Below are 288358 nucleotides of genomic sequence, written 5' to 3'. Positions count from 1 at the left end.
TCCATTTAGGAGAGGCAGAAAAATATGCAGGTGGGACCTGCATGGATGGTTGAGCTCCTAACCAGTTTAACCATTACACATTGACTAGAAGACGTAAAGTATCAGATTATATCCAGGTTTAGTCATGATTGGAGTAGACTAAACTGAAATCATGTATAGCATAAATCTTGAAAGTTTTTTTACAGGATTTTTATTTTAATCACTTCTATGCTTGACTAGAATTGGGGAACGAGTTCAAATCTCTGCTTAGCTAATAAGCTTATTGATTGACACTGGATCTTTTGCTAAATAAGAAAGGTTACATAGATTGCTATTCGGAATTGCTTGCGAGAAGAATGGAATAAAGATTAAGTTATAATAATAAATCACCTGGTTGTGCAAGGTGATTCTTTTTGTCTATTTAGATATTGATAATGTCATTTCTGAGAACATAGCAACTACCACTCCCTTTCATTGTCTCCCTGGCTTTCTTTGTTATTTTCTCTCGCTTTAATTCCCTTTAACCCTATTCTTGAAAATTAAGTAGTTTAGCCTCCAGATGGGAATTACTATTCAGAAAGACAACTCAAAGAGTGACAAGGTTCTGCACTATTTGGAACATTTTGATTATCATATATGAAGAACTGATAATAGACATGGCTAAATAGGATGTAATTAAAATGCTACATTTTGTGTCTTGAATTAATGTGGCAGTTCTCCCTTTGGAAATAGGGAACTAATTAGTCTCTTCGAAGCTGCATGTTAATTATGTGCTACAAGCACGTTTTATCCTATATAATGAAGAAGCAGCATCAATTTGGCTACCTTATTAGAGTTGAGTGATACAAGAGAAACTTTCATGTTTTTGACCCTTTTGCTTCTGATTGTTTTCTTTAGGCAAGCATACGTGAAATGATTAGACTACTTGCTTGCATAGTCAAGAGCTCTCTTTCTCTCTTTTTTACACTTGAGTTACTGTATACTGAATTTACCATTCATAACAGGTATTCATCTGATGGCAAGGATATTTGAAAGCCATAAACTCAAAAATAGGATTTGAGCTACTTCTTTATTCAGACTTGTTTTCATTCTTTCCAGATATACTAGGTTCTAATTAAAATTCAACATTTTTCAACATCAGTTAAAATCTAACAAAGGGAAATGGTTTTTTTGAAATTGTTAGATATTGTTCAATGTCCTATTGAAATCTCATCATTTTATTTTGGGAACTACGCTTGATTTTGATAATATATAACTTTACAATTGTTATTTTTTTTAATTTATGGAAGGCAGGAAATAATTTCCCCCAAGTCAATTTTGCAGCACTCTAGAAGGTATGCAAAAATGGATGTTAGTTACCTGATCAAATCATCTACTATCATAAATTGCCATAGAAAGTGGATGACCCAGTTAATTGTATTGTCCAGATGGAATCAATATCTAAACTGAGGCTTCCTCTATGGTATAAGATCCTGTTGATCAGTCCAACATTTAATTTACTTATACCTTGTATCAAAAGAATCCAAATTCATTCATCCAATGTAATGAATAAGCTACTAGGACTGATGATACGGTATACTGCCTTATCTCCAGTATATTTTGTATTCCTATCTAAAAAAAGGGAATTGAGTCCTGTCCTGATCTGAACTGAATAATTGTGAGAATAATTGCAAGACAAAAACTCTGAATGCAGTCCTATACAGAACTGAAGAAATTTAGACCACTTCTTGAACTAGAATGTTTACTTGAATAGAACAAAGGCACAACTCTTGATAAGAGAGTTTTTGGTTTTGCAAAACAAATCCCATGAAAATGAATCACTGTTTTAAGAAGTGGCAGACCTGTTACATTTGCACTCCCGTGTTTGTGCCTTTAAAGCTGGAGACCTACTACGCAAACATACTTAACTTAGTCTCAAAAATACCTTGAGACCAATTATTGAATCTTTGTGAGAGTTTAAATGTGCAACAGGGCTCCAAACATGCTGCATTATATTCAATGGTCATAAAACTAGTTGTTATATTTATAATACCAATTAAACAGTGGCTAATTTAAAATAATTATATCCCTGCAGAAAATCAGGGTGAAATTGGTCTATCAGTTGGGAAATTGGGAGACCAACACTGAAGAATAGGCAAATTTGCAAAATTGACAGTATACACCCATAACAGAAGGCTAGCTAACTTCAAACAATAATGACTTCTCTATATATCACCCATTTTGATAGTGAGATGAGTGGCATTTAAATTTAATAAATAAATAAATGTATAAATACATAAATAAAATATACAATACCTTGAATTCATAAATGCAGAATATGCTTTTTAGGAAAATAGTGATCAATAGAAAGCAATAGATGAAATGAGTTAAACAGATAACTAACAATTACCTCCAGTGTTTAACTTTCAAAGTAAAGCACAAATATTTAGATAGTGTTTAATGATGAGGAAAATAAATGGAAGAGGAGAATGTATTACCAAAAGAGTTTTTTTCCCTTCTCCACAATGCTTTTACTTGTGTTCTACTGGTAGTTGATTATCTTCTACTTTGCTCTTTGTGTCTTTAGTCTTGTGTGATTTTGTTTAAATAATCTGTCAAAGCTTTTGCAATACAAAATTTTTAAAAATGTCAAGTGGATGTTATGTTTGGAACATATATAAAAACTTCCTGTGACTTTTGCTTTATTTTTTAGCCTGCAATTTCTCTGTTCAATTACATGACCAAAGCAGCCAGTAAGACTAGCCACAGCAATTATATACTGTCTCCTTGCAGGAAACACCCTGAAGTGCCTAATTTAGTTGCAATTTCAATATATCCTGCCTCAGTCTAATATGTAGGTTACTGGATGAGTTTAGATCACAATTTAAGACAATCCAGTATGATAAGCTTGCCTCTTAAACAAATTAAATAATCATGAGTATTGCTTGCAGAGAAGTTAGGCTTAGTTGTAGTCCTTGTTAACCTGGGCCTCGCTAGCAGCTGGAGCTAATAGGAATAGCAATACAAGACATCTGGAAAGCAGTAGATTGAGGATGGCTACTCACTTAACTCAAGAATGGTTAAAATGACACAAAAATAAAAAAATAAACAAGAAGGTACCTATTACATTCTATTGTCTGTTGTTCATTTGTAAAGACATCAAATACAAACATAACCCAGAAATTTTTAAAAAGCAGCATATTAATTTTAACTTATCAACTATAGTACAAATTCCATAACAAACATTTGAGGAACCATGAAGCTAATATTAGATCGGGTTCCTAAATCAGAAAGCCTTACAGAAAAAAAATGTGAGGGAGGGAAATGACTAAAAAGAATGAAGTGTTACTTGTAATTAATCAAAAGATTATTCTAGGGGAAAAATACAGAGGGTAATTTTAACTGAACTGTAAATTAGGTTCTAAAAGTAAAATCTGTTCAGTTCCTGAGACTTCTGTAACTTCATCCTATTATTTTCAATAAATCTTGTTAAAAGAAACTCAGGGATATAGATATATCCTTCCAACTTTATTCACAATCCAATGGCCCTAGAGAATTATAGTTATATAGTAGCATACTAACAATCTGATTAGATCTGAACTTGAGACCTGAGTTCATAAGCCACCTAACTGAATTTACCATAGTCAGAGCATGGCTCAGGCCTAAGTAGGTTGTGTGAGTTGGGCTATCCCTGGCACAGATGGATTGTCATAAGGGGTAGAAAAATGAATTTCAGGCAAATGAAGCAACATCTACTTCCAGTTCTGCGGAAATGTATATATTTAGTTATTTAAAGAACTTATATGGCCACTTATCTCACATAGTGCTCCTAGGCAGTTCCTAATAACAACAAAAAATAAAAACACAACTACTTTTCCCAAGCTGTGCCAGAACAGCTAAACTAGTCAACTCTATTCTACCCAAATGCTTGGAGGGGGGAGGGGGAAACCAAGTCTTTATGGTCTTTCAGTAGACTAAAAATAGGGACCCCTCTAATCTCAGATGGGAAACTATTCCAAAGAACTAGGGTGGTACAAAGAAGGTGCACCTCCAAGGTCTCATCAGATGGCAACATTCAGGGAAAAGGAACTTGAGTATGCTTGCCCTAACTGACCTAATGGGATGAGTAGATGACCTTGTAGAGAGGCAGTCCTGAAAATAGCCAGGTCCTATGCCATGTAAGACTTTAAAAATGAAGACCTTAACCTTGAATTATACTTGAAAAACAAGTGCAGCATAATAACTGGGACGATTTGCAGGGCCCAGCACTGTGAGCCCCACTACTGATTCCAGATATAGTCATTTCTGGCTTTCTTACAAGACAATGTGAGGAATCAGAAGCAAATGAGCAGTTAAATATCTCATCCAAGCAGGCCAAACTGTGGTTTCTTATTTCTAGAATTAATTGAGCCTCTACCTGAAAACATGCAACAGAGTTGTAATCATGAGACAGACACCCAGCCCAGTTATTACTGAAATGCCCATTCAGCATTAGCATAACCTAATCTCCCTACTTCCTCTGCAACCTCCACCGTCCTCATTTATGTGGTTTCCTACTCTTAATTACTGCTTGCCTGCCTATTGCTGAGATTTTTTGCCCTCAGCTCTCAGTTTAGCACAAGATAAACTGCAGACCCATGAAATATATTTTCTGCAAACATTGGAGGAATAGAGCATATCTGAGTCAGAGAAAATGATTCTTTGTCAGAGAGGATTTTTATAAATCTTGGGAAAAAAACCATTCTGCTTTCCCCAACACTTTTCTCTCCACTTCCCACCAATTTCCAATGTGTATAACTCAATACTTTTCCAACTAGTTGTGCCAGGCATTGCAAGCCAAGCAGGAGCCTTCTAAATGTGCCTTATCTCCATTTTTTTAAATGCAAAGAGCTTTTATTGTCTGGAACAGGAGTGCAAATGTTAGCTACAGAAGAATCCTGTGCTGTGGTAGCAATGCCTGGGAAGACGTCAGCAACCTGGCACCTAGTGCAAATCTTCAGATCTAGCCTGCTTGACGTATCCTTGCATCTGTCACTGCTTAGGCAATGAGGCGGAAACTCTTTCCTGAGTCTTGGCTCAGATGTTTGTTTCCTGCTTCAGTCATGTGTTTCATTTAAAAAGTCAAACCTCTACACCCCCTGCACATTCAGAACCATACAGAGAGGTTTTTATATTATACTTACTAAATAGAAATTATATTGTATTGCTCACATCCTATAACAAAAGTCTAACTGAAGGCAAAAACTATACCATGGTATATCTAACGGGGCTCATAATCCCAGAATTATTGCCATTGAATCACTTGGTGGCAGATGCAAGTAATTTATGTTCATCCTATGTGCAAAATATATATATATTACCCAATTACCAAATGTTGAGCTGCAATAATATGAAGTTACTTAGGTATATAATTCATTTATTTTGGTGCTGGACTTCCATTATATTTCAGGTAACATTTCTGTGAATAACAAAATGAAGTTTTCTTTCCTTTTCTCCTTTCTCCTCTAATGTTACAATTAGTACACGTCTTCTGTACAATCATGATTGTAATCTTGACATCATTTTATTCAATAAACCAATTACAGATTGTTCCTTTTTCCAGTTGATGATACATAGCTATTTGCATTCACTAAGTTTCCATAAATCATGGTTCACAAACTAAAATATAATTCATGATCATTTACTGCCTATTAAAACAAAGTCAAGTACAAAACATTCTAAAAGTTAAACAGATTTCTTTCTTTCTATACCCGAGATCTGGGTTACAATCTGGAAACTGCATTTTTGTGCTTTGTGAATAAGGATAAGGCTGAAAGACTATAAATGTTAGTTTCTACTTTTAACCCCCTGTGCAAAAGCCTTGCCATCAGATGCTGGTTTAGCAATATGGTGCCATTTGAGGCAATACAATGCAGGAGTTATTATATGTACAATGTACAATTACTGAGCAACAGATGGCTGGGCAAGAGAAAAAGCAAAAAAGGAATAAAGACAAAATGGTCCTGAAATGAACAGTAGTTATGATCCACCCACTTGCGAAATTTCTTCCTGAGAGTGATGGAGGTTCTAGTCATGCGTTGCACAGTGATCTGATATTGATTTGTGAAATGAATGAGTATTATTAGTAGAAGGTGAAGCACCATCTGCTGTAACTCAAGCAAATAAAGGAAGAAAAGGCATTGCTAATGCAATACACTCCACCTTTTCCTTCCTAGCCCAGCCATCTTACAGAAGTTATAATTTAAACTGACAATCAATTCAGGTTGCAGTGGGGCTCATGGAGTGAAATTCCCTTTCAGAGCAAGACGTAAGGCCTAAAAAAAATGGTATGGCAAAGGAATGGACTAATTCAGAACCCTTCACTTTCTGTGTTCACTTTTTCCCTAGTATATAAAAGAATGTTCATTTAGCATGCAAGCTATTATCAGATGGAATGACTTACAGTTTTATCATCTTACTTAAAGATAAATTATTCAGTTCATTGGTCTCTATGAAATTTTAGAATTTTGGTGTGTATGTGTATAAAAAGAAAGATTTAAAACAGAAGATTGGCATTAGAAAGGGATCTCTTAACTATTTCCTTTCAAGCCATTTTGCTGCAAGAATGACAGATGTATCTCCAGCATATTTTTACTCCTAGGCAATACAGTACACATACACACAGTCACATCTTTTCTTGGCAGTGAGTGTAGTCAAACCAGCCTGCATGGCAGGTGGAAAGATAAATTTTTCTGGAGAAATAATGCAAGAGATTAAAATTTTTCTCATTTTGATTCCAGTGCTGGTCTTCTATACCTTTAAGGTCTCCACTTTTTATAGCTCCTAAAAAAATGAAACTACTGTAAAATGTCATTTTACCCCCCAGAACTAGGCCAAACTTTTCAACAGAGAATATATTGATAGAGGATGGTATTTGCACTTAAGGCTTTGAGGAGACTGCTGTGCTAATGATTGTGACGCACATAAAACCATATTACTTCCTGTGCCATTTTACTGTGCAATTGCCTTTAACAAACTGCAAAAAATACAGTATTAGTGCCTTTTCCAGTACCCCCTGCACCTTGATCCCCCAACATTTTAAGTTCAGATAAAATACAGCAAACTAGCTTGGTTAGAATCTAGTAACCAATAGATGATTAATCTAGCTGCTCCTACTTAATACTGTATTTGCCTTGTTGTTGTTAGTTGCGAAGTCGTGTCCGACCCATCGCGACCCCATGGACAACATTCCTCCAGGCCTTCCTGTCCTCTACCATCCTCTGGAGTCCATTTAAGCTCATGCCTACTGCTTCAGTGACTCCATCCAGCCACCTCGTTTTCTGTCGTCCCATTCTTCTTTTGCCCTCAATCTTTCCCAGCATTAGGCTCTTCTCCAGTGAGTGCTTCTTTCTCATTAGGTGGCTAAAGTATTTCAGTTTCATCTTCAGGATCTGGCCTTCTAAAGAGCAGTCAGGGTTGATCTTCTCTAGAACTGACTTGTTTGTTCACCTTGCAGTCCAAGGGACTCGCAGGAGTCTTCTCCAACACCAGAGTTCAAAGGCCTCAATTTTTTGGCGCTCAGCCTTTCTATGGTCCAACCTTCACAGCCATACATTGCAACTGGGAAAACCATAGCTTTGACTATACGCACTTTGGTTGGCAGGGTGATGTCTCTGCTTTTTAGTACGCTGTCTAGATTTGCCATAGCTTTCCTCTCCAGGAGCAAGTGTCTTTTTATTTCTTGGCTACAGTTCCCATCTGCAGTAATCTTGGAGCCCAGGAAAATAAAATCTGTCACTACCTCCATTTCTTCACCATCTATCTGCCAGGAATTGAAAGGGATGGATGCCATGATTTTAGTTTTCTTAATGTTGAGTTTCAAGCCAACTTTTGTACTCTCCTCCTTCACCCGCATCAAGAGACTCTTTAGTTCCTCTTCGCTTTCTGCCATTAGAGTGGTATCATCTGCATATCTGAGGTTGTTGATATTTCTTCCGGCAATCTTAATTCCAATTTTTGATTCATCTAGCCCCGCCTTTCTCATGATGTGTTCTGCATACAAATTAAATAGGCAGGGTGATAGTATACAGCCTTGCCGGACTCCTTTCCCAATTTTGAACCAAAATTTGCCTAGTGAGCTGATTATGACATGCCACATTTTAGGAAGCAGCTGAAATTAAATTAGGCAAGTGAAGAAGGCAAAGTATGAATTTAAAACAATACTAACAAAGCATTTAGAAGCAGTTGTAGGTTGGCTTAGTTGAAAAAATCTTAGTGGGTTTTAAGAAGACCCACTCATGGAAGGAACAGGACCTGAGGAAAAATCACTCTCTGATGTTACTTGTGTTGGATGAAAGCAAACAATAGGGGCATTGCATTTGGGCTGCAAAAATTGCAATAACCATTACACGGCAGCAAAATGTTAGGGCTTTCTGTAGCTTTTTGGTGTCGTGTAGTGCTTATCCAATTTTTTGCATTCCAGATACAATATGTCAGTAATGGGATTGCAGCAGTTCGCACCAGTTTGGGAGAACTGGTTGGTAACTTTCTGAGCAGTTTGGCAAACTGTTTGTTGGAATAAAACATTAGGGCAGAGAACTGGTTGTTAAATTATTTGAATCCCACCACTGCAATATGTACTCCGTAACAATAGGACAATGGCATTTTTCTGTTATGCCAAACAGCAATAGCGGGGGGGGGGGAAACTATCACCTTCTTGCTTTTTCTGAGTAGAATTATTTGATTGGCCTCTGTGTATCTTGGAATGCTGGAGTAGATGAACCCTTGAATTCAGTCCAAAAGGGTTTTTGCATATAGTCATCGCATCTACTTATTTACTTCATAAAACTTCATTTTTGAACTGATTTTCTGGTCTATACTTTTAATCAGTTTCAAATCCAGAAGCCAAATTAACATGTAACTGATTTGTTTTATCAGTAAAATGTTTGTAAATTTGTCAGAATAGCATGGTAAGAATCTCTTCTTTCATCATTCAATTAGAATTTACAGTGATAACATAAAAGATTAAATATCACTCTCTTAAAAAATAGGCATTAAATGCTTTAGAATCCTTTCTCCACACCATCTTGCTGCCATTTACCTAGAGGCTTCAGTCCTTTTTAGTCCTCAACACATTTATAGATATAATAGGGTCAAAGGAGCCATAAGTCAATAATTTTCAGAAGTCGAATTAATGTATATAATTTACACAAAGTCCAAGATCAAACCTGTGAGGAAGGCATTAGTTCAGTGGTTCCCAACCAGTGTGCCGTGGCACTAAGGGGTGCCGTGAGATCTTTTGAGGGTGCCGGGAACTTTTGAGCTACGGAGATTTTAAATATCTATTTCCTTATAAGGGTGCCGGGAACTTTTGAAAGGCTTTCCAAGGGTGCCTCAAACAAGAAAAGGTTGTGCCTCAAACAAGAAAAGGTTGGGAACCACTGCATTAGTTGATTCCCATAGACTAAAAGTACAGATAAAATTTGCTACGATCTTTGAAGCTTCCTAAAAATTTTTTCACTTAGAAGGAAAACAGTGATGTGTTCATTGTGAGAGGAATTAAAATTTCTAATTACTGGAGTTATAACTTCTGGCCACGATTGCACATATAGTGGATACTAACAGAATATATGGGATATAGATTCGACCTCTGATTCTGAACATATATAAATATGATTTTCATATTTTAAAAATAACTTCCACTGTTGCCCTGATGATGACAATTCTATAACAGAGATGGGAGATTTGGGGCCTATGTAGTTGAAGAGCTAAGTCCCAGATACTTTCCTTGAATTTTGAAATCTGGCTCAATGATCTAATCTCCCAATTTCCTGGTTCAGCTTAAGTTATCAAGATTCATATCCTGCACACACTGTCAGCAATCAGCGTGGACTGTGGTTTTTTATTGGGCTAATGGAGGGAATAATGGGATAGATAATAATGAAATACTGTATTAAAAAGCTTATATAAGAGGAAATGGCCTACTGAAGAAGAATCTCTGTTCTGCTGTATTAATTTATATTTTGCACTACTTTCACTTGACCAGAAACCTTCTTTCTTTGCTATATTAATTCACATTTGGTTTTTCTCACCAAAGTAGTCAGCATCATAAATTGGCTAAACTTGGCCCTGGCTAAGGAATCTTCAAAAATATGTTTCTTACATGTATATGCTTCAATTACAAAATGTTTCATTTTTCTTGATGATACTAATATATACAGCTCAAAATGTTTCTCCCAATTGTCTTTTTTTTTTTTTTGGTCAAGTAATCTGGTTTTTCTGCTATAAATGGCTTTATTCTGGTATTTTTCAAATCTTAGTTGTTTCTCCTTTCAATTTTTTAAAAAAATATTTCCTGAGTCCATGAGAGTGACATTTTCTAGGGAAGAATATTCTTCTATCTCTCCAGATTTTTTCTTGTCTCCATACCTTATTATATCATTTCTTTCATGTACAGATGCCTTGAGAGACAAACTGAGTATCAGTCCTAAGGATGGCCAGTGTTATTGGGCTGGCCCAATAATCAGCTGGCCCACTGATTTATTGGGCTGTCATCTGCTATGCAAATAACTGATTTTCCCCCCTAGTTTTGACAAGCAAACATTTTTTCTTATTGAAAGAGACATTACTAACCCTAAACCTACATGTTATGATGAAGAGAAGGTACTGATGGAATAGTATCTTTTTCTAGGCCTGGATAATGCCAGGATCTATTTTCTGGAACACACCGAGTCCTTTGGTAAAGGTTCTTTGGTTGCTAACATGTTTTTAATAAATCTGTTTTTACTGATTCCATTATTAATTCTGTAAGTTGCTAGAGCTCTGCACATAATAAAAAAGGAGAGGAACAAGAAAAAATACAAATATCTGCTTTTCCTTTATAAAAACATTTAGTAATATCTTAATGTCTACTTTTAATATGATCAAGGAGCTGTTGAATAAAAGGAACTTTTCTATACCTTATGAAATTACTCTTTACAAACAGCCTCAACCCAATCTAGCAAAGAAATTCCATATGTATATATCTGTACAATCAATCTGCTTTTCTAATTAGCTTTCCTTACAATATTTTTATGCCAATATATTTATTGGTTTGACAGAGTTGGCCATAATCAAATATTCTTTGGTAACATGCTGGCTAATTGGGCATAACAGTGAACTGCTCTTGAATAATGTTTAGCTTTATTAGGTTGCAAATATAGTTTTAAATATAATTTGTAATATGGAGACTGTCTTCAGGACAGTTTTAAATATAATTTGTAATATGGAGAATGTCTTCAGGACTTCCTTTTCATTTCTCAAGTCTTGTTGCTTTTCTCTGAGCAACTTATTATCATTTTGCAGGTTTTTATTAGTAATGGGATCCTAACTTCACAACTCATTTCATTTTTCACCTTTTATTCACATTGCTGTTTTACAAGTGTTTTGAAAACCCAATAAATTAGTGTGCAGCATTGTTTGCTTAAAAACAGATTTCTTTGTTAGGTTTTCTGAGGTTAAGTATTTTACTTTAGGTTTGTTATATAATAGATTCAGAATTTTGTTTCTCTTTGTGCTGTCATCAGCTACTTTGAATAGGGAAGTGTGACAGGCAAGTTATAAATGAATGAATGATTCACAACAAATTAAAACAAACACTGAAAAGTGAAGCAAAATAAAAACATTTGACCAAAATAAATCAGACAGCTTTTTAAAGATTTTACAGTATTGAAATAATTTGCATGAATATAATTAGTTAGCTTTATAAAGCAGCAAGCTTTTAGTTAAATTCGATGAAATAGCAAAGCCGTGAAGAACAGAATACTAAACAAAGACAAGATACAAGAGCAGCAGTTCAGTGATAAAGTTTCCTGTTGACCAAAGGCAAATCCAATCAACTGATTTCCTTCCTGCAGGTCTTTGATGCAGAATGGCAAACATTTGAAACATCTGTTTGTTCCCTAGCAGTTTGGAGTATCTCTGAGCCAAGTCAGTAAACATTCTGCAAAGCTTCCTCCTACACCTCTGATGTCATAGAGATTATACTAAGCATATAAATCTATCACCCCCGTTAGCTTACTGTAACTTCTGAAGAGGACAGGTTGGTGGGCAAAAAGCTAATCTGGACAGAAGAAATAGCACATGTAGCCTCTCATGCTGGTGCATGAATTTCTACGTCAAGGACCTGCACTCTCAGTACAGGTAGTCCTTGACTTACAACCAAAATTGAGCACAACATTTCGGTTGCTATGTGAAATATTTATTATTATTATTATTATTATTATTATTATTATTATTATTATTATTATTATTATTATTATTATTATTATTATTATTATTATTATTAATAATAATAATAATTAATAATAATAATAATAATATTATTATTTAATTTCTATACCGCCCTTCTCCCGAAGGACTCAGGGCAGTTCACAGCCAAGTAAAAAACAATAAATAGATACAATACAAATAAAACCAATATTAAAAAACTTATTCAATTTGGCCTCTCATTAAAATACATTAAAACCATAAAATCCCAGTAAAATTAAGACTAATAAAATAATTCTATGCCAGTCCCACGCGGAAGAATAAATACGTTTTCAGCTCTCAGCGGAAGGCCCGGAGGTCAGGAAGTTGTCGAAGTCCTGGGGGAAGTTCGTTCCAGAGGGTAGGAGCCTCCACAGAGAAGGCCCTCCCCCTGGGGGCTGCCAGCTGACATTGTTTGGCTGACGGCACCCTGAGGAGGCCCTCCCTGTGAGAGCACACAGGTCAGTGGGAGGCAAACGGTGGCAGTAGGTGGTCCCGTAAATAACCCAGTCCTAAGCCATGGAGCGCTTTAAAGGTGGTAACCAACACCTTGAAGATACTTTTGTCCCATTTTGTCCCATTTAATGACTTTTCTTCCCACAGTTGTTAAGTGAATCACTGTAGTTGTTAAATTAGTCAAACTGTTGTTAAGGGAATTTGACTTCCCCATTGACTTTGCTTGTCAGAAAGTTGCAAAAGGAAATGCCAGGACCCCAGGACACTGCAGCTGTCATAAATATGAATCAACTGCCAAGCATCTGAATTTTGATCACATGACCATGAGGATGCTACAATGGTTGTAAGTCTAAAAACTAGTCATAAGTTCCTTCTTTCAGTGTTGTAAGTTGAAAACTATCTGTAATGGAAGCTAAAATGGCAAGATATGGCAATACAGAAAAATGTATATGCATGCATATTGCTTACTTTGTTTTAATTTTACTCTTGTAAAGCAAAAACATAGCAATTCAGATTACTGTCGTGAAAACTTCAACTAATGCATACATGGCTACTCTGCACAGATTCTACAGACAATCTCCCAAGAATAAAAGTATCCAAACTCTTTCAACCTAGTTGCCACGGCTGCAATTTTCAGCTCTTTGCTAGATTTGAACCTCAGACAGATAGCACTGGAATCCATTTAAATCTATGAAAAGATTTTTATAGACACATTATTCGAATGTAGAGCCTATTCTGGCAGGCTACAGATATGTGTAAAAGAAAATAAGTCTGCTCTGTTAATATTTAATGTTTATACTTGTATCTGTCATAAAATACATGCTTAACAAAAATAAAATAAAAAAAATAAAAATAAAAAACATTTGTGTAGAAGACATTTAGCAGGTAACAGTTGATACACAACCATAATCTGACATGTTGCATTTTAAACTCTCCCTTCTGTAAAACTATTATCACCATGGGAGCTAACCTTTTTAAGAATCCTGGTTATGTTATAATTCCAGTGTTTATTATAATAACACTGAATGTGTGTCAGCTTGTTATTACTAACACTAGAACATTAATGCAAATATATTATTACATCTCCAAACTCTACTAAAGTTATATCCAACTGTTTTTGAATTGGGGATTGAGTTTGGCCACAAGTGGTATGCTGGCCTGAGAACGATATTAAAAATTTGAAGAGAAGAATAGAATATGACAACTAAATTTGCTTTTATTTAATGAAAAGTTATAAAAACAAAGTTAAATACAATAAATATAATTTTCCTTATGTTTTTAATCATTTTAGGTCATTAATTCCTGCTTTATTTTATCCCAATAAGTACACCAAGATGCAGTTTCTACAGGTAACCTTTTAAAATAAATAATTAAAAATACAAAGAGAGAAAAATCCTTAGACACTGTAAATGAGAACTGCAACATAAGCTAATGCATGGACTGAATTTAAACAACAAAGTAGCAAAGTGTTCTGGGAAAACACAGCCAATATATTGTGCAAATACAGACAATTAGTTTGAACCAGGAAACCATAGTTAAATAAAATATGGATTAGTGTATCGGTCAAACAATGAGTTTATATTGCACATTTTTCAGCTATTCAAATGTTTTATTAATTTAAATATGTATGTATGTATGTACGTATGTATATGTATATAAAGTTTATCAAAATATAAAATACAAAGAAAAATGAAAATAATGGGAAAATGGGGAGGAAAAAAAGAAGAGAGAAAAATGTAGGGTAAGGGGAAAAGAAAAAGGAAAACATTGACGTCCAACTCCTTTTGGTGCAGTAGAATAAGGCAGTAATAAACCTCAACTTTTTACTTTTATATAATAACACATACTAGCCATTTCTAGAAAATGCACATTTTTTCAAGGAAATTGAATGAACTTTATTTATTCTGTAACTCCACAAAAATCCATGATGGAGATGTTCGCAGAACCTTGTACATAAGGTTGGTTGTGTGTGTTCATGATTCTCTCTGTATGCATAAATGATTATTCCATTACCTTGATATCCGGGTGCATCATTAATTTTAGAAGTGTGTGCTGTCAGTCCCTGGCCTTAAGCCCAGCTATCTTTGCTTCTGCTGACTAATTTCCTTTTCCTACACCTCCAGCTGCTTGCCTAAACCATCGTAAAGGCAAATTTAATACAGCACGCATCACCACTTGTTTTGAAAGACTGTACTCTTCAATGAGGAAAGGAAAGCCAAACTATGAAGATTTTCAGAAAATCCCACGGCTGTTTGTGATGTAGCCTGGCTGGGCTTCCTGTAGGCACCTAAGAGATCTCAATAATCTAAACAATCTCATGACAGAATTTGTAAAAAAAGAAAAAAAGCTTCAAATTGTGCATGCCCATAGAAAGCAATCACTGATTTACAAAAGGGGCTTTGACAGAATTTCCTGTTCTCTAAATTGGGCTTATGTAATTGGGTTTGTGTCTCCATTTACAGTTGGTCCTCGATTTATGACCACAATGGAGGCCAAAATTTTTGTTGCTAAACAAGACATTTGTTGTGAATTTGCTTCATTTTACTTTTCTTGCCACAGTTGTTAAGTGAATCACTGCAGTTGTAAAGTTAATAACACGGTTATTAAGTGAATCTGGCTTTCCCATTGACTTTGCTTGTCAGAAGGTCACAAAAAGGGATCACACGACCCCGACACACGGCAACTCTCGTAAATATGAGTCAGTTGCCAAGTGTCCAAACTTTTATCACAGGACCATGGAGATGCTGCAATGTCGTGTGACTATATATATATTCTGTTTCAGATGCCTGTTAGACTATATTTGTACTAGACTAACTCATTGACTACCCTATGTATCTACACAATATGCTTATTCCACTGTCTGCTTTTTGTGGCTCTCATGTCCTGAAGGAATATAGAAAATAGCCTAATGATCTTACTTCATTAGCTGGTCCAGTTAAAGCTGAAACTTTAATTGATTTACTCAATTAAACTCATTTTCTGGATTCACACACCACTAACGCACTTGATCATAAATGCAGGCTGGGCTTGCTCAGTATGCCAGGTTAAAAGGTCTTTGACTCATTTGTGGTTCAGTGTGTTGTGCAAACTCAGACAGAGGATGCTGAACTCACCAGTGTGCTGATTACTTTGTTAAAAGCAATTATTTTATTATATTAAGAGAAGTTGTTATTGTACAAAATATTAACCAAATATCAAAATTTCTTGATGTTTCTTATAAGGGCCAAAAACAGGGGAATTTTCCAATGTTCACTAGCTTTCCTATTTCCTATTTTAGAATTAATTTAAAGATATAATTAATAGCAATGATAAAGTTGGTCCTTAACTTTTCTTTGTATACATTAAAAATTGCATAGTTGTACCTTTTTAAAATGAAAATATACTATATTTGAAGCCATTAATTATTCCAATGATCTCTGAGAAGAGATTTTCTCCATTCTTTCATTGCTGTTCTTTGCTATTTTTATATACTTTTTACCTGTTCTTTTCTCTGCTACTTTCACTGGTTTATTGTCCGTAGCTTTGCTTCCAACTGAAATATTTAATGGGATTGATTTATAGCTATAGACTATATCAGGGATTTGACAATTTGAAAAACCGTAGTCTATGTCACAAAGGATTTTTAGAGGTTTCTAGTAAACCCAACATTGGGAAAGAAGGGGATGGAGATTATAACTCAAGATTATATCTGGGATAATCAAATGATATCCAGGATATCTCAAAACTATGGAATTTGATGATAGTTACCTCCTGTACAAATTTGGACTCTCCAAATATATAATGAACAGGGAGGGAGGGAGGGGAGGGAGGGAGGAAGGAAGGAAGGAAGTTTTCTGATGCTCCCTGCCAGCTTCCCACAAAGAAACTCAAACTGGAGAAACCAGCAAGAAGTTGGAAGTTGCTCTCGCTACCATTGTTTTTTGGGCCACTCATTGTCATTCTTTGCTCTGTTCAGATAAGGAAATATCTCTGGAATGATGATCCAACATGAAACAGGTAGTCTAGTATAAAGCTATATTTCAAAGCAATCAGTGATACATATAAACTCAACACAGTTCCATGCTAGCATTTGTGTTGTGTCTGTGGAGCTGCCGAAGGAGTATTGAGCATGCTCACGCAATGCAATCTGATTGGTTTATTTCCGCATCCTTCAGGTGGGAAAATTAGGGCTTCGCTATTGGTTGTTTATTTATTTATTTATTTATTTATTTTGTCACAACAATATATATAGGTATCATACAAAAGATTATATAGTATATAAACATATATATAAGTAAATATTAGGAGGTATAAGCATATATATATATAAGAAGAAGAAAAAGAAAAACAATAGGACAGGAACGGTAGGCACGTTTGTGCTCTTATGCACACCCCTTATGGTCCTCTTAGGAATGGGGTGAGGTCAATATTAGAAAGTTGTTTTGTTGTTTTGGACAGCTCAGTATTTTAAGAGCTGTCAACTCTTTTTCTAGTGTTGATTCTGTTCTGGAGTTGCCTTGTTGTCAATACATGGTTCATGTTACAAGCCATCTCCTCATTCATGCTGACACTCGCAGAGATTTAATAATTTGTGCTGATTTTAGATCAGCTGAACCAATTTTTTTCTGGAATACCTGTAATACAAATTTATACTCAGAAATGCTAAAGCCTCCCTGGTTCTGTACCTCCACCTCCCCGCACCATACAGGTACCTTTACATTTTGTTTTTACTGAAAATGTCTTAATTTGCATAGTGAAAACAGTAGAGCAGACTACTGTAGACGAACTGGTTAGAATTGTCCTTTTTAAGAAAAATACCCAAATAGACATAAATACATGCAGAATGAGGTACATGTTTTACACTTATCTACTGGTGACTGGGATCACCTTATGTAATGATTCTAACATAGTGAGATCAACAACAGAAAGGACAAATTCAGGTCAATTTCAAGGTATATCTGAACATTTAGGGAGTGACTGTGGTGATGACAGTATGGAAATGCAAATCATTTTTCAAATCTTCTAGTGGAGTACATCTTTTTTTCCCCACTTGTTTTCACCTATAATCATAATCATATCTCTGAAAGCTGCAGACTGATGAGAGGGGTGTTATAACTGATATATTTTAGGGTAAAATTAATAGTCTGCACCAGTGCTATGTTATGAACATCAGAAACCCTAACCTGTGTGCCCTGCCTAGAGCTATTCATGATTGCCATGGCAACCATTGCATATTCTAGGTAATGTCTGGCTCATGTGTTCAGCTATATACAACCTGGGCCTGTTTCCCTACACACACTGAAGCTTAATATAGTTTCCTGGTCAAGTACAGATTACTAGTGGATCAGGCTTATGCTAATAGGAAAACCTATTAGGATTTTAAACCACCTTCAGTACACAATTTGTAATTGTATGTGGGAATGACCTTGGTGAGACACTGCCAAGGGAATAGTCAGATAAGAGACAGCACAGCCCACAGCTGCACAATGGGTGCGGCAAGAGGTTCAGAAGAGATCTGAAGAGATCCTCCATAGTTTCTCAGACAGATAAAGAACAATGGGTTGGGGTTGAAGAAATGTACAGATAGTCCTTGACTTGCAACAGATTGTTTAGTGACCGTTCAAAGTTACAGTGGCACTGAAAAAAATGACTTATGACCAGTTTTCACACACCTGTTGTAGCATTCCCCATGATCATGTGATCAAAATTCAAGTGACTTGGCAAGTGACTCATATTTATGATAATTGCAGTGTCCTAGGGTCACGTGATCACCTTTTGCGACCTTCTGACAAGCAAAATCAATGGAGAAGCCAAATTCACTTAACAACAGTTTGACTGATTTACTAATTTAGTTAAGTGAATCACTAATTTAGAAGTAAATTCAACTGTGGCTAGAAAAGTCATAAAATGGGACAAATTCACTTAACAAACGTTCCACTTAGCAACATGAATTTTGGGCCTATTTGTGATCATAAATTGAGGATTACTTTCAGATTTGCAAGATTGATATTTGCATTGGGGGGCAAATCAGATTTTAAATTTTTTAAGCATTTAAAAATTCAGGGCATTTTCATAGACTCCTTAACATAAAATACAGTTGAGTAATTCAGTCAGGAGATCCAATCTAAATAATTTGTGCATATTTTCCCTCATATCTATTACCAGTTATCTACTGCCCAGTTACACTGGTTTGGTTTTCTTCAGATAGTCTACAGTTGACAGGGTCCTTGAATTTTGAATTTAAACCTTAAACTTTGTCCATCCTGTCAAATAAAAGCTATCAGAGATGGAGTGACTATGGTGATCCTACTTATGGGGAGGCTACACTAAGTAATGTATTATTTTAGGTCATCATAGGAATGCAAGCTTTGAAAATCTTTATCTTAATTGCTTAAATGTTTAAAGTGGTTTCCTATTTGTCTTCTGTTGTAATTGAAAAATTTATGATGAAGTTTAAAGCCCTGCAAGTTTTAAAGCACAAATATCTGAAGGACTTTCTTGCCTTACCCCAGAGTTAGTTAACCCACTTAAACAATATTCAGAAGCCTTATTACATGTTAATGATACTTAAACTGCATTTAGTAAAAGGGTTGCGAACACTGGAACTCTTTTCACAAATCTTCATTATTAACTTCCTAGAAATTGGTAAGCTCCTACTATTTTAGAAATACAGATGATGTGTGAATATAACACACTATTTTAAATTTGTCTTTAATTTTTAAAATTAATCCACAATTGAATGATGCAATTTTTCCTTAAATTTATTGGATAGTAATATTTATTGAAGTAATATTTTAATTTTGTTATCTATCCTGAACTCTTCTGTGAACAAAAAATAGGATGGAGGAGGAGAAGGAATCCCATTTCTTATTTCTTGAAATTACTCTCTATAACAGGTTTACTAACTAATCACAGATTAACAAACATTGAGATTTCCTTACACTCAATAATCAAGATGCTTATTTTATGTCTCCTAACTTCTGAAATTAGAGACAAGAAGATTTAGCTTCTTAACATCATATCTTGCTTTTTTCCCCCTGCTAGGTTCATGGTCAATGCTGATTTTCCATGTATTGATACATACCTGCATTGGTTTGAATTTGGGACTGATGTACACATGTCTGAGCCAGACCATTAAAATACTTTTCATGCCAAATAACTCTTGCCCCAAAGAACATTTAATGTAACTGCTCACATGATCCTTTTCAAAATATGACAGAAATTGCAATTTTAACTGCCTTATAGTTTTTATTAAGTGTCATCGTGCCTTTTAGAGACAAGTGGTTGGAATGCTGTAGCATTTCTTCTAGTCACTTCTGTGCCATGATTATGAGAACAGGAAAAGGAACTTCCTGCATCATAATTAATTTTGTTGCAGCAATTTTGTATGTTAATGAGGCTGAAAGCTTAGAGGAGCCATGGCAGAGCAGCTCTCACTTAACAGCAAACAAATATCCAAAGATAATCTAAATTTTCTAATGGACTTCCTGGCTCTCTGATCTTCTGATTTTAACTCCACCTGATAATGAACTTGGGACTTTGTGTCTAGTGAAGCTAAATGGGGCTCCAAAGAATAGTTTTAGTCTAATCTAAAACTAGCTGGCATAGCTTTCTAAAAATACAGCTGCTCAGAACTAAATGTAGGAACAGGCTACCAGAATAGACAAATAACACCATCGTTCAATTAGTGCAACTTTAAATGGGATACATTTCTTACATTCTTCTTGCAGATTTCGGCAAACATGTATATTGTGATGAACAATAACTGCATATGGAGATATATAGCACTTCAGATTATATGCCTTTTCACAGGACTTTGCAGCAGCTATAGTAGTGATGGCTAACCTTTTTCAGACCAAGTGCCCAAAGCACGTATGTGCCCAAACCTCCAAAATGCAATGTGCACATGGCTCCCGCACATGCGCCTCGCCCCAGGTGCATGCATGCACATCCCCCCTGCACACTCCCTGCACCCCGCGCATGCACAGCAGAGACCTGATGACCAGCTGGCTGGCAGGAGGCACGGAGATGAACTGGGGCAACAACTCGCATGCTCACAGAGAGGGTGCTTTGTGCCACCTGTGGTACGTGTGCCGTAGGTTCACCATCACGGAGCTATAGAGAGCAGTCATATGACTCTAGGAAATGGCCCAACAGCTATAGTTACAGGAGTTCCAGATAAGTGCTCTGTTTGGGCCTCTTCACATTGCAATGCAGCTTTTTGACTTGAATCCAAAGCATTGCACAATCGTGTTTCTGTGTATTATTTCACCACAAATATACATATTAGAACCACAGATGTTTAACTTACTGTGCAAAAAATTATGATTTAAATAAGTTTTATAATGATGTGAATCAGTGTTGGGTTCTAATTTTTTTTACTACTGGTTCTGTGGGTGTGGTTAGGTGGAGGGGAATGTGACTGAGTTGGTGTGGCCAACTTGACATCACTCACCTACTCAGTCACATGACCCACCACCACCAAGCCACGCTCACTGAAACGGTGACAAAAAAATTTTGGGACTTTTTGACACTTATTTTTTTGGCACTCCGGCCCCATATCCAGGTCAGGACGTGGTGGGTTGGCAGTGGTCATCTTGGCTATCCCTCCATTGCCTTTCCTGGCCAAAAAGTGCCCCTTCTCACCTCTGATGGGCCTTCTGCCTGGTTGCAGCCAGAGCACCCCACTCCTACTGGCACACTGAGCCAAGCTGGCCGGGTCCCATCCATGAGATGAGCATCCAGGAGAAATGCTTCCCTCTGGACCTTGGGGGCAGCTTCACCAAGGATGTGCCAGGCCCCAAGTCAAGAGGTTGACCCTGTTTCCACGGACCACCAGCCATGGCTTTTCAGCCAGAAAGGGCAACAGAGGGAAAGTACAACACACCTTCCTTCTCACGGGCCGACTGGATAACTTTTTGTCGTTGTTGTTGCCAAGCTCCTGGAGAGCCACACTCATGCTAGCCCACATGACCATGGAGCCAGCTGGGGACGAGCCGGGCAGGCCAGAAGCAATGGCAACGGCAGAGTCCGGCACTCGGGGAAGGCAAGATTAGCATGCTCCCAGTGCAGCCTCCGCTGGCTCAGGGCAGCAAACTCAGCTGCAGCCCAGATGAGCCGAGGAACTGCGGGGAGCCTCCCATATGTTGCACCCCCCTTCCCAGCCTTTGCCCACACCTCCGCACCGTTTTCAGGTGCCAGCTTACCGGGCTGCCCCGTCCCTGTTGCAGCTCCAACGGCAGCGGCTTCAGGAGAAACTGGTGGCTTGGAGGCGCGATGGCTGGGAGGGGGGTGCAACACACAGGAGGCTTCCCACAGTTCCTCGGCTTGTCTGGGCTGCAGCTGAGCCCACTGCCTGAGCTGGCGGACGGAGGCACCCCTCCCCAGCCAGATCTTTCCATATTTGACTTAGAGGAAAGTGCAGCTCATGGCTGCTATATTTCACTGTGCTGCACGAGTGAAGGAGAAGAAACAGCCAGTGGAGAGCACATAGAGTTGCTCCAGGCACAGCCACGTTTTCTCCAGGACAGTGGCTGTTTCTCTCCTTCATTGCTCTTTATGGGAAAGTGTTTGGCACAGCACAACAAAGTTTAGCAGCCATGAGCCATGCTTTCCTCTAAGCACTGTGGGTGGCAGAGGAAGACAGATGCTTCTCTCTGCACAGAGTTTTCCGGATGAGACTTGGAGGAAAGAGCAGCTCATGGCTGCTACATTTCACTGTGCTGTGCCAACGCTTTCCCATAAAGAGCAAAGAAGGAGAGAAACAGCCACTGACCTGGAGAACATGTGGACTGGAGCATCTCTGTGTGCTCTCCACTGGCTGTTTCTTCCCCTTCGCTCATGCAGCACAGCGAAATGTAGCAGCCATGAGCTGCACTTTCCTCTAAGTCAAATCCATAAAGATCTGGCTGGGTAGGGGTTCCTCTGTCAGCCAGCTCAGGGCAGTGGGCTCAGCTGAAGCACAGACAAGCTGAGGAATTATGGGGAGCCTTTGCGCTGTTTTTGGGTGCAAAGCTTACAGGGCTGCCCCAGTCCCAGTTGCAGCTCCAAAGGTGGCAGCTTCGGGAAACACTGGCCGCACGGAGGTGCAGGCAAAGGCTGGGAGGGGGGTGCAACATGCAGGGGGGCCATGTCTGCTCCCCTTTGCCTCCCCACACTTGTTTACCCATCCCAGAGAGCTCGGGCTACGCCTCCCCCCAATCCAGCCGCCTTCCTCACCAGCAAAACTCCTGAGCGCACTCTTCCGTCCTCGGCTGTTGCAAAAAAGCGGCAGCTCTGGTTGTGCCATGCCCGCTTTGTTTTCTTTGAGAGCCATTTTGCACCTTGTTTGCAAAGCTGTCCTCAAAGAGAATGAAGCGGGCATGGCGCACCCAGAGCTGCCACTTCTTCGCAACAGCCAAGGACCTCTTCCGCTTGGAGCTCCAAGCTGCGGGGAGAAGGGGGGCGGCTGCAACACTAGCAGCTTCAGGGCGCTCCTTCCCTCAGTGGTTCGTTTTTTTACCTCCTCTAGGCGGCTATGCCGACTTTGTCCTTAAAGGCTGCTCCACGCCTTTTGATCTTTCTCGGGTGCAGAGAAAAGCAACCCTGTGAAGGGACCAAGCCTGCTGCTGAACTTGGAAGCTGAAAGGCTTCTTTTCCACCTAGCCACAGGCACAGGGCGCTGAAAAGACCTCCGGTCGCTGCCGCCATCTTTGTACATGCAAGCTTTCTTCTCACCGGTTGAAGGACTTTTCGGTGCCCTGCAAAGTTCTTTGCCAGCCAGCTGCTTCCCAGCTCCAGTCAGATTACCGTCTGACAGACACATCTGGTGGGCGAGTGAGCAGCAACCAGGGGACCGGTTCAGGGGCGTGCCGAGGCTCCATTACTACCGGTTCAGAAAACCAGTCCCTAAAGTTACTACCTATTTGGTAGAACTGGGCCAAACCGGTAGGAACCACCTCTGATGTGAATGAGAATTTACACCCATGAGTCCTGCTGCCGGATATGATTTCAATCATTACAAACATTGATTATGACAAATTTTTATCTTGGTTTTTCATGGCTGTAGATTAGAGGTGTTTTCTAACCAGATGATTCAATAAGCTGAGGCAAGAGTAGGGTATTGTGGAAAGCCCCCTCCTTCAAGAAGAATGAAATATTTTGGGGAAATATTAAGGGGCAGAATATTATATTTCCCTAAAAGAGAAATGGAGACATGCTCTTAAAGACAGAAAGTAGACTCAGTCTTTCTTAATAGCAGATACTATTATCTGCTACCAGATTAGCATCTGCAGATACTAATATCTGCTACCAGCAGATATTTTAGGCCCATTAAGAAAGTTTGGCCAGCCTATTCACAAAACAAAAGAACTTCACTTCAAGGATGGGATTAAAATTTACATTCTCCTCCATCCAAATTCTAAGAACAGGACATGAGCCTTTAGGACATAGTATGTTTAACCCACCACCATTTAGGAAAAGACACAAGCCCCTTCACTGCACAACCCTCCAGAACAGTTCAAACTTCAAAATCACAGAAACCTATAAAGATCCATCCACTCATTCAACCATTTGTTCGGCTGACCCAGAACTGCTATTGGGTCTGTTCATCATTAAACTTTCTTTCCAATCAGCCTCCATTTTATTATATTCCCGGCTTGGACTTGAACCAGATGGATTTTCCTTCCAACAGTATATATTATTGTGTAATATATGGGCTGCAGTTGATTAATCCTTTTTTGTTCATCGATACATTGTGTGGACATTCAGTGTTTATTTACCTATGTTTTCTAATTCTGAAAACCTTATCTTCTCCCATTCCTTACAATCTATATTCATTTTTTATTTTTTATTTATTTTTATTTTGTCACAACATCATACAAAAAGATTATATAGTATATACACATATAAACATATATAGGAAGAAGAAAAGAAAAACAATAGGACAGGAACGGTAGGCACGTTTGTGCGCTTATGCACGCCCCTTCACATATATTCACAACCTATAAAAACAATTCTGCCTAAAAAATTTGTGTGCCTAAATCTTGATTCATGCATTTTTACTGTAGGAAAGTGCAAGAGAATACAGGCTACATTAAAGACTAATGGAACATAATGAATTTGATAGTCAAAATATTGCTTCTGATGGCATGTGGGGCTTCTAAAATGTGTAAGAATTAAATAACAATTCAGCAAGTTAGAATTAATTAGTGTAAAGTTGTAAAAGAAATCATTGCAATTGAAAAGCACCCCAATATTTTTTTAATGGTAATTGACATTCCTATCATCTCTGCCATCCCCTCAATCACTCCTTGACAGAGAACTGCCCAAGCTAATATATATCAGATAAACTGTTTTTAGCCTCAGGTTTCTTGGCTATAAGAGTGCAGCTCATTCCTTATTTGCCTGCTGGCTTCTTGTATATTTCCTGTAATAATTTGATTTTAGTTACTGCTGGAGACAGGAAGCTGACCTAGATGTACTACTGGGCTGACCCAGTTATTATGGCCTGCTGTATTACCCATTTCCTTTCCTGCAGATCTCATCATATTGTACAATATCCTGTAGAACCCATTGTGGTGCACACTTTGACAGACAAACAATATGTCACAGATATAATGTATCAATCATAATTGCTTTGAATGGTTTAATAAATTAAGAAGAAAATATATTAAAAACAACCTCTATCTCCAATAGCTAGTCAGGAATATGAGGTGCTGGTGTGGTATGTACTCTTTCATTTTTGAATGTGAATGTTTGGGATATTGCTTTAATTTGTTGCTCACGTTAGACATTTTGAAAGTTTTGCCGTGATATGTAAGTGATGTTTTAAAATAAAACAGAAATAGTTTGTAGCTTTGTGGAATTTATTATATAATATGCAGTATATTCTACATTTCTAAAAACTTAGTAGTGTCAGGTTAAACTTCATTTTCAGACTACATGCTGTAGTTCGACAGCATGTAGCCCAAGGGTGAAATCTAATTTCTTTTGCTAGCAGTCCTGTGGGCGTTGCCTGGTGGGCATGGCTTGGTGATCATGTGACAGGGTGGGTGTGGCCAACTTGTAAAATGTGGTGAAACTTGCTTAGCAACCAAAATTTGGGGCACGATTGTGGTCATAAGCTTCCTTCCTTCCTTCCTTCCTTCCTCTTTCTTTCTTTCTTTCTTCCTTCCTTCCTTCTTCCTCTTTCTTTCTTTCTTTCTTTCTTTCTTTCTTTCTTTCTTTCCTTTCTTTCTTTCTTTCCTTTCTTTTTTTCTTTCTTTCTCTCTCTCTCGTCTCTCTCTCTCCCTTCCTCTTTCCTTCTCTTTATGTCTGTCTCTCACTCTCTCACACACACGCAAACAATAAAATATTTCCCTCTGTCCTGGGAAATATTGGATGATAATATTGAATTCTATGATAAAAGGATCATACATCCATTTGGGAGTCATTTGGGAAGAACATAAAAAATATTTTATCCAAATAGTAGTTTCACTATGTGCCATACAAGAAGCATTAATGTAAGATAACTTTCCTGCTAAAAAATTTCCTACTAAATTTCCTCACAACGTTGCTGCAAATACACACTTTACATTGAGAACCTGTTCTATATTTTCAGAAAAAAGCTGACAGTGTTTCCATGTAAAAGGTAAAGGTAAAGATTCCCCTCGCACTTACGTGCTAGTCGTTGCCGACTCTAGGGGGTGGTGCTCATCTCCGTTTCAAAGCCGAAGAGCCAGCGCTGTCCGAAGACGTCTCCGTGGTCATGTGGCCGGCATGACTCAACGCCAAAGGCGCACAGAATGCTGTTACCTTCCCACCAAAGGTGGTCCCTATTTTTTCTACTTGCATTTTTATGTGCTTTCAAAACTGCTAGGTTGGTTTCCATGTACCTACAGTAATAAATAGAATATAGTGGGTCAAAAACATATACAGAAAGAGCATGCCTCCCTTAGTTGGTTAGTTTCTATGAAAACACTCTGAGCTATTGGAAAGGAAATCAGCACACCTGTGACAAATTAGAAGGGACGGAAGTGAGAACAGAGAAATTATAATTTGTCACAGTAAATCTTTTCACATCTCCAGGCTATATTACATTTCTCAGCATCTGTCATGCACCCCAAACTTAAAACTGTTTTATTCTGTGTTATATAATCTCTTTCAAAATGAAAAAAATACATTTCAGTGCAAAGATGCTTGGCCAGCCATTTGTAAATTTTATTCACTACAGTTATAGTGAAAATTCAGTTAATAAAGAGAAGCTAGATGGTTGGTCCGTAGATACCTGTCTATCACTAAAACTCTGCTGTTTATCTGTTTGCCCTTTAATTGGGCAAAATGATGTGTCATAGGACAACAATTTTTGAATCAGTGTATCTGAAATGGACTAACTTAAAGAATGTATCCAAAATCCAGGACCCATTTCTCCCATGGGATTAAACTTTGGCAAATTTCAGCACAGCCACACTGCCGTGCCACTAAGCTACCAGACAGCTACAGTCACATGATCATCATTTCTAATATTTCCTGCCAACTTTCTACAAAACAGCTTCCTGCTGGGAAGCCAGCAGGAAGTTGCTCCTAGCCCCACTGCTTTTTTGTCCACTCATGGTTATTCTATTTAGGAAATATCTCTGAAACAATAACCAACAAATCATGGGTTATCTAGTTTCATTTTAAATGGGATATTAGTCCTTTGAAATAATGTTCTTAAATGTTCTTGTAATAAACTGTAGTCTGGTAATAAAGGAATCCAATGGTACTCTTCACTTTATAATCTCAAATATTATTTATAATAAATAAAGATATAGACTTAATATAAACTTTTGGTCTTCTTAAGGGCATCACTGATGTTTTTCTTTATCAAAGGCTGAGTATTCTTTGAAAGCTAAATGCAAAGTTTCAATTTTAAGGGCTATCATTCTCAGTTGTCCTTGAAATCAGGGAATATGTCATCCATAATATATAGAAAGTGATACTAAACTGATATTAAACTGCAGTGATGGTGTTAACTAGTATGGTAATAAAATGTCTGCAAGAAAACAACCCAACCCAGAGAGTACCAAGGACCCCACAGTTCAACCCTAAGCTACAAATTTTATTTTCTATCAGTGATATTAAACTTGTGAGGGGATAGAAGTATAGCAAGGAATCCCTTCTAGTAGATTCTGATTATATCATGGTGCTGGAATTAATAACACATTCACATTCTCAAATCTGTATTTGTTCTTTTTAAAGCTAGGTAGTATGATTGAATTAAATGACCTATTTTCCTGAAAAGCCAAGTATGCCTTTGACAATCAATCAAATGAGGCATACTATATTCTCAGATTTTTGGCAATGCATTATATAGCTAAATTTGTGAATTCGTTGAGCTGTATCACAAGAATTATGATTACTATGGCATATACTTGCAGAATCCTATCTTTGTAATACTGAACCTCTCTGCTGCCTTAGCAATTTCCCCCAAATTAAATTAATTTCAAACTGTGTCTACAGCTTCCTTATCTTTTGTAGGCCCAACCATCCTATGACCAATGTTTTCCTGAAAAAAATATCACCTTGGGGATGTTGCTTATTTATGTATCACTCTTTGATATTGTTCTGCCCCATCCCAGTTCCATGGGCCAATAGTTTATGGCTAGTGTATGATACACGTTCTTTCCACACAATCATCTGCTCCAATTCTATGGAATTTCAAACCTTTCTTGACATGTTGATACAATGCTTATGAGGAAAGAAATATGTAAGGAATAAATATATAGCAAGTCATTCCACCTGAAGCAAAAAGGTATAGCAAATCATTTATATGTTCTACTTCTCGAGTATTGTTTAGTTGTTGTTTTTTGCTTTACTTCAGCCATAGTTACTGCAAATTCTGTTACTTAGATATATATTACCTTATTGACAATGACATTGAAATTAATGTTTGTTGAGTGTAGAGAATAATGTGTAGCTTTTCATTCTTTTGAAAGGTTCCAGTACTGTACAGGGCTAAGAATTCCATTCAATTTTGTATACATAGTAATATGGCAAGATCTACAAGACAATTGATATGAACCACAGTATATCTGGTATTCTGGAACAACTCAGATAATGCATTTCTAGGTGGCTTTGTGTAATTACAGGATTTTGACTTATTGAGTTCTGTGATAAAGCTGAATGCTTTCAATAATGACGTTGCAAAATCTTCACCACACATGGATTCTGACAAATCTTTTCTGAAAGTTATAAAATTTTACCTGTAAATCCTTAGGGATGAACTATAGTTTAGCATGCTTTTTCATTAGAAGGTCCAAGTTCAATTCACAATGTTTCCAGATAGAATAAGAAAAGAATCTGTCGGAAAGCTGCACAAGATAGACTGGTTATAGAATAGAATAGAATAGAATAGAATAGAATAGAATAGAATTTATTGGCCAAGTGTGATTGGACACACAAGGAATTTGTCTTGGTGCATATGCTCTCAGTGTACATAAAAGAAAAGATACGTTCATCAAGGTACAACATTTACAACACAATTGATGATCAATATATCAATATAAATCATAAGGATTGCCAGCAACAAGTTATAGTATGGAACTGTTTCACTAAAAAGCAATTTCTTGTGGTTATCTGATACGCTTGTCTTCTGACATTATATATCCATCAACTTTAGCTAATTTTGAAGAAAGTCCATTTGATTAATTCAGTTGTATTGCACAGCTGGATTGTAAGAACGTTTTTAAAAAAACTTAATCTTTTCAATGCTTGAAGTCATGATTTAGGTATGTTACAATTATTTTAAGCCCCTGAACCTTGTCTTCATTCTGGTACAGAGATATTTTTGTTTAAAGTATTCCCAGAAGACCAAGTCAATTAGAATTTCATATAAATAAGTAGTATGCACATACCAGTAAAGCAGTCAGTGTAAAGATTATTCCTAAACAACTGTCTAAGCCTCAAACTTTCAGATTCAAAAAGTGCTTTAAAATGAACAACTTCTTGCACTATCTATTAAAAATAACAGTGCAGCAATTCTACCTTTCTCTTCTTACGCATTTTCTAAGATAAGGAAAAATGAGAAGAATTGGGAAACAAGTGTTGCAACTGATTGTGGCATCTAAAATACTGTAAAAAAATTTTTTTTATATAATTGCTTACTAAAAGTGACATCTAAAAAGCACCAAAAAGGTGAAGAGATTCAACTGCATGCTACACTATAATAACTTAATAGCTATTATTAGAACTTGAGAGTGTCAGTCTCTTCTTTGTCTACGACTATCAAAAGCAAAAGAAAAAATACAGCAGCAAAATAAGGAAGACATTACTATGGGAAGAAGAGAGGGAAATTCTACCTAAGCTACAGTAATGGGTAATGTAGAATTAATTCCCCCTTCCCGTCTTTTTTTAACAAGTCCTTTCTATTTTCACTTCTCAATTCAGACAATTGTTGGAAATGAACCATATTACAAACTAAAGTGAAACTCCTAGCATAAATGAGTCGCACTGTAAAGGAACATGTGATTGCTTCAGTTCTTTATTTTTGCAATATGTTACCAAAAACCACATATTGCCACAGATGTAGTGTTCTATGTGTTGTTCATTACAGCATTAAGGGACAGGTTCCTAGGATGGCACATCCATTGGCCTGCTATGCCCCCCTTTTCTCCCTCTTCCCTCAGCCTGTACTGCTACTGCCAATATTCACACAAACTATTGCCAAGGTAGTCCCCTGCTTTCTCCCAAACCACTAGAACAAGCAGATTTCAATCAAGTCATCAAAATACAGCTTTGTTTCACTCTTGGGGCACAGACCACCAAAATTAACAGTTCTGTGCCGGAACTGTTTCTGTACAGAATATTATGCATAATGCCACCCAGCATCCTCAAAGGGAACCATCAAAACCCTGGAAAGCCATAGGTTTCTCACCAGATGAACTATTTACAAGATATTTAAATATTTTTGTGGATGTATATTCTTGCATCTACAAAAGGAGGGTAGGATGAGAGTAAAACTAGAGAGGCTAAAGTTGAAAGTAAAACTGTGAAACTTAGTCATAATATCTGGCCTTTGATAGCAATTGTTGGGTGTTTCTTGCCAGCTGGCATTATGCTGAAAGGGCACAGCAGCAAAGCTAGAGACTAAAACCAACCATGTCTGGTACACCTGCAGAATGAGCAAATCGGATTCTGCCAATTACATGAGAGGTATTGTGGGATTGGCAATGCAAAGACTCTCCTCTATGATAGAATTACTTTAGGCCAACACAAGAAGAGTTGTAGTATGTTGATCATAAGCACATTACTCATCAAAGCAATAAAACCACCTTTGAGTCTATGTTGGATTTCTTGCTTGTTCTTGTGAACAGAAAGCTTTGGATAACCATAGTTATTTGCCAGACAGCATATTATTCTGCATAGATATTTCTGAAGACACTATAGCTATGCTGTCTCTAACTTCCTGCTAAAGCAAAACTTTAAAAATGTAAGTCAAGAGAGGCATCCTTCCCCCCTCCCCTATGTATTTTATAGGTGTTCTACAGAAAAAAATTCAACAGAGTGATATTCTTATTGCTGTGGCAATTTAAAATTAATAGCTTGCATGGAGGAACTGAAGAGCCGGATTCTTGTAGCTTTAGGAAGCCAGACAGTTCTCTATTTTGTGGCAAAACAAAACCAAAAACCACATATTGCCACAGATGTAGTGTTCTATGTGTTGTTCATTACAGCATTAAGGGACAGGTTCCTAGGATGGCACATCCTATTGGCCTGCTATGCCCCCCTTTTCTCCCTCTTCCCTCAGCCTGTACTGCTACTGCCAATATTCACACAAACTATTGCCAAGGTAGTCCCCTGCTTTCTCCCAAACCACTAGAACAAGCAGATTTCAATCAAGTCATCAAAATACAGCTTTGTTTCACTCTTGGGGCACAGACCACCAAAATTAACAGTTCTGTGCCGGAACTGTTTCTGTACAGAATATTATGCATAATGCCACCCAGCATCCTCAAAGGGAATCATCAAAACCCTGGAAAGCCATAGGTTTCTCACCAGATGAACTATTTACAAGATATTTAAATATTTTTGTGGATGTATATTCTTGCATCTACAAAAGGAGGGTAGGATGAGAGTAAAACTAGAGAGGCTAAAGTTGAAAGTAAAACTGTGAAACTTAATCATAATATCTGGCCTTTGATAGCAATTGTTGGGTGTTTCTTGCCAGCTGGCATTATGCTGAAAGGGCACAGCAGCAAAGCTAGAGACTAAAACCAACCATGTCTGGTACACCTGCAGAATGAGCAAATCGGATTCTGCCAATTACATGAGAGGTATTGTGGGATTGGCAATGCAAAGACTCTCCTCTATGATAGAATTACTTTAGGCCAACACAAGAAGAGTTGTAGTATGTTGATCATAAGCACATTACTCATCAAAGCAATAAAACTACCTTTGAGTCTATGTTGGATTTCTTGCTTGTTCTTGTGAACAGAAAGCTTTGGATAACCATAGTTATTTGCCAGACAGCATATTATTCTGCATAGATATTTCTGAAGACACTATAGCTATGCTGTCTCTAACTTCCTGCTAAAGCAAAACTTTAAAAATGTAAGTCAAGAGAGGCATCCTTCCCCCCTCCCCTATGTATTTTATAGGTGTTCTACAGAAAAAAATTCAACAGAGAGTGATATTCTTATTGCTGTGGCAATTTAAAATTAATAGCTTGCATGGAGGAACTGAAGAGCCGGATTCTTGTAGCTTTAGGAAGCCAGACAGTTCTCTATTTTGTGGCAAAACAAAAACCAAAAAACCAAAAAACCCTGGTGTCACCTCCACCTCCACCTTATGCTACTTCTCTTTCTTCCGTCACCATCACACGTCCTTTCCTTCATTAGTAAGTCGACGGAAGTAAGTGAGTGAGTGTGAGGAGGGTTTTCTGATGACTGGAGAATTTTTAAAACATTCTTCAACTTCCTTTGCTCGAAGAAGCCTGAGTAACGCTTTCCTGAGCATCGGCTCGGCTCGGCCTTCCCTCTTCCTGGGGGGGGAGGGGGAGGGAATCTCCTCTACCCTTGGCTGGGCGGCGCTGAGCCGAAGAGGCGTCCCTACTACAGAACATTCCTATGACGTCGCTCGCCTTATATGGACAGAGCCGCGCGGCTCCGGCGTTCATTCAGATAAATTGCCTCTTCTCCGAAGCGGAATCCCCTGCTTGAATTCCGGGAGGGAGATGCGAAGGCAAGGAAGGCGAGCCAGAGCAGGGTCGCGGCCAGGAACGGCTTTAAGGAAGCAGGCTTGGCCGTCTCTCGGGTGTTGTTTCAAATAATCGCCCGCCTAGGAAGCTAAGCGCCTAAGGGGCTTCTCTTTGCGAGGCTGCTTCTGAGAAGGGGAAGGAAGGGAGCGAGAGACGGGCAGAGCAAGCCAAGATGAAGGTAACGGCTCTGGATTCTCATCGACTCAAGCAACTGCTACGGAAGGATCCCGCCCTGTGCCTCGTCCTGGACTGCAGACCCTACTTCTCCTATTCGGCCTCTTGCCTCCGAGGGTCCCTCAACGTCAACCTCAACTCCGTGGTCATCCGCCGCTCCCATGGGCGGCCCGTGCCTTTACACTTCGTGGTGCCCGACGAAACGGCCCGCGGGCGGCTTCTGCTCCCGCCGGCCGCGTGCTCGGAAGAAGGAGACGCCGCGCCGCCTCGGACTTTGATGGCCGTGGTTGTCCTGGATCAAAACACCAGACACTGGCGGAAGCTCAAGAAAGAGAGCACGGCGCAGATCGTGCTGAACACGCTGTCTGCAAGCCTGCCCGAGGCTGGAGCCCGCGTCTGCTTCCTAAAAGGTGAGGCCCTCGAGGAGAATGAAGCGCTGCGGGCGGGCGGGGTGGGGTGAGAGGGTAATGGGGGAACGGGACCGGCCCAGTAGCTCCTGAGAAGCTTTGCTGCAGGGAACTGGAAACGCGATTCTTGCTAAACCGGATCCCAAAGAAAGCTCCGTCCGGATGTCGCCCGTATCCTGCCAGATTAAGTGAGCGGGCGCTGCTAACAATAAGCAGCCGCGGCCGCCTTGTTCTTAACCATACCTGTCCAGATGCTAGACTGGGTAGGTTTCGCAGAACAAGTGAGAACCGGCCCTGTGGCGTAAACGGCACGTGTTTAATCCATTGTGTGCTAAACGAGAAAGGAAGGGGAGGTTTTACGATTCTCTCTGTACTAAAAAGGTTGATCAGTAGGTTCTCCTTTCAACAGCTCCTCTTCTCACGACTTTGCTGTAACTTTTTCCCCCCCTAACAAGTGAGGACAAAAAGTCCATTGGAAATCCTATTGGTCATAAATGCATGCAAAAAAAGGAAAAGAGGGACAGAAACAAAATCAATACATCTTCTGCACTCTTGTGTACATTTTTAGGTGACTAAGGAATCGAAGCTCACCTAGATCTGACCTTTATGCTCTTGTACTCTTGACTAAATGAATCAAAGTCCAGCTCTAACCTAAAAATATACATAAGATGTATTGGTTTTGCTACAAAAATTGAAACAGATTAATGATTTCATCGTCCTCATCTAAAGCACCATCCTGTCTTTTATTCTTGAGTTTATTTAAATATACACTTGGCTAATAGTAAGTAATATGATCATTTCATGGAAGTAATAATAGAGGAGATGGAAAGCAATCAGAAATTTCAGAAAGTGTCTGCTTTTAAGTTAAAGGAATGCAGAATGTAGAAGTCAGCACTGCCTCCTATAGGGCAGAGCCATATCCTTTGTGTATTCCAACATAATCAAACATTTTTGTACTTAACAAAAATGGTCGCTTTCAGATAGCAGTAGCATAGTACTTTTATTAAGAACAATTTAAATGTCTTAGTTGATCCTGTTAGAGGTATAACGATTACTGCTTTATATTATTTGAGTCAGAAATTATTTTGGCATCTTTTTTTCTCAATGATATCGAACTATTGCAGGAAAATCCCTACACAATATGCTAATTCAAATGGATGCTAAATTCTTCATGCTGGCAAAAAAAAAAATTAAGAAGACTCATGTCATGTAAAAGATTTTGAAATTTAATTCCTGTGATGAGTGGAAATAAGAAAATAAAAATAGTGTATTTCAGGAATATTTCAGCACATACTTAACAAAGCAAAATTTTAATATGCTACGTACTAAAATATGTTGCACTTCGGTTCTGACCTAGCTTTGTAGTTTAGTCTTTTAAATGGCAATCTCTTAGTCTTCCCGTTTCCAAATCAAAAAGTAATTCTCGGAAGCTTTATCTCCTATATTCTTAGCATTCTATTTGATACAGCAAGGCGATCTTAGGAAATAAATGTAAATATTACTCCAGTGCTAATATTTTTTCCTGTTTTAAGCACATTTAAGCGTGTGATACCATGGTAGGAAATTCTCAGGTGATTTTAGGCTGAATGCCATCCATGTTGAATATCCTGAAATAGAATGCCTATTATTGCTATAGACTGCATGTTATCTTCTGGAAACTGATTACACTGGTAAATTGTACTTGAGTCACAAGCCGATGCTGTTCTTCTTATGTTTTTAGCTCAGTCTGAATGTTCACAACGAACTAATGGAAGAACCTTGAGGCTTATCCCAAGGGTTTTGTCTGTTTGTGATGTGAGAGAGGATTCATTGTTGTGTGGAATCAATTTTCTAAGTGGGCCTAGACACAAGGCAGTCTGTCAGGCATGAGTCAGAAAGCTTGTCAGCTAACGGCAACCACAAATGCAATTCTGCTCTTCAGAGAATACTTTTACTGCTGAGTGACATAATCCTTGTCAACCACCCCCCCACCCAATATTTTTGAAAGCTTTCAGCATGTGTTACACCACTTTTTCTAATCCACCACTCATAATAGGATCTTTTTTAAAAAAAAGTTTGTCCATTGACTTTAAAGTTTCAATTGAATCTAGCACTGAGATTAAGTGAACAGACACAAAAATCTTTAAAATTTAATCCTTGATTACCTCATTGGCAAGACTATTTCCTTATATAGATAAATCATACATATTTCATTGATAAAAAAAATTATTGAAAGAAGATAAAATTAAACAATGATTTCTTCCCCTGTTGGAAGCAATTATTTGCCACAAGAGATACTATAGGTTTTTGCCACTTTCCTGTGCCTAGAATTTTGATCCCTCACAGTGAAAAGAATCTCTCTTTTGATGAGCAATGCAGTGGAAATCATAGCATCAGAGCCCAGCCATCAGGGGAGTTCAGGCAGAGAAAGAGCTAGAGAACTGGATGGAAAAGTGATTCATATTAAGAACAGTTAGCTAATCTCCCGATCGCCTGGTGCTTCTGGGTTACAGCTAATCTATTGAGTTCTCTGATCTATCCAAGGAAAATGAGATAGCTTGGTTTTCTTTTCTATCCCTGAAACTAGGGATATAAACATTATTGTAACACTTAAACAAACCCTATATAGGTAGTCCTTGACTTACAACACTTTGTTTAGTGACCATTTGAAGTTACAATGGCACTGAAAAAAGTGATTTATGACATTTTTCACACTTATGACCATTGCAACATCCCCATGGTCACGCAATTTACATTTGGATGCTTGACAAGCAACTCATGTTTATGATAGTGGCAGTGCCCCAGGGTCACGTGATCACCTTTGCAACCTTCTGACCAGCAAAATAATGGGGAAGCCAGATTCACTTAACAACTGTTATTAATTTGACAACCGCAGTGGTTCACTTAACAACTGTGGCAAGAAAAGTTGTACAATGGGGAAAAAGTCATTTAACAAATTTCTCACTTAGAAACAGAAATTTTGGTTTTAGTTCAGGTCATAAATTGAGGACTACCTGTATAAGACATTTCAGAAGATTAAAAATTAGGGAAATGAATTGAGGGGAAACCATTTGGAGCAAAAATGAGAGAAAGAGTTGGCTGTTTACACTGATTATTTCATAGAATCATAGCATCCATTTTGATGGCAGAAAGACATAGAGCTGAAAATATGCAATAGTTTTGTTTCCTTTTTCAGCATTCTGAGCTATAACAATCAACTTATTTATTTGACCTTACTAGGCTCTTAGATCATTTTTTTTTAATTAGAGAAGAATTAAAAGATGAAAACACAACGTTTTTATATTGCTTGAACTGAATATTATTTATAAAATCCCCTAAGTCCCCACATCACTTTTTCTTGACTTTTATTTAACTTCCTGTTTCCTCTGTATTTTATTAAATTCATATTGAAAGTGTTTCAGTATGTACCAAGTCAAGGGATCTTGGGAGTGACGTTGTAAGATAATAACTCTGAGTTTGTTTCCTTAAGAATTCCTAATTTAAAGTGGGATTGTCAGACATCAAAATGGTGTGACTTCTCCTTCTGCCCCCACCCTCTTTGCTTTTTCTTAAAATTTAGTCCTGAGGGTTTAAAGTATAGAGGACTATAGAGACATGTCCTCTTTTTCTCATTGTATCGGTGGAAATCATTCTTATAAATGAAAACATAACAAAACCCCACTCTAATCATCATAGTTGCGGTTCTACGCATGCTATCCAGTGAAAAACAATGAAAAAGAGTGCTTTGAGGCATACTTGATACACACATGTATCCTCTTTTCATCAGTACTCATATTCTGTGGCATCTTAGATAGACATCAGTGCCCATGCTCTAAATTGCATCTTTGATAGATATATTTAGTTTACATTAATTGTCTAGTAAATTTAGAAAATCTATTTTTGTACAGAAAAACTACTCACTTGGGGCTATTTAGATACCTAAGCCTATCACAGGGTTTCATTAACTTTTATGACTCTTAATTATCCATTTAATTTGTGAAGAGGCAAAGGAATGGAAGTGTTTAATCAATGCACAGCTGCCTTTCAATTTGCATTTTCTCAAATTAATAAAAGCATTAAATGTCTGAAAGGAAATGTTTTGAAATGTCACATTTTATTTGCAGTTTTTCCTCTTCAATTCCATAGCTCTAAATGTAGATTCCTGTTCTTTTGCTTTCTTTTCTGTTTTTCTTTGTAATGGAAAGTCAATGCAGTAGGAAACAGATTTGGGGGGGGGTGGAATGATGATCAGCACAGTTATATGCCACTCCCTAGCTTTTTTTAATTTATATCTTTGTACTTGTAATTTTTCTAGGAGGTTATGAAACGTTTTACTCACAATATCCAGAGTTCTGCATAGATATAAAGCCTCTGTCCCAAGAGAAGATTGAAACTGAGAAAAGCATCAATGGCTTGCACGAGAAGCAATGCATCCACCAGAAGCCAGCATATGATCAGGTGTGGTTAGAGGAAAATAAGAACAATCTCTTCATGCCCAGGTTCTTTTCTGTGCCCTTCCCCATGTTTGTGTTCTTCAGGTTCAGACTGTTGTATATGCTTTTCCCCCATTCAAATGAAAAACATGGATGGATGAATCTTTGTTATCTATGAAACTTAGTTGTTGACTCAGTAATTCTAATAAGCTATGTGTCTATATCAGGGCACACTATTAGCAACAGCCTCCAAATCCCCTTTAGAAAGGGCTAAATATAAGTAGCTTTTAATATGATTGGAGGAAAAGTTATTAAATATAGAGTGAGTAATAGTATAAACTTAGTCTGAGTTTCAATTTATTATGATCAAAGATCAGCCAGTTGTAGTTACTCTGATTTGATCCTATTTGATTGAATGCAAGTTTTAGGTTTTGCCTTGCTTCCACCTACTACTTTGATCTAATCACCCACTTTGGGACAATAACCATTATATACTATTTAAAGTTTAGTGCAGTCCCTGGATTAAAAGGTACTAAATTTCTGATCTATAACTTCTGGAACAACAGCTATTCCTATCTGCAACAACCATATTGAACTGAATCTTGTAGTAGAATTAGGGTAAAGACGTTTAGAAGGTGAGAAACCAAAGCAGCAACAGGAAGTTTAACCCTGTGGTGAAATCCAATTTTTTTTATTACCGGTTCTATGGGTGTGGCTTGGGGGGGCATGGTGTGGCTTGGTGGGCGTGGCAGGGAAGGATACTGCAAAATCTCCATTCCCACCCCATTCCAGGGGAAGGATATTGCAAAATCTCCATTCCCACCCCACTCTGGGGCCAGCCAGAGGTGGCATTTGCCGGTTCTCTGAACTACTCAAAATTTCCACTACCGGTTCTCCGAACTGCTCAAAATTTCCACTACCGGTTCTCCAGAACCTGTCAGAACCTGCTGGATTTCACCCCTGGTTTAAACGCCAATGCCACAGTTGTTCATCACAGGAGCATCTGGAAGAGGTCCAAAATGCTTCCCAGAAATTTGCCACAGTTGCCTATTATCTCGAGTTTATTGAATAAAAACCATCCAGGAAATCTATAATGATTTATTCCTCTTTTGCTTTCCAGGGTGGTCCAGTGGAAATCCTGCCTTTCCTATATCTTGGCAGTGCCTATCATGCTTCCAAGTGTGAGTTCCTTGCCAACTTAAACATCACTGCACTCTTGAATGTCTCCAGAAAGAGTTCTGAACCCTTTACTAACCAATTTTGCTATAAGTGGATTCCAGTGGAGGACAGTCACACAGCAGACATCAGCTCACACTTCCAGGAAGCCATAGAATTTATCGGTAGGTGGATTTTCTCTCTCTTTCTCTTGCAAATGAAAAATAGGAACTTTTGAATCATGAAAGGAAGCCTTCCTCCACTAGTGTTAGACTACAGAATCTATTTTCCCTTTCCAGGAGCATTTCAGAGGATTATGATTTTTTGTTTTTACAGGTTCGGTGGTAACAAACAGCTTCTCTATTAATTGCTACGGTAGTTTTATGGTTACAACCATAAAGCTGTTAATAATAATAACTATTTCCATGGAAATCTAGATGGTCATTTGTACTTTGCTTACCTCGCCTGCCACTTTTAGTTTTGGCTGGGGTCTTTTGTGATGGTTTCTTTGGCTAGTGTATTTTTAATTATTTGTTGTTTTTATTCATGTTGATATGTACCATGCGACAGATGAAAAAAGACAACATGTAAATATTTTAAATAAATATTCCCACAGAAATATTTAACTCAATTCATACTAGCAAAAACAGTCTAATGGTATAGTAGATTTACTAAAGGGACTTTGGGAAATAAAATATATAAACATCTAGTCTATAAGCCATCCCTACTTTTCCTCTGGGTGCGAACCTTTCACTCTTCCCATCCCCAGCCTCAAGTTTTCACAAAGCAGGACTAAGCATTCTAATTGTACTGCTGGATGGGAAGTGTGAAAGAAGTTCTCTTTAAGTGTTGAGTAGGATGGTATGAGATTGAAAAGAAATGAGTTGGCACACAACAGAGGATACAATTAATACTTGTCTACTCAGATACTTTGAGCTTTTGTGTATTCTCTGGAACCCTTTGAGTAAGTTCTTGTCAAACTCATTTCTATGAGAGACGTAATATTTTCCAGGTGCTTTTAGCTGGCTTAGACATATTATAAAAATATACAGTACAGAGATAAAAATCATAAATGGCAGGGTCAAATAGCTAGACATCTGATAGATTTGTGCAAAGCTTAGGTAACCAACCATATATGTAAATATCTTGTGGAAGCTGTGGAGAAGAGGCAGATGTAGTTCATTAGAGGTAAGAAACTGACATGTTAACATACAGTTAATATTTTGATGACAGTTTTCTATTAATTAAAGAATTGCAACAGAAATTCTAATATAAAATTATGGTTAAGTCCTATGCCATTTGGAAAAATTTACCAGTCCCTAAATAGGAATAGCTACAGATTCATTAAGTAGGCAGGTTTGCCTAATTTGTTTATCTGTGGACCAGAGTTCTGTTATTTACATAAATTGTTTTAAAAGGATATATTATTTGGATATGATTCTTGAAATATACTGTTTATAGCTTTTTGAAGAAAAAAATCTAATTCATATCCAACTAAAAAGCCACATTCAAATATTTCTCTTACTATTAACTTACTAGGTAGCATTAAGCAACGTCTCTTGGTTTCTGCCTCCACCCTTATCCTTCAATGTGAGAAAGTATCCCGTCTAATAAGCTTTATTTACTTGCTATCTTTATGTTCCACTTTGAGTTTGAGATGTTCTCCCCATTTTCCCACAACAGCAGCTTTGTGAAATGGGGTGGCTCAAAGTCAACAATGAGTTTCAAAGATAAATATTGATTTGAACCTAAATTTTCGCAAGAATTGATTTCTGAGACTTCTAAGCGCTTTACATATCAATGCCTATTCAATGCTACGTAGTAAATAAAGCGTAGGTTCCTTGCTTTAAAATGAAATGACTTCCGTAGATGCTTCAGGATGCTTTATAGGGAGCATGTGACTCAGTACAGTATGGCCTATAAATCTAATAGGTTTCACAATAGGATAAAACTTGGAAATTCATTTCCTAGTCCAGCTAAAGCAGTTCAGTTCTATTTTTAATCCTTGCATTTTAAACAAGGAGCTTATTTTCAGCATTTTCTTTTTAATCTTATAACAATTATTGAATTGTGTGAGTAACCTTGGGGCCTCCCATTGCGTAAAATGGTAGCTCTGCTAAGCCATTTATAGTCTGATTTAAGTCCAAGTGCCACTTATCAAAGGTTGTAATTAGAGATTTTAGAGTAGTTTATTGTGCAGTTTGTGGTGGAAACCCCAGGAGCCCAGGGTTTGGCATCTTGGGTTCAAAATGCATGCTGAACATCTACCAAAAAGATCTCACAGGATGGGAGCAAAGATGGGGGCCTTCTATGATCCTAGTACGCAGGGAAATACACTCATTTCCATCTGCTTTGATAGAGTATATAAAACTTTTTACAGCCAGCATGTGCTTCTTATGAAAAGAATCAAACTGTTTCAGGTTTTTTAAATAGAACTGTAGAGTCCATTTTATTAAACATCTGCTGCCATAATGTGGCTAGATTTGGCAAGGGTGAAGAGAAAGAGCAAAGCCTTTTTATCTACCATACAGTCATTAAGAGTTAAAATTTTTCTGTAAATGTGGCCAACAACAACAAGGAGAAATTACTTTCTTGGTGTTCATTGCATCTGTGAAATACCCTCTGAATGTCCTTCTCTTAGCAATCTGATATGAGTGACAAAGTGATTCGCATCATGGCATTTATTTATGTTTTATTTATTAAACAATTCTATATGGCTGCCCACCTTAACTAAGATAACTCTAGGCAGGGAACCAAAAAATTAAAATAAATAAAGAAGCAGGAACCAATTTTTAAAAACTAGTCAAGGTCACATATATGTTGGCTTCGCTAAAAACTGGACCACAACACCTGGAGAAAAAACCAGGTCCTTCAAGGCCTTCCGGAAAGCCAATAGGGTCAGGGCCATCCAAAGCTCAGGAATATTGTTCCACAAGGCAAGCATAGCATGGCATGCTACCAATAGAGGCATTCACTTGTAGTGATTGTAATAGCTTCTATATTTAGTCCATTTTTATTTCTTCTTTTTAGATTGTACCAGACGGGCAGGGGGCAAGATTCTAGTGCACTGCGAAGCAGGGATTTCTCGCTCTCCCACCATCTGCATGGCTTATCTGATGAAAACGAGAAAATTCCGCCTGGAGGAAGCATTTGATTATATCAAGCAACGGAGGAGTCTGATCTCGCCAAACTTCAGTTTCATGGGGCAGCTGTTGCAGTATGAGTCAGAAATTTTGTCTTCAGCTCCTAGCCCTCCTGTTACATCTTGCAAAAGGGATGCGGTGTCTTTCTTCACAGAAGAGCTGGCTTTGAGCAAAAGTTTTTCCTTTCCTACCTCGGTTTTGAATTCAGTGCCCCTGCACTCGCCTGTCCATCCACTAACGTTGAACTCTATTGCTGCAAATTCATCATGCTGGGCCCTCTTGGGAACAAGAGACAGTACAGTTCCCTGAGGTGAGGTGATGATAACAAGACATTTCATCTATACGCAATACAGAAGCCCTTATTTATTTCATTCTATTCTAGACACTGGAATGACTGTCTACATCAGAAGGGAAAATATGCTTTTATGTTGAGATGGAGGGGAGATGAGTTTGGTGCATTGAAACTCGGGCCAGCTATGCAATTTGGAGTTATCATGTGCTAAATTTAGCGAACTCCAGGTTTTAGCTCAGATAATCTGAGGACTCTACTTAGAACTTGGAGATATTGTTCCAAGAAGTAAATGCCCCTCATTCTGGATAAGAACTTCTGTTCTGTAGTTCCTGGGTAGGTTACAGTTTTGAAAGAATAAATCTCTTCAGAGGATAATGTGTGCATATTTATGAGTGTTTTAAATAATTTCTGAAATATTTGTGCATTCACTACTGTACATCCAGACCTTGCTGGAGTAGAAAGAACCACATTTTTAAAAAGTTACTCAGACCTGTCTGATTGCTTCTTAGTTCCTGCCTCCTTCCCTCTCTTTTAATTATAGACGTGTTGAAGTGTAAGCAATAAACAGCTGGGTCAGGGGAAAAAAAGCTGTAACAAAAAGCACAATTTACAAAAGAGCAAACCTTGATATTACTTGGTAGTGGCAAAAACTTGAATGCTTGCCTTTTTTTTCCTTTCTTTTGTGGGTTCCTAAGAATGTCATCATCTGCCATATGCAAGTGAATTAGAAAACTGGAGAGACAAATGCCTCTTCTTCCCCTTTGCGCCAATCTGCCTCCATTATTTTGTTGGTGTACTACAGAATTCAAGGTTAAAATTGTACCGTTACTTGAAAGCCTCTGCTTCATGCTGTTATCAGCAGAATGAAGTAAATTCGGGAGATAATTTCTAGTTACTAAAGCTGCAAAATCATGAGGATTTCATACCTCATTCTCCAACTCAATCCAATTAGAGCGGACTTTTCATCTGATGTGTTTCAGCTGTTTTAACTACAACTCCCGTTATCATGAGCCAGGATGTCAAGGGGATACCTTGGTGTATTTTATTCCTTACCTACAAAATTGCTCTTTTCAAAAGACAGTGCACTGATTTTGTCATAATGCTATATGACTATGTAACATACTTATAACACAGCTTGTTTGTTTTTCACAACTTGAGCATACCCACTGTGTCTTAGCATTACAACATGGACTCTATGAGCCATTTGGTAGTAAACCATGATTTGAAAAATCTTATCTTAAAAGTTGCTGTGTGAACAGCGCCATTTTCTTTCCTATATTTCATTGTTCCACCCATAACATCCTCCTTCAGGCATTATTCTTCATATACTACTAGAAAGCCTTAGCAGTTCTAGAAGTGACAGTATAACCTACTTTTCTTTTTGTCTACCTTAGCCACCAGATAACAGATTAGCAGGGTGATAGCTACAACTAGCTATTCAAAATACTGTATTGCCAAATTCCAACCTGCCTGAATTAACAAGGGGGACAGTGGGTGGACTTCCTTGTCCTCAAGGCTTAGTTGAAGACTGGACTGCCTATATAGTGTTTACAGATTCATTCTAAGGTATTTGTTCTGGATATCTGGTGACAGAAAGCCCAATGTTTCACAATGAGATTAGGCATGATTCAGAAGGCTTAAACTGTGGCAAAATAATTGCATGTTAGTCACTGGATCATATGTAAGACATACCTTTTAACTAGAAATTGCTGTATGTAATATCTGACAGCTATACTCTTAACTTTTGATTTTTCATTTGACCAATGATGTCAAAGCAAGTATTGTAATTGAACAGACAATCCCATAGCAAATTGTTACATAAAGGACAGTTTTGGAATTTCTAACTTTGTTCTGTGAAAATGTATTTATCTCTGTACATTGAAATTTGAATGTATGTGTTTTTAGATTTTTTTTAATTGGTGGAAGGAGAGAAGAAATAGTCTGAAAAACAATAAATCTACCCCAAAAGTGTTTTTCAACTGAATGACAATCCTTACGGAATGACATGTGGACTGGTATTCCTTGTGTTGATTTTTTTCACTTCACATTCCTGCCTACGGAATTATTTATTTCTTAGCAAACGGGACTAAAACAAAAACAGGCAATCTGTATATTTTGTATGTTCTCTGCAGATGGCTCCATGAACTGCTGTGGTTTTATCCTGTCACTATTACTTTTTTACTAAATATGGGAAAAGGCAAGAATTGCTTAGAAAATTTATGATTGTGAATGAAAGCATTTTAAAATAAAATATTTTTAAAAATATCTTCTTCCACAGATTGCATGCAGTAGCAGGTATTTTGTGAAGATACTTGAATTAGGTTTCAGAGTGCATTTTTTTCTAAAGGACTGACATGCTGGCAGAGAGATGAAACTAACAGAACAGTGGTGGGATATAAATGTATTTACTCTCAGGGAGAGGAAGTGTATATGTGTCAGCCCTCCCAAGTAAAACAAACAGGAAACATGAGCAGATGGACTAATTCTACTTAATCATCAGACTACATTAACAGAATATTTCAGGTCTGAAAATAAAAATCTCCCACTCACTTTTAACAGTGATGGGCTTCTTCCCTCTTTTAACTGACTATTACTAGGAAGCATCTCTTCCCCTCATCCCTCCAGCACTAATACATTATGTGAACTAAACATATGTTGCCTTTATCCAACAGGGCGCAAAACATTTTTTGTGCTCAAGGCTACATTGATCTTTACTATGTCAGAGGTTGCTTTCCAATAAGTGGGAAAGGCAACATAAATTTCCATTCAAATTCAGATTATATTAATTCAATATATATAATTATTGTGATTAATAAAACACCATGGATTGGTTTTGTCACAATGTGATCAACAAATAAATAATATCAGTCTCTTTGCCATTAATCATATCTCCCATTTGGGATTGTAATCAAAGATTGGAAAGATATAATGATCAAGTCAAATTCAGCCCTCTTCTTCCAATTAAATCAATGTTAATTGACAGTTCCAAATGTATTAATATCATTTATTAATGATAAATATTAAAGTATTAATGTGAATTTTCCAGCATGCTGGAACTAACAACAATTACGAAAGGAACAATAATCTGGAAAAAAAAATCCCACCTCAAAATTGGCATTTTAAAGATTTTTTTCTCTTGCAGAAATGTACCTACGTTCATGTGTGCGTGTGTGTACGCACGACTTTAAGTCAGTCTTGTCTCCCAATGATTGCCTGGTGTAATCTCTACAGTTTTCTTAGCAAGACTTCGGAAGTAGTTTGCCGTTATCCATCTCAGGTTTCAAGTTTCTGACTTCTATAATCTCCCAGGACTTGAAATGCACACTTAACATTAAAATTATCATTAAAAAGGTACAACAAAGAATGTTCTTACTGTGTCAACTCAGAAAGCCTAGGTTGCCCAAGGAGCCGCTGATACAGTTCTACAGAGGAATTATCGAGTCGTCATTTGTACTTCTATAACTGTCTGGTTTGGCACAGCAACTAAACACAACGGGTACAGACTTTAATGGATAGTTAGGACTGCAGAAAAAATAACTGCAAACAGCCTGCCTTCTATTGAGGACCTGTATACTTCATGACCTAAAAGATAGCTGAGAAAATATCTACAGGCCTCTCACATCCTGGACATACTGTATAAAGCATATGGATTCTAACATTTGGCATCTGCAGCAGAAGTGAAAAAAATAAAAGAGAACATGTGTGATGACATCATAATGGGAATGCCACAACTCCTATATCATCAGACATAAGGGCACAAGTACCTAATGAAGGCCTTTGCTTGTCAACATGCCATCATTCTGGCACCAATCTGGTTTCTTGCAATTCATGCTGGCCTCACAAATATTCTTAGAAAATAAAACTTAGAAAACAAAACAAGAAGCTGAGTATTTTGTTTGAGTCTGCAAGAAAAGCCATACTCTTAGTAATGGGGGCACTTTACGTATATCTTAAAGATCAGATAAGGGACAGATTGTCATGGAGAAAATCTACAACAACAACTTGATAACATGTAACCAATTAACTAATGCAAACGTTTTGCCATCCCTGTTATAACATTCTCTAGTTTTTTATGCTATTGCAAATCTATGAAAAAAATAGTCCCTGAAGTAAAAAAATCCTGAAATGATTATGTACCCAAGAAGCAATGGATGGAAACTAATCAAGGAGAGAACCAACTTGATTCTCTCCTATAATAAGAGAAATAAGGAGAAATTTCCTGACTGGGAGAACAATTAATCAGGGCTTGCCTCCAGAAGTTGTGGATGCTACAATACAGGAGGTTTTTAAAAAGAGATTGGACAACCATGTGTGTGAAATGGAATAGGGTTGACTGCTTGAGCAGAGGATTGGACTAGAAAACCTCAAACTTCTCTGCCAACTTAGTTATTCTGTTATCTGTTCAATTCTCTTCAACAAATATAATACCTGCTAATGCTGTTTTTCTTTCCTGTATTTTCTGTTCTGGATTATTGCTGACAGGATGGGGCAGATGCCAGCACATTCCTTGTATTGCCAAAAAATATTTAACCACTGAAATGGGGAAGTTAACATTTCAGCAGGGGAGGTGTTGCCACCAAACTTGCATAGTTCACTTCTCTGACATTTGCGCTCTATCGCCCTGCCAGCTTGTTATGAAACATGACTAGTTTCTCTAAATAAGGCATAGGAATCTAATTTGGGAAGGGGTTGAATCACTCATGTCAATCAAATAAGACACTACCAGTAACCGAAGATCTCGATTTCAGTATCCTTTTTTTTAAAAAAGTCTGTATTATGAAATGATGAAACTGGTTCTTTCAGTTTATATTACTCATCTATTCGCAGACTGTTTTAAGGTTATGAGATAAACTCCATTTGCCCATTGCCAGTAATAAGGAGTGTCTTGTCTGCAGTTTCTAAATAAAGAAACTGTAGACCCTGAAAATTTTTTTAAGTGAATTTACTCCAGAGACACAGTTCCAATCATATTTCTTCTCCCACTCCATTTCACCATCAGGAGGATTACAGAAATTGCTTTAAATCTATCTTCTTAATCTCAGGTGTCAACATACTACAAAAAGGGGGAACTGGTGCATAGTAGTGTGTTCATTAAAAAGATTGCAGAAGTGCCAATTCCAGATATTTTAAATAAGTCCTACAAAATATTCCATAGGCACAATTCAATTAAAAGAGAGTGTGGAACATTCAGAATTTCTCAGAAATAAGACACTATAATTACAATTAAACCCTATTCTAAACAGAGGAAAAATGGAGAGCAACTCAGGAAATGATTGTACACCCATAAGAAGAGTGAAAATTGACATGCTTAAGAAATGGAAGATAGGTATAATTACCAGGAAGATACGCTATTAAGTACAGGTAGTCGACTTACATCCACGATTGAGCACAGAATTTTAGTTGCTAAGTGAAATGTTTGTTAAGTGAGTTTGCCCCCATTTTATGACCTTTCTTGCCATAGTTGTTAAGTGTAGCTGTTAAATTCATCAAACTGTTGTTAAGTAAATCTGGCTTCCCTGTTGACTTTGCTTGTCAGAAGGTCGCAAAAGCGAATCACGTGATCCTAGGACACTGCAACCGTCATAAATATGAACCAGTTACCAAACATCCAAATTTTGATAACGTGACCATGGGGATGTTACAATGGTCGTAAGTGTGAAAACTGGTCATAAGTTCCTTTTTTCCATTGTCACAAATGTCATGAAGTGCCATTGTGACTTTGTGTTGTGACTCCAGCCCCCGAACCTGGCCACATGCCTGAAAGTGACTCCGAGAGTGAGGGGGAAGGGCCAGTAAGGCTTACCTCGGGAGCACCGATACCTTTGGCCCGGCTCCAGGAGCCAGAACCAGGCCAGTCGGAGGACGTAATGAGACCCTCATTCCCTGATTCTTCCCTTCCTCAGGCTGAGCCTTCAGACCCAGCTGATAATAATAATAATAATCAAGCTTGGATTAACCCGCGCTTCAGAAGATTAGAGAGACGGCGTCATCAAAGGGAAGGGTGGGGCAGGAGCCCCACCCCACAGGATATATAAGGAGCTTTGGGACTGCTCGCACTCCATGGGGAGCAAAAGATTAGCTGAACCGTTTCAAAGAGAGCTGAAGTCTTACTCTGCGAATCATTTGTTTGAATTTTGGCAAGCAGCTGCGATTTCTCTGCCAGGACTGATAAGAGCCATGAATCCACTGGCTGAAGGCCAGCTCGTTACTCCGAAGTGGGGAAGGAGACAGAACACTTTGAATATCACTATTCAAAGTGAATATCACTTTGAATATCACTAACAAACTAAGTCAGGACTACTTGTAGTTGGGTTCTAAAACTCTAGAGGAAATCAATGGAAATCAGTGGAAAGTACAGAAATAAAAATGGCTTTGGGAGATATTTCAGCAATTTGACTAGAAAAAGAAAAGCTTGGACCTCCTGTTTGCAGAAGATGATAGGAAGGATTGTAACATGGAATAGGGAAAAGTCTTAGTCTTATTAATTTTCCAAAGAAAACTAAGTCCAAATGTTGTATGCAGAACAATTGATACAAGAAACAACTGAGAACCCAAAGGAAATAAAGAGACAGCAGCCCTTGAGTCAGTGGTGAAATCCAATTTTTTTTACTACCGGTTCTGTAGGAGTGGCTTGGTGGGTGTGGTGTACCTTGGTGTGCGTGGCTTGGTGGGCATGGCAGGGAAAGGATACTACAAAATCTCCATTCCCTCCCCACTCCAGGGGAAAGATACTGCAAAATCTCCATTCCCACCCCACTCTGGGGCCAGCCAGAGGTGGTATTGCCGGTTCTCCAAACTACTCAAAATTTCCGCTACCAGTTCTCCAGAACCTGTCACAACCTACTGGATTTCACCCCTGCCTTGAGTACTATTAACAGAACTAAGGCTCCATGATTAGATCAATTACACCCAAGAGCTTGAAGGAACTTTCAGATGTCACCTTGAAGCTCATTTATGTGATTTTGGAGAAACTGTAGAGAAATTGTGGAGGACGAACATGGTGCCAGAAGACTAGAGGAAGGCAAATTTTGAAGATAGTAAGATCTTAAAAAGGAGTAAAACTAATAAATATAACTTGATCAAACAGCTTCGATACCAGGCAAAACCCAAGGACAGATTATGGTACATTTAGTTCATGAGCTGTTAGAAAACAATATTATTTGGCAGGAATTAGCAATTGCTTCATGAGTATCTCTGTTGAATGTATATCACTGGATTTATGTTGAGCTGGAAATAGGCATTGGCATATTATGAGGCTCCACTTTAGCCTTCTGCTGTTTGACATATTTCTAAATTATTTACAGAGCGGATTAGAAAATACAATTAAATTTATAAATGACGCCAAGATGGACAGATAGCAATAATCCCAGATCACAGAATTAAGATTTACTAACAGCTGGTAAATTGGAACCATTAGAAGCAACAACAAAATGAATTTCAACAAATCTTTTTAAAGGAATATGTATAGATTGTAGGCAGTGGTGGGATTCAGCCAGTTCACACCACTTCAGGAGAACCGGTTGTTAACTTTCTGAGCAGTTTGGCAAACTGGTTGTTGGAAGAAATCATTAGGGCAGAGAACCGGTTGTTAAATGACTTGAATCCTACTGCTGGTTGTAGGAGATATTGAATTGAATATCAATATTGAATAGCAATGCATTTAAAAAGGATTTGGGTGTCTGGCTGGTTCACAGGTTCAGTACAAATTAACAAAATGAAACAATTACAAAAGAAAAAGAAAAAAAGTGAATGTCCAGTTTAACAGTGGAATGAACATATATATTGGTATAGATATCTTTGCAAATATACATTTTGTATGTTTTTGTTTCCTTTTTCCAGCTTTTGCAATTTTGTGTATTCTTTTTTAATTCACTGTTTAGTTAATAGTTTTTAAGGGGGGAAAAATGGAGAGTACTCCATTGAGGAGAGGGCAAAAACTTTTTGTAAGTGTTTAAAGAGATGAATGCCTATCTGCTAGGGATCCAGAAATAATGGATTCCTTGCAGGGTAGAAGAATGGACTAGATCATCTCCGAGCTCATTACCTCCCTTTTATTCTATGATCCTGTGAATTATTTCTTCTTTTAAAATTTTAAAGGGACTATTTTTTAATTTTTAAAAATGAGAATAGATTTCCATAGCAAACACAAAGGGTAACTACAGATCTGCTACTGAATTCTAGCATATTCATATTGCAAAATCCCAGCTTCATTTGTAAGCTTAATTGAACTGTGTAGGAGTTAGTTTTGAAGAGAGATGTATAGAATTATTCTGTAAAATATTTCTGGTTATTTGAGATGTAATTCAATCTTCAATAAATATATATGTTTATACACTATATAATCTTTTCTGTATGATACTTATATATATTGTTGTGACAAAATAAATTAAATAAATAAATAAATAAATAAATAAATCATCTTTAGCCACTCACACAACTATAGACTTCTTTGGTAGTGGAAATTTTCAAATGCATAAAAACATTTTAAAAAATGACAGGATGACAAATAGGCATTAGGATGGTGAGAGACTTAGTTCATGTTATGTCATTAATGAAATATCAGTAAATTCATAGCAAATCAGTCACTCAACATATTATATAGACACCAAATTTCTGCAGTGATTTTCCTTTCATATATATGCCTGGGACAACGAAGCAATTATTAGTAGGAGTATTTGCTTATAATAATAAATGATGTGATGAATTTAAATGAAATAATGTATATAAAACATTATCATCATTATATTGTTGTAGAGAGCAGTACCAAAAGGAGATTCTACATAATGTTCCTTGTGTTTAACAGAACACTAGTGCATAGGCAACTACTTCTATATTGTATATTGTATATACAATGACGTATACAGCTACGTCATTCCAAAGAGGAAGCCTACAGGAAAGGTGATAAAATGCTGTACAATCAGACCAGAAATGTACTAACAAGGGAGATCAGAGCAGCAAAAGAAGCTACTCTGAAAAGCTAAAGAATCAGTTTTCAGCAAATGAACCAGAAAACATGTGGAAAACTCTTAAAAATATCACCGGCTATGGCAAACTTCCTTCTGAGGCTGAAGGTAATCAACATCTGGCAGATGACTTGAACGTGTTTTACTGCAGGTTTGAAAGGAAACTACAGCTACCTATCTCCATAACCTCCATCTCAGACACACCAACAACAGCCAAGCCTCCTACAACTGACCCCATCCCATTGGGTTCACAACCCCTAGTGATCACAGAAAAGGGAGTGCAAGACCTATTTCACAGACAAAAGCCAGGAAAAGCTCCAGGCCCAGACAAGATAACTCCTTCTTGCTTAAAAGTCTGTGCTGACCAATTGGCCCCCATCTTCACCCATATCTTCAATAAATCACTAGAGATGTGCTGTGTTCCTTCTTGCTTCAAACACTCTACCATCATTCCAGTGCCGAAAAAGCCCACCATCAAAGAACTGAATGACTACAGACCAGTTGCTTTAACATCTGTAGTCATAAAAGCCTTTGAAAGCTAGTGCTTTCCTACTTGAAAACCATCACGGATCCACTGTTAGACCCCTTGCAATTTGCATACCGAGCAAATAGATCAACAGATGATGCTATTAATATGGCTCTGCACTACATCTTACAACATCTTGAATCTCCAAAGACCTATGTAAGGGTCCTCTTTGTAGACTTTAGTTCAGCATTCAATACCATCATTCCAGACACTCTTCTCACTAAACTAAACCAGCTGCAGGTACTTGAACAGACTTGTAAGTGGATCACAAGCTTTCTAACAAACAGGAAGCAGCAGGTGAAGCTAAGCACAATCACATCAGATACCTGTACAATTAGCACAGCCCCCCCCCCAAGGCTGTGTGCTCTTTCCACTTCTCTTCTCTCTGTATACCAATGACTGCATCTCCAACGATCCATCTGTTAAACTACTGAAGTTTGCAGATGACACAACAGTGATCAGTCTCATTCGAGACAATGATGAATCCGCATATAGACGAGAGGTCGAACGACTAGCCTTGTGGTGCAACCAAAACAATCTGGAACTGAACATACTCAAAACTGTAGAAATGGTGGTAGACTTTAGGAGAAACCCTTCCATATTTCCTCCTCTCACAATACTGTATAAACTGTGTTAAGGAGCATGCATAAGCGCACAAACGTGCCTACCGTTCCTGTCCTATTGTTTTTCTTTTCTTCTTCCTATACATATGCTTATACCTCCTTATATTTACTCATATATGTGTTTATATACTATATAATCTTTTGTATGATACCTACATATATTGTTGTGACAAAATAAATAAATAAATAAATAAATAACCGTAGAAACCTTCAAATTTCTAGGTTCTATCATATCGCAAGATCTAAAATGGACAGCTAACATCAAAAACATCATCAAAAAAGGACAACAAACATTGTTCTTTCTGCGCCAACTCAGAAAGCTCAAACTGCCCAAGGAGCTACTGATCCAGTTCTACAGAGGAATTATTGAGTCTGTCATTTGCACCTCTATACCTGTCTGGTTCAGTTCTGCAACCCAACAAGAAAGACACAGACTGCAGAGGATAATTAGAACTGCAGAAAAAACAATTGCTACCAACCTGCCTTCCATTGAGGACCTGTATACTGCACGAATCAAGAAGAGGGCCATGAAAATATTTACAGATCCCTCACATCCAGGACATAAACTGTTTCAACTCCTACCCTCAAAACGATGCTATAGAGCACTGCACACCAGAACAACTAGACACAAGAACAGTTTTTTCCAGAAGGCCATCACTCTGCTAAACAAATAATTCCCTCAACACTGTCAAACTATTTACTAAATCCGCACTACTTCTCATCATTTCCATCAACAATCTCTTTCCACTTATGACTGTATGACTGTAACTTTTTGTTGCTATCATTAGGGTTAAATTGTACCCTATGACCATCATTTGCGTTGTAAATGTTGTACCTTGATGAAGGTATCTTTTCTTTTATGTACGCTGAGAGCATATGCACCGACAAATTCCTTGTGTGTCCAATCACACCTGGCCAATAAATTCTATTCTATTCTATTCTATTCTATTCTATTCTATTCTATTCTATTCTATTCTATTCTATTCTATTCTAAGATATTGTATACCACAAAATATTTCATCCAATCCACTTATTCTTCAAAAAAAACCAAAAAAAAACCCAGAATGACAATGCACATGAACTTTAACATATCTGTGGTAGAAATTAGTGGTGCACAAAACAGTTTGAATCAAAAACAGTTATTTCACATTTGAAACAGGTTGTGAAGTTTCTAAAAGAAACCAAGTTGCCACAGGTTTCTTGAGTTGACCAGAAGTGTCCCAAATATTCTAACATTGTCCCAATCTTTCCAAGTTTATATTCCAAGAACTGAAACTGTTGATTTAAATTTTATATCATCTAAAAACTGCCTATTTAATATTTGTTAATTTTCATAATGGTTACAACAGTACTTCTTTCTGTTAAGAGCATAATAGTTATTTTGAGCTCAAAACATTTTAATACAAATGTTTTGGGATCACCAATATAAATCTGTATTCTAACTTATGGCTATATCTTTCTTGTCTTCAGCTATTGTGTACCTCAAATCAAAAAGCAACGAGACGTGGCCAGCGTCGTGGGTGAGATGGTTGCAAACCCTGATGTCTCTGGGGTTTGTGCCGATATCCCCCCGCCCAGGGGGTCTGTTCGAACTTTGGATCAGACCATAGCTGCCTCGAAGGGGCAGCAAAGAGTGGGGGAGCTGCCAGAGCGAACGGGGAGTTGGCAAACTCCCGATAGCTCCGGATCTTTTCCCCCGACCAAGCGGGTAGGAATGCAGCACCATAGTCCACCATGGCAGCTGCACCAAAACTGTGGCAGCTACAAGAGCGGGCAGGAGGAAGAACCATCAAGAAACAAATTGTTGAAGTCGGGTGAGTGATAATCTCATGAAGAAAAAATAAGAATTTAAAATAGGCACAAGCCTTGAGGAGAACTTGTAGATTGGCAGCTAATTGAATAACAAGTGAAAGTGAAAGTCAATTTGGAGAATACACATTTGGGAAGTGAAAGAGAGAAGATAGGGCTTGGAATGGAAGCAGAGCCCCATTTAAATAAAGAAAAGGAAAATAAACTTTTTCCAACTAAACAATGGTTTGGAGATTCTTGGAAGTCTTAATGGAAGTCTTAATATTGGAAACTAAAGAAATAGGAGAAAAATAATATTTCTTCTTTTCACGTACCTGTCTGGGAATCTGCCTCAGAATGGCTATCTCCCTGCCCCTGTAAATCAGTGCCCCACCTGGCCAATAAATTCTATTCTATTCTATTCTATTCTATTCTATTCTATTCTATTCTATTCTATTCTATTCTATTCTATTCTATTCTATTCTATTCTATTCTATTCTATTCTATTCTATTCTATTCTATTCTATTCTATTCTATTCTATTCTATTCTATTCTATTCTATTCTATTCTATTCTATTCTATTCTATTCTATTCTATTCTATTCTAAGATATTGTATACCACAAAATATTTCATCCAATCCACTTATTCTTCAAAACAAAAAAAAACCCAGAATGACAATGCACATGAACTTTAACATATCTGTGGTAGAAATTAGTGGTGCACAAAACAGTTTGAATCAAAAACAGTTATTTCACATTTGAAACAGGTTGTGAAGTTTCTAAAAGAAACCAAGTTGCCACAGGTTTCTTGAGTTGACCAGAAGTGTCCCAAATATTCTAACATTGTCCCAATCTTTCCAAGTTTATATTCCAAGAACTGAAACTGTTGATTTAAATTTTATATCATCTAAAAACTGCCTATTTAATATTTGTTAATTTTCATAATGGTTACAACAGTACTTCTTTCTGTTAAGAGCATAATAGTTATTTTGAGCTCAAAACATTTTAATACAAATGTTTTGGGATCACCAATATAAATCTGTATTCTAACTTATGGCTATATCTTTTCTTTTATGTACACCGAGAGCATATGCACCAAGACAAATTCCTTATGTGTCTAATCACACCTGGCCAATAAATTCTATTCTATTCTATTCTATTCTATTCTATTCTATTCTATTCTATTCTATTCTATTCTATTCTATTCTATTCTATTCTATCCTATCCTATCCTTCTCTATTCTATTCTATTCTATTCTATTCTATTCTATTCTATTCTATTCTATTCTATTCTATTCTATCCTATCCTTCTCTATTCTATTCTATTCTATTCTATTCTATTCTATTCTATTCTATTCTATTCTATTCTATTCTATTCTATTCTATTCTAAGATATTGTATACCACAAAATATTTCATCCAATCCACTTATTCTTCAAAAAAAACCAAAAAAAAACCCAGAATGACAATGCACATGAACTTTAACATATCTGTGGTAGAAATTAGTGGTGCACAAAACAGTTTGAATCAAAAACAGTTATTTCACATTTGAAACAGGTTGTGAAGTTTCTAAAAGAAACCAAGTTGCCACAGGTTTCTTGAGTTGACCAGAAGTGTCCCAAATATTCTAACATTGTCCCAATCTTTCCAAGTTTATATTCCAAGAACTGAAACTGTTGATTTAAATTTTATATCATCTAAAAACTGCCTATTTAATATTTGTTAATTTTCATAATGGTTACAACAGTACTTCTTTCTGTTAAGAGCATAATAGTTATTTTGAGCTCAAAACATTTTAATACAAATGTTTTGGGATCACCAATATAAATCTGTATTCTAACTTATGGCTATATCTTTTCTTTTATGTACACTGAGAGCATATGCACCAAAACAAATTCCTTGTGTGTCCAATCACACCTGGCCAATAAATTCTATTCTATTCTATTCTATTCTATTCTATTCTATTCTATTCTATCCTATTCTATTCTATTCTATTCTATTCTATTCTATTCTATTCTATTCTATTCTATTCTATTCTATTCTATTCTATTCTATTCTATTCTATTCTATTCTATTCTATTCTATTCTATTCCATTCTATTCTATTCTATTCTATTCTATTCTATTCTATTCTATTCTATTCTATTCTATTCTATTCTATTCTATTCTATTCTATTCTATTCTATTCTATTCTATTCTATTCTATTCTATTCTATTCTATTCTATTCTATTCTATTCTATTCTATTCTATTCTATTCTATTCTATTCTATTCTATTCTATTCTATTCTATTCTATTCTATTCTATTCTATTCTATTCTATTCTATTCTATTCTATTCTATTCTATTCTATTCTATTCTATTCTATTCTATTCTATTCTATTCTATTCTATTCTATTCTATTCTATTCTATTCTATTCTATTCTATTCTATTCTATTCTATTCTATTCTATTCTATTCTATTCTATTCTATTCTATTCTATTCTATTCTATTCTATTCTATTCTATTCTATTCTATTCTATTCTATTCTATTCTATTCTATTCTATTCTATTCTATTCTATTCTATTCTATTCTATTCTATTCTATTCTATTCTATTCTATTCTATTCTATTCTAAGATATTGTATACCACAAAATATTTCATCCAATCCACTTATTCTTCAAACAAAAAAAAACCAGAATGACAATGCACATGAACTTTAACATATCTGTGGTAGAAATTAGTGGTGCACAAAACAGTTTGAATCAAAAACAGTTATTTCACATTTGAAACAGGTTGTGAAGTTTCTAAAAGAAACCAAGTTGCCACAGGTTTCTTGAGTTGACCAGAAGTGTCCCAAATATTCTAACATTGTCCCAATCTTTCCAAGTTTATATTCCAAGAACTGAAACTGTTGATTTAAATTTTATATCATCTAAAAACTGCCTATTTAATATTTGTTAATTTTCATAATGGTTACAACAGTACTTCTTTCTGTTAAGAGCATAATAGTTATTTTGAGCTCAAAACATTTTAATACAAATGTTTTGGGATCACCAATATAAATCTGTATTCTAACTTATGGCTATATCTTTCTTGTCTTCAGCTATTGTGTACCTCAAATCAAAAAGCAACGAGACGTGGCCAGCGTCGTGGGCGAGATGGTTGCAAACCCTGATGTCTCTGGGGTTTGTGCCGATATCCCCCCGCCCAGGGGGTCTGTCCGAACTTTGGATCAGACCATAGCTGCCTCGAAGGGGCAGCAAAGAGTGGGGGAGCCTCCAGAGCGAACGGGGAGTTGGCAAACTCCCGATAGCTCCGGATCTTTTCCCCCGACCAAGCGGGTAGGAATGCAGCACCATAGTCCACCATGGCAGCTGCACCAAAACTGTGGCAGCTACAAGAGCGGGCAGGAAGAAGAACCATCAAGAAACAAATTGTTGAAGTCGGGTGAGTGATGATCTCATGAAGAAAAAATAAGAATTTAAAATAGGCACAAGCCTTGAGGAGAACTTGTAGATTGGCTGCTAATTGAATAACAAGTGAAAGTGAAAGTCAATTTGGAGAATACACATTCGGGAAGTGAAAGAGAGAAGATAGGGCTTGGAATGGAAGCAGAGCCCCATTTAAATAAAGAAAAGGAAAATAAACTTTTTCCAACTAAACAATGGTTTGGAGATTCTTGGAAGTCTTAATGGAAGTCTTAATATTGGAAACTAAAGAAATAGGAGAAAAAAGTAAAAAAAGCTGTTGAACTGTTTTTTATGCGAATATCTCAAATCCCTCTGTTTTAAATTTATTAATGATGTTGAAGGGAATTAAGCACGGGGATTAGACTTCATTTAAGTATTTTCTTGAATGGGTTGAATTTGATTTACTTCTATAATCAGATTGTATGCAAATAAATAATTGAATTTAAAGAAGAAGGAGGAAAATACATTGTATTAGACTATAACTTAGGTGAAACTTGATATGTTTAAAGATGTACCTGACCAATAATTTGTTCATAATGATTCTTTTTTATTATGCTTGTAAAAAAAATAAAAAAAAATAGGCAAAAAAAAAGCAGCAATGAACAGTTCCAATACTGGCTCAATTGCCTATGTTGAGCAAATATATATTTAGCATCTCTGCAGTTAAATAAGCAGAAGTATCTATATTACTAAGATCTAAGGAACTACAAGGTTCAGCTCACTAAACCATGCTATTTGCTAGCTTTTTGTGGTACATATGCTGTGGAATATGCTTTGGCGAATTGACCAAGAGGCCTATCATAGAATAGTGGAAAGAAAGTAATTTTGTTCTATTTCAGGGGTGTCTAAACTACGGCCCGCGGGCCAACTGCGGCCCGCGGGTCAGTTTTTATTGGCCCGCAGCAAATTCTGAAAATATAATTGAATATGGCCCGCACATGGCACTTGAGCTCAACTCTGTTGCACTTCTCAGTTTCAACACTAGATGGAGCCAGTCACAGAAAAGGTGCTTCTCCACTAAACAAAATTAAGCAAAGAAAAATATTTACCACGAGTCACCAGAAATGGCAGCACCGAAGAAACGCAAGATAGCAAGTGAGTGTAGAAGATTTCAAACACGGTGGGAAAATGAATATTTCTTTAAAGAAATCAACAGAAAGTGTGTCTATTTGATTTGCAATGAAGATGTTGCCGTGATGAAAGAGTATAATGTCCGTCGGCACTATGAGACCAAGCATCAGAGCTACGCATCATACACAGGTGCCGAACAAGCACAGAAATTCAAGCAAATGGCAGCTAGCCTGCAAGCTCAACAACAGTTTTTATTTTGTGCTAACAAAATACAGAAAAACGCCACAGCAGCAAGCTATGAAGTCGCACAACTTATTGCCCAGCATGGCTAACCGTTCTCAGACGGTGATTTCATAAAGCAGTGTGTTCTGTTTCCCTCCCCCCAATACTCCCAGCAAAGAGTCAGTCAGAGGCCTTCTTTTCTCCTTTTATTTACATAAATAGATGTCCTGGCCACGTCTACCCACGGGCCTGCCAAGTTTCTGGAGATAACGAGGAAATTATAGATAAGGCCAGAATTACTCACGAATATATTCTTCCCTCCATTGATACAATTTGCCCGCGCAAATTCATTGCTTTGTCCAAGACAAAAAACCAGGAAGTCCCGCCTCCTATTTATAGTCTCTGCAGATGTCACTGCATGACAATTATGACTTGGCTTTATCCCAACTCTGCTTCTGCTGCGCGCGCCGGTCACGCCTGCACAGTCTTGCATCACTCCAAAACTGTTCTTGGGGCGTTGCCAAATCAGAAGAAGGCTCCAGAGAATCAGGTCTTGCCGGCCCCTCCTCCTCCCTTTGAGTGGGTGCCAGGGAGGGAAAGGGCTCAAGAGAAGCAGGGCTTGCCAGGTCTTCTCCCTCACTTTCTGAATCATCCGAGTCCAGGAGTCCGGGTCCAGGAACCTGGGTCACAACACAGTGCCTCATCAAAGTCACAGAAGTAATGTGCCTGGAAAAAGTGCAGGATTTCAACAACGTGAGCTTATCCAGAAATACAGTGGTGCGGAGAATCGAGGACTTGTCAGCTAACCTGAAACTTCAGCTGAGAGAGAAAGCTTGTGCTTTTGATTTTTACTCGATAGCATGCGATGAGAGCACAGACACCACAGACACCGCACAGCTTTTAATTTTTTTGCGGGGAGTCGATGATAATTTTTGCTGTACAGAGGAGCTGCTTGATATGATGAGCCTAAAAGGCACAACGACGGGTGGAAATATTTTTGACGCTGTGTCAGAGGCAATTGAAAAGATGGGGCTTAAATGGGACAAGCTCTGTGGAGTAACAACGGATGGAGCTCCGGCCATGACGGGTGAGCGCAAAGGAATGGCATCCATGGTGTGCGTCAAGGTAAAAGAGAGCGGAGGTGAGGCTGTTAGGATGCACTGTATAATCCACCAAGAAGCACTGTGTGCCAAGACTGTCCAGCTGGGCGATGTGATGAACACTGTTGTAAAAACTGTCAACATAATTCGAGCTAGAGGACTGTACCACAGGGAATTTCAAGCTTTCTTATCTGACGTGGATGCTGAATATGGGGATGTACTCTACCACTCTGATGTGCGCTGGCTCAGCCGCGGCTCTTTGCTGCAGCGGTTTTATTCGCTGAGATCAGAAATCGACAAGTTTTTGAAAGAGAAGGGCCGACCTCTTCATGAACTGAGTGACCCTCTGTGGCTGGCAGACCTGGCATTTTTAGTTGATCTCACTCATCATCTGAATACACTGAACAAGAACCTACAAGGCAAAGAACAGCTGGTGTCACACCTGTATGCGCACATGAAAGCCTTCTGTGTAAAGCTCCGCCTGTTTGAGACACAACTACGAAGCTTTAATGCTGCACACTTCCCTGCGCTGTCTGAAATCAAGTCTGCTTTTCCAAAGGCAGACCTTTCTGCTAAAAAGGAGAAATATGCTTCTGTAATTACATCTCTCGTGACAGAATTCAACCAGCGTTTTCAAGATTTTTCTGTCATTGAAAAACAAATCAAGCTGTTCTCGACCCCCTTCCTGGTGGATGCAGAAGAAGTGGAGGAGAGTCTGCAGTTAGAACTGATTGAAATGCAATGTGATGATTCTCTGAAGAGTCAACATCAGCTTCTCTCCCTCCTGACTTCTATCAGAGTTTGGATCATGCCAAGTTTCCTCTGATGAGACGCCACGCAAAAAGAATGATGAGCCTGTTCGGCTCAACATACATATGTGAACAAACATTTTCTCTGTTAAATCAGAACAAAAGCAGACTGAGATCCAGAATGACTGATAGCCATCTCTGTGAAGTCCTTCGTGTCTCAACCACCAAACTATCTCCTGACATCCCAGCCATCCTTCAATCCAAAGGACAGCATCACTGCTCCCACTGAGAGCAATGTTCTTCACATTATAGGTGAGTTAGAAATACACACAGTAATCATGTGTCAATATGTCACCTCTTGTGTGTGGCCTGGGCCTTTGCTTATTTTTCTGTATTTGGCCCTCACCAAAAAAACTTTGGACACCCCTGTTCTATTTGCTATGAAAGCCTTCTGTGTAAAGCTCCGCCTGTTTGAGACACAACTACGAAGCTTTAATGCTGCACACTTCCCTGCGCTGTCTGAAATCAAGTCTGCTTTTCCAAAGGCAGACCTTTCTGCTAAAAAGGAGAAATATGCTTCTGTAATTACATCTCTCGTGACAGAATTCAACCAGCGTTTTCAAGATTTTTCTGTCATTGAAAAACAAATCAAGCTGTTCTCGACCCCCTTCCTGGTGGATGCAGAAGAAGTGGAGGAGAGTCTGCAGTTAGAACTGATTGAAATGCAATGTGATGATTCTCTGAAGAGTCAACATCAGCTTCTCTCCCTCCCTGACTTCTATCAGAGTTTGGATCATGCCAAGTTTCCTCTGATGAGACGCCACGCAAAAAGAATGATGAGCCTGTTCGGCTCAACATACATATGTGAACAAACATTTTCTCTGTTAAATCAGAACAAAAGCAGACTGAGATCCAGAATGACTGATAGCCATCTCTGTGAAGTCCTTCGTGTCTCAACCACCAAACTTTCTCCTGACATCCCAGCCATCCTTCAATCCAAAGGACAGCATCACTGCTCCCACTGAGAGCAATGTTCTTCACATTATAGGTGAGTTAGAAATACACACAGTAATCATGTGTCAATATGTCACCTCTTGTGTGTGGCCCGGGCCTTTGCTTATTTTTCTGTATTTGGCCCTCACCAAAAAAACTTTGGACACCCCTGTTCTATTTGCTATGAAAGCCATAGGGGCCTTTGACAGTTCTGATTATCCCAGACATCTAGCAAATACACATTTGATTTTTACTCGATAGCATGCGATGAGAGCACAGACGCCACAGACACCGCACAGCTTTCAATTTTTTTGCGGGGAGTCGATGATAATTTTTGCTGTACAGAGGAGCTGCTTGATATGATGAGCCTAAAAGGCACAACGACGGGTGGAAATATTTTTGACGCTGTGTCAGAGGCAGTTGAAAAGATGGGGCTTAAATGGGACAAGCTCTGTGGAGTAACAACGGATGGAGCTCCGGCCATGACGGGTGAGCGCAAAGGAATGGCATCCATGGTGTGCGTCAAGGTAAAAGAGAGCGGAGGTGAGGCTGTTAGGATGCACTGTATAATCCACCAAGAAGCACTGTGTGCCAAGACTGTCCAGCTGGGCGATGTGATGAACACTGTTGTAAAAACTGTCAACATAATTCGAGCTAGAGGACTGTACCACAGGGAATTTCAAGCTTTCTTATCTGACGTGGATGCTGAATACAGGGATGTACTCTACCACTCTGATGTGCACTGGCTCAGCCGCGGCTCTTTGCTGCAGCGGTTTTATTCGCTGAGATCAGAAATCGACAAGTTTTTGAAAGAGAAGGGCCGACCTCTTCATGAACTGAGTGACCCTCTGTGGCTGGCAGACCTGGCATTTTTAGTTGATCTCACTCATCATCTGAATACACTGAACAAGAACCTACAAGGCAAAGAACAGCTGGTGTCACACCTGTATGCGCACATGAAAGCCTTCTGCGCATGCGCAGAGGGTCAAAAACAGGTTACTTCCTGATTAAAACCAGGAAGTAACAACATCCGGATGGGTGGGCAGAGCCTCAACTCTCACCTGTTTCTGGAAATGGTTTAAGAGGGAGCACACGCACGCATGCACACACACGCACATACATACAAGAGAGGGAAAGAGGGAGAGAGATGAGAGAGAGCAAGAGAGGGAGGGGGGGAGAAAGAGATGAAAGGGAGAGAAGGAGAAAGAGAAATGAGAGACAGAGAGGTACCTGTTTAAAAGAAAATACTGGGAGCCACAAAACCTGGGTAGGCATGGCGGGGGATGGTGGTCATGTGACTGGGTGGGAGTGAGTGATGTTGAGTTGGCCATGCCCACTCAGGTTTTGTGGCTCCCAGTGTTTTCTTTTCTGTGGGAAATGGTCCAAATGGCTCTTTGAGTGTTTAAGGTTGCAGACCCCTAGACCAGAAGACCTCCAAGGTCCCTTCCAACTCCGTTATTCTGTTCTGTTTTAATATATAAATAACATAGTATATTATTAAAATGACATAGTACAATACAAATTATGAAAATCATTAATGTTCTAAAAATGCTACAATTTAAAGAGTAATTTTTCCAAGACTCACCTGGAGATACTTTTCTGATTTTCTAAGAATTTTTTAACGATACTGATATGTTTATAAAAAGGACTTTTCTAAACAAATGGGACTTTCTATTGAAACTTCTTTTGACTCATGGAGAAAAAGTTATAGTCAAAGCAGATACCAGTAGTAGCATCTAGCTGATTCAATCTATTATCCCTTGTGTGTGTTTTAAAGATAAGTGTGATGTTTTACTTGCTGTATAAACTCTGAGAATATCTGAATTATCCAACAAGATAACCTATCATTGTTTCCCTTTTTAAAATCCTCTATTTTATGATTCAGTTATCATGGACTCAGAAAAGTTTAATATAAGGCTTATCAAAATTAATCCAGAATTAATTGGTGGCTCAGGCTGTAAGATAGCCTCTTATTAAAACACAGCAGCCTGCAATTACTGCAGGCTCGAGTCCCACCAGGCCCAAGGTTGACTCAGCCTTCCATCCTTTATAAAGGTAGGTAAAATGAGGACCCAGATTGTTGCGGGGGCAATAAGTTGACTTCGTAAATATATACAAATAGAATGAGACTATTGCCTTACACACTGTAAGCCGCCCTGAGTCTTCGGAGAAGGGCGGGATATAAATGTAAATTAAAAAAAATAATTCAGAAGTCTCTTTGATCAGGTCAATAAATCAGTAAATCATTGAAGTAATTAAAATATTAAGAATGAATGTTCTTAAGAAGGAAATCAATGGGGAGAGGGGTTTAGTAATTTTTTTTTAAAAAAAAGTCATTGTAATTTAGAATAGCTATATAAAATACACTTTTTCTCTATTTACAACTGCTTTTGTCTAACATTGTTCTCCGGATTTATGAATGCTGATGAATTGACATGCCAGAAAAATAAATGCTATGTTGAAAGTATTGGAGGAGGGGAGCCTGATTACATATAACATATAACATAACATAACGTAACATAACATAATAACATATAATTGGTCTCCTTCCTCTTCCTTCTCTTCCTCCAGAACTTCAAATGATAAAACTTGCCAAACACTTGTAAATGGCCCACTGATAATGTTTCATCCTGAGATATAGGAGGTGTGACTGCAATCTGTAAACTACTGTATATCTCTGAGCAGACAATAAGACAGGAAGTAAGGATTGGCAACTAACAATCCAATATTTTTTTGTCTACTGCTCATTGGCTGGTATATTTACAGAGAAAACCTCCTACAGTTCCCTGAAATTTGCCTCAGCTTCCCTAGAAGCCTTAGTGGCTTCTCCCAAATCCCACTCCCACTCTTGCCCAATATAATATCTGAAAATAATTCTTTTCTCAGCTGGTTTAGACTTAACAACTCACATCAGAGTTATGCAAAAGGACGCTGTGCTGTTTTAGAATCTTCCCAGAATTTCAAAACAATCCAGTTTTCTTTATTTTCATGCCCTTCCTCTCTGTACAGTGTCCACTCTAAATTACATGTAATTATCGCTCACTCATATATACTTGTAAGTAAATTCTGTTCTTGGACCCTTTGATGAAAAGCAAAAGTCCACAGAAGAAAATACCAAGTTGAGCCAGTTAATTCACCATGCTATTGTTTAAGTTACTGTTATGTTTCTTGTATGAAACTGTTGGATTTTATTCTAAATTATTGCTTTAACATATCCAGGAACAGGGTTTACTCGTATTCTTTGCAGTAATGTCATTATTTCCTAGAAGATAGGGGTCTTTCATCTCATCTTGAGAGATCCAAGAATGCTGAATATGCTGGAAGATAATTACCAAGTGCAAGCTTCAGAGGGATTCCTGTTGTTAACCCATCTTATGCAAATATGTTGAATCAACTAGAAAAAAGCAGCAAATATAATGTAGTTCATTCTCATGTGTGAAAGTCCCACTGAGTGTGGAATTTAAAGCCCCCCTTTCCAGTTTTTTTAATAACTTGAAGTGTTTATTTAAATTGCAGTTGTGATTATAAAAACCTATTATCTTAATAGCGCGTCAGACCATTCAGCTGTTCAGCTCAATACTATCTATTCTGATTTCACCAGAAGTTTACCATTCTGAATTTGGTAATCAAATTAGCTTCCTCCAACCTGGTCTCTCCGATATACAGAATCAAATCCTAGGTAAATCTAGTTTTTGATAATAGGGTCCAACACATTTGAAGATCAACAAATTAAAGACTATTATATTATATGTATCCATCCTTCTGATATGATGTATTAATGGGTAGCTAGAACAGTCCTAAGAAAGACCAACTTTTTATTTTTTAACCATAACAGTTCAGTTTGTACAATCAGCTACAAGGCACATAGATTATAGTTGGAGAACAATCATTAATTAAATAAATGAACTTGAAGCTAAGTGTCTGTGGAGATTCTCAGTCATTCAGGTCATAGTTGTCTCAAAAGTGCTTTTTCAAAAGGCAAATTTGACTGTTTTTCCTTGAGGAAGAAGAACAAAATGTTTGGTTTCTCACCCAAGAAACTTCGTTGCTTGTGAGGGGCCATCACAACTCATGAAGTTTCTTGGATGAGAAACCAAACATTTTGTTCTTCTTCCTCAAGGAAAAAAATGGTCCTGTTGCTTTTTGAAAAAGTATACTTGAGACTTGAAGCTAAGTATTTGTGTGTTCTAATTTCTGATGTTAAATCTAGCACATAATTATTGGAACCACTTTTTACCTTAAATTAGCAAAATCTCTACTCTACGTCTTGGTCAGATACGTTTAATGCTATATTGAAGGCTTTCATTGGCCCATAACAGGCAGGCCTTTTAACTTAATAAACATATTGTATACCTAATCTACTTAGGGATGTGGTGGCTCAGTGGCTAAGACACCAAGCTTGTTGATCAGGTTGGCAGTTCAGCGGTTCAAATTCCTAATGCCGTGTAACAGAGTGAGCTTCTGTTACTTGTCCCAGCTTCTGCCAACCTAGCAGTTCAAAAGCACCTAGAAAAATAGGGACCACTTTGGTGGGAAGATAAAACGCTCCGTGAGCCTTCGCGGTTTAGTCATGCCAGCCACATGACCACAGAGACGTCTTCGGACAGCGCTGGCTCTTCGGCTTAGAAACAGAGATGAGCACCGCCTCTAGAGCCGGAAATGACTAGCATGCATGTGTGGCAGACCTTTACCTTTATCTATACCTAATCTGCATGGAGAAAATCTTAGGTTTAATCCTATGCATCTGCAGTTAAAGGAATCAGACAACAGTGCTCTATGCCTAACTCTATGCTTTTTGCTCAAGTGGAGTTGGATTGTATTAAATAGTTTGTCTTGCCCAGAAGAGAGAATACTGTTTTAATTTTGTTTAAAACAAAGTGAAAAATTCTGTGTATTGAAAAATATCAACCATCCATCTATGCTTTATTTTACTATTTTGATAACTAAAGAGAGGAGTACTGATAATAATTTGCACATGCAAGATTGCTAGAAAGATAATGGAAAACAATAATTATACACTAAAAAAATGATATGAAGCATAAACAATTAGAAAAGCTTCCTAACAATAAATAAAATTGCCAGTTTCCTCCCCTTCAATTGGGATTCTATGAGCTTAGAAGCAAGAAAATATAAGCTTATATTTCTCACTGATTCACAAAAATAACAAGATGACTTCCTGTTTGCCATATAGTTGTTGTTGTTTTTTGTTTACATTTATATCCCGCCCTTCTCCAAAGACTCAGGGCGGCTTACAGTGTTAATAGCCAAAAAGCTTACATTTATTACATTATTTGCCAACAGCAAATATTTTAACAAAAGTTCATGCATATGCAGATTAACAGTGTTTAAATTGATTAAATTGGTTTTACCAATTTTAACAAGGTATTACCTAGATATGCTTTAAGAATTATTACCCACAGAGATTTTTTTAATGAGATAAAACTAATTAATATTTTTATTGGCAGTAATCTCATTATAAACTGAGTATATACTGTATGTATAAACTGTACGTTAAGGATACTTTGTGATGTAAAAGGCTTACAAGAAAAAGAAATAATTGGCCCATGTCTACTGTTCACTGCAGAAAAGACAGGAAGCCGGCAATTATAGTCTGAGCAAATCTAATAAGAAAAGAATTAGTTGCAAATATTGTAATATACAAATTACTCTGAGATGCTGTCAAGGTGAAAATTCTATTTCCTCTTGTAAATTTTCTTCCCACTGTTTTTACATGTTGTGTCTAATATTACAGTAATTTATAGACCTTAAAGTTAACAAATTATTCCCTTTTCCTTCAGATTATTTTGTGACTTCATTAGCACTCAGTCAACATGGTATTTTTGCTATAGTACCTACAGTTGGTCTTAGTTTTCCATCTGCCAAACAGGAGAAGACAGATGGAGTTCTGTGAAGATTCACAGACACTGTTCTTGTACTACTTCCTCTCTGCACCTATTCCCATTCACATGTCACTCATCTCCATTCAGATGCATCACTATTTCACACACTTATTTGTACATAAAGTTGTTAAAGGTATTTAGCTGAATATCCTGAAAAACTGAACTTGTGACTACTGCTATAAAATACATGTGAGATAAATTGAGTTGTTTCAATCATTTGCAAGAATATTTTACAAACCAGCTTGTAGCTATTTATGCATGATTGGAGTGCACATATATAACTTCCTTTCAGTTCAACATCATGTCACTGTTTGCGTTTGATACGGAAATTGGAACAATTTCTTGGAAGATATGATTCCACTGAGCAAGAGTTTTAAATATGTATATACCCAAAGGAGTCTTAAAACAAAATATGACATCTTGGGAGTATATTGAAATAATATAGCCAGCTAGTTAGCTTTTATAATTCACTAGTCTTATGAATATTTAAATAATATCAACAAGAGAGACATTATGTAGTCATGACAATGTAGTCATGACAGGAAGATAAAATTCACTAAATAAAGGTAGCTTTGTTTCTGTAATATTCTGGACATTTCAATTAAAAATATATAGCGATACACTGCAAAATTCTACTGCTCAATTCTTCAAACGCCAATGCTTCTGAGAGACTACAGAACCCTGAACAAATGTATGGAGGTAGTTTATGAATGGTATCAACCACGAATCTGTAGTTTAATCAGAAAAAATAAAAAATTCTGAGCAAGGGGAAACCTGATGACTTATGCTTACTTCAGTGTGAAGATACTTCTCTAACTGTTAAGGATGTATCCTTTCAATGGAGTGTTGGAAGAAATATCCATCTGGGTTCAGTTCCAAGTGGGGACAAAGACACTGGAAACATGGAGACTGCTTGGAAAAATGGTTTAATGGTGGTCAGGATCACATGGCTTGAGTTCCTGAACAGAAAAGGACCGAGATCCTGTGTGCTCCCTGGCTTTATGCTTTTTCTGAGCTTTGAACTTTCTGGGGCACAGGAAGAGTATCCTGATTGGTTGTCAAACTCCCAGGTGGTCTAGGGGTCTCAGTTAACATTGTAGGTTGTCCCTCAAGCTTGCCTGAGCCTTGCCATGTGGTGAGTTTCTGTTGCTAGATGGATCCTATTATGTTGCAGATGATGATGGCCCACTGACAAAGGTGGGGGGTGGCAGGAAGTTGCAGGGAGCTGCTTTGTCTTTAAAACATGTTTCTCCATTTCTCATCCAGGGAAATATATTCTGCCTTTTTAAATATTTTCTAAAATATTTCATTCTTCTAGGAGGGGGGTTGGTGCTAAATTCCTACAATCCCTACTTTTTCCCCCCCAAAACGTGAGTTTTGAAACATGCTCTTGGCAAAAAATTAAAATTGATCAAATCAGGGAGGCTTGATGGGTGCTTTTAATTTTTCTGATGCAAAGGAAGCCATTGATAGAGACAACAGAAAAAAGATTCCTTCAGTGGCTCCCAAAAGCTTTCAACCATGAAGGTCTAGCAGCCAGGGGAAAAGTTCTGGTAAGAATTTTACAGTATCCAATTTTCTATGCCAATTAATTTCAGATGTCAGATATCACTTTCTGTGAGCTTCCAGTCAGGTTTCAAGCAAGCACACAACCCAAAATTTTCACAGCCATGGTTTTCCTTTAAATTACAGGCTGCCCATTTCCAAGGGTTGGTTACTGAACCTGCCCTAGCTCTTACTTTAGTACATCCAGATTTTTTTTTTAGTCCAAATTGAGGTTAATCAGTGTGCAATCCAGGCTTTTTCCTTTCTTTTTTTTTTAAATTACACACAATGAGCCCTGGGAATTCTACTCATGAGACCACCAGTGCAACATATCTTGCTTTACTGGGCAACTGGGCAGCATCATTTGTGAGTCATAGTCAGGGCTTGGGTTTTGGATATCACTTTTTCTGCTATCTCTTCAAGTAAGGAATTGCCTGATGGGGATGCCCCTCCCCCATGGAATTAGCAGGGAGATCTGACTCCTTGGGCTTTTAGTGCCACAGAGCAAAAATCAACCTAGGAGAAGTCTTGTGTGGAGGTAAGTGAAGAGAATAGTTTCAGTCTAATTCTGAATAGTGTCTTTCTCTGTGTGTGCCTGTGTATGCAGCTACTTTTACAATTCAGGCAATACAAACAATACAAACATGCTGGACAAATTTCCCTACCATTAGACAGAAATCTCAGGTGTTCGAACTAACTGTGGTAGCCACTTTCAAATACAATCCTTACATGAATACTTTAGACTGATTACAATATAAAGGAGACAAGACAGAAAACCTTACAATGAATTTCCACCCTCCCCCATAGTCTTTCCAGCTGTCTTCTGGGAATTGAAAAGAGTCTTTTAGTCTTTACTTGTACATCTCAGGGTCCTTTTTTTCATGTCTGCTGGGTAGCATGCTTGGTGATAAGGCTGGTCAGTCAGATTTGGAAGGTCTGCTCCACTCTGGTTGCTGTGATGACTTTCAGTAGGGGCTGGATTCAAACTCAATTCCTGGCTCCAACAAATGGAAGGTCTCCTCTGGGGGGCAGCATCTGGAACCATGTGCTCTGCTTCCACAGTTGCAGAGTCATCTTTTCAGGGCTGAAAGACATTAGAACAGGATCTCCTCCCCACTTTTGTGGGTAATCTTCTCAGGAAAGGCATTGTAAGAGGATTAAAAGTGGGGGGGGGTAGATATCTTGCAGGCAGAGTTTGAAAAGAAACAACACATCAGTATTGCAGTTACTAAAAGATAATGCAGTTTCAACAAAATGCAGTTTCAACAACTGATGAGAAAGAAAAAACTGGATTCGCATGCTTCAGGAAGAGGATGAACAGGTAAAATCATTTAAACACACAGTAAATGCAAGACTGAATTTTTTTTCTCTTGTAAGTGAACTTAAAACGTTTCCTCATAAACTTGAGTTGTTACTTTAAGATAAAGAGAAGGAAGGAGACAAAAGCAGAAATGAAAAGTTCTCTGTACCCAGTTTCTGTCGGCCACACAAAAACAGGGTAAAGGCTCTTTCTTTCTTTTCTCTCTCTCTCTTTTCCCCATTTTCATTGCTTCAACTTTTTGTTTTTCTTTTTCCCTAACAATTTAAAATTCTTGTCTCTAGAGATCAGATACATTTTACAGTTACAATTACCTCAAGGGCCCACAAAGACAGACATACACACATTAAAAAAAAACCAAGGAGGACAAAAAGGAAAACAAAACTCTGAGATTTACACACACACTGATCATTTCCGCCATAAATCTCAGTTAAATTAGGGAAGGCACAAATCTTAACAGACAGAACACGTGGTTCCATAGAAGACAGAGAAAGAGACAAACAAGCAAACAAAACAAAAACCCAAACATTCCTATTTATATATTTCCCTTTTCTTTTAAGTACCTTTATTTAGCCAAATTTGTCTTTCTTGGTGTTATCTCTTAGCAAAGCCCATTTTTTACACAATTTCTTCAATTTCTTTTCTCGCATGCCAGTCAACACTGGCACCTGCCTGGCGTCCCAGGCCCCAAGCATGTCTCTCAGGGGATTTCCCTCTACCTTCGAGCTTACGCTTCCCATGATCCTCGGAATGTGAGGCTCACTTTGTCATAGCCAGGTACTCCCGCAGTTTCGGAAAAAAAGGTATCCACGAAGGACTCCGACTCCCTTCTGTCGAAGTATGGGCCCCTTCCTTAAGGGAACTCTTATTTGAAGATCACCAATAAAAAAAATAGTGATCCCAGAGGACCTTACTGCCCCTACAGCAGGTACGAGCACCTCCTCTCACTCTACATGCACCACTTTAGGCTTTGCTTTCTTTTTTAGATACACCAATAGTTCCTATATATTTCTTTTTTTTCCCCTTCACACTTCTTTTCCTTTCACTCAGCTTCCGTTCCTTGAAAACACAAAGTTCCACATTTGGCTTCCCCCCTTTGCTTTCTCTAGCCTACTGGTCACGGCTTGGTGGAGCTAGCAATAGGCAGAGGTGCGGCTAGAGGTTGCTCAAAGAGGTGGAATCAGACTGTTTCCTTAGGTGGAATCCCACACACACACTTCCTCCTTCCCTAACAAAGGTCCTGTGCTCTGGCAAAACCCCCATGCTCTCCAGACTTTTGGTCTTTCTGCGGTTAGGAAATGCACAGAGGAAGCAAGATCCAGCTGTGATTGGGAGAAGGGCTCTCTCATTCACGCACATGCAGGCATACACATATTTCCCATGCTTTAAAATTAAAATTTAGAGGTACTCATCTTCTTTCCAAGCAGCCTTTGAGCTCAACACTCAAAACCCCTTTAAAAACTAATTCCAAATGGCCAAGGTCCAGGAAAACTTACCCACAGACTCAATGGGTCTGCTGCTAGCAAGGGAGGCTTACCTGGGCCAGGTCCATTGGTTAGGTTAGCTTGGAGTCCCATCTGTGGGGGCCAATTGTTGGAAGAAATATCCATCTGGGTTCAGTTCCAAGTGGGGACAAAGACACTGGAAACATGGAGACTGCTTGGAAAGATGGTTTAATGGTGGTCAGGATCACATGGCTTGAGTTCCTGAACAGAAAAGGACCGAGATCCTGTGTGCTCCCTGGCTTTATGCTTTTTCTGAGCTTTGAACTTTTTGGGGCACAGGAAGAGTATCCTGATTGGTTGTCAAACTCCCAGGTGATCTAGGGGTCTTAGTTAACATTGTAGGTTGTCCCTCAAGCCTTGCCATGTGGTGAGTTTCTGTTGCTAGATGGGTCCTATTATGTTGCAGATGATGATGGCCCATTGACAAAGGTGGGGGGGTGGCAGGAAGTTGCAGGGAACTGCTTTGTCTTTAAAACATGTTTCTCCATTTCTCATCCAGGGAAATATATTCTGCCTTTTTAAATATTTTCTAAAATATTTCATTCTTCTAGGAGGGGGGTGGGTGCTAAATTCCTACAGGAGCTTCTATTTCATAAGCAGTCCACAGTGTTTTGGTGTGAAAGTAATGTCTTCCCTGGGAAAATAAAAGACTTCCATCTGGATAATATACAATACACAGAGGAGGATGGTTGAAGTTAACTAGTCAGGGATAGACAGTGATCTGTTGAGCTATAATTGGCCCAACACGTTTATTGTTCACTTGTCCACTTTATTTGATTCCTGAAATTGGTGCTTATTCTGCACTCCTGTTTTGGCTGCAGGATGCTCCTCCTCCTTCCTTTTTAAATAGCTTTGGTCTATGGGTAGATCGCTTGAGTTAGTCTACAAAGCCTGAAGCTGACCTCCCCAAAATTCAGCTTAATCCATATAATTAAAATAATTCCAGTCTTGTGTTGTGAAAGCTGTCAACTAAAGCATTCCCCTTCCAGTGGAAAATTGTTTCCTCAGTTACTGTCCTCATTCTTTTAAAAAAATTCAGTCCATAGTAAAATGTATTGTGGCAGAGAGAATAAGAAAACAAATTTCTCAAACTCCATCTGATCTACTAATCCAGCAGCTCCATATCACCTGTATAAATCACCCAAAATGGTAGTCAAGAGACAAAGTTTAAATTTTGCTGCCACCTAATGGCTGAAACACCAATGATCATTTAAAAAAATACACCTCAGAATTGAACACATATCATATACGTATCAAGATTAAAAGAACAACTTGTGCAGTGGTTTTGTCTGTCTTGCACATATCCAGGCTACTGCTACACAGCAATTAAGGAAGACTAATTCTTTGCTGTGGCCTATTGAGTGTTAGGCTGTCAATCCTTTAGGAAAAAGGAAATAGAAAACAATCTATTGGCTCACCTGGAAATTAAAAACACAGCTTCAGCAAACATTGATGGTAGCTTTTCCTGATGTCGGTTATGTTCCAGTTTCTACCAAGGAACATCCCGCCAAATGTTATGACTTTTTGTCATGATCGTTAAGAAAATCTCTGCAGTTGTTAAGTGAATAACACTGCCTTTAAGCTAATTCAGCTTCTTTATTTATTTTATTTATTTTTGTCACAACAGTATATATAAGCATAAGCATGAAATAACTATATTAATTGGATATAATGAAAGGGAACATTAGGACAGGAACGGTAGGCACGCTTGTGCTCTTATGCACACCCCTTACAGACCTCTTAGGAATGGGGTGAGGTCAATAGTAGATAGTTTTTGGTTAAAGCTTTGGGGATTTTGGGAAGAGACCACAGAGTCTGGTAGTGTATTCCAAGTATTAACAACTCTGTTACTAAAGTCATATTTTCTGCAATCAAGATTGGAGCGGTTCACATTACACTTGAATTTATTGTGTGCTTGTGTATTGTTGCAATTGAAGCTGAAGTAGTCTTCAACAGGAAGGACATTGTAATAGATGATTCTATGAGTTACACTCAGGTCATGTCGAAGGTGGGGGAGCTCTAAGTTTTCTAAACCCAGGATTTCAAGTCTGGTGGCATAAGGTATTTTGTTGTATTCAGAGGAGTGAAGAACTCTTCTTGTAAAATATTTCTGGACACGCTCAATTGTATTAATGTCTGAAATGAGGTATGGGTTCCAGACAGGCCAATTAGGAAGGATACAAATGGTTATCACATGATCTTGGGACACTGCAGCCATTGTAAATACATACTAGTTGCCAAGCACCAGAATTTTAATCATATGACTTGTGGGGATGCTGGGACAATCATAAATGTATGGACTGGTCATAATTCATTTTTTTCAGTGCCATTGTAAATTTAAATTGTACCTAAATAAATGTTGTAAGTTGTAAGACTCTTGTGGTCTCTTCTCATAATCCTAAAAGCTTTAACCAAAAACTTTCTACTATTGACCTCACCCCATTCCTAAGAGGACCATAAGGGGCGTGCATAAGTGCACAAACGTGCCTACCGTTCCTGTCCTATTGTTTTTCTTTTCTTCTTCCTATATATATATATGCTTATACCTCCTTATATTTACTCATATATGTGTTTATATACTATATAATCTTTTCTGTATGATACCTACATATATTGTTGTGACAAAATAAATAAATAAAAATAAATAAAATGTAAAGTGTTTTGTAACGTATTTAGCAAAAGACAGCAGCCTACAGCCTGGGATGAATGAGATGAAAAATAAATTGTGCAATAAATGTGTATTAATGTCATACTATTTGAGCAGTAATATCTATGTTGACATAATCTCCTCTTAGCATCAGAATAGGAAGAAAGCATGTATTAGATATGAAAGTGGAATCTGAGTGTTCTGTTCTACCAGTATATCAGGTTTGATTGATAGGCCAATTTTGTCACTTTCAACAAAAAGTAAAATTATTGATCAATGTCCTGGTGGGCTACATTTATTTATTTGATTTTTATTCTGACTTCATTTTTGGCCAGATCAAAGCTACCTAATTCTCCCTCCTTTTTTTCCCATCAACTACCACTTAGGGTGGTTAACCCGAGAAAGAGTGACTGGTTCAAAATTATTCAGTTAACTTTCATGCCTAAAAAAGGACCAGAAATCAAACCCTCCTGATTTATAGCTTTGCATCTGTGCCACATCAAAGTACCTTATGTATTCCATATGGAAATGGCTTCAAAGAAGGTTCAGATGTTACAGAATGCAGCTATTAGTTTATGCTATGCTTCAAAAACATGTTATTGGATTTTGGGGGAAAATATAATATCAAATGCCAATTTCAGTTATTAGAATAGCCTACTGCAGATTAATTTTTAGGGTCTGTATCAATTCTTGATCATAGGCCTCATTACTTCAGAATTACCATATAGAATTATCTTTTCCTTTCTTTTCTCCTGTATATTCCCATCTAAATATAAGCTTCATACATTATGATCAGTTCTATTAGGATATTGATTGCAAGACAATCATAGTGAATTTCATATTCAATACTAAACTGATTGGCAATATGCTTTCAGAGGTAGTTGGATATTTTATAGATTACTATTAAAAACAAACTTTTAGTTTAATGGATTTTTAATAACTCTATGAACATTACTTTGATTATAATATTATATTGATGGGACAAGCGATGAGGTTTTTCTTTCTGCTGTAATGCTTGTGAAAGATTTGCACATTGCTCCTTCCCTACTTTCAAAGGAGACTTAAAATGCTTTTTTGATATTGCATTATTTTTAAAATTGGGGGTGGCTGAGCCTAATAACAGACCCTACCTCCCGCCCTCATCCTTCTCCCTCTCTCCCCATCTTTTAATTAGGGTCATGTATTTATCTTTATTATTTAGTTCCTACTGTGTATAGGTTTTGTAAAATTTTATCTTTTCATATTGTAAACAGCCTAGAATTATAAATTGTTATAAATTGCTTTGAAGAGGTTATATTACATAACATCAAAAGACACTACAAAAACATTTTAAAACAATGAACAATCCCATAAATGCAATTGAAATGTCTGCACTGATATATTTTCAAAACTACAGGGAAATAACTGTTTTTCCTTTTCCAGTGAAAGATCCGAACACATAAGACTACCAATATGTTATTCATAACATCAGCTCTTTGATGAGAGCAAACATGATACGCCACATCCCGTTTTTTCCTGAACTGGACTCCATAATAGATTGTTCTTAGTTCTCGCATATGTTTTATTTCGAATTCTTCCAAGGCCGGTTGCACCTGCCTTTGCTGCACAGATGGTGCACTTTAACTATCCCAGACTCCCGGTCGAAGCTGATTGAAAACTCTCTTCCCACAAAACAGCGCGAAGACTTTATTTACGACCAGGACTCTCCAACCTCACTCTCCCATTGGCCAGACTTGTCTTGGCGCCCAAATCGCTGCTACGGGCTGAACCAAATTCCAATAGGGCGAGTAAGAGATGCTTATTTTAACACACAGTCTACCGGGGGTTCTGACTGTTAGGCCAGAAATGTTGGCATGAGTAATATCTCTATACAATTGAAAAAGTGACATTTTCCGCTGCCCTTTCCTAAGGCGCTTTCTATGTTTTTATTGGACCCCCCTTTTCTTTGATGAAATGGTTCGTTCCAAAGGGGACGGGCGAGGGTGGGGGGAAGCGTGCGGCCATTTTGTGCACGGCTTGAGCGGTGGGCGCTTCTCGGTGAAAAGGGGAGGCCGCTGCCGCCGCCGCGATGTATATTAAGCAGGTACTCCGCACCGGGGGTTAGAATTTGTGGCGTAGCGGTTTATTTTCTATGGGAAATGGAAAGGAAGAGCCATACAGAGCTGAAAGAGAAGGGTACTTGGGGAGAGGGATGCCGGAGTTGGGTTGGGGTGTGAGGGAAAGGAGGACGGTGTTTGTTGGCCCTGGGCTCCGGCAGGAGCAGAGAGGATATGCAGGCCGTGATCGTTGCGGAGGAGGCTCCTCGGTGCCTAGTTTTTGCCCCGGAGAGTCTTTTCAGTGGCAGATCAGAAGAGAGATCACCTATCTTCAGGCTCTTCTGGGGAGGGGGCGGCATAGGGCTGAACCTGACGGGCTGCTTTTCTTCCTTGGCGCGATGATGGGAGGACAAGAAGGGGGAGGCGGCCGTTCTTAGCTGACGTAAAATTAATGGGTCGGGGAGAAATAAGCGAAAATAAAGATTGTGGGCCGGTTCTGTAGAAATGGTAATGGAGAGTTGCAAAGATTGCAGAAGAAATTTGACCGCTCGTGAGGGAGATCAAGGTGATGAATTCGGAGGGGCGGTTTGTGGTATGTCTACACACACACACACACACCCAAAAAAGCAAGCTTCAGTGCATGGTACTTGGCTGGTTTTGAGTGTGTTGCTGCATCTTGAGGACCTGTCAGTAAATCGCTTGCACCTCCAAATGGTTGGGTGCAGACAACCGTGTAGTCGCTAGATCAGTGTTTCTCAATCTTGACAACTCCCAGAATTACTAGTCATGGCTGGTTGGGGAATTCTGGGAATTGAAGTCCTCACATCTTAAAAGTTGTTAAGGTTGAAAAACACTGCTCTAGAACAGCCTGTCAGTTAAGGATTGCAGTTGGCATAATGTAAATAAGATTAGAGTAAGACTGAACTGGAATGACATTTGTGGCATACTGGCTAGAAAGTGCCAAAAATGGCAAGTGTACTGTTCTTACATTAGCAGACAAGTGTTGGCTGTGACACAATTACAACAAGGCTGGTAAATTACACCTTTTCATATTAGTAAAACTGCTATGTGCAAGTCTTGATGAACCAAAGCCACGACAGGCAGTGGAGGTCAGTACCTGCAGGCCCATCTGCCACATTGAAGATTGCAACTTGGAATGTAATACTTGGTACAGAGAATAAAATAAATGAAATTGAATTAAAGGAAATGTGTGTGAGAGAGAAGTTGGAAGGATGTAATATGTTTGAAGAAAATCGGCTGATCTTGTAGAATACAAATTATAATTTGTATAACTTCTCCAAGTTCATGCTTGGAGATGAAGCTATAGTTTTAATTATGAAGGGATTAAAACAGTGGTAGTCAACCTGGTCCCTACCGCCCACTAGTGGGCGTTCCAGCTTTCATGGTGTGCGGTAGGGGTTTTGTCTGATACTGAAGTACTTTCCTTTTTTTTAATTGACTTTTAAAAAAAATTTCATAGCATCATTTAAAAACATTTTCATTATGTTTTCATAAAATTCCCCGTGACAATTTAAATTTCTGAAAATATACTATTTGTATCGCCCACGCATAAATTTAGTTCACGTTACGTAAGTGAAACTAAATGGCGCTATAGTGCAACCGCAAACAAAAGAGCCTCGTCTCAGAATAGCTCGTGCATGTCCTCCCACACCATCCAGCTGTAACAGACAAGCAGAGCTGATAGCCAGCGCCCCCACCCCACCCCAATCCACGATGCGTGAGAGGCATGCGCAGACAATGATACACGGTGCATTACTGTGGAACTGGTGGGCGGTTAGAAAATTTTACTACTAACAGAGATACAAAAGTGGGTGGTAGGTATAAAAAGGTTGACTACCCCTGGATTAAAATATCGGTCAGAAAGTCAGACTAAAATGCAGGTCAGAAAATATGCTCTTATATCATCTAAGAGGTGTCAAACTCACACTGTCACAGCAGTGTTACATGACATATCGGGACTTTTTTTCCCCTTTCCTAAACCGGGCCAGGGCATGACACATCTGGCCTGCTGGCTTGGAATTTGACAGCCCTGATCTAAGTTGTATCAGCTAGGTGAGGTGCTCACAAAAAGGACTAATAATATTGCATGTTCTGCCCCAGTTTGTGGTGATAATAGAAGAATTAGTGATGCGTTTTAGGACAATTGTGCAATATTCTGGAATGAATGTGTTTTGGAGTAAAATGTTTGTTAGAAGAGATGAATAAGGGGTAGAACAAGATAAGAGAATGTAGAAAAATGATAGGGCCGTCTAAAATCCCAGGAATAAAAATTTTGACAACTGAATTTTTTTAAAGGGTGTTTCATATATGTGGTGCAATGCAGACATGGTAAAGGACATAGCACAGATAATGATGCATGATGACCCCTATATTGTTTAATGTAATTGTGGAAAGAATAATTTTGCGATGCTATTTAAGGAGTGCTTTTTTGGGTTATGTGAATGCATAACTTTTCTATACTAACATTGCTGCATTATTAGCTAAAAACTTAGGTGATCTTCAACAAACATTATATGTATGTTGCAATATGGGATATTGATCTGTGTGTAGTAAAACAAAAGGTACAACAAGAATGAATATGTACTGAATGAACGTAGATTCATTTTTATTTAAAAATCTGCAAGTTGATATATGATTTGATCTGTTCATTTACTTTAAAAAATAATTCTGCTTATTTCAGGTAATTATCCAGGGATTTAGAAGTTACAGAGATCAAACTATAGTAGATCCCTTCAGTTCAAAGCATAATGTCATTGGTAAGCTATCTGCTACAAAGAATAAATATTAAATACAGATAATTTAAATAATGCAAATACTACTGAACATTTCTGAATATTTTTGTATAGTAAAACTTCAAAATGTGCAACGTTTTGTTCACTGTGAACCACCCACTATACTTTTGGAGTTGGACATTGTCTAAATAGAATAAATAAAAAATATTATGCAACTAATATAGGTAATCCTAAACTTTAGTTTGAGGATTTACCTCATTTAGTGACCATTCGAAGTTACAACGGCACTAAAATAAGTGACTTATAACTGTTTTTTTACACTTATGACAATTGAAGTTTCCCATAGCCATATCAAAATTCAGACACTTGGCAACTGACATATTTATGATAGTTGTAGTGTCCTGGGATTATGTGATTGCTGTTTGCTACCTTCTAATAAGCACAGTCAATGGAGAAGCCAGATTCACTTAACAACCATGTTACTAACTTAACAACTGCAAGTTGTTGTAAAAGTTGTAAAATGGGGCAAAACTCACTTAACAAATGTATACTTAACAGCAGAAATTTTGGGCTCAGTTGCAGTTATAATTATGGAGTGTATTAAAAGGAAAATTGAATTTTTCCACTGTAGCCTTGTGAGAGGTAAAATTCTTGTTTCTTTAATCTTTAATAATAGTTGTATTTTATTCAAAATGTATAGTTAAGACATCTAGAAGTACCTGAAGCTCCTGTGGCAAAGCATTAGTTTGGAAAAATCACAAGTCAAATGCTATATTGCTAATAAATCTTATGGGAATCACTTTTCCCCTTTTTAGAAGCTTGTTTCCCAGGGTTGTTACATAATGATGTGGTCTGAATGGAGGGCTATAAGTGGGTCAGACTGATTCAGATAGGATAAAATTAAAATTTGAGAATATCCATATAGTAGAAGATGGTTTAGAATAGAATTTTTTTTTTTTTATTGGCCAAGTGTGATTGGACACACAAGGAATTTGTCTTGGTGCATATGCTCTCAGTGTACATAAAAGAAAAGATACGTTCATCAAGGTACAACATTTACAACACAATTGATGATCAATATATCAATATAAATCATAAGGATTGCCAGCAACAAGTTATAGTCATACAGTCATAAGTGGAAAGAGATTGGCGATGGGAACTATGAAACGATTAATGGTAGTGCAGATTCAGTAAATAGTGTTATAAGTGTTATAAAATAAAAACGAATCAAAATATCTTTTGAAAGTTACTTTTCTTTTTTCTGTACTTTAGTACAAAGTGTCTGGTTGATTTTAAGTGTAGGTGGTCAGTTGGTGATTATTCTGTTTTACAATTTTATTTTCATATATGTAATTTTATATACAACTATAGATCTTTATCTTCTGACTCCAGTTTAAAATATTCCTATAATGAATTGACATCAACACTTATATAATTTTTATTGTTTCTTTTTAGTGGGCAGAAATGGTTCCGGAAAAAGCAACTTTTTCTATGGTAAGGAAAAGCTTCCAAATTTGCATTAAATGATAATCCAATTTACATTAAAGGTATGCAGATAATGTTGTGCATGACAGCTATGTACATTTGTATTTTCTTTCAAGCAACACGATACCTTAGACAAAGTTTTGTAGTATGAATACAACTATAAAAACTAAGTACTTTTACATAATCTGTAATATCTTATATAATACTTTATAAAATAAATGTTTAGGAAGTTCATTATTAAAATACATCCTACAAATTAAATCTAATGTATTTCTTTATTACAGCAATTCAGTTCGTCCTCAGTGATGAATTTAGTCATCTTCGTCCTGAGCAAAGGCTGGCTTTGTTGCATGTAAGCAAACTTGACTGATAATTACTAAAATAATTTGTTTAAATTGTATGTATTGAAACTACATATATAATGCAGTTTAAACTCCAGTGAATTGCCATGATTTAAAAATCCTTAATAAATTGAATAATTCCATAGCTCTCTTTCAATCAGAATTGAAGAAATACTTGTGGAATTTATTTTGCTTCGTCCTGACTATTGAGATGAATTATGGAATTAGATAAGGAAGAAAAAGGAACCAAGGGCTATATTCTTTCTGGAAAATTTGTTTGAGGTTTGGAGCCAAATGATGCTAGAGTCATGCCATGCCTATCTCCTCTTGAGGCTCCATGAAATCTTTCCATGTAATTTCTTACTTACTTTTCTAATCACATCCCTTCTTTTTTACTTTTCTCCTTCTCTCACTATTTTTATCAGTCAGTGGATTTTTTTAAAACCCATGTGACCACTCCCTAGTATTTTGGCTTTTCAAAACATATTCCCATTAGCAGAAATAGACTCTTTCCCGCTTAAATGCTGCTGAACTGGGATTGACATAAAATATTATTTTAAGATTAGCTTGTGGAATTATTTTTAATTAGCCTAATAGTTGTACTAATTTAGTGAAGGAAAAATACAAAATTTAAGTCATTTGATTGTATTATTAAGCTTTTTATTACACAAACAGTATTTCTGTTTTCAAGGAAGAATAAGAGTTTATACCTACATAAACTTTAAAGAATAGGATACCAAAACATTGTATAAAATAAAATATTTTAAAACTTGGATAACTTAAATTTTATATATATATATATATATTTAGGAAGGCACAGGACCTCGGGTTATCTCTGCTTTTGTGGAAATTATTTTTGACAACTCGGACAACAGATTACCAGTAAGTTAAATATTTTTATTTTTATTTTATAAGTCCTCTTGGTTTTGTTTTATTTAAATTAAAAGGAAAATATCATAAATTACTTGTTCAAAAATTATATCCAGGAAATTAATGTTTGCATTCTATCTTATTTTAAGATTGATAAGGAAGAGGTATCTCTTCGTAGAGTCATTGGAGCTAAAAAAGACCAATATTTCTTAGACAAGAAAATGGTGACGTAAGTGGCAGTTTTACTTTATGAAAGCAATTTGATTTCTGCATGAAATGGTTTTATATGAAATTTTAAATTAGTAGACAAGGTAACTATTTTGAATATTTTAATTTGTCATATTTATAGCAATAGCAGTTATACCGCTTCACAGTGCTTTACAACACTCTCTAAGTGGTTTATAGAGACAGCATATTGCCCCCAACAATCTGGGTCCTCATTTTACTGACCTCGGAAGGGTGGAAAGCTAAGTTCTCCGAGGAGCTGAGAGGGATGAAGCGCCGGAGAAGACGCCTAGAGAGTTCCTGGAGGTCTAGCCGTTCGGAAGCTGATCGGACACTAGTGAAGTCCTATACTAGGACTTACCTAGTGGCATTGAGGGAAGCGAGGCGTAGCTACGCCTCCTCCCTCATTGCATCGGCAGATAACCGCCCAGCCGCCCTGTTTCGGGTGACTCGCTCCCTCCTACACCAGGGGGAGCGGGATGACCCGTTACAGGGACGTGCTGAGGAGTTTAACGGTTATCTATACGATAAAATCGTTCAGCTTCGGGATGGTCTGGACCAAGATTGCGGTGACGCGGGTGAGATGCTCGAGGGTGGTCTTGGCGATATTGTTTGGGATGAGTTTGACCCTGTGGCTCCCGAGGACATGGACAGGTTGTTGGGTAGGCTGAATGCCACCACGTGTTTACTGGACCCGTGCCCTCCTGGCTGGTGCTGGCCACCAGGAGGTGACACGAGGCTGGCTCCAGGCGATTACGACCGCTTCTTTGGTGGAGGGTGTCTTCCGGCCGCCTTGAAAGAGGCGGTGGTGAGGCCCTCCTTAAGAAGCCTTCCTGACCCGCTGTTTTAGGTAATTATCGTCCGGTCTCCAACCCGCTCGCGAAGGTTGTAGAGAGTATGGTGGCATATCAGTTTCCTTGCACCTGGATGAAACTGTCTATCTAGACCTGCTCCAGTCCGGTTTCCGCCCGGTTACAGCACGGAGACGGCTTTGGTCGCAGGATGATCTCTGAGGGCCAGGATAGGGGTTGTTCCTCTGCCCTGGTCCTATTAGACCTCTCAGCGGCTTTCGATACCATCGACCATGGTATCCTGCTGCGCGGTTGGAGGGATTGGGAGTGGAGGCACCGCTTATCGGTGGTTCTCCTCCCATCTCTCCGACCGTCGCAGTCGGTGTTGACAGGGGGCAGAGGTCGCCCCGAGGCGCCTCACTTGTGGGTGCCGCAGGGTCGATCCTCTCGCCTTCTGTTTAACATCTACATGAAGCCGCTGGGTGAGATCATCAGTGGTTTCGTGTGAAGTACCAGCTGTATGCGGATGACACCCAGCTGTATTTCTACACCGGACCACCCCAACGGTTATCAAGTGCTGTCCCGTGTCTGGAGGCCGACGGGTCTGGATGGGGAGAAACAGGCTCAAGCTCAATCCCGCCAAGACAGAGTGGCTGTGGATGCGGCATCCCGGTACAGTCAGCTAACCGCGCTGACCATCGGTGGCGAGTCATTGGCCCCGGCGGAGAGGGTCCGCAACTTAGGCGCCCTCCTGGATGAACGGCTGTCTCTAGAAGATCATTTGACGGCCGCTCCAGGAGAGCGTTCTACCAGGTTCGCCTGGTACGCCAGTTGCGCCTTTCTGGACCGGGATGCCCTATGCACGGTCACCACGCACTCGTGACGCCTCGCCTGGATTACTGCAATGCTCTCACATGGGGCTCCCTTGAAGGGCATCCGAGGCTGCAGTTAGTCCAGAATGCGGCTGCGCGGGTGATAGATGGAGCCCTCGTGGCTCCCGTGATAACACCCATCCTGCGCAGACTGCACTGGCTACCTGTGGCCTTCCGGTGCGCTCAAGGTTTTGGTGACCACCTTTAAAGCGCCCATGGCATTGGGCCGGGTTATTTACGGGACCGCCTACTGCTATCGAATACCTCTCACCGACCCGCGCCTCACAGAGAGGGTCTCCTCAGGGTGCCGTCAGCGAGGCAATGTCGTCTGGCGGCGCCCAGGGGAAGGGCCTTCTCTGTGGGGGCTCCCACCCTCTGGAACGAACTACCCCCCGGACTTCGTCAGCTTCCGGACCTTCGGACCTTCCGCCGCGGGCTTAAAACATACTTATTTAATTGTGCAGGACTGAGCTAGATTTTAAACTTATGGGTTTTAATTGGGTTTTATTTTTATATTTTAATTAACGGGCTATTAGAATAAGTTTTTTTATTGCTTTTATATTGTATTTATATGTTTTTAAAGTGCCTGTGAACCGCCCTGAGTCCTTCGGGAGATAGGGCGGTATATAAATATGATTAAATAAATAAATAAATAAGTCAATCTTGAGCTGGTGAGAATCAAACTACTGGGAGTGGACAGAATTATCCTGCAAAACTGCATTCTAACCACTGTGCCACCATGGCTCATATTAATATTCCTTGCAAATCCCTTAATTTATCAAAATCCATCTTTTTAACTTCTACCTGTATGAAATATTTTAAAACATTTGGACTTAAATTGGTAATAAAACTATCAAGGCTTTAAAATAAATTCTATATTTATGATATAGAAATATCTCTGCAGATAAAAAGGGATCCCTGTTCCTGCTAGCTCATTATATAGCTATTTAGAAAAACTGACTGCTATTGGCAGACTCCTGTTTCTTCTTTAATAAAAAATAAATTGAAATTAACAAGAACAAAAGAATACAGAGAAAAAAGGACTCTCACCCCAGTTATTTTTTTCCATTTGATTATTAATGTGTTCTGGCTACTCATTCCCCTACTATAGTTCTGAAGTGGGAATTGAATTTAAGGTTTGATATTCTACATGGTAATACTGGAAAAAAAACTGAATAATGCCATTTCAAAAATAACAAATATTAAGCAAAATATTTTCATGAATTAATAGGACATTGGTTATTTAAATGCTTTTATGCTACTTTTATGCTACAATATTTATAAAATTGACTTAAAATTTACTTGTAGGAAAAATGATGTCATGAACCTCCTTGAAAGTGCTGGATTTTCTCGCAGCAATCCCTATTATATTGTTAAGCAAGGAAAGGTATGACAATAGCTACTAACTATTTTCCAGAAAGAAAAGTTTGTAACTTTCAAAACAAATTATCCACTAAAACAGAAGCAGGAATTTTAATTATATTTTGATTCAGGGGTCCCCTCCTTCCGGGCCACAGACTGGCACCGGGCCACACAAGTGGTGGGCAAGGGTGAGAAGCTTCATTTGCACATGCAAAGAATTAGGTTGTGTATGAAAACATTCTCTATCCTCTCCATCGCCGTTGCCAGTCTGCGGATCCAGAAAGTTTGGGGACTAATGCTTTAATTGACTAATTTTCATTAATATTTATATTTTTCCTTAATCTGAACCATTCAAAATATGTTCTCCATTTTTTTCTTTATTGATGTGCTCCAAATACAATGTATTTTCAATAGTTGTAGCAACATGACTAGTGTGAACAGAATTATAAGCAATAAAATCGCATATTAATATTTCATATTAGTCATAAGTGGATTACCTGTTTGCTTTCTATATATAAACAAAAACAGTGAAAGAAAATGTTGTTCTAGATCAATCAGATGGCCACAGCTCCTGATTCTCAGAGATTAAAATTGCTAAGAGAAGTAGCTGGAACTAGAGTATATGATGAACGTAAAGAAGAGAGTATTTCCTTGATGAAGGAGACAGGTAACATAATTTTTATCTGAATAATGGAGAGTCTCAGTCATCCAGGTCATAGTTCTTCCAAAGGTGCTTTTTCAAGATGCAACTGGACTTCCTATTTTTTCTTTGAAGACGTTTCGCTTTTCATTCAAGCAGCTTCTGAAAAAGCACCTTCAGTGCACTTAAACATAGGATTTAAAACAAACTGTTATTTTTAACATCTGAAAATTATTACTCTTGTATTATATTCATATTCATTGCTCCTATATAGAAAAATTACATTAAAAGCTGGATTTACTTATATTTTATAAAGCACTGATGTTAATTCTTCAACCTGGACTAGACTTGACCATTCATTTAATGATCATTAAATCTTATGATGACACTGGAAAAATGTGATTTATGACTCGTTCTCAATGGTTATCTGATCAAAATATAAGTGCTTGGCAATCGGGATATATTTATATTCGTTGCAGCATCTGGAGGTCACATTTCCATTTGCGACCTTCACCAGAGGGCTTATAACAAGAGAAGTCAATGGGGGACAACAAGATTTGCTTAGTTTGTGTGAATCTCTTAAACATGATAATTTGCTTAAATGACCACAAAAGTATGGTTGGGTGTGACTCACTTAACGACTACATTGCTTAGCCATGGAAGTCCCAACTTTGGTTGTGAGTCAAGAACTATGTAAACTCCAACTACTATCCCAAACAATACATTGACAGTGTGATGAATTCTCTAATAGAAACCAAAATTAAATAAATGTTTATCTTGGGGAAAATGTTTTTTGTTCATGTTTTTGTTCATAAATATATTTAAGATATGTTTAGTTTATTTTTCCATATATAGATAAATAATTTATTAAGACATGACACCACCATTCAGTAAAACATTTGAGAACAAAATATGAATACATGTAGTTCACTATTGGAAAAAAGCATTCCAGTCATATTGCCCTTAAACGGAATCAATTTGATTGCATTCTATATCAACTGATGCTCCCAGAAAGTATTAAAAGGCATATATAGCTGTATCTACTAATAACCCTTTTATTTAATTTGTTTCTGAATGACTCTTAAAGAAGGGAAAAGGGAGAAAATAAATGAGCTATTGAAGTATATTGAAGAGCGATTACATACACTGGAAGAAGAAAAGGAAGAATTAGCTCAATATCAAAAATGGGATAAAATGAGAAGAGCACTGGAATATACCATTTATAATCAGGAACTAAATGAAACCAGAGCTAAGCTTGATGAAGTAAGTCACTCTTTTGACAATGTGTTAAAATAAATACCAATTTTCCTTTTTTTTCATAACTAGTTTTGCTTTATGCAATATTATTGCATGTAGTATTATTATATTACCAATAGTATACCAAAGGTTAATTTACTGTATGTTTTCAGCTTTCAGCCAAACGAGAAACAAGTGGAGAAAAATCTAGGCAATTAAGAGATGCACAACAGGATGCTCGAGATAAAATGGAGGTAAAAATTCACATAACTTAAGGTATTCCTAACTAAGAAAGATAAAATATTTTATGTAGTATGGTGCAACACAGATAAATCTAAAACTGGACTGAGATTGCGCTGGAATACAAAAAGGAATAAACGAATAAATATCTATAAGACAAATGGGAAGTCATATTTCTATTTAGGTGCTAAAGTGCATGTAATGATAACATCAGCAAAAATTAACCCCCATATGAATCTCCCTGGTTAAATCTTGTTACGTAGATATTGAGAATTGCTGTATTTCTTTTGCCTAGTATTAATTAATATCATGTTTGTACTGGTACATAGGAAATTGAAAGACAAGTCCGTGAACTGAAAACAAAGATTTCAGCTATGAAAGAAGAGAAGGAGCAACTCAGTGCTGAGCGACAAGAACAGATAAAACAAAGGACCAAGTTAGAGCTTAAAGCAAAAGATTTGCAAGATGAACTTGCTGGAAATAGTGAGCAACGGGTAAGAGTCCCATAGTAAAAGAACTTACTTTTAAAAAAAATTTCTGCTATTTATCAAAAGAATATGAACTGGAGTAAACGCTGTACAGCATTTATCTTCTTTTCATGCTCTTCTGGAAAAGCTTGCCCAAGGATTACACTGTTCACTAAGTTATAAATCATTTCCTGAAAATGACAGCTGACAATCCTGACAGCTCTATTATCATGATTGTATTAATTTTACTTTGAACATTTATGCATCAAAATTAGGAAGTTGCTAAACATCTTTCTTATTACATTTTTAAACAATTAAAACTTATTTTTATCATAATACAAACATGGCTTTACATACTTCTGACTTGGGTTACATTTATTTTCAGAAAAGACTGTTGAAGGAGAGACAGAAACTTCTTGAAAAAATTGAAGAAAAGCAGAAAGAATTGGCAGAAACAGAACCCAAGTTCAATAGTGTAAAAGAAAGAGAAGAACGAGGAATTGCCAGGTGTGAAATAGCTAATCTGAAAAAAAAAAGACATTTAGAAACAGCTCTCCATACCCAATGTTTGTGCCTGAAACAGAGTCTGAAAAAGCATTAGATTACCTGTTACTTCAAAATCAAGGCCTTTTTTTCTTGGTACTTTATTTTTCTTTTTTGAATATATAGGTGATAATTTTTCCATAGCCATCCATGCTCATTTTGCAATCTAGCCCTATTTTTTCTGTATCATAACTCTTAACAATTTACCTTTTACCTGAAGGCAGGAAAACCAAATCAACACCAAACTGTAAATTTAAGTCAGTACACGTTCCCTTTCCTATTTATGTCCTTATTATATTGTGTGTCCTATAATTTGTACATGCAGGAAATTATACAAATAAGTGTAAATTTTAGAATTAAGCAAAAACTAATAATGGCACATTCATCTTGCATTTATTTTTTTGAAGCAGTCATACAATTTAAGAAAATGAATTCATATAATGATAACATTGTTAAACTTGAATATATTTTGGTTATGAACTAATAGTTCTATTGAAACTCTTAAATTTTAATTATTTTTGAACAGACTAGCACAGGCTACCCAGGAGAGAACTGATCTTTATGCAAAGCAAGGTCGAGGAAGTCAATTTACCTCTAAAGAAGAGAGAGATAAATGGATTAAGAAAGAACTCAGGTCCTTAGATCAAGCTATCAATGACAAGAAAAGACAGATTGCTGCTATACATAAGGATTTGGAAGATACAGAGGCTAACAAAGAGAAGAACCTAGAACAGTACAGTGTAAGTATTTGAGCTCATTGATACACATAATTTAGTTTGATTCATGTATTTCATATATATATAATGATGGGTGTGCTGTTCTTAGAAACTACACTTCTAGGTATAATATCTAAACTGTACCTACCTAAATCTTATTCACATAATGCTAAGCAAGGATGTTGTTAATTATTGTATGTTGAAATTTCTAAGTCCTAGTTTTCACTTTATTCACAGATTCTTTTTATAAAAGAAAAGTTCATTACACTCATACTACATCTCAGATGGTTAAGTAATCCATTAATAAGGGTGAAGAGGAATGCAAAACTATAGTGACTCAAGTAAACCGTGCATTTACATAGAAACACAAAGGTATACATACATACACACATAGGTTGTTCTTAAATCACTGTAGTTGCCGAAATTCTTTACTGGGTTGCCTTATTTTCTTCAGTAAATCTTATGAGACCTGTTGGATTTCTTCTGAAAAATTTATGGTTTCAAACCACATAACCTGATACTTCTATTTACAGAGTAAATCTCATATGTGATAATTTATAGATATTCCTTGTATTCCATTATGGCCTTCATGATCTTTCACTGACCATCACCTTTGAATTATTCTTTTTTGTTTTCTATGGTAAAGATGATGGTAATTGTACTTTTACTCATAGGATCATTTTTAAACATATACTTCAAGGTGATATGCTACAACATTGACAGCATGATCCATTCTCTCTCCACTCCAGCTGCAGTATCACTTAATAAATATGAGTGTATTATCTTGTACTAATTATTTGCATTCATCTACACTAAAAACAAATCTAAATTGCTTATTTGTTTATATTGTTTGTCTAAATGCTGAAAGGAAATTCATTGAATTCCAAACTTTTTTGTAAAGTTGATGCTGCTTAATAAAATGTGTTAAAGTTAGTAAAATTGTGAAATGTCTTTAAAACACTTTTCTTATGTACATTAGAAATTGGATCAAGATCTCAATGAAGTGAAAGCTCGTGTTGAAGAACTGGACAGAAAATATTATGAAGTAAAAAACAAAAAAGATGAGCTACAGAGTGAAAGAAAGTTAGTAATTTATTAAGGCTTTATATTCTTATGCTTGTAAGAATATGCATGAGTAAATTTCCCTATTTTAAAAATATATTCTTATGAAGATTTTGTCTTAGATCAAGGGTGTTTATCTTGAGCATTTAGAGCAAGGCTGCCAGCCTGTGGGCCAGATGCGTCATGTGCTAACCACACCCACGCCCGGTTTAGCAAAGGGAGAAAAAATCCCGATACGTCACAAGCCATGATGTCGCAAGTTTGACACCCCTTATCTGGAGGTTCCTCCCAAAATCCTTTGATATGGCTGTTCTAAAAAGTGCTTCAAATTGTAATTAAATGGGTTGAAAGCAAATTGCATTAAGCATTTAATAAGTGGTGATTAAGCTTACATTTAAATTATATTTAGCTTTTGTCCTTTTCAGTGTCCATTTTTGTACATATCCCTCAGCAAGCAACTAAAAGACCAAACACATCCCTTAGTTTGTGTTTTATTATCTACTGGTAGAAGGAAATAAAATTTCCCATTAAATCTGCAGTAGTACTATTGTACTGCAGACTAATTTAAGGGATCTCAAATGTTGCAGTGTCTTGATACACTAAAATACTAGAAGAATTTGTGTAATTCCCATCCTCATGATTATTCATGCAAAATAATATATTCAAATAATGGTTTCACTGGATACTTTTAATAGCTATGTTGTAATCTATGTATAAAATAACACTGCTCTGGCTTGTCCAGCGGAAGTGGGAAAAAGTTTAATAGTAATCCAACTTTTCTGCATTGGGCTTGCCAAATGCAAAGCTGAAATATGTCAGAACTGATCTTAACATAAATAAACTTGGAAATCTGTAAGTTTGTCCAGGGAAAGCAAGAGTCTTGCTTTGTAGCCCCTACCCCTTTTGCAACAAATTTGTTCTAACTTAGGGTTTTGATCCACAGTTTGAGTGTCACTAATCTAATGTGTTTTACCAATTTAATCACTACCGTAATGCAGTAAAATTAGACTTCCTGAAGTTATACTTTTTTTTACTTTCCAAAAACTAAAAATTGTTATAAATAAATAGAATTAGGTGGTTCACAGAAAATAATTGGGCTATTTGGGGGAAGGGAAGAATGTTTTGTTATGAGAGAGTTCAAATATAGGTATTCTATTTTGAAATTCTGCATAGTACATTAATAATTATATTTATAATGCCTTTTTAAAAGAGATTTTTATTAATTTGGCTGTCTCTGAAAATATTTTTTAGTTATTTGTGGAGAGAAGAGAATGCAGAACAGCAAGCTCTTGCTGCAAAGAGAGAGGATTTGGAAAAGAAACAACAACTTCTTAGAGCAGCAACAGGAAAGGTAGATAATGATCATAATTACTGGTGTTTTGCTCAAAGACTTAGATTATAAATCATACAGTTCTTATACTTTAGGTTTCTTAATTTTTTATGGGGCATAGTAGAATGGCAGGAGACTTGAAAGTAAAAAAATAATTTTATTTTTTAAAAATAAACAGCATTTAAAACAACATTTTGAATAAAATTATATTCATGGTTTTCAGAATTTGATTTCTTTATAAAATAGCATCATACACCAAACATTTGTTTAAGTCTATATGAGTTCCCATAGCAATAGCTTTACAATACACATTATAATTGTACACAGGTACTTATAAAGTAATAGCAAATCTGAAGACTTGTTTAATTTTCTGCTATAGACAAGATAATCAAGTTTGTGGGGAAGGGTTCTGTGAAACATAAAAGTGTTAATGATATCGGACATAGACAATTTTCACAGAATATAAGTTTTACAATGAATTCTATTTTATGATAAACAGGCTATTCTAAATGGCATTGATAGCATAAACAAGGTTCTGGAGCACTTTCGTCGTAAAGGTATTAATCAACATGTTTTGAATGGCTATCATGGAATAGTGATGAATAACTTTGAATGTGAGCCTGCCTTCTACACCTGTGTTGAAGTTACTGCAGGAAATAGGTATAGTTATCACTAATTATTTTTTTAACTGTTTTTTTGTGTTGCTCTTAAACTGATAAATTAAGATTATTTTTTGAAGCAATTATAGGCTTCAAATATTTTGAAGACAATTCCAATAATACTTGCGATCAACATTTTAGATAGTTTGGTACAGTGATTAAGGTAGTGGATCAAAAGAGATTCTGATTCTAGTCCTCCCTTGGGCATGGAAACTTTGGGTTGGTTCCTTCCTCTCATCCCAGTCAGTTTTGGGTTTGCAAGCAGGCAGCTAATAAACCATCTGGTTGTATCATATATTGATAGCTCTACTGTAAGAACCACGCAAACATAGCACAAAAGCACATAAGAGAAATAACAAAAGTTGTCTGACTCAATTATATAAGATTACGTACATTTGACTGTATAGTTTCTTCACCTTTTTATGGTTATCTTTGATACTAGGAATGTGACATAGTATGCTGTCATGGTTACAATAAACCTTGATTCATTTTCTTTATCTTTTATGACAGGTTGTTTTATCACATTGTAGATTCTGATGAAGTTAGTACTAAAATACTGATGGAGTTCAATAAAATGAATCTACCAGGGGAGGTGACTTTTCTTCCTCTGAACAAACTGGATGTTAGAGACACTGCATATCCTGAAACAAATGTAAGTTTGTTTTGCTGTAAATAATTTACTACCATAGTAGTTGAGTTATATGAGTACAATATCTTCATATTAAAGTAGCTACAAATAAATAGAATGAATAAAAATATAAGCAGTGTAGGCTCTGGGTTGCCTCTCTCCGTATGTTGTGATTCTAAATAGCCTAAATTCATGATATTTTCCTTTGATTTAACTGTCTCATACATTTGTATGTTGCATTTCAATGCTTTTTATTCCTTATAATGGTTCTGTGTTAGATCACCCAGTATTTAATCTGCATCTGTTAAATCTAAGATAAATTCTACTGGTTTGCAAATTTTTCAGCTATTTGGCTTGGTTATTATTTTCAGGATGCCATTCCAATGATCAGTAAACTGAGGTACAATCCAAGATTTGATAAAGCCTTTAAACATGTTTTTGGAAAGACTCTTATTTGTCGAAGTATGGAAGTATCTACACAGCTGGCTAGAGCTTTTACTATGGATTGTATTACTTTGGAAGGTATGGTTGGTTACAGTTTGATTTATGATGTAAATACATATTTCAGTTTGCTTTGATCTGCCCAACACAATATTAAATCCAGTGTATCAGCATTTCCGATTAAATCATAAGTGAGTTTTATGTTTGCTAATGTCATAATTTCTTTTGTGTACTGAGAAAAGTTACAATAATATTTCAATACTCCTTGTATTGTAATAACTGATTTAATTGATTTTGAGGCTGGCTTGTTTAAGCATTGTCTGCATAAACTACAGTTCTCAGTTCCCATGAGATAGCAATTCAAATCTGCTGAAAGTAAATTCTGGTAACCTATTCTGATCACATAGAAGCAGCAGCACATTGACCTGGTTTCATCTTGTGCATGTAACTCACGTTCTGACAGGCAAATTGTTTCATGTACAGACCAGTTTGAAAACTATTTTTTATTCAACAGAACATCATTTTTGTTGCAGGTGATCAAGTCAGTCACAGAGGGGCTTTAACTGGAGGTTATTATGATACAAGAAAGTCTAGACTTGAACTCCAAAAAGATGTTAGGAAAGCAGAAGAGGAACTTGGAGAGCTTGAAGCAAAACTCAATGAAAATCTACGCAGAAACATTGAAAATATCCTTCATAGATTATTTGCTTGTTTGTCTGAGATGTGCTGTATGTGAATGAGTAGTTGACTTGAATATGATGAAAACATCCTTAGTGTTACTTGTCATTGTCCGCCTCTTCTGTCTCTTTTCTGCAGTGCAGGAGTCAATAGCAGAACTGGCACATGAGAAGACACCTGTCTAGTCCTCTCAGGCTCTGCCTGATTTTTTTCTTCTTCTTGTTTTTCCCTTCTGAACCTAGGTGCATTTTATGGTCAGGTGCGTCTTATAGTGCAAAAAATACAGTGTATGTTCTTTCCACTGGAGCATATAATATGGCTGTTTAAAATGGTCAGGACCAGGTTGTTATATTTATGTGATAATCACCCCTGTCCTAAAGTACATTTTTAGCTCTGAAAGTGTAAGCAACTTTAGGCTTTCTTGCTTTCTGAAAAAAAAGCTAGCTATTATTCTAGCAGTCTTTCAGACCTTAGTTGTGTTTGGTTGGTCATCTTAGCCAGATAATAATGTGGTAGTGACGATAATAATTATTTTCTATGTTAATTTATTATATATTGGAATTGTTCTCTGCTACACAGAATCCTAACAATTAGCTTAATAAATAGTCTGCAATTGGTTGGTTAAGTTAAATAGATGGTATGTATTACTCATCTATCATTTTAAGCAAATTAGATATTTTTTTATTCTATTGTAACATTTAACTTATTTCTCCTACAATGATGTAAATGAGAAGCTTTATTGATATGAAGAAACTTACAACCATTTTAGCATTGGGTTATGCGTAATCCCATCACTTTAACAATGAACAGAATTTATCCTTAGCGCATTGCATGAATTAATAATGAAATTGATCAACTGATGAATCAAATGCAACAGATAGAAACGCAGCAAAGGAAATTCAAGGCTTCCAGAGACAGCATTTTGTCAGAGATGAAGATGCTGAAAGAAAAGAGACAGCAGTCAGAAAAAACGTTTATGCCTAAGGTACAGAATATCTGCGAATGTTTGCCATTTGGGAGGCATTTGCTCTAGTTTCAGTTGTAGAATTCAAAGACAAAGAATGGGGTTAATGTTAAGTGGTTTCAAAAGAAGCAAGTGATGGAGAAAAAACCCAATAGATACAAAATTAATTGAACCAGGAGGCTCTTTTCATGAATGAATAATTATACTTGGCTTAATTTCATTTTAGCAACGGAGTTTACAAAGTTTAGAGGCAAGTTTACATGCTATGGAATCAACCCGAGAATCATTAAAAGCAGAACTGGGAACAGACCTGTTGTCTCAACTTAGCTTAGAGGACCAAAAACGAGTTGATGCACTTAATGATGAAATCCGACAGCTACAGCAAGTAAGCATGTTCATGTTTCAGAATCAAATTGCAGTCTTAATCATGTTCAAGAGTTATTAAATTAAAAAATAATTTGTTTAACTTTCCATAAGTAACCTAAGTATTTATTTATAGCAGATATATAGGCATATTTTACCTATGCAGCTATTAAGACTGGGTTTACAAATATTTTGTAAGACATAATATAAGTTTTGGCTTAGCATGTTGTCTGACTCCAAAGTTGGGTTTCTTTATAATTCACTGTCTGAATATCAATTATGCTTAGTTGGAAAACCATTGTTAAGCAAATCATGACCTAGTGTGATGTATGAACCCCAGTACATGTGTATTAATATTCTTCTCATTTTAAGACTTAAGCATTGCTGATTGTAGCATTCTGATAGTTTTAAGTTCACATGTCTTAAAATTAATGAGGTTGACAAACACTGAGTAGGTGGTTAACTTGTTTGTTGTTGAGAAGGTCCTCATTTTAATATAAACCAAATGCATTTCATATGAAGTAGTGGAGAGGTTTAGAAAGTTTCGGTGGAAAGATTTCATTGTAATTTAAAAATCCATATTACTTACTTATGGAAATATTGTACAAATTGAATTTTCTTGTACAAATTGAAATATTTTACAAATTGCTATTTCTTGCTTTACAGGAAAACAGACAGCTTTTGAATGAGAGAATCAAGCTTGAAGGCATCATCACTAGAGTTGAAACCTACCTCAATGAAAATTTAAGGAAGCGTTTAGACCAAGTTGAGCAGGTAGGATACTTTATTTTTTTTATCCATTTTTTTAAAAAACCATTTATTTATTTTTTGACATAATGGTTCTGTTGCATTTCATTATTGTGAGAAAGGGAAACAGAAAGTAAATCGGTTTCTAAGAAAATTCTGTTTTCTCTTTAAAAAATGACTCGCTTGCCTAACCCAGATGGTTTAGATTTAGCCACACATAGATTCAATCTTACTTAAAACTCCCCTGAAATATGCCAACTATCTTCTGGGTGAACTAACTTGAGGGGAAAAAATTTTAAAGGCAAAAAGAGAAAAGTCGGTTTGTGGCATCTGGGCAGATTTTTTTAAATATGTGGTTTTTACTGCTACCCAAGAATTATTATTGTTAAACTCAAGGTGGCAGCTCATTAGAAAAATAATTTATAATAAAACCACATTTTGAAAGAGATTTTTTTTACTAAATATTACTAAGCCTTACATTCCCAAAATCTACTGAATTTAGCTGTATACATGGTAAGTGCTGCAAGAACACCCCACCCCCTAAACTTTCTATTGAAAAATGTGTTCAGGCCTTTCTGCAGAACAATGGCTAATTAAGGTCTGGGACTCCCTTGATATACAAAATAGTTTTATATTTAAAAATAAATCTGACATAATTTAATTCAACTTAGAAACTTTTTTCTATCTATAAACACAAGTTTGTACTATATCTGAAATCTGGTTCAAGGTTCTTTTGGATCACAGTTCCTGCTGGAAAAATAGTGGTCAGGAGGGCTTTTATTTTAGAAGCATTCCTCAGTTCCCAATGTCCTTGCATCTCCTGTATGGATTTCTTCAATTCACTTTACATGAGACTGTTCTCAAAGACCTCTCAGAAAAACCTTAGCCGATGCAAAATATAGCAGTTGATAAAATTATTTTAAAAATACTATTACTGTTATCTAACATCTTTATTGCAGAAGTTGTACTGCCTACTGATTTGCTTCTGGGAAATCTATATGCTGGTTATTGTTTTAAAACCCTACGGCTCCAGACCTGGGTATTTATGAAGCTTTCTGCCTGCATAATATGAACAAATAGAAAATGCCTGTTGAAACTTTCCATTTGCTGCAAATTATGATGGGAGGGTGCTAAGGAACCCTTGATTCTCAAGGTTAGGATGGCTTGTGGCCATTCCAGAAACTAGGTAAAACATTGTCATAGATGTTCCAGGAGCTTTTGGTTCCTGATTGGTGGGAATCATAAGTACCAGATGTGCAGGTCTTTTATAATATTAAAGTAGCTGGAACTATTCTATTTTATGCCTTTTACGTGCTGGGTCATTGCCATTACTTTTTGTGTATTAGCTTGTCTTTTTAAGATTGAGAAAGTTAGAAATTATATATCCATTAGTCTTCAATTTCCAAATGGTCTGAAAAAGTTGATTAAATCATGTTACAAATCATATTATGAATTAAAAAATTAAATGCAGAGATTAGTTTAGGCAGTCACAAGAAATCAATACTGAGTTGAAAGCACAAAAATGATTCCAAGTTGAATGATTTGTGATTTTGTACATATTGTTAGACTGTAATTTCTAGTCATCCTGAACATTGGAATGCAAATGTTTACTCTGTCTTTCAGGAGCTCAACGAATTGAGAGAGACAGAAGGTGGCACTGTTCTTACAGCCACAACGTCTGAACTTGAGGCAATCAACAAACGAGTAAAGGATACATTGGCACGATCAGATGGTTGGTAATCTTATTTAAGCAAAGAAAGTTAATAGTTTGCTTTCCTAAAACATCCTAAAACATACATGTATGTTGTTAGGACAAACATAAAGCACAAATAATAAAAAATAGAGTGAGGACAGCCTAAGTGTTATAAATTTTTCTTCAAAGAGTTTTACATCATCTGAATATATTACAAATATTTTAGAATGATTCAACAGTTAGTATACTCTTTACCCGTATTTTATAGTTGACTCCTTAGCTTTTGGCTTAAATGTTGCCATTATTCATTCCATTTTTCAGACCTAATGTTTCTTCTGGGCCCCGCATCAACTTCCTTCCCTTGTTCCCAATCAGTATAACCTTTCTTTGTTCTACTTCTTTTTACTCTGTAAGCTATTCCTCAGTATTATTTTATATATTTATCTAGTTTACTATTTTTATATTTTGTTTTACTTTAATAGACCTGGACAATTCAATTGATAAAACAGAAGCTGGAATAAAAGAACTTCAGAAGAGCATGGAACGTTGGAAGAATATGGAGAAAGAACACATGGATGCTATTAATCATGACACAAAAGAACTTGAAAAGATGACTAACAGGCAAGGTATGCTTCTGAAGAAAAAAGAAGAATGTATGAAGAAAATCAGAGAACTGGGCTCTCTTCCCCAAGAAGCATTTGAAAAATACCAGACTTTGAGCCTAAAGCAGGTAACAAATGTCTCTACTTTTAATGATCAGAGATAGATGTTAGGTAATATCATACATTTATAATTTTTTTAACTCTTTTATGCAGCTCTTTCGTAAACTGGAACAATGCAACACAGAATTGAAAAAGTATAGCCACGTTAATAAAAAAGCTCTCGATCAATTTGTGAACTTTTCAGAACAGAAAGAAAAATTGATAAAACGTCAAGAAGAGTTAGATAGGGGCTACAAATCCATCATGGAATTGATGAATGTCCTTGAACTCAGAAAATATGAAGCTATCCAGCTGACTTTCAAACAGGTATCACTTGACAATAGTCTAACATAGAAAATGCATATTCTTTGGAATTAAACATCTTAATATTATTAGCTTATTTTCTTGATCTCTGAAATATAAGTGGTTTTGTAGTCATTTTAACCTCCTTCCAAAGAAATGGGTTTAGTTCTAAAATGCTTAAAAATATATTGTTATGGTAAATGTTAGGGAACAAACAAGTTTTATATAAACATTATAACTTGATAACTTTCATATCAAAACTATATTAGTTGAAAGAGGTCATTTAGTCAATCTACTTCATTCTTTTATTGTTTGTCATCCTTGAATTGTGCTTCTTCAAGGTATCAAAGAATTTCAGCGAAGTGTTTCAGAAGCTGGTACCTGGGGGCAAAGCAACACTTGTGATGAAGAAAGGTGATGTGGAAGGTAGTCAGTCTCAAGATGAAGGTGAAGGCAGTGCTGAGAGTGAAAAGGGATCAGGATCTCAAAGCAGTGTTCCATCTGTAGACCAGTTCACTGGCGTTGGAATTAGGGTAAAGCAAGACTATTTTCAATTGGCCTTTAATTATTGCTAAATCTTTTAAGAATTAAGAATAATGTCTCCAATTGTTTCTCTCCACCCATTCGCTCCAGGCCCCTTCTATTAAATGTCATTTTGCAGGATCAAGAAAGCATGCTTTCACTGTGGCAGTCTCCACCTTCTGCTATACCATTTTGCCTGGAGATAAGGAGAGCACTCGCGCGCGCTCAGGGTTCTGGAAAGTTCTATATGGTTTTCATCCCCCGGGCCTGGGGTTAATGTATTGGGGTGGGGGGAAGTGTTTTTTTTATTACTTGTGTCATGTTTAACTCATTTTAATCTGTGTGGCTTTAGGTTTTATGTTTTTATTGATTGGGGAGATTGTATTATAGCTCCCCTTTGCACTTAGGGAGCCTCAGTAAATATAAACCATAAATTAGTTTTTCTGCTGTTTCTTTAGGTGTCCTTTACTGGTAAACAAGGTGAAATGAGAGAAATGCAGCAGCTTTCTGGTGGACAGAAATCATTAGTGGCTCTTGCCTTGATTTTTGCAATCCAGAAATGTGATCCTGCTCCATTTTACCTCTTTGATGAAATTGATCAAGCCCTGGATGCCCAGCACAGGAAGGCTGTTTCAGGTACAGATACAGAGTTTCAGATCAGACTCTTGTGCAAATGAGTCTTTTGTATGTACTTGCCGCTTTCTATAAATTTTTCTCTTATTTGTGTTACTAAAACAAAATTAGTATGTGATACCAAGTACACCTTTGCGGAGGAGGGCATTAAGATGTATGTTCAGCTTATTTGTCCTATTAGCCTATTTCACTTAAAAAATTAGTTTGAAACATGCTTATATAAAAGCATTTGGCACAAAATCTTGATGGCAGAATGTCAGCTTTCATGTATCTCTGCTAAAACGAACCGTGTAAGGATAGCTCAAGCCATTTTACTAGGAAATTTTTAATAAAATTGCTTGTGGCTACTTCTGAATATAGCTTATATAATTTATTACTGTACTGTATATAGGTATTTTATAGCTGTCCTCTAGTTGCACAGTTATGAAATGCTGCAATACTTTTTTGGTAAGAGTTGTATACTTCACAGCAACACTTAAGGATAATGCTTGTCCTTTGGGAGAATCTTCACAAGTGCTCTTCATATATGCATGAGTATAGTTGATAGATGGTACAGTCAGATAAGAGAAGCAGGAATCCTCAATGGCTTAACAATCAGAGAAAGAAACTTAAGCAGAACCCACCCTAATGAATAAAGCAGTTAAAAGTGGCTACAGGAAATTTATACCTTCGGACTTGCAAGATTGATGTCAGCCCAGGTAAACCAGACTGCAAACACCACAAGATGAACTAATTCTACTTTATTGTAAGGCTACATTAACAGAATCTTGCATGTCTGAAGGTATAAACTTCCTGCTATTGGGTTTAACCACTTCATTAGGGTGAGACTTTTTCTCAGTTCCTTTCTGTGATTACTAAGCAGTTGTGGGCTCTTGTCTGATTGTGCCCTTGGCAGCATTTCTTCTCTTTCTTCAAGTCCATTTAGGCATTCCATTCCATTCCTAATTTTCTTCCTCTGACCATGAAGATACTTGGGGCTCCTACCTCTCTTATCAGATTGTTTCCAAAGCATCACCTGTTCTCCTACTTTCCCAAGGTTATTCAAACATTTCATTATACATGAAGATTAAAATTTTACTGTACAACACTAGTGTAAAGTGCATTCAGTGTACAAAAATGAAAAGCTAAAAAATATTCTCTTTTTATTCTTTGTTTCTTTGATAACAGATCCTGGATTAAATTATCAATATCTTTATAGAAATCATTTATAATGAAAGAGTACTAAAATGCTGTGCTCAAAATTATGAGATTCTGTATTGATTAGTGGTTTTAAAGAGTCAGCAACATTTTTTATGCCTCATATACAGTATATTAGAAAAGTATAAATTACTATCTTTAGATCTTAATTTAATAGAAAAGATGCAGGTTTTCTTTTTTTCTTGCTCTTTTTCACTTTTTCAGTACAAAATATTTGAAATCATGACTACAACATGGTGTTGTAAAGTCAAATCTTTGAACTGAATGATCCCCATTCTCTTTGGCACATTATAAAACGCTTAAGTATCTTATGTTACTTTTGACATTTAAATTGGTAATTTGACTGTGAAGAATTTCTTACCATAGCCAGACTGCTGAAACTCTATCAGCCAAGTCATATAAAGTACCAAACCACAAATTGGTACAGTCTTAAAAGACTGATGTGACATGGAACTTTATATCCCACTGGTAGCATTGCATCTTGAGTCATATGGGAACCAGCTGTTGGATCAAAAAGTAACAGCTTTAGTTGATGACTAAGACTATTGCAGATGTTTCGTTTGTTAAAGTTTTAGATTATGTACTAATAGACATTGTATTTTAACTATTTATTTATTTGTTAAATTTTTTGCTGCCTATCTTTCTGTGAGGCTACTCTAGGCGGCTTACAAAATAAAAAGTAAGAAAAAGAAAAAGGCATGTAAACAGAAAAGAAGTAAAAAATAGAACAATCAAGTAAAAAATGACAAAGGAACACAATGAAAGTAAATACATTATATGATAAGCAGAAGGATGAATGGGTGGAGAGTGGAGAGCAGGGGGAGGAGTAAAGTGGAGTCTGCCATCAATCTAGCTTCCATCTCCAGTTTTCTTCATTTATTTATTTCAATCTATTTCAGATATGATCATGGAATTAGCAGAACACGCTCAATTCATTACCACAACATTCAGACCTGAACTGCTTGAATCTGCTGATAAGTTCTATGGTGTAAAATTCAGAAATAAGGTGTGCAGCTTAAAATGTACAGCATGAATATTATTGTATGGTGGTTAACATTAGTTATTAAGATCACAATATGTGTTTATTTAGTATCAAATTTAGTATTTGTAGTCACTATTAATTTTTTCTTGATTTAAAGACTAAAATTTGCTTAGATTTAAGCTTGATTTAATTAACTTAAGAACATGATGCAAACTGATAAGATATCCTAAACACTCTTCAGACATTTTAGTGTGATGTTACATTTAGATCAAATATGTATACCCATTTTTCTAGACTTTATACAAGCATATTAAAAGATCAATTAACAAATCATAATAATGTCAAAATTACACTACATCAAAGAAGATGTCAAAGAAGATGTCAAAGAATATGGTCCCATGATTAGTGCAAAATTCTTCATAGATTTGGACTATGGATGAGATCATAGACATGACTTCTTGATGGTCATAGCCATTTACATTTGTATTTTTGAAAACGGGCTGTATCATATATTAAGCCATTTATTATTTGTGCCGAAATAATATTGTACATGCAAGGAATCTGACAACCAACTGAATTATTCACTAATGCTATTGTTAGTTGCATTTTTCCAATTATAATTGCCAAATATTTTTTTCTTAGGTAAGCCATATTGATGTGATCACTGCAGAGATGGCCAAAGACTTTGTGGAAGATGATACTACTCATGGCTAAGTGGACAACAACTGCCAATCTTATAAGAAAATGTAAAATATTTTAACAAACATTGGGCAATTGTATAATTCTAAATATGCAGTCACTGTTTAGCAGCTACTTTAATATACTTATTTCATAATTTCCTTGGTGTCCTCTGTATGTACATGTGTTGTTGTATTCTTTTAGAAAATATCTGTTTTATATGTGAAGCTTGAAAATATGCTCTCTGGAAGTTTTTTGTAAAATGATTTTCTTGTTTAAATATGTCTATTATCAAATATGTCTATTCAGTTCTTGCTTTCTAGTGGTGATCTTACTGTTATATTGTCTCACATGATTTTTTTTAAAAAACAGCTTCAATAAAATAATTGTTTTTAGTGCTATAACATATTTCCTTCTTGAAAACTCTGAATCAGGTGCCATCACTTCACACATTAGTTTGATTACATAAGATATTTGTGATGAAATTTGCATGTTAGTGCTTAGCAATAGGGATATGGGAAAATAAGTTTATGACTTGATTTAATTTAGTTTTCTAGATACCTATATGTTACCTATACTATTTATAAAACTGATGTGATTCATGTACTACAATGGCTCACAGTTAAATTGATTTTCTATATAATCAAGAGAATAAAGATGACTAAGAATCATAACACTAAGAATTCATTCACATTTGAACCCTGTTCATCCTCTTCTTGTTGCCAAACTGTTTATGTCCACCTATCATTGGATTTCTAGAAAGCAAACAATGAAAATGGGAAACATTTATTAAAATGTAAGCTTTTTGTTCTATATGCTTGATCAAGTATATGGAATCCATAGAAGCGTAAGCTGTAAGAAATTTGATCATTATTAGTGTGCTATAAATCTGTAATAGACTAAATTTGCTACCCATTTAGAATTGAAATACAGCATTTTTTTTCTTATATAAATTGTGTTAAATAAAAAGCAACAGGAAAGAGGCGTGGCCAGCATCGCAGCGGAACAGTCGCTCACCCCGATAGCTCTGGGGTGAGTGCCAAGATTCCCCCTGGAATGGGGGTCCATCGCGGACCATAGCTGTCTCAAAGTGGCAGCAAAGAATGGGGGAGCCGCCGGGGTGAGTGGGGAGGCAGCAAACTCCCATCAGCCCCGGTCTTTCCCCCCCGAGCCACCGGGGAGGAGTGGCAGCCGACATCAGCTGCCCCAAAGCCAGAGACGGCCACAAGAATCGGGCAGAGAGAAAGCACAACTATTTGGAGAGGATATCGAAGCCGGGTGAGTTATCATCAGCTCACCGAAAGGCATGGAAGGCAAGTTTGCCAATAAACAGGTTAAGAAAAAATAAGAATAGCAGCTAATTGAAACAGGAAAAGAAAGCAGAAGGAAATAATTAAAGACAATTAAAGACACCTAAAACCTGGAAAGAGAGTCTGGAACCTATCTCAAGGAGTCTAATTAACTTTGGACAGAACTTTAAAAGTTTCTTTTAATTAAATACTTCAACTGCAACTAACTTTGGACAATTTTAGAAGTTTTTACTGGTTTTTTTAACAACTATAACTGTTGGGGGGGAGAAAAAGAAAGGGGAATACAGATTTGATTAGGATTCTAAAATAGATTTTTAAATGACTTTACTTTAATCCCTTCACTTCTGATAAACTTTGGCTACAAAGAATTACAGTAACTATTTGTGAGATGGAAAGGTGACAAGAAATTGAAACAAAGGATTTTGGCTTTAAAATAGAAAGAAAAAGAAAGGGAAAAAAGGAAGGATTTTAAAAATGGATTTTTACTGACTGTCTTCACCCTCCCATCTGCTATAAATTTTGACCATAAAGGACGATAGTAACTATTTGTGAAATGGAAAGGAGACAAGAAATTGAAAAATTGAAACAAAGGATTTTGGCTTCAAAATGGAGATTTTGCTAATTGTGGACTGCAACTACAGGATAAAGACTGATATTTAAAGGAAGAAGAAAGAAGGCAAAGAGTTAACTTTGCCTCTGTTATTAGTGGGCAGGACTTAAAGACTACATATATGTGGAGGAAAACTTCCCTTCGCTCCTATATCCTGCTTTTGGCTTTCCTGTCCTGTCTATTCTGGTAATGAAGAAAAGGAGAAAGACAACTGCAGGAAAACGTGCCCTGGTATTCTGAACCAGGAAATTGTCATGCTGATGGGAGGCCAAAAATGAAAAAGGGCTAAGTGGGTAAGCTAAGAGAGTAGCCAAGGCAGCAGGGGAAGAGCCTCAGCAGACTGGAAAGATTGCAGCAGCAATACTGCACACATGAACACACCCCAATCTGGCTTAATTGGAGCAGAAAGATTTTAAAATTTTGGAGCAACTGCCACTTGCATGAGTAAGAAGGAAAACCATGAGAAAGTGGCTGTGGGGAGCAAGATGCTGCTAGTACTTGCAATTCTTCAGCAGGACAGGGAAAAGTAGTGTGATATCACCCAAACTTCTTAGTCTCAACCAGATAGATTACCTTTTTCTCCACCAGCAGAACAGTGATGTGAAAAGGACAAGAGAGAAATAAGATTGCAGAGTGATAATTAGTACAATAAATAAACCATATACTCAAGTTTACTGGAAACCAGTTGATTACAGTAGCCCCCAACGTTTCCAGCTCTGCAGATTGGTGGCAGGGAGAGGGGATTGCACAAATGCAGTTTCACATGCTCGCCTGCCACTTGTGTAGCCTAATTCTCAACAGGTCACTGTCTAGTACCAGGGCGTGGACCAGGAGTTAGGGACCCCTAGATTGGAAGATTTTTTTTTATTTTATTTTTTTAATTTGCATTTATATCCCGCCCTTCTCCGAAGACTCAGGGCGGTTTACACTATGTTAGCAATAGTCTTCATCCTATTTGTATATTTATATAAAAAGTCAAATTATTACCCCCAACAATCTGGGTCCTCATTTTACCTACCTTATAAGATGGAAGGCTGAGTCAACCTTGGGCCTGGTGGGACTAGAGCCTGCAGTAATTGCAAGCAGCTGCTGTTAATAACAGACTGCATTAGCAGCCTGAGCCACAGAGGCCCAGATCTTGGTATAAAGCTGGTTTTATATGAGGTTTCTACAGTACCATCTCAGCTACACCTAAAGGAACATTTACATTAACAATACTGAGTACAAGGAGATGAAAAAATACAACTTTATGTGGAATGGCCTTTTTGCTGAGATAATTGCAACTGAATCATGTCTCCCTTTTTGTGCTTATCAGAATAAAGCTATCTTACTCCTTGTTCATTTATTTTTTTTATATTAGGCTTATCTGCTACTGTTAAATCTGACTCCAAGTGACCTACAGGCCTCTAGCACTAATAAGATTAAAATCAACATAAATGATATGCATAAAGTAATAAATACTGAGAATGGGTTATGGCAATCTCGCAAAATGGCTTTTTAATAAGTGCAGCACTGAAGATTTATGCATCAGAGAGCAGGTAAAAATTTGGGTTGTATTTAACCACTAATTTAATTGTATAAGGTTTCTGAAGCCTAAGTGGGGCTGAGGCATTATTAAGACATACAAATTGCAATATGCTGAAGGTTCATACTTTTACAGCATGCTAGGATTGTATTTATTTATTAGAAGACTCTAAATAAAAAATATGGCCAGGGTTGGCACATACCAAGAAATGCATTGATAGGCAGAGAATGGCTACTGAGCATTGTGTGTGTGTTAAGATAAACCAGAAAAACAAGAAAGTGGCTTGATTTTTCTTGATGCAGAAGCAGCTTTTGATAATTTAGCATGATCTATGCCTGCAGTTTTGAAAAAGAAAAAATTGTGGCCCTACTTTTTTTTACATGAATATATTTATAAATATCAAAACCACTATAATAATAAATGGATCCAGAGTGAATTGCTCTATAAGGCCATCGAGACGATTTTCTAGAAAAGAATATTAATAGGAATTGGTCAGATGGGATTAAAGGGGACAGCCATTAGTTTCCCAAGTGCCAAGTGCAGTGCCTTTTAGCTTTCAAGCAGCATGAATTCTAACAGCCATCCAGGCAGACAAGAAGAAAGATATATTCAAGAAATATTCCATTCAATATCTAGATACAGGCTTTGAGACATGATATCCAAGCATCTGGGGAGGTTCCACAGATCTCTTATCTACACTATGGTAGAGACCCACAGTTTGCTGATCCAGGATGTGATGATAAAGACGTATGTATGACTTGACTACACCAACTTTGGAAAGTGTTGAGAAAGGTACTTGTGTCTTTTAGTTACAGTATATATAATTCCATGCTGTCAAACCTCCATATGAAAATGTCCATCTGTTGTCTGTTGTTGTGTGTTCTTGCTTAAAAGTCTGTGCTGACCAATTGGCCCCCATCTTCACCCATATTTTCAATAAATCACTAGAGATGTACTATGTTCCTTCTTGCTTCAAATGCTCTACCATTATCCCAGTGCCGAAGAAGCCCACCATCAAGGAACTGAATGACTACAGACCAGTTGCTTTAACATCTGTAGTCATGAAAACCTTTGAAAGGCTAGTGCTTTCCTACTTGAAAACCATCACGGATCTGCTGTTAGACCCCTTGCAATTTGCATACCGAGCAAATAGATCAACAGATGATGCTGTTAATATGGCTCTGCACTACATCCTACAACATCTTGAGTCTCCAAAGACCTATGCAAGGGTCCTTTTTGTAGACTTTAGTTCAGCATTCAATACCATCATTCCAGACATTCTTCTAACTAAGCTAAACCAGCTACTGAAAATATTTACAGATCCCTCACATCCTGGACATAAACTGTTTCAACTCCTACCCTCAAAACGACGTTATAGAGCACTGCACACCAGAACAACTAGACACAAGAACAGTTTTTTCCCAAAGGCCATCACTCTGCTAAACAAATAATTCCCTCAACACTGTCAAACTATTTACTAAATCTGCACTACTATTAATCTTCTCATCGTTCCCATCACCAATCTCTTTCCATTTATGACTGTATGACTATAACTTGTTGCTGGCAATCCTTATGATTTATATTGATATATTGACTATCAATTGTGTTGTAAATGTTGTACCTTGATGAACATAACATTTCTTTTATGTACACTGAGAGCATATGCACCAAGACAAATTCCTTGTGTGTCCAATCACACTTGGCCAATTTAAATTCTATTCTATTCTATTCTATTCTAAACAAGTCAGCAAAGAGGCATCCCCATCTTGCTGAGCCTTTATAAAAAATTTTTTGGATGTGAGGCCCATTCTCCCTGTGACAAATGCTGATGGTTCACTCAGTTTTCCATGAAAGTGTATTCTGAAATGGAGAAGATATGTTTCTCCAGTCATTTTCTCTGATTTTGATATGGATATTCTCAATATGAAACTCCTAACTTTTAAGATACAAACTTATTCTATAATAGAAGCATGCTTCTTCAGCTCCTCAGTTAGAACTGCAAGGGTTCTGACTGGCAACGTCACATAAATGATTATGGACAACATTGGGGGTGTATTTGGGGGATTTATTTGTAGAAGTTTTAGGAATCATTTTGCTGCTTAATTATGTCTCCCCAGCATTTTCTAGGGTTTGGGATTTGCTTTGATAACTTAAGCTTTTTCAAGGTTTGAGGATGCCATTTTTTGCCCTTAATATCTGCAAAGTTCAAGTGGGAGCTGCAAGAGATGCTGAAAGCACATGAAGATTGGGTTGCTTACTCCTGTAGCTTATTAAGTCTATTTTTTAACAAGGAACTATTCCTCCATTTTATTTTTATTTTTATTTATTTGTTGAATTTAGATAGAACTCAACTCTTTCACAGAAGTGAATAGACTATGTAAGCCAGGTCAAATAAATGAATAGGTCTACATTTTGTTAAAGACATTACTTATTAGTTGCATTCCTGTTCAAAATCCACATAACATTAACATATATCATTATGTTAACTTCACAGAGTTAAGATAATGTAATATGCTTCAGAGATTAGAAAATTTCAGGGTTATGTCATAGTGTACATTTCTAAAAATGAGAAAGCTAAAATGAAACAATAGCTATTCATGAAAATGTTTACTTCCATGAAAATATTTCATAGAAGCAGAACTATTTCCATTCATTAAACAAACTGATGTGTCTAATTCTTTAATTTTACACTTGGATTAATCTAGGAAAAGTACAGGAGAGTGCTAACAATTTCCATGTGTTATAAATACAACTTTCAAAATATCTGTGGCTTTTAAAGTCTTACACATTTAAGATCTTATATATTTTAAAATCTTACACATTTAAACTATAATTTCATATAACTCGCAAGATGCAACAGAATTAACTGATTATGTATGAGAAAGCATCCACAAATAACATTATGGAAATACGCAGTGGAGATATGTTAATTACAATTCCACCAACAATCACCATTGCCAATTTATAATTATAAAGTTTAGTAAGTGTAAGTAACATCTGTAAAGCCACAAATTATTTTCTTGTAATGCATGTCACAGGAGATTTTACACGTTTACAGCAAATACATGGTTATTAAGAAAGTGAATAGGATTACAGGATTAGATATAAAATTTGAATATGAGTGCAAATGAACTTTTCTGTAAGCATATTTATGATACAGCTCTATAATATAAATTTAACAGCACATTGTTCAGAGAATTACAATCCTCAGTACATTTTCTTTGACTGACAGAGCTGACCCTACCAAATGTAACTTGATTTTCCATTGTTAATCAAGTTGTATACAAGGAACACATTGTTCAATTCTTACAGCATTTTATAAGGCTCTCATTTTCTTTCCCGCAAGTTCTCCCACAAATCATTCCTAAGATGAAACTCATAAATCATTTCTATTCATGGGTGAACACAAAAGTATGCCATCTTACTCCCAAGTTTTTAATGCAACCATGTCTAATGCAACACAGGCTTATATCCGGATATTATTACAGATTTTGCTACAACAGAACCTCTGGAAAGCAAACATAATTTAGTGGGAAGGTGCATAGTTTTCAACTGAAAATTATATTCAAATATCAATGTATTTGGGTTGCATAAATTGGAAAAATAGTTCTCCAATCAAACATTTTCTACTCTCTTAGCTTAATTATTAACCCAAAGTTACTGTGTAAAATTAATTCTATTTTTCTCTCTATTTAAAATGCACTAGCCAAAATATATTTTAATTATTGGCAGGATTGTAATGTAAAACAAAATTGCCTGAATGAATTTGTCCCTCAAATTTCTTCAGAACAGCAACCAAGTTGTTCCACTACAGAGGGTGGATTTAAACTTGAGTTTTCATTGTCCTGCTCAAACACCTTAATTGCTGCACATTGGCTCTTCTTTGTGATAAGAAATGCAGATGAGCTATTCCAAGAAGATGTAAGGTAAATCCTGGCAGAACATCTCTCCCTTACCTCAAACTAAGTGTTTTGAAGTAAGGCTTCTTCTCTGGAAGATACTGATTCCAGCCAGCTTTGTATTCTAGAAGCTATTTTCCAAAGACTAAAAGCAGTCATAGTTCTTAGCATTAAAGTATAATTTCATGATTAAATAATCATTTTAATATTAGTAGATCAGATAGATCACATAGAATGTGTGTTAACATTTGCTTCTAATTCAAAATATAAATTAAAAGTCACCTTTAACATTTCTGATGCAAAAATTTAAGTGGTGAAAAGAGAAATTCAGCATATTTGTTATATGTATATTCATACATACACTTTAGTTTTACTTACTAATGTTTTTACAACCATAAGGTGGAGCCTCTACTTCAACATATTCTGACCATCTGTTCAAAATCACATTGCTGATTTTTCTTTAACTTACCAGCTGTTTCATATTTGTAAAAAACAATACTTGTAATTTCAAAGTGTGACCCTGTTTCCATTCTTCTTAAAGTTCAGGGACAAATTGTGAAGTAGTGTGACTCTTGAAGCAACAGTTGCTTTTTGCTCTTCTACTTTATAAGCACAGTGGGTAAGTATTAATTTTAAATGCTCACAAAGGCTTGACTCAGCTGCTTCAAATTACACTTCGTGCAATGGTAATTTTCTGGTTGTTACAAAAATGATTGCAATTCCTTTAATTCCTTTTAATCAGGTTTATTTTGTAATTTCTGTCACAGAATATGACAATCCCAGCAATTATTAATATCTTTCCAAAAACAAAACAAGCAAAAGCTGTATCATTTAATATGGAGGAAAGAAAATAATCCAATTTTCTTCTCTTCCTCATAGGTTAACCTATTAACAAGAAATGATGGACAGCAATCTGCTTGTTTACAAAGAAAATGCAACCATAATTTCTAAACAATTGGCATTTGTGTCCCTTGCAAGTATGTGACAATTTTTTAAAAAAAATATTTTTCTACAACCTGAAGCTAATTGGATAAAAATCCCAAAATGTAGTACTTTTTGTCAAACAGGTCTCTGGAAGGGTGAACTTGATGGTTGGAGGGAAGTGGTTGGGTTGTGGAATTTTTAGGAAAGGCAAATGATTCAGCACAAAACCAAAAGCATGTAATCCAGAAAGGGGGGAAACTTTAGAATATACCTTAAAGTGGCAGATATATGCTTTAATTATAGAATATAAAAAGAGCAAGGAATGAGATGCCAGAGAGGACATCCCCAACATAGATTGAATTGGAAAAATGGCCCAACTGGCCAGGTTTGACAACTTGCCACAGCCAACTTGCCATGGCAAACTCACCATGGGACAATTCATCATGACCAACTTGCCATGGGACAACTCGCAGCAGGACAAGAGTTACACCAATATCGAAGAAATAGTGGAAAAGAGTAATTGAAGAAAGGATACTAAATGAGGGACAAAACGATATGACAAAAATTAAAATATTTTAAAATTGCTTTAAATAATTAAATTGAATTATTGAATCGACCTGCAGCAACTTGTCCTGTGGCAAGTTGGCCATGGCAAGTTGTAGTGCAGTGAATTGGCCGTTGTGAGTTGGTTGTGGCAAATTGGCTGTAGCGGTTGACTGTTGTGAGTTGGCTGTGACAAGTTGGCTATGGCAAATTGTCCCATTCTGACCCTGGGATGTAGAGGCAGACTCAGAGAGACCACCTAGAGTAGCTTGTGGGATTATGGAAAGACAAAGAGAAAGGATTGTGTTGTATGTACAGAGATTCAGATGTGGACAATGGAACTTCAGAAGTTAAAGGCTTTGACAGGAAGATAGCCAGGAGAAACTCACAGTCCAGTATCAGTAACTGAGATAAGGAGGCACAGAAGACCCAAGTGCTGGGATGGGATGGGGTGAGCTCTTGTCTTTTGCTCCAGCCATTACACACAAGTGTGAGGAATAAATACAAGCAAGATTCAGCAAATGGCCTGATACACAGAGCACTCCCTGTAAATCTGAATATTCATCCAACTTTTGTGACAATTATTCAGCATCATTTAAGGTTGCGAAATCTTAGCCTGTGTTAAGTTTGTGTCTCTGTGTGTGTATTAATGGAGAATAATTAACCAAATATCCAAATACAGGTAGCCCTCAACTTACAACAGTTCATTTAGTGACTGTTCGAAGTTACAATGGCACTGAAAAAGTGACTTATGACCATTTTTCACACTTATGACCATTGCAGCATCCCCACAGTCATGTGATTTACATTCAGATGCTTGACAACTGGTTCATATTTATGACGGTTGCAGTGTCCCACGGTCACAGCATATGATCTTTTGCAACTTTCTGAAAAAAAACAGGGGAGCTGCCAGAGGACTGGAAAAGAGCTGATGTAGTTCCCATCTTCAAAAAAGGGAAAAAAACAGATCCAGGAAACTACAGACCTATCAGTCTGACCTCAATACCGGGGAAGATTCTGGAAAAGATAATCAAGCAACGAATCACCGAACACCTAGAAGCAAACAAAGTAATAACCAAAAGCCAACATGGGTTTGTCAAAAACAGATCATGCCAGACTAATCTTATCGCATTCTTTGACAAAATGACAAAATTAGTAGACCAGAGGAATGCTGTCGATATAATTTACTTGGACTTCAGTAAAGCATTTGATAAAGTAGACCATAACCTACTACTAGATAAAGTAGAAAAATGTGGGTTAGACAGCACCACCACCAGATGGATTCGTAATTGGCTGACCAACCGCACTCAACGTGTAGTCCTCAACGGAACTACATCCACATGGAGGAAGTATGCAGTGGAGTACCCCAAGGCTCTGTTTTAGGCCCAGTACTCTTCAACATCTTCATCAATGACTTGGACGAGGGATAGATGGGGAACTCATCAAATTTGCAGATGACACCAAGCTGGCAGGAATAGCCAACACTCCAGAAGATAGGCTCAAGTTACAGAAAGATCTTGACAGACTTGAACATTGGGCGCTATCTAACAAAATGAAATTCAACAGTGAAAAAGTAAGGTTCTACATTTAGGCCAAAAACAAAATGCACCAGTACCGTATATGTGGTACCTTGCTCAATAGTAGTACCTGTGAGAGGGATCTTGGAGTCCTAGTGGATAACCATTTAGATATGAGCCAGCAGTGTGCAGCAGCTGTTAAAAAGCCAACACAGTTCTGGGCTGCATAAACAGAGGATAGAATCAAGATCACGTGAAGTGCTAGTACCGCTTTATAATGCCTTGGTAAGGCCACACTTGGAATATTGCATCCAGTTTTGGTCGCCACGATGTAAAAAAGATGTTGAGACTCTAGAAAGAGTGCAGAGAAGAGCAACAAAGATGATTAGGGGACTGGAGGATAAAACATATGAAGAACGGTTGCAGGAACTGGGTATGTCTAGTTTAACAAAAAGAAGAACTGGGGAGACATGATAGCTGTGTTCCAATATCTTAGAGGCTGCCACAAAGAAGAGGGAGTCAGGCTGTTCACCAAAGCACCTGAGGGTAGAACAAGAAGCAATGGGTGGAAACTGGTCAAAGAAAGAAGCAACTTAGAACTAAGGAGAAATTTCCTGACAGTTAGAACAATTAATAAGTGGAACGACTTGCCTTCAGAAGTTGTGAATGCTCCAACACTGGAAATTTTTAAGAAAATGTTGGATAACCATCTGACTGAGATGGTATAGGGTTTCCTGCCTGGGCAGGGGGTTGGACTAGAAGGCCTCCAAGGTCCCTTCCAACTCTGATGTTATGTTATGTTATGTTAAGAAGAAGTTGGAATAAAGTTCAAGTAGAAAATAAGGGAAAGAGGCATAAGAAGGGGGAGGCTAACATTTTATTTCTTTTATTATTCTGTACATACATTAGGACACATACTGGTTTTGTAAATAATACTTTCATTTGTAATATATTTGTATATTAAAGTATCACTACTTTAATTAATTAGGATATAGTATTCAGAATGAAATCAAATAAAATGTTATTTTTTTAAGAACTGCCTCTGTGTGGATGCATCTATATCAGTTACTATCCTATCCTGATCCACAAGGTTACTCTTATTTATTGCCCGACATATAATGCAGTAAAATTTCTTTAAAAAGAACATAAACCAATCTAAAGGTATAGAAATGTTTCTTTTCTTAGTCTAAGATAAAATGGAGGGTAGAGGTGATTAATTTAAAATACTGATTCATACAAAATTAACTTCAAGCATAATAAAAATTATTAGAAAAGTCACTTTCATTCTAAAGTTTTTAGCTCTGCTAAGCTCCACCCTTTGAGTCTTTCTCAAAGGCCCATCATTAGGATCAGGAAAACTGGCATATGGGACAGGCCCTCCACAGTGATGAACATGTTATGCCAACAGAATGTATAAAAAAGGATGCTTGGTAAAATGAAGAGTCTATGGACAAAGGGTGAAAAATATGTAAGAGATAGACTGGTACAAAAAATAACAAAAGAAACAAAATAACACAATAGTAAAATATGTATAGACAGACATGAAATCAAGGATCAAAGGAAGAACTAAAATTAAGAAATAAAGAAAATGTAGTGATTTTGATCAAAATTTAAAATTGTTTAGGAAGTTAATGGAAAGAGATATTGGATAGAATTTTCAGCAGACTGAATGGAATTAAAATTAAAAGTGATGATGAAAAAGAATGAATTCCAGAAAGTAATGAAGTAATGAATTCCAGAAAGATCTGTACAGGAATGAGAGTGAAACATTAAAGAGTGGAATTGAAACAAATGTTATAACATTCATGTTCAAATCAACATCGATGAAAAGAAAGTCATAAAAACTGTGAGAATGCTGACAAATAGTAAGGCTGCTGATACAGATGGTGTCATTGCATAAAAATTAAAATATACATGCTGTTTGCTCATAGGATGCCTACACAACTTGTGTGATGTAGGTGAAGACTGTGTCTGTATAAAGGGAATAATATCATATAAAGGGAAAGGTAGGAAGAAAGTAAGATTACAGGATGATTTGTTTACTTAATTGGCCAGTTTGGTAGAATTCTGATCAAAAGGATGGAAGAAATGAACAAAATCTGGAGTATGCAGTATAGTTTTATGCCAAGTGGTGCTCTTGCTCTCGCTCTCTCTCTCTCTCTCTCTCTGTGCATTAGTATCAGCATGCATATATATATCTTGTTTTTTCCTCTTTAGCAGGTCTCTGAGAAGTATCTAAAATGGGAAAGTTGATTGTACATTTGTTGATTAGAATGCATACTGTATGATAGAATATATAGACTTGAATTATACAAGAACGTTAGCACATGAGTGAGCTATTCAGCTCTTAACTGTATCTGGGTGATGTCATGTATCAGCAAAGTTTCTGAACTTTCAATGCAGTTCACCTGCAGCACATTATAGTTAATGCAGTGTAAAAGTTACCAAACCATGAACATTTGGCAAGTCAAACAGAAAGAAACAATTTTGGATTGTTAATTGGTTTTGATGAATAGTATATTAATTTTCACACATATTCCAATAACGTCCATCTTACATTCATTTTTTTTACAGTAAGGACCTTCTTTAGTTATCCAATAATTCTTTTCTTAATATTATTAATAGTATTACTCTTTCTAAAGTAGCAAGTCAAAATAATTCTACATAATTTTTCTCTGTGCTCTCCAACCCGTAGGCAAGCACTGCTAGACTGTCAACATCTGAATGGTTATATCTGCCTATCCCTAACTCTTACAGTCTTTGGAGATTATATTTATTTATTTATTTATTTATTATTTAGATTTTTATACCGCCCTTCTCAGGGTGGTATAAGGACTCAGGGCGGTGTACAGCCAGAATAAAACAGTACAATATACAGATTAAGACAAAAAATTCTTCAGAGCTCTAAAAAAAAATCTTTTTCGTTTAATGAAGTATAGTGAGCTCACAATTTCAGCGAAAAGTGTCTTGCTCCCCCCTCGCATTTATATAAGCTTTATATAATCTGAATTCTTCTTCATTCCACATATTAAGCTCTGGACTCAAGGTAGCCATTATTTACTTTCTTATACATTCACACACAGAAGCTTAATATTGCAACTGCTTTTGTAGCAAGAGTGACTATTAATTATATTGTACTGCCAACATCACAAAACTCAACTTGAAGAAAAATAGTTTTGACAGCAAGCTATATTTATATTTTCCTTGATGTAAATCATTCATGCATTTTTTTTGTAAACCAATCAAATGTATACAAAGTATACTGAAAACCCAAGAAAAGACATGTGTCAATTAATTTATTTTTTCTATGTAGTGGGGGTTAAAAAAAAACCCTTAGAAGTTACAATAGCTCAGAGACCTCAATAATAATTTTTTTTCAGTCTTCTGAAAAAATTCTGAAAAAATGAAAAGTTGGTTGGCTTACAGGGAGCATTGATTGCTACATGGTGCTCCCTGCCTGTTATCAGGAAAATTGAAGACAATCACTTGGCAAACTTCACAATACTTATGGAAACAGGGGAGAGGAAATGGTGCCTAGTGAAAAAAAATACATTTTGACAAAGAGAAACCTAATCTATAATTTTCAGGAAAAAATCACATTGCCAGATGCTAAGTTGAAGAGGGGAAGAATTGAAGGGGGAAAATGATGTTTTAAACACTGCAGTAGTTCAAGTCATCCTCTTACTGTTTGAAACCCTTCAGTCCTTGAAAGGATCCACAAAAATTCATCCCTCAAAACTATTGAAGTGTCACAGTGTAAATGGCTACACCACCCTGTAGTCCTCAGCTAAAGATGGGTAGTTATGACACAGTACTCAGACCAAAGAAAGTTGCTCACCCTTGCATTAAAACAAGGTTAACAAATGTTAATATTGTTATAAGTATCCTAGTGTCATTATCATGGATAATCTCTGGAAGGCTAGGGACAGGGGTTATTCCTCTGCCCTGGTCCTATTAGACCTCTCAGCGGCTTTTGATACCATCGACCATGGTATCTTGCTGCGCCGGTTGGGGGGATTGGGAGTGGGAGGCACCGTATATCGGTGGTTCTCCTCCTATCTCTCTGACCGGTCACACACGGTGTTGACAGGGGGGCAGAGGTCGACCGCGAGGGGCCTCACTTGTGGGGTGCCGCAGGGGTCGATCCTCTCGCCCCTCCTGTTCAACATCTATATGAAGCCGTTGGGTGAGATCATCAGTGGCTTTGGGGTGAGATACCAGCTGTACGCTGATGACACTCAGCTGTACTTTTCTACCCCGGGCCACCCCAATGAAGCTGTTGAAGTGCTGTCCCGGTGTTTGGAAGCCGTACGGGTCTGGATGGGGAGAAACAGGCTCAAGCTTAATCCCTCCAAGATGGAGTGGCTGTGGATGCCGGCACCCCAATTCAGTCAGCTGCAGCCGCAGCTGACTGTTGGAGGCGAGTTATTGGCCCCAAAGGATAGGGTGCGCAACTTAGGTGTCTTCCTGGATGAACGGCTGTCGTTTGAAGATCATTTGACGGCCGTCTCCAGGAGGGCCTTCCACCAGGTTCGCCTGGTTCGGCAGTTGCGCCCCTTCCTTGATCGGGATGCCCTGTGCACAGTCACTCATGCGCTCGTTACCTCTCGCTTGGATTATTGTAATGCTCTCTACATGGGGCTCCCCTTGAGGTGCACTCGGAGGCTTCAGTTAGTCCAGAATGCAGCTGCGCGGGTGATAGAGGGAGCTTCGCGTAGCTCCCGTGTAACACCGCTCCTGCGCAGACTGCACTGGCTACCTGTGGCCTTTCGGGTGCACTTTAAGGTTTTGGTTACTACCTTTAAAGCGCTCCATGGCTTAGGGCCTGGGTACTTACGGGACCGCCTGCTGTTACCGCATGCCTCCCACTGACCTGTACGCTCTCACAGAGAGGGACTTCTCAGAGTGCCGTCCGCCAAGCAATGCCGGCTGGTGGCCCCCAGGGGAAGGTCCTTCTCTGTGGGGGCTCCCACACTCTGGAACGAACTTCCCCCGGGTTTACGCCAAATACGTGACCTTCGGACCTTCCGCTGCGAACTGAAGACACATCTTTTTATGCGCGCGGGGCTGGCTTAAATTTTATTGATTTTTAAATTTCTATTATTAATTTTAAGAGTTTTTAGTTTTATATATTTTAAAGTTTTTTAGGCCAATTATAAAATAAGTTTTTTAATTTGTATTTTAAATTGTATATTGTATTGTCTGTTTTTATTTTGGCTGTACACCGCCCTGAGTCCTTCGGGAGAAGGGCGGTATAAAAATCGAATAAATAATAATAAATCATCATCATCATCATCATCATCATCATCATCATCATCATCATCATCATCATAGTGTTGCCAAATCCTGTGCTAAGCCAATAAACTTTAAAACTAAGCCAGTGCTAGATCTGCTTTGTTCTTTTCATGCCATGCCATCTACATCTTTCATGTACATGAAACTTTGAACCAAGCTCATCTTGCTGCACCGTGGACAAGAGAGGGCATTTTCAAAGGTGTGGTTTTAAAAAACAAATATACATTGTTTTTACATCCACAAGCTCTCTCCAAAAAGTCATGCCCATATCTCTCAACTACAACCGAGTAAATACTTTTCCCAAGTAATTTTTAATGGTTCAGAAAGTTAGCAAAATACTTTTAATTATTCCTCACAGATAACAAATAGAATAGAATATAATTTTTTTTTATTGACCAAGTGTGATTGGACACACAAGGAATTTGTCTTGGTGCATATGCTCTCAGTGTACATAAAAGAAAAGATACCTTCATCAAGGTACAACACTTACAACACTTAATGATAGTCATAGGGTACAAATTTAACACTTAATGATACAACACTTAATGATAGCCATACAAATAAGCAATCAGGAAACAATATCAGTATAAATCGTAAGGATATAAGCAACAAAGTTAGTCATAAGTGGAAGGAGATGGGTGCTGGGAATGATGAGAAGATTAATAGTCGTACAGATTTAGTAAATAGTTTGATAGTGTTGAGGGAATTATTTGTTTAGCAGAGTGATGGTGTTCGGGGAAAAAACTGTTCTTTTGTCTAATTGTTCTGGTGTGCAGTGCTCTATAGCATCGTTTTGAGGGTAGGAGTTGAAACAGTTTACGTCCAGGATGTGAGGGGTCTGTAGATATTTTCAAAGCTCTCTTTTTGATTCATGCAGTATACAGGTCCTCAATGGAAGGCAGGTTGGTAGCAATTGTTTTTTCTGCAGTTCTAGAAATTAGTATAAAACTATCATATTAAAACTTCATTGTAACTGCCCAACAAAAGTTTAAACTCTGAGCTCGATATCTCCCTGGTCTTACTCTGCTGAAACTTTGTGCCTCTTCAAATATTTATGATTATGAAGCTGGTTACCCTATTTGTCTTCATCATGATTGATGCCAGCTGAAGTCAACCTTTCATATCTTTGCCATTTCTGTGAAAGTTTCAAGAGGTAATATCAGGTCTCTGCTATTTTCTCTACAGAGAGGAAAAGACTGAGACCTTGGGGTGAGACCTTGATCTTGACTGACAGCCTGGTGGTGCCAACAACATGTTAGAAGAGGAATGGGGGTGGGGGTGGACATAAAAGACAGATGGCCTAATATACCAGGAATAAATAAAAGCAGTTGCAAGCATTACATGTGCTGTGATGAGTGAACAGCCCACAAATATGGAAGTCTGCCAAACAATTATCAGCATAAAGAGGACTGGCTGGTGCAAAGGGGGTCTAAGAAAGAATAGTGGAGGAATGTGAAATATGTACTATGTGCAGGGAGGTCTAATTTCTCATCCTGAAAACTTTATAAATGAATGATCAGAATGTTTACTGATTATTTATACTGTTTTTATAGGGAGGTGCAGCAACCCACATTTGAATGGCATCAGAACATCTTTCAGGAACAGCTTGAAGCAACTAGCTCCATACCTGCATAGTGGCAAGGTCTATTTAGTATAAACTAAATAGGGCCTCTGGTGGCTCAGACTGCTAAGACAGTCTGTTATTAAACACAGCTGCTTGCAATTACTGCAGGTTCAAGTCCCACCAGGCCCAAGGTTGACTCAGCCTTCCATCCTTTATAAGGTAGGTAAAATGAGGACCCAGATTGTTGGGGGCAATAAGTTGACTTTGTATATATACAAATGGATGAAGACTATTGCTTAACATAGTGTAAGCTGCCCTGAGTTTTCGGAGAAGGGCAGGATATAAATGCAAATTTAAAAAACAAAAACTATTCCTGAAAACTGATGCACACTCTATGAATCTCATTTTGTACTACGAATCTGGATGCTGCATAGTCTTACTTTCCTTCTGTGAATTTCTGGACAGTGTCTCAGCAGTGATTTTATTTATTTGTGGAAAATAGTTTAATACATTTTTTTTGTAGGATAATTGTTTGAAACAATGACAATTGTTTGAAACAATGGGATATAAATTATAAACTATATTAGCACCACAGCAATTGATAATGAAGATAAAACTGAGAACATATAAGTATTTCCACAGTTTCCAACTGCCTTCATAGTTGAATCAATTTATCTTTGTCTTCTTGCTCCAAATACATCACTCTCGCCTCAACAGCAAAAGAAAATAGACTTTCTGCTTTCAGGCAGCTATTTTATTAGAACGTCCAGATCTGATGGCATAAGCTGAAGCAAAACTATTTGTTTAATTACTGTAAGGAAAACGTTCAGTCCTGAACTAAATTATCAGAATGGAGAATATTTACTCAGAATAATCTATTTTTTTGCAAACTATTGTTTTAAATTTCTGAACTTACAGTAAATTCAAAGTGCTTTGCAACGAAGCATTTTGTTTGTGCTTGAGAACAACTCTGCTCCAAATTTATGGCATGAAGTAGCCATCGCCATTCAAAAGGTTTGTAGGGCTGCTGTATGATCTCAAAACCTGAGATTTTATGGGTAACATGCACATGTCTACAAGACAATTCTGTTGGAATAGCATTCATTCATTCCCCACTCATTCCTTTGTTCATAAGATTTGGACATCATACAGCATAAAAAACAATAAACAAAACATATACCAATAAACAATACAATATATAAGTACAAAATATAACAAATAATACAAAATATAAAATGGTGACTGAGTACACGACAAAACAATCACAAGGCTTCTCCCATTCAACTGCTTTGGAATGCTTTGGGATGGAACCAGGTCTTGTGATAGGCATCATCAACGCATAAGTAGCCAGTTTTTCCCTCTCGTTTTCTTTAATTATACTTAACTTATAAGTGATTGTTACTTTCTAATTGATACATCTTATCTCTGTTAGTTTCTTATTTCTTTTTTTATCTATCTACATGGGCCTCATGTGTATGTATTATGAACTTTCCTTGTAAAATTTCTAATTATTTTCCAACACCATCTAACTTCTTGAGCTCATTTCAAAACTACTAATGCTTAGCAATTTTATATACCTGAGGTAAAGGATATGTCTCAATTGATATTGGGCTCAATCCATGGAGACATGCTGCATCTACTTTTTACCCTGTAGTAGATGGTGTGTAAACTGAAAGTGGAGGACTTCATTATTATTCTTTTATTATGGTCTGAGGCAGAGGGCCACAAGTTGTATCTATGCAGGATGAATTGATAAATACAGTCTAATCTATAAGACTTGTGAATCTGTCCCATTCTTTAGGAGTTTTCCCAGTTACATGGCAAGCAATTTTTCCACGACTTGACCTAATCTCTACAATAGGGAAAGTATTAGAGTCATACATAGGATTGAACTCTTGCTGAATACAGAATCTGGGGAAGGGCTAGTTTACTGAGGATCTCCAAGAAATGTAACTTTTTTTTTTTATACAAAGGAGGGTTGCATGTGCTGATATTTGGGTCTACACTGCGGCAATAAGAACAGTAAAAAATTAGCAATTATTCAGCATTATTCTATCAGTGGAATATCAGCCAGCAGCTGTTATAGGCCTGTCTGATCAGTCAGTTTCTTAATTGGAGGGATAGCTTGGCAGATTTTGAACTTGCCGCTCAGGAACTAGTAGACTGTCAGACATTTGCAGATGTCTGAAAGAGGAAGGTCATTTGGAAGATGAAGCTGCAGATCTAGAGAAGCCAGCCACTTAGCCACTGGTTGTAGCAGGTTGAGCCACTGATCTAGACCTTTTTCTCTGAGCAGAAAAAGATCTTCATCCCTTGCACTTACCGAAAGAACAAGTAAGTGGAAAAGAGTTAGTCACTGGGGATTCACAAAGAGGTCTTGCTCAGAAAAACAAGCATGCCTATCTGTAGGATAAAAGAAGAGCTTAGGAGTCAAGACAATAGTTGGCAAACAATTTTCCAATTGGTCCTGATTTCCTGAACTTCTGCTGCTTATGATTCTGAGATACTTTTGGATGTATACAATACTAGGCTGAGTTTTGATTCCTGGACATGTCTGCATGGAACGTTGGCGTCTGCACAATTTTTATATTTTTTTTTTGCTTTTCCTGAGGTATCAAGCACCCAGAAAATAACAGCAGATGGTCTGTCCAGAAACCAGAATATCCAAAAAAACAAAAAAAAAGCACAACAAAAAATGTTCTTTCTGTGCCAACTCAGGAAGCTCAAACTGCCCAAGGAGCTGCTGATCCAGTTCTACAAAGGAATTATTCAGTCTGTCATCTGCACCTCTATAACTGTCTGGTTTGGTTCTGCAACCCAACAAGACAGACACAGACTTGAGCGGATAATTAGAACTGCAGAAAAAACAATTACTACCAACCTGCCTTCCATTGAGGACCTGTACACTGCACGAGTCAAAAAGTGGGCTGTGAAAATATTTACAGACCCCTCACATCCTGGACATAAATTGTTTAAACTCCTACCCTCAAAACGAGGCTATATAGGGCATTGCACACCAGAACAACAAGACATAAGAACAGTTTTTCCTGAACGCCATCACTCTGCTAAACAAATAATTCCCTCAACAATGTCAAACTATTCACTGAGTCTGCATTACTATTGCTGTTAATCTTCTCATTGATCCTATCACCCATCTCTTCCCACTTATGACTGTATGACTGTAACTTGTTGCTGTATCCTTACGATTTATATTGATTGTTTCCTAGTATGATTCAATTGCTTATTTGTACCCTATGACTATCATTAAGTGTTGTATCTTATGAATCTGGACAAATGTATCTTTTCTTTTTATGTACATTGAGAGCATATGCACCAAAGACATATTCTTTGTGTGTCCAATCACACTTGGCCAATAAAGAATTCTATTCCATTCTAAAGAATTCTATTCGATTCTATTCTGTCCAGAAACCAGAATATAAGAAAAATATTCTGAAGGTGCTTTTCTGAACTCTCCCATTCCTACACAGTAGTGAAATTTATAGTTACAATTTCATAAAGACCTAAATCTGACTTCCTGCAGTCAGGAAGTCATTGTCATTGCTGGCACAGGACAGCAGCCTTGTTTAAGGTTGACTGAGATAACATTGGGGAATCGTAGATTGATACATCTTTCTTTGGATGCTTATGACAAGTTTACAAGATATTTTGCTGAGAAAATTGCATCAGAGTTTCATAAACATCAGCATAATCAAAAAAGATAACGAGGAATATATGCCAATCCTAGGATTCTTTCATTCTCTCCGGATGTGGACAGGGTTCTTGGCTGTTTCAGTTGTGCCCGTTATTTGTGGGAATCCTATCTTTCTGTGGTGGTCAAGGTAGGCTGGACAAGGGAGTTTGGAAGTGCCTGTTGTTTTGAACAGCTCATCTGTCAATCACAGTGTTGGACAATTCCTACCCAGCCTGTTTCCCCAAAATCTTGGGGAAAGGTTTTGAAGATGGTGATGCTATGAATCCTGGATGAAGTTTATCTGGATTTCCCTCACTCAGGATTCAGATCTCTACATAATGGAAATGGTATTGCTTAGTCTTGTGGATGACCTGTCCCTATGAATTGCATGGCTGGTAACAATGCAGTCCTTCTTGTCCACTATATTTGGCAGCTACATGATGCATAGTATACTTCTGAACTATACACCAATGTTTTCCCTTGTGAAGGAATATGATAGAATGGCATCTGAAATTCATGGAACAAGAAGAGAGAAGCACTACTTATATTTCCACATAATGCACCTTTCCCAATTCTTTGATGCTGTAGAGATCCTTTGACCTCTTAATTTTGGGGCAGTTACATATTAGGAGATGCACTTACTCAAGAATTTAGGTCTTATACTCCTACAAGTTTAAAAGTCATTACTATGCAAGTAGAGGCCAGACTACAGAGGAACTGCTACAGCAAAATAAAATTACATTAAAAAAAAAATTACCTATTTTGTATAATAATCAGTATTATTTGTAGAAACATTAGCAATATCTTTTAAAATCCCAATATTTGACATTATTCTTTTGGTACATTACTGTTTAATCTGGATTCCTTTGCATATACTGTATGATTTGAATTCGACATGGCATTTTATCAGGATGAGATTCTTAATGTATAAATAAGCAAACAATATTTTTAGGAATAATTAGTATTTCCTCTCTAATCTCATTAAAAGTATATTACTAAATTCTTGTTGATCTATCATAAATATACTTAAATATTAAATCAATGAAGAAATAGGTTTATTTTTTCATTTGGTTATCATTTCACTTCTGAGAAAAGCTTTTTCTTCTTTTATTTCTCGGCCTAAAGACAAATATTAGAGCTTATCAATAATCATTAGGTTTTTATATAGCTAACTCATTTCTTAAATCAGCTTTAAAAAAATTCTGTAAAATCTTTGGCAAAACACTATGAAGTAAAATTTATTTATAGCCTAGCAGTCTACAAATAATTTTTACTGAAATTTCTAATATAGAGTTGTTTGTTGGTATGCATTTCCACCTTCTCAGGAAGGGATTTAATTAATTTCTTTACAGTTATTTTGGGAGCCCTGCCCTATGTAAAAATATTCACCAGGCTATGTTGTGTGTATTAGTTAAGATCTTTGAGAATTTTAGGATGTAATATGATAGCTGATCTCATCACATGCTAGCTTCCTTAGATGTGTTAGGTTTGTAGGGTATTTTTTACATTTCAAAAAGCACATTCCAAAATACATATGGTAATTCTAATTTTTTAATTGATTCATCTGCCCTGATCATAAGTGTCTATTACTGGAATTCATTTCTTACAATTCAGAAAGAATCAAAATTATTTTGAGAGAAGAGAAAGCTTTAGTTCCTACTAAAAAAAGAATGATAATCATTAGGAATGCTGTTTATTTGAATGTAAACCTAAGTATGATATCAGTTTCACTAGGAATATATATCAAAATCCAGATAACCACTAGATGGCAACAAAAAATACAGTCAAATCTTTTTGCCATTTAGTAGTAATCTAGATTTCTGCAGTCCAGCTGTGGTAGCCCCAAAATTCACTGTACAGTTTTGGCCCATTTAAAGATGGTTTAAAATATAGTAACATTCTCATATAATTGAGTTATTTGTAAAAATAATAGAGGTGGTATAAAACAGACAAACAAATTAATTGATTGATTAATTGATTAACTAATTAACTGAATATTTGAAATGGTGAATCATGTGCCAGTAGAAAAGCTCTTGATTTTTAATGTAAAAGGCTAGGCAAATCTATCTGCCATATAGGCATTTCTTATGTACATAAAATATCCCCAGAACAAATGTTGAAGCTTTGATATTGTATCCTTTTCAATCCATCTCTGTTACTGTATTTGATTTATTTGTTACTTATTGATTTATGGAACTGTTGGCAACCTAAAGCATGGGAAAGTTCCTCCTAGCTGTGTTAGTTTGTGCTATTTGTAAGCACTGGGGAGTATGATCCACATTCATTCTTGTAAAAATTGGGTGTGAGGATTATCACTTAAGTTTTATTAACTTTTACAGTTCCAGGCTCTGTGGCATGCTAATATTTTGCATTTTTTAAGCATTAGCGCTTAGCACTGGCAATGAAATAAGGAACATTCAACAGACAGTCTGTGCTGAATGCCTGTGATGTTTAGAGCAATGCTTCCCATTTTTCCTCTTTATATAGACTACTATGTTATACTGAGGCTCACCACATAAGACAGGTATCAGTCATGAAGACTTTTGGGCACCTTGATAAATATGATCAATCCTTTTCATCATTCAAATCAAAATTATTTTTAATGGCCCAAACACTATGAGATTACAATAAGAAGTCTTGCAATATTTTAGCATGATTGCCAAAATTGCAAGATAACATCAACATCTTATGAGATTTGACAGTTTGAACATTTGTGTGCAACTTTTTATATATAAAATTATCTATTCCAGGGGCCATCTTCAATATCCTCATACTGTACCTATGGTTGCTTTCTAGACTGCAGTTTAGGAACTACTTACTACAGAAACATTTCATGTATGTTTCACACTTGAATCTGATCCTTGGTACATAATGCCAAGGGATCTTCAGCTATAAATGGAGCCAAGACCCAGGAGCAGATAGGTCTGAACTTCAAAGAAACTTACATTCATTGCATAATTTTGCACTTAGAATTCAAAAACAGTATGTAGGAAATTAGAATATATTCTTGTCTTTTAGCAACTGATGGTTAAGTAGGAGTAATCAGTATACATTTGTTATCTTGAAATGAATGCTAGAAAATGAACAGGTTATGCTGATGCAAATTCTCTAAGGCCCCCCTTTCTAGAATACATTTCAAGAAGTATCAAGAATGAAAGAGCAGAAACATATCTCATCGCTGACCACAGAGTTGCAGTCAGTGAAAAAATGGTATGAAAACATTTGTTAAAGAAAAATACCTCCATGATTATGCTAACTGGGTTTATATAGGGCCTCTTGTGGCTCAACAGACTAATGCAGTCTGTTATTAACACAGCTGCCTACAATTACAATTACTGCAGGTTCGAGTCCCACCAGGCCCAAGGTTGACTCAGCCTTCCATCCTTTATAAGGTAGGTAAAATGAGGACCCAGATTGTTGTGGGGGCAATACTAGTTGGCTTTGTATATAATATACAAATGGATGAGACTATTGCCTTACACAATGTAAACCACCCCGAGTCTTCGGAGAAGGGCGGGATATAAATTCAAATATATATATATATATATATATATATATATATATATATATATATATATATATATATATATATATATATATATATATATATATATATATATATATATATGAATACATTTTTTTCAAGTATTTGGTTTCCCTAAAGAAAGAGGGAAACTGGATTGTCAAACTGGCAGCCCACAGACCTGATGCATCACATGCGGTCCATGCCCACACCAGTGCTGCAAAGATGGGAAAAAAATCATGATACGTCACATGACATCAACGTGACGCGGCGAGATTGACACCCATGGAATAGAACATTATTCCTTCCATTTTAGGCTAACATTTCAATAATCTAATGAAACAATAAAATCCATTGAGACTGATAACAGTAAGAATGAGACTGTTAGTTTACACATTTTTACACTATTAAGGCACAATATAGCTTGCCCTGTAAGCCTGACACCTTGAATTCTTAGTGAAAATATTGTTTCATCATGGTCAAAGTAATAGGCAAAAAATTAGAATTCCTTGGATTTTCATTAACTCAACTTCTGCACACTTGCGTGTGAGCATACGATAGCAGTTTTCAGGTGCCTTAAGGACATTGATATCCTATTACATCTGGCATCTTTTTTCAATGTATATATTCATGACTATCCCAAGGGTGCTATTTCGGGAGGCAACTGGACTTTCTGTTTTTTCTTTGAAGACTCATCTAAGGAGCTTCTTCAGTTCTGACAGGATAGTGGGGAATGGAAGGATTTATATTCCTTGCAGACAGCTGGTCATTTGCATCTTTTTAGTGGGTCATTGAAGCACTTGGTGCACTTGAAGCACATATTCACGAGTAGCTTTTTCACTCTACTATATATACCTGCTATAGGTAGCTGAATCAAATAAATCTGCCTGCACCTTAATGAAAATTCTGTTTGAATTATCAAAAGAAAGTTATGGCAAAGATAATGCATGTAATGTATATTATATTTTCCTTTTGCTCAGCAAAACAAAAATAAAAAAAGGATTGTCATTTGGTTTCCATTTTTTGTTTAAATATAAAGAAAGACTGCAAAAGCCATAGCAGGAATTTTGTATATGTATCAAAATAAAAATAATATTTGATATCACTTCTGTAAGAAATGTTGCAGTGGCTTATGCTGGTTTTCAGTTGTCGTTCTCTTTTGGTTTTTTCTCTGTAATACTTTCTGAAGTTGAAACATAAAATTAAATGTAATTATTATGTAAAATTGATTTACATAATGATGCTGTTATATATATGGTATACTATATTGATTTGTGAAGAAATTTTAAAAATTATCAACCAAACTATATGAATTAACTTATAAAAAAGATGCTGACAAAAATAGGGAGAATTGAAATTCTGTCTTCCCAATCTTTTTCCAATACAAAATTATTTTTGATTATGAGTAAGTTCATTTGTTTCTTGCACTCAGTTGGTTAAACTATATTACGAATAAAAGTTTATTTTGGATATCACCAAGCAGATACAAATTAGCTTTATTTATGCTAAATGTGGTTTGCTCTAAACATGATTTGTTACATTATTTGCAATTTCCTAGATTCACACATCTTAAACCATAAATGGCTAACTTTACAGATAGTTTAGTGAAATGTTAATCTAACCATGTTCTTTTAGCTGATTTAAAATGTAAAGAGCAAAACCAGTGCAACTGATTTTGGTATAAAAATTATGCATATTTTAAGCAATGTGGAAAATTGTTTAACAATTTTGACTTTAACATTGTGAATAGTAGTCTCTTATATTTTATTCACTTTCTTTTTTCTTGGTTTTATTTTTAGCCATTGAACATTTGGTGTTTCTGAATTAAGAAAGGAATAGGAAACGAACCATTCATGACATAAGACTGTATTTTGGGATCCAGGAGTATGTGTAAACACTTAGAGAATGACCACTTGCACTCTGCACTAAACTATCAGAATGTAGACCCTGGATTATCCTATCATCAGCTTTAGGTAGGAGGAAAGAGAGTAAATTCCCGTTGTGATAAATATAAAAGAGAGTATGACTTTGGTGAATGTTGTCTGGAATGGAGACTATTACAGAACGTTCCTTTCATCAGTTGACTAAGTTCTTGGGAAGTTTCAGCTCTCACTTGATAATCTATGCAAATATAAAATCTATGCACAAATGCTTGATAACTCTTGTGTTCATGAAATAACCCTATCCCGTGCATGCTCGCAGATCCTGAGCGGACTGAATTCTTACTGCCTTTTCTTTGATTAGGTTTCTGTAATTTTTACCAGATGCTATATCTGATTTATTGTGTCTGGAATTTTTTTTTACATGCTGTGCTGACTATATGACAGTAGAGAAGGGTTAAATAAATATATATATTGATTCCTATCACTTTCTTAGTACTTTTGTGGCTTCAGAAATAAATACTGTCAATCTTATTGCATATATAAGAACTGATTTTTTTGTTAAACAAATTGTGTTTATTCAGGTTACCATGAAGAAATGATTAGAGTTGGCAAAATACAAATAATTTTAATAGGGTTTTTTTCACCTATAGCCATGTATATTTTGGATATCATGTTTTTAATTTAAAATATTTGATTTTCAAGTTTTACAAGGAATCTTATATATCAAGTCAACCTATGTAAAATATTTTGCTTTGTCTTCACATATAACATTCCCAGTTTTGATTTCTGGGTTAATTGATTGAATAAAATCAATCCAATTCTGTTTATTCAGAGGTAAGCCTAATTATATTTGTAGTATTTATTATCCAGGTTTAGAACTGATTGTGTATACAATATTTACAATAGTAAGTCTGTATGTAGTAAAATAACAGGGATGTCAATGAATTAGTTTTAAATTAAATCATAGTTTTCATAAGTAAACTGCTGAATATCAAGAAAAACATAGCACCAGGCTTGATATCCTTCTAATACAGAAAACGATGTGCAAATTTACGCAAATTATTTGATACCAATCCTCATACTAGATATGATAGGAAGAGAACCATGTTATCTATGGTATTACTTTTCTATCTAATGATTTTTATTAAAGACATAAGCTTTCATGAACTAGAGCTAACATTATCAGATGCACAGTGGCTAAACTGCTGTAGGATTTAAACTGTACTGCAACCGGGAGAGGGAATACAGGGGAAGATAGATTGGTTATCCAAATGTAGGCTACCAGTGAAGTCTAGTGCCACTAATATATTAATAATTGCAATTTATTAAACAATTAAAACCCTATACTATATTAGTCAAAACGCTCTGTGCATCTATGCAGTCCACAAAAACTTTTAATCATTTTGTTAGTTGGAAAAAGTAGTCCTTCTGATGTAGGGCTTACCATATTCAGACTAAACTGATGTGTATAAGACTTCACTGCAAACTACCACAATCATATTGGTAGGATAACAATAAATGCACAGCACAAGAAAAGTATTTTGATTCAGATCATTTCTGGTGACTGCAGTCTTCCAGTTAATAAAACGGTCTTTTTAATGTGATCCTGGAGAAAATAAAGTGCAAGGGACAACGATATTTAAGTGACCAGGGGTGAAATGCTACCGGATCAGACCAGATCAGGTAAATAGGTAGCGGAGATTGGGGCTGTTCACCAAACCGGGAGCAATGGCTGGCTGGCTGGCCACACCCCCAAACCGGTCCATGCCCCACAGTTCTGCCATGCTTGCCTGCCTTACACACTGCCTTCCCAGCATCCTGGTGGCCAGCTTGCACAGGCAGGCAAGCGGAAGCCCATGTGGAAGGCAGGTAAGCATGGCAGGGCTGCGGGGAAGGAGCTAGCAGCTTACTCCCTTCCCGAAGCCCTGCCATGCTTACCTGCCTTCCACACTGCCTTCCCAATGTCCCAGTGACCAGCTTGCAAAGGCAGGCAAGCGGAAGTTCATGTGGAAGACAAGCAAGCATGGCAGGGCTTCAGGAAGGGAGTAAGCTGCTAGCTCCTTCCCCACAGCCATTGATATCTTCCTCAGTCTCTTTCACTGTCTTTTTGCTCTGCGGGACTGAGCCGGGGGACAAGAGTGCCAAGAAACAGCTGTGACTGCTCGACCCAGCCAAAGAAGAGAGGGAGAGAGAGAAAATCTCTCTCTCTCTCTTTTCTCGTCTCCCCAAGAACTGAACCTTTTTTCAGCTGACTCAAAGTTCCCAGGCAGCCCAGAGGTCTCGCAATGAGGGGGATCCGGGCTAATGCCATAACGATCCTGACAAAAGCCTGGATACTAGGCACTTTCTATTACTTGTGGCAGGACAGCAAGCCTCATTCGGCCACATCCAGCCAGTCTCCCAGCAGTAGCATTTTTGGCGTCTTTAAGAGTGGACAGAGAAGCTCCAGAAAAGTCGAGCTCCATAAAGAAGAGAGGACCGTCCCCCTTCTCGTAAGTGTGGCTTTCCCCCCCGGGCTCTCAAAGCCCGATGCCCGCAGATGGGTTGGCGATTCCCGCGGCTGCCTTACTGCAGAACCAGATGCTGTGTGGGTGTGGGGAAGTTGTGGCGGGGGGGGAAGGAAAAAAAGTGCACACGGAGGTTTGGACGTGTCAGCCGAGTTTGCGGGGAGATTGGCCAAGTGGATGCTGCTGGTGAGGAGGAAGAGATGGAGTGGCAAAGCGGTGGGTGGGGGCAGCGTGGCTTGTACCACAGGTCTTGATATATTTATTCCAGCAGCATTTACAACTAGGGATGAGCTACAAAGTGATGGGGATGGTGAGGGAGAAGAGTGGGGAAAGGAGTCCCATGCCATGCCAAAGTCTAGTAAGCTAGCAGCTTACTCCCTTTCCCAAAGCCCTGCCATGCTTGCCTGCCTTCCACGTGGGCTTCCACTTGCCTGCTTTTGCAAGCTGGACACTGGGACACTGGGAAGGCAGTGTGGAAGGAAGGTAAGCATGGCAGGCTTCAGGGAAGGGAGTAAGCTGCTAGCTCCTTCCCCACAGCTCTGCCATGCTAAACTGCCTTCCACACTGCCTTCCCGGTGTCCCGGTGTCCAGCTTGCGAAGGCAGGCAAGCGGAAGCCCATGTGGAAAGCAGGCAAGCATGGACGGCTGTGGGAAGGAGCTAGCAACTTACTCCCTTCCCCGAAGCCCTGCCATGCTTGCCTGCTTTCCATGCTGCCTTCCCAGTGGTCCCCCATTCCCGCTTGCCTTCCCCTCCGCCTCGGGTCCCGCTGCCTGCATCCACTCATGATGGGGGACATGCTGCTTCCGGGCTGGGCCACCTGCCCGCACTCCAGGAGCACTTTCTTCCTTCTCTCACAGCAACTGCTGCTCAGACCAGATGTGTGTGTTCGTGTGCGTGTGTGTGAGAGAGAGGAAAGAAAGAAAGAAAGAAAGAAAGAAAGAAAGAAAGAGAAAGAAAGAAAGAAAGAAAGAAAGAAAGACAGACAGACAGACAGACAGACAGACATGAGTGATGTCATGTTGGCCACACCCATCAAGCCACGCGCAAAAAACTGGTGGCAAAATTTTTTAGATTTCACCACTAAGACTATATTCTTAAATAAAATGTTTTTAAAAAGAAAAGCATGACAGTATATGAATTGGAATAGTGACAAATATGAACTCTATTATAAAAGAATATGCAAAATAGTATGAATAAAACAGCCAAATGTGGATGTATCATGGATGAATGATTTCTTATTTTGGTAATTTGGTTTCTTAGTCCTGATTCTGGGAATGTTTTTGGGTGGAAAGGAGGAGGGAGAAATAAATGTAATTTGTAAGAATTCATTCTCTGGACCACTTTGGTTTTTTTACCTTTTCAGTTACACCCACATTTTAAACATAGATGGACTGGGCTGTCTCCTGTGAAATGTGGAACTGAATATTAAGATATACTTATACTTAAGATATCCCTTGGACTGCAAGGCGATCAAGCCGGTCAGTCCTGGAGATCAACCCTGACTGCTCCTTTGAAGGCCAGATCCTGAAGATGAAATTGAAATACTTTGGCCACCTAATGAGAAGGAAGGACTCACTGGAGAACAGCCTAATGCTGGGAATGATCCAAGGCAAAAGAAGGGGACAACAGAGAATGAGGTGGCTGGATGGAGTCACTGAAGGCATGAGTTTAAATGGACTCCAGAGGATGGTAGAGAACAGGAAGGCCTGGAGGAATGTAGTCCATGGGGTCACAATGGATCAGACACGACGTCGCAGCTAACAACAACAATACTTAAGACAGGGGTGAAATCTAAAAATTTTCCCTACCGGTTCTGTGGGTGTGGCTTAATTGGTGGGCGTGGCTTGGTGGTCAGATGATTGAGGGGGCATGGCCAATAACAATAAATAATAAAAATAATAAAGTATAAAAAACAATAAGAGGTATCAAAAACTAACTTTCACACTTTACACACACACAACACAACACAACTGACTCACACACAATGTAAAAGCAGCTGCACTACACACTTCACACAGCCACAAAAAGCTCAAAAACCAACTTTCACACTTTACACACACACAACTCACACACACACACACACTCACTCACTCACAAAATGCCATATACAGCTTTCAGAGATTTTGTGTGTTTGTGTAGTTAGAGTGAAACACTACAGAAACACCCCAAATCCCAGAAAGCTGCACCAATATTTTATTTTATTATTTTATTTTATTTTATTGTGGACTTCAAATCCAAGAGTTCCTCAGCCAGCAAAGCAGGAAGTCAAAGCAAGCTTTTTTTTTCTTCAGTAGCTGAAGAAAGCATGGTGTTGCCAGCCCGAAAGAGCAGTAATTATAGGTAAGTGAGGAGGGGGAATTGGCTGGGCTTGGGTGGGGGCTCTTGTAAGTGGGGGCTGTTAAAAAGTTAGTTTAAAAACCTGTGAGGATCAGGAAACTCCTCTGGGATCGCCAGAGGAGGCTTTTAAAACCTCCGGGTTTTTTCTTGTTTTTTTCCCCCTTCGGCTGAATGGTTTTTAAAAAAAAAAAACTTTTAAAGTGTTCTGATGATCTCTGCTCAGCCCGCGATCATCAGAGGGTTTTTGTTTTTTTTTACTTTTCAAGGCATGTTTCAGCTGAAGAAAAACTTTTAAAAGTAAAAAAAACAAACCTCTGCTGATGGTGCGGCTCAGCAGAGGCGGGGGCGGGGGCAGAGATTTTTGCTACCAGTCCTCCGAACCAGCAGCTGCCATCGCTACCTAATCGGGGGAGCCGGTGCGAACCGGGAGCATTTCACCCCTGACTTAAGATATACTAGAGATAAGAATATTTGGGGGGAAAAGCACTATGATAATATATTTGTCATTCTAGCATTAGTTATTTCAATCTACCATGATTTAAATAAAGTACATATATATTGAACTGAATACAAAAGTTTTTAGATTTAACTTTAAAATTGAGACAATTACTTTCTGTTCCAATCAGTAAAGTTTTGTATTTAAACAAAAGTAGGTGCTAATTTAAAAGTTGATTGTTTTGCAAAAATCAACTAAGGATGCATTTTTTATAAATTATTTTGAAATTGCAAGATAGATAATTGTCTATGGAGGTTCTCAGTCATCCAGGTCATGGTTGTCCCAAAGGTGCTGTCAACTCGTGAAACATTCCTGACCTGCTCTCGAATTGACATACGTAGTGGGATGGGGAACTGAGCCTCGCAGCTGCATCACAAAACTTGTACATCAGTCAAAACAAAGCACATTCCTGCTGGTGATTGTCAAGGCCGTCTCCAAGAAGACCCACAGTGGCCGAAAGGAGTGACTTGTACAGCCTGTGAAATTGCTTCCTTGGGGAATGTGGCTGATGACACACCTTGGAGGGAGGGGGGAAACAGGGTCAGAGCCAAGGCGTGAACTAAGTGAGGTCAGAGTTGGCTTCACTTGGGTCATGCTAACATGGCACTCCTAATAACTGGATTTCTTTTGAAGCTTGGCTTGAGGCTTATGATTTAATTAGGGCATTGGTTGGAACCCTGACAGGTGCTTTTTTCAAAGAGGCAACTGGACTTTCTTGTTTTTATAATAATAATAATAATAACAATAACAGAGTTGGAAGGGACCTTGGAGGTCTTCTAGTCCAACCCCCTGCCCAGGCAGGAAACCCTACACCATTTCAGACAAATGGCTATCCAACATTTTCTTAAAAATTTCCAGTGTTGGAGCATTTGCAAACTCTGCAAGCAAGCTGTTCCAATGATTAATTGTTCTAACTGTCAGAAAATTTCTCCTTAGTTCTAGGTTGCTTCTCTCCTTGATTAGTTTCCACCCATTGCTTCTTGTTCTACCCTCAGGTGCATTGGAGAATAGTTTGACTCCCTCTTCTTTGTGGCAACCCTGAGATATTGGTACACTGCTATCATGTCTCCCCTAGTCCTTCTTTTCATTAAACTAGGCATACCCAGTTCCAGCAACCGTTCTTCATATGTTTTAGCCTCCAGTCCCCTAATCATCTTTGTTGCTCTTCTCTGCACTCTTTCTAGAGTCTCAACATCCTTTTTACATCGTGGCAACCCAAACTGAATGCAATATTCCAAGTGTGGCCTTACCAAGGCATTATAAAATGGTATTAACACTTCATGTGATCTTGATTCTATCCCTCTGTTTATGCAGCCAAGAACTTTGTTGGCTTTTTTGGCAGCTGCTGCACACTGAGCGCAGAGTAGAGCAACAAAGATGATTAGGGGACTGGAGGCTAAAACATATGAAGAACGGTTGCAGGAACTGGGTATGTCTAGTTTAACAAAAAGGACTAGGGGAGACATGATAGCTGTGTTCCAATATCTCAGGGGCTGCCACAAAGAAGAGGGAGTCGGGCTGTTCTCCAAAGCACCTGAGGGTAGAACAAGAAGCAATGGGTGGAAACTGATCAAAGAAAGAAGCAACTTAGAACTAAGGAGAAATTTCCTGACAGTTAGAACAATTAACAAGTGGAACGACTTGCCTTCAGAAGTTGTGAATGCTCCAACACTGGAAATTTTTAAGAAAATGTTGGATAACCATCTGACTGAGATGGTGTAGGGTTTAGGCCTCCAAGGTCCCTTCCAACTCTGATGTTATGTTATGTTATATCTAAATGGTTGTCCACTAGGACTCCAAGATCCCTCTCACAGTTACTACTATTGAGCAAGGTACCACATATACGGTACCTGTGCATTTTGTTTTTTTGGCCTAAATGTAGAACCTTACTTTACTTATTTACTTACTTACTTACTTACTTACTTACTTACTTACTTACTTACCTTTGAAGATGTTTCATTTTTAATCCAAGAATCTTCTTAGATGAGAAGCAAAAAGTCTTCAAATAAAAACAAAGTCCAGTTGTCTCTTGGAAAAAGCACCTTTGGGAAAATTGCAAGATAGTTTTTAATTTTGTATTTTTCAGAATAAATTACTATTTGTTTAGAAGAGTTGCTTCTAAGCATTTATTACTTAGAATAAGTAAGTTATTCTTATTTATAACTTGGTTATGAGCATGTAGCAAAATAATTTTCTCCTCCATTATAATTTTCATTATTCTGAGTGATTATCGTATGTTTATATAGTTTATGCCTGTTTCTTGTACAAATGCAAATGTATGACAGATGCATGGAAACTGGAATATCACATTTCAGAAAAGAACAGGTATTTTAAATCTGAGAATAAATAAAAATAAATTAAATCCTAAAATATATAATTACAACACTAAAATTAAAGGTCTCTAAAGATTTGATTAGAGGTTTGAGTCTTTGCTATTCCTTTCCCTATTTCTTTGTGTAAGACCCTTGCATCTATTATTCTTTCCCCTCTTTACAATATCAAGTTGAGATTTACAGGCTTCAGAATCTGAGTATTTGAGTAACACAGCTTTTCTTCTGCTCACATCAATGATGCAGTTCAAAAGTAGAACAGAGACTAATGTGATACATTGATTGCTTCTACCTTTAAATCACTGTAGTAATATCCAAACTTCATATTTAACAATAATTTAATTCTAACTACATTGTTAGAGATGATTTTTTTCTGTTTAAAAATAGAGAATCAATTTATATCATAATATATGGGCTGCATTATATTTATTATTTTTATTGATATAAACCTTGGCACTAGATTTTTTTTTTCAGTTGGCTGTTTTGTTACATACATACATTTTATAAGAATATTATAGAGTTTTAATATGTATGTATGTAACAAAACAGCCAACTGAAAAAAGGTACCTGTCTATGGAGGTACCTTAGATACATTAACTATAAGCAGCATTTGAGTTTGTTCATAGCAATGGAAGAAAATAAAACATAAGATACTGATTTGTAAAATAAATAATAGAACTCACTGCCTTTTAATTTATTCTTTAGTTCCAATCTTTATAGATTTTTACTTCCTCTGAATATTATTTTCTATTGAGTTTGGTTTTATCTATCGAGGATTACTGAATTCACTTAGCTTTCCTGTATTGCTTTTAAAGATACGTTGCCCAAAATTGTATTTCATATGTGTTGCAAGTAGCAGAATATTGTTGATATTGCTGTTAACATCTTATGAATTCTTTTTGATATTTTTAAAGGTCATATAATGATTTTTTAAAATGTTTTATTGTATTCTCATGATTGAGAGGGTAAAAGGAATAGCAACAATATAATGCATACATCTTTGATAGAAGGATAGAAAAATTTCCTCCTGAAGAAATGTTAATGTTTGAAGGTCCGTGCTATCCAAATAGAGAAAAGATGAGGTGGTCTTTGCAGTTTTCTTTACTCCTTGGTATTGTATCCATTTTCCATTCTTTCTGTTTCCTTTTTGGTTATCAAACATACTTATTGTAGAAACCCAAAACAATATACAATAACTTCAAATTAAAAAGAGTAAGAAAATAAAAACATAGCACATTTAAAATAAAATAAAAATGGCAATTGACCTGGAATCAAATGCAATCATCAAATTAATAATTCCAGAAAATTAGATTCTATTCCCCAGTTTTTACAGATAAAAATTCACTGAGACTTCTGGTAATTTCTTTGGACAAATCTGCAAAAAATGGAAAACAACATTTTTTTCAGCAAACTGACTAAGATATTAGGTCCGAGAGCCAGGTTTGGTACATAGGACAGCACAATAAAATATAAGAATCTTGTTTGATTTTTCTGAAGTGTTCGTAAAAAACGCTATTATAATAACTCGCTTTCAGTACCACAGAGGGCAACATATTAAATTAGTCAATGAAAATGTCTCCAATGAGGAATAGACAAGTTATTATTAAAATAGTTGGCTAGCATCAAAGATCCAAATTATATTGATCACTATCATAGATACATTTTCTGTAAAAAAAATTTTTTTAAATTACACTTTTCTAAATTTCTTAAAATTATGTTTTCTACCTAAAAAAGTTGTATTCCAAAAACACTGGTTTAAACTCTGAAGTTGCCTCATCATATCCTTTAAGCAAGAACTGGGCTTAAGGACCACCCACAGTAACTTCAATTCCCTTCTTACAAGAAGAACCAAATCTATCAACAATTAAAAAGGGCAACTATCTTTTGAATAATTTTCAGCCACTACTTTAAGTGGCATATTCTCATGCAGACCAGATTCCAGACATAAATGTGTGTTAGGCACCAAAGAGGAACTATAAAGCACTGTTCTTATATTTCTAGTTTGCCTTGCTTCTAAAGCTTTTAAATCCTTCTATATACAGTGCTGTGTGTGATCGAGTAAAAGGTTCAATATTTTGGCCTTAAGTAATTTAACTCCACCAGGACAAAATTACTGCCTCTTCAGCTAACAAATTAGATTACAGAAGTCTTTGTGCACTCCATGCAATGGATGACTGGAAGACTCTGATTTATTTGAAGTCTAGATGAACAACTATATAATCTTTTTGTATGATGTTGTGACAAAATAAATAAATAAATAAATAAATAAATAAATAAATAAATAAATAAATAAATAAGTTGTATTTCAATTATGTGCAGGCTAATGATAAAGAGAAAAAAAACAGAGCTGGGGGCTCCTCAGTTGACCAGTTGAGCCAGGACATACATACATATACTCCAACTGAAGTCTAAAGACACTTTGCTATTTTCTCTTTAAGGATATGTCCTTAAAACTCAGCTTTGCCTTATCTCAGGTTGCCTGACCTCAAATATATTGATCTAATGTTAAAGTGATCTGTGTTGTTCAAATCATTACTGAGCTGTAGGGCTTTTGTTTGTGATACAGACGGAGGCTTTATTTTTCTGGGTGAAACTTCAACTATAGCTAGAAAAAAGGGGAGGGGTAACGATTACTTGCAGATGCTTATACTGTTCAGCTGTCCAAAAGGATAGTTTCATGTGGGATGTTTGCATCATTTCAGAATTAACTCTGGATCTGGCTGTTTCAGTGTTTGGACTGAATATTCTGTGTAATCAGTCTGAGTTAGTACTGGTTAGATCAGGGTGTTTTCAGTCACTGAGATTTGTAGCAGTGACAATAATGTCAGGTGAGCCTTAAAATGGATATATGTAAATATTTTTTAAAAAAATTTATATAAAAATATTTTGAAAACAGTGTATTGCCCAGGCATTTCACCAAAAAAACCACCCAGATATAATAAGAATAATGATAATATACATAGTAATTATATCAATATTAATATATTAACTTATTTATACCTATATTCATTATATTCATTATACTAGCATACTTATAGTCTTAGACAAAGTTCATCTTTTACGTGCACATAATAATAAACTTTCTTCATCTAATCTCTAACCATTGATAAAATCTATCCCATGCTATGATAAAGGGACATCTAAAGGGACATCTAACAAGTCCTTTTATCATAGCTTTCTTGTATTATACCTAACAAAAATAATTCTGGCTTTAAATCTATATGCTGCTTAATCATCTTTTTCAGCCATGTGTGTATTTTTGTCCAGGATTTTTTTGCCCTCATACATGTCCACCACATATGATAATAAGTATCAAGCATCTGGTTACATTTCCAGCATTTGGTGGACATATTTTTAAACAGTTTTGCTAATCTTGCTGGTGGCACATGCCACCTATAGAACATTTTGTAAAGGTTTTTCTTATAAACAGTAGCTATTGTCAATTTGTACTTTCTATCCCAAAGTTTCTATCCCATTTGTCTAATTCTATAGCATAGCCAAAGTTTTTTGCCCATACTATCATTGTTTCTTTTACTTGTTCATCTTCCATTTTGAAGTTTAATTTTCTTTTTTTAATTTTAACTATATAATTTTCTTATCAGTTTTTCATCTGTCCCTATTGTATCCGATCAAGTGTTGTTGGTTCTTTGTAGAAACCCCATGTTTTTGCATCTTTCTAATACCTCGATTATATTTGAAGGTGTGGCCACCATGCTAAATCCATTCAATTTTGTAATTCCTGTCTGGTTTTAATTTATTTTATATGTTTAATGTTTTATTTTCTCAATAACAGCTATAATAACTTAGTAATAGAGGAGAAAATGTGTGTGATTTATTTTTATAGTTGTTAGTAATTATTGTTATTTGCTCCATTCTGGTTTTGTTCTTTTAAATTTTGCTAGAATTGATTGAATAAAAATTACTAATTCATTGACATTCCTCAGATTTACAATTGTTGCAGAAACCCTGCCGTCATATGATTGACACTTGGGAGATTCATGAGCAGCTGTCATTTATGACCATAACAGGGTCCTATAATCATGTGATTGACATTTGCGTGCTTCATAGCTGACTTCTGACAAGCAGTTAGACGTAGAGAAATTGGCAGTAAAATCATAAGTTGCAGTTATGTGATGTCTCATTTAATGACTTGTGTAATTTGTTTAATGACCACAGCAGAAGTAGTGTACATCTAGCAGGATCACATGATATTTTGCTTATTAACCACACCGCTTAGCAATGGGAGATCCAATTGCAGATCCAATTGTAGTCATTAAAATGTAACTACTTGTACTGTGTGACTTTTGAATATTGTGTACTATGCAACCATATGCATCTGCAATTGTTTGAAGCAATCAATGTATAAGTTTCAAGATCACTTTATAGTTTTACTTACTTAGATTTTCCATTTCAGAAACAATAAAGCTATCCAAAGCATCTCTTGAAATCATTAAAGCAGCCGTCTTATTTAGGTTTGTGATGCTGCTTCCGTAGGTGTTTCAGGTGTCTCTACAAGTAGGTGCACGTACTTACCATTTCACCACACAACACTATACAATAAAAAGGGATTAGTTTCCCAAAATAGTTGCCTGTATGACTATTTTCATTTGTTTTTTTGGGGGGGAGGTAGTACTTCTACAGTTTTGCATGACGCATGGTATCGTTTTTTAGTGTTTCACCGCCTTAATCTGCAAGTCTCTTCAATCACTTGGAAACTGTGTGAATGCACAGAAATAATGTGCTGCCTTGCATAGGCTGGAATGGAAAGTCCAAGTTGCCAGTTGGGCAATGATTTTCATTTATAGGGAAGGCATTCACGGGGTTCAGTCTGAGGACAGATAAAGCCAAGCTTGGTCTTGGGCCCGACAGAGGGAAAGCATGAAGAAAAAGCAGGACACCATAAAGGGAAGAGGAAGCGGCTGGGGAAAATTCCAGATGACCCTAGTTCCTCGTTTTCCCATTCCTTGAGCAGAAACTTGGGGGAAGACACTTATCCCCAGCCTCAGTGACATAATATCTAAGCAACACATAGTACGGGTTCCCATCGACTCCTTCCAACCTGGGCTTGCCCAATCAAAAACGGGCCGAAATGACCGAGTCTCCAAAAATTTCTTGGTACGGGAAGGTGGCACCTCCTCCTTCCATTGGCGTCGCCATAAATGCCTTTCCCCAGAGTCCCCCGGCGTCCTCAGCAGAGATACCTTTCAGGCAGGCGGGCGGGCGAGCGCCAGTGGCATTTGCTTCGGGTTCCTGAGAGACGCGCTCTTCAGCCAGGCTCGTGTGTGGCGCTGCTGTCTCTCCCGCCCCCGCCCCCCCGTTTGGCTGCATCCGAGGGTATTCGGGTATCGCCGACCGAATCTACATCTGCTGAATGGTCCCAGGGTAGTCATGAACCAGGCCCCGGACCCCAGTGGCCCCGAGCAATCTGAGAGAGATGCCCGAAGCTCGGCTCATTTCCCGCCGACTGCCGGTGGGGGTCCCGTTAGTGGGATGCCTCAGACGCCCGGCCTGTCCCAACTCGTGCAAAAGTAAGAGGTGTCCGCGCGTGGAGCTGGGGCGGGGGTGGGGGGGGGCGGAGAAAGGGGGAGGGGAGGGGGAGGAAAAGAGCGAGCGAGGCTAACGGTCGTCTGACCTTTCTTGCCGCCGCGCCGCCCCGCTTCCCGGACAGAGGCAATAAGAGCGACGGGGAACCCTTTGGCCTTGGTCTCGAATAGCTCCGGGAGCTTGGGCGGGCTGCCCCTTGCCCCTCTATGGTGTGCCTTCCCGCGGCCACGTGTTAAACGAGGTTCCCAAAGCCAGAAATGTGGTCCCTTGTCACTGTCCAAAAAGTCGTTCGGGGTGGGTGGGTATGGAACTTTACCTTTCTTCCGTAAGATCGCGTTGCGTATCGTTTCTCTTTCCATTTGCTGACTTGTCAAGTAAGCAAAAGCAAAAATAAATAAATAAATAAAAATCAAGAAAATCATACAAATGCAAACTTTACGGCCCTCTGGTACTTAGGTAGTAAGCCCCTTAGTTTGCTCATTTAAGCGTTTATTTTTAGTGGTCCCGTTTTCTGGGCCCGAGGTGCTCAAGTGTAGTGGTTCATATTGTGCATTGTAACGGAAGTGTAAACTTGTCAAAACATCACATAAGAAAATGCACTTGATTAAAGGCTTTGTAGCGGTTATAGCGCTAATAAGGATATCTATCTAGGGAAGGCGGAGAGTTTAGATTTTCCTGTCTGAAGTATAGGAAAAGATAGACATGTCTTGTTTATATGTATTTAGAGTATTTGTAAAAGATATCGTTGAATTTCTGATGACAATATTTTGTCATCTGGTTATAACGTTAGAGTGAAATAAATCAGATTACAGTTTGGTCAGTAATTTTAATATTAAATTATTTTACCAGTTATCTGCAATCTCTTCACACTCCTCAGTTTGCTTTTATCTAGAAAAAATCACATCCTTTTAGTCTCTGTTTAGGAAAAAGCTTAATTTTCATAATGAGAAATAGTACTAAGGAAACGTATGTGTATATGAATTTATTGAAAAAAGAAAATCATTATGCCTTAACAAAATGAAAGATTCCTATTTTGCTATGTTGTTATTAAACGGTGGTGGAAATTGAATCTGAAGTGAACCTGAAATGTTTAAGTTGTTTGCAATTGGAAAATATTGTTTTTTTAAAAAGCGGGGGCCACTTTTCATTCAATGGTGAGAATGAGAAAGAATAAGTATAATTTCATATTCCTTAATATTCAAAGGAGTTTATAGCAGTAGATGTTAATTTCTACTTTGTAATGTAGGCAAGAATTTGGTTTTGTTTTTTTTTTGCTAAAATATAAACGAGTGAAAATTTATAAGAATGACGAAGTGAATATTTTCTTTATTGCTATGTGGCCAACATTGAAATCTGTATCCGTGGTAATAAATCCCATTGGAAGGTACTGTTAGATTCGTGGAGATGGCTGAATTTGGTCCTCAAGATAAAGAATAGATTTTTAATCAGTTGTTTATCAGTTTTTGTTTTGGTCGTACAATGAAAAACACTGATGAAGTTATATATATTATTTTGAGTTAGTTCTATATGTGTTGAGAAGTAGCTTGTTTTTTCAAAACCACTCTTTAGAATCACTTTCTCCCTAGTATATTTAGCCTGTATCATCTAAATCAAGGATAAATTATAAAGTTTAAAATAGTGTATTTATGAGAAATTTCGGCTGGTGAAATACACAAATTAAAAATGAGTGCCAGCCTTCAAAAATTGAAGAAAAGGCCGTAATGTCCACAGCCATTCTCTTATCATAGTGGCATGGTGTAAAATAGCAAATGTCTGAACTTCTGTCTGGGTAGTGGAATAGGATCACTGTATTTGTAACTGTATTGCATAATTTAATCTCTACATGGTGACATACTGTAATTAGTGCACCTAATACTTCACTAAACAGAAAACCACTAGTCGTATGTTGTAATTTTGATCATGATTTGAATGTTTTAGTAAAACAAAACAAAAAGGTGGTTAACATAGATTTTTAAATTTTATGTGAAAATTTAATTATGAAGAATGTATTTTTAAATTATTATAAGGTTCATGGTATTTTCCTACTTTTGTACTACATTGACAGAAATTATATAATTATATATATAGGTGGTTGTTATTAATCTGCAACATTCCTGTCTGAAAAAAGACAACAATAGGATAATTTTCTAAAAGAAATAAAAGATTTAAGACAGTTTAGATTTCTATAATTATATGTTTTTCAGGTTTTCTTTTATCTATTGATTTTTTAAAAGAAAATACTCAATTTGAGTTTATCACATGGGTGACAGGAACCAATTAAATTCTGTTCACTAAGATGACTTTTCCAATTTTATTACAGAATATAAAATTCTATAATATCTGAATATATATTTGCTATAGATTATGTATCGTAAAATATAATTTGGAAGACTTGACAGAAATTATAACAATGGCCACACAAATATAATACTCAGCCACTCAGACCCCTTGAACATGAGACGATGGCATATAAAAAATAGATGATAGCTGTCTAAAACTAGAACTACCTTCCTTTTAAAACTTGTAGAATCTTCAGGCTATGAAGATATGGCAACTAATCTATATTTTATTATTCATTCCAACTGGTATTCAGTTTGAATTAGCTTTTCAGAATGTAAAGTTTTGTTGGTGGTAAAATTAAGGAACTACAACCAAATGCTTTAGTCTTTTCTATAATATCAACGGTAAATATGAGTTTTAAAAACTGGAAATTTAATACTTCTGTTCCCATAAGCAGACACACTTGAAAATCATTGTGAATGTGTTTATTAATATTCTGAGAATATTACAATATAAGATTAATACATTGATATGAGTAAATTTACTAATACTATCAGTGAAGCTTTACTTTAAAGAGGAACAAGTGAAGCATCTTGAATTTTAACTGATAACATTAAGAAATGGTAATGGATTTAAGAGTGAAATATACAATTTCTTTGACTAATTTTTAAGGAGTTTGTAAATAAACAGTTATGAATATTTTTCTTTTGATGGCATTTGCAACAAGTTGCTATAAAGATGTAATCATCTGTTTTATATAAATTATGTATCACTTGCAATCTGTTGGTTAGTATGTATCATGGATATATTAATTGTATTTATTTCACTGAATCTATAATTTACTTACAATGTGTCACACTAAATTTAATGGGATTACTTTCAAATAAGTGCATAATAGTAGGATTGTCAAGCTGCAATAATGAAAAAAGATTATTAAACATGCATCAAGACTTGATACAACCATGACCTTTTATACTTGTGTCCTGGTGTCAGACACAACTACATAACTTATGTGGTTTCTGTCATAACTTTGTAACATGTATTATTTGCTCTTTGCTGTCGTTTGGATGCCATTTTTGTCCTCCTGGGCTAAAACATGTAAAATAGTTAGGTTTGTGGGCTATATTTAAATTATCTGAGGGCTGCATAAGAGAAGCCTAGGACCCTTGTTTAAATGCTCACTAAGAATACATGGTTATTTTGATCTGAATACATTTAGAGTAAAACTATGGTATCTCTGTATGATTCCAAAAGAGATTTTTGTCTGTGAAACTGTATAGTGACTATCTGAGTGCAAAGTATTTAAAATTCAAGGTAAATTGTTAGAGAGAAAAAATAAAGTTCATTTGAAGACTATAACTGACAATGTGAAGAAATATATTTTCCCTGTCACCGTCTGATCTGTTCAGTGGTTGTAGTAAGGAATTCATTAAATCCTGATCTGATATATAAGGGGCAGTCTGTCAGTATTTTGCTATGGTTGTTCTGCTTAATGTTTCTTGAGAGAGAGAAGGTAAATTGCTCACATCTAGTCTGACTGGAATATATCGTTTTAATATCCTGTTTCTCACAAAATAAGACATCCCCTGATAATAAGCCCAATCGGGCTTTTGAGCGCATGGCAATAAGACCAAGCGCTTCAGGGTTCAAAAAAATATAAGACAGGATCTTATTTTTGGGGAAACATGGTAGAAATAATGGTCTAATTACACTGATCAGTTTAAGTTTTTTGTTTCTGAGGATGCCCTCAAGTTTTGCAAGAATATTTTTGCAAAAAATATTTTTATGTGACTATAATTATTCTTGACTTGGCAAGAAAAGTCATAAGAAAATTGATTTTATTTTAGTGAGTGCTAGTATCAGTACAGTTTTGACTGAAATGATGCCCTTAATGTTGAAAGTGTCAATCAGCCTTCCTTGCTAAAATAAACAATTGTTATCTAAAAGTTTCTGATAAATGTTTCAAACAAGTTAATTTAGTATTATAGTTTCTTTAGAATATACATTTGGCTGTCTTGGTCTCCAGTAACTGTCTACTGGTGAATGAAATAACTTTTTAGTAATAAGTATTTAGCATAAAGAAGCTTCTCTGGTATCTATTAATGACATTTCAAAAGACAATCCCTCTCTTCAAGCTTTCAAGTTTGTTCAAAATTTTAATTTAAATATCTAGCTTTGTAACATGATGTGATTTTATTTTGATACATATATAATGTGAATATTTTTTGGAGGATAGGATATAAAATAGCCGATTTCCTCTTCCTCCTCCTCCTCCTCCTCTTCCTCTTCTATGCTTTCTTTCATCATTATGTAGTCTTAAATTATCAAAAATAGTATCTAAACTAAAGGTGTCTTGTCAGAAAAACATGACTTACCTGTGACTCTAGAACTATATGAAATTATATTGGTTGATGGTCTTTTTGTGGGGATGGGGGACAGACTGAAGCCATGTGTCCATATTAGTTTTATTAGACCTCCTAGCAGTCTTTAACACAATAATTTATTAGGATTTTTTAAGACAACTGAAACCTGTCTGGTACAATCTAGCCACTTACAGATGTATTAAAATTCAAAATTTGCATTACCACCCAGTATTGTGGGGAAGCTAGTAATCAGAAGACTATCAGGTTGGGGAAGGTTGGTTCAAAGATTTGGCAATTAAGGTTAAGATATATCCTGTTGTCTGATTGCTTATCTGTCTGAAATATTTTTTTATCAATGCATCAAGTGAATTGGTGATTTTAATGCTATTTATACTTATGTAATATAATTGTAACTTGTGTTTGAATTATTTTGTTCATTAAATTCTGTCCTATATATATATAATAGATATTTTTCTAGAATTCTAAATATTCTGCATAGAACATATTTGTTTTTGGGGAAAAGCAATAAATTTTAGGAGCAGTGTTTGTAAATGTTGGTAGAATCCATTTAATTCAGGAGAAAAGATCTCTGCCCTGGTTTACTTAGGAAGAGGAAATCATCAATTGTCTTGTCAACAGTTCACCTGGTGATTGGGATTTGTGTCAAAAGCGTGCATTTGCCATCCATCTCACTTGTTAGAATGAGCACGTTATTTCAATAAGAAATGCAAGTATTCATTATGTACATCAACTTAAAGAAATTAAAAAAGAGTTGAAAGTCTTAATCTCAATTTAGTCCTGCCATCAGATATAACACATAAACACACTGAAAAAATACAAACATAACAAAATCAAACAAAAGTTCAGATCATTTTCCATAACCATAAATGACTAACTTGCACCTAGCTTCTAATTTTATTTTCCCAGTCTTTAATGTTTCTGTGTGCTATCTAGATTGACAGGTCAGATTTGACTGACAGATCAAATTAGATATTTATTTATTTATTTATTTATTTATTTATTTGTTTGTTTATTTATTTATAATTTGTCAAATTTATATGGCTGCCGAGCTTACATAAAGTGACTCTGGATAGCATACAATAAAACCACCAATTGAAACATTCTATATTGTTCAGAAAAATTCTTGTCTTGGAATCTCTTACAATGAGATATTGCCAAGATTGTACAAACCATTATTGAATTAGATATATTTCATTTAGTTCATTTTTTTCACTTTAGCAAACTTTCAGAGTGTTTATAAAACTACATTGCTAAAGATATTTTTAATAATGGGCAACTGGGCACAGAAGTGTACAACTGGGCATCATTGATATATTATTGATACTTTAATGTGGCTTCATGCAGACATTGAAACAGAAAGGGGAGAGAAAAGCCGTGAGGCATCATGCAAAGCAAGGGCTTAGACCTTGATTGCTATCTTCTTTCAATACTAATTGAACCTGGACCTGGAGGAAGGAGAATCACCACAAAATGATGCCCCTCCCGAGTCCCCTAAACTGGTCCAAAAGCTAACAATATCAAAGACCACCAAAAGATCAAGGTGAGCCAGGCCGAATGTACTACTCTCATACCGAATTTGTCATGGGTAATCAAGAAGATTGACCAGAAATCATCTCAGTACTATATAGTGGTCTACTTCTATCCTGATGCATGTCCCTTGCCTCCTGCTATATCTCCTATTGTCCATTATCACTGTGATATTCTCTCTTGTTCCTAAACACTTCCAGATACCCTTTAACCCAGGGATAAAATACACTGGGTTCTGGAGAACCGGTAGTGGAAATTTTGAACAGTTTGGAGAACCGGCAAATACCACTTCTGGCTGACTCCAGTGTGGGGTGGGAATGGAGATTTTGCAGTATCCTTCTCTTGCCATGCCCGCCAAGCCACACCATGGCCACCAAGCCATGCCCACAGAACCGGTAATAAAAAAAATTGGATTTCACCACTGCTTTAACTCATACATAACCGCCCGGCCGCCCTGTTTCGGGTGACCCGTTCCCTTCTTCATCAGGGGGGACGGGATGACCCCTTACAGGGACGTGCCGAGGAGTTTAGCGGTTATCTATACGATAAAATCGCTCAGCTTTGGGATAGCTTGGACCAAGATTGCGATGATCCAGATGAGATGACTGAGGCTCGTCTTGTTGATGTGGTTTGGGATGAGTTTGATTCTGTGGCTCCCAAGGACATGGACAGGTTGCTGGGGAGGCTGCATGCCACTACATGTTTACTGGACCCGTGCCCCTCCTGGCTGGTGCTGGCCACTCAGGATGTGACACGAGGCTGGCTCCGGGGTATTATAAATGCTTCTTTGATGGAGGGGGTCTTTCCCGCCGCCTTGAAAGAGGCGGTGGTGAGACCCCTCCTCAAGAAGCCTTCCCTGGACCCAGCTGTTTTGGGTAATTATCGTCCAGTCTCCAACCTTCGCTTTGTGGCGAAGGTTGTAGAGAGTGTGGTGGCATGGCAGTTCCCTCAGTACCTGGAGGAAGCTGTCTATCTAGACCCGTTCCAGTCCGGCTTCCGGCCCGGGTATAGCATGGAGACAGCTTTGGTCGCGTTGGTGGATGACCTCTGGAGGGCCAGGGATAGGGGTTGTTCCTCTGCCCTGGTCCTGTTGGATCTCTCATCGGCTTTTGATACCATCGACCATGGTATCCTGCTGCGCCGGTTGGAGGGGTTGGGAGTGGAGGCACCGCTTATCGGTGGTTCTCCTCCTACCTCTCCGACCGTCGCAGATGGTGTTGACAGGGGGGCAGAGATCGGCCGCAAAGCGCCTCACTTGTGGGGTGCCGCAGGGGTCGATTCTCTCGCCTCTCCTGTTCAACATCTACATGAAGCCGTTGGGCGAGGTCATCAGTGGCTTTGGGGTGAGTTATCATCTGTACGCTGATGATACCCAGCTGTACTTTTCCACCCCAGGCCACCCCAGCGAAGCTGTCGAAGTGCTGTCCCGTTGTTTGGAGGCCGTACGGGTCTGGATGGGGAGAAACAGACTCAGACTCAATCCATCCAAGACGGAGTGGCTGTGGATGCCGGCATCCCGGTACAGTCAGCTGCAACCGCGGCTGACTGTTGGGGGCGAGTCACTGGCCCCAACGGAAAGGGTGCGCAACTTGGGCGTTCTCCTGGATGAACGGCTGTCGTTTGAAGATCACTTGACGGCCGTCTCCAGGAGAGCTTTTTACCAGGTCCGCCTGGTCCGCCAGTTGCGCCCCTTTCTTGACCGGGATGCCTTATGCACGGTCACTCACGCCTCGCCACTTCTCGACTGGATTATTGCAATGCTCTACATGGGGCTACCCCTGAAGTGTACCCGGAGACTGCAGTTAGTCCAGAATGCAGCTGCGCGGGTGATTGAGGGAGCACCGCGTTGCTCCCGGGTAACACCACTCCTGCACAGTCTGCACTGGCTACCTGTGGTCTTCCGGGTGCGCTTCAAGGTTTTGGTTACCACCTTCAAAGCGCTCCATGGCTTAGGGCCCGGTACTTACGGGACCGCCTGCTGTTTCCACATGCCTCCCACCGATCCGCACGCCTCACAGAGAGGGTCTTCTCAGGTGCCGTCCGCCAAGCAGTGTCGGCTGGCGGCCCCAGGGAAGGTCCTTCTGTGGGAGCACCTACTCTGGAACGAACTTCCCCGGTTTACGCCAATTGCCTGACCTTCGGACCTTCCGCCGGGAACTGAAAACTTATTTATTTATACAAGCGGGACTGGCCTGATTTTTAAATTTTAAATTTAAATTTTAAACTTTTAATGGTAATTTTATTGGGTATTTTTATGGTCAATCGACGGTTTTAATTTGGCCTTTTATTGAATAAGTTTTTTAATTATTATTTTAATATGTATATTAATTGTTTTAAATGAAGGCTGTACACCGCCCTGAGTCCTTCGGGAGAAGGGCGGTATAGAAGTTTGATAAATAAATAAATAAATAAATAAATAAATAAATACATCTCACCATTTCCTTTAGCTATCAAGAGTCCCAGTCAGGAGTGAAATGCTACCGGTTTGGTCCAGTTCGCCCAAACCGGTAGTAATAAATGCTACAGGTTCGGGTGAACCGGTAGTAAAAAAAATGCTACCGGTTCGCCTGAACCAGTATTTCTGGCAATCAGCTGTGCCGCATGATTTATATTCGCTAGAAAGCAGCGAATCTAAATCGCGAGGCACAGCTGTTCCCACCCCCCCGCTCTTCTACTTACATTTGAAGATTCAGAAAAGGCTTCTTAATCTTCCTGTTGTGGCTCCATTCCCCCCCCCCGGCCTGGCCTCCTGCCAGAGAGTGACTCAGAGAGTGAGGGGGAAGGGCCATCAGGGCTCCCCTCCGCAGGGCCGGCCTCTCTGGCTCAGCTCCAGGAGCCAGAGGCAGGCCAGGTGGAGGAGGTGATGAGGCCTCTGTCGCCTGTATCTCCCCCCGCCCAGGAACGCTTCCAGACCCAGCTGTGGACAATCAGTCCTGGTTAGATCCCAGGTTTCGTAGACAAGAGAGGCGGGAACAACAAAAAAGGAGATGGGGCAGGTCTAGAGAGTGCTGAGTCACGGAGCCACACCCCACAGGGTATAAAAGCAGGAGGGGCTGCTCTACTACTTCGTGACGGACAAAACAAACTGACTGGAGAAAATTTGAGCTGAACTATTTGACTGAGCATTTGGCCTGAATTGCTGTTTGTTCCTGACTTCCTGGTTGCTCCAGTAACGAGCTTCTGTGAAGCCGGCATCTGGGAACATAAAGAAAACCTTGACAGACAATCGCTGATTTGCTGCCAGAGCTGATAGCTGCTGTGGACTACATTGCTGGCTAATTGAGTCAGTTCACGTGTTTCCTGGACTGAGGTGGGGGGGACAGAACACTTCCTTTTTCAATACTGCTTGGTAGCACCTGCGGTGCACCTGTGCATGAAGCGCACATTTGGCGCACACCGCACATGCACGTGTGCAGCAAACCGGTAGCAAACTTCAGAGCATTTCTCCCCTGGTCCCAGTCATAACCCAACCACAGTTCATTTCTATTCAGCCAGGATGCTTCTGACCTTGCACTCAGGACCTCTGAGCTGACTCAGTGTCCCCTTAGTCTCAAAACCCAGCTTTCAGCAGGAAAAAAGACAACAGACACAATTTCACCAAACTAGGGCAAACTACTATTCTTCATTCGCTCTTTTACTGAGGAGGGTGGAATAGAGGGCTCAAGCCTGAACCCTTGAGAACAGTATTTTACCCTCCAAGCTGCCTTTATCCTCATAGTAACTCTTCAGTTCCAGTTCCAAGTGTTCTTCTAAAGGCAAAGTGGCACCCATCCAGTGTTCTACTTACATTTCCCTTAGAAAGAGAAATTTAATTTCTACATTAATGAATTATTCTTTAATGGTTTTAAGCAACAGAATAGAAGCAAACATCCCAGTCCTTGCTTCTGTAAGACTAGCAGAGATTCTACAAGAAAAACACTAGCTGTAGGAAGAATGCTAAGACTTTCTGTTCCATTTAAAATTAAAATAGAAATTTATTTTTAATTTTTTTTTATTAGTATACTTACTGGTATTTTCATGCTTTCTTCCTTTCTATATTATTATGGTGTTTTTAAGACGTAAACAGTTTGTTGTTGAGAAATGATAGGCTGTTTATTGATGCTGATCCTTTGTTCATTTAATTCTGATTCAGTTTTTATCATAATAAATTGAATATTGTTGAATTGTATAAAGGTATAATAAACTATATGTATGAATTTGGAAAATGTATTTCTAATTTGTAGATTTTTAAAATCTTACAGTAAGCTGATTTATGTTAAGTTCCTTCCATTGGGTACTTCCCCAGTATAATACTTTTGATTAATATCTAAACAGGGAATTTTATATCCACCCAGGACCATGAAATCTTGTCATTCTAGGCAAAGAGAATTAACTTTTATTGGCTGTATCTGACTCAAAATCCTTGCACAAAGTAAAAATAAAGTTCTTTCATAAATCCTTAAACCAATTTCTGTATTCCATGAGAGACGAAGTCATGAAAGATGATACCTTAAACCATATATTATGTGAAAGAAAGAAGGAAGGAAAATTGGTTGTCATTGAGATTTAAAATTCAATCTTTACAATATTATCTAACTCACCAGAAGAGGATGCCAGAAACAGAAGATCATTATATACATGAGTACGTATGTTCTCCTCCTACTCCATGGAAAGGTTTAATTTGTTTAGAATTTATTTGCACATTTTTATATTTTTCAGTCTCATTTTATATTCATTCATTCATTCATTCATTCATTCATTCATTCATTCATTCATTCATTCATTCTCCTTTTGGCCACATTTATTTATTTTATCATGCCAGTCTACTACCATAATATACTTTAAGTAATATATGCTTGTTTACAAGACTATATTTTAAAATAACATTTCTATAATTTATTTCATACTAAACCGATGCAGATACTAAAAGAGAATGAAATATAAAATGCGAAGGAGGAACATAAATTTTCTCTTAGTGAGACTTTAAAGATAACTTTAATTATAGAAAAATGTAGTGTAAAATCAAAAGAATCTATTACTGTTATAAGTTTCATATATAAGTGGTTTTGTTTGTACTGATGGCTTTATTGCTTTGAAGAATAATTTAATAAAAGCAGCTATACTCTAGGCTACGGGAAGTCTTAACCAAATTTCATGCTGCTGGACTCCGTGCAAAATGCAGCAAATGTCAGATTGGAGTCCGGGAGGTCAAATTCCTGAGGTACAGGATCACCGGGGAGGGCATACACCTGATAAAAAGCAAGATCCGAGCAATCCAGGAAGCCCCAACTCCAAAGTACTAAACTGAACTAAAAGCGTTCCTGGGGTTGCTGAACTTTTTCAGTGTATTCCTTAAAAACAAAGCCACAATTGTGGATCACATACATAGACTACTGGCTAAGAGGTGCCCCTGGGTCTGGGGGCGAAAAGAAGCTGCCGCCTTTCAGGCAGTCAAGCGGCTGCTCTTGGCTGACGTTTCCTGATACAATATAATGACTCACTTCCCTTTGTCTTGGTTTGTGACGCTTCCCCCTTTGGCATGGGGGCAATCCTTATCACCTCCCAAATGGGAACAAGGCCCCAGTTGCTTATTTTTCCAGGACTTTGTCAAGTGCAGAGAGGAACTATAACCAGCTGGACAGAGAAGCGCTAACTGCGGTAGCCGGGATCAAACAGTTTCATGAGTACTTGTTTGGGAGGGATTTTGAATTGGTGACTGACCACTTGCTGCTGTTGGGGCTTTTGGCAGGGAACCGCCCCACACCTGTGGCTCTGTGCCTGCTGCCTGACCTGTTGGATGATCCTACCCTGGGTGAACCCGTTGTCTTTATTGACTGCCTTGACTCCAGACTTGTGACTTCTGCCAAAGTGGCAAAGCATTGAGCTAGAAATGCCACGTTCAAGATTCTTTTAAACTTGGTGTGGAGGGGATGGCCAAAAGGCCTGGTTGGTGCTTAATTTATGCCTTACATGGCAAAACAAATTGAAATGTCTGCTCAAGGGGGGGTGTTTATTGTGGGGGGATCGGGTTATAATATCCCCGAGTCTAAGAAAACCTATTCTGAGGTCATTACAGGAGGTCCATCCGGGGATTGTCCAGTTGAAAGCCCTAGCACAAAGCTATGTCTGGTGGCCCAAAATGGACCAAGAAATACAGGATGGGTAGCAATGTGTAGGCCATGCCAAGAGCCGTGACTGGCACCCCCAAAGGCACCCGTACAGGAATGGGAATGTCCCCAAGAACCGTGGGCAAGGGTCCACATAAACTCATGGATGCATACTCCAAATGGTTGGAGATCCTGATAGGCATGACCACTGTAGAGGCAGTGATTAAGGTGTTGAGGAAATTTATTTATTTATTTATTTATTTATTCACATTTTTATACCGCCCTTCTCCGAAGACTCAGGGCGGTGTACAGCAAATAAAATGACAATAATACAAGAAACCATTTAAAATACCATAACAAAATTAAAAATCTAATTAAACTGCTTTGTACTTAAAACTATTAGGTAAAAATACAAAGATAAAACCCCTGTTAAAAACCCGCTAAAATCCCCAATTATTAAAATCAATCAGGCCAGCCCCGCTTGGTGAAAAAAGAAAGTCTTGAGCTCGCGTTTAAAGGTCCAAAGATCAGGGAGAAGACGGAGTCCCACCAGCAGCTCATTCCACAGAGCCGGGGCCCCACAGAGAACGCTCTTCCCCTGGGGGCCGCCAGCTGACATTGGTTGGCTGACGGCACCCTAAGGAGGCCCTCCCTGTGAGAGCGCACTGGACGCACCGGACAATGGGAGGGAACTGGCGGCAGCAGGCGGTCCCGTAAATATCCCGGTCCGATGCCATGGAGCGTTTTAAAGGTGATAACCAACACCTTGAAGCGCACCCGGAAGACCACCGGCAACCAATGCAGCCCGAGCAGGAGAGGTGTTACATGGGAGCTATGAGGAGCTCCCTCAATCCCCCGCGCGGCCGCCTTCTGTACCAGTTGGAGCCTCTGGATGCTCTTCAAGGGGAGCCCCATGTAGAGAGCATTGCAGTATTCCAGGCGGGAAGTGACGAGGGCATGAGTGACTGTGCATAACGAGTCCCGGTCCAGGAAAGGGCGCAATTGGCAAATCAGGCGAACCTGATAAAAAGCTCCCCTGGCGACGGCCGTCAAAGGGTCTTCTAAAGACAGCCGTACGTCCAGGAGAATGCCTAAATTGCACACCGATTCCCTGGGGGCCAACGATTCGCCCCCCCCAATCAGTAATGGGGTAAGCTGACTGTGCCGGGCTGGCGGCACCCACAGCCACTCCGTCTTGGATGGGTTGAGTTGGAGCCTGTTCGTCCCCATCCAGACCCGAACGGCTTCAAGACACCGAGTCATCACATCGATGGCTTCGTTGTGGTGGTTCGGGGTGGAGATGTACAGCTGAGTGTCGTCGGCATACAGCTGACAACTCACCCCAAAACCACGAATGACCTCTCCCAGCGGCTTCATATAAATGTTGAACAGGAGGGGTGAGAGAATCGACCCCTGCGGCACCCTACACGTGAGTTGCCTAGCGGTCAATCTCTGCCCTCCTGTCAACACCGTCTGCGAACAGTCGGAGAGATAGGAGGAGAACCACCGTAAAACGGTGCCTCCCACTCCGAAGCTCCCCAACCGTTGCAGCAAGATACCATGGTCGATGGTATCGAACGCCGCTGACAAATCTAACAGGACAAGAACAGAGCAGCAACCTCTGTCCCGTGCCCTCCAGAGATCATCAACCAACGCGACCAAAGCCGTCTCTGTGCTGTACCCAGGCCTGAAGCCGGACTGGCATGGGTCTAGATAAACAGTTTCCTCTAGGTACCGGAGGAGCTGCCAAGCCACCACACTCTCAACAACCTTCGCCAGAAAGCGGAGATTGGAGACCGGACGATAATTAGGGAGGGCTTCTTGAGGAGGGGCCTCACCACCACCACTTTCAAGGCAGCAGGGAAGACTCCCTCCATCAGAGAAGCGCTGGTAATTCCCTGGAGCCAGCCTCGTGTAACCTCCTGGGTGGCCAGTACCAGCCAGGAGGGACACGGGTCCAATAAACATGTGGTGGCATTCAGCCTCCCCAGTATCCTGTCCATGTCATCGGGAGTCACAGAGTCAAACTCAGCCCAAACAATGTTCTCAATGTACGGGTCTGGATGGGGAAAAACAGGCTCAAGCTCAATCCCTCCAAGAGGGAGTGGCTGTGGATGCCGGCATCCCGGTACAGTCAGCTGCAGCCTCGGCTGACTGTTGGGGGCGAGTCATTGGCCCCAATGGAGAGGGTACGCAACTTGGGCGTTCTCCTGGATGGACGGCTGTCTTTTGAAGATCACTTGATGGCCGTCTCCAGGAGAGCCTTTCACCAGGTCTGCCTGGTCCGCCAGTTGCATCCCTTTCTGGACTGGGATGCCTTATGCACGGTCACTCATGCTCTCGTGACATCTCGCCTGGACTACTGCAATGCTCTCTACATGGGGCTCCCCTTGAGGAGCACCCGGAGACTCCAGGTAGTTCAGAATGCGGCTGCGCGGGTGATAGAGGGAGCCCCTCGTGGCTCCCATGTAACACCCCTCCTGCGCAGACTGCACTGGCTACCTGTGGTTTTCCGGGTGCGCTTCAAGGTTTTGGTAATGATCTTCAAAGCGCTCCATGGCATAGGTCCGGGTTACTTACGGGACCGTCTACTGCCACCGAATGCCTCCCACCGGCCCGTGCGCTCTCACAGGGAGGGACTCCTCAGGGTGCCGTCGGCCAGGCAGTGCCGACTGGCGACGCCCAGGGGAAGGGCCTTTTCTGTGGGGGCTCCCACCCTCTGGAACGAGCTTCCCCCAGGACTTCATCAACTTCCTGACCTTCGGACCTTCCGCCGCGAGCTCAAGACACATCTATTTATTTGCGCAGGACTGGACTAGATTTTTTAAAATTTTTAAAATTTTAAATGTCTAAATTTTAGATTTGGTTTTAAATTGGGTTTTATTGTTTATATGTCTATTTTAAATTTTGGCCTATATAATAAGTTTTTTAGATGAATGTTTTACTTTGTATATTTATGTGTTTTTATATGGCTGTACACCGCCCTGAGTCCCTAGGGAGATAGGGCGGTATAAAAGTACGAATAAATAAATAAATAAATAAATAAATAAGACGTGCCTGCGTCATCCTGCCTAGATCCACCCAATCAGTGTCCAACCCGTCCCAAATCTGAGCGATTTTATCGTGCAGATAACTTCCAAATTCCTCAGCTCGGCCCTGTAAGGGGTCCTCCCAAGCCCCCTGATTGTTTGCCACACATGGCCACACGCGGCCTACCCCATGTGCTGGTGTCTGATAATGGCCCACAATTTACGGCCACACCATTCAAAGGGTTCTTAGTAGATCAGAGCATAAGTCATGCCCTCACAACTTTTGGCTTTTCAGCTGGCCAGCAATGGTATGGCTGAAAGGATGTAAGGTCTGCCAAGGAAACCCTGGGTAGATTGGGACCAGGAGACTGGCAAGCCCGGATAGATAAATTCCTCCTGTACCAACACATAATGCCCAGCACAACCACAGGGAGAAGCCCAGCCGAACTACTTATGGGCTGCCGGCTCCGGTCAGTCCTAGACCGACTTCACCCAAATTATGCCCTGAAACAATAAAGGAACCAATAAACCCAAAAACTTTGCTGAAGGATCCCTATGGCTATCAGAGACAATAGAAAAGGCAACAGGGCCCAGGTCGTACATAGTTAAACTAGACAACAGGCGACTATGGAGGCGGTACATAGACCAAATACGTAGCCACCTCTGCTCTAACAACCCCCAGAATTAGTTAGTAATGAACTGAAGTCCCACCTTAGTGGAGTCAAGCCTGAAGGAAGTGGAGTATGCACCTGAAGAACCAGGAATCCTGCTGGTTCCAGTTCCTGCTGTGAACTGGTTCCAGTAGAAACTGAGGCCACACCCAGAGAGTTCCAGGACCTTCCATGGGTAGACCAGGAGGCAGCAGCAGGCACTACCTCTCAGACCACTGCCACCATACCTACTGAGCTGTGCAAGTTTGGAAGGACCTGTAAACGCCCTGTCTACTTGTGCAACTACATATTGTTCTAACTAAGAGGGGAAGGATGTTAGATACTGACAGCCTGATAGTTTTCCCTCTGATCCATCGTTTGAGCGGGAAGAATACTCAAACGTGATTGGTAAACTCCCTGACAGCTCCCTATATAAGGGCAAGCTGTCAGAGAGGCAAACTGCTGGATTGTAGATAGTTGTCAAATAAAGAGCTATTGTCTGAAGCCTGTTTCCAGTTTCTTCACTCACCCAACTTAACAGGGGACTTTTTAAAATGAAATGGCATATATAAATTTGAATGGTGATAGACTTTTAAGCTAGCAGGAACAGCTTTTAAGCATTCTTTTCATTTACTTTTGTTCCTTGCTTCCTTTCTATTTTGTTGTTGCAGCTGTTGTTGTGAGAAATTATAGAAGAACCACTCTGCCAGACCTTTATTATTATTACTGAAAAAATACTCAGGATTACCACCTACAGATTAATGCCTCGTTTAATTCTTCATACAATTTCTATACTGTCTTAATCTCTGTTCATTATGTCTCAATTTTTAGGTGTGTTTTTGGTGATGACCATGTAGCTATTTTTTACAACTTACCAAATTTAAATATCTCTGACAATATTATTTTGCAATATCTATTTTCCATAAAGAATACCTAAATAACTAAACAAATGGAAACATAATCCTAAAAACATTTCAGGGGCTCCCAATAATAAGAAAGACTTGTATGTCCCCAATTTAAGATCAGTGTAGCCTCTGTTTGCTGTATTTGGCATTTCTGTTTGATTGTTAAGCTGGGAATATACAGATCTCTTTGTATATTAGCAAAACAACCCAATGATTCAGTGATTATTGGAAGAGTTTATTAAGAATCTTTAGTTCAAGAATTAAGTATTCTCGAATGGGTTTGCTCATAATCTTTAGTGGAGATTGAACGAGCTATTCTCTCTACTGTCTGAAGTCTTGAGAGTTTCTACCAGGATTGTCTATTACTGTGTGTTCACTCACATAATGTTTTGGTATTTCTCTAAATATTCCATTTTTCTCATGAAATAGTCTGATCTTGTTCTGGTGACAGTTCAACCTCTGTTCAGAAATAATCCAATCCCCAAAGGAGGTTTCTTTCTTTCAACGGATTAGAATTGCTACCTCCCTTCATATCATGACATGGATTTTCAATTACATTATTCTTTTTCCCATAATTATTGGCCACAGAGCCTTTCCCAGTCTAGGAAATTTGTGGCTGTTGTAAAAAATTATCTGCTCGCATAATCTTTTTTTATCCCAACTCTTTCATCAATATCATTTCTTAGTCACATCCACAACATCCATTCAGGGTAAACTGTGACAGACATTTTGGAAGCAACAGTACTTTTAATAGAATCGGTGTCAATGTCAAATGCTTTTTCTATTGATATGGTGAAGTAACATCTAGTGGGTCTGTTCACCTACTAACAGTGTTACTCTCTTCAATGGATAACTTCAACAGTTGGTTATCCATTTCCAGGTTCTAGGTTCCTGATTGTATTTCTGCAATAGCTATTCTTCTCCTGTCAGTATTACTTAAGTTATATCAGATGCATGGTAGAAACATTTTTATGCTTCTCACTATACTCTGTTTAAGTATGATGAACAGAAAAAGAAATGTTGGTTTATGTTTTTTCCATCCATTTTCTGGCTCCCTGATAATTGAAACATCTTAAACCAAATTCAGATTTGAATGCAATCAACTCATGTGGAAAGTGAAATTAAAAATGTGGATGTATAAACAGATGTACCTATTTCATCATATGCTGTCTTTTAAGATTGATAACCCTCAATCTTATAACACCCAGTGTCATCACTCTGCTGTTAGATATTAAAATTAAGTAATACAAATATTTTTAAAATATAGGACATATACTTTTAGATAGTTTTGTACTTTAATTTTCTGATATATATTTAAAAACTGAAAAAAGCATTTTTAGGATAATAATAAATGTTTAAATAGTTTTGTGATTTTGGAAAATTCTGCAACATTTGCTCTACAGTACAGAATAAAACCATGCTTCAGTTATACAGGGAATAACATTTAACTATGGGTACAGGACTTATTAATAGAATATGCTGCATTTCTTTAATAAACATAAGATAAGCACTTTGCTGAGAGGGAAAAAAAAACATGCTGTGCCTTTCAATATTTAAAGCCAGTTCATCATCCAGCTAAAATTAAAAGGTGAAGTCAGACAGTTCTTCTATTCTATTTTTAATTCATTTAGCATGTGAACATGACATCTTTCTTTAGGATTCTATAATTTAATTATCTGGTTATTCAGGACATTCTCATCTCATATTGCTGAATTTAAAGTGTAAATTTAAGAGATGGACATACTAACATGTTTTCATTTGACTAGGCCATCTAATATCTTTGCAGTAATGTAACAATTTGTAGCTGGTGAGTTTGAAGAATGTGGAAGAGGCAACTGATCAGAGATGGGGCTTAGTTAATTTGATATTTGCACCAATAATTAACTGCACATGCATTAATGTTAAGTCAAGGCATGCTTTCTGCACAAACTCTTCCTTTAAATAAAATGAGCTTTTTAAAAGAGCTTAGCTTGGCTTGGATCTAGAATGAACCAATAGATGGGGATGGATAGAAGATTATTTTCTTTCCATTATCTCTTTTGCGAAAGCATCACAATTGGCTTATGTATTTTACGACAGAGAGTTAAAAGCACAGGGACTATTATAGGAAAGCATGCATTTACACCTTCTGAAGATTTCAGAAGAATTTTTATTCAGTTTTCACTTTCTAGGATTTTCTAATATATGACAGAATTTTTGATCTCTATCTATCAATATTTTAGTAATTTTGAAAAGAGAATAATCCGTTCTCAATTAAAAGAACAAAATGCTTTGAGAATAGAACACTCCTAGGGAAAAGGTTGAGAGGGATTTATAGTGAGTTATGAAAACATTCATATGAGACATAATTAACCATTTTGCTATGTGTTAAAAAAATCTTGCTGGATTCAGTGTTTCTAGGATAAAAGATATAATCATTTTATTAATTTTTTGGAAATATTTTTCTTTGAGCCTTGAACTATTGTATGCTGCACTTTTATATGAACTAGTAAGATCAAACATATATAACTTCATATATATGAGGAATTAAATGTGTGTGTATGTACTGTATATACACTTATATACACACTCATACAGAGAATACATTTTTTATTATTAGAAGGTTGGTGCTGACTTATTAGCCTTATTAAGAACAGAAAATAGTTAAATGGTGTTTCATGGTGCTGATTAAGAACTAAGATGCCATTTGCTTCCAACTCTTGAAATAATTCAGACATGTAATAGAAAAATATTAGAAAAATATGACTTAGCTCGACAATAATAAGCAGGGTAGTTAAATCAGTAATAAAGCTACCAACATGCTAGTTCTTTTGGTATGTAATCTATTACAATTAAATGGTTATTATAAAACATGTTGAGCATTATTTTGAATCACTGGTTTTAGATAATTTTACTGGTATCATATAAAATTACAATTCCCAAAAGACCAGTCACAATACAAAAACCAACAATGGCAAACTTTCAATCAATATTGTTTTGAAAATTGAAGAGAAAAATGAAATAGAATGAAAATTCATAGCAAATATAAAAACCTAGAATTTTGATATTTTAAAAAATAAACCATAGAGTCTTACTGAGACCCCAGAATTCTAATAATGATTGATAGAGATAGATTGTTAGGCACAAATTTTTAACTTCGTTTGCTACCGTGTTTCCCTGAAAATAAGACCCTGTCTTATATTTTTTTGAACCCTGAAATAAGTGCTTGGCCTTATTTTTGGGGAGGTCTTACTATTTTGGTCTACGTGGAGCAAGATGGGGCTCCTGTCTTACCTGATTTCCAGCTCTGCATTTAAATATTTTTGGGGAGGGCTTATTTTTTGGAGGAGGCTTATTTTAGCGCATGCACTCAAAAGCCTGATCGGGGAAACAGGGCATCAAGAAATTGGCACTGACTTTAATTAAAAGCAAAGCTCTCCCAGAGCTTTTTCTCACAAGATTTATAAAAGGGAATAGCATAAAGTTACAGAATTCTCAGTAACTGGATTACTTACACTGTAAATACCAATTAATCTTTTCTAGATAACAAAAGAATGTTTAGTGTTAGTGTTTTTCTATCTCAATCTGAATCTCTCTCAGGAGCTGAATATTCTTTTGCGATTCCTATAATTTAAATTACAATTCTATTTCTTGACAGTTGATAAGAATATTGTTAGACACTTAAAAAAAAGCACAGATCATAGCCACAAATTAATATATATTTTATTAATTAATATATATATATATTTCACATACTAATTTATATGTATCTAGGCAGGGGGTAGAAGAACAAAGCCTGATTTTGCTTTAAAAATACCTTTAAGGCAATGTATTTTGATGGCTAGGAAAGAGAAAATATATACATAAAAGGTCTTAGTTGGGTAACAACAAGAAGTTGCAGTCACTGGGAATCCTTTGCAGTTCTGCATATACCTATTCTTCAAAAAATAATATGAGAAGCTGAAATATTATGTATCTACAAATCTCCTAGTCATCTTACTCAAATATGTTAGGGTAAGCATTCAGTTGGCAGTCTTTGTCCCTGAACTCAGAACTCAAAGTGCTTCCAGAATATCAGGCTTCTTTTTAAGTTCTTGTTCTGTCTCTATCATATTCTAGTATTCCTGAATTATCTCACTCTTTCACAATAGACCCTTGGGATTTTTAAAAGGGTTTGAAAGGTTTTTAGTGGAGACTGATGCAGGCCTAGTAGGCTTATTTAGTGTTATTATCTCCCTCGCACTTTTTAGCAATCTGTTCATCAGTCCTGCAGCTGTTTAGTACCTTAGGTTCTCTTCCTAGAACTAGCTTTTGTACTGCCTATGATAGTGAGTAGGTTAAGGGAAAGGATTCCATGTGTCTTTTCCTGCTACAAAAATTTGTATTTTTATATTTTTCTGCACACTATATTTTCACCCATCTCCCAGATTTACTGAATATCCTTTTATAGTAACTTGAAAATCTACCATAAGATATTGGGACATTGTTGGGTGAGCAGCACCCATTGTTGGGTGAGCACTATGACATTACTGGTGTTATCATTTCCATATCAATCAGAAAATTATTTCCTGAGTACTAAATGACTATTGTTTAAGTGATGTTTTATAGCAGATTATTTTAATTATGAAAATATTCATGTCAGTATGTATATCTACTTTTAATTAATAGAGGCATAGAATGGAATAAAAGGGTGATTTGAAAAGACTTTAAGTGCAATAAAATTATAACAACAGTTTACTGTTAAGAATATTTGCAACATTTGTTATATTTTGGAATCCAACACATTCTTTTTATCATTAGTTCCACAGTAACATACCATGCATTGGTTATACATACTTTTCTTGTATGTGGGAGTGCAGTGGACCATTTGCTGACACTGTGCTTATTTCTTTTCTGCACGAATAATGAATTAGTGAAACAAGTTTGCAAACATTTCCAGGCAGAACCGGAACACTCAAGATTGTGAAATAATGAAGCATAAAATACATGTATTATATTGTGTTCCAGCAATAATAATTCATGTTTTGTTGCAAAAGTTACTACATTCACTATTTAAATACGATCTTTTGTTCAGTATGATTACTGCATTGCTTTCACATCAGTTTTACTATATTTTGAAAGTATGGTAGCTTCTATCAGCCACCTGTCGTATTCTTTGCCTCACAGTGATTATTCAATTATTTTGATATTAAAATAATAGCATATGGTAACATGACTAAAACTACTACATTGTGTTTTTCTTTGCTGTGTAAAGAAGAACAGGCTATTTGGAATCAACTGAAGGTCAGACAGTGTGAAATTAACATACTGTACTTTCTTTGTATGTACCATATGTTTTTCTTTAAGTGAGGGTTTTTTAAAAAAAAAAATATCTTGGCAACTGAACTAGTCCTTGCAGTTTTCTTGGCAAGCTTTTTCGGAAGTTGTTTGTTATTGCCTTCTTCCTATGGCTGAGAAAGTGACTGGCCCAAGGTCACCCGACTGGCTCTGGAACTAGATTTCATGGTCTGTTGATTTCTAACCTGTTGTTTAACCATTATACCAAATTGGCTCTCAACTTTACTATATTTCTAGAAATATAAAATTCTTAATCTGATTCTGAGCCAGCAAATCGCACACAAAGTGTGTGTGTGAAGCAAACCGGTGGTAACACCGATTGAAACCCACCACTGTGCTGTATATAAGTCTGAGTGCTATTGCTATTGTCAGCAAACAATGACTTCATTAATTCTTTTTTGCAAATATTTCTCTGTCACTTGAGAATGAATTTGTGCTAAAAATTCATTGCTTGCACCTGGCTGACTTGAACAATTATAGACAGGTATTCCCAAATCCACATTTCACCAAAGTAGTGCAGAAAGTGATGGCGCTACTGTTTAAGGACCTCTTAGATGAAATGAATTATCTTAATCCTTTCCAGGCTATATTTAGACCCAAATATGGTATAGATTTAGTCTCTCTGATGGATGATTTGTACTAGGTGAGCCAGAACCTCTTGGGGACATTTAAAATTGCTGACCTTTATCTTTTGACACCTTTTGATCCCATTGATATCTTAGATAAGTCAAGTATGAAAGTGTTGCTTGGTGGTATTTTCTATCTTTCTAAAACTACAAGAAAGTTATATTGTTCAACATCTACATGAAGCCAATATGGACTTTGTTGTTGTCTGTATGTGGGGGATGGAGATAGACTAGGATTGGACACCTTCAGTTAGTGGTTCATACTATTTAATACTCAGGACATGAAAAACAGAAGGAACAGTTTTGCTTTTATAGTTAGGAAAGTTATAGAAAGTACAGTTCTTGGCTACAATGCAATCACTGAACCATATTAATCAGACTTTGTTGGCAACCCTTTAATATGACAATTATTCAAGTTTATGCTCCAGCCACACATCCAGAAGAAGAGGCTTATGATCAAATTCAATGTGAAATTGACAAAACACGCAAATAAGACAGTGGTGAAATCTGAACCAGTTTACTACTGGTTCACTGACTGCGCATGCACGCTGTAAAAAAGTTTTTTAAAAAAAGCCTCTGACAATCAGGCAGCTCAGCTGGGATCGTCGGAGCCTTTTTTTAATCTTTTAAAAGCATTTTTTACAACCTCCTTGGCTGAAGAGGTTGTAGAAAAAATGCTTTTAAAAGTAAAAGAAAGCCTCTGATGATCAGGCAGCTCAGCTGGGATCGTCAGAGCCTTTTTTTTACCTTTTAAAAGCATTTTTTTAACAACCTCTTCAGCTGAAAAGGTTGTAAAAATGCTTTTAAAAGGTTAAAAAAGGCTCTGGCAATAGCATGGCTCAGCTGGGCATGGGCGGGGAGGCCAGGGATTTTTGCTACCGGTTCTCCGAACTACCCGCTGCCATTGCTACCAGATCGACTGATCCGGTCTGAACCAGGAACATTTCACCTCTGAAATAAGATATGCTGTTTGTGACTGGAGACTGAATGCTTAAGAAATTGAAATAAAACAGGAGATACACTTAGCAATTTCTGCCACTATAGCTAACCATGTCTTTAAGCAACCAAAACAATTGGGTGATGTGGATGTAGAATGCATAAAAATCAAATTAATGATATATTATTGGTAAATTGGAGTGAAAGAGCTCAATTATAGACATAACAAAATACTGACTATGGAACACTGAATACTAATGAGAAGAAGAGGAGTAGGACTAACTTAATGATATGATCTTGAGTGTCTACCTACCATTTTCAAGAAGAACATCAAGAATTGCTTTGAAATCCTAAACCTCATTGATAAAGAACCAAAGGAACTGTGGAAAGAACTTAAAGAAGTCATGAAATGTAAGTGTGAAAAGAGACTGGTGAAGATGAAGAAACAGAAGAGAGCAGTCAGGATGTCAGAGAAAAATAACATGGAAATTACCAAGTCGAGAAGAGAGGCTAATGTTAACAAAAACAAAAATTGAGGAAGAAACTTAACAAAGAATTTTGGAGAACTATTAGAGACAAGCAGTATTACATATTATAATATATGTAAAGACATTGAAGATGGAATAGACATGAAACAATGAACAAAGTATTTCAAAAGATATCTGAACTCAAAAGGAAGTTCCAACCTTGATTTGGTGTGCTAAAGGACTCCAGAGGATAGATAATTGAAAGGAGATCAAAAAAAGTTCGAACGGATATACTGAAATACTCTACAGAAGAGATGCCAACATCCTAGATACCTTAGAATATATTCCCTACTTAAAAGAACCTCTACTACTAGAATATGAAGTTAGATCAGTACAGAAGGTGGTGCTAGCACTTCATGTGATCTTGATTCTGTCTCTCTGTTGATGCAACCTAGCCAATCTACATTGGCTTTTTTGGCAGCTGCTGCACATTGCTGGCTCATATTTAAGTGATTATCCGTTAGGATTCCAAAATCCGTCTCACAGTTACTGCTATTGAGCCAGGTTTCACCTAATTGTACTGTGCATTTGATTTTTCTTGCATGAGTGTATTTAGCTTTCTCACCACTGAATTTCATTTTGTTAGATAGGGCCCAGTGTTCAAGTCTGTCAAGATCCTTTGGCTCTTGACCCTATCTTCTGGGGTATTGGCTATTCCCACCAGCTTGGTATCATTTGCAAATCTGATGAGGTTTCCTTTTAACCACTCATCTAAATCATTTACATAGATGATGAAGAATACTGGGCCTAAGACAGAACCTTGGGGTACCCCACTTCATTCTTTCTTCCATATAGATATAGTTCCATTAAGGATTACACGTTGAGTGCAATTTGTCAGCCAGTTAAAAATCCATCTGGTTTTTTCACCCCTGAAAAACTTTGTTTTGAAATATTGCATATTTTAAAAATAAAACCGTTGCAATAAAGTTTTACATTCTGATTATAGATGTTGCAACTTGTTTCAGTTTAGGATAAGACTTTGAAAATGTTAAAAGCTCTAAGTCCAGTCATGCTTATAAAAGTATTTATTATAATTGTTACTTATTTATTTATGTGCTATCCTCTACAAACAATTCTTTGTAATGATATTTAAGTTTACATATATACCAAAAGTATTAGCATATCCACAATCAAGATTCCTTCCATTAATTTAAAATGGTAAAATATAAAGTATAATTTTTGATAAAATTGCACTTTTAAGTATTTAAAATCTGCTTCAGCTTATAACAACTTTAATGATTTTATTTGTGTGGTCTAATTTTAATGTTGAGCAAGCTAATGATACTTTTTCAAAGTATAGCTAGGCATTTTCATATTGTGTATCAGAAAGAAAAATTGATTTTGAAATATAAACAGATTTTTCCTAATATAGGTAGTCCTAGATTTATAACAGTTAATTTAGTGACCGTTGAAAATTACATGAGCCCTGAAAAAAGTGACTTAAGACCATTTTTTACATTTATGACTGTTGCAGCATCCCCATGGTCATGTGATCAAAATTCAGACGCTTGGCAACTGACATATATTTATGACCATTGTAGTGTCTCAGAGTCATGGGATCACTTTTTTTGCAACCTCCTGACAAGCAAAGTCAATGGAAAACCAGATTCACTTAACAACTATGTTACTAATTTAATAACTGCAGTGATTCACTTAACAACTGGGGCAAGAAAGGTAGTAAAATGGAGCAAAATTCATACTTAGCAACAAAAATGTTGTGCTCAATTGTCATAAGTTGAGGACTACATGTAACTTTATCATTACGAATTGCTTCCTGTTTAGCTGAAAATGAAAATGAAATTCTGCTAACTACAAATCTGTTCATTTAGCATTTTATACAGAACAACATAAATGAAATGAAATACATCAACTTTGCAGTGCAATCCATGTTAAATATTGCCACTTTGGCAAATATATAAGTTGGTAATTTATTTTTTCCTTATTTGTAGAGATTTTTATTCTACAAATATAAAAGTTCCTTTTATGATAAGTTATCATAAGAAGAACTTTTGTATTTGTAATAAAAATAGCAGATTATTAGTATCTATTTATTTATCCAGCTTGTATGACCACCCATCTCAACCAGCGCCTGGGTGGCTGTACAAATGAAGATTATCCTCAGAGACAGAGCACACTTCTGTATCAGAGCGTATATCATTTAAAGCAGCCATGCTAAGGTTGAAGCTTCAAGATAGAGGGTCCTTACTGATATGGAATCCTTAATTTTTGAATCTACAGATTCATGTTGCAGAACAATATTAATTTGGCTTGCTCAGTGTTTTTGTTATCCTAGCAATTCATCTTGAAAAACTATTTGAGTATCTATATTACTGGTTTTCATCCAGGATTTTCCAGAGAAATGGTAATCATTTAGGGAGGTAACAGCATTACCAGATTCCTTTATGTCGAGTCCTTAAAGGATTCCAGAGCACTGACTATGGCTAAGATAAATAACTATGGAAATGTATGCAGCTGCTTTGCCAGTGAGGTATCTATTTTTGACACTGAAACCATTAACAAGCTCTGGCTTTTCTCAGGTCAAGTAGAGGCAACGGAGAACATTAGCACTTTTTCTTTGTTGACAGCCTATCGTTATCATGGCAGGTCACAGGGGGTGAGTAGATAGTTGTGGTATTTGGACACCTAGATAGTGTTGTAAGTTTTGGATTTCTATTTTAAATTTTGCTTAGCTGTAGCTGCTATCAGATCCAAAGTAAACCTTATTAGAGAATTGGCTGGGAGAGTGTATGAAAATATCATTAAAGGTTACATCAAGGTATATTTTAGTTTGTTCTTAAACAGCTTTTTCAAAGAAAAACCTGCTAAATATATATCTCTGGTATAAGAAAGTGTTGTTTGTAGAAACTGACAGCTTATTATCTTAAAATATCCTCCCCTTTTTATCTTGGTAGTTCCTTTGGAAGAGAAATGTTTGCTACAGAAATGCACTAGAATCAGTATAATCTTTCTGATCTGCGATCTTAAATGTTTTACTGGGATAAACTTCATTAAACTCAATAGATGAATTTTGAATAGACACTTGTAAAATTAGCAATTGTTGAGAGACAAAATTTCTTTATGCATTTTGTATTCATCAAAAACTGCCGGCAAGAAATCAGTAAGCTTATAATTTAAACAAGAAAGAAAAAGCCTTTGTAGAGTACTGTATCTAATGTAATATAAGTTGGTTGTTTGCTTACTGTTGCTGTATATAGAAGTCAGATAGAGTGAATCACATTTCTTAGAAGGAATATAATTTATTAAATAATGTGCATATATAAAAATAAATTCCAGAAACGAGATATTCGTGATGCACATTATTTGTAAAATATTTCTGCTATATTTGAAATGGATAATTAGCTTTTGTAGGGTTAAGTATGAATAAATTATTACACTGGAGACCTGTATAGATCTGCTTTGTATGTGTGTATATGTTTGTGTGTTTACATTTCACAGATATTTTTAAAAATACTACCTGTAATGCTTAAGCGTTAATGAGAAATAATTCAAAATTTAGAAGGATTGCACTTCTAAAATGAATTGAAATAGTAATTACCCTAAAGGAAGGAAATATACTACTAGTCTAATTAGAAAGCTATAGCAGAATAATTAAATTTCTTGAACTGTAAATAGGGAAGTTTTAAATTGTGGATTTTTAATGTTGCACATTGCTCAGACTTACTGTATATGAACTGGGCAGCAGTATAAATCTGTTTAATACATAAATAAATGAAAGATAAACAGTGCAACATACATACATTATTTATCCTCTTTTTTATAGATATGATTAACTTGAAAAAACAGTATTTGAATCATACTGGGGAAAAAAAGAAAAAATGTCTTATTTTTCTTTTGCTACCAGGAAATAGCTGCTTATCTGAGAAGATACAAATCACAAATTTCATACACATATTAAATGTAAAATAAAATTCAATCTACTTAAATTTAATTGTAAAAGGCTTCAGGAATAACAGGAATCTTGTTTGTAGTTTGATTTGATTCTTTGTACTGCAGACTTGTTAAACTCAATGGCTTTTGTATCTATAGTTATGTCCTTATAGTTATAAAGACTTCCTCTTCTGGAACATTTTATATTTTAGTGTTATAGCCCAATTCAGGATACCATTACTTTCTATAAAGTTTTGATTTTAAGAAGGCTTAAATTCCAGTAAGACTGTTAATGTGTGATGTAATTATTGGGTGTAATTTAAGATGACAGGCTTTAATCTAAAAATGAGTAGCACGCATTTATAAATGTAAGTGCTCAAATGTATATATGCGATTAAAATGTGGAAAATAAATAAATATGGATTTAGACGTTGTTATATTAATATGTCCAGGCAATAATTATAATGATTTTGTTTTCTGCACTAAGTTTAATGAGCAGTTGATTTTGCAATATTGTAAACTATGACATTAAAAGAATCACTAGCAATTTTAAAATGATCAATGGCAATAATTTTTAAGAATATGTTGTTTTTTATTCTCCACCCCTTACCTATCAACATCATTGTTAAGGTTTTACTTGTCTTAAATAAAAACATTTTCTTTGAAAATTAGCATATGAACCCAGTTCAGTTAACTTCATCACTATGTGGGTAATAGAAGAGAAACTGAAAAAAGTTTTGCTTTAGTCTAAATATAGTCTCTGTTTATGTAAGTGAGCTTTTTTATGATTTTCACTTACTAGATCAAAAAGTATCTGATTGCATTAGTTACTATTTTTTTTTGTTTTTTTGTTTTTTTTTTGTTTACATTTATACCCCGCCCTTCTCCAAAGACTCAGGGCGGCTTACAATGTATAAGGCAATAGTCTCATTCTATTTGTATATAGAATAGAATAGAATTTTTATTGGCCAAGTGTGATTGGACACACAAGGAATTTGTCTTGGTGCATATGCTCTCAGTGTACATAAAAGAAAAGATACATTCATCAAGGTACAACATTTACAACACAATTGATGATCAATATATCAATATAAATCATAAGGATTGCCAGCAACAAGTTATAGTCATACAGTCATAAGTGGTCACAGAGAACAATTAGAAATAAAGAAACAATTAGAGAGCATTTCACCGAGGCAGCCTTCGTCGGCGCCATCTTAGGTATCTTAGGTATATGTTCCATATGCCGCTGGCCAGTGGTGGAATTCAATTTTTTTTTACTACCGGTTCTGTGGCCGTGGTGTGGCTTGGTGGGCATGACAGGGGAAAGATACTACAAAATCTCCACTCCCACCCCACTCCAGGGGAAGGATACTGCAAAATCTCCACTCCCACCCCACTCCAGGGGAAGGATACTGCAAAATCTCCATTCCCACCCCACTCCAGGGGAAGGATACTGCAAAATCTCCATTTCCACCGCACTCCAGGGGAAGGTATTACAAAATCTCTATTCCCACCCCACTCTGAGGCCAGCCAGAGGTGGCATTTGTTGATTCTCTGAACTACTCAAAATTTCTGCTACTGGTTCTCCAGAACCTGTCAGAACCTGCTGACTTTTACCCCTGCCGCTGGCTATAATGCACAGACTTTTAAATTGCACAGTATGTTTATTCAAAGACTGAGATGCTATTTTAATAAATATATATCAGAACATTTACCTAATATAAGTTCTTTGGAACTGTAGATATCAGTGAATTGGGCAATACTCTCCATGGCTGTAGCCATTGAATTATAAATCTTTTGACTTCTTGCTATTAATAGAAGACATCAGTTTAGTGTTGTTTGAAGGTTTATTCAGCTTTAGTGCAATAGTACTTGTATTACACTTCACTTGCATGTTAGACATATTTATATGACTGAACATATAAATCTTATGTACAATAGTTTTAAACTGGATGATTCTAAACAAATAACAAATTGAATTATTTATTAATATTGTATAACAATTATAACTTCCCATTAATTTATTGGAATGTATTAATGCCTGTGAGTTGACTTTAACACTTCTGTGTTAATGGAAATATAGTTAAATACAATACAATATAAATAAGATTGCACATATGCTACTGATTTGATATAATGAATTGATTTATTATACAGCTTCTCAGCTTATAATCATAGATATCCAAATTTGCCCATGTTTATATATGATATTGAGTGCACATTTTAATGGAATGTCTTAATTATTTTATCATTTTACTTATCTGATTCTCTTTCTCCAAAACATTTTACTTCAGGGCATGCCAAAGCTGCACTCTAGTTGGTGATTCAATGATAGCTTATATTTTCATTTAAAAATAATTTTCCTCCTTTTTTTTGTTAGGACCTAGATACAATGAGGTATTGGATAAATAAACAAATATTTATGCTGTTTTTCTTTAAAATACTTCCTTATCCTTCAGTAGTCATCCTTCTTAAAAGTTACCGTAATTATAGCTTCCACATTTGGAGAATGGTTATAGTTGAATCCATCCATTTATCCATCCATCCATCCATCCATCCATCCATCCATTCATCCATCCTAAAATATGAGTGGTGCCATAATTGGTGTATAAATTATAAAAAATTATGGTGATCAAAGAATTACCTTGCACAAGCTGGAATAATTCTTGGAAAGTGCCTAAGGGATTTAAACACATTAGGTGCTTTTGAAAAGATACAGACACGATGTGTATTAATGTATTAATTTAATGTGCAAGACAGCTGACTTCCCAATAATTCTGGGAAAGTTATGTTTTGTAGATGGGGGAGGGCTGAGGAAGCACTCAATGAGTGAGATGATAATGATGCAGTATAGAAATGCAATAAAGTGGGGCCTTCCAGTGGTCTTGGCAGGAGGGTCCAGAAGGTGAGAGTACAATTTTCCTTCCTTCTCTCCCTACTTCCTTGCCACCCTGGTGATTGGATTGCTTCATATATAATAAGCATGAGGACTAGTTGTAAATCCATTTTTTTAGGTCTGATGAACGATCACTGAAATGGTTACAAATTGATGACTAAAGGTAAAGGTTTCCCCTGTCCAGTCGTGTCTGACTAGCGGGAGGTGCTTATCTCTGTTTCCGTGGTCATGTGCGCCAAGGCATCCAGAATGCTGTTACCTTATTCAAGACTATACTTTTCATAATTTCTGGCTGAGGTTGATGGGAGCTAAAGTCCATAATACTGTTTGGGACCATTGGCTTACCTCCAGTTGAAGCTGAACCATGTCCATGCCATCAATGATTATGACCAAGAATCCAGGAAGCAATAGTTCTGAAAGTTAATCTTTTTATTTTAAAATATAATCCAGTTAGTTTAGAAAGTTTGTGATAAATAATGGTTATTTAATGGTCTGTTAAAACAGACTAGTGTTAAGTAAAATTAAGTCACTATAGTGAAATTATAGTGTTTCAAAATATAATACAAAGAGATTTGGAATTATGCTGTATTACAATTTTTAAATTTAATTTATTTGTAATCACCATTTTAATTTTTGGTTAAGCAGGTTTTGGAGTATAATTTGTTTTCTTTTTAATTCTTCAATATTCAAATTGACTAGAGTAGGGGTGTCAAATTTGATTTAATTGAGGACTGCATCAGGGTTGTGTTTGACCTTGGGGGGCTGGGGTGAGCATGGCTAGCCCGATATCACTTGGGTCGGGGGGGGGCACCTGTGGTGACCCAGGTGCTCTGCCAGCGAAAATGGGCTCCCAAGCTCCATTTTCGGCTGTGACAGCATCCTGCAACCCTCTGCCAGCAAAAATGGAGCTCAGGAGGGCTGTGGGTTGCCCTACCAGGCTCTGGTTTCAGCCATGATGGCATTCTGCAGCCCTCTGCCAGTGAAAATGGCGCTCAGGGGGCCCCCGCATGCAGCCTTCCTGAGCTCCATTTTCGCTGCAGAGGCACTGCAGGCTTGTCCTTCGCTGTTTCCAGGATGGTTCCGCAGGCCTGATCTAAGCACCCCGCAAGCTGAATCTGGACTGCAGGCCTTGAGTTTGACACACTTGGACTAGATAAAGCATTGGGTTATTCCCCACTTGTCAACCCTGCATGTCCCCAATGGCCCCCTTCCCCATTGTTGACTAAAATCACTGCACAGACAGCCCTACAGACAGCAGGCATACGAATCTCCGTAGTCCTCCCTTTGTTGCCTAACATTGTTAAGAGATTTCAGTTTTCGGACTTGGTTGCAAAGCAGCTAATTGCTGCTCAGCTGTCGAGACTTACTGCCCAGCTGATTGGGTGTGGCGGCTAAAGGGAAAGGGGAAAGAAAGCAAGGATACACTTCTCCCATCTTCTCCTGAACCACACAACCTTCAGATTTCTGGAAAATATGGTCAGAAAGCACAAACAGTGTGGCACCGCCCAGCAGCCACAACTTTGTGAATAGTAGTGTTAAGCTCCTTGAAATCTCAATTACACAGAAGTAGTGTGTCTCAGATTTCGTATGCATTCTTTAAGTTAGCACATTTGAGGTACTTCTATTGAAAAAAAGTTTGTGCTATGATGTGCTTAGACTTTAGGCTAATTGAAGATTACAAACAGAGGAGAGTTTTACCATAGTAGTATATAGATAATCCTATCAATAGGTTGTTAAGGAAAGATGCAACTAATATTCACTCATCATTTGCAGCACAACTCTTAATCTGGAGAAAATCTATAATAAACAAGCAAATAAATAAATATATAACAGTTATCATAAAAACTATATATTAATTGCAGTTAAAATAGGAACTTTATAGCCATCTTTGGTTTATCTGATAGCTTTGAAAACCAAGTAGTATTCCAGAAAAGGACCTGTGACTGAAAGAATACTGAGTCTGCTAAAGTCCAGACATGTCAGTAATTTCATATGCTCTGAGGAGTTGCTCCACCTTTATTTGGAAGTATGATACATTGTCAGGACATAAGTTGGCCTTCTACATGTATTCTCAAGCCAAGTCACGCACAGAGAACTTTATAAACAAGATAATGTTGCATTTCTTCTCCATGTGCCTTTTCCATTCCTGTCCTTAGATTGCATCTTACTTTGGTCTATGTCTGTTACTAATCAATATTAAAACACATTTATAATATAATTGTTAATATTTTAGAGATTATAGGGGACATTTCTATTATTTCTGAAACTGGATTTCACATCATTTAAATTGTAAGACTCCACCTTGATTAAGGTTTCAGAATCTTCTCTTTCCCCTCAAATAAATTTTCTTGAATCTATTCCATTTTTATAGTTTTCCACTTATTACTATAATTGAGCCCAGAATTTACATTGCTAAACAAGACAGTTATTAAGTGAGATATGGTCCATTTTACAACTTTTTTGCCACAGTTGTTAAATGAATCACAGCAGTTGTTAATCATGCAGTCGTTAAGCAAATCTGGTTTCCCCATTGACCATGTGATCACATGACCCGTTATTTGACATAACTGTCAAATATATGCCAATGCTGAGTGCCTGAATTTTGATCATGTGACCATGGGGGTACTGCACAGTTCTAAATATGAAAGCCGGTCTTAAGTCACTCTTCAATGTAGTAACTTTGAATGGTCACTAAATGAATGGTTGTACGTTGGCTGTATTCAATAAGAAAGTATAGAAATATATGAACTGTTTTTAATTGGAAAACAATCATAAAATTTTGGAAACTGCAAAATTTCTAAGTGCAATTTAAAACAGGCCATATTATTATCAAATATCCATATAGTAAAATGTATCCATTTTGGTGCCTGTCTATCTGCTTACTAATTCTTTCATTTCCTTACCTTCCAACTTTTTACCTGAGGTTTGCTGGTATGAACTTTTTGCTTAGATCCTTTCAATTTCTTCCTCAGAAACTGGTTCCTATCCACACAGACGTAGTGAATTGCCTCCAGGCACTTTCATTCTGCAGGTAATGAATGTGTTCAGAAACGATATTATGGATATAAGAGCATGTGTAGAAGGATTTAATCCATCTGACTTCTCTCTAATATACTGGTATGTGCCTAAAAAAGGTTTTATTCTTAGTGCTTTATTAGCCTGATGATTTTCTTGATGATTGATTTATACCAGATTCATTCCAATGTTCCCAGCTATAATATATCTGAAGTGAAAAATCACGTGATGCAGATGAGGTCAGTAGCTGTTGTTGACAGATACGTGGGTGAATGTTCTGACTGAATATCACAGTCAGTGTCCAGAGAGGAGCTTCTGCTGCTCTCTGATCATTTGATAGAACAGAATGAGATTTGACAAATGTTTCTTTGTGTAAAGAATGTTTAGGTTACTGCTCATTTGCAGCAGTTAAATTCTCTAGAAGATTTGTGGTTTTATACGAAGTAAACATAAGACATTAGTTTAGTTTAGTTTAGTTTTATTAAATTTTTATACCGCCCTTCTCCCGAAGGACTCAGGGCGGTGTACAGCCAAAATAAAATACAGAGTATATACAATTAAAAGAAATTAAAAGAAACTATTAATAAATGGCCGATAATTTAAAAATTTAAAAAATTTACAAATGTTTAAAATCTCTAAAACCCCAATTTAAAATCACTATTTATGCCAGTCCTGCTTGAATAAATAAGTATGTTTTTAGCTCACGACGGAAGGTCCGAAGATCAGGAACTTGACGTAAGCCAGGGGGGAGTTCGTTCCAGAGCGTCGGTGCTCCCACAGAGAAGGCCCTACCCCTGGGAGCCGCCAGCCGACATTGTTTGGCGGACGGCACCCTGAGAAGGCCCTCTCTGTGAGAGCGTACGGGTCGATGGGAGGCATACGGTAACAGCAGGCGGTCTCGTAAGTACCCGGGTCCTAAGCCATGGAGCGCTTTAAAGGTGGTAACCAGGATCTTGAAGCGCACCGAAGACCACAGGAAGCCAGTGCAAACTACGGAGCAGAGGTGTTACGTGGGAGCCTCGAGCGGCTCCCATTACCACTCGCGCAGCTGCATTCTGGACTAACTGCAGCCTCCGGGTGCACCTCAAGGGCAGCCCCATGTAGAGAGCATTGCAATAATCCAGCCGAGACGTAACCAGAGCGTGAGTGACCGTGCATAAGGCATCCCGGTCAAGGAAGGGACGCAACTGGCGAACCAAGCGAACTTGGTAAAAAGCCCTCCTGGTGACGGCTGCCAGATGTTCCTCAAAGGACAGCCGGCCATCCAGGAGGACGCCCAAGTTGCGAACCACCTCCTTTGGGGCCACTAACTCGCCCCCAACAGTCAGCTGCGGATGCAGCTGACTGTACCGGGGTGCCGGAATCCACAGCCACTCCGTCTTGGAGGGATTGAGCTTGAGTCTGTTTCTCCCCATCCAGACCCGTACGGCTTCCAGGCACCGGGACAGCACTTCGACCGCTTCGTTGGGGTGGTCCGGGGTGGAAAAGTACAGCTGAGTGTCATCAGCGTACAGATGATAACTCACCCCGAACCCACTGATGACCTCACCCAGCGGCTTCATGTAGATGTTGAACAGGGTAGGCGAGAGAATCGACCCCTGGGGTACCCCACAAGTGAGGCCCCTCGAGGACGACCTCTGCCCCCCTGTCAACACCGACTGCGACCGGTCAGAGAGATAGGAGGAGAACCACCGATAAACGGTGCCTCCCACTCCCAATCCCTCCAACCGGCGCAGCAGGATACCATGGTCGATGGTATCAAAAGCCGCTGAAAGATCTAATAGGACCAAGGCAGAGGAACAGCCCCTGTCCCTGGCCCTCCAGAGGTCATCCACCAACGCGACCAAAGCCGTCTCCGTGCTATAACCGGGCCGGAAGCCGGACTGGAACGGGTCTAGATAGACAGCTTCCTCCAGGTGCCGGGGAAGCCGCCATGCCACCACCCTCTCTACACCCTTCGCAAAGAAGCGAAGGTTGGAGACTGGACGATAATTTCCCAAAATAGCTGGGTCCAGGGAAGGCTTCTTCAGGAGAGGTCTCACCACCGCCTCCTTCAAGGCGGCGGGGAAAACCCCTTCAGCTAAAGAAGCATTTATAATCCCCTGGAACCAGCCTCGTGTCACTTCCTGAGCAGCCAGTACTAACCAGGAAGGACACGGGTCCAGTAAACACGTGGTCGCATGCAACCTCCCCAGCAACCTGTCCACGTCCTCGGGAGCCACAGAATCAAACTCATCCCAAATAACCTCAACAAGACGAGTCTCTGTCACCTCAGCTGAATCATCGCAATCATGGTCCAAACCATCACGAAGCTGAACGATTTTATCGTATAGATAACCGTTAAACTCCTCGGCTCGACCCTGCAAGGGGTCATCCCGCCCCTCTTGTTGAAGGAGGGAACGGGTCACCCGAAACAGGGCGGCCGGGCGGTTATCTGCCGGCGCAATGAGGGTGGAAACGTAGGAGCGTTTCGCCTCCCTCATTGCCACTAGGTAAGTCCTGGTAAAGGACCTCACTAGTGTCCGATCAGCCTCGGACCTGCTGGACCTCCAAACACTCTCTAGGCGTCTTCTCCGGCGTTTCATCTCTCTCAGCTCCCCGGAGAACCAGGGAGCCAATTGAGATCTGCGCCGGGTCAGAGGCCGCAAAGGCACGACACGGTCCAAAGCCCCAGCCGCGCCCGATCCCAAGCCGCACCTAGTTCTACAGTCGTGCCGTGGGTAAGATCCTCAGGAAACGGCCCAAGCTCCGTCAGAAACCTCTCCGGGTCCATCAGGCGCCTGGGACGGAACCAACGCATCGGCTCCGTCTCCCTGCGGTGGTGAGCAGCGGTTCGAAAGTCTAGGCGAAGGAGAAATGATCCGACCATGACAATGGTTCTTTCACTATATCTCCTAATTCCAGATCATTAACCCACTGACCAGAGATAAAAATCAAGTCTAGCGTGCCTCCCCCGATGTGTGTAGGGCCATCAGTTACTTGAATCAGGTCCAAGGCCGTCATGGAGGCCTGGAACTCCTGAACCACTGTTGATGACAAGCCGGCCGATGGCAAGTTGAAATCTCCCAAGACCAAAAGTCTGGGGATCTCAACCGCCACGCCAGCAAGCACCTCCAGTAGCTCAGGTAGGGCTGTAGTCACGCAGCAAGGAGCCAGGTACGTGATCAACAACCCCATCTGATTACGATGGCCCCACTTCACAAGGAGGGATTCACAGCCAGCTATCTGAGGAACAGTGGACTCCCTTGGCTCCAGACTCTCTCTAATCACAACCGCCACCCCGCCACCCCTACCCTGGGCCCTCGGCTGATGGAATGCACAGAAACCCGGCGGGCACAGTTCTACCAGGGGTACACCCCCTTCTGTGCCCAACCAGGTCTCTGTAATGCCCATAAGGTCCGCGGACTCCCCCTGAATCAGATCGCAAATCAGGGGAGCCTTATTAACCACGGACCGGGCATTGCAGAGCATCAGCCGTAGGCCCGAGCTCTGAGGATCTTGACCATCCGGGGAACGAGTAGGGACTGGGGGGCCGGAGCACGTGATCGCCTTTAAACATCGACCACGTGCTCCCAAAGAACGATACGGCCCCCTGCCTCCGCCATATCTGCCCCTCCCACTTACCGTACAGATGGAATGATATTCTCTGCTCTGTTCAAACCCCTCCCCTCCTGTCTTCGGACCAGCTAAAATAATGTCGTGAGCGCGCGCTAGGACTGGACATACCCTCCCCGACGGGTTTCCCCCATCACCCGCCCTTGCCCTCCCCCCCTTTAAAAATTCCCTATTTAAAAATCCCCAAAGGCTCTTCCTCGACGCATGCCACCTCTGTGGGTCCCAAAACCCGTCATTGAGGCCGGCCCTTGGTAGTGCAGAGGGCCATTCCTGCGAGGCGGGGGCACCTCGCAGGCAGAGGAGTTCATGTGCGGAGTATCGCATGTTGAAAAGTAGAGACAGCGAGAAAGTCATTTCCTCATGATGGACAAGGCAAGAATAGCTGGTCCAACCAATGGGAGGCCCCTTTGTCCGATGGAAAGTCAAAGTCAAAAATAGGCCAACACCCATATGGCAAGAAGGTGAGAGGCGCCATCGTCCCCAACCATCGCTGGCACTGTCAATTCCCGGAAAGGGAAACCCCCGACAGCTCTTACAAAACCGGGTGGAATCCCCTCCCCCACCTCTTCAGACAAGGCGGGGGGAGTTCAAAACCCGTCGAAGCAACAATGACCCAGCAAGGAGCATAGTATATGGGATCGAGAGGGGCGCCGTTCTCAAAGCTCACCCCCCCCGCGGCCTTATGTCCATGCCGCGGTCTCGTCCAAACTTCCGACACCGATGATGAGGGTGGGCGTAGATGTAAACTCAGCAGACCAGGCGCCGATAGACAAACGCGGGCGGGGGCCGTGTCCTTCCACCCGTCGCCCTCAACCGCCCGCGCCATGGCCGCCACCATCTGCAGACTCCCAACAGGCCCGGTCTTCGTGTCCACCACCTCCGCGGACACAAACCTCAGCAGCCCAAACATCCGGGCTGCTGGGAAGATGGAACCGTCCGGTGCCAAGGGCGCCAGTATGTCCAAGACGTCCGAATCAGGAAGCAGCAGGTCGCCAGCAGGCCACAGGCGGAAGACAGCCGCCCGCTATTTTCACGGGCCGCTGTTTTCCGGGCGAAAAACAGGCGAAAAACAGCCGTCCGACCACAGACCGCCTGCAGCAGGCCGTTCGCAGCAGGCCGCGCGCCAAACGGAAGGGCCGCTCGCCGCTCGCCGCATCGCCCCCCCCCTGCCCGTTCTCAGCAGCCGCTAACCCGAGAGGGTCCAGAAACCCCTCCTACGGCTGCTGGGGTGACAATCCAGCGGGTCAGGGGGTATAGGCGGCTCGGCGAGTCTCAGGAAGCCTCCATTCTCAGGTAAAATGTCCCTCGCTGTCTCCCGACTCAGCCGCGAGCCTCCATTCCCCACGCATGCGCAGAGCCTCAGATAGCTCTGATGATCTTTAAATTTTTAAAGATCCTTATATCGGTGAATCTGGTTCTGTAAGCTTTACAATGTGTATCCTAACCATACAAGGAAAAGCATAGGAGTAATAACTTAGTTAAGATAGAGACATGAAGAAAAGTTTTGAAGATGCAATAAAAATACTTTCATTTCCAGAGGGCAATGTGGATTTTGACACAAACAAAGAATTTGCTACAATTGGATTTTTAGAGTAATATAATTGATTATAAATTGAAGGTAAATAATAATATAAATTATTATATATTATTAGTAAATAATAATATAAATATAAATAATATAAATTGAAGGTCTGGGACTTCATTCTGGGGCTTGTGTGGTATCCCCCACGCTTTTAGTACTTTGGGTTTTCAGTCTCCATGCCTTGGAGATTGGGTCTTGGGGGACGGGTTTTGAATTTTATGGTCTCTTTAGTGACCATGGATTTATTTCAGGTAATTTCAGCTCTAATGCACATAGATGAGCATGCACTGATCATGCTTTTTCAGAGCAGATGGCATGTACCGGTAATTTGAGGAAGTCACCATCAGTTTTGCCATGTTTGGGAAGTGATAATAGCATAAGTTCCACCATCTTTGAATTATATCCATATCCAACCTGACTTCTTTGGATGGTACAATTAGATTTGGGAAGTAAGTGCCTCTCTGAGAAAAACTGAGATGATTTCAGCCTTGAAAGAGACCATTTCTCAATCCACTAAACAATTTCTTCCCTTTTGCAGAAAAAAATCAGGGAAACAGCTGTAAATCTTAGAAGAAGATTATCTGAATCCCTTCCAATCAGGTTTTAGATCTGACACATAACAGAAAAAAATTGATTACTCTAGAGCAGGGGTATCAAGCTCGCAGCCTGCGGGCCAGATGCGTCAGGCACTGGCCACGCCAACCTCCGGTTTAGCGAAGGGGAAAAAAGTTGTGATATGTCATGTGACGGCAATATGTCATCGCGAGTTTGACACCCCTGCTCTGGAAGATAACCTCTGCAGTACCTGCATGGGAGCACTGTATCTCTTTTCATTCTATTAGTTCTTTTGGCAGTGTTTCACCCCACTGAGCATAGTACTGTTTCTTTTTGAACTGCCTCTATTCTTGCATGAGTACGTGCTTCAACGTAGTCTTACGGGAAAAGTGGTTGAGTTAATTTGTCATGGATAGGATTGAGACTCTGACTCTGAAGAAGCTGCTCCAGACAAACCAGTAAAATATCAGCCTCTGAAGACACCAAGCCAGGAATCATCTGAAGATGATCAATCACAGGCACCATCGGAAGGAAGGAACAGCCAGATGATATTGTACAACCTCTAAACCAGGGGTGAAATGCTCCCAGTTCGGACCAGCTCGCACGATCCGGTAGCGATGGCAGCTGCTGATTCGGAGGACCGGTAGCAAAAATCCCTGGCCCCGCCCCCTGCCTCTGCTGAGCCACACCATCAGCAGAGGGTTTTTTTTTACTTTAAAAAAAATCAATCAGAATCAATTGCTCAGCTAATCTATTTCCTCAGGGATCAACTAATGCTGGCTGGCTTTGCTGGCTGAGGAACTCTGGGATTTGAAGTCCACAATAAAATAAAATAATAAAATAAAATAAAATAAAATAAAATAAAATAATAATAAAATATTTGTGCAGCTTTCTGAGATTTGGTGTGTTTCTGTAGTGTTTCACTCTAACTACAGAAACACACAAAATCTCAGAAAGCTGTATGTGGCATTTTGTGTGTGTGTGTGTGTGTGTGTCAGTTGTATGTGTAAAGTGTGAAAATTGGTTTTTGAGCTTTTTGTGGCTGTGTGAAGTGTGAAGTGCAGTTGCTTTTATGTTGTGTGTGAGTCAGTTGTGTTGTGTTGTGTTGTGTGTGTGTGTAAAGTGTAAAAGTTGGTTTTTGGTACCTCTTATTGTTTTTTATATTTTGTTTATTATTTTTGTTATTTATTCTTATTGGCCACGCCCACCCAGTCATCTGACACCAAGCCATGTCCACCAATTAAGCCACATCCACAGAACCGGTAGGGAAAATTTTTAGATTTCACCCCTGCTCTAAACCCTTGGACTTGGCAAGTAGAATGGAGCACAGAGCAAAGTCGCTCAATTACGCTCCTTGCAAAATAAGGTAGTAACTCTCTTAATTAAAGACAGCTGGCTACAGCCTGATCCATGTTTGGAAATCACAGTCTGGTTTTTTTCTCTGGTGTGTCATTCCTGTGAATCCTGCTTGTGCAACTCTTGATTTTGAACTGGCTGACAAACCTCAGTTCGCTGTCCAAACTTTGTACTGGATTTTGACTATTCTCCTGCATGCTCCTGTTGAAAACAGAATCATCTAGGTAAGCTTTTTTTTCAAGATGCTGTTGATTTACTTCCCTAGTCTGCTGTTATTTGCTCAATACTGAGTAAATTGTAAATTTTTCACCTAGCGACTAATGTGCGTATGAGTTTGAAACTGAAACAGGACAAAATGGTTGCTTCGGTGTGCAATTCCACTAACATCATTCCTTTCTCTCCTATTTCATATAAATTTGAAAACTGAGAGAAGCCATCCATTATTTTGGAATGAGATACTATTTGTATGTTGATATTCAACTGTGGATTAATACTCCAGCCTGAGCTAGAGAAGCTGTGGATGTTCTGATTCAGCGGTGGAGGCTGTGAAATGGAAGGTGTGAAACAAGCTCAGATTAAATCTGAACAGAATCGTGGTACTGCTCATCCAGAAACTTCTGGATTGCCAAAAAACACTGGTCCCAATGATGAGATTGCACATCCTGTAATGGAGCAAGTCTTTGAATTACGAGTTATCAGAATCCATGCCTCTTAGAACATCAGGTGACAGTTGTGACTGGGATAGCCTTTGCCTAGCTAAGACTGGTCTGCCAGTTATGACATGATCAGAAACTCATGCTCTCATCACAGTGTGGCTTGATTATGTCAATCCGCTCTATGTGGGGCTACTTTTGAAAACAACTTAGAAACTACAGCTGGTACAAAATTCCCACAGCCAAACTATTGATAAATGACATTTAATACTGCAGCGTAACTTTTATTCTGTGGTCACTGGTAGATTTCTAGGCCCCAATGCGAACTGCTGGTTATTAACCCTTTATACACTGTTCTGGACTATATTGAAGGGCACCTTTTTTTCCCCTGGTCTAGTCTTGTACTGGACTCTCAGTGAGTAGGTGAGAGGAGGGTCCGTGGACTAGGAGGCTACACTTCCCTGTGGTAGCAATATGCTTTAAACTTTGTAGCCACTAAGGCAGTGCCTTTCCCTCTCATAGCTAACATTTCACAAGGTTAAGAAAACAATTTATTCTTGATGACTTATGAGCTTCATTAGAACTGCTGCTGTTTTTTGCTTTATGTATTTCTAATGTTTTGGGGAGGTTAGCTTACTCCGTTTGGGTAGGAACTTTGTGATGTTTTATTATATAAGTTAGTTTAATTTTATTTCAATGGATTTTGGTAATATTACAAATATAAAAATATTGTTAATAAATCAATGTAGAGATATATTTGTTGCATCTGCACTTTTAAAAGCATCTGTACTAGTAGCTGACCTTCTGATATATTTTTTTCTGGCTGAGAAATAAGTACTTTTTTATTGAGGACCATAAAAAAGTCTTACCAAGTGAAGTGCTACAGATTAACAAACATATTTCCTATTCCTTTGCTCACATTAAAGAATTTTAATGTTTTAAAGAATTTTAATGTTATTTATGCCTGTACATTGAGAGCCTTGCATAAAGTATCAAATTAATGTCTACAGTAAATTAACATCTCATGAATACAGGAATAATTTTCAGTTATTTCATGTTTAGAACTATATCACAGCAATACAAGAGCAAACAATAGATTTAAACTTTATGTTAACTGCTTCAAACTTGATTGCAGAAAATATGACTTCAGTAACAGAGTTATTAACGCTTGGAACACACTACCAGACTCTGTGGTATCTACTCAAAATCCCCAAAGCTTTAATCAAAAACTGTCTACTGTTGACCTCACCCCATTCCTAAGAGGTCTTTAAGGGGCGTGCATAAGAGCACAAGCGTGCCTACCGTTCCTGTCCTACTGTTTCCTTTCATTATATCCAATTTATATAGTTATTTCATACTTATACTCATATATATGCTTATATACTATATAGTTACTTCATGCTTACGCTTATTATATTGTTGTGACAAAATAAATAAATAAATAAATAAATAAAATAAAAAGTATTGAAAGTCTATATTTGAGTTAATTTGTTCTTAAGCTATCAGTGGCTCAGTGGCTACAGCCCTGTAGATTTAATATATCAGCTATTCAGAAACAAATTATTTCCTTTTTGCATCTGTTTTCTGTGAATAGTTTGTATTCCAGGTTATTTATATCCTGTATTTGCCAAATACATGATGTAATCTTCTAACTTGTAGTTTCATTATTAGTTGCAAGTGGTCTTATGTTTCAGGCATGGTATGAATGAAATATAGATTTTATGCATTGAAAAGTTGTCAGTAGTGATTTTGTATTTACTTCTAAAATCAATGTCTAAATTGTCCCAGAGCTATTAGATCACTGATAAATTTGCGGCACCTAAAGTTTTTGTGTGTAAATCCAGGATAACAATTTTAAATCCAGTCCTGTACAATGATAGTAATGTTGTTGTATATTGTGCCTTCTGTACAGTAGGCTAAACTGATTGGTAACACTACTGCTTCTTGGGAAGTGCTTGGATTGACAGTCACAGCTTCATAATGATGACAGACAGAAATCTGCTGTGTCTGCAAGTTTATGACACCCAACAATTTTTATTTTGAAAACCATTCAGAGAGCATAGCCAAATATTCACTTCTTGGATTAGTCAAGATCCGAGGAAATTAGTATTTAATAATAACTTGTTGATAGACACATAGAGTTATTATTACATCATTTAGATTTGCTTCTGGAAGTCTTTCAGTTTTTGCTCTTTGACTGCATGTGCTTCTTTTGTATACGAATTATCTACATTGATCCTATAATATCATTTTTGATGTTATATATAATGCTTCATATATTTCATTTTCAGACTTTTAAAAATGAAACTTAATTATTTTGATTCGCTCATTTATAGAATGAAGGTAAGTGTATCTAAAAAATCTTCAATTTTAATTTTTTTTGAAGGGGATTAATTTAATATGTGAAGGCAACACTGAATATCAAATTTGCAGTTGACACCAAATGGATAGAATAGTATATGCTGTATCTTTAAAAATAAATATAAAATTCAGAAATCTTCATAAATAAAAGAAACAGCCTGGAAACTATAGAAGGAGATTCAATAAATAATATTCATCAGGTAAGAATAAGAGTTAAATGCTGTAAATTTAGGATGAAGAATAGTAGGCTTGGCAATAATAGATATGTAGTTAATGAAAATAAACCAATTGTAAAGGAAGGGTGCATAATAAAAGTTTACAATAATTTCCAAATCTCAAGCAACAATAGTTCCATTCTATTTCCAACAATTACAGAGAATGCTTCAAGTATTGTATTCCTTTGTGGACACCATTGTTTTAAGAAGCATCCAGTGTGATATTGTAATTAAAGTGATGAACAATGGGGAGATTCCAGGTTAGATCTGTCTTCAGCTATGGAAACCGAATTCAGCCTACCTTACTTTCTTTCCTGAGCTGGTGATTTATTTATATGTGTTATAATAAATCAAAGGTAATATAAACTTACCAGAAAATCATAAATCTGTTTATGGAAAAGAGTAGTCATAATCTTGGCTGAATTGGGTTGGATAGATATTTAAATTTTATAATACTGTCTACACATTATTTCAGGTACTCTGTCTGTTACTTTAGTAATGGTGGAATAGCACTTTTAATATAACCATTTATATAAAAGAAGATAAATTGAGAACATGTAAAAATCTTGTTCCTCATATAAGATACGTACTTAAAAACTGATTTTGTAATACAGATTTGTGCCAAAAGGTAGCACTGATGTCTTCTATTGGCAAACTCAGAATCTAACATATTACTCCACACTTACTTACTGATGATCAGAGGCCAAATAACAATGCAAATTCAAAAATAAGAGCAGGCAAAAAATATGGAATGATACAAAAAAAATTAAGGAATTTATGACCTTTAATCATTGTTCATAGTAAAAACAACCTTGGAAAGGATGTTTTTTGGTCCATAAAGCACTTCCAACTGTCGTAAAATGTATCACCCTGATCATGTAACTATGTTTCAGGAGCTTCCCAATCTGCTCATACTTATGATTGATTGCCAAGTGCCTCGTGGTCATGTGATCACCATTTGCAAACTTCTCTGCTGGTTTTCCCATAAAGTCAATGGGGAAACCATCAGTGAAAGTTGCAAGTAGAGGGGACAGAAGGGAGTGCCCTGTCCAGCCATATGTGGGAATCCTTCAGCTGGCTCCAGGGCTCAGCAGTATGCAACTTACCTTTCCATTTTTATGCAGCTTCTTTTTTCCTTTTAATTTGTTTGCAAAATTTTATTAGAGTTTCAGAAGAATTTAAAATACAAAAGAACACAAAAAAAATTGGAAGGAAAAAAGTGGAGGGGGCAGGGGAAAGGAAAATTGGGGATACAGATAAAAAGGGCAAAAAGCTGTAGAAAAGAGTAACTTCTAACTTTCTTGGTACAAACATAAACATAAACATAAGATGCAATGACCCTTTGAACTAGAGTAAACCATAACACATGGCACTTCTGTAACCGTAAACAGTTCTTGTACCCAACCAATTGGAAGCATAGCCTTCCTACACTTTATGTCATTAGTCAACTGAATGCTATTCTCCGATTCCTTGCCATTTGAAAATTTTTCCAAAGTTCTAAGACTAAAGTCTTTTAAGCAATAGCTGTTGATAGCTATTAGTAGCCATAAATGTTCTAAAAGAAGTTAATTGTCCTTACTCCATGTAATATTGTTCCCTCTTGATCATTCTCTAGTTTGCTAAATTGGGTCCATGGGTCTCAAACTTGATTGTGTCACATGATGTACCATGACATTATGAAGTTTTTTGCCTTTGTGGAGCAGGGGTGGCATGGCCTGCTCGTTACACATCCAGCCTGCAGGCCGCCAATTTGACATGCCTGCATTATACCGTGTATTTTAATAATACTTAGTATTTTTCTCATTTGTTTCTTCCAGTCTGATACTTTCATGTGATACAATCACAAATGTATGATTGCTATTTAGTGATAGTGTTGAGCCAGATTTGAATATTTTTTGAATTTTGTTTTGGGTTTCAAAATTATGAGCATAAGTTTGCTTCCTTTTACCTTACCCTTGAATATTTTTTTCTCTTAATATTGGGATTCAACATCTACTGTATATCTCTTAGTGCACCTGTTAACTGATCTCCCAGACTTGGTACCTAATGTAAAATGATTTGTTATAAATAGAAGTGTTCACATACTAGCTCGTATCCTAGTCTTGAGCCTAAATATAAAGGTCAAGTTGTCTGGATAAGTGTCGGTAAATCAAAAAGTATTTCACTGGATGTTCATACTAGTTTTGTAGCATTCCTATATTTTTCTTGTAGTTGGTATGCATTGTACCAACAACCAATGAATTACCATTTTAAGTCTAATTGGTGTTTATTATCTAAAATGTAAAATATCATGAGAATACCTTTGTGTCCAAAACATTTCTCATATTGAAGGTTATATCTTCTCTGGTGTGCTGCTTAGAGAGTCCAAGAAGTGGGTTTAATCTCGTCTGATTGGCCAAAGACTGAGTTAAAATTTGCATAGATACGCCTCCTTCCCCCTTGGAGCTCCAGTTTATTAACTCAGTCGGCCAAGAGAGACTATTTCTTCATTCCACTGCTTGGACTTTCTAATTAGCTTAATTTAGACTAGTTTTCTTGCAATTTTATTTTCTGACATTTAAGTTTGTGGACTACAGTTTGTGGATGATGTTTCAGGTGATTTTCGCTCCTGCACCGCACCGCACCTGAACCGCGGGGATTCCAGCGGCAGCTCTTTCCTCATTTCATCAGAGGCTTGCCACTAAGAAGATCGGAAGGCTTCGTTTACTGAGTTATTGCAGCCAAACTGACATGAGAAGCCGTGGTGTCGGTCTTCATTGGTTTTTTTGATCAAGTGGCTGCCGTTGTTTATTTAGCCTCAGAACGCAAGGATTCCATCGGCCCAGCGCATGGTAAATCTACCTGCCTTTATTCAAATCGGCTGTCTCTGAGGCACATGTGGGGCTTTGGTGTCAGCCCAGCGCCATTTTATCCCAGTCAGATTTTACCCAGCCATTTCTGAGGTGCGCAGGGGGTGTTCTCTCCGCACAGCACCATTTTGTTTTCCTGAACTTTCAATCCAGCCATTTTTGCCAGGTGTGTCAGGCCATGGTATTGGCCCAGCGTTAAAACTTTTTGTTTGAGCCAGCTAAAATTCCGGAGCAGTTCCTATGACCCGTGGTTTTGGCCCATTTGAAGGGCTCCTATCTCCCTACCGCTGCTTCTGAATAGGAGGACCTGTGGTTGCAGCCAGCGACAGTTACCACACACTTTTATCTTTTAACGCTGGTTTTGGTGCGCAAAGGGTCATGGTGTCGGCTCTGCGCTTTCACTAGGCCTCTCTTATTCTATTGGCCTGGTGCTTCAAATCCGTGGTGCCAGTTCTGCGCCCCTTTTCTGCTGGGTGACAAGATTTAAGGCAGCGAGCGTGCATTTAAGCTGTGGTTTTGGCTTAGGGCCGGTTTTCTTCCTCAGGGGCTGCAGGCCTTGCAGGGACTTATTTCGCTTAACGAGCCATGGTGTCAGCTTGGCGTTTTTATTCACCCTGTAGGAGTGAGGTTTACATTACCATTTTCACCCTTGAGCTTAAAGAGCCATGGTGCCGGCCCTGCGCCTTGAATTCTGATCAGGGTCCGTGGTGTCAGATTCCTTGTTCCCTGGCTGAGCAGTGACAGTTGGGCGTTAAACATTGTGGTCAAATAGCCGCCATTTTGCGCTGTCACTCTGTCACCCTTGGTCATTTGGTCTAATTACCTCACCTAGAAGTGGACAATTTTTTTGCTTTCTATTGACTATAGTCACCGTACAGATCAGGACATACCACATTTCTGCTGTCAGTCATTGTAACTTCAAATAGTGCCCTTGAGATCCAAAATGGCTTCTCGCAGTCTTTCTTCTTCTCGCACATCATCTCGTGCATCGGTATCCTCATCGCACAGATCTGGCAGATCTATTTTCAGAAGGGCTCATTATAGACAGTAATTATCCGCGCCGACCTCCTCGTCTGCTGCATCTGAAAAAGGTGCCCAAAGGCGCCAGCGTGAGAAACAATTTACCGTAGCCTAAAAATGGGCATCGCAGGTCGAGCTTTCTGCATCCACTGAAGACAACAGGTCTCACGTTGTGTCTGTCGATCCTGGGCTGAATAACCAGCAGCCATGGCCACAACTTGGCTGGTTTCCCAATGCTTCACCAGCACACCAGACTTCTGCACCGGTTCCTGAAGCGGGATCACTACAATCTTGTAGATCTTCCTGTACTTCGGCGACTTACACTCCCACCGTGGCCAGGCTCCGCCCGGAGGAGGCAGAAGGTTGCTCCCTGTCCCAAGAGATGTCTATATTAATTATATAAACAATTGCCAGAAGCATTGAATCTGCTCTTGCTCAGCGAGGCATTGTTGGCCCCCCACAGGTGGCTCCTACTTCTTTGAGGCCCAATCCACCTTCCGGCCCAGTGAATAGAGAGGATAGGTCCCGGTCTCGCTCTCATTTGCCTTCGCAATATTCGGAGGAGTCATATGTCTATGATGAGATAACAGACTACAATTTATCTGATGATGAGCGGGTCGTTTCTGAAAGGCCATCCACCACAGGTCTGTTCCGTCATGACCTTTTTCATTCTTTATTATACAAGGCTAAGTCTACTGCCAACATGGGGGCACTCATCGGACAACAGGAAGGTTCTGCAGATCCTCCTGATCCCACCGCTCTCTTATTCACCGAACTGGTCACCGAACAGGAGGCAATTACCTCACCTCGGCTCTTTATGGACGTTATCCAATGCCAATGGAACCAACTGGGCTCTATCACAGCCCCCAGGCACATGATCGCAAAATGTTCATGTTCACTGTAGAACATGAGCTCGAGGAGCTGTTGAAACTGCCTACCATGAACACTCCACTAGTTAGTCTAGCTTCCCATAATATCCTCCCGATTCCATGGAAAGGTTGAGAGCTGAGAATCGTAGGGCTAAGCTTGCTGCCCACAAGACAATCAGGCTGCCTCATGGGCGATTCGATCGGCCACAGCAGCATTCTTTTTTGCTAGGACCTCACTCATCTGGCTTTGCCAGATGCAGTCAAGAGTGCCACCAGATGATATCCATTTAAATCAGGACATCAATAAATTAACTGCTGCTGTGGAATATTCGGTGGATGCCACAGTTACATCCACTAAGTTCGCCTCCAGAGCCCTAGCGTTGAATGTCACATCCCAGCGCCTTTTATGGTTGAGGCATTGGCAAACTGACATGAAGTCCAAATGGCAGCTAGCAGCAGTATCCTTCAAAGGAGGCTCTCTTTTTGGGGAAGCCTTAGATCCCGTTCTAGTAGAATACAAGGATTAAAAGAAGGTTCTCCCACAGGCATATCGGCGATCAGACAGGCGGTCTACATTTTCCTTCCATAGGCAGGGGTTTCAGCACCCGGGTTATCAAAAGTCATTCAACCCCTCTGCAGACCGACCTTTTGACAGGTAGCCCTTTCGAGATCACTTTTGACAGTCACAGTCCAGATGCCTCTTTCTTGGGGCTGGCCGCAGGCCTTACCATCATCCCAAGTGACTGCTCCGATGAAAGCCCCATCGGCACTCACCTCTCCCTATTCCTCCCCACCTGGCAAAGAACTACCACCAATGCCTGGGCCTTACAAACTATTTCCCTCGGCCTTATCTTAGAGTTCTCTTCTGAGCCTCCCAGATGTTTCATTCAGTGCTTGGTGCCCAGAGATGCCACCAAAAGGTCTCTGATGGAAGCCGAAATCCAGCACCTGCTAACCATTCAGGCTATCAAACCGGTACCCCTTCATCATCAGGGGTTCAGCTTCTATTCAGTCCTTTTTCTGGTTCAAAAAAAGTCGGGAGGCAGCAGAGCCATCCTCGATCTGAAGAGGCTCAATGTGCACATAAAATACAGAAGATTCAAGATGCACTCCCTGTACACTATTCTGGGCTGCATTCGGCAGGGGGATCTTCTGACATCAATTGATCTGTGGGAGGCCTATCTCCACGTGCCCATCAGACTATCGCACAGGAGATACCTTCGATTCTGTAATGCGGGGGCCCACTTTCAGTACCAGGCACTCCCCTTCGGCCTGTCCTCTGCCCTGAGGACATCACGAAACTTTTTGATGTGGTGGCCGCCCACTTGCAAGCACAGCCCATCCATCTGTTGTGCTATCTAGATGACATATTGATCATGTTGTCGCATTAACACACACTTCTGGACCTTCAACTCATGATCAGGACCCTACAAGACCACGAGTTCACCGTGAATTGGGAGAAAAGTCACCTTGCTCCCTCCACCTCCCTGGTCCATCTGGGAGCATGAATCAACAACAAGACCTGCTTTGTATTCCTTTCCAAGGAGTGTCTAGCCAGCATCCGTGCCACGGTGAGACAGGTCACCTCCTGTCCAAGAGTTCCCCAGGTACTATTATCTCAACTGCTCGGCAAAATGATACCTTGTCTAGTGATTGTACCTTGGGCGAGGCTTCACTTTTGCCCCCTTCAGTGGCTCCTTGTACCCAGCCAGAAGGTCGGCCTCAGCAATGCCTCTTCACGCATCAGAGTGCCTCCGAAGGTACGCATATCACTGGGCTGGTGGAGAAGGGGATCACCAGCCATGGAGAAGGGGAGCTCCTTCCAGGAACACCTCCCATCTCACCCTAACCATGAATGCCAGCCTCTTCGGTTGGGGTGCCCATTTTCAATCCCAAATCACCCAAGGCTGTTGGTCTCTGACGGATCTGCACAACAACGTAAATTGGATGGAGCTGCGAGCGATCCATCTGGTGCTACGACACTTCAAACACCACCTATCAGCCCACCATGTATTGGTGCTGACAGACAACATCACCTCCAAGGCGCATGTGAACCGCCTGGGTTGGACATGCTCCAGAGCACTGATGAAGGAAGCTGAGGCCCTAGGACTGCGGGCAAAGAAGCACCTCTTGTCGCTGCAAGTGAGTCACATATCCAGTGTGGCAAACACCCAAGCAGATTAGTTGAGCAGAACAACCATCGACCACACAGAATGGCAACTCCACTCACACCTCTTTCATCAGATAGTGGACAGATTTGGTCTTCCAGTAATAGATTTCTTTGCAAGTCCATCCAATGCACATCTTCCACAGTTTTACACCCGGTTCCAGACTCCAGGAGCTGAAGGCGCTGACGCCCTCAGATACTCATGGCCTCGTGGATTATTATATGCCTTCCTTCCGACCCCACTCATACCCAGGGTCGTCAGGAAGGTCCTGCAAACGGGCGTGGAGATACTCCTCGTGGCACCTCACTGGCCCCGTCGGTCCTGGTTCGCAGACCTAGTGAATCTCTCCATCTCTCCATCATGGAGGATTCCTTCAGACAGAATTTCCCTGTGTCAGGGGGCCATCGTACACCGGGAGCCGCAATGGCTCCAATTGGCCGTATGGTATTTGAACGGAAGTGCCTACAGAGGAACAAATTCTCTGGTAGTGTAATCACCACCATCTTAGTGTCTTGCCGCCCATCTATGTCTCACATATATGATGCCACATGGTCTGCATTCTGCCATTGATCTCTATGGCACAACATTGTTTCTACTTCAGCGGACATTCCGCACATCCTCCAATTTCTGCAGGGTGGATTGGAAACTGGATTAGCGGTCAACATACTTCACAGACAAATTGCAGCACTGGCAACGGTTCTACCTGGTGTTGGAGGCAAATCCCTTGCACGTCACCTAAGGGTGCATAGTTTTCTGAAAGGCGCAGCCAATCTACGTCCTCCACCAGTGCACAGATATCCATCTTGGGACCCTTTTTCTCATCCTACAGGTTCTCACTGCACCTCTGTCTGAGCTCATGGATACTGTCAGCCTTAAGCTGTTGACCTTTAAGGTTGCCTTTTTGTTGGTTGTTACGTCCGCCAGAAGAGTTTCAGAATTAGCAGCTCTTATCTATCTGCAAGGATCTGTGCACCTTTTATCCCGACAGAGTGGTGCTCTGCCTGGACCCCATGTTCATCCCAAAAGTCAACTCCTGGTTCCACAGGGCCCAAGAGGTTATCCTTCCTGACTTTTGTCCACAACCCAAACACCACTGGGAAAGACAATGGCATTGTTTAGACATCCGCAGAGCTCTGCGCAAATACATCCATCAGACAGCTTCTTTACGTCAAACTGAGTCATTATTCGTCTCCTTCCAGCCCAGTTCCTTGGGCACCATCAGTTCCTTGGGTACTATCAGTCGTTGGCTCAAAGCCTGCATCTCAATGGCCTATGATCAGCAGGCCAAACCTTGGCCGTCTCACATCACGGTCCACTCGATGAGAAGCGCAGCCACCTCAGCAGCATGGGCCACTGAAGCGTCCATACTTGAGATCTGTAGGGCGGCTACCTGGACTTTGCCCTCACCATTCATCCGCAACTACTGGATTGACAAATTTGCTTCTGCCGAGGCTGCCTTTGGGCGGAGAGTCCTAAGAGAGTCTAAGCAGCGCACCAGAGAAAGAACATTGTACTTATATGAATGTTCATTCTGGGTGCACTGCATGAGAGTCCAAACCCTCCCTTTTCATACATCCATGAGGGAGAGTCCAGGGTTGTGAAGTGATTTTCTTTTTTATTGTTACAGGCTTCATCTTCTCCTGATCCAGACCTTGTTAATAAATTGGAACTCCAAGGGGGAAGGAGGCGTATCTATGCAAATTTTAACTCAGTCTGTGGCCAATCAGACAAGATTAAACCCACTGCTTGGACTCTCATACATACAGTGCACTTAGAATGAACATTCATATAAGTACAATGTTCTTTCTCAACTGTTGTATCAGTTTCAGTATTTCATCCTAAAAAAATTATCAAAATGAAATTACCTACCAAAAAAAAAGCCAGTAACATCCTTAAAACATCTGTAGATTTATATAAGACTAAGGATTTCACTATGTATTTCCTGTAGGTAGTGCTTCAAGCCATTACAACTCATGTTAAAATTAAATGTACTGGCTTAAATTAATATTGCATCAATTCACTTTGACTTGAGTTTAGAATTGCATTTATGGGTGGAATGGTGTTTACACTTACACAAGGTAACATACTAAACTAGTACTACTAAACCAAACCCAACAGTATTCCAACGCTATCTGCCTACAAAAGCAGTGTTGAAAGTGAGTTGATGGTTGTGAGAAAACTGGGAAGCCCCATTCAGTGGTTACTTCCACTTGGACTCCTGGATCTAACCTTTAACTTCAGACTGATGCTTTTGGATGTATCTTTAGCATGTCCCTTTTTGCATACATAATTCAAGATGCTTGGCTTCTCTGCAGGATCAATCATAACATGAACAAGCTCGTACATCAATACCCTAGGTCTAGGAGATGTCCCTGTTAAGTACTCAATAGAGAAGATGCTATCTCACTTCCAGTGAAATGCTAATTATACAACTGAATTTGTTATTTAATGTGGTAAAATAAAATATAGTCCCAATTTTTGAAACTCTGATTTAAAAGTAAATTTGCTACTGATTAGTGCTATTTACAATTATAGAAAAAGGTCATTATTCTGCTATTTAGTTTGCCTAGAGATTAGGCAGTAAGAAGCCTTCCTTCTGTTTCAATAAGCTCTTCTGGATTGTGACTGTGGGATACTTTAGTCTGAGAGTTACTGTTATTTGCATTACTCTGAGCCATGAGCCTTCATAATTTGGGGTGCTGCATCTCCCCATTTATTCTACTTGACCACTGAAGATTTTTTCTTCTTCTTGACTTTGGCAAGATAGAAAGTTTTTTTCAGTAGTATTTCATTTGCTTAAGTATGCTTTCTCTCAAGAGAACTGCCTGAATCTTCCATTATTATCTTTTTGATACTTTTGATAGTATCTTTTTGATACTGGGCAGGTCTCTCCTAAGTTTTTTGGTCCCAGTAGTTTCATGTTGTGCCTTTTAATTGCTATGTTTTTGTGCTACTTTTGAGTCTTACTGAGAGACCTGTTATTTTGGTATTTGCTGCTTTTAAATACCGGTTTTTTGGACTGTAAGACGCACTTCCTCCTCCTCCCAAAGTGGGTGGAAATGTCTGTGCGGGGGGAGGGGAGGTTGGTGCGGTACTGATCAGCTGTTCTAGGTGGTGGGGCTTGCCGCCCCCGCCCATTTGCAGTGATCAGCAGTGAATGGGCTGTGGTGATGGCGAACGGACCACGGCAAAGGCGAACAGGTGGCAGAGGCAGATTTTTATTTTCTTGTTTTCCTCCTCTAAAGCTAAAGTGTGTCTTATAGTCCGGAGTGTCTTATGTTCTGAAAAATATGTTACTTTATTTATTCAGTTGCTTTTGACTGATTTAGCATGGATTCTTACCGTTTTTGAATGTTATTATACATAGTTCTCAAAGCGGTAACCTAAAGGATGAATTGACACAATCAGCCCAGACTAGCTGGGGTATGGCAGGCAGCTATTCTGCTTGCATACCCCTAAATGCATGGGAATGTTGATACATTCTAACTAAAGCCATTGGACAGGTTACTTGCCACGTCTACTGCACAGTTGCAGCCTCTTAAGAGAAAGCCAATACATCCCAGGTATGGGGAAGCTGACATCTTTGGAATAATTTTTTTTCATAGAGAAGCCGCAGCTGCTCTCCAGTATGTAGAAGCTTAAACCTGTTAGCTAGTCAGGCTTTTAGATAAATTCAGTCTTTCTTCTCCTGGATTATAATTGTGAAATAAATTAATCTGAGTGTTACTGTCATTAGCATTACTCCAATGAGCTGTTACTGCATAAGAGAGAAGACTGTCACAGTTCCCCTACAGTCATGTGATCAAAATTTCATGTCACCCTGTGGTGAGATGGTCGTCTCTAAATTTGATCAATCAATCAGTCAGTCAGTCAGTCACATTTCAGTGCTTAGCAGCCTGATCAAACTTACTACCATAGTGGACCTTCAGTAGACCCCCCAACCCACCTATTTCCTGCACCATCTCTGCTGTTTTGGATGCCCTGAGCTCCACTGACCCTGCCACCAGCATTCCACCCTGACTTTTGTTTGCCCTGCCAGCCAGCTGACCTTTGCTGTCTTTTTCCTGCTTCTGATGAGGCACACCCAGCTTGGCCCTTCTTAAGACAGCTGCTGGCCAGGCCAGATCTTTTTTCTGAGGCCGCATGCATATTGTCCAAATTGTGTGTGGCTTTGAGGTGGCAAAGTGAGTGGAGCTCCGGGTCAGTGAAGCACAGGACTGGCAGAGGCAGCGGAGTCCATGCTGGCCAAAAGAGCACAGATGGAGGGAGATAGGCTGGTGGGGAAAGTTGCAGAGGAGCCAGAGAAGGAAGTCCCTTGCTTTACCTAGGCTCAGGAATGGAAGGATCAAGCCAGGAATGGCTTGGATTAGGGTGGGTCATCACCTAACAACCAGCAGGATTCACCTAACAATGACAATGGGGACTGCCAGGATTTAACAGTGGAAATTCTTGTCCCAATTATCATCATAACTTGAGGACTGCCTGTATACATTTTTAACTTGAGATTTTATGACATAAAAACCATTCATCCACATAAAAACAAGGCTCTACAAATACCAAGTGTGCACAGATTGGCTTATATTTTTAAAACCAGACATGAAATATAGATTCTGAAAAGTTTTGAGCTTATGGTACTTGTGTAGATCTGTTTCTCCCAACTGCTGCTAATGAGAAATTCTTGGAGTGCAATTATACTTATTTGATAAGTAGCTAATGAGTGTTTTGAACATTCTGTGCAATAATAGGCAATTTAAACTCTGAAAATGAACCCTGATTTATTTTAGAAAATACTGATGTTTATAGTTCTTTCCTGGTGTTACAGTAACTGCAGTAATTAGCATTGGCATGTGATAGACAAAACATTCCTTTATATCAGGCAAATTTTACTGTTCTTTTTATCTTGCTGGTATGCAGGATTTTTTGTTGTTGTAAATGGCTTTCTTTGTGCATCAAGAGAAGGAATTTAATCTTTTAATTGAAAATGTGAATCATAACTTATTCATTTATTTTTCTTGAACAGGGCAGTATACACTAAAATACTCTGGAAGCACATGAAAGTAGTTGTTTTCAGATTTAGATCATATATAGATATTTATATAGATATAAATATATAGATCATATATAGATATAAAATATTTAGTACTAGTATATAAAGTTATTTCTATCTCTCAATAAAAAATTCATCTACCTTGAGTAAGCTAAAAATTGATTTACTATTGCTTCTTTTTTACGTCATCTTTGGGTTTTGGGTATTGAAGAAGATACAAAGTTCTGGTTCTTGCTCTTCTGTTGGCTTCAACCATTGTTAATTGATGTTGTAGTAGTGTGTCTTTGATGTTGTCTCTCCATCTTCTTCTGGGTCTGCCTTGTGTTCTTTGCCCTTCTCCTTCTTTTGTACATACCTTGTACAGTATGGAATCCCACGACATCTTCTCCAGATAAGCAAACCACTTTTATTTGTTGTTTTTGTATGTTGTTTAAGATTGGTTCTATGCCAATTCTTTCTCTTATGGTCTCATTTCTGATTTTATCTTTTCTGGTCACTCCAGCAGCTTTCCTCAAACATCACATTTCCATGGTGACTATCCTTTTATGTTTTATTGTAAGTGTCCTGTTTGGCACTGGTAACTTAGGGCGGGGATGAATATGCTTTGCATATTTGTTTCTTTGTGCTTATCAGTATGTACTGCCATATGTTGTAGGAGGGTTCGCCTTACTTCATCGTATGTTAATCTCTTCACCCATTTTACCATCTTTGGTGAATGTTGTTCCTAGATATTTGAACTGATACTTGCTTTATGCTTGTTTCTTCTATTATTAAGTTTAGTCGAAGATCAAATATTACATAGTTGAAAAGACACTGGAAAATGAGAATAAGTTTTAGTCAGAAAATACATGTTGCAGACAATTAAGTAAGAAATCCGTTATTTCATTACTGTATTTTTTGGAGTATAAGATGCACCTTTTTCCCACCTAAAAGGGGGTGAAAATTTGGGTGCGTCTTATACACCAAATGTAGCCCCTCCCACCCACTGGCCCCCACCCTTTGGCCTCTGCCTCCCAGCAGTTTACCTCCTTGCACCAAACAGCAAGAAGAAACAGCCCATTTCAGGTTCAGCACAGGCTAATTAGCACAAGTTGATTGTCCCTGATTCTCGGCTTTTTCAGGCTGCAGGGATTGCCATTGCCTATTGCTGCGCAGGCCTCTGCTGCTTGCTGCAAGGAGGTAAATTGCTGGGAGCAGATTTTTTTTCCTTGTGCTAATCAAGCTATGTTGAAAACAAAAATGAAAGTAAAGCAGGCTACTTGTTGTTTGCTGCAACGAGGCAAAATTTCTGGGAGGCAGAGGCAGATTTCTTTTTTTCTTTTCTTCACCAAAAAAGGTAGGTGCGTACTATTCTCCGAAAAATACAGTAATTAATTTGCAAAGCTAAATGAGATGTAGGGGACTTTTACATAAGCACACACACACAAAGATAAAGTGTAGACATTGGGATTATTTCAGTATCATCATATTTCAATATAATGGATGGAAACTGACCAAGGAGAGATTCAATCTAGAAGTGAGGAGGAACTTGTTGACAGTGAGAACAATCAACCAATGTAACAGCTTGCCTTCGGAAGTTGTGGGAACTTGAGACTTTCAAGAAAAAACTAGACTGCCATTTGTCAGAAATGGTGTAGGGTCTCCTGCTTGAGTGGGGGATTGGACTAGATGACCTATAAGGTCCCTTCCAACTCTGTTAATCTGTAAAAGTGATATCTAACAGGCATGTTCTTTCTTGAAGAGTAATTATACAATCCACTGAGTATTGTTTCAGTCAGGCATCGCCCTCTAGTGGTGGGCCTCCACTAAATTTACACTTTTGTGGCCATTATGATTAGTCATTTGGATTATCAAAGCCTTGTATGTAAGTCAGAAATAAAAGTTAAAAACAAGTAAAAGAATGAGGAAAATAATTGTTAAAGTCTTCATCTATAGTTAAAGGCTTGCTGAAAAAATGTTCTTAAGCACCTTCTCAACATCAGGATTTATAGAAACTGACTGTGCCAAAATGTTAATGAATTTATAATAAATCAGATATTTGATTTAAATCTCTAAAATTAAAAAAGGTGCTTAGATTGTGTTTCCAGAAAGAAGAAATTATTTAAGTCATTCACTTTTTGTGACTGCATTATAGTAAAGTCTAAAAGGGCAACTTTGCAGGCATAATTTCTAATATGAAACATTTATGAATGTTTATTAATAAGATAGAAAATATTTAAGCCCTTTAACTTCAATTTTTTTCCTGTTTCATTCATATTTGGTGTCAAAATTTTTGGGGAAGAGAGCAACATACTGTCTATTTGAAAAACAATGAGAAAATCCAAGTTCTGCCATTTTTATAGCCATCCTAGCATAGGTCATAAAAAATAAAGCTCTAGTTATAGAGGTCTAGAAATTCCATTTCCAACTTCCAACAATGTTCATGCCTTTTAACAGAAGCAGATAGAAGCACCTGGTTAAGTTTGGCAAATCTTGATAATGCTAAATATAGATAAACCTGATTAATATTAGAATTGAAAACTGATCTCAAGGTTATAGCCCAGCCTGGGAAGCTGGGGGAAAAAAAGGAATCCTGAAATAAGGTGGAAACTAAGCACTTCCGTATTGCATGTATGATTTGCTGGCAAGTTACGGAGCACAAATTTAATACGCCGGCATTTGCTTTTAAAAATTACAATTTCGTTTATTCTTGTACTGAAATTACATGTTGCCTAAAGAAGGAATTCCTTCTTTAGGATTCTTTAAATCATTTCTGTGCTGTGGTGTTAATACACAACATATGTTATAAATATCAAGTGATATTACTTGCTATTTACACTCAATGAGTCTAACATAGTAAGAATGGTATGCAGAAACATGTGATCTGTTTTCTAGTGTAGATGTAGCTTGGAGTTTGGGTGTCAGTTTTTTTGTTTGTTCAATCAGAGGAATATTGTAAATAGCATGCAGAAAGCAGTTATATGGTATTACACAAACTATATCTTCACTGTTGTTTTTCAACAAGATATTACAGCTATTGTATATTACAAAATACAATTTTTGATTATGTCATCTAATCTCTTTTAAGTTCTAGAACTAAAATAGAAGAGAATAGAATTCTTTATTGGCCAAGTGTGCTTGGACATACAAGGAATTTGTCTCCAGTGCATAAGCTCTCAGTGTACATACAAGCAACACATGATAAATCATGATCATAATCCTAAAATACAATAATCATAATAATCATATACAACATTCAGTGATAATCATAAGATACTAAATAATCAATCAATATAAATTATAAGATACAAACAACAAAGTTGTAGTCATAAGAAGCTAAGGAAATAGGTAATAGGACAGAGGAGAAGTAATAATATACTGAATAATAGTAATACAGTCCGACTGGTGGTTTGACATCCCAGGGCATAAGACAGTGTTGTGGGAATTAGTTGTTTAGCAGAGCGATGGTATGGGGGGGGGAACACCTCTGTCTTTGTGTTTAGTTGTTTTGGCGTGCAATGCCCTATAGCATCATCTTGAGGGAACAAGTTGAAACAGTTTCTGTCCAGGATGTGAGGGGTCTAAAGCTCATGCAGTATACAGGTCCTGAATGGAAGGCAGGCTGGTTACAATTATTTTTTCTGCAGTCCTAACTATCCGTTGAAGTCTGTGTCTGCCTTGTTTGGTTGCTGTGCCAAACCAGACAGTTATCGAGGTGCAAATGACAGACTCAATAGTTCTTTTGTAGAACTGTATCAGCAGCTTCTTGGCAGTCTGAGCTTTCTGAGTTGGCGCAGGAAGAACATTTTTGTTGTACTTTTTTGATGACGTTTTGGATGTAGGTATCCATTTTAAGTCTTGAGATACTATAAAACCTAGAAACTTGAGGATCTCTACTATTGATACTCTGTTGTCTAGTATTGCAAGAGGTGATAGAATAGGAGGGTTTCTCCTAAAATCTGCTATCATCTTTACAGTTTTCAGTGTGTTCAGTTCAAGATTGTTTTGGCTGCACCACAGGGCCAATTGTAAAACTTCCCGTCTGTATGCAGATTCGTCATCTTCTCGAATGAGACCAATCACTGTTGTATCATCAGCAAACGTCAGTACTTTAACAGAGGGATCCTTTGTGATAAAATTGTTGGTATAGAGAAAATGTAATGTAAAGAGTAATGGAGAGAGCGCACAGCCCTGGGAGACACCTGTGCTGATTGTACAGGTATCTGATGTAATTTTGCCTGGCTTCACCTGCTGCTTCCTATCTGTTAGAAAGTTTATGATCCACTTACAATTGATTCCTGTATTATTTATAATATAAGAGCCAGTTTAGTGTACTGGCTAAGGCACCAGGCTAGAACCTGGGAGACATGAGTTCATTAGTTTAGTTAATTTACATTTAGATAATGAACTACTTGAAAATCTCTCAATTATATTCAAAGATATTTTGTAATACTTGGATTGTTTGACCATGATTATATAATTGTTAAAATACACAGAGGATGCTTCTCTGATTTTATGCATTTGAATTTTTGTTGTATATGAATAAAGCATACTGTTTAGTAATATTAAAGTTAGCAAGTTATATCAATACATTAGTAATATATTTTTATGTTTGAATAATAGTCCTTTTTTTTTACAAAACTAAAATTAACAAAGAAATATTAGTGCTTTAGAAAAACCATTCCTATAAATAATAATATAGATTTTAAAAATATTCTCTCTCCCTCTCTCCCACTCTCTCTTCCACCTCTCTCTGTCCTATTAGTATACTAGATATTTGTGCAGTGCTAACTGTCATCATTTCCTAATCCTGATTGTGCAATTATTTTATGGTCTAACTTTCCATATAAGGTTGTTATTGTTTTTGGAATGTGACTGACTTTATAAGAAAGATAGGGAAATGCATTTAATTACTATGCTACATTGAATCCCTAGTGCTGCCGTGTAATGGGGTGAGCTCCCGTTACTTATCCCAGGTTCTGCCAACCTAGCAGTTTCGAAAGCACGTAAAAATGCAAGTAGAAAAAATAGGGACCAGATTTGGTGGGAAGGTAACAGCGTTCCATGCGGCGTTGAGTCATGCCAGCCACATGACCATGGAGATGTCTTCGGACAGCGCTGCTCTTCGGCTTTGAAACGGAGATGAGCACCGCCCCCTAGAGTTGGTAACGACTAGCACGTATGTGCGAGGGGAATCTTTACCTTTACCTTTAGAAATATTATAATAGCACTAGCAATAGCACTTAAACTTATATACTGCTTTACAGTGCTATACAGCCCTCTCTAAGTGGTTTATAGAGTCAGCATACTGCCCCCAACAATCTGGGTTCTCATTTTACCCACCTCGGAAGGATGGAAGGCTAAGTCAATCTTGAGCCTGGTGGGATTTCAACTGCCAAGTTGCAGGCAGCCGGCAGTCAGCAGAAGTAGACCACAGTACTGCACTCTAACCACTGTGCAACCTTGTTGCATTATGCAATGTACAAAGACTGTAGCTTTTAATTTTTTTATGTATTTGATAAATAGCTAGAGCATAAGGCACTAATACATTATTAAGAGTTTCCAGTCACAAATCTGTATTCTGTTAAATGGATGGGGTTTTTTTTGTTCCTCTCCTTACAACCAACTAGGTTGCAAAAGATTTACTATTCTGCAACTTGGAAGTCATTCTCGAAATTTAATTCAAAGATGATTTGTTTCTAGAAAGATAATCGAGTTTTTTAAAAAGCACATAATTTGTTATTGATTTTGGCATTGAATCAGCAATTGTTAGATTATTTTTGTGGTAATTTTATTGAACACTACAATGTAAAATATAAGAACTAATAGAAACAAAAAAATAAAAGAATAAAAATACATACCAGATATTAAAAGGGGGGGGGGAAACCAACCCAAAATCTTTCTCTAGGTACTGTAATTAAATGTAAAAGGAAAACATCTTCCTCTCCTTTCCTAACTGAATAAATACTACAGTATATAAAACAATCCAAGACTTTCTGCTAAATTGGCAAGTTCACTTCTAATCTGCTTTTTCATAAGAATCCATTCTTTGTGCTTTCTCTACCAACTGAGTCCTCCATATTACACTTCTAATGGACCTTTATATTTTAAAATAATGCACTTAGGGATTAGAGAGCACTTCCATATCAATTGGTTTAATTTTGTGGTACAGGAGCTACCAAGGGATTCAGGAGTTACTGGCAGATACACAATATATCTTTCATAGTACTGCGCATAATGAGAAAGGAAATAAAAGTATAAAAGCAATGAGAACAAACATTCATTTCCCCATATAATCTATTATTCATGGTTTATTAATTTAATTAAATTTATAAAATATAAGGTAGGTTTTGAGACCCCCTGGGGCTGGACAACTAGGTAAAATGAATTGAATATATAAACAGAATGAGAACTTTATACAGAATTTTACTCTATCCTACATCTCTAAAGTTAAAAGTATAATTGTCTTAGCAATTTGTGCGAGCCAGGGCTGGAGGTCTATGTTGGGAGAACGTAACTAATTTTAACTAAATATTTTTTTATTCTCCCCATTTCCATCCTAGTGGAGTGAGACAAAGTAAATCTCTCATTAATGCAATTTGGGCTTCAGTTTAGTTATGAACAAAGCCCGTTAATAGAATAGAATAGAATAGAATTTTATTGGCCAAGTGTGATTGGACACAAAAGGAATTTGTTTTGGTGCATATGCTCTCAGTGTACATAAAAGAAAAGAAAAAGAAAAAAAATACCTTCATCAAAGGTACAACATTTACAATAAAAATGATGGTCATAGGTTGCAACAAAAAGTTACAGTCATACAGTCATAAGTGGAAAGAGGTTGGTGATGAAAACGATGAGAAGATTAATAGTAGTGTAGATTTAGTAAATAGTTTGACAGTGTTGAACTAATTGTTTTTTCGGGAAAAAACTGTTCTTGTGTCTAGTTGTTCTGGTGTGCAATGCTCTGTAGCGTCGTTTTGAGGGTAGGAGTTGAAACAGTTTATGTCCAGGATGTGAGGGATCTGTAAATATTTTCACAGCCCTCTTCTTGATTCGTGCAGTATACAGGTCCTCAATGGAAGGCAGGTTGGTAGCAATTATTTTTTCTGCAGTTCTAATTATCCTCTGAAGTCTGTGTCTTTCTTGTTGGGTTGCAGAACCGAACCAGACCGTTATAGAGGTGCAAATGACAGACTCAATAATTCCTCTGTAGAACTGGATCAGTAGCTCCTTGGGCAGTTTGAGCTTTCTGAGTTGGCGCAGAAAGAACAGTCTTTGTTGTCCTTTTTTGATGATGTTTTTGATGTTAGCTGTCCATTTTAGATCTTGCGATATGATAGAACCTAGAAATTTGAAGATTTCTACTATTGATACTGTGTTGCCAAGTATTGTGAGAGGTGGAAGTATAGAAGGGTTTCTCCTAAAGTCTACCACCATTTCTACAGTTTTGAGTGTGTTCAGTTCCAGATTGTTACGGTTGCACCACAAGGCTAGTCGTTCGACCTCACGTCTATATGCGGATTTGTCATTGTCTCGAATGAGACCAATCACTGTTGTGTCATCTGCGAACTTCAGTAGTTTAACAGATGGATCGTTAGAGATGCAGTCATTGGTATACAGAGAGAAGAGAAGTGGGGAGAGCACACAGCCTTGGGGGGCTCCTGTGCTAATTGTACAGGTATCTGAAGTGATCCCGCTTAGCTTTACCTGCTGCTTCCTGTTTGTTTGTTAGGAAGCTTGTGATCCACTTACAAGTCTGTTCAGGTACTTGTAGCTGTTTTAGCTTAGTTAGAAGAGTGTCTGGAATGATGATATTGAATGCTAAACTAAAGTCTACAAAGAGGACCCTTACATAGGTCTTTGGAGATTCAAGATGTTGTAAGATGTAGTGCAGAGCCATATTGTTGTGACCCAGGTTCCTGGACCCGGACTCCTGGACTTGGATGATTCAGAAAGGGAGAAGACCTGGCAAGCCCTGCTTCTCTTGGGCCCTCTCCCTCCCTGGCACCCACTCAAAGGGAGGAGGAGGGGCCGGCAAGGCCTGATTCTCCCGAGCCTTCTTCTGATTTGGCAACGCCCCAAGAACAGTTTTGAAGTGATGCAAGACTACGCAGACGTGACTGGCGCGCGCAGCAGAGGAAGCGTTGGGACAAAGCCAAGGAATGATGGTCATGCAGTGACATCTGCAGAGACTATAAATAGGAGGTGGGACTTCCTGGTTTTTTGTCTTGGACAAAGCATTGAATTTGCGCGGGCAAACTGTATCAATGGAGGGAAGAATATATTCGTGAGTAATTCTGGCCTTATCTATAATTTCCTCCTTATCACCAGAGACTTGGCAGGCCCGTGGGTAGACGTGGCCAGGACATTTATCTATGTAAATAAAGTAGAAGAGAAGGCCTTTGACTGACTCTTTGTTGGGAGTATTGGGAGAGGGAAACAGAACACATATTAACAGCATCATCTGTTGATCTATTTGCTCAGTATGCAAATTGCAAGGGGTCTAACGGCGGATCCGTGATGGTTTTCAAGTAGGAAAGCACTAGCCTTTCAAAGGCTTTCATGAGTACAGATGTTAAAGCAACTGGTCTGTAGTCATTCAGTTCCTTGATAGTGGGCTTCTTCGGCACTGGGATGATGGTAGAGCGTGAAGATGGGAGCCAATTGGTCAGCACAGACTTTTAAGCAAGAAGGAGTTATCTTGTCTGGGCCTGGAGCTTTTCCTGGCTTTTGTCTGTGAAATAGGTCCTGCCTTTTCTGTGATCACTAGAGCTTGTGAACTCAATGGGATGGGGTCAGTTCAGTGGTGGGATTCAAGTAATTTAACAACCGGTTCTCTGCCCTAATGATTTCTTCCAACAACCAGTTTGCCAAACTGCTCAGAAAGTTAACAACCGGTTTTCCCGAAGTGGTGCAAACTGGCTGAATCCCACCACTGGGTCAGTTGTAGGAGGCTTGGCTGTTGTTGGTTCTCTGAGAGGGGGTTATGGAGATAGGTGGCTGTAGTTTCCTTTCAAACCTGCAGTAAAACACGCTCAGGTCATTTGCCAGTTATTGATTTCCTTCAGCCTGGGAGGGAGGTTTGCCATAGCCAGTGATATTTTTAAGAGTTTTCCACATGTTTGCTGGTTCATTTGCTGAAAACTGATTCTTTAGCTTTTCAGAGTAGCTTCTTTTTGCTGCTCTTATCTCCCTTGTTAGTACATTTCTGGTCTGATTGTACAGCATTTTATTACCTTAACTCAGTGCTTCTCAAATAGTGGGGCACGCCCCCCAGGGGGGGTGCGAGGCTCCGTAAAGGGGGGCGCGTTTGACCTCGGCAAACACTGTCATAACAAGCTAAGCCCCGTGTTTACAGTCGCGCGGGGGGCGCAAAAAATGTTTTCTTCTTCCTAGGGGGGCATGACAGAAAATAATTGAGAAGCACTGCCTTAACTTAACTTAACTTAACTTAACTGCAATTTATACCTTATATGGATTTATAATTTTATTCAAACATTGATAATGACAACCATGATTGAATGTCACTCTATCTTTTGTACTAGAAAATATTTTTTTTCATTTGTATGATTCACATATACAAATTTGACTAAATATTTGACTAAATCCAGCAGATTTATTGTTTTTTAATTACACCTCTCATAGTATTGTGGCTTGCAAGCTTCTTTTTGATGTGCCATTCATCTTCATAAATAAAATGACTGGTTGCAAATACTTTATAAGATGACAATTTCATATCATCAATTACTTTCTCCACTTCCAAGGATTTAATAAGGATCCCAGGAATAATATCATACCTCTTAGTCATAATTTGATGAAAAATGCCTACAGTTGACATTGATCAAAGACGAATTAAAATTATTGCCTGTTACTTTACAGTGCTGCCAAACTTCTGGACAAGAATATATTTACTGTCAACACCGCAAATCCACTGCTTCCTTCTTCTGCAAATCTTCATCTGGCTCAGCTTCAGGCACAGCTTACACTACACAGACTAAAATTGGCTCAGACAGCAGTGAACAACAACACAACAGCTGCAACTGTCCTGAACCAGGTTCTTTCCAAAGTGGCCATGTCTCAGCCACTTTTCAACCAATTAAGACACCCTTCCATGTTTAATACCCTTCCAGGACATGCTGTAGGTCCTGGAGCCACCAATACTAGATTTCCACCTGCTGGAATACATTTTCCAACACAGAACCCACCTTTGGCGGCCCATGGTGGAACCCTGGGGTCAGTAAGTAATCTTCCAAATCAAAATGTCAGTACTGTAGTCCTAAACCCTTTTGGGGGTGTAATTTCTCAAACAACTGGACAACAATCTATGAGTCTAAATAAAACTAGTGCCTCCTCTACCACAGGTGGATGTTATGATTACAATAAACAGCTTTTCCCCTCTGATGCCAGTCAATGCTGTCAACAGAGCTTTGTAACCAGTGGTTCTCATCCAGTCCCAGTGTCATCTGGAAATGGAATGTCTGAAGGCCAACTGGGATTTCAGAAAGAGTTTTATGGAGCTGTGTCCAAAGGCCAGCATACAACTTGTACACAGTCTTTGACATTTGCTGCTGACTCTCAAAATTCTCATCAGAATCAAAAAGGAAAAATGGGTTCTATAGTGCATGAAAGAGATACAAGCAATCAATGGGAAAATCCTTCCACTTTCCGTAGTCAAAATAAAACTGACATTATGCCCAATGCCAACGTGTGGCCATCAACAAATGTCCCATACGAAGTAAGGAGTGATCTCTACAACCCTGAAGAACCAACACCAGATACAAAATTTAGCATTGGTACTCCACGTTTTTTCAGCAGAACTAAAAATGGCAAACAAAATTACAGTAACACACAAACAAGACAGAAACAGGAACCTGTTACTTCTGGATTGCCAGTGAGGCCTCTTCAGTCCCATGAATTAAACGACTTTCATAGTATTGCACCCCTTAGCTTCCCACATATTTGTACATTATGCAGTAAGAAGGTATTTGACCTTAAGGTAAGTTTGCTTCAGATTTGGACCGTCTTAGTAAGTTGTCTCTTTCCAGATAATAAATGTTTCATTACTTAAGAACTATCATACCTGGGTTGCTTTATCAATAGGATCATTGCATCATATTTTTTCTGACAGAATATATTATCTTTAATTTTAAAAATGATAAAATAAATTAATATCTAAATTCACAAGGTTTGCTTCTCTTTATCTTGCCATGGTACTATTGTAATTATTATAGTTAATAATTTCTGATACTATTCTACATGTGCGTTTGATGTCTTACTAACATTTGTCAATAAAAAAATGACGTCATTAGAATTGCCTAGAGAATTTTAATTTGGGTAGAATAACTACCATCAGATTAAATTGGTTCTATATCATTGATATGTAACATTAATATTCCATCCATAACATTGCAAATGATAAAGATATGACCATTTTACATTGATAATTGTCACAACTCTGTGCAAACATTCAAATTTATATTCCTCCCAAAATCACAAATCCCACTCCATAAAGACCGGATTCTAGAAAATGTGCAGTTTTGTTCACATGTGTCTAGTGACATTTCTCTAGATGGGATTAACATAAATTGAAATTGTTATCTTACCCATAGCAACATCACCCAATTGTACAGAGTAATGGGCTTGAATAATTTATGGACCTACTTGACTAAACAAATGATTTAAGGTCTTCATTTTGGCCACCCTATTTTTCAAAATATAACATATTTTCTTTTATCATAACTTGATGAATGATACAGAATTTTTTTCATAAAAATGACAACTATTATGGATATAGCACACAAGATGTATCTTTTCTGGTATTTCATTCTGTCTTTCTTATTTTTTAATTGAGGACTGGAATCAGCACATTAAAGGAAAACTTCATATTCAGAATTGCTTGACTTTCTCAGAGAAGTGAGTAGTTGAAATATCATTTCTTCTAATTATTTCACAGTCATCTTTAGTCTCTTATATTTGTATGTAGTGTATGAATATATATCTTCACACATACACACTTACTCATGCTCAGAAAACAATATAAGAAACAGAATTATTTTCAAAAAAAAAATACATCATTGTGACTGACAGTCCATGACAAATGTAATATTAAGATATAGCTTCGAAGGTAAGATTTCTACTTGTCTAAACTGGGCTCCATACCAATGGATGATCTCCCCTAATCGTTTTGCGTAGATGTTAAACAGGAGAGGTGAGGAGGCACTCCACTTTGGGGCCTCTGGTGGCTCAGACTGCTAAGACAGTCTGTTATTAACATAGCTGCTTGCAATTACTGTAGGTTCAAGTCCCACCAAGCCCAAGGTTGACTCGGCCTTCCATCCTTTATAAGGTAGGTAAAATGAGGACCCAGATTGTTAGGGGCAATAAGTTGACTTTGTATATAATATACAAATGGATGACGACTATTGCTTAACATAGTGTAAGCCGCCCTGAGTCTTCGGAGAAGGGCGGGATATAAATGCAAATTAAAAAAAAAAGACCCTAGGGCAGTGTTGGCGAACCTTTTTGGCACTGAGTGCCGAAATGGGAGAGAGAGCGCATGCAGGGGGGGGGGAGCTCCCAAAACCGGAAGAGCAGCTCTCCAGCATGCACATGCAGGAGCACTAGAAATCGGAAGAGTAGCTCCCTGGTGTGCATGCGCTGGCTGGGAAACTGAGCTTCTGGTTTCTGGCATGTGCATGCATGCCAGTCACCTTGTCTTCCAGTTTCTGGCATGCATGCATGCACAAAGACCAGCTGGCTGACACACACATACCGGAAGCTCAGCTTCCCGGCACGCACATGCACGCAAGGGAGCTGCTCTTTTGGTTTCTGGTGCTTTTGCATATGCAAAGACCAGCTGGCCAGCGCGGACATACCGGAAGCTCACCTTTCCAGCACATGCACACATGCCAGGGAGCTGTTCTTCCAGTTTCTGATGCTCCTGCGGGCGCGAAGACCAGAAGAGCAATGGCTGATGGTTGGCATTCCCAGAGAGATGGCTCTGTGTGACACTTCCAGCACATGTGCCATAGGTTCGCCATCATGGCCCTAGGGCATGACTTGTCTTTCCCCACCCACCCTGTCTGGAATGAATGCAGAGGAAGGAGAACCACCACAACACATTGCCTCCTACTCCCAAACCTTAAGTTGGTCCATAATACCATAGTCAATGATATTGAAAGCCAGGGAGGGCCAGAATGGTTATACCATCTCCATCCCAACCCTTCCAAAAGTCATAAACAAGCACAACCAATGCTATTTCAGTTTTGTGCCCTGGTCTGAATCCAGATTGAAAAGATTTTGGATAATCTGCCTCATCCAGGACTCACTGTAGTTGTGTACCAACCCTCTCAGTAACCTTCCCTAAAAAAGGAAAGACTGAGTGAAAGTTGTTTAATGCTATGGAGTCCAAACATGGCCTCTTGAGAAGAGGACACAACACTGCCTCCTTCAAAGAGTCACTTTCAATGGTGATATGGGCAGCAAATTTAATAAATAAATAAAGCATATGGCACCACCCCTTCTTGAAAAGAGGCATTGATCATTGCTTGGACCAACAACATACTACCTCCTGGTGACCTTTATCAGTTAAGAGGGCATGGGTAATTAGCTTGAACTCCTCCCAGATAACAAGACTCAAATGTAACCATGTCACGTCCAAAAGATTTGCCCAGCCAGAGCCCAGCTCCAAAAGAAGTTGAGCAACTTTATCTGACATGTTTAGAATATTCCTCACAGCTACCTTCCAAGAGCTCACCTGGCTCCTTCTTACCTAGGAGGGATCTGGCCACCCAAAACAGGACTGCTGGTTGGTAGTTGCAGGTGCAATGAGAGTAGAGAAGTAGTTACACTAAATTGCTTGTATTGCCGCAAGTTAAGTCCTAATGTAGGGTATTTCCTGTGCTCAGTCAGTCCCATTCTCATGTCACTTCATTTCTTGAAACTGCTCTGTAAAACATGGTGCTCTATGAGATCCATGTAGACAGAGAGTCTGGTTCATGGCCCCCATCATCTGCTTATTCCACGCTGCGACCAGGCTTCTGCTGAGCTTTTGACCAGAGTTTCGTGAAGAACCTCACATTCCCTTTGAAACACACTGGGCCTGGGTAAGCAAGTTGAATAGACTCCATTTGCTTGAGATAGGAGGTGGCTGTGCAGAATTCTAGGGTGAAGAGAGCGTGGTCCCTCTGACAAAGGACTGATATTAATGTCCCACAAAACCAGATCATAACACCACTATCAAGGCAAACACAAGATCTAATGAGTGACACCACCACCATATGAATAGGACCATGGATAAGTTGGACCAGGTTCATATCTGCAATCATGATAATGAACACCTGCACTATCTCAGATCCCCGCCCTAGAGCAGCAGATTGAAATACCCTCATACTATAAGCCTAGGGAATGCCACTGGCAGCCCAGACACAGAATCCAAGAGTGTAGACAGGCATTCACAGTGGAAGATAAATGAGTACCAAACCATACTGCTCCCTATAGCCCAACCTCTTATATCCAGTGATATTGGAAGCAGGACAGATTGCAGATACTCTACTACAGATATTTTTGTGAACTGTCTTACTATGCTGTTCTTAGCAAAAGCAGAAGGAATGTTCACTGAATTCAGATACAATTCTCTTGTATCTGAATTCAGTTTATGCTTCAGTTTTATCTATATTTTAATTATAACTCTAACCATTTATTTTGTATTTTCCAGCTGTTTTTCATGGTTGAAAACTTTTAAAAGATTCCAATAATAGCCAGTAATACTAACTTAATGTTAAGTTTGATGTTTAGAATAATTTCATAATTTCTGTTACTGGTGTGGTATTATTGTATTTATTCAATACAACGTATGTGGTAACTAAGCTCATTAAAATCTGACCCATTTATTCTACATCTGAATTTCAACTTTTGTTTCTTTTTTTAGTGCTGACATTCATTGTATGTTGCATTCAGCAGCAGAAGGAGTATTGCATTCTTCCTCCCCAAATAATAAAAGTGTGTTCAATCTGTCTGGTACTGAAGGTAAATCATTCAACTAATACATACACACACACACACATATATACAAATAGACACACACACATATGGAATATTTATGAATACAAGTATATTGGTAAAATGAAAACAGATATAATATAGTATAACTGTTGTGATCAAATTATATCCTTCCTGGTTATAACTTGAAGTAATAAGTTAGCTTAGCTTTCTGTAAATTTCTCAGACTTGCATCATTCATTCATTCATTCATTCATTCATTCATTCATTCATTCATTCATTCATTCAATTTCTGTAGCTGCCCAACTCAACCAAGTAACTATGGGTGGCTTATAATTCTAAAATTACAAAACAATTAAAGCAATTTAAAAACATTAAAATAATAAAAACATAAAATAAATAGATGCAAACAGTAGCCATCAATAGAGCAATTACTATCAAGAGTAACTGAAAAAAAATTACTCTGTTAAAATCTGTGTTTAAGGAAATACCTTTTTTTTGCATATATATATAATGGTAGATTTTCATGGAATATGTGTCATTTCTTTAGATTACCCTTTAAATGCTGAGTCATACAATTCTGCATCTTCATTTGGCCAGTCAGGTTCCACATTCTCTTACGTACCACCTGATGGAAATGTGAGTATTTTTATAATGGTTGGTTGCACAATCAGCCACACGTTTAGACTGGATTTGGAATTTTTATCCATCTATGAAATCCTTTCCAAGGGCCTGAGATGTTTGTGGTGTTAAAGATACTGTCACAAGATGCAAGCTGTTCCAAGTAAAGCTGCCTTTTGCAATTGATAGATGGTGATTTTGTCAATGCCAAAGGCATTCAAGTGGTACTCCAGATGTTTTGGGATTGCACCCGGCGCCTATTACAATTGGTTGCTTTCTTTTGCCACAGTTGTTCTACTTTTATTTACAGGCCTTTGTATTTGTGGTTTTCTCCAGTTCTTTCTCTTCTGCTATTTCCAGGCATTGCAGTGTCCACTATCAAGATTCTTTGACTTTCTTATCGATAATTGTTAAATCTGGAGTGTGGCAGGTGCTTATCTGCTTGTATTTTAAAGTCCCAGAGCACTTTAGCTTTTCGTTTTCCATTCTTTTTTTGATCCCATTGTTCTTGCTTGCAGGCAAATTGTATTTCCTTCAGATTTTCCAATGCATCATTGTTGCTACTTTGTCATGCTGTTGTTTGTAGTCATTCTGTCTACTCTTCTTCCAGCAGCTAACTAGGGGGTCCACTGTTTCTTCAGCTTCTTTGCAAAGATGGCATTTATTGCAAGCTGCTATCTTTTCAATTCTGGCTTTGAATGTATTTGTTGTTAAGACTTGGTCTTGTACAATCAGAATTAGTCCTCTGCCTCTTTCTTTCCTGCTCTTTCTGGCCATTGCCATCTCTTGTTGTTATCTGCTTTGCCTACTAGGTTTTTTTTAAAGCACTGGTCATGTAACACTTTGTCTTGCCTTCCCTCTTTGCTATGATTCATTTGGTCTTTCTTGTAAACCAGTTTGGTCTCTCCAGTATTCAGTAAGCCTCCATGGTACACTGGCTTCTGTGTATTTTCACTGTCCTTCAGTGAAGATAGCAATAGCAATAGCACTTAGACTTATATACTGTTCCGTAGTGCTTTTACAACCCTCTCTAAGCGGTTTACAGAGTCAGCATATTTCCCCCAACAATCTGGGTCCTCATTTTACCCACCTTGGAAGGATGGAAGGCTGAAGTCATCCTTGACTCGGTGAGATTTGAACTGCTGAACTGCAGCTAGCAGTCAACTGAAGTAGCCTACAGTACTGCACTCTAACCAATGCACCACCTCGGCTTTTTTGAAGATGCACTGATGGACATTCCAGTAGCTTTTTTTCTTCTTCATTATAGTCCACCACAGTCATCCAGATGTTTATCCACTTACCAAATTCTTCCTGAAGACTGGAATTCCACTGGAGTCACTTTCTGTTCCATATTAAAATTGCTCCTGGAGACTGGGTTGCATGACAGAGATAAGCCAGATCCATTACAAAAGCAACAAGGAAAAATATGACTTAAACCCAAAATAAAAAAATGCCATATACAAAAATTCAGGGAGACATCTTCCTAATTCACATGAGATGAAAAACTAAAGCAGCAGCCATCTTGCAGAGTCTGTTACTATAGCCAACGTTAATAAACAAAGCTTTAACTATTACCAGGAACATCTCAGCTGCCCTATTGAGTCAGTCAGTGTGTTCTACACTGAGCCAAAATTATCCAGATAACAAAGAGAAACTGCAATACAAATTTCATCTCTTTAAACACCACAATCTGCATCCCATATCTATTTAACAAAAAAAAAATCTTTATAGGAAGCTGTGGTAGAGTGAATAAAGCTAACAAGAAATGAAAGAGAATGATAGTACTTTTATAATATACATATTTTTTGTGTAATAATGGAGTTATCCTGACATTAAGTAGATACCCATTATTTGACAGAATACAAAGGAAAGCCAACAATCCAAAGTAACTTCCATCTTCCTTTTTTTGAGGAATACAGATTCTTTAAAATGTGTTTACTAGGAAACTCTGTTGGTTCTCATCAGGTGCATTGCCTCCTTTTAGAGGAATCAAGCCCCAGAGTGTTAACTGGCAGAATCTTAAGTCGGCATTCAAAGCCTGTTCATGTTCTTTAGTTGCAAAGATATGATCAAGTCATTCTCCTTAGTCTCAAATTTCAGTTGGTACTCAAGGCTAAGGGTAAGACACTAATGAAGTGTGAAGCTGTGTTGCCTTTTCAGCACAGATATCAAACGTCGCTCCTCTAGTAAATCTATAATATTCATAGTTATCCAGAGAGTGTGAGCAAATGGCAAAACATGAGTCACAACATGATGCAAACCATGTGACTTATCTACTTGCCCCTGATGTTTCATTATTTTTTTTATCATTGTGATGTGTACTAAGACATTGATGGTACAGTTATCTATTAGCGTGTTAGAGAAATGGGATGTGCTTTTAGACCTAGATGATATATGCATAGTGATTAGTAGAACGGTAGATTTATAGATTTCTCCAAAGTATTGTTGCAGTCTGTCTCTTACATAAAAGTGTTATTTAGATATCTTTCAATATACAATTACATGATGGTATTAATTTTTAACCAGACTCTTTGGCTACAATAAAATGAAGATTATATGGACTTGTGAACAAGTATTTGAGATTCTAAAAATATCAGCTCTGTACAAACTAAGCACAGGATAAGAAGTGTGATTTCAAATTTGTATCATTAGCTGGTGTTTGTTTTACAACTTTTTCTTTTTCTAAATTTATTTTTAATAATTGCAGGTTCTACAAAGGAAATGTGTCCCAGGTCGTGTAGTACACATCTGTAATCTTCCTGAAGGAAGCTGTACAGAGAATGATGTCATCAACCTTGGACTTCCCTTCGGAAAAGTCACTAATTATATTCTCATGAAATCTACCAATCAGGTATTTTTTTTTAGTTATAAAAATGTAAATATGTTAACATTTTGTTTAAGTTTTGCACGTTCTATAAAAAATGGTTAGGAACTCTGACAATTGAACTTGTTGGGGTTGATAGGATTTGGAGTTGTAGAGGGAACAAGGTCTCTTTTTCTGTTTGGGAAAATATACCATGATTATCCTTTTGTGTGTTGTGTTCAGTATACCTGAGATCTAATAAGGTTCCTTTTTGGAAGTCTCTGTGTGTAATAGAAAGAGAAACAGGGAGAAGCAAGGTAACTAGTAAACACTAACAAAGCTTCAGCCTTTCCATTCCTCCCTCTTTCTTTTCATTCAGCTGTTTTCCTGGTTTGCAGAATATTTGTCAACCTACCTACTTACCTTCTACACTGATGATCTATCATGATATCTTCTTTTCTTCTAGAAATAAAGATAGTAGACTCCTTTAATTTTCTGCAACTAATATTATCCCAGACTATTCCATTAGGTGGAAAAGAAGGTGTGTGTGTGTATACTCTGTGTGTGTGTGTGTGTGTACCATATTTTTTGGAGTATAAGACGCACTGGAGTATAAGACGCACCTTAGTTTTTGGGGAGGAAAATAAGAAAAAAGCTGATTGGCAGGTGGATTGGCCTCCCGGAATACCCCCAATCAGCTGTTCCCAGTGGTGAATTTTAACAACAGGTTCCTTGGTTGTGAGCTCTGTGCCTTGCTTTTTTTTTTTCCCCTGCCACTGAAACTTCTGAAACTCTGTTTCAGAAAATACTTTTTTCTGCCTCTGAAAGCCTACGAAACAGCTTCAGAAAAAAAACTTCTGAAGCTCTGTTCGGGGGCTTCTTTTCTGAAGCTTTGTTTCTGATGCTTTTTTCAGCCTCTGAAACCTCCATTTGAGAAGTTGGGCAGGGCTACATTTGGAGCATAAAACGCACCCAAATTTTCACCCTCTTTTTGGGGGGAAAAAGGTGCGTCTTATACTCCGAAAAATATGGTATGTGTGTATATTGTGTATATAAATATATTGAAATAATTTATATTTAGAAAAAATACATTTTAAAAATATAAACTTTATATACTACTGTAGTTTTTGCACTTTTCTTCTATGCACTAAATAACTAAACTCTAAACAATTTTGAAACATCACAGGCTTTTTTAGAGATGGCCTATACTGAAGCAGCTCAGGCTATGGTAGAATATTATAAAGAGAAACCTGCAATGATAAATGATGACAAGTTACTTATAAGAATGTCTAAAAGATACAAAGAACTTCAACTAAAGGTAATATCATTGTTTGTCATGTCATTCTGTTAGTCTGGCTGCTCAGAAATGGTCTTCAACTGCACATTTTGGTTTCTTTTTATGTTCTTTTAATGTTTCTTTTTGTTTGGTCTTTGACTGATTATGTGATTGACCAAGCAGTTGCAATTACATATTCCCTACAATTCAGAATGCACATCTAATCAAGTTTCCTTACTAACTATAAAAGAATTATTTTTAAAGTGCTTTTTTAAAAAAATAATTGGAGCCTTTTTTCTTAAAGGACTATTTCTACAGAACAGTTTATTGCAGTGGCCCTGTGGAGTGGGGGATTCACTGTGGAATAGGTTTCTGATGACTTCTTCATCTTCCTCTCTCCCTCTCTCTTTCTTCTGGGATTGTTCCCATAAAATGTTTTATTGTAATTGCTTCTAGAGAAAAGAAGACAATCCAGTCATAGCACATTGTGGAGATAGATTTTTCATGCTTTTATTTATTTATTTATTTATTTATTTATTTAATCATATTTATATACCGCCCTATCTCCCGAGGGACTCAGGGCGGTTAACAGGCGCTTAAAAACACATAAATACAGAGTAAAAAACAATTAAAAAACTTATTCTAAACGCCAACTATTTAAAAATATAAAAAATAAAACCCAGTTTAAAACCCGTAAATTTAAAATCTAACTCAGTCCTGCGCAAATAAATAAGTGCGTTTTAAGCTCGCGGCGGAAGGTCCGAAGGTCCGGAAGCTGACGAAGTCCTGGGGGTAGTTCGTTCCAAAGGGTGGGAGCCCCCACAGAGAAGGCCCTTCCCCTGGGCGCCACCAGACGACATTGCCTCGCTGACGGCACCCTGAGGAGTCCCTCTCTATGAGAGCGCACGGGTCGGAGAGAGGTATTTGGTAGCAGCAGGCGGTCCCGTAAGTAGCCCGGCCCTATGCCATGGAGCGCTTTAAAGATGGTCACCAAAACCTTGAAGCGCACCCGGAAGGCCACAGGTAGCCAGTGCAGTCTGCGCAGGATAGGTGTCATGCGGGAGCCACGGGGGGCTCCCTCTATCACCCGCGCAGCCGCATTCTGGACTAACTGCAGCCTCCGGATGCCCTTCAAGGGGAGCCCCATGTAGAGAGCATTGCAGTAATCCAGGCGAGACGTCACGAGTGCGTGGTGACCGTGCATAGGCATCCCGGTCTAGAAAGGGACGCAACTGGCGCACCAGGCGAACCTGGTAGAACGCTCTCCTGGAGACGGCCGTCAAATGATCTTCTAGAGACAGCCGCTCATCCAGGAGGCGCCTAAGTTGCGCACCCTCTCCATCGGGGCCAATGACTCGCCACCGACAGTCAGCGCGGACTCAGCTGACTGTACCGGGATGCCGGCATCCACAGCCACTCTGTCTTGGAGGGATTGAGCTTGAGCCTGTTTCTCCCCATCCAGACCCGTCGGCTTCCAGACACCGGGACAGCACTTGATAACCGTTGGGGTGGTCCGGTGTGGAAAGTACAGCTGGGTGTCATCAGCGTACAGCTGGTACCTCACACCGAAACCACTGATGATCTCACCCAGCGGCTTCATGTAGATGTTGAACAGAAGGGGCGAGAGAATCAACCCCTGCGGCACCCCACAAGTGAGGCGCCTCGGGGCTGACCTCTGCCCTCCTGTCAACACCGTCTGCGGCCGGTCGGAGAGATAGGAGGAGAACCACCGATAAACGGTGCCTCCCACTCCCAATCCCTCTAACCGGCGCAGCAGGATACCATGGTCGATGGTATCGAAAGCCGCTGAGAGGTCTAATAGGACCAGGGCAGAGGAACAACCCCTATCCCTGGCCCTCCAGAGATCATCCACCAACGCGACCAAAGCCGTCTCCGTGCTGTAACCGGGCCGGAAACCGGACTGGAACGGGTCTAGATAGACAGTTTCATCCAGGTGTAAGGGAAACTGATATGCCACCATACTCTCTACAACCTTCGCCGCAAAGCTTTCCTTTTCTTCTCTTCCATATTTCTGTGCTAACAGATAAGCAATTCCATACCCAGCCATACATGAAGACAAGGCTATGTTGTGATCTGATGCCTTGTCTCTTCCAAAAGTAATCACAAGTACATTTTGCTATTTTCCCCCTTCAAATACTTCTCATTGTTTGGTAGACTTGGGATACTCAGTGAACCTAATATCAGTCATATTAGGTGATGGCTAACCTTTTTGCCATCACGTGCCAGGAGTGGGGGGGGACACACATGTGCCCACACCCATAATTCTATGTGTCCTGCCCCTGTGTATGCACGTGCAACCCCCACGCTCCTGGCCCAGTAGGCCCATTTTTCTCTCTCCCCAGGCTCCAGAGCCTTTCTAGGAGCTTGGGGAGGGCAAAAAACGGCCTTCCCCACCCCGGAAGTTGGCAAATGGGCTATTTCCAGCCTCCAGAGGGCCTCCGGGGTGGTGGTGGGGAAGGCCACTTTCACCCTTCCCAAGCACCTGGAAAGGCTCTGGAGGCTGCGGAGAAAAAAAACCGGCCTTCCATCCCACCATAAATTGGCAAACAGGCCATTTCCAGCCTCTGGAGGCCCTACGTGGGGTGGGGGTGGGGGTGGAGAAGGCCATTTTCGCCCTCCCCAAGCTCCTAGAAAGGCTCTGGAGCCTGGAGAGAAAAACGCAAGCCTTCACCACCAGCCCCGGAGGCCCTCCGGAGGCAGGAAACAGCCTAGTAGAGCTGAGGTCACGTGCACCACCGAAATGGCTATGTGTGCCACCTGTGGCATGCGTGCCATAGGTTCGCCTTCACAGTACTAGGTGTTCAGAGCTGAGAAGTTCAGATGAAGTCTTTGACTTAGAACTTTAAGAAAGGAAATCAGTATTTTATTTTAATTAATGGTGACTGTTTTTTAATTAGGAACAAAATTACGAACATAGCTTGGAATTACATACACTGTATCCATAGGGGTTTTTTGGACAAAATGTCAATTTAGAGCCGTAATGAGTCTTCCATCATTCCTTTTGCAGACCCCAGAGAGCCCTTCCCACTGACAAGTTGGAGCAAACATAAAGTTGTTTATACTTGTGACTTCCAGTCATTAGTTTTATTACAGTTCGTACCATAATGTCTATTGAGAATTGCAGTAGCATTTCCATTCAATAGGAAAAACTAAACTGAGGAATATTCCATATACAATATGAAAAAAATTTATAAAAAAATGAAATTTATTATAAAGGATTAATTGAGGAGTGCCATTTTGTCAAAGGGGAAGGGAGATAGAGATTGGTTATTAAGAAAAAGTTGCTTACTTAAAAACCAAAAGAAAACCTAGAGGTGGTAAGGAGGGAAGAATAGTAAAACAAAAAGGACAGTCATATATATAATAATTTGAATGAAGCTAATTTGATTTTATGGAATGGAGTTGATGAATACTATAGGGAAGAAAAGATGTAGATTTAACTACTGTATAAATGAAAGAAATAATATAGCTATCAGAAAGCATGAACTGTTCTGGATGCATAGACTACAAATTCATACCTTGGTGATGTTGCATGATATGCCCCAATAATGAAGAAACCAGAATGAGTTTTGGAGAAAAAAAAATGAATATGGTAATAAATGTGATCTAAGGAGAAATTATTCTGTTAAGCAATATGGAAAATTATACAGGTGGGAAACAATATGGGAAAGGTGGGAAATTAGTGCAAAAATGTTATTGGGTCATTTGAAGTACTATGATTGTTTCCTAAATATCTGCTTAGGAAAGTTTTTTTTGTTTAAGTATCAATTATTTTCATATGTACAGGGAGTCCTTGACTTATGATCATTCAAAGTAACTGAAGTGCTGAAGTTGTCCCCAAAGCGCCCTAATGATGACGTGATCAAAATGTGATTGCTTGGCAGCCCACCCACCCTTACACCCACAGGGCACTTCAACTCCCCACACACAACTATCTCCCTAAACAATGTGCATTTGACCTCCTGCACTTGTGGGCCGGGCTGCCGTAGCTGACCTTCACCTTCTATTTGCTTCCACTGCTGACAAAATATGCCCAGCCTGGTCCTTTGCAAGGTGGGTTGTTAGCTGCATGAGGCTTTCTTTCCAGATCACATGTGGCAGTTTCCTTCCCAGACCTGGAGAAGATGTGGCCAGCAGCTGCCTCATGAAGGCCAGCAGCTGCCTCATGAAGAGTCAGATCAGGCATGCCTCATCAGCAATGGAAGCAAAAAGACAGTGAAGGTGAGCTGGGACAGTGTAGTGCAGAGTGGTGAGGGTAATCATGGATGTTAATTAAGATGACATGGCTACAGTTTTGCTTTGCACCATGCTGCTGGGTCACACTAGAGTTGGGCTTTGTGTCTCAAAGGGCTTTGTGCTACAGCTCAGGAGCCGTTTGTAGCCCTGGAGTCATATGCACACCAAGAAGCCCTTTTGCACCACACTGCTGGTTCAGACTAAGGTTGGGCTTTGTGCTGCAAAGGGCTTCATGCTACAGCTCAAGCTTCTTGCAAGAAGACCCTTTGTGCCCTACTGCTGGGCCAGGCTGAGGCTGGGCTTTATACTGTGAAGGGCTTTGCCCTGCCCCTCATGCGACATTGCACTTTACAACCTCTTTTAGCAATGGAAATTCCACTCTCGGCTCTGGTTGTAAATTGAGGACTACCTGTACACATCAACAAGGAATTAACTGAAAAAGATAACAGATTTGATTGTTTACAATGAAAACTGGAAAGAATCCATGAAGAATGCAATGGTGAAGATAGGCCATCTGGCTAGCCAACTTTCTTTTTAAGAACGTTGAAGTATACATTTATTTACAGTTGATATATGTTTATTTTGCTTAGAAACCAGGAAAGAATGTGGCAGCAATAATCCAAAATATCCATTCTCAAAGAGAAAGAGATATATTTAGAGAAGCAGACAGGTATTTTTTCATGTTGATATTGTTCTATTTTTGTGATGTATGGAAAAATAATGTGATTTCAGTAGAGGAGAAATATTACTGGTCCTTCCAAATAATTTGGGAAGAAGCTAGAAAGTTTAGAAAAAAATATTCATGCAAGATAGTTCCTTACAGTTTGAAATTTTCTGCTATTTGAATAATAATATGTTATACTTATTTACTTTGTTTTTAAAAACTTTTATTTTGCATGGATTGCTTATATTTATCTAATAAAAACAGTCCATATTGGATAAAGCAAGAACTCCCTTTCTTGCAAAGAGCCACTTGGTCACTCCATGTTTTTCCTCCTTCTGGAAAGTTGGAAAAGCTGAGCTATTTTTGCAAATGTTCCAGTAGTGAAGAACTTTGTCAGCCTTTTGCAAAGGGGGAAAATGTCAGTTGCCAAGACATGGTTAGGGATGGCCAGAAATGGAGAGATGCAGCATAAAGAGGCAGAAATGGAGAAATAGCTTTGCTTCAGGATCAGAAGTCTTGGAACCATCTCATCCTTGCCTTAGGAACCAAGATAGATTAAGATAAAAGATCTAAATATCCTTTTCCTGAATAAATATCTAATATCACCACCAGAGCTGTTTAGTTATATAAACTTAATTTATATTATTACTGTTAGTACTAGTAGTGAGTTTTTTTTCTGACCATAGTAATATATTAACATTTTACACTTGTTTCTGTTCCTCTGATTAAATATACAGTATATGATGCAAACTACATGGCAAATATTGTTATTCTAAGGCAAGCATAATATTCAATATTATTGACAATTTAAAATGCATATGCTACATCTAAAAAGGATAAATTAAAATAGCTGTGGACCTTAAGTAGTAGCTGATTTATTTATGATTATATGCAGCATGCCATTTTTTCCCTGTGCTATAGATATGGACTGGAAAGGCCTCGTTCCCGCAGCCCCATAAACTGCTCACTTTCTCCAAGATCACGGACTCCAAGCTTCACTTCCTGTAGTTCTCCCCGTAGCCCATTAAGCACAAACCGAACAGAGTGGGGAAATGGAAGAGAGCCAAGGGATCAGTTTCCTTATTCTCAGAGAGAGGAAGATAAAGAATTACTGCCGTGGAGAGAGAATGTGGAAGAAAAAAGAGATCGGAGTGAAATGTGGACTCATGAAAGAAAACATTATTTACGGCACCTGGACTTGGAAGACCATGTTGAAGCAACCCGAGGGCACAAAGAAAAATATTTAAGAGGGGGCTCACCCAGTGCAAAAGGGGCTTACCTTTTGCCTGCATATAAGATGAGAGAAGAAGATTGTTACAGAAAATCATCTAAGCAAAAGTCCAATAAATATCAAAATCAAACATTGGATGTTGCTTTGAAGGGCAAAAGAAAGGAAGAGACAAGATTGAGAGAACATAAACATTCTCATTGTGAAGACACAGCTAAGGAGGAAACAGCAGAACAAAAGTCCACCATGATGCCTGACAGTATCAGGCAAAAGCAAAGCGATAAAGAGAAATTAAAAGACAATGCTAAAAAGGCAGAGGACATGACACCTGCTATAGTTGAAAGAAATAATGTAAAGAAAGGAAATGAAAATGAGGTAATAAGTACTATAAACTATCATGAATATAAAATAATTATTTTAATTCATTATTATTAATATTAATTATGAAAGAACTTCAACTGTTTTATAGACAAAACCACAAAAATCTTGCTAACACTTATTTTGTTTAATTAGACTATACATCTATTTTTGCAAGCTCAGTAACTACTCAAGCTAACTAAATAACAGCAAAAATAACAAAAATATTGTAGTATGTTATATCTATATACTACTAAACGCTTCTGTCTGTAACCTTTAACTAGGTGAAATGGTGCATGATAGGACAAAACTTTTTGAATCAAGTTAACTCAAATGGGCTGACCTACTGAACGTGTCAAAAATCCAGGACTATGACTCCTATGGAATTGAAATTTGGTTAAATTTGGTTAAATAAAATGGTTTTCAGTTCAGTTACTGCTTAGCACAAATTGCATAAACATAAACGATCTAAATATCCTTTTCCTGAATAAATATCTAATATCACCACCAGAGCTGTTTAGTTATATAAACTTAATTTATATTATTACTGTTAGTACTAGTAGTGAGTTTTTTTTCTGACCATAGTAATATATTAACAATTTACACTTGTTTCTGTTCCTCTGATTAAATATACAGTATATGATGCAAACTACATGGCAAATATTGTTATTCTAAGGCAAGCATAATATTCAATATTATTGACAATTTAAAATGCATATGCTATATCTAAAAAGAGATAAATTAAAATAGCTGTGGACCTTAAGTAGTAGCTGATTTATTTATGATTATATGCAGCATGCCATTTTTTCCCTGTGCTATAGATATGGACTGGAAAGGCCTCGTTCCCGCAGCCCCATAAACTGCTCACTTTCTCCAAGATCACGGACTCCAAGCTTCACTTCCTGTAGTTCTCCCCGTAGCCCATTAAGCACAAACCGAACAGAGTGGGGAAATGGAAGAGAGCCAAGGGATCAGTTTCCTTATTCTCAGAGAGAGGAAGATAAAGAATTACTGCCGTGGAGAGAGAATGTGGAAGAAAAAAGAGATCGGAGTGAAATGTGGACTCATGAAAGAAAACATTATTTACGGCACCTGGACTTGGAAGACCATGTTGAAGCAACCCGAGGGCACAAAGAAAAATATTTAAGAGGGGGCTCACCCAGTGCAAAAGGGGCTTACCTTTTGCCTGCATATAAGATGAGAGAAGAAGATTGTTACAGAAAATCATCTAAGCAAAAGTCCAATAAATATCAAAATCAAACATTGGATGTTGCTTTGAAGGGCAAAAGAAAGGAAGAGACAAGATTGAGAGAACATAAACATTCTCATTGTGAAGACACAGCTAAGGAGGAAACAGCAGAACAAAAGTCCACCATGATGCCTGACAGTATCAGGCAAAAGCAAAGCGATAAAGAGAAATTAAAAGACAATGCTAAAAAGGCAGAGGACATGACACCTGGTATAGTTGAAAGAAATAATGTAAAGAAAGGAAAAGAAAATGAAAATGAGGTAATAAGTACTATAAACTATCATGAATATAAAATAATTATTTTAATTCATTATTATTAATATTAATTATGAAAGAACTTCAACTGTTTTATAGACAAAACCACAAAAATCTTGCTAACACTTATTTTGTTTAATTAGACTATACATCTATTTTTGCAAGCTCAGTAACTACTCAAGCTAACTAAATAACAGCAAAAATAACAAAAATATTGTAGTATGTTATATCTATATACTACTAAACGCTTCTGTCTGTAACCTTTAACTAGGTGAAATGGTGCATGATAGGACAAAACTTTTTGAATCAAGATAATTCAAATGGGCTGACCTACTGAACGTGTCAAAAATCCAGGACTATGACTCCTATGGAATTGAAATTTGGTTAAATTTCGTTAAATAAAATGGTTTTCAGTTCAGTTACTGCTTAGCACAAATTGCATAAACATAAGAATATAGATAGTCCTCAATTTACAACCACAATTGAGCCCAAAATTTCTGTTGCTAAGTGACACATTTGTTAAGTTTGTCCCATTTTATGACCTTTCTTGTCACTGTAGCTGTTAAATTAGTCAAACTGTTGTTAAGTAAATCTGGCTTCCCCATTGACTTAGCTTGTCAGAAGGTCATAAAAGGGAATCAGGTGATCCCGAGACACTGCAACCATCATAAATATGAATCAATTGCCAAGCATCCAAAATTTGATAATGTGACCATGAGGATGCTACAATAGTTGTAAGTGTGGAAAACTGGTCATGTCCCTTTTTTCAGTGCCACTGTAACTTTGAATAATCACTAAACAAATAGTTGTAAGTTGAGGACTACTTGTACTAAATTAGAATTTTTACAAAGGCATAGGAACTGCAGGCAAAAAAACCATCTATAAGAATTTTTTTTTAAAATATTTTCTTTTTTCTCAAATAATCTGTTATTTAAATTAGGCAAAATTCTCCCTTAAGACCTTCTCTTATCACTTAACAAAAAAGAACTTGAGGGAAAAATTATTTCTTTCTCTCACTTTTAAAATATTTCTCAGTTTGTAAATAAGAGAAATATTTCTCAGTTTGTTTATGTCTACATTTTAGACATAAAATGTTCCCTATGTAGCTTGAGACCTTTCCCCAGGATGGAAGAGTAAATACCTTTTTTTTAACTTATATATTGAATACCCTTTCTTCCAAATTTGGTCTACTTTTTACATTAATATCATTTAAATACCTGTAAAGCTTATTTAACGCTGTTTACATTTTAAGATGTATTATGATGCACTATATACTCAATATTATTACTTTTTCTATTTATTATATGGTTTGAAATTTTAAAACAAAATGTAAGTACTATCATTACATAAATCCACACGTATTTATTGGTAATAAATAAATATAAATAAATATGAGTCGGATGGTTGCCTGTGTGTGCCTTCTTGAGGTCCTGAATGAAGGATAGGATCTAAATCTGATGAAGAAATAATAAAGAAGCGATCATGATTTATTCTTAAAAACAATTTGTAATAAGCAGTCTACAGGTTTATTTATTGTGATCTTCCCAATAAAATTTGCCTTTTCTCAGCAGGACTGGGAGAGTGGAAGTGACATGGAAGCAGAAACTTGGTATCCAACCAATATGGAAGAGCTTGTAACTGTTGATGAGGTAGGAGAGGATGATCTTATTATGGAACCCGATATAACTGAACTTGAAGAAATAGTAACTGTAGGTCAGGAAGAAGAATGTTCCATAAGGACTGCCTTAGATGCTGGATTGGAGGTAAAGAATGAACACAGTTTATTAACTACAAAGGAAGACAAATCTAATATATTGGAAGCCACCATAGGATCAGAGAAAGAAAATGCAAATGTAAGCGACTCTGAAAGTGATAATACAGTAACTAAAGCAACCCATCTGAACTTTGATACTGAAGATAAGCCAGATGAATTGCATGAAAATAGATCTGAAAAAGATTCAGATCAGCATGATAATGACAGAAAAATAGATGAAAGTTCTAATATTCAGTTAAAGTTGGAGAAGCAGTATATATCTTCAGATCCTCCAAAGGAAGAACCCTTCCAGCACAGTAATACAGTTGTAGATGATTATAAAGAGATAGAAACTCTGGAAAGCAGGAATAATGAAGATAAGGATATCCTGGCAAAAAAATCTCAAGAAGAAAGAAACTCTGGAAGTGAGGAAAAGCCAAAGACTCAAAGTATGATGTACCTTTTTCCTTATTTTTATATAAGCAATATATTTAAGTTACTATAGTTTAGTACAAAGGTGTGCTACTCAAGGATTTTAACCTTCTGGGCAATGAGTTAGATTGATGAACTGATTGTCAACATTAAATAATATCATATATTATCAAGGATATTATGTAAATGTTTAGCAAATATTTGTGAAGAGTTTTCTTGTTACGACCTCTTACCTCTTACAATCTTACAATTTGAAACATTGTCATCTTAAATTACTTAGAATTGTCAGTGTGAACAATTATTCTTCATATATGGCTTGTTGATTTTTTTAAAAAAGTTCTTAGGGATCAGAAAACACACAGCTAGGAAATGAACACATTGTTCCTAGTATCAGTTCCATCTGCCCACTGTGCTAAATAGCCAGTTTCTGGTGCAGCCCATCGAGAAGGGCGAAGCTTTCTTCTCACAAGTAATCTGGCTGACCTTCTCTGCTCCTGCCTTTTCTCTACCCTACATGTTTTTGGATCAGGTGCAGAAGGCAGTTCCTCTTGTTCATCACTGACTGGCTGCAGCTGCATGTTTTCTTCACCTGAAGCCTCAGGGCTGTCCTGCTGCATCTGTGCTTGAGCCAGATCCCTCTCAGATGGCCGCTTGAAGCCATTAACTAATTTCCCCCCCAAAGTCCAGATGAGTCTGGAACTGGTTCATCTTTCTCCAAGCTAACATCTGGAGAGATAACTAAAGAAGCAACAGGGGGAGTCATCACAGTGTCTTTGTTGGGGCAGTCCTAAAATGTTTCAGTTTTGGCCTCATATTTTAAGGATATTTTTGTTTGCAAGAAAATAATTTGATAGAAGCCTCTTATAGGAGCTTTTTATTTAATAGGATAATATTCCAGAATATTTTATTTACCATTGTGCTTTACAGTATTTGCAAGATTACAATTTCCAAAATACTGTAATGTAACAATTTAATAACTTCATCTACATTCTTAAGAAAAAATAGATGGACCAATGCATAGTAATTTTGGAGAACATCATATGAAAGAATACCTGAGTGATCTAGAATATGTTTTGTAGGAGGTATTGTAGGCTTAAATGTATGTGAAGAAACTACTTTCATTCAAAATGTTCCTCTGTTTTTAAAGCAAATTGTAGGTATACAGAAATAAAAACTCCCGATTTCCCAGAAGTTGAATCAAAAAAGTCATATTTTTCACCATCGTGGGAACAAGATGATGTATTTACAGAGCTCAACATTCCACTAGGTTTGTCTGATTAGAAGTGATTCACATATAATGTTACTTGCTACAGTATTTTTATTTTATAGAACAATGTATCTTGAGTTTATTCAGAGAGATTTTCTATCTTGAGAACAATATTTAAAACTCCAGATTCAAGAAAATACTATTGACAGTATCTGTTAGACAGAACCTGAAAAATCACAGATGTCCAGTTGCTTCAATATGTAATGTCATGTATCCAGTTCTGAACAGAGTTAAGTTTCATTAATCAAGGTGAGCATGGACCACTTTTCTTTAATGAAACTGAGAGAAATCAGTTGATTTTGCTAAGTAAATTCAGAGACACAGTCTGCTTAAAGTGAATGAATAAACAAAATATAAACAAATTTTTCTGCTTAGCTGTTAGAATGGATAATGATGATAATGATAGTACTGATATCATATATGAAAATGATGATAATCAAGGAAACAAAAGATGAGAAATTCAGCTTTCTGCATATTACATATTTAAACTGAAATGTTAAAAAATTAATTGGAAACACCAATCCTGGTAAAGTAAACAGGATTAAATATGGATGAATGGTACTGACTTGATTTTATTATTAGCTGCAGACAACATATCAGGAGCCCAAGACAAGAGCAAACTTTTAAGGAACCTCAGTACAATAACCAAAATATTGAAAGCACTGAACACTCACTTTAAAATGTTAAGTAACCATGGGTTTGATTGATTATTTAACTGCTGCATTTCCATCTGTTTCCCCAGGTCAGAGCTACTATAAAAGAGAAAGAATCCCAGAATGAAAGGAAATGGAATTTCTCACTCCTTTTTTCCCTTCCATTCTTTAGAAACAGAGGATAAATTTAGTTTATTTTCAACTGTAAGCCTTCCTTCTAACATTTGGATTTAAAACCCTCTTTTCTCTAAAAGGAAGAAAAAATATACAAGGAATGAAAAGGGCTAATGCACTTTGTCCAGATCTTTTTTTTAAAAGAAATACAGGTCTGGCATGTGGAATCTTCTTGCTCCAATTTTATAAATTGATCAAATAAAAAATAACAATGAATATTTACATATGTCTATAGTTTTTTATTGATGTAAATGGCTCAAATGTTTTGTTTTGAATTTAAAATGTAATAATTGCAAGATGAAAACAATTAGATATGTTTACGCATTGAAATAATTAGAAGTGGAAACATGAAAAATACTATTAGGCTATCTGTTAAATGGTATTGGCTATACTATACAGGTTCTCCTCAACTTATGACCACAATTGAGCCCAAAATTTATGTTGCTCAATGAAACATTTGTTAGGTGAGTTTTGCTCCATTTTACGACCTTTCTTGCCACAGTTGTTAAGTGAGCCAATGCAGCTGTTAATTTAGTTAACTGTTAAGTGAATCTGGTTTCTTCATTGTCTTTGCTTGTTGGAAGTTTGCAAAAGGGGATCACATGACCCTGGGACACAGCAATGGTCATAAATATGAACCAGTTGCCAAGCATCTGAATTTTGATCGTGTGACCACAACAATACTGCAATGTTGTAAATGTGAAAAAAGGTCATAAATCCCTTTTTTTAGCACCAATGTAACTTTGAATGGTCTCTAAATGAACTGTTGTAAGTCAAGGACTACCTGTAGTTCATTAGATTCAAATTGACAACAAGCTGAATTCAACATTTTTTTCTCCTATGCATGTTTTTAAAAAATTATTCCTAATCATTATAATTCATTTTTTTTATAGGTGTGGAATTTGTTGTTCCCAGAACTGGCTACTACTGCAAACTTTGTGGACTTTTTTACACAAATGAAGATGCAGCAAAAATTCATCATTGTAGAAGTACTGTTCACTATAAAAATCTGCAGGTAACAAATTATTATTTCATTCAGATTGTTCAATTATCCAAACTACTCACAGCATATGCAAGATCTTTAGCCTGAATGTGTATTCTACTGTGGTATATGCATCAGCATTATTCTTCAGTGCAGTGTTGTGTTTCCCCTTCAAGCTCAATTTTATCATAGTAGTGGTGGATGAGGAAGAATATTGTAGAAAGTGCACTCCACTATAGTAGAATAGACAACTGCATGATATAGGATATAAATTATATTACTTCAATAGTATACAATATTTTTAAGTATGTAATCTTTTGTGGAAGAAAATGATAACTGTGCTGTATCATTTATCAAATACTATAAAAGTAGAAGCCCCAAAGACATTCCAAGAGAGATAATATGATTGGTATCCAGCAGATTAATACCATGAAGCACCAAATTGTTTGCAGCTTCTGAACCATAAAAAATACTGTTCAGTCTCAAGGCATGATTGTCTGAATTGGTTAAGGAAACAACATCAGACTGAAGATTATCACTGTTTCATTCAGTGACAGACAGTGAAGTAAAACTTAGATTTTCATAGTGAAATACAGCAGCTTTTTATGTAACATCTTCTTATAACAAGGAGCTCATATGATGCTTAAAACCAAGCTTCCAGTCAATCCCTGTCTCTATATAATAGTTCTAGCAATAGAAGCAGCCAACTCTGCATTTTCTAAATTCAGTTTCAGAGATCTAAACATTACTTTTCTTGAATACATGGTTCATAACTGTAGCAGTAAACTTGGTAGATTGCCTTCACTATTTTTACTTAAATGGGGATTCAAAACTAACTAACTCAATAAGCAGAGCTATGCCTTCAAGTTCCAGGGACCTTCACAATACTATGCTGTTGTTATTCCTCCTCTCCCCTTTATCTTGCAAACCAGAGTAAGGGCAGAGTCTTTGCACGTGCAAAGGAAGAATAGATGTCCTGCCTCTATTTGAGATAGAAGGAGAGGTTTACTTCTGTAATTTCACAACTTGAAACCAAACTGTATCTTCACACTGATTCTTCATCCCATTGATTTCAAGTGTTCTCACCTCTAATAGCTACCAGTTTACATGACTGATATGAAGGACATCTACATCCATACAATGAATCTGGACAGACTATCACCAGTGCTTTCATTTATTACTAGAGAGTATCCGTTTCAATTCAAGATGCTTCTCTTTGATCTTTCAACTTCAGCAAAAGAGTATTAAAATGCAACAAGGTTGTGTGAGTCCACTTCATACTTTCAAGTGAGATAAGTTTTTCATTACTTTGGTAATTACTTTCTGGCAGCTCCTTCAAAGGAAGAAGTAGCTGCTAATGCCAGAGCTATATTAGATCTAGCCTGCTTGCACTTTTGTGTCAACCACAAGAAATCTCACTTAATTTGTTCCCACTTCTTGAGATTTCTAGGACTTATGCTGGAGTCTCTAGTACTTTTTACTAGCAGGCAAGATTACCTGACACTCTATCTTGGCATTTTAGCCTACAGCAGCAGTGTCTGCTTGCATCCTCCAGAGTCTGCTGGGTTATGTGGCTACTTTAAGCTTGCAGTACATCACATTGAAGTTTTCCAGAGAGAATTAGCACCTCTTCACTTCAAACCTCTATTTATAACCTTCCACAAACATAAGGCAGTATTACATCCTGATATCCAGTTTCTTCCTCAGATTGTTCCTTTTTCTTCATTTTAATCATAATATTATTTTATCAGGTTTTTTTCAGACTTCAACAATATATAAATCATAAACTGCTATTTATCCTAAGAGCTTTGAAAAAAGTTGTCCTTCATATACGTGTCCTTGTAAAATAAATAAAACAAAACAAATTTAGGAAGATATGTAAAATGGTGATTTAGAAATATCAAAAAGATTAGGCAACTGTAACCTGTTAGCATATCATTTCAGAGTTATTTCTTTTCCTACTAGTACACCTTCAACATGCTTTTCCTGACTCTCGCCCTGCCTCCCTCACATTCCTGCACATTCTCCCTGACCCATATACTCATGTACCCTCCCCAATCTGTGCTCCATCCTCACAGACCCTCCCTGAGCCTTGTCACATCTCTTGGGCATCCTCTCCAATCTACACCCTCAGGCAACTTCACTGAACTGTGCCATGCCTCTCACACACTTCTGCGAACTCTCCTGGACCTTGTTATGCGTCTCTCTTACCTACTCTCTCCCTCCCTCCCTCATCTGGCAGCAGCCACTTATTTGCCTACTATCCTTGAACTAGCAACTTCCTGCCGGTTTCCCCACTGAGATGTGGGAAGCTGGTAGGGAATGTTGGAAATGACAACACACCACTGAAGCAGACTCAACTTTTCCAAATTTCAATCCCACAGGAGTCATGGGTTCCAAATTTTTGATGCAATATTTAAGTTAGTCCATTTGAGATACGTTGATTAAAAAATTGTTGCCTTATGACACACTATTTTGTCCAATTGAATGTTATAAACAATTAGATACAAGAGTTTTAGTAGTATATAGATATTATTATTCAGTGTTGCGTTTTTCTGTTTTGAATGACTTGCCTCCAGAAGCTGTGGGTGCTCCAACATGGAGGTTTTTAAGAAAAGACTGGACAACCATTTGTCTGAAATGGTATAGGGATTCCTGCTTGTGTAGGGAGCTGAATTATAAGACTTCAAGATCCCTTCCAACTCTGTTATTCTGAACAAATTATGTTTGGGATAAAAGAAGTTGTAAAATTCAGAAAAACTGAAGCTAGCAGAAAGAAGGCAAAAATGTTTTTTGCACTTTCAAATGTACTTTTAATATTGAAGCTCATATTATCATTTCCATACGTTATTAGAATGGTGGACATGCCATAGGTAAAGGTAAAGGTTCCCCTCGCACGTACATGCTAGTCGTTGCCGACTCTAGGGGCGGTGCTCATCTCCGTTTCAAAGCCGAAGAGCCAACGCTGTCCGAAGACGTCCCCATGGTCATGTGGCTGGCATGACTCAACGCCAAAGGCAAACAGGAACGCTGCTACCTTCCCACCAAAGGTGGTTCCTATTTTTTCTACTTGCATTTTTACGTGCTTTCGAAACTGCTAGGTTGGCAGAACCTGGGACAAGTAACGGGAGCTCACCCCATTACACGGCAGCACTAGGGATTTGAACTGCCGAGCTGCCGACCTTTCAATTGACAAGCTCAACGTCCTAGCCCCTGAGCCACTGCGTCCCTGTTGACATGCCAATACTTCTGAGTTAAATCTAAAATGAACTAATTAGAACAGTGTTTCTTAAACTTTTCAAGTCCACCAAGCAATTTGGATCACAAAATTGCTCTTTATAAGGCATACCTGTACCTGTCTGTTTCAATCAGTTATTCAATGGGAACTAAGGAACACTGAAATGAAACATGGTTTAATAATACACTTTTTCCCTCTTTTACCCTCAATGTAAAAAAAAAATGGGGACGTATAAGAATGCATACATTGGTCTGTGCCTTCTGGAATAACATTTGTGAATGTTAGAATCAATTTGACATGAGTCTGTTTCAATATTTGACCTCCATTGTAGTGAGTAATGAAAACCCTCTTTTGCAGTGCTGAAGAAAAAGGTAGTAGGATTCCCAATGCCTTTTCACTTAAGCATGTACTCTTTTTAAACAATGATTTTTCCCAGTTATTTCAGTATGTTTGGAGGGGGCTGAAAAATGTTCTAGTTATTGTTTGGTTAGTGAAAGCTGAATAGATTCAGACAACTCACATAATACATTTACACTGTTTGGGGAACATAGGTATTTTATTTATTTATATTTCATATTTCTTAACCCTCCATCTCTCTCACACTTTTGTAGAATGTAGGTTAGGAAGCACTAAACTAAATACTAAAATACTTCAGTTTAATTCTCTAGTTGCACATCTGAAGAATTTTTACACATCATATCATTAGAGCTCAAGAGAAGATTGTCACCTCACCTTGGCCTTTCTTTAGAGCAAGAAGTGAGACGATGTACACAGCATGGTAATAAGTCATGCACAAGCTTAACTGAAAAAGGAGATGGGAACAGGTGAAAGGCTTGCCTTTAGGATTCTTGGTGTTCATGTAGCATAGCCACTAAATCTAAGACCAAAGCAATTTTACATAGCTGGATAAATGTGCACTTGCTTATTAAGATCTGGACATATTAATGGTTTTAGTAAACCTAAGCAACAGATGAATCTGTTTTTAAGAGTGTGAAGTAAGTGGCATTGGTTTGGCAGGGCTTCTTGACAAGAAGGACTAAGAGTATCAGCTTCTTGTATGTGTGTGTGTTGTGTATTTATGCATGTCTATTGAATTTAACTTCTAATTAAGTGCACAGCTGTTCCAAAGGCCCTACTCTGCATCAGTAGTATTGCCCCGCCATTTGGCTCCCACCCAGACCTGGCTTTAAAGAGTCTTCAAAACCTGGCTCTGCTCCCAGGCGTTAGGCTAGAGTGAGCGGCCAGTCCCTTGGGTGTTATGTGGCTCTGTTTGGAGGCTGACATTTCCCCCAAAACATCTGTTGTTATTTTGTTTTAATATTGTATATTATCAAGAATCACAGAGGAGTCAGGCAGCCATATACATTCAATAAATAGACAAACAAATGAATAAGCAAGGAATCCCTGGGATAGAGTACTTCCTAAATGTGGAAGAGGGATCATACTAAAAAATAAGAGAGATGATACTACATAATGGCCCATTCTAGTTGATGCATATTTTTTACATATATATATATATTTTCTTCAAAATATGTTGTTTTATCTATGACAATTGTTTGTGTATATGACAAAAAGAAATTTTTAAAAAAGTGAGTTGGGAATTTTCCAGAAAATCAGATGAAAATACTTTCTGTTCACTATTGATTTGGGGTTGCTTTCAACACCAAAGGTTACAGTTTGTCCTCAATTTATGACTATAATTGAGATTGCAATTTGTGATTAAGTGATACAGTTGTTAAGTAAAGCATCATGTGACTGCACTCGATTTTTACAATCTTTTTTGCGATAGTTGCCACTTGCCATCTTCCCGGTTGTTTTCCCTATTGACTTTGCTTGTGAAGGTCAGGGAAAATTTCAAATAGTGATGAAGTGACTGTAGGACACTGCAACTATCATAAGTTCAAGCAGTTTGCCAAGGGTCTAGATCATGGGTATCAAACTCGCCATGTCACAGTAACGTATCACAAGGGTTTTTTGCCTTCGCGGAGCTGGGGCAGAAGTGGCCTGCGTGTGACATATCTGGCCCATGGGCCGCCACTTTGATACTCCTGGTCTAGATCATGCAATCACAGGGACACTGAAATAGTTGTAAGGATAAGGACCATTTGTAAGTCACTTTTTTCAGTGCCATTGTAACTTCAAATAATTACTAATGAATAATTGTAAGTCAAGGGCTACTTGTATAGACATTGCTTGTCTTCCCTTCCTATTAGTTTTTTTTAATTGTAAATTTATTATTTTAATTTAAGTCTTGCTTATATTTATCTTTCATATTTTGTATTCTAAGGAGAGGGAAATACTAGGTATGTATAAAACTGGAACTAAATCTGCACTTAATGCATAATTTTAAAGCATTCCTAAGTATTTATTTATTTATTTAATTTTGTCACAACAGTATACATAAACATTGTCATAGTAAAAAAAAGAAAAACATATCATGAAATATATATATATATATATATATATATATGTTTTCTGAGGTTTTCGCAGGTGTTTGTATGTAGGTCTTTGGTTATTCGGGTTTTCTCCCGCGTAAAATTGGGTGTCTTGGCGATGTTTCGACGAAGTCTCATTCGTCATCTTCAGGCTTCAGCTCCCAGAAGCACGAAGCTGAAGCCTGAAGATGACGAATGAGACTTCGAAACGTCGCCAAGACACTTCCAATTTTACGCGGGAGAAAACCCGAATAACCAAAGACCTACATACATATATATATACATACATACATACATACATAGATATATATATATATATATATATATATATATATACACCTTAAAGCCACAGGACACGATATTGACTTTAAAAAGACCAGAACTATCGCCAAAACTGAACACTTTAATAACAGAATAATCAGAGAAGCCATCGAGATAGAAAAACGCCCACACAGCATGAACAAACGAGATGATACCTCCCGCCTACCAGCCATTTGGAAACCCGCCCTTATTGACAAACGAGTCCCTAACACGAGGAATGACACCAGACCCACACTCACGAGGTCCACACAGGATGTCACCACCACACATCCACCCAGAAAGCAGACCCAAACCCACACTGATCAGGAAGCACGACCAAGGACCAGAAGCCAGACCGCAGCTGCAACATTAGCCATTTCAAACCCCTCCAATCCATACATACAGCAGACAGACACCCACTATGAAGATGTAGCACGACCACAAACACGAAGCCAAACAACAGCAATGCAACTCACCAGCTCAAATCCCCCTGCAACTCACATTAATCTGAGCACCACCAAGCCCCCACCCAAACAGGACACACCCCAGCCAATCAGAGCACAAAAAAACCCCATCCAATCAGAGCACAGCCAAGCTCCCACCCAATCAGTTCAAACCCCCACTAGCAGTTAAAAAGGAAGAAACAGCTGCAATCACACATTGCTATCACATTTCAATATTTCACATTTCAACAGCTGCAATCACACATTGCTCCACACATTTACGCGGGAGAAAACCCGAATAACCAAAGACCTACATACAAACACCCGCGAAAACCTCAGAAAACAAATATATATATATATATATATATATATATATATATATATATATATATATATATATATATATATATATATATATATATATATATATATATATATATATATATATTTTCTTCTTAATATCTTATTTCTTTGGAATCCATTGGATGTTAGTCGTTAGTGAGAGTGTCTAGTTGGGTTTTGTTGTTCATCAGCTAAGCATTTCGTTCTGGAGATGAGTGTCTTGGCTACGAGTTGATCTGTGCTGGGTGGTGGTGTGAGTGCGTGCAGATAGCGGTTGGTGTGTGTTTTCTTCTGCAATGACCCTGGGGACATTTGCTCTTACACTGGACCACAGGGATATTTCAGCACTCCTGAATCTCTCCCAACATCCTGCCCTAATGGGACCCTGCAATACTTGAGCCTTCTTCCCATGCCTCCTGGAAAGTCACCATTTTCAGCATTCCCAACAATTCTTTGTAGAAATGGTGGCTGCTTTTAAAGCTTTTTGTCCCTACATTACCTTTTCAGTTAAACTAGGCTTTGGGGAAGACAAAGCTGCCTGCATGCAAAGCTGCTAAGTTCAGGATGAGCTTCCCCCAAACTTTCCCTTGCTTTAACCTGTTTCTTCTGCAAAAAACTACAGCTCTTCAACAAAGAAATAAGATTACCAAGCTAATCCAAAAGAACCCCCACTAAAATCCAAGACAGAGAACAAGAAAACGGCACAGCCCTCCTCCCATATATAAAAGGCACCACAGACAGAATCAGCAAGATCCTCCACAAACACAACATCAAGACAGCATTCTGCACAAACAGAAAATATCCACCATCCTAAGAAACCCCAAAGACAAAATTGAGTTAGAAAATCAAGGAGTATATGAAATCCCATGCACCGCCTGCCCCACCACATACATTGGACAAACCAACAGAAGAATAAGTGCACGCATTGAAGAACACAAGAACTCATTCAAAAGAGGAACCAACTTCTTCCTGGTCCAACACTTTAAAGTCACAGGACATGATATTGACTTTAAAAAGACCAGAACTATCGCCAAAACTGAACACTTTAACAACAGAATAATCAGAGAAGCCATTGAGATAGAAAACGCCCACACAGCATGAACAAACGAGATGACACCTCCGCCTACCAGCCATTTGAAACCCGCCCTTATTGACAAACGAGTCCCTAACACGAGGAATGACACCAGACCCACACTCACGAGGTCCACACAGGATGTCACCACCGCACATCCACCCAGAAAGCAGACCCAAACCCACACTGATCATGAAGCACGACCAAGGACCAGAAGCCAGACCGCAGCTGCAACATTAGCCATTTCAAACCCCTCCAATCCATTCATGCAGCAGACTGACACCCACTATGAAGATGTAGCACGACCACAACGCCAAACAACAGCTATGCAGCTCACCAGCTCAAATCCCCTGCAGCACAGACTAGACTGAGCACAACCAAGCCCCCACCAACACAGGACACACCCCCATCCAATCAGAGCACAGAAAAAATCCAATCAGAGCACAGCCAAGCTCCCACCCAATCAGTTCAAACCCCCACTAGCAGTTAAAAGGAAGAAACAGCTGCGATCACACATTGCTCCCAGAAGCACGAAGCTGAAGCCTGAAGATGACGAATGAGACTTCGTCGAAACGTCGCCAAGACACTTCCAATTTTACACGGGAGAAAACCCGAACAACCAAAGACATATATATATATATATATATATATATATATTTATTTATTTGTTAGGCAACATTGATTCAAAAGAGGTTTAAGAATTATATGAAAGAATCACCAACTTTTTAGTAAATATGTTCAAATCATTCTTCTCCAGAGAACATTTAATATTATTTAGCCTAAAAGAAACCCATTACAGGTAGATGATAGAACTGGTTACTTAACGGTTGCTTGAAGTTATGACAGAGCCTCCCCACCAAAGTTACATATAATCCTGTTTCAAATTTATGGCAGCTGCAATGACCCTGGGGACATTTGCTCTTACACTGGACCACAGGGATATTTCAGCACTCCCTGAATCTCTCCCCAACATCCTGCCCTAATGGGACCCTGCAATACTTGAGCCTTCTTCCCATGCCTCCTGGAAAGTCACCATTTTCAGCATTCCCAACAATTCTTTGAAGAAATGGTGGCTGCTTTTAAAGCTTTTTGTCCCTACATTACCTTTTCAGTTAAACTAGGCTTTGGGGAAGTCAAAGCTGCCTGCATGCAAAGCTGCTAAGTTCAGGATGAGCTTCCCCCAAACTTTCCCTTGCTTTAACCTGTTTCTTCTGCAAAAAACTACAGCTCTTCAACAAAGAAAAATACAAAAAGCTGTGAGGAATAGACTTGTTAATTTCTCTCCCCCACCCACCCAATTAGGTGCTGAAACTAAACTCTCTCCCTCTACCCTCCAATCTCAATCCCCTTTAACCATTTAATTTGCTAAATTTCCTGGATGCAAGGAAAAAGGGTGACAAAATTTGTATGTTATTTACCTTGATCAGTCACTGCCAGAAGCGAACAGTAGGGGAAAGGAAGGAAGGAAACAAAATATTTCTGTAGCTTGTTTGCCTTGAAGAGCTGAAGAAAAAGTTCAGTTCTAAAGAAAAAGCAGCTAAAGCATAAAATGAACCACACAGTTATGGTGAGTAACTAAAGTGAGTTAGGCAGGTAACAAAAAGCTTTCCAAACATTTCCATGCTTGGTGGCAGGCCTCCTAGAGCCTTCCCACTCATGAGATACCCCATGCTTGTTTAACCACCCATCTGTTCATTTAATGGTGGCATCTAGGAGATGGGGAGAGGGGGATTGTTAAGCAAGGCTATATCACATAATGGTTGTCATTACTTGCAACTGTAATGGACAGGCTCCATTATATTGAGGACTACCTGTGATCCTACTATTAAACATTTCAGTACAAACTGTAACTTTTTCATTGTTGTAAAACACATTATCAAAATTATATTGCACAAGGGTTTCTCAGCAACTCATGCTAGGTACTTGGAAGCATTTTGAATTTTTGCTTTAAGTTTGAAAAAAGTGCTAACTTGTGTTAAATATATCTGCACATGCTCACCATAACATCATTGGTTAAAGAGTAAGCCAAGTGAGACTGGCAAAGAAGAGAAGCTGAGGTGAGTTGATACATGTAGTCATGCCATTGGGACTAATTATTAGGTTTGTACTTCTTTTTCGATCCTTTAGCATTATTAAATGCTTATATGGGAATACATACTGTACTTTTGACAATTTGTTCATTACTTTAAAAGCAGTTTCTTTGTCCCACATAGAAATACCTATCACAGCTTGCAGAAGAGAATCTGAAGATGAATGAAAAAGAAAACAGCTCAGCCCAAGATGATACAGGGATTGTCCCACACTTTGAGGAGAAAAAGCTATGATTTTTTAAATCGAATTGGAAACTTGCTGATTTGTTTGCTGTTCTCAAGGATGCACCTTTAGTTTGCACTTTGTTAAAGAAAGTAAATCATAATTAACTTTTTCTGGCAGCCACATTGAGAGCACCATTAAAAATATAATCCCTGCAATATAATAAAGCACAAGTGACATATCTATAAGTAGTAGCATCCATCTCTCCATAATAGATACTGTTCTCTTTAAATCAGAATTCTCAGGGATTTTCTCCATGTTACTTGGATTACAACCTCAGTTGGTCCGTGAATGAGGCTTATCTGAAAAAGAAATAATCTGAATGAAAACTTTGCATTAGCAGTTTTGTTCAGTGATCATGCTCAGTAATATACTACAGCTTACATTACATTATAGGTGGTCCTTGACCTACAACCATTCATTTGTGACTGTTCAAAGTCACTGAATGGCACTGAAAAAAGTGACTTATGACTGGTCCTCAAACTTATGACCATCATAGCATTGCATGGTTATGCGACAAAATTCAGGTGTTTAGCAACTGGCATGTGTTTATGACGGTTGCAGCATCCTTGATCATGTGATCACCATTTGTGACTTTTCTAACCAGCTTCCAAAAAGCAAAGTCAATGGGGGAAGCAAGATTCATTTAATGACCACATGATTCACTTAACTGCAGTGATTCGGTTAACAGCCATGACCAAAAAGGTTGTAAAATCGGACATGAATCACTTACTTAGCAATGGATATTCTGGTCCAAACTGTAGTTGTAAGTCAAGGACTACCAGTACAGTTAAGAAATTATATTACTGCTGATAATACTGGTCGTTTTGGGTAACACTGTCCTTGTCGGGTATAAGGCAGTTTATGATATATATTTTCAAAGAGAGGTTTTAATTTGTATTGAAATGGACAGAATTAAAGAAACCATTCTATTTTCAATTTGTGAACATATGTAGAACTCTAAAATTTTGTAAGTCTAGCATACTATGACTCATGTTTTCCCTGCTAGTCTTATTTTCTACTTTCTTTCATGTTTCTTAAAGCTAATTTCTTTTAAAGCCATTGTTTGCTAAATCTTAATATATTTGCACAGGAATATAATGGTACTTCTAGATGAGAAGGTGTTCAAAAGCCTATCTATGCTGCTGTAAATGCCATGATGGGAGTGGCACATTACATAATACACATTTTTAATTACTTTGGTAACATATTTTAATAAATCAAGCATTCTGATATGAATCAACTAAATATTACAGTCCTCATTAGAACTGTTTTAAAATTTAATGTTCATAAATTTTACATTAATTATATAGCTGCCCAGCTCATTATGTATGTGTGAAAAGTTCATACAGATTTCACTAAATAAAGCACATATTTATTTGCTTAAGTGGATATAATAACTGCCGGTATCTGCCAACATAAAAAGTTACTATAAAATATACTGGATAACGGTCCTGAACCATGTTGCAAGGGCAAGTATAATTTCTCTAGAGCAGGGGTAGTCAACCTTTTTATACCTACCGCCCACTTTTGTATCTCTATTAGTAGGAAAATTTTCTAACCACCCACCTGTTCCACAATAATGCGCCATATATCGTTGTCTGCACATGCCTCTCGCGCATCGTGGATTGGGTTTGTGTGTGTGTGGGGTGCCGGCTACCAGCTCTGCTTGTCTGTTACAGCTGGGTGATGTGGGGGGAAGATGTGCAAGCTATTTTGGGACTAGGCTCTTTTGTTTGCGGTCACACTATAGCGCCATTTAGTTTCACTTACGTAACGTGAACTAAACTTATTTGCGGGCGATACAAATAGTATATTTTCAGAAATTTAAATTGTCACAGGGAATTTTATGAAAACGTAATGAAAATGTTTTAAAATAATGCTGTGAACATTTTTTAAAAAGTCAATTAAATTTAAAAAAAGGAAGATCTTCAGTATCGGACAAAACCCCTACCTCCCACCATGAAAGCTGGAACGCCCACTAGTGGGCGGTAGGGACCAAATTGACTACCGCTGCTCTAGAGCCTTGCTTAGGTAGTTTAACAATTTTACAGAAAATATTTTCACCATTTGCTACTTCTAAAGTTGTCCAATTATCCCATGAAATCTTTTTTTTTGTAATTAAAAAAATCTTTAGTTTCAAGATCTCCCAGCCAAAATCTGATTGTATTACCTGCTTCAATATCATCCTTTTCTTAATTGTAAGGCAGAGGAACCAATATTTTCATTGTTTTTATTTTTAATAAGTCTGTACCATTAAAGAATTCATTAAATATCCACATTCCTGTCTCAACTTTAATATAACAAGAGCCATAACATGTTTTAGAACCATAAACTTAAGAAGTTTAGAGACCCTAGCCTTTGGCTTGACTTTGTAAAATAGAGGCAGGCATATTCTTAAAGCATATACCACATTTCTTCTATTTCAGTAATATTGGTCAGTTAAAACATTTTATCCCAAGTTTAAAACTATCTAAGGCAGCTAACAAAAATATTAAAATAGGGATTAATAACAAGATAAATTAATATATCTTTACTTCTGGTATTACAGAAAAGGCACAGTTGATCTGTAGGGGGAACATAACTATATTTGTTGTTTTAATGTAGATTTTAGTGAAAATAATCTCACAGACAGTGAAGAATACATATTCCAGCAGCAGAAGATAGAAAGATGTGGAATTGCTTATGCAACCAAAATTACAATCTTGCTTTGGAATTATGCTAAAAACCTGAAATTTTAAAACACTTGCTTTTTCCCCTGCCTTATTCTTTATGATTGTATTTATGAGGGGGGCATGCACAGGGTAGCTTGAAGAAAATCCAAAGACTTTATTATAAGTATGTAAAAAGCTTATTTATAAACAATTGCAAAATATTTGAAATATTTTAAAATATTTAGGTCTTGCAATACCTTACTTGTCTCAACCTATTACTTTTTATGGTTTCATATCACATACCTTTCATTTTAAAACTACGGAATCTAACTAAGCCCTGAGGCATAAAATTTGACAATTTTTTTACTGACTGCAACACATAAATAGTATTAGCCTTTCAGGGTTTCTATATCAAGTTTGATGTATTGATAGATACTTGAACTGGACCAGATATTATTATTTATTAACCATATAATTTTGTTTAATTATTGCTTAAACATTTGAGGTATGTCAGAAGTTTAATCAGGAAGAAGCACACATTTTTATTGTTTATATATCTTGATCTATTGATGCAATTGATTTCAAATTGTATTTGTAAAAATAAATGAATGGTTGTAATAAAGATAATTTTTAATGACTGGTGAGCTTTGGTATCCGCAGTAACTTTCCTCTGGGTTCCTGTTCTTGTGCAACCTTTATTCAGCTTTCAATTACTCTGACAAATGCTTGGATTGGCTGTGTCCAGACTACAATGTGTACAAAAGAATTTTGGACTGGAGTTTAACCTTCAAGATGAAATCATAATTAAATGGTAGAGTTTGTATATCAACTGGAGTGATGATAGTTGTAATTTATGTAGAAGAGGGCTGACGTGGTATCATTTTTCTCGTGCATTTTAGACTTTGAGACAAACGTCAAACGTTTGTGTTCTGTTTCAACCTTCCTGTATTTACCACCAATTCTAAATAGCGAAAAGCAATTGCTGGCAGAATTTTTTACTTGAGCCAAGGGTAAAAGCAACCTAAAAATTACTTGTAGGAGAAGAAAGACCAAACTTCAGTAATATTGTTATTTGTTTTTGCAGAAAGCTCAAATCACACTATTAAGTTACTTCCAAAGGAATTCATCATTTGAATTCTGTTCTTGTCTCAAAGATTAAATCTTTTTAAAGCATTACTCAAGCCAGTTCCATTTTTCTGTTTTAAATCTAGCATTTCTGTTGTGAGTGGTCTGCCCCCTACTGGCTAGTTTATTTATTACTCATTCATTTATTATTGTTAATTTATGAGGACCCAGATTGTTGGGGGCAATATGCTGACTCTAAACAGCTTAGAGTGGACTGTAAAGCCCTGCGAAGTGGTATATAAGTACTATTGTTATTGCTATTAGAGCAACAGTATTAATTTTTTCTTTGAACATATATAGAAATATCAGTAATACATTGTTTTACACAGCCCTGTAATTAAATTACCATTTTAAATTCAATTTATAATAAATTATTACTGGTACATGTTACATATTCAGTAAAGGAGTACTGATTTAGAAACATGCCCATTATATGCAGGTATTCATTAAAATTGTGTACAGTCAAACATTTTGTATTATGAATTCTGGGTTTTAAATTTGTGGGAATTGTGTTTCTCTTTTACATCTGTATCTTTTTTAAAGATAAAGAATTTTGAAATTATTGTGCAAATTGTAAGCATTTCAAACTTTTGTATAGTTTTAATTTTTAACACCATATTGCTATTCAAATCACCTTTATATTTAACCAGTTATACTATAATGTATAGTTAATGTGGACATTCTTCAGTCATACCTTTTATCATTTTCCACTTTTATCACATCAAAAAACACACTTTGTTCATAATATCTGGGGGCTTCTGTAATTACACCAAAAGCTTTTGTGGGCTGTATATGGCCTTGGGGCTTCCAGATTTTATATATGTGCTTCACATTTCTCTGCCTAACAGTTTATTTGTGAGTTTGGCTAGTATCTTTATTTCTTCAGCTGCTTTTTTTTCTGACCCATTTAAATTTGGCCACAAAAAGTCTCTCTCTCTCTCTCTCTCCTTCTCTCTTTGCCTCTGTTATCATGCTACTGTAGTCCTTTCAAAAAAAGCAGCATTTTTCATAACACAGTGAAGGAGTAATAATACATATGAAACCAGAAAAATAAAACACATAAGAAAAAGAAGACAGAATATTATTACACCTAATCAGGCCAACACACTCACTCTACTTTTTCCTACCCTTCTTTGTAAATAAAGCATCCATGTTTCTACCATTTTTACTTTTCTTTTTTTGAGATTCTTTGTTAACGCCATCTAATTTTGTCAGTCTTCCGCTTCCTTTTAAAGCCATGCACTCTTTCTTATATATTTATTTTGTGATTTATATTCATTCATTATATAACCAAACCATTTTACATATTTTTCATGCTGGTCATTCACTTTTGTATTCAATACACATTCAATTAGTAACCAATCATTCTTCACTCTATTTTTCTTCTTTTATTACATTCTTAATACCAAAGTCCAGGATTGGTTAGCTTGCCTGTACATTTTTCCTGACATACCCAACTCTCATTTCCAAAGAAGAAAGCACACAGCCATTTTTGCTTCTTTGACACATTAATTCTTCACAATAGATCTCACATTACTATATTAGAGTATATCGTCAGTCAAATAGCTCTAAGAACAGCCCAAGTGTTTCTTACATGTTTATCCATAAATAAACAACCAAGGAGATGTTGCCTTATTGTCCAAGCCAATGTTTCTCAACCGTAGCACCTTAACATGTCGGATCCTCAGTTCCCAAAATTTCCCTTTCAGCAAGCTGATATTCCATTTATTCTTACACATGCTTTACTGTTATCATATATAACACTCACTGTATTCAGCAGTCAACCTTAAATTCCCTATTTGTGCAAAAGGTTCCACAATTCAGGCCTATTCACTTTTCCCCTTTTTATAAATCAATAGTCATATAGACATCTTTCTTTCTTATATCCATGCATTTCTTGCACCATTACTGTCACAATTCAAACTCTTCCCAAAATACAGTTAACAAACCGTTCCATTTTTTTGCATTTGCTCTCTTAGAAGAACAATAATGATGTTTTTCCATTATAGGGGTGTCAAACTGGCAGCCCATGGGGTGGATGCATCACATGCAGGCCACACCCACCCCAGCTTCACAAAGGTAGAAGTCGTGATACGTCACGTGACATAGCCGAGTTTGACACCCGTGCATTGGTCAATCTTATATGCAATCACACATAAGTTACAGACCTACATTTCTTTAGGTTTTTTCATTAATTTATGCTTTTCTTATTTATTCCTCTTCCAAACCCCAGTCTTTCACTTACTATCATCATCAGCAAATAGGACCATAGATATGGCTTTAATTACCCATCATGGCTTTGTTAAGCCAGACTTTTATCCTAGATTACCCATGCCACATTCATGAGGGCAATTCTGATGTATTTCTGACACATTTCGATCTTGTGGCCATTATACCACAAGCACAGCTGAAGTTCAGTTTTATTCTAAAATGTTCACACACTATCAGGTATGCTCCCTATTTGTAGGACTACACCCTATCAGCTTTGTAGTAAAAACAGTGGCAGAACCTGGAAAAGGATTAAAAGAGGGATCAGCCTAGAATCCATATAGCCATAATAAGCAAACTAAGTCCAACCCCACTTGAATGCCATTGACCCTTATCTAACTCTAAATTAATTGATAAGATTCTTGTGCATAGGCATTAGCAATAAATTAGTTTAACGGGATTTTCACATGTGAACCTGATCTTTCATGCCTGCCAAGTTTAGAGGTAAGTCACAAATCTGTGCATACACACAAAAATTATTTACATACTAATTCAATAGAAAAAATAGGGGCTGGGGCTGGGGCTGGTAATCTTAGGTTTAGCTGGTAAATAAATAGTGCATTGCACAGGATATATTTGTAATTTCAGCCTTTTAGGGGAAGATTGATTTAAATGTAAGAATTTGTTTTCAAGAAAATATAGCAAAATACACAACAAAAAGATTGGGGGGAAGGTAAATAAGCAAATTTAGTGCTGAGCCATTTATGCTGCTACATAAAGAAGTAACATAAAATAAAGAGACAGTTTGGTCTAGTGGTTAAGGCACCAGGCTAGAAATCAAGAAATGGTGAATTGCCTTAAGCATGCAAGTCACCTGGGCCACTCAGTCTCTCTCAGCTCAGCTTGCCTCACAGGATTGTTGCTGTGGAGATGATAGGAGGAGGAGGAAGGAATATTTGGTATATTCACTACCTTGAGTTATTTATAAAAAAAGGAAGGGGGGATAAAAATAATTTTAAAATCTATACAATACATGGCTGTGCACAATTCACACACTGTGCCAGATGGAGAATGAAGTTTTAAAATACTTCTGAAAAAATATACAGTATTAATGAGCTGATCATGAACAGCCCATTTCCTGTAAATTCTAAACTTACCTGACTTGCTGGATGAGCCTAAGAGGTTTTACTGCCTGAGGCAGAAAACAAAACACTCTCTTGCTCTGTTTTACTTTGGGTGCATTACACACCCATAGTTAACAATCTTGTTGACTTAATTAATCCAATTCTCTTGGTTCACATAACTTCTTCACATGATTCATACATATTGATTCTATTGTACAGGTTGGAATATTCCAGAATTTAAAATGTTTGGTGGGAACACTAGATAGTGTTTCCTATGTAACAGCAGCCTCAGGAAACAATCTCAGTTCTTTTCTATTTGCCACAGCAATAATTAGTTGACCTAATATCTTTAATATTTCAGAATGATTCCACCCAATTTTGTTGGCTCTGTGGCTTCCCAGACCCCTTAAAAAGTGTTAATGTATCAGATTAACTACAATAAGCTTTTGTTTAATTCAGGTGTTCAAAATTTCCAGTAGGCTTAACATTGGTTAGCTATCATTTTAAAAAAAAATAATTGCCAAAAATCTATGGTGGGCCAATCTGTGACTGAGCCATCGCAAACAGGATGGTTTTTTCCCCCTCCCTTTTTGTCCCTATAAATTCTAATAGTGAGTGAAAAGGGGAAAAAAACCCTCTCAAAAGTGGTGCAGATAGAGTAGCCCAATTCTTTAGTGTAGTCTTAAGCTTTTATTTTCACTGTAGAAGAAAGGGTTGGCCTCAGGTTTGGACAGCATGAGAATTCCTGGGTATCGTTTGTTAATTTATCACTACCTTGGGTACTCTGTGTTTACTCAGTTATCTTGACCCAGAAATTACTGAGTTACAAGGTTCACATATCCTAACAAACAGGTTAAACACATTAAGTGAATACAGGCATTTATAAAAGGTAATTAAAAGTCTTTGATCTAAACTTTAGAAAGAAATGAAATTAAAAGACTGACTGTATAGGTAATCCTTGACTTAGTGACCATAATTGAGCCCAAAATTCCTATTGCTAAGTGAAACATTTGTTAAGTGAGTTTTGCCTCATTCTACAATCTTTCTTACCACAATTGCTAAGTGAATTACTGCAGGTGTTAAGTTAGTAACACAGTTATTAAATGAAATTGGCTTCCCCATTCACTTTGCTTCTCAGAAAGTCACAAAAGATGATCACATGACCCTTGGACATTGCAACCATTCCTATTTGTGAAGCAGTTGCCAAGTATCCAAAATTTGATATGTGACCAGGGGGATGCTGCAATGGTCGTAAGTGTAAAAATGGCACTTTTTAAAGTGCCATTGTAACTTCAAACAGTCACTAAAAAAACTTGTTGTATGTTGAAGATTATCTGTATTATATCATGTAGCTTATCTGTAGTTAAGTGTACTCAATTTAGTTTTCTATAGCTGCTTAACACACTGAACAATAAACTAGTCTGACTGAGTTTCAGTGGCATACGAGGTTAAAATTCCTAACAAACAGGAAGCAGCAGGTGAAGCTAAGCAAGATCACATCAAATACCTGTACAATTAGCACAGGGGCCCCCCAAGGCTGTGTGCTCTCCCCACTTCTCTTCTCTCTGTATACCAATGACTGCATCTCCAATGATCCATCTGTTAAGCTACTGAAGTTCGCAGATGACACAACAGTGATTGGTCTCATTCGAGACAATGACGAATCCGCATATAGATGAGAGGTCGAATGACTAGCCTTGTGGTGCAACCAAAACAATCTGGAACTGAACACACTCAAAACCATAGAAATGGTGGTAGACTTTAGGAGAAACCCTTCCATACTTCCACCTCTCACAATACTAGACAACACAGTATCAACAGTAGAAACCTTCAAATTTCTAGGTTCTATCATATCGCAAGATCTAAAATGGACAGCTAACATCAAAACATCATTAAAAAAAACAACAAAGAATGTTCTTTCTGCGCCAACTCAGTAAGCTCAAACTGCCCAAGGAGCTGCTGATCCAATTCTACAGAGGAATTATTGAGTCTGTCATTTGCACTTCTATAACTGTCTGGTTCGGTTCTGCAACCCAACAGGAAAGACACAGACTTCAGAGGATAATTAGAACTGCAGAAAAAATAATTGCTACCAACCTGCCTTCCATTGAGGACCTGTATACTGCACGAATCAAGAAGAGGGCCGTGAAAATATTTACAGATCCCTCGCATCCTGGACATAAACTGTTTCAACTCCTACCCTCAAAACGACGCTATAGAGCACTGCACACCAGAACAACTAGACACAAGAACAGTTTTTTCCCGAAGGCCATCACTCTGCTAAACAAATAATTCCATCAACACTGTCAGACTATTTACTGAATCTGCACTACTATTAATCGTCTCATAGTTCCCATCACCAATCTCTTTCCACTTATGACTGTATGACTATAACTTGTTGCTGGCAATCCTTATGATTTATATTGATATATTGACCATCAATTGTGTTGTAAATGTTGTACCTTGATGAAGGTATCTTTTCTTTTATGTACACTGAGAGCATATGCACCAAGACAAATTCCTTGTGTGTCCAATCACACTTGGCCAATAAAATTCTATTCTATTCTATTCTATTCTATTCTATTCTATTCTATTCTATTCTATTCTATTCTATTCTATTCTAAAATGAGGAAGGCTAATTAGTTTTATATCCTACCTTTCTTTCAAGGCAGCATCCATAATACACTTTGCTGCTACTGTGAAGTAGATTGGGTTGAGAATGACCAACTGGTCTAAAGCCACCAAGCGAGCTTATTGGACTTGAATTGGGTTTCCCAGGTCCAGTATCTTAAGTAGTATACCACAATGGTTCTCACATGGTTCAATATATTATGTAAACTCTCTTGATGTGAAGTGTTTCCCATAACAAAAGCAGAATCTACTTCTCAAAAAAACCTTCCTCTTTTAGGATAAAGTAACATCAAACCTCACTTGAACTTCAAATCATAATCAGAATTTTGGAACTATCAAAATGCAGCTCTGGATATATATAGCAATCCTGAGCAGTATGTGTGTCTATCCCAAAGGTACTTTTTCAGGAGGCAACTGGACTTTTTTGTTTTTTCTTTGAAGACATTTTCTTCTTATCCAAGAAGCTTTTTCAGCTCTTAACAGGATAATGGGGAATGGAAGGACATTTGTATCCTTTTTAGAAAATTGTTGAAGCACTTGGAGGTTTATCTGTGTCCTCAGGGTCACCTGAGTAGTGTTCCTGGTCCCTGTAGTCTGCATTTTTTTTTCTTTTTGTTTTTCTCCTTTGAATGGTGTGTGTAGGAATGAATTTCCAGAGAAAAAGGAACCAGGAGCATTGCTCAGGTGACCCTGGGGATAGAGATAAACCACCAAGTGTTTCAAGACCCTATAAAAGATGCAAATGACCAGCTGTCTGCAAGGAATATAAATCTTTCCATATCCCACTATCCTGTCAGAGCTGAAAAAGCTTCTTGGATGAGAAGCTAAACATCTTCAAAAAAAAAACACAAGAAAGTCCAGGTGCCTCCTGAAAAAGCACCTTCGAGACAACCATGACCTGGATGACTGAGAATCTCTACAGACTATGTTTGCCTATGATACTTTTTATGTGATGGTAAACATTTAGCATTATTCTGAGGGTGAGAAGCCAAGATGTTATAAGTCTGCCTAATATGGTCTTTCTCTGAGCAGTCAATTAGTTTAGGGACTTATAAGTAGAAAATGACACATTTTTTGTGAGGTCTTTCAATTCACTGAACATCAGTCATTTTGCTTCTTTATAAATAAGAGACAATGGTGTCATTATCAGATGAGAAATTAGTAAAATGTTTAAACACTGGATAACTAAAGTGATCATAGTCAAATGCAAAATGTGCATTTGATTTCTGAACTCTTTAAAATAACATGCAAGTCTAATGGTTACTATAAATTCATTTTTTTAAAAATCACAGATTAGGAATAGATATCAGCAGATAAATTAAAAAGTAAAAGAAAAGGGAAAAAGAAGATTGGATAAGTTTGATGTTATTTGACTTATTTTAATTCCTGCAACAATATATTTGGCTATTCTCTGGATGTGATTACTGTAATACTTATTCCAAAATCTAATTACCAACTATTTAAATATTTAGAAAATAACCTTTTCTTTTTCTTGTTCCTGTCTTGCACTTGGTAAATATGGAACTACTGTTTGAAGTTTGGCATCAATTTGCAGTTATAAATAACAATCCTTGCCCTGGCCAAAGGTGATATTGATAATTAATCAGGTGATGTTCATTTGGCACAGACATGAGATCACATGCAGCTTCTTTCAATGGCATTAAATCTTTTCCAAACAGAGGGATCAGGTTTTCTTTTAAGTTTCATTTGTAATTTGCTAGGTGGGCAAGGACATATAACAAAGACTGTTCTGTGCAACAATGTAGAAAAAATTATCTTAAATCCTGGTACATGATGTTACCTGCATATCTAACACTTCTTGTAGCCTAATAATTTTGGCAGCCCAGCAAAAAACAATATTATTACAAATGGGATGAGCATGCCTTAAGTTCTTCAGACAAAAGCTCAGACGCTGGTTTATGTAAAACTTAAAATTAGTTCAGTTATACTAAATTCAGTTACATCTTTTGCCAGTTATGTCTTGCAGAAAAGCCCTGTGAAATTCAAATTTATTTGGGCATAAGAAAGTTTTGTAATGTAAAACTCAAAGGTTTTATTATTGCTTTAACATATTTAATGTGTGCAGATTTAATTGACTAACCAAGAAGTCTTCGAAGCTGAAAAAATGGAAGACCATAGCAATAGTTTTTTTTTCCTACCAATATTCTCAGACTGATCAATGCATCTACATTTTTGGGATTTCCATGGCACAATATAAAACTATTTGTCATTTTCTTTTCTACAAAGTCCCCCCCCTTTCAGAATACTTTATAGAAGTCTAGTTGGTTCCTCATGCAATACTGAGGGCAAAATAGTTAAAGGCCACAGTGAACATATTCTATCCAGCTGCCAATATTCACATACATGTGTCCTATACAAATATTTTATTAACAAACCCAGTCAAGATAAGCGTGTACTTGATCAAGAAATACATGATAAACTAGTCACACTTTACTGTGTATCAAACTGTGTGCTTGGATGTGGAACTGTTGTGAGGATTGAACTAAGGCTTTAAGTGATGTAGCATTCAGACTGTACACTTTGGTTGCTTTCCAAACAGATGCCTTACAAATGAATGGTACTACAATTCCATCCTTACCTAGACAATATATTGTTAGAGCTAAAGGTTTTAGGTTGGAAAAGGTTGGAATAGAATTCCAGTACTTTGATCCATTTACAGTACTTTGGTGTGTTTTTTTTCAGATAGTGCATTAAACTATCATATTTCAAACTTAAATAACACTACACAGCCATAAATGAGCATAGTTTGGTTATAACTCCTCCCATATTATAACAACATAAATCATAAGTAGAGCAGAGAAATTGAAAAGGTACTTGAGTCAGTGCATATCTAACCTGAAGGTGGCAGTACCAAGCTGATGCTGGTTAATCTCAAAAGCTAAGCAGGGTTGGTTATGGTTGGCATTTAGGGAATCTCTTGAAAATAACAAGGCTCTAAACTGGATTACTAAACTGAAAATATATCCTGAAAGAAGATAATGGAACACTATTGTGACATATAATCCACTTCAACATGGGAACAAAAAACTGGTTTTTACAAACTACAGTGGAGATCTCCGTATCTTTGTCTATATCTGCCATTCAAAGTAGTTTATTTATGACATCCATGGAGGTCATGCAACCACTGACATACAAATTTAGTTTAAATAAAGTGTGAGCAATTACATACACACAAATATACAGCAAACATATATTATGTGGACAATACAGTATTATTACAGTATTATTACCTCTGTAATAAAGGTCAAGAAGCATACTAACAAAAATGAGACCAAAATTACATATAAAACCAAACTGATAGCAGGTAGAACAACCAAGCTTATAATGAAGATAGCCATTTGTCTGAAATGGTGGTTTCCTGCCTGGGCAGAGGGTTGGACTAGAAGACCTCCAAGATCCCTTCCAACTCTGTTATTATAAGATATTGATCGATACCTTCTGTCTTTTAGATCTATGCAGATGTTACTCCATTGTAGCCCAACAGTTAGCTGTGATAATAATAGCAAAATTTCCAATTTTCAAATTTATATCTGACCTTGGGAATCAAGTCTATGATTCAGTCCTTATTATGAAGCATATTATTGTAGCTTTCTAAAACTAGTATCCTCCATGTATTTTGTGATTGCAAGTCCCAGAAATATCAGCCAATATGGCTAAATCTGCAGGATGCCAGATTGAGAAGGTTTCAATAATTACATGTCATTTATTTCTTATGATTTAAAATTTTCTGTATGGCTTGTATTTTGTTAGCATCTTATCAGATCATTGCTGGATTCTTTCTGCATATTTTAAACTAAGTGGCACCTTTGTTAGTGCAAGATGAACAGAAAAGCACAATAAATACAATCCTTAAGAACTTGCCAGGACTTGTAGATAATGCATGACAAAATACTAATGAGATTTAAAGAAATAACATGCATTTTAATTTTTTTCTGAGCTGAAAATATGACTGTCAAGCAAATATATCCAAAGACTAAATGTTAAATAAAATGCACTTTCAATAGTTAAGATAGGAGACATTATTTCACATAATTTCACTTCTTTTTCGAAAATTAATTTCTGTGAGTTGTATCAGTCACTTTAAGTTCTTTCAGAGTGAGTTTCGTTTCCCATGTTCTGAGGTTATGAACAGTTATGAACAGATCAATAAAAAAAATATATCCTCAGGAAACCACTGGAACTGTGGGGGGCAGGGTATGTGTGATGTGCACTATCATCAGATAATACTACATAAAGTAGTTCCTTTATTCTAATGTCAGAGAACTTGCTGCAATTCCGAACCATATGAATTGGTTCAGAAAGCAGCAGTCAGCACAAAGGAAAACAGGGTATATTTAGTTTTGGAAAGGATAAAATTCCCTTTACAGAAACAAGTTTGCACTTTGTGGATGCTTCTCGATCTCAGAATATTTAAAAAGGCACCATGACACCATCCTTTTCTTTAGTCAGCTCTCTAAGGCACTGATCTGTGCATCGATTTTATTCTTATTCAAATGACTGCTTTATTATGGCATATTTGGCATAACCTTCACACCTTAAAAAGACAAAATAGTAATTTTTGAATAAATAACAAAAATACAGCTCGATGAAAAAAACCAAAAGGCAGTATTTTGCACTAATCTGCATAGGACAATGAAATTATCTGTAACTTTTAATTATCATTTTTTTCCAGATTATTCTGCATTTCTAGTACCCTTCCTTATATCTGCTTTGTGATTCAAGAGGCACTTCCAATGCTCAAAACAGATCATTTGCCTACATCAAACGTACTCAATAATGATCTGCACCATGAACTCTTGACACAGTCCCTTAAGAGCTGTGATGGAACAATAATTATTGTTACTAGTAGCATTTGGTGCGCTATTCGCCTACACACAGTAGCAGAAAAAACCCCACTTTGCATAGAAAAGAAAGTACAGTATCTTTGATTTCATGGCTCTTTAGTCTGGTTGATCAGACGCCGCGTTATGCGGGCTTTCTTCTTCTTCTCAGGATTGCAATCATCTGCCTACCTAGAATTAATTTCCATTGAACTTAATCGGCCTTTACTTCTTGGTAAATAACAGAGAACTGTGCGGAAGAGACAGCCACGACTACTTTCCGACACGCACAGGACAGCAACCTAAATCGAATAAATGGCCTTCAAGTTCTTGACAAAATTAAGTGCGCAAAAGAAAATGGCAGTTGACGCGGTTTCAAAAAAACTTAAGAAAAGTTGCTTAAGCACGCTCCGCCCTGGAGGAAGAACTTATGGTAATTTTACGGCCGCCTCGCCAAATAGTTGCTTTTCTTGAGCCCTATAGGCGGGCCTACATGTGGCTAAACGTGGAAAGAAACCCAAGACCTGTTTGAAAACAACCGCAAATGAGTGGAAGGAACAGAAACTGGTTGGCGGAGGAGAAAGAGCTAGGAATCTGCGATCAGGGACTTCTGAGGAAAAGGGTGACTTTTCAGCCTCTTCATTAAGTTGCTTAAGTTCTTTAATGTTCTTCTCTCTCATTGTCGCGCCGAAGAAATTAGAAGGATGGAATTGCTTGTGCGCCAGGGCCGTCTTATTACCAGGAGGATTAAATCCAATATGTTGGGTTTTCTCCACCTGAACAAATGCGAGCATGGTTCGCTCCGTTTTCTTTAAAAAAAACAAGTGCACGGGGACACGTTTTGTTCGCCTGTGCTTGACGAAACTTGTAGAAAGGGAAAGTGGTTGACTTTTCTGATGTTTCAGTTGCACGAAGCCAGATAATTCTGGTTACCAAATCAGCTTTGGACCAATCTGATCAGCGTGCGGTGTTTTCGAAGTAAGTGCCGCTGCATTGGGTTAGACCTTGCTTCTCAAGCCTCTGTGAAAGATTGCAGGCTGAGAGACAGCTACCGGATGCTGCGTACAATACTGAGTTCCACTCTGTTCGATAGATCTCGTTACGGAACTCTCTGCATAAGGCTCAGATCTATAGCACGTGCACAGCATTGCAGCTTGAAGCTGTTTTTTTTTTTAAGCCTTGCTATAAACGCAGCAGGACATACTTCGAAGAAATACGTTTATACTAAGAAGTCTTACAGATTAATCCTACTCGTATGTTATAATGATCAGCCTACTAGTTGATTTTCTGATGATTAGAAACGGGGTGTAAGTGCTGTTGCATAACGGGCTTGCTTTATACTGAGTCAAACTTTTGCATGCCGTGGCTGCTGTGTTTTAACGCGACCTGCCAAGGTTCGAGGTATGATAATCTGTGGAAGTAGATAGCGTTCCCATACCTGGGCTGCAGATAATCAGGGCGAACGCTAGAAGGCAACAAAAACATTCAGAAAACTAGCAATTCTAGATTGTATGGTCCTATGGAAGATACCGTAGGTTAAAGTCGGTTTTTCAGTTATGGCCCTCTGAATTTAGAAAGCGACATACTGGCCCACATCCGAAACATTGTGAATATCTTTCCTGGATTGTAAATCTCTCCATCCCCCTTCCCACCCTGTTACTTGTAGTTTCTATAGGGCTTCGGTTTTTCTTACTGCCTCCAATTATTTGTATATGAGTCTGTAAAAAAAAAGGTGGTAAGCAGTATCCTTGGATAATTTTGCTCATATTATTTATCTGACTGGAAAATAATGTTTCTAGCTAGTTTGAATAACTAGTGCTATTGGATATGGGTTTTTAAAAATATTTTTTCTACATTTCGTATCCTGATTTACTTGTACCACATGTAGATGTGGGTAATCATTACCTAGTTGGAATGTTTATATGTGAATAGATTTATTTGGGTTTTTATACCTTTCAATTATCACAGGCAATGAACAGGTTCTCATATAACATAGGGTTACAACTGAAAAAAAAATACAGTATAACTATTGAAAAATATCAAGTGCACAGCCTTTGGGCTAGAACAGGAATGTCAAAGTCACAGTCTGGATGCATTACGTGCTGGCCACTCCCACCCGTTTTATAGAAGGGGAAAATAGTCATATGTCATGTGACAATGTGACACCACGAGTTTGACATCCCTGGGATAGAATAATACTCATTTGGCCCTAGTCCTCTCTGGAATAGCCATGTTTTCAAGCCTCTTTAGAAGTAAATGAAGAAGGGGATGGTCCAGATATTTGAATATAGGGGGTTATCATCAAGAATGCTCAGTTGCATTCCCTTTGGCAGTGGATCCTCAGGAAGCCGCCTTTTTCACATTTTGTTGAGCAGACAGATTGAAACAGAGAGAAGATATCTCTGAGTTATCCTGAATCTTGAAAGGCTTTCAAGATAATAAGCAGCACTTTTAGTTATACCTGGACACTCTCCAACAACCAATTTATCACTTGGCAAGGGTGTTACATGAAAAAAAACACCTTGTTAAACAGTTGTGGCTTCTGACTAGTCTTCAAGAACAGTAGCCCAGGCAGGAGGTGACAAGGGTGCGAATAACTGTGCAAAGCCTCTAATTGAAAAAAAAAAGCCACAGCTGTGCTGAGGATCTTCTAACCAAAGCCTCACCTAATGCATAGCAGGAACTACGAGTTGAAAAAGATTCCTAAACTGTACAGCTCTGTTTGGGGAAGAGCAATCCGGACCTGATGACACATTTATTTAGGTTTCCATTCCATTTTGCTGAGATTTGGCTTAAGCCTGTTTAACTTATCCAGACCAGTGGTGAAATCCATTTTTTTTTACTAAGGGTTCTGTGGGCGTGGCTTGGTGGGTCGGGTGTGGCTTGGTGGACGTGGCTTGGTGGGTGTGGCAGGGGAAGGATACTGCAAAATCTCCATTCCCACCCCACTCCAGGGGAAGGATACTGCAAAATCCCCATTCCCTCCCCACTCCTGGGGGAAGGATATTGCAAAAACTCCATTCCCACCCCACTCTGGGGCCAGCCAGAGGTGGTATTTGCCAGTTCTCTGAACTACTCAAAATTTCCGCTACTGGTTCTCTGATCTGCTCAAAATTTCCACTACCGGTTCTCCAGAACCTGCTAGTTTTCCCCCTTGATCCAGACCCTGATAGAATCTGTACCACATCTCTTCTCCAATCCAGAATGGAGATATACAGTTTTCTTTGTAGATCACTCTGTGCCAGGAGATGACCTATTCCAGCAGATTTGTATAGATGTTAAAAACAGGTAGGATAGACCAAGCCTGCAACACTCTGCAATTCACTACTCATAGATGTGATTTCTGCTCCACTGAAAGTAACCTCTCAGAAAGGAACAGCACTGAAAAACGGTGCTCCCACTTTCAACTAGCCTGGAAGAAAGTCATGATTGGTGGTATCAAAGATCCAGCAGAATGAGAAGGCTTGCATTCTCCTTATATTACTCCTACTAAAGATCATCAATAAGAACAGTTAATGTAGTTTCAGTCTTTTATGCAAATCTGAATCCCAACTGAAAAGGGCCCAGCTAATCAATTTTTTATAAAATGTGAAACTGATAATTATTGAGGATAGGTAGGTTCAGTACCTCCTTGCAGCATTCACAAAACAGATAAAGGCAGGGATCTAGTCTTCATGTTGCAAAACTTACAGCACATGGAACCCTGCACATAGAACATAGCGCATAGAATTCCTCAAGATTCACAGACTCAAACTGATCCCAAATAATCTTGGAAGACAATGCATCTATCTCAGCTGGACCTACTTAGCTAATGTCCAACTCACAGCAAAATCAGTTTTATCCTCCACATACTTAAAAACTCTTCCAGCCTGGATTTATCCAACAGGGATAAAAATGCAGTCACCAGTACATTTACATTTTGCTATTCTTTCCACCATGATAAGTGTATTGAATTATTTTTTTCTCCATGGAATTGTGTCTGATTCTTGGACACTGCCTGGACAAGTCCCTGCAAGTTTTTTTGGCAAGGTTTTTCAGAAGTTGTTTGCTATTGCTTCCTTCCCATTTTCTGACAGAAAATGACTGTTCCAAGGTCACCCTGCTCATGGTGTTTTGCCATCTAGCTAATGCATTAGCTAGCAGAAGCATGAACTAGATGACCTTTGTTTCTTTGAACAGGTTTTATGTTTTTTAATAGCTCTCATTTTTAGCTTTTTATGATTGTATTGTACTAAATTATAGCCTACAGTCTTTTGCATTTTTCTGCAGTGCTTTTAAGAAAAACATGGAAACTAGAAATGAAATGTTAAGGCACTGCTGATGGGTTTAAACTATGCTCTTCCAAATTATAACAAGGATATTTCTTCAATCTAATTTCTCTTAGAAAGGAAAACTTCAGTTATTGATAGAAAGTAAAAGCATGCCTCATTTTAATTTTTTTTTTTGGTATAAATAGCATTAGGAATGTGCAGCTCATTTTGGCTGCAATTATAAAGGAATAGTGATAATTATTCATATATGTAATTGCAAAAATGAAGCTGGAAAAATTTTTGCATTGCTTTTCAATGATTTTTCAAATAATTTGACATGTTTATGCAGAATCCTGTTGTAGAATAAACATAATTTCCGTCATTCGCTACCAAAATCTTTATTAACCAAATTTATTTGGCTGCTCAACTCACACGACTCATTCATCCTTCATTTGCAATTATTTTCTGATAAAAAAAGATTACTTCCTCTGATGCTGCAATGGCAAAGATGCTAAAATGAAGTTGAACTGTGTTGAAGAGTGTGTTTTTGAGTAATATGTAAGATCAGTTTTAGATTCTAAGTGATTTGTTCCAGCTATTTTCTAATATGAAAAGGGACATGCTGGGGGAGTAAAGTCTAGTTTGACTTTTGGTAAAGCATCAATAATGGGGATACTTTACTGAAATTTTAGCATTGCTATTTTTAACTAAAGACAGCTGCCAGCTATTCAAAAGTTACACTATGTAATTAAGGGGGAGGCTCCGTATACACTAAAGCAGGCTAACTGGAAGGTCAGGGAGAGTCTTTTTTAAAGGATGGGGTGAGGTTAATCATAAGCTGTAAGTGCACATTCTTGTGTAATGGAAAAGTGAATCCAAATAACATTTATGCCAGCCATTTCAGAGATGCGTTCTGCCAGGAACATTTTAATACCATCTTAGATGATTTCTTTTGAAGGTTTTTTTTTTGAAGTTTGCATTTTACTGCACTTTTGACAGCATTCTTGGCTTCTTATAAATGCACCTACTTTGGTTACTGAATAATAAATTAATGAACTGCAAAGGTGATCTAATACCTTTTGAAAGTGCAAGTACTCTAGCAGGAGAGCAGCTGTTTATCATGTATCTGCTGAGGTTCAAAACAGGCAGTTTATCGCTGATCTTAAAGAGTCCAGCAAGTTTACTTTAAGGACATAATCCTGTGTGTGTTCACTTAGAAGTCCCATTAAGTTTAAGGAATCTATTCAGAAAGTAAATTAGGGGCTTGAATTCTGGGATGGGAATAATTACTGCCGACAAGCTGTTTCGAGGCCATACATTCACCAGTAATTTAGCCACAGCCTGCCTTATCGCTGTTTGTTTTTCTGAAGAAAAAAAAGGTTGAATTCACCCTTACAGGACATGCATTGATAATGATCTTTTCTTTTGATGTTTTACCTTTGAACCTTAACCTGGTTGATCCATTTATCTGCAATTACCCCATCGCTGATATTTCAAAGTAATCTATCTCCTCCTTTTTTTACTTGAGATGGTTTGGTCAACTTCTATCAGGGCGTCACGCACCCTCCCCCCCCTTGTTTTTGTTTAAGCACTCTGCCATAGGATCACCTGGCTTTTCTCCTTTTACATTGGTTGCATCGGCCAGGGCCAAACTGTCCAATCAGATTCGGGCGCTCGCGTTAGTGTTGCTGGGCAGAAGAAAAACAAACAGAAACCAAGGGAAAGCGAGCACCGGCGGGACCGACTTAAGGGGAGGGGGGAAAGAGGTGTAGCCGTCTGAGCAGCTCCGAGGCCGCCGCCTATGGTAATTTGACTCCTTCGCTGTCCTCGGGGAGCGTGACGTTAAAAGCTGAGGACTCGCCTTTTGGGCGGCGCTGTGAGGGAAAAGGATGCGGTTTTTTTATGTCTGAAGTCGTGAGAGAGTATTTATTTTTTTAATTATTTTTCACATTTCGGAACCGTCCGTCTCCCGCTTCTCGAACTGGTCAGGGGGAACTGCTGTGCCGTCTCTCCTGGCACTGTTTGGTCTTTTCTGAGGTGGAGATTCATTCCCATTCCTAAAAGGACTATAAGGGGCGCGCATAAGAGCACAAAAGTGCCTACAGTTCCTGTCCTATTGTTTCCTTTCATTATATCAAATTAATATAGTTATTGCATACTTTTGCTTATATATATGCTTATATGATGTGTTGTTGTTTTATGTTAATGCTTGTGTATACTGTTGTGACAATAATAAAAAAAGAGATCAGACAGAGATCGCAGGTCTCGTACGGCTTCCGCTTTCGGTCTCCTTCCCCTGCTCTTGGTCCCGTTTCACACTAACGACCATCCTGAGAGCCCTGAGGCAGCTGGGGCTCTCCTCCCATAAAAGTGCGCGATGAGAGCCGGCTCTTTTAAGTGCCCAGATCCGAGTAAAAATCACCACCTAGATAAAGTGGAGCGCATACCCCTCCTTTGCTAACCGCGGTTGCTTTGAAAAGGAGGCGGGGCTGAGGAAGAAGAATAGGCAATAATGGGGTAGGTGAGTCCTCCAGCTTGCAGAAACAGAATCTTGCCCCTTTAACGAAGATTAAAGCAGTTGCTGTCCAAACAGCTCTTTTACTGCTGTGCCCAGCCTCCTGTCACTCTGTGAGTAACCTTAGATTTCACAATTCTATCTTTGCTTTTCACATTGTGGAGACTCCCCAATTTTAGAGGTGGCAATCAAGTTATCTTGAAAAAGTTTTTTTGGGGGGGTAGTTTTGCTTATAATTATTTAACTGATTTGAGGTACATTCGGTCGGTTGTGCTTGACTTGACCCTGTTGCTGAACTGTAATGTCAACTGTAATTGTTAACTTCTGTTTCAACCAACTTACTGTGATTTGTAAACCTGGATTTAAGGCTTACCATTTTGGATGAACCCTAGCAGTTGTGGTTATTCAGTAAACTATGTTAAAATAATTTGTGGCTTACTGGGTTATGCAAATTTAGCTTTAATTTACATGAAGCAACATTGACAGCTGTCAAGGCTGGTTCTTTCTCTGGAAGAAAAGTCATTATGGAAAATAATACAACTGAATTCTGGGGTGGTGTGGAAAGGACTGCACTGTGTGGCAAAAGCAGGTACTCTATGCAAGTTCGTGTCTGATTTCCCATTTGATTAATTTGTTGTTTTAAGGATAGGTATTAAATGCAACTACATTTTTTCCTTCATTCCGTCAAGGGCACCAATTATTTTTATTCAAACAGAACAGAAATTTCTGTTTTCCAAAACTGTTCTGTTATCTAAAATTACCCAAAGCATTGTTTTAGTGAAAGTTAGTGTTTCAGAATTTCTAGTCTGGAAAAGTTTATAAAAGTTATTACCTTCTTTGAAATTAAGATAAATGGTGGGGTTCCTGTGGAGAGATAGGTTCTGTGAGATTCCAGTGTTAAGTGATGGTTACTAGGTTTATGTATCACAGTAAACCATGTTTTATTTAGCATAGGTTCTTGAATTTAACCCATTTTATTCTGTTTATTGAGAGCCAGTTTGATGTAATGGTTTAGACCCAGGCTATAAACGGGAGACTGCGAGTTCTGTCTTAAGCACAAAACCAACTGGTGATGTTGAATCAATCATGGCAAACTACTTCTGAAAATCTTGACAAGCTAACTTGCAGGGGCTAATCCAGGCAGTTTCCAGCGGTCAACACTGATTTAAAGACAGACACATACAAACAAAATCAGTTTATTGCTCAGCTTATCATGTCACGGATTTTAGTTCAGAATGGTATTCATCCTGAGCCACCCTTCCCCAACCTGGAATGTTTCAGGTGAATGGATTTTTAACACTCAGAATTCCCCAGCTAGGATGTTCATTACTGAGATCACCACTATTGAAGTACATATATCACCTAATAAATATCATATTTATATAGCCGCCCATTCATAAACTCAAATTACAGATCTGAATTTAGTGATCATAACACCTTGTCTGATATAGTGACTCAAAATACATGTAAATGAAGTACTGTAAATGGCCTAGCTTTGCATTACAAACCACAGTAGTCATATTCAGACATAATAGAACATCAGTGTTTAACAACATGCTGCAGTGATCTTCCTGCTTATCAGAGAAGAAATTGATACCTTTTGTATTTATTTCATACATGCTAATTCAGCCTCAAAATGTCCAACTTCAGATAATTGTAGTTTTTTTAAATAAGAAAATAAGTTTTTTAAGTTGTTCAAATCTTCCTTTCAGAATAGAATAGAATAGAATAGAATAGAATAGAATAGAATAGAATAACAGAGTTGGAAGAGACATTGGAAGTCTAGTCCAATCCCCTGCTTAGGCAGGAAAGCCTATACTTAAGACAAATGGTTATCCAACATCTTCTTTAAAACTTCTAGTGTTGGAGCATTCACAACTTCTGGAGGCAAGTTGTTCCACTGATTAATTGTTCTAAGTGTCATGAAATTTCTCCTTAGTTTTAAGTTGCTTCTCTCCTTGATTAGTTTCTGGTTTGACTAGTGCTGGGGGGAAAAAACCCAGCTGCTTTTCTTATATGAGGAAACAAAGTTGCTGTTATAGCTAAACCGACGTTTTCTTAGATAAAAAAAAGGAATAAAACATTGAATGCCAAGTAATAAAATGATTTTAAGTACAATGTTACATTTAATTTGAATTGTTTTTATTTGATAATGAAGTTAGTTTTCTATTCAATATAAACACAGTGGTTAGATATGAGATGGATGATGGCATATATAAATTTAATAGTATATAAAATAAATATTATTATATCCTGTGGGAATATACAAGTATATTCCACAATTTTTGGATCACAGCTACAGTGCATTCTTCCATTTAAGGCTGATGTTTTTCAAATCTTCCTGAAATGTCTGGAACCAGGTTTTCTTTGGCCTTCCTCTTTTTCTCTGAACATCTGGTGGTATCCAATTGATTGCAGTTTTTGCTGAACGTTGCTCACTTACACCGATCACCAGTCCAGCAAAGCACATTCTACATTCTGTCACTGTCTCAGAGAGTCTTCAGAAATTATTTCTTTGTAGAATTTCCTTATTTGTGACATAGACCTGATATGAGATATGAAGAATCTTCTGCGACAACGTTGTTGGAAGATATCTTATGAATAATTTTTGTTGTAGATTTCCAGGTCTCATTGACATAGATGGTAGTTGGTGTGACAATGACATTAAATAATCTGATTTTGGTTGCTGTGTTTATAACAGATGTGATCCAATTGAGCACATTTGTTGGAAGACAGCAGTTGCTTTACCCATTTGGCATTTCGCATCTCCTTCCCCCATCTTTATTCATGATGCTACTAAGGTAGTTAAATTGTTCTGCAAAGTTTTAAGGCCTGTTCTAATGTTGTCAGAGTGGTGTTTTGAACATTGCCAGCGTGCATCATCTTGTTCACAATTTCACTAATTTTTAAGTCTACTTGCTTCTGCTTCAAGTGCCAATGTCATGATATCTTAGTGTTTTCAAGTAAAGCTATGCTATCAGAAAAATCTAGGTCAGTCAATTTGCCTTGCTTATTCCATAGAATGCTGAAATCCAACTTATTCACTTCTTTTCCTATGGTATAGTCTGTGATAATCAGAAATAAAAATGGGGATAGAACTACAACCACAACTACAACTACCAGTATTAATTGCAAAGAAGTCAGTACTGCCATTTTCAATTTTTACACAGTACTTACGTGTTGTGAAAGTTTCTGAAGATATTAAGACATATCCTATGTCTTAGGATATCATATGTTTGTAAATAAAATAAATAGACCAGATACTAAACATTTGCAGCACTTTCAGAGCTATAGACTGATGATATTTGTTACTGCTAAAAAGAGTGACTGTACATTCTATGTGCTGTTCAAAGCACTGTAGATAGGAAAATAAACTTTGTTAAACAAGGTTTAGTTTATGCTTAAAAGAGCAAAAGGTATGCAGTGGCTCAGTGATTAGAACGCTGTGTGCTAGACCATTAAAGTTCTACAATTCTGTAGTTCAAGACCCAAGTGCCGTGAGATGGAATGAACTCCTGTTACTTGTCCCAGCTCTTGCCAACCTAGCAGTTTGAAAGAATACAATTCAAGTAGATGAATAGGTACCACATATAAGCATATGAGAAGGTAACAGTGTTCTGTGTTGTGCCATATGCTTTGTGCTGTGGCATGATGTCATGTAAGCCACATGACCGCAGAAACATCTCCAGACAATACTGGCTCTTTGGCTTAAGAAACGGAGATGAGTACTTCCCCCTGAAGTCAGTCATGAATAGCAGGCTACAACCCGCAGGGACACTTTTAACTTTACCCTTTAAAAGAGCAAACTTAAAATACATTGTTAGCCAGAATTTTCTTAATATTTGAAGATCTAACAGCAGATATGACTTGATTTTAAAATGTCAGCCAATTATATTTTCTTCTTTATTTTATTTTTAAATGTATTTAGCAGGTGGCAGACTTCCCCTATTGGTCTATAATTCTTAGCAGAAGTTGAATCTTGTCCTTCCTTTGGTAATAAAGCAATATTGGTTTCTCTTCACAATTCTGGCATTGGAATGCCCTGTAAAACAGAATTCATCACTGTCTAAAATGGTTGCCAAGGTTGATCTTCAAAACATTTATAATAAGAACATGGTAATCCATTTGTTCCTGGTGCCTTTCCTATTTTAGTTTTTTTTACAGCTTCTAATATCTGCCTAATAGTTATAGGGGTATTCATAATTGGTCTCTAAGATTGTGAAAATTTAGGTAAGTTCTATTTTTAAAATACTCCGCTATCTGTTCCAAGAAAGTAGTTTATATGTTATATACAAATTGAAATAAAAGTCATGAATTTTTTATGTATATATGCATTCTTCAATAATACAGTGTTGGCATCCTGAATTTTCAATATTCTTTTTCCTTTCTCGATTGATAAGCAAACCATTTCTTTGGTTTATTTGCAAACTCAAAATTCTTCTGTTTTGCATAGTTCAATTTAGTCTATTTTTCTTATATTTAACATAGGTAATTGTTGTAAAATGTTGATCTGATATACTATAGTTGAATTTGCCACTGTTTTTTGTAAACTCTCTTTTTAAAAATTTCATCCAAAATAGCCTGCAATTTTTCTTGGGACTTCTTTTTCAAATACCATTACATTGAATAAAGTAAGTAACCTTCCATAAAGGCCTTTACTTGTATCCCAATCAATCCTTAAATTAATACCTTTATTTAAATAGTTATTAAAAATTACCGTATATACTCGAGTATAAGCCGAGTTTTTCAGCACGTTTTTTGTGCTGAAAAACGTCCCCTCGGCTTATACTCGGGTCTATACGGCTTATACTCGAGGTGTTTTTTTTTTTAAGCCCCTCGGCTTATACTCGAGTATATACGGCTTATACTCGAGTTGTTTTTTTTTTTCTTTTTTTCACATTTTACCGGACGGCGCGGGGAAGCCCTGCCCGTGCAGTGAGAGGGCGGGGCGGGGGGGCCGCCAGCCTTCTCAGCTGGGGGAGGAGGGTTTCAACCGTAGGTGCCTCATTTCCCACCCTCGGCTTATACTCGAGTCCCCAGTTTACCCCAGTTTTTGGGGTAAAATTGGGGACCTCGGCTTATACTCGGATCGGCTTATATTCGAGTATATACGGTAATTTCTTTTTATGGTCATCTGTCATTAATTCCTTTTGTAATATCCCTTCATTTTATATATCTACCAAAATGTTGTAGATTTTCTCTTAAATATTAAAGTGAGTTATGATTAGAAAAAGTTTAGGTAAAATATCCACCTTAGAAATCTTATTTGCTAAGTTCTTAAGAATCCATATCATGTCACGTCTTGAAAACCATCTGTGTCTTTCTCTAAAATAAGCATATTGTTTAGCAGTACTATTCATCTATCTCTAAATCTCTACCAAAGTCAGATTATTTATTAAATAATTTAAAAAGTAATTTTAACTGTTCTCCTTTCTTTTGACCTTTTAGTTTTAACTAATTACTATTAGTCTCTCTCAGCCAAAGTCCAATAGCAAAATAGAGTGTTACTTCAGTTTAGCTGACCCCAGTGGATTTCATATGCAACAGGTCAAACAATTCAGTGACTAATACAAATGAGGCAAATACTCCATTTGGATCAGTATAGGTAATGCAATGATTTAATAATAAAAATAACATGTTTTCCATATTTAAGTAACATTTGTGAAAAATGGTTGCCCCTCTTCTCCAATCAATACATATACCATTCTTTTAGGTACTGTGTGATGTTTAACTGTGTTTATTGGATAACCTATATATGCTTATACACTGAATTTATTTGCCACACAGAAGTTCCTTCAAGTTCAAGGCTTTTAGATGAGTGCTTATAAGATCAGTCACAAGTATAAACATCTTAGAAATATGTTATTTTTCAGTTTTCAGCTCTAAGCTAGTGGATGTTTTCCTTCCGGTGTGTGTGTGTGTGTGTGTGCATGTTCATTCCTTATTTAAATAAATAATACCTTGTTTTCCCCAGAATAACACATCCCCTGATAATAAACCCAATCGGGCTTTTGAGCACATGGCAATAAGGCCAAACTCTTATTTCAGGGTTCAAAAAAAATATAAGACAGGGTCTTATTTTCAGGGAAACACAGTATGAACAAGATGTTATTTTCTATATAAGTTGTTGTGATTATATTTGGGTGTAAAATCTTACTATCAAGAAAGATTGATAGTCCCACACCCTGAGTTTGATTTAACTACTATAATAATAGTATACTTTGTATAACATACATTCAGTTGATAAAATTCAACAGTATATAAAGATCATACTAGGTTCACAAAGCACTATTCTGTTGTTACTGATTTTGCTAGTTAATTGTGGTTTTTCTTTTGCTTTCAAGGAGACTGACTTTATGTAATGGAAGACATTATCAAGAGGAAAGGAATTAATTTTACAACCTAAACAATTACGTGGACATCTTGAGTTTTTGAGAAAGATCTAAGTGAACTTTTCTAGCAGAAAGAAAATATATCAGCAACCTGTATAACTCGTGGATGATTGGCTGAGGTAATGCAGAAAAACTCCTTGCTGTGAGGTATGAAGTAAGACACCTGATGTCATAATATGAGCCCTTAGCAATACATGGTATTTACTTGTTAAAGGTAGGGGAAGAATGTGGAGAAAGAAGATATATTGGTTAAATATTGACTGAGAACTTTACTGGGATTTCTTAATAAATAAAAGGCTCCCAGGTAAAATTTAAAATTCTGTTAGGATGGTTGTCTGCTTTTTCTCTGATGTATGTATAGTTACCATGCTATCTAAACTCAATTTGATTAGAAATAAAACTTGTCAATGGTGCTAACATAATTTAAGGTATTATGTTAAAAATGTCATACAGCATAAGTTTCAAAGTTGACAAGTGAACATAGAGTAATAGAAATTCCTGAAGTCCAATTATCTACTTTTAGGGTAAAATAATGCATACAAACAAAATGGTATGATATGTATAACGTTTTGGGAACTACAAAAGAGACCCATGTAGACAAATTAGGCAACCAGTATTGGTAATCAATTTCTATTAAAATAATAGTAATAAGATTCTATTCTGGACATAGAGTTTTCTTATATATGCTAAACTATACATATATAAGGTGCAGAGCCTACAATGCTCTATGCTCTTATTTGCATTAAAGTGCACAAATATGTGCAGATATTATATTGGTTTGTTAAAAGGTTACTCAATTGGTGAAATAAAAATATATTACCAATCCAAGTTTTAAATGGATAACAAGAAGCCAAATGAAATATTTTTAAATTATGAGAATGTATTCATCTCACTAATTCACTGTTAAATAACACTACAGTAATCTTAATTTAATATTTACTAACTAACTTTTATCACTTTGTCAGAGAATATCGTTCTCATTAACAATCATAATTGGGACCAGCCAATTGGGATTGATCGTTAGGCAAAGCCGTTGCTAAGCGAAACAGTGACCGTGCTTGTGATCTTACTTAAGCTTTTTGTTTATAGACCTGTGAAGGCTGTAAATATGAGGATTGAAAGCGTTACTTTTTCAGCCCTAATTGATGACTAGCTACAGGATTTTTACAAGTTACTAAAACTGACATAATTGTGCTAAAAGTGTTTTAATTCCCCTTTCCCTTAACTAGGTCAGAAACAAAAAGATAAAAACTTCATTTATATTCAGTGTAGCTGAAATACTGTTGAACAACTATGGAAGTAGAAAATGAACAGACAGATATCATCAATACAACAACAGGTAAGAAATTAAAAGAAAGCACAGTTAAAAAGCAGAAGATATTATATTCACCTTTTATACAAGTTTCTATAAATATATTTTATTGTACATTTTAAGAAAAAAATATATTCAGGAAAGGAAAAGCATAAAAAAGGGGAAAAGTAAAAAAGAGATTAGTAAAAGTAAGAGATTAGATAAGTACAAGGAAATTAAAGCTTTTCAGCATTTTACTAATTGATTGTAACTAAACATATTTTAACATTTAAAAACATGAAAATTGCTCTTAAACTCTACATAGATTATAAATTATAGGAACAGTAGTCAGTACAATATGAGTCATAAAATGAAATTGTAAACTATGATAAATCCTGTCCCTGCCACTAGAAATCTATTTTAATATAAGGAATCCTATAAAACTGAATATTAAGAAGACCTCATATTTTGGCTGTGATACAAATGCATATATAAAATTGTAATCTAGGAATGGTCTCTAAATTGAATTAAGTTCTTCTCCATAAAATATCGACTGGACACATTTTCTATAGCATTTTTTGATCTAACATTTTTTCCACAATGGCATGCCAGCTGTGTACAAGAAGCTCACAAACATTAAAAAAAACACCAAAAAAAACCCCCTCTCCAAGCATTTCAAGAAAAAAGAGATATTTTGACGAGCTTCCTATCGTAATACGGTATATGATTTATATCTGAAAGTAGTACCTAATGCATGTGGTAGGAATGTCTAAAATTTTTAGAATGCAAAATATTTCATGTACGAAATCTCACATTTTGAATTGAAAGCAATTGCTTTGTTTAAAATTTAGAACAGGCTATTTGAAATGCACACACACTTATGTAAACACAATTAAGCATAATTGCCCACTAAATTTTTAAAGAACTCAACTAATAGATCCAGAGCAGTTGGGATCTATCAGCGGACCATTCTAACTAGTCCACTATTGTTGAAACTGCTTTCCATCCTTCCAAAGTCAGTAAAATGAGGACCCAGATTGTTGGGGGCAATATGCTGACTCTGTAAACTGCTTAGAGAGGGCTGTAAAGCATGGTGAAGTGGTATATAAGTCTGTTGCTATTGTGTGGATCAAGGGGATCTGTGATCTATAGTTTGAGGAGGAAGCAATTTGTCTGTGGCAAAATATTGATGTTAATGTCCTCCATGTTCAGGTCAAACCTCATCTACACAGAAGTAATGGTCCAAGTATATAATTTGTTTCAGCTGTACATAAAACCATCAAGAAAATTAAATTTGCAACATAGATAATTTTAAATATACTGTGCTGAATTATATGCTCCATTATGACTATTATTACTCCCCAGAACATTAGTAAGTGTTTTCAGGTTTGTGTTTTTTTCAAAGGAATAGTTTATGTTGACAGCTAATGTGTGTGTGTGTGTGTGTATGTGTGTGTGTGTTTCTTTTTTTAGAAGTGGATAATCTTAGTGATACTCCTTTTTCTGGTGAGGAGGAAAATGTTGGACCTGATGAAATAAAAGTTGAAATCAATGGCAACTGGATCCCTGCAACATCTATTAATGAAGCTAAAATCAATGCCAGAGCAAAGAGAAGATTGAGAAAAAATTCCTCTAGAGACTCTGGAAGAGGTGACTCAGTGAGTGATACTGGTGAAGCCCTGAAAAGTGGAGTTGTTGTGCCAACAAGTCCAAAGGGAAAATATCTGGATAGGCGGTCTCGTTCTGGAAAAGGAAGGGGCCTACCAAAGAAAGGTGAATGCTGTTTGGTTGTTGTTATTTTTAGCAAATAGCAATAAGAGAGTGATTTTTATTTTGCTTTTTTCTTCATGTCAGTCCTTTGTTGCTTTTACTTATTTTAAGTAATAAGATAAGCAGCAAAGAGATTTGAAAATCTAGAACTCTTGAATTTAATATTTGCCTTAGAATTCTTTGAAAAAAGTTAAGAGTCCTCATTTTAATATTGACAAATATTGATACAGTTAATTTAAATGAAATAGTGATTTAAAACAAGCATATTATATTAAATGTATTAAAATTGTGGCATGTCATCTTGTCCAAAACACTGAAGAATTGTCAGTTGGGCACATGACTTTTGAAGCTTTCATATATATATATGAGAAATCATATGAGAAAAGATATTAGACTTTCACTTAAGATGTTAGAGGGGAAGTAATAAGATAATTGCTATATTCATCATTATAATCTGGTTGTTACATTTGATTTTAAATTCATCCCACCCCTTTGGCCAGGTGGTGCAGGAGGCAAAGGTGTTTGGGGAACACCAGGGCAAGTATATGATTTGGAGGAAGTGGATATTAAAGATCCCAACTATGATGATGATCAGGTAAAAAATGCTTAGTTTGTTCGTTGATTGTTCAGAATGAGACCATATAATCTGCTTTCCTATTATGTACACTGCTACTGTGACTGCTAATTTATGCTTATGCAAAGCTCTTCTGTGATTATTATATATATAAAAAGCTGTGTAGGGCTTCAGAATTGATTTTAAAGAGATTTTTGGAATGTGCAGGAATAAGAATATATTGTATTTTTTTACTTTCTGCTTTGACCATGCTGTTTTCCTTATCCCCAACTTTTAAAATGTGAAGTCGTTTTTGAGTCAGCTCTACTCCTGGTGACTTCATGGAAATATCCCTGTACATTTAGTCCTCCACTTACAACTATTTGTTTATTGACTACTAAAAATTATAATGGTGCTGGACGAAGGGACGTATGACCCAGGCCTGCAGTGTGCCCACCCTTAATGTGCATGGGAGTGCTACAACTCCATCCTTTTCCACCATTGCCCGTGAGGCTTTAGTTGATTAGATCCACTGATATGCTGGGCATAACTGATTCAGGCTGGAAGGCTTCAGTTGTTAAGGCCCAGCAATGTGTGTACCTTCTCCCTCCCTCCTGGCACTGCTTAGAAGTCTGGTCTTTTGCCTGCTCCACCACTCTTGGAAGGCTCAGTGGTGCACAGGCCTTCTCCTTCCCCTCTCACTGCTCTTGAGAAGCCTCCCTTTTCTTTAACTTCCCATGCCTGGAAGCCCTCAGCCATGTAGGTACATGGACCTCCTCCCTCCCCCCTAACTCCTGTTCCGAGCCAACCTTGAGAAAAATTGCTTCTCTAACCTTGAGGAAGATTGCCTTCACTATCTTTCTAGCTGAGCCTCATATTGGCTGCCCACACCAATCAGCACCTGCAGGAAAGGGAAGGTAAGTAAACCCATGTTTTATGGGGCAGGAATAAGGCCGGGAATTCTGGGAGTGGAGGGCACGGATGAAGCCAACATGTTGCTGTGCCTAGTTGGCTGAGGCCTTATAGCCTGAGTCACGTTTCTATATGCTAGTGGGCGCTGGTTCTCCAAAGACATCCCTGACCTGCTCAGTCACTTAATGATTGCAACAGGGAGAGCTGGGATTGTTTGTTGAGCAAGGCAGTTGTGGGAGTTTTGCTTAATAACTACAATGACTTACGACTAAAATTACAGATTCAATTGTGGTCATAAGTTGAGGACTAACTATAGTTTTGGGGCAAATATATGAAAATATTTTCCATTCTCTTGTCCCAGGATGTTTCTTTGACTTCCCAGTTTAATTTATAGCCCTGATATTTGATGGTTATCTTATATTTGAGTAATATTCTGTTGAAGCCTGTTTAATTTTTGATATCAGCTAAGCAAGGCTGTGTGCAATGCCCAGACACATTTAAAAAGTTTGTACAAATTGTTGACTCAATAATAATTAAGTACCATTGTTTTAAAATTTGTATATGTAGCTGGAGAGATATTCAGCACACTGAGGTTTATAAAGGCCTTTTTTCTGGCCCCAGAATTGTGATAATGTTTGGTAGCCTACCTTCAGGACTTTAACTGTATATTTTGTTAATTTGCCATAAGAGATTATGTTAGAAGAGAAGCAAAGTGGTGGCAGAAACCGCTAAATAGCAAAATAAATATTCTTAATATTCAAATATGTTTGTTTAGTAAAGTATTCTGTCTTTATTTGAAATAGGATAACTGTGTGTATGAAACTGTAGTTCTACCTTTGGATGAAAAAGCATGTGAAAAAACACTAACTCCAATAATTCAAGAATATTTTGAACATGGTGATACTAATGAAGTGGCGGTATGTCTAATCTTTTCAAAGGCAGATGATGTTCAATGAAGTTTAGAATGTCTCTAAAGAATGGAGTCTCTTAATCACTTAAATTTTACTGTATAATTTTAGTGTATGCATTAAATACTAGTATAAATAAAAAATTTAAAAGAGTTTTGTCATGGTGTTTCCAGTCCTTTATACTTTAGAATATAGCCATCCTGTTGAATGTTTGTTGGTGCTATTAGATTTGAAATAGTTTATACCTGAAGTTGCACTTCAAGTCCACTTCAAAATTCAGGACAATTAATTTATTATGTATTACTAGAGATGGACCAATGCCATTCTGAGTAACCCAAAGTGTTTAAATCGCCTTCTGTTTGTTCCCATGTAAAACATTCTATAAATTTTGAAGCAAAAATATTTTCTGTCCACCAAATATTTTCTGTCCACTCACCAAAAGTTTTTCTGCACAAAATGGTCTTGTAAAAGAGGTAGCCTCATGAACTAATATATTCCCTTGTGTTTTTTATGTAGAATATTCAAATTATAACACCCCAAAATAAAATGACAGTTTACTTTCTACTCTTCTAGGAAATGCTGAAAGACCTCAATCTTGGTGAAATGAAATATAGTGTTCCAGTTTTGGCTGTGTCATTGGCATTGGAGGGAAAGGCTAGTCACAGAGAAATGACTTCAAAACTTCTTGCTGACTTATGTGGGACAGTTATTTCCAAACATGATGTGGAAAAGTCATTTGACAGGCTTTTAAAAGAGTTACCAGAATTGGTACTGGACACTCCTAGAGCTCCACAGGTTGGTTTAGTACATCTGTTTTTAACAGCTGCTTCAATCCTAATCTACATTGCTACTTGAAACAAAAATATTTTAGATGTAAATATGAACAGTAGAATCTTCTTCAACTAAAGGTTTGGTTTCTGAAATGGATGGATCAATCAAATCTGCCCAGTTTCAGAAGGTAAACTCTAGTGTAACAGCATGGATTGTATCTCAAATTTGTATTTTGTGATATAAATTATATTGAATATTCATTTCATTCTTATGTAGACCACCTGCATTTGAATATTCTTGTTACTTACAGTATTTCTTTGTCTCAGTATGTTTGGGTTGAAGATGTATTAACTTGGGCTACCAAACTGAAAATTTACATTCTAACCACTCAGAACCATATATTAGTATTGTAAATATATGCGTATCACTTTAAAAAAAAATTAGAAAAATTACTTGTAACAGAATGAAATGGAATTTGCTATATTTACTTGCAAACGTTTCCTAAACAAAGTGCTAATGATACTTTTAAGTTAAAAAGTGTATGAATTAATTTGAAATGAAAATGTTTTCATTTGGCAATCTGGCTCTTATTTTACACTGAATTGTACACATATTTCCTTCTGTTTTGTCCTGTACAATTGGAGGGAAAATCCATGTTGGAATATGATGTGGAGTTAAGAGGCACGAATAAAAATAAACATATCTTTCCAAACATTTCTGAACATTTCCAAATGTATGTTAAGCAACATTTTATATACACCTTTTATACATTTTATGTGCATCTTTATTAGCAATCATATGATTTGTTTTAAGAACATTTTCATCATCTCTCTTTGCTAAGTCCCAATCTGTCCCTAAATTGTAGATGGAGAGGTGGAAGGGTGTTTACATTTATTTGTGGATCTACTAACATACAGTTATTATTCATCTTGTGCCTCTGTTAATCTGTGACTTGTTTAACACTATCGTATATTGACTAAGTCACAGTTGATTAATTGCAGTGATTGAAGTGGTATGCAAGCATGTGTATAAAATAGATGATAGTTTACAAATTATAATATTTGGTTTCAGACAACCTGTTAAGCTCAAACCAAACAAAACATCATAGTGGCTTAATTAGATATTTTACCTAGTCTTAAATAAACTGAAAGTAATTTACTTATATATTTACTTTTTGTTTTGAGGGGATAATGGTGAAAATGGAGTGGTTACCTTGCGTGAGAGATGCAAACTAACATGCTATCTTTGCCTATGCTGCTGTATATGCCCAACAAAGAAAACCGGTCTCTGTTTATTAGATTCCTTCCCCCGCCACAATTTTATGGGTATACTCTTGTTTGGTACATTATTGTATCTGTCTCAACTTTGGTCTGAAAAAAAATGTTCCTTTTTCTTGGTAGCTGGTGGGTCAGTTTATTGCAAGATCAGTTGGAGATGGAATATTATGCAATACTTACATAGATGGTTACAAGGGTACTGTGGATTGTGTTCAGGCTCGGTAAGTTGCCTGCCTTTCATATTTCAGTCATGCATTACATACACTAGTTTTTAAATGCTTTATAATATTAATTACAAAGAAAAAAAGGTAGTGATTATTTTTGTGATTATGCAAAAGTATTCCGAACAGTGATAGCTAAAAGGACAAGATACAGGGAAAGGCGTGAACAATGGAAGGGATAATGATAATAGATTTTAAAATCCATTTAGATTTATTAGATTTGTATAAAAATTACTGCAGAAATGTGGTGTAAGATATATTAATATGAAATTGTCAAATGAGAACAGAAAATTCAGAGTACAAAATAAAGTTTTAGCCTGGTTCAGACATATCATACACTATGTTAAATATTTTTATTTTTAAAATTGATTAAAGAATACAGAGATACTTTATCTTAATTTTCATTACTACAAAACCCAAACTAAGCTGTTCAAACTTGTATCACAAACTAGTCAGGTTTGGTTTTAATCATGTTTTCTAAAAGAAGCCAAAACAGATTGGTTTTCACTAAAAGAACTTGGAGTTTGTAGGGGTTAGGATGTTGAATGGTAGTGGAAAGATTCGGGTTCAAATCCTTACTTGAACTGGAATTCATTGAACATGAACTTGGAACCAACTATTACTTTTAATTGTATCTTACCTAAAAAGGATTGTTGTTCTGAAAATAAAGTTGGGAAAAATTCTCATATGATGTCCATGTTTGAACTCTGAGAAGAGACAATGATATTTTGGAAGGCAAATTATACCTAATTTAAAAGCTGAAAAAAAATCCTTTCTTAATAACTCCTTGCCATGTTGCAATGTGTGATACTGAAAAGATTGCTAAACTATACTTTAATTCTGTGTCTGATCAGATTGGTAATTTAAGATTTTCAGATAAAATTGTGATTATATTTACTTACAATTGCTTGCTTGGCATATTAAGAAACTCATTATAATCCATTTCCTTTATAGAGCTGCTCTGGATCGAGCTACTGTACTGCTGAGCATGAGCAAAGGGGGAAAACGCATAGACAATGTATGGGGCTCAGGTGGTGGGCAGCAGTCTGTGAAACATCTTGTTAAAGAGGTAATTTGACACCCAATGGTTTGTAATTTGTTCCATATTAATCATGGATTCAAAATAATTCTGGCCTCAAGCAATACATTTTTAAGCATTTCATTCTTCTCCTCTCCTTGTCTAGGTTCTTACCTGACCATTCAGATAAAGAAAGCAAGTGGACAAATGTCTCCTACAACTTCTCATTTGTCCACTAATTCTTTAGGCAACATTACTTTGTGAAGTTCTTCCTGCTGCCTCATTCAAAGAAAGTATTAAAAAGCAAAGAAGATAGTAGTTAATTGATCCACTTCTCTGTTTTCTCAGAGATTGGAGCTTATACAGTACTTTTTCTATATTGACTCAGTAGCTTGACCCTGCTGCCCAGAGACAAGTCAGGCAGCAGTTGAAGCCTCATTTTTCTTGCATGATTCTATGGGAAGATCAGTTGAATGTTTTTCTTTTTCTCTTATTAGTTTGATTACCACAAAACCCATAGTAAACTGAACTTCAAATTTTGTTTGAAGTGTATTAACTGGCTATAGATATTTGGTAATTGTTATTAAGAATATCCGTTGCAGAATTGTTATAGACATTTTATATTTCTTTCTTTTTCTTTGTTACATTTTACTGTTTCTGCAGCTTTAAGAAGAAACACAGTAAGCAGAGGAAGCAGCAATAATTCTGTGCTGCTTGCTGTGAATTGGGTGGTAGGGAAAGAACACAGCATGTATTTATGATGTTGCATGAAGTAATCTTATAATTTGTAATGGTGCAACCAATCAAGGATTAGCACGGTGTGTTTGTGCCTTATTGGTTCCTACATCAAAGTCAGATCTGACAATAGAGAAAAAAAACCCCAGCCCTGTGAAACATATAGGCAGTCCCCTGTGAAGAACAAGTTCCCTTCTCAGTCTATCTTCAACTTTACATTATATGTAAGTCAAAACTCGTATTTAAGAATGGATAGCATTCCCTTCCTTGAGCTGAGGAACTGCTGAAACTATGCAATTTGTTTATACACTGCTGAAAACAGGTATAATAATAATAATAACAACAACAACAATAACAACAACAGAGTTGGAAGGGACCTTGGAGGCCTTCTAGTCCAACCCCCTGCCCAGGCAGAAACCCTACACCATCTCAGACAGATGGTTGTCCAACATTTTCTTTAAAATTTCCAGTGTTGGAGCATTCACAATTTCTGCAGGCAAGTTGTTCCACTTATTAATTGTTCTAACTGTCAGGAAATTTCTCCTTAGTTCTAAGTTGCTTCTTTCCTTGATCAGTTTCCACACATTGCTTCTTGTTCTACCCTCAGGTGCTTTGGAGAACAGCCCGACTCCCTCTTCTTTGTGGCAATCCCTGAGATATTGGAACACAGTTATCATGTCTCCCCTAGTCCTTCTTTTTATTAAACTAGACATACCCAGTTCCTGCAACCGTTCTTCATATGTTTTAGCCTCCAGTCCCCTAATCATCTTTGTTGCTCTTCTCTGCACTCTTTCTAGAGTCTCAGCATCTTTTTTACATCGTGGCGACCAAAACTGAATGCAGTATTCCAAGTGTGGCCTTACCAAGGCATTATAAAGTGGCACTAACACTTCACATGATCTTGATTCTATCCCTCTGTTTATGCAGCCTAGAATTGTGTTGGCTTTTTTAGCAGCTGCTGCACACTGCTGGCTCATATCTAAATGGTTGTCCACTAGGACTATATATTTAATGTTGACTATATTTGTTAATTATTTATTGTTATTTACGGTAATTATTGTATACCACTTAGTCAGTTCTTGTAAGATGGGCAGCTATGCAAATTTTATTAATATTTTAAATTTTATATTTGATATATGCATGCATTTATACAAAATATGTTGATAACCTATATAAAAATTATAATTTAGACTAGAAAACAATCCTTGTAATTTGCACTTCTAGCACCTCGGCATACTGACATTTTTAAAAGAATAAAACACTAACAAGCATAGATTATGACTTCCTATTAACCTATATATGGTATATCAAAAATCATGATCTATATATAGACAATTTAGCACATAAAAATATATTAAATATTTAAATTGGATGCTATTTTCTTCTAAACGCTTGTTCGTTTGACGCATGACTTTTGAACATTTTCTTTGAATAATCTTCATAAAATATATTAATAAAATATTAATAAAACATGATGACTGTGGGATCTGACTTTTATTAGTATGCCCTATATATATATTTGTTTGCAAGTTGGGAATGAGAAATTCAAAGAAAATAGAAACCTGCATGCAATTATAATTTTATTTTATAGACTGTGAAGGTATGTTTATAATAAATGTATAAATATTACTCTGTGCTGTTTGCATTTTATGATTCTAGTTTTTTTATCTTTTGCATATGAAATGGAAATGTAGATTTACATCCTTATAGGTTTCAGAAAAACCTTAAGTTTTTTACCCTAATATAGTGTTATCTTTTTAATTCAATAGATTGATATGCTGTTGAAGGAGTACCTTCTTTCAGGAGATGTTTCTGAAGCAGAACGTTGTCTTCAAGAGTTAGAAGTACCCCATTTTCACCATGAACTTGTATACGAAGTAAGGCAGGAATAAAACAAAAATTGGCACCGGAAATTTAATTGTTTAGTAATAAAAAAAAACCAAACACACAGGAAAGATTACGACTTCTTTTGGGTAGTTTATATAATTATACTATCTGTAATGGTTGTCAAGCTGCTGCTTGTAAGTAACCTAGGGTACATAATACTATTTTAAGAATTTATTTTGATAAACAATACATTTTAAATAAGTTCCTTTCTGCAGTAATTGATCCTCCAAGCTCATTCATATGGAATGAAAAACCTCAAACTCTAAGAATGCTGAATATTCTAGATTTAGCCTCTGGTATCAATCTGCAAGTAAGATGGAAAGACCTACCTGAAATCATGGAGGGCAGCTCCCAAGTAATGTTGGCATATTCTCAGTGGACTGGTGAATATGACACAACAGGAATCTTGCCTGAATTCTCTTACATATTTTAAATGTTTATAAACATTTCATATATGCATTTATTTTATATACTTGAGGCATTTTTTTTGCCAAAAGTGAACCTGAATAACGAAGTGTGATTGGATAGCACCAGCCTCTTGGACCCTAGTCTTTTTTTGACCCTGATGCAATAGCTAGGGCCCACTCTGTAGTGCAGCAATTTAAAAATGGGTTGTTGTTTTTTACCATTGTAATTAAAAATTAACTTTGAGTTTACATTTTAGGCAGTTGTGATGGTTTTGGAATCAACTGGAGAAACAAACTTTAAAATGATGCTTAGTTTGTTGAAATCCCTCTGGAGATCTGCTGTCATCACTATGGACCAAATGAAAAGAGTAAATGTGCATTATACATTCCCACGTATTTTCCATTAATATTTTAATATTAATGTTTGATAGATTGCACTTATTTATATTCACCAAGTGACATTAATAGCTCTGTTCTAAATTAAGATAACACAAAATGTTGGCTTTGTTACATAATTTGAAAGGGTATACATTAAAAAAATTAATGGAAACTGCTTTGCAGAAGATAAATGTTAGAACATCTAAGTTTATTTTGATTGGGCAGAGATCTTTGCCATTATTTGCTACTTGACCTATATATATGAAAATGCTCTGTTTTAGAGCTTTATTTATTGAAGTGAAAATTTAAAGGTAATATGAAGATTGACTCTTTATACAGAATCGGTCTGAGATAAATCCTAAATATTTCCACCTAATATTGATGTTGCAGGGTTATGAACGTGTTTATCATGAAATCCCAGACATTAATCTTGATGTTCCACATTCATATTCTGTACTTGAGCGATTTGTAGAGGAATGCTTTAGTGCTGGAATAATTTCAAAACCATTAAGGGATCTCTGTCCTTCCAGGTAAACATTTAAATATATGTGTATTGTGTATATATTTATATTCATATGTTTCAGAAATAACTAATAACAAGTAAATTGCATAAGATTCTTATTCAGTTATTCATGTGAATGTCTCAGAAATTTGAATAATCCCTTTAAAGCAAGTATTTATATGTCTATAATGTAGACTTATCCATATTTTGTTGGTAATGGCCAATTTTTGTGTCCAAAACTCTTACTTAAAACTGTCTATAAAACCATTTATAAGACTACATAATGACATGTTGTTGTCTTTATTAAGACTACCTAATGACATACTGTTGCTGAAACACCAGCAGCATGCCAAATTATAAGCACTGTACAAAACTTTATTACTGTTGCGCTATTTGTTCAGTGACATATTAAAAACCTGCATTTCTGACAAAATTGTCTTATTTTCCCATATTGAATTTTTCGTATTTTGCTTTTATTTGGATTAATACTTTATCTGCACTGCTAGGTTGCAGCTAGGCACAATGTAGTCTCACTTATTCAAACCATTAGGAATGACAAGTGTCATTAGGACAAGTGTCATTAGGAATGACAAGTATATATACTCTGAGAGCATATGCACCAAGACAAATTCCTTGTGTGTACAACCACACTTGGCCAATAAAGAATTCTATTCTATTCTATTCTATTCTATTCTATTCTATTCTATTCTATTCTATTCTATTCTACATACTAAACTTTTTACATTTGTGTTTAAATGTATTCATTTTTTGCATTACTTAGACGTATTGCCAGATTCTCTTCTGAGCTCAGCCAGTTTGTTTGCCAAATATTTTTACAGAATATTTGAAATATTCTGTAATTAAATTAATGGTAAATTCAGTTTTTATTTATTGTTTTATATACTGTTTTATATACTGTTCTGCTTTTCATTTGATTATGACGAAAAGTGCTGCTTCTGGAATCTTTTGAGATGCCAATGCCTGAAAGAGTTTCTTCATAGCTTAATGATGGCCGTAGCTATTTATTTCCACTCACCAATCTTAATCTTACAAGCAGAAAACCTGGTAATTAAAATCTTTATGTAGTTGATGTACACTTGATCAGATGTTTACTTAATGTGTACTTTTCCCAGATTGATAGATAACTCTCTAGCCAAGTAAAAGAATAGTGGAGTTGTTAAAATGATATCTGTATTTTATTTTAGGGGAAGGAAACGCTTTGTAAGTGAAGGAGATGGAGGACGCCTGAAGTCTGAGAGCTACTGAATACGTGAATGAACTCTTGCAGCTGTAGATGTTTAAAGGGAATATATGTGTATATATTCTATATTAATAGTTGCTTAGCACAGTTCATTTATTTTTAAAAGATGCAGTTGTTTGGGGCACTAATAATTTCTGACGGTTATATAAACTTGTGTTCATGCAAGAAATCTTCCAACTTTCATTTCTCTGAACCTATAGTTGGACAGAACAAATAACCACATTTCTATGGAAATTTGCAGAAACAAAGCAATCTTTTATTAAGTGCCATAAATTCAATCCAATCATTCCATGTTTTGCATTAATGCCTGCTTGCCGCTCCTTTCTTTTGAGGACAGCGTTTTGTGATAAAATCACTGGTTTATTCAAAGCAATGGGTTATAGTAAGCTGCTAGACCTCTATGTTGCTGCTACCAAGACAGAAAAGTTACTTATTTTAAAGGAGCTAAGAAATTTAGTATGATCAAAACATATATTTTTCAGGGGAAGATCTTGGTCTTTAGTTCAGCAAATGGTGGCTGGAAAACCTATTCTTTTTCTATAAAACTGGAAAAAGGGCAGTTATAGAATGTATTGTAAAATAAATTTATGGAGCAGATTAACTTCTAGAAGTACCTGTTGATTTACATTGAAAACTATATCTAAATCTCTCACCTTGGTCCTGAAAGGAGCTACATGTTCGTATATTACTTGATTTCATCAGTGAACTAAATTTGGGAATAAACAAGCACAATGCATGTATAATTACATTTTTCCTTTTCTTACATACTTTAGTTCGTTGGGAGTATATTGTAAACTAGGTTCCATTGAGACTACAGTAATGCTATACAGTCATGATGTCTCTGATGTTCCTTTTTTCATAAACATTGTTCCCTTTGCCTGAAGCTGCAATTTACTTACCTGAGTAATTGTGGAGCCATAAGAATTCTTCCAGTAATATGCCATAAGGGTTGGGGTTGAATGTTTAGAGGTTTAAGACTGGATCTGGGAAGAGGAAGTCTCTAGAATGCATACTACTCCCTTTTCCACTAATAAATTTCAGTAGCATTTGAGGTTCCTGCAATGTGTTTGCATTTTAGAAATACCTTTGCTATATTCCGACCTGAATGCTGAAAGCCTACTAGCTAAGCTAATTTAATTACAATAATTGTAAGTGGGGACTTACTAGTCTTTCTAAAGCACCCTCTTACTCTTTTTATGCACAAAGAGTAGTGTATGTGTCTTGTGAGGATGACATTCTGGATGAATATTAAATACATCATCAGGCTTCTAATAGTCATTAGACGAACTTTCTAAATCTGGTTTACACGTTGCACTAAGTCGTGATTTGAAAGCTGTATTCATGTAACACATAAAGCCAAAATCAAGAAATCACTTTATGGTTCAGCATATATGAAACCTTGGTAGCAGAACCGTTTATTCAGAAATTACTAATATTATAACAAGATATGCAGCTTGTACAGCAAGAAGCTGAATGTAACTTTGAAACTGTTTTCCAGATATTTACAAAATTATAACACAAACTTGTAGGCATTTAGCTAAAATGCATCTAAAAATACTTCACCTTGCTATCCATAAGTCATTGTATTGTTATATACACTAATATAGTAGACCAGTATGAAAATCATGTAGGTTTCTTATTGATCAAGAGCAGATGTTGAACACTGCTGTGCAGCTTGTTCCTGTTGTTGAATAATTTCCTGTGCTTCACGTTGCATTTTCTCAAGTTTTTCCAAAGTAACAGATTTTAATGGCAGCAGTTTGGGCTTGCACATCACCATGGTAGTTATGTCTTCTACTGCTAACATCCCTAAAACAATAAAAATAGGATGTCCAATAATGTCAAATAATAAATTCAGATATATTGATTAAACAGATTCAAATATTATAGTTCCTCCTTGGATCCCAATAAAATTATCTGTGTGTATATCAGGTTATATGTAAATACTGCAAAATAAGAGTTGATTTTTCACACAAGACAATCTACATGTTAAGAGATTTCAAAATTGATACTTTCTAACTTCACTCTCAAAATGGAATCACAGCATTGTAGCTGGCAAAATCTAATTCAGAAAGGGATTATTTAAAAGAGAAATCTACTGAGCTGGAAAGATTGGTGACTACTGCTTTAGGGCAAAAGGGAAAAAATAAGCTTGTTTCTGTAACTGATAAATTTTGGCTATCTTTGGTCTAAACCAAGTTCTAGTAGGTTAAACTTATTATTTGAACAAAATCACTCAGATCTTTAGTCTAAAATAGGTTCCCATCTATGCCATATTATAGACTACTTTAAAAGGAAATGGTATTATTCCCAGGAAGGAAACATTACGTGTGTATTTTTCATATATATAATATAGAATTGTAAATTATACAGATACTAGTTATCTATAATTATTGTTACTTTACTTTTTATTAAACTAATTTTTATAGCTTCCCAACTCGCATAGTGATTCCGGATAGCTTACAATATTTAAAAAATCCACCACATAACTCCCCGCCCTTAATTTAAAGTTAGAATAAGTGTATTTTGCTTTTTTCTTCATTCCTAGTAATAAATGCTGCTTACCGTGCTTGGGCAAAACTTCCCGAAATTTTGATTCAGACATTCTGAAGGTGACAAAGTAGTATCAATTTCTGATTACAAATAAGGAGATTCCTGTAAACATAAATTGTATTAGTTGCTCAACTTAGTACCGTTATTAAAAAATAAATTCCACGATTCAGAAATTTAGAAAAAAAATGCGCCGATTAATCAGCTGGGCCCGGCATCTCATCTCATCTGAAAAATTACAGTTCAAATGCCTAGAAATGAGGTTTCAAGTTCACAGCAGCCAAAACGCAAGAACACTTTTCTTCCGCACTTCATATGGTCCGCGGCCTGTGCCTTGGGGGCTCCTCTCCCCACAGCTTCTCTGGTCTCCGGTCTTCGGTCTCCCTTTTCGCGTGGAAAGCAGGAAACCTCTACTTAAGGCAGCAAAGTGCCGCCAGCCCCGCCCCCTCCCCTCTTTCTTTGTTCTCGTCCCCTTATTATCTCATTCCGCGATTCTTGGTCCGCCTTACTGGCTTTTCCCTCCGGGCACCGGGCTTGGCCTTGGAAACCTTCCCCAAATCGTTAACCGCAGACAGCGCTCTCCCCTCTTCGTGCGCAGCGCCCTCCTTTTTCCTACCGGCTGCTGTCAACGGAATCCCTTGCCCGCCACGGAAACGATAGAGAGCTAGAGCACCAGCGCGTCAAACTCAGCCGGGGCGCTGCCATATTGGCCAGAAGCGGAAAAGGTTTGGTTGCTCTCAGCAACAGATGAGCACCACAGATGACTGAAAGGCTGAGAGGAAAGGAGCGATCACATCGGCATCGTGAGAAGAGTGAAGTTTATCCTACTTTAGGATGATTTAGAGCGCAGTTGTTGGAGTACGATGTCGGGTCCGAGTAAAGCATTACTGATTATAAGCATGGAGAAGCGGGAGCGGACTCTGAAAATGCCTACCAAGGCCTCGTTAAGGAAGCCGGAGATGTTTATCTTAACAAAACAAAGTTAAAGGCAAAGACTCGGCAGGCTGGCTGAGGAACTCTGGGAGTTGAAATCCACACGTTAAAATTGACAAGTTTAAAAAGCACCGATTTAGATTATCATCCGATGCTGCTGTTCTGTTCTTAGATTGTTCCTTATTATCGTTCTCCTTTTGTTGCTTTTTATTCTGTGCTTGAAAATGGACAGATCTAATGGTCTAAACATTTTTAAAGAGCCATTTAGTGACCATGCTTGTAATAGATTTATATTTCAGATTAATTCGTTAACATCTTGAAACTCTTTTTAGAATTCATTCCTTTCATTTTCTCACTTTGGAAGGAACAATGAGCAAGGAAGCAGGCTAATCCATACCTTTCAATAAGCAAATATTTTACTCCATGTTGTAGAAAAGTAGCTTGAATGAATTGCTATTTCAATTCAAATGAAACAAAAGCAAGCAACTTTTTTTCCTCCTATCCACAGTGATATTTTAGGCTTCTTCATGATGTTGGAAGAAATGTCCATCTGGGTTCAGTTCGAAGTGGGGACAAAGACACGGGAAACACGGAGGCTGCTTGGAAAGATGGTTTAATGGTGGTCAGGATCACATGGCTTGAGTTCCTGAACAGAAAAAGGATGAGATCCTGTGCGCTCCCTAGCTTTATGCTTTTTCTGAGCTTTGAACTTTATGGGGTACAGGAAGAGTATCCTGATTGGTTGTCAGACTCCCAGGGGGTGGGGGTCTTAGCTAACCTTGCTGGCTGATGTAATCTTCCCTGGTGTCATGTGGTGAGTTTCTGTTGGTAGGTGGGTCCTATTGTGTTGCAGATGATGGTCCATTGACAAAGGTGGGGAGAATGAGTTTCTGCCTCTGGCCTATTGACAAAGGTGGGGGGAAATGAGTGAGCTTGGCTGAGGCTTTAATGGCCCATTGACAAAGGGGGGTGGGTGGCAGGAAGTTGCAGGGAGCTGCTTTGTCCTTAAAACATGTTTCTCCATTTCTCATCCAGGGAATTACATTCTGCCTTTTGAATATTTTCTAAAATATTTCATTCTTGTAGGAGGGGGGTGGGTGCTAACTTCCTACAATGATTTGAAGAATAAAAAATGATTCGGAATAAACAAAAGCAAACACATGACCTTAAACAAAATATATGATATCATGGGAAAGATGGAACAGGGTATCCATGACAGGTACCTGCATAGCTTCCAAATCTAATTCTGCCCTTTGAATCTGGATCTTTGCATACCCCTACAGACTAATTATTTTGGGCCACATTA

The 288358-nt window shown here is 37.7% G+C and overlaps 4 protein-coding genes across 10 annotated transcripts; all 4 read left to right on the top strand.

Moving 5' to 3' along the window:
- The first annotated feature begins 32705 nt into the window (after positions 1-32705).
- Positions 32706-44670, top strand: DUSP5 (dual specificity phosphatase 5). Its single transcript, XM_058189182.1, has 4 exons — positions 32706-33435; positions 37727-37869; positions 38965-39184; positions 42030-44670. The coding sequence occupies exons 1-4, from the start codon at positions 33024-33026 to the stop codon at positions 42449-42451; spliced, it is 1197 nt and encodes a 398-aa protein (XP_058045165.1). The 5' UTR covers positions 32706-33023; the 3' UTR covers positions 42452-44670.
- A 32163-nt stretch (positions 44671-76833) lies between these two features.
- Positions 76834-103395, top strand: SMC3 (structural maintenance of chromosomes 3). The gene is made up of 29 exons (XM_058188089.1): positions 76834-76916; positions 79571-79646; positions 81078-81116; positions 81392-81459; positions 82259-82330; positions 82468-82547; positions 85515-85593; positions 86118-86235; positions 87296-87471; positions 87618-87698; positions 88014-88178; positions 88537-88658; positions 89221-89434; positions 90390-90493; positions 91724-91823; positions 92302-92462; positions 92972-93113; positions 93461-93611; positions 94064-94216; positions 95042-95193; positions 95399-95557; positions 96202-96309; positions 97906-98014; positions 98458-98705; positions 98791-99003; positions 99321-99512; positions 99960-100137; positions 102231-102337; positions 102956-103395. Exons 1-29 carry the CDS (start codon positions 76902-76904, stop codon positions 103025-103027), a joined length of 3654 nt encoding a protein of 1217 aa, XP_058044072.1. The 5' UTR covers positions 76834-76901; the 3' UTR covers positions 103028-103395.
- Positions 103396-142213: 38818 nt separating this feature from the next.
- Positions 142214-245616, top strand: RBM20 (RNA binding motif protein 20). 3 transcript variants are annotated; one of them, XM_058188795.1, is made up of 13 exons: positions 142214-142474; positions 208704-209820; positions 210676-210737; positions 213754-213851; positions 214375-214463; positions 217153-217296; positions 218435-218566; positions 223372-223451; positions 224367-225048; positions 228106-228736; positions 229867-229986; positions 231707-231828; positions 241839-245616. In XM_058188795.1, the coding sequence occupies exons 1-13, from the start codon at positions 142335-142337 to the stop codon at positions 241947-241949; spliced, it is 3528 nt and encodes a 1175-aa protein (XP_058044778.1). In that variant the 5' UTR covers positions 142214-142334; the 3' UTR covers positions 241950-245616. The 3 variants fall into 3 exon arrangements, with proteins under 3 accessions (XP_058044778.1, XP_058044777.1, XP_058044779.1); XM_058188794.1 differs by having other exon boundaries at positions 228103-228736; XM_058188796.1 differs by lacking the exon at positions 142214-142474 and adding an exon at positions 183482-183887 and having other exon boundaries at positions 228103-228736.
- An 11383-nt stretch (positions 245617-256999) lies between these two features.
- On the top strand, positions 257000-284312 carry PDCD4 (programmed cell death 4). Of its 5 annotated transcripts, none has more exons than XM_058189411.1 (13): positions 257000-257143; positions 269631-269797; positions 270908-271017; positions 272443-272742; positions 273240-273334; positions 275008-275121; positions 275686-275907; positions 277284-277381; positions 278336-278450; positions 280904-281011; positions 281686-281796; positions 282197-282336; positions 283514-284312. In XM_058189411.1, the coding sequence occupies exons 3-13, from the start codon at positions 270972-270974 to the stop codon at positions 283572-283574; spliced, it is 1410 nt and encodes a 469-aa protein (XP_058045394.1). In that variant the 5' UTR covers positions 257000-257143; positions 269631-269797; positions 270908-270971; the 3' UTR covers positions 283575-284312. The 5 variants fall into 5 exon arrangements, with proteins under 5 accessions (XP_058045394.1, XP_058045395.1, XP_058045397.1 ...); XM_058189412.1 differs by having other exon boundaries at positions 269631-269825; XM_058189413.1 differs by lacking the exon at positions 257000-257143 and adding an exon at positions 267896-267917.
- Positions 284313-288358: the final 4046 nt, after the last annotated feature.

Source organism: Ahaetulla prasina, chromosome 6 (assembly GCF_028640845.1).
Source record: "Ahaetulla prasina isolate Xishuangbanna chromosome 6, ASM2864084v1, whole genome shotgun sequence".
Classification (NCBI taxonomy): domain Eukaryota; kingdom Metazoa; phylum Chordata; class Lepidosauria; order Squamata; family Colubridae; genus Ahaetulla; species Ahaetulla prasina.
Note: the sequence above shows the minus strand (reverse complement) of the source record. Positions and strands in the feature narration are given on the sequence as shown.

Excerpts from the sequence above, each read along its gene's own strand:
- DUSP5 (XM_058189182.1), top strand. The coding sequence starts at position 33,024 with ATGAAGGTAACGGCTCTGGATTCTCATCGACTCAAGCAACTGCTACGG. Across the intron at positions 37,870-38,964 it reads AGAAGCCAGCATATGATCAG|GGTGGTCCAGTGGAAATCCT; the intron begins GTGTGGTTAGAG and ends TTTGCTTTCCAG. Across the intron at positions 39,185-42,029 it reads GGAAGCCATAGAATTTATCG|ATTGTACCAGACGGGCAGGG; the intron begins GTAGGTGGATTT and ends TCTTCTTTTTAG.
- SMC3 (XM_058188089.1), top strand. Across the intron at positions 82,331-82,467 it reads ACTCGGACAACAGATTACCA|ATTGATAAGGAAGAGGTATC; the intron begins GTAAGTTAAATA and ends TCTTATTTTAAG. Across the intron at positions 90,494-91,723 it reads GAGCTACAGAGTGAAAGAAA|TTATTTGTGGAGAGAAGAGA; the intron begins GTTAGTAATTTA and ends AATATTTTTTAG.
- RBM20 (XM_058188794.1), top strand. The coding sequence starts at position 142,335 with ATGAACCAGGCCCCGGACCCCAGTGGCCCCGAGCAATCTGAGAGAGAT. Across the intron at positions 142,475-208,703 it reads CTGTCCCAACTCGTGCAAAA|TGCTGCCAAACTTCTGGACA; the intron begins GTAAGAGGTGTC and ends GTTACTTTACAG. Across the intron at positions 217,297-218,434 it reads TCATGAAATCTACCAATCAG|GCTTTTTTAGAGATGGCCTA; the intron begins GTATTTTTTTTT and ends GAAACATCACAG.
- PDCD4 (XM_058189411.1), top strand. The coding sequence starts at position 270,972 with ATGGAAGTAGAAAATGAACAGACAGATATCATCAATACAACAACAG. Across the intron at positions 271,018-272,442 it reads TATCATCAATACAACAACAG|AAGTGGATAATCTTAGTGAT; the intron begins GTAAGAAATTAA and ends TTCTTTTTTTAG. Across the intron at positions 272,743-273,239 it reads AAGGGGCCTACCAAAGAAAG|GTGGTGCAGGAGGCAAAGGT; the intron begins GTGAATGCTGTT and ends CCCTTTGGCCAG.